The sequence below is a fragment of the Pinus tabuliformis genome, chromosome 1_1 (assembly GCF_031772625.1).
Source record: "Pinus tabuliformis cultivar Carrire ecotype Pingquan chromosome 1_1, CPIR1, whole genome shotgun sequence".
NCBI lineage: Eukaryota > Viridiplantae > Streptophyta > Pinopsida > Pinales > Pinaceae > Pinus > Pinus tabuliformis.
The window spans coordinates 652,174,795-652,463,152 of record NC_142297.1 but is presented as its reverse complement, the minus strand read 5'-3'; the positions used below and the strand labels follow the sequence as shown (position 1 = coordinate 652,463,152).

Here is a 288,358-nt window from a genome sequence, read left to right as displayed (position 1 = left end):
TCGTGGTGGTGTATTTAGATAACATCCTGATCTTCAGCCAGAGTTGGGAAGAGAACCTCCACCATATTCGATGGCTCCTTCAAACCCTTCAACAACACAAGTTGTGTGCTAACTTGGAGAAATGTACCTTTGTCCTGACCCGGGTTCAATATCTGGGGTACATCATTGATGATCAGGGTGTACATGTGGACCTATTCAAGATACAAGTCATTTGGGATTGGTCAACCCTAACCACTCTAATAGAGCTCCACAGCTTCTTGGCTCTTGCCAATTTCTACTATAGGTTCGTGTTGGGGTTCTCTCATATCACTTGGCCTTTAAGTCAAGTCACCAAGGGCAGAGCAAAAGCCGAGTTCTTTTGGTCAGAAACCTAGCAACAAGATTTCTCTGGGTTGAAGAATTTCCTATGTTCTGCACTAGGGTTCACATTACCAGACCTACAACAACCATTTGAGATTGAGACAGATGCCTCCGACTATGTTATTGGTGCAACTCTTACTGAACATGGGCATCCAATGGCTTACCACGGTGAGACACTTTCAGACACAGTACGAAAGTACCCCACTTATGACAAAGAAATGTATTCCATTATGCAGGCCTGCCGTCAATGGAATCATTACATTCTGGGAAAGGAAACGGTCATCCACATAGACCACATGCCTCTATAGTTCATACAAACATAAGGGAAGTTGCAGAATGATCGTCATCAGAAATGGTCCACCTATCTGCAACAGTTCCATTTGAAAATTAATTATAAGAAGGGCAACACTAATAATGTCATTGATTGCCTCAGCCAACCACTAGTCATGGCGCTAATCACAGTGCTCGACTCCTATGAGCACGAGACATCAGGGTGTTGCATCTTTACAACATCAATCCAGAATTCAACAGCATATACCAAACACTCCTAGAAGGGAAGAAAGTTCTAAATTTTCACCCTCAGGATGCACTCTTATGCCACTTGGGACACATATGTGTTCCTTCAAGTGAGCATGCCAAGATGATTTGGGAGGTGCACTACAGTCGAATCGCTGGACATTTCGGAGTAGAGAAAACCGTGGCAGTATTGCTGAAGTATTTTTATTGGCCGAAACTTCATCAAGATGTTGGGAAGTACATTAGATCCTACACCGCCTGTGCCATTGCGAAACCAACCATTAAGAAGCAATTGTATACTCCTCTACCTACTCCTAGTCAGCCTTGGGAATCTATCTCCATGGATTATATGTCGGGCCTTCCTTCTACTAAGCATGACAATGATTTCATTTTGTGGTCATCGATAGATTCTCTAAGATGGCCATCATGGCGGCCTGCAAGAAGAGTATCATAGCAGAGGCCACTGCTAAGCTCTTCTTTGAGCGAGTGTGGGTACACTTTGGGATCCCATAGTCCATTATCTCAGATTGGGACAACAGATTCTTGAGTGCATTTTGGTCAAGTCTCTGGTCGATGTTGGATACAAAACTCACTAAGTCCACAACTTTCCATCCCCAAACTGATGGCCAAACAGAGGTTGTCAACATGATGATTGTACACATTATGTGCATGTACAACTTGAAGCATCCACGCACATGGGATGAAAGTATCCCCTATGTCCAACACAGCTACAACAGAGCTCTCCATGGCTCAACGGGCCACATCCCCTTTTAGGTAGGGACGAGATTTCAGCCATTATGCCCCATTGATGTGGCCATACCATTTGCAGCCACTCAGGTAGATTCAGCTCATGTGCAATCCAAACCTAAAAGGGCTAACAGCTTCATTTATCACATTCAACACATCTGCCAATAGGTCCATGATATATTGGACAAATCCAATGCTAAGTAAAATAGTGCCATGATCAGAATCGAGTGTCGCACAAATTCTAGGTGAGCGACAAAGTTTGGCTACATTTGTAGAAGGAGCGTCTTTCTGGACCCCACCGCAAGCTTCGCCCGCTCCGATATGGGCCATACACCATCACCAAGGCTGTCAAGGACAATGCCTTCGATCTCAGCATCCCACCATTCTTTGGTTTGCACCTAGTGTTCAATGTTGATCGCCTTTGGCCATACTTTCCACCATTGTTGGACACATCTGACATTGCAGAACAACTCACACCAAAAGGGCTCAATCCGGACTGCATGGAACAAGCAACAACTAATTAGATCATGGACACACACATCAAGAACAATCGACAATAGAGGATACAGCTATATTGAGTTGTCAAAGCATGCCAACTCCATCACCAAGGCAAATGGCTCACCAGGGACCAAGTTCAGCAAAAGTTTCCTCATCTCATGGAGGAACTCAACACAATGGGGACCATTGCTTCCTAGGGGGGAGGATTGATCCAAGTGGATATTGGTGGCCACCCGCCTATTCCACTTGGACCCTCAGCATTGTTTCTTTCAATTTTTCAGTTTCCTTAATTGAAGCAAAGTTTACTGTTTTTGGCAGTTTTTTGAGTCCTAAAATTTCGGATCCATTTTTAAGGCCCTAAACGACGTTTTTTTTGGAAAAATTCCTTCGATGATTATTTAGGTAATTGTGTCGGCAGTTTTAGTCCTCGGAGAGATCTTTCCAACAAGGTATCATACGCATCAAATGGAGATAATATGACCAAGTTACGATCTCAGGAATTTGGTTGCCCAATTAACCCCAACGAGGCCCATAAACTCTTGGTGTTACATCTCCTCGGGTTAGGGTTTTGGTTGTTTAGGTTTTTCTCTTATTGTTCAATAATAAAAAGGCCCTTGAGCCTCATTGTAACTCAGTTTATAAGCATGTAGCGATCACATCTCTTCTCAAAGATATGCTGCCATCGACCGAGCTATCTTATTTCCATTCTGTTTGTAAGCATAGTTCAGTATTTTTATATTAATGAAATGAAGTGCTTTTCTGTTGCATCTTTGTGTTTATGAGTATGTCTTTAAGTTGTCGCATTCCTGTTTAAGTTCATATCATTCACGTTGGGGAGTATGTGTATTTGCACATCAATGCCAAGAAGAGATCCTTGAGAATTGGATCATGTGACAAGTTGGCACTACGATATTGCGGGCCTTTTGAGATCCTTGATAAGATTGGACCAGTGGCCTACAGAAATGCAATGCCTATGATAGTGAAATTCCATGATGTTTTCCATGTTTTATTGCTTAAGAAATATGCAAAGGATGTTGATCATGTTATTGATTGGTCGGTATTATAGGTGGAACCAAAAGGAGAATTCCAACTGGAACCTTTGTGCATATTATAGTGGAAACAACTCATGCTCCAAAATAGAGCAATCAAGCAAGTTAAAGTGTCGTGGAAGCACTTTGGGCCCGATGAAGCTACATGGAAGATGGCTTATCATATGCGGGCTATGTATCCCTCATTGTTTTCCGATTGAGGCAAAGCAATTTTGGTATATGTATATATGTAAATGGATGTAAATACCACCATGAGTTATGTTATAAAGTGTCAATAAACGATATGGTTGTCATGGTGTCATGATGGTTTTGCTTTTGAGCAGGTTGTTTATTGTAAATTCTGCAACAATCTGGGTTATAAAGCTCCATGGGCAGTATGTTTTGGTTTTCAATTATCTTGTTGGTTGTAGGTGTCATAGAACATCGAGGACGGTGTTCTCCTAAGGGGGAGGGGTCTATAACAGCCCCGAGTTAAAATTTCATGTAATAAAAATTAATAAACACAAATTAAGACCAAGGTCAAGGGACACTTATTCCAAGTTGAATGTTAGGCAAAATATCCTAGTGGGCATCATCTGTTGTGTGTAATGGCTAAGGGGAAATTAGCAAAGGCAATGGAAAGGGCCTTGAAAAGGAAAAAAGGCATGTATTGGCATTTTATTTATGAAAATAATGGAAAATAGGAGAAAAGGGAGTGTCACATGGAATAAGTCAATCTTGCGGACAAGATAGACCTTCCTAGAATCTAAAGAAGACCTAATGACAAGCAAACCAACCATACACTATCTTTCTCTAAATATGCTTTAATAAACAATAGAAAACAAGTGTTTTTAGGGCCTACCTTAGGTCCAACGCTAGCTTGTGGATGCCCTCGCTCCTTTGATCCAAATGAGCTCCTTTTCGCGAATCTACAAACACAAACAAGGCAAACAAATTAAATAGCACCTGAAAAGCCAATTGGATAAAACATATTTAACATGAAATTCAAGGATTCCATGAAACAAATAACATAAGATACTTGTTGAGAAAAATGAGTTTGATTGTATTAATTCAAAAGAAGAAGAACCTTACAACCTTTTCCTTGACATTGTACAAGCTCCTCCCAGGGTCCAACAAGAAGTCTCCTCTACTTTGACAAGTTTCACTCACTCCCCAATGAAACCAAAAAAGGTATGTGATCTCTCCTCTTTAGGCTTAACTAGGAAGTCTTGATTTCACCAGCATTTACCCTCAAAAATGTTCAGCTTCTAACCTCTCCAGCAACCAACCCAATGCCTGTATTTATAGTGCAATGGAGGGAGGTTACTAGGTCCTCCTTCAAAGGGATAAAGCCCTCTTTCAAAGGGGTAGCTCCTCTCATCAAGGGATTAGCTCCTTCTCTTTTGGGATGCATGAACCACCTCAGAGTGAACAATCCATGTCAAAATTCTTTCTATAAACCTCTAGAATTAACCCAAAGTGAGTTTTTAAAGATAAAACTTGCGCCTTTTGACTTTCACAAGGGTCCGCACCTACACCATTAGGGACAGAGCGGGCAGGTACGCAGCTTTTGTACACAGAAGGTGCGGGACCACAGGTGACTATGAGAGAAAGTGCGGAACCAGAGTTACATTGATTTTTAATATCTTTCTCTCATTTCCAAAGCTTGATTTGAAGAGCTGAGGTCTGAGACTTGCTTAGGAGGATAGTACAAGTGATGATAGACCCATACTGACTGCAAATAATCGTGGTGACGATATTTTTGTGTAACAGATTGCCCCCTAAAGTGCGAAGTCTGTAGTAGATGAGAATTTCTTATCATTTAGGAAGAGTGAAGTACTTTATCATTTCGAGGATCATCTTGTGGAGAACCCAGTTGGAACTTGTAAAAACATTCAATGCAAGATATATATATGAGATCATATCATCGCTGAGGTAGGCATTCCCATACTCAGATAAAAACTGACTAGAAACTAACTATTGTTCTGATACATGAATGATCTTGTAAAACATCACAAGTATAGACTCATGTGGACACAGTATGGGCGCAGCCATCTGTTTATGAATAGTCCATTATATAATGAATACAAAATTCCTCGCAGCCTGGATTGTGGAAACTAGATCCAGGGTCTTCATTTCTACTTCACGAAACAGTACGATTCTATCCATGCGAATGAACGTGTTGTTGTCGAACATGGTAGAAACCACTTAATTACTAGTCAATGATGTAAACTATTAACAAGTGTGAGAGAAACCACCAGTAATGTCAATGGCTCTCAAAGTACCCAGTACAGTCCATGAGATGCGAATAAATGTGTTGATGTCGAGCATGTCACGGAATCCTTTGATCGAAAGTCAATGATGTAAACTGTTGTCAAAGGCGAGAAACCTGCCATTGATGCATGCAGATCTCAAGGTACTGACAATTCCTAGATCATCTTTCTAGATAATGAGCTGATGTCGATAGAAAGCGATCCGTCGTAGGCAAGCCCACAACACGAAATCATAAATCAAGTTGAAGAAATTTAGTTGCAAGGACTTACTCAGGGATGGTCAAGATGGATGACAGATATTTTACAAATGAATGGCTTATTGGCAGTGACCTCTTGAACACATAATGACACGACAGAGGGCTTGGTGACAATTGACCCAAAGTTAATACCCAAAAACCGGCTGAAGACTTTCAATGTGGTTTAATCAACTGTTAGGCAAAGGATTTCCCAACCCAGTTGAATAAAAATGTCGTGTTCAAGAGTGGTTACAAAGTATGACAAACAGGCTCATTTTTCTCTCTTTTCCCCCACCATTGCTGGCAAGTACCTCTTTATTTTTGACAAGCTTGAGGAGGATAACATTTGCTTGATTATAAGCTCATCCTTCGGATGAGTCCAGCTTAGTTTAAATTTGAACCCTAAGAAGGAGTGGTTCGTTCCTGTTTGTAATTGAACAGGTCCTTTACTGTGAAATTTTAACGAGTCCAGTATAGGAGAAACTCAGCGTTTTTCAATTTTAGAGAGTCTGAAAAAACTTAAGAAGACTCCAGGGTTGACCTTTTTCGTAAATTTGTGTCTCCCAAGCCCGAAAAAGTATAAAATAATACTTGAGAGAACCGCTTGATCTTTTACGACCAAGGAGTACTTTTCGTTATTAGTGCCCTTGACCCGAAAAAGTAAAAAAGCGATCAATGACACGTCATTTTTATAACCAATATCGAATTTGAAACGACAAAAATCCGGCAATCTTTTCATGTTTTTACGGTCAGAAAAGATTTGTAAGTGGATTGTCTTTTAATTTCATTTTAACGAGTTTAAAAGAAACACTCGGCAACCTTTTCATGTTTTAGGAGTCAGCAAAGAGCTTAAAGATGACTCTACATGTTTTTCTGTTGAAAATGATATATTTTGCCTGAATAATCCTTTATTCTGCACAAAAACACAAACATTACTCATACCTATTTGAAATGGATAAAAACGTCGCAAAATACCTTTTCAAAGTGAAACATAAACAAATTTGCGATTTATTTACTCAAAAAACTTATAAAAAGGGCCTTTGTCAATTCATTTTTACTGTTTGAGTTTGGGTGAGAAAATAGTGATTTTGCTCAGAAAACTTCCCGTGAAGATTGCGGAAAATCCAACCGTCAGAATCGAGCGTCGTCTTCTCCAGGTAATCCACATCATCCTACTCTTCATTTTTAACCGTTCAGTTTTTTGTTTTAGTCTTTTATTTCATTTTTGGGAGGGTTTTAAGGCGCAAAACCCACGCGCAGGGGCCCGCACGTTTACCATTGCGGGCCTGCGGACCCCGACTTTTCTCTATTGGGAAAAAGCTCGGGGTCCGCACCTTCCGTGTAGATAAAGTGTGGTCCCACACACTGTGTCTAACCCGGAGGGTGCATACCCCGCCGCAACGGTTTTGAACCCAAAAATTCTCAAAAATGGACCACACAAAATATTTTCTAGCATTTTAATTTGTCTTTATTCTTGATGCAGAGAGTACATCATGCTAGATTGGCGTGAACGAGAGCACGAGGACGTGGATGCTGCCACATGGAATCATCAGCCTTCACTTGATGCTTTGAGGGCGTGCGGACTGTACAAACTCTGGGCCATTCCTGGCATGAGGGCTCAGGTGGATTTCTTACAGTGGCTGGTTGACAGATGGAGCATACAGGACCAGTGTTTCTTCATTGGCGGCCACCAACTCGAAATCAAGCCGGTGGACATATATTTCTTGACTAGTTTTCCTAAGAGAGGCGAAGACTTGACTCTGCATGGGACTAGGCCAGGTGGCCAGTCTGTCGATAGCCTCCGGCTAGAGTACTGCAACAGCCAGGCTAGAGACATAGGGATAGATATAAAGACAATATCTCGTCCTGAGCTCATGGTGATTCATTCACTGTCACCAGACTTTGCGGAGTTGCCGCATTACATATTGCCACCGGGTCCCAGATGCGTATGGCAGTTGATTGCTTTCGAGGCACCATCTTCAACTGGTGCGATGTCGTGTTGGCCAATATGAAAGGCCAACTGACCAGGGCCAAGAACGGACGAGTAAAGACCTTTGGTTATGGGGCTTTGGTCGTGAGCTTTGGCCTAGAGAGGGTTCCTATGCTGATTCCACAGCACCTTACTGTTGGAGCTGGGCTTCCTCGAGAGCCCAAGCAGATGCGATGGGTCACAGTCATGGCCCGTCACCCGGACGAGAGGACAAAGGTTGCTCGCTTCAAACCTGAGTATTTCTAATGGCTGGAAAACCAGGTCTTTTCCATTCAGGACTTCCCTTACGCTGGGATAGATTTTCGTGGTGACCCAGACATGGTTCTTCCACCAGGAGAGCAGTGGGACGAGTCAGGTAAAATCCTTTTCAACATTTTTCCTATTTTATTTTTTTTTTATTTTTCCATCGTCTCAAAACTGATAGTAAAAATTTTAAAATGCAGATGTGGGTCCACAACGACCAGCCGCTCTCCGGCCTTTCGAGAGGAGGCAACCAGTTGCACCCGCGCCAGCCCCACAGGACGAGTCAGCAGAGGTTTTGGCCGAGTTGGAGGGTCATCTCGAGCGCTTGACAGGAGATATTCCTGAGACCACTATAGACGACATTCCTCATCGACTTCAGTGCTATGTGATTGGAGTCCCGGGACCTTTTAGGAGGTTCCTTTGCAAGGTGGCCCGTGCAGTGGTTTCTTATAGAGATCATCACCAGTGATAGGATGATCGCCTATTGTGGGCACATGTGACATTTTGTTTTTTTTACTTATCATTTTTGCCGATCATAAGGTGTTTTTCAACCTATGATCGAAGACGATGTATTTTTTGACACACTTCTATATATATATATATATATATATCACTATTACCGGCTTATCTTGTAAATCATGTTATGGAATGATTTTAAATTTACATGTATGATTATTTCAAATGTCTATTTAACATTTGGGAAGAAATTGCATCTGCTAATGTATTTAAAGACCTTGGAATATGCTGATATTCAATGTAATCAAATTCACGTTCCAAGAGACGCACTCTCAAAAATAATCTTAATAACACTGCATTTCTAATGGCATACACTCTATTAAGCTGTAACACAACGAGTTCAGAATCTAACCTCACTATCAAACTCTGAATCCCAAATGAAATAGATTCAGATAATAACTCAATCATTGCACTATATTCAGCAATGTTGTTCGTTGTTTGACCGAGGTTTACCCCATGCATAGATACTAACTTGTCAGAGGGCGAATAGATAACCCAAGCTGCGGAAGAGATGTTCTGTGTATCACGACAAGCACCATCAGCGAAACCAATGTATGTTTGGAGAGGCATCGACATCAGCAATATCAAGAGTAAAACCAAGATAAGTAGGAATAATGACGAAAAAATACTCTCTAAGCTAAGCACATTGTTTAAACTAAAACACACCAGCTAGAAAGAAAAACTATCCTAACTAAAAATCTCCATACCCATTCTTTTAAGCATAATACCTCTTCAAGTAAAGGCCATTTCTGGGTTTACCCAAAGAGTCCCCATCAAAGTCTACCAATTCATAAGCCCCTTTGGCTAGCTTTTACTTGACAACATAGGGACCATGCCACATAGGAACGAATTTTCCAGCGCCTAATTTATCATTAGCTTGATCATAAACTAAGACTAGATCTCCTTCCGAAAAATTACGAGGGGTCACATTTCGATCATACTGAGCTTTCATGCGTTTTGCGTGAGTCTCGATCGCCAATGCAGCATCACGTTGATTCTCATCTAATTGAGCCAAGTATAACAAACGCTTTTCCTCTTCGGAAGTGGCTGGAAGTAACTCGATGGCCATTTGCAGTGACGGATTTCGCATTCAATGGGTAACACAACTTCCAAACCATAGACTAGTTGGAAAGGAGTGAACCCTGTTGAAGTTTTTACTGAAGTTCGGTACGCCCAAAGCGCTGAAAATAGCATGTTGTGCCAATTCGACCGATGAATCCCAATGATTCGTCGGATCATGATAACTAAAACTTTGTTGATGGACTCAACCAGACCATTCGCTTGTGGATAATAAGGGGTTGGACTATCATGACGTAAACCAAGCTGGCCTGTAAGTTTGGTCATCATAACGTTTCGAAAATGACGCCCATGATCAGTGATTATCGCTTGCGGGACACCAAACCTAGCAATTATATGATTGAACATGAAAATTGCAGTTGTCTTGCCCTCTGCCTCGAATGTTGGCATCGCCTCGGCCCACTTAGTAAAATAATCTACCGCAAGGATAATAAACGCATGCCCACTGGCTGAGTGAGGGTTACATGTAATAAAATCGATACCCCATTTGGCAAAAGGACCAACGGCAATTATAGGGTGGAGAGGAGCAGGTGGAGCGCGCATCTTACGATAAAAAATCTGGCAATTGTGGCATTTTCGGACCACCGTAATCCAATCTTTAAATAAAGACGGCCAGAAGTAGCCAGCGCGCAATATCTTTTGGGTTGTGGCATACCCAGACATATGACTGCCACACGCTCCAGAGTGACAGTCATTTAAAACCCTTTCAGCTTCCTCGTGAGTTAAGCAACGTCGAAAAATAGAATCCGCCAACAGCGATAAAGAGTATCTCCAATAATTCTGAATTGTTGGGATTGGAATCGAATTTTCCGACGTTCTGACCTTGAAATTTCCGGCCAAAAGGATTGGGTCTAAAGATAAACGATGATATCCCCATACCACGGATCTAAAGTGTTGATTAGAAACAAGGATTTATCCGCAATGGGCTCCTCCGCCACAGTTTCCGTGTCACCACGCGGGAAGTCACACATTAACTCCGCAAAAACTAAAGATTTCTTAGACTTAGATTTTTCAAATTCCAAGTCGAACTCTTGCAGGATAACGATCCATTTAGAGTACTTGCCCCCTAGCAATTGCTTGGTCAAAATGTATATCATAGGGTTGCAATCCGAAATTACTGTAGTTTTACGTAGTAGAATGTAGTGACGAAAACGTTGGACAGCGTGCACAGCTTCCAATGCCAATTTCTCCACATGTGAGTATTTTAACTCAGTTGGATTTAGCGTGCGACTGAGGTAATATATCACATGTTCCGTTGTGAAATCATCTTCCTGAACTAAGACCATTCCGATGGTGGAATGAGAGGCGGCGAGATACAAGAAGTAATCCTGGTTGTAATTGGGAGGATGCAACAACGGTGCATGGGTCAACGCGTGCTTGAGTGCATCAAAAGATTTCTAAGCTATCTCATCCCAATAGAATTGAGTATTTTGCTTCAACAACCGAGTAAAACCCTATGTAACCTCGGCGTATTTAGGAATGAATCGTCGTAAAAAGTTTGCTTTCCCCTACAAACTTTGGAGTTGGCGAAGACTCGAAGGAGGAGGCAATTTGATGATAGCTTCGACCTTCGAGGGATCAATGCGAATGACGGCTTTCGAAACTACAAATCCCAGCAATCGACCCGTTTCTATACAGAAGACACATTTGTGTGGGTTCAACCGAATACGATAATGCCTACACCTCATAAAGATTGCTCGTAAATGGACAAGGTGATCAGCTCGATGTAATGAATGAGCAGGCAAATCATCGAGATACGGTTGCACAATGTGCTTGATGTCATGAAACGCATAAGACATCGCCCTTTGAAAAGTTGCTCCGGCATTCTTAAGCCCAAAAGGTAATTTGCAATAAGCAAATGTCCCCCATGGACAAATGAAAGTCGTTTTTGGTTGATCGGCAGGTAGAATTTTGATTTGATTGTATCCAGAAAAACCGTCCATAAAGGAAAATATTTCACTGTCGGCACAATCATCAATGATTTGATCGATATAGGGGGTTGGGTATCTGTCCTTTGGACAGGCTCGATTAATGTCCCTATAGTCGATGCATATTCTTATTGTTCCCTGCTTTCTGTTAACCAGAACAATATTCGATACCCAATCCGTTAACGGGATCGGATAAATGAAACTTGCTTTCAACAATTTTTCAACTTCTGCTTTAATTGCAACAGCTTTCCGTGGGTGAATCTGACACAAACGTTGTCGGACGGGTTTAGCATCCGAGTAAGTCTTGATCTCATGAACAACAATCGCGGGATCAATTCTTGGAATTTCCTCATAGGACCAGGCAAACACGTCGTGGAATTCTTGAAATAGGGTCTTATATAATTGAATTTCGTCATTTGTACACAAGGCACCTATATGAATGTTCTCAACAATTCCGGGCTTAACCGAAATGTCAATAGGAATAGTTCTAGAGATGTTTCCCAAATTTAACTCTGAATCGAGATGTTTCATTGGATTCTGAGGTTCCTTGACATATTCAGTTGTAAAAATTGATGAGAAATCATTTTCAAAATGATCATCCTCAGGTAAAAACGAAGATCTGTGATGGAGATCTTCCCATGGTAAATCATCTACACATAGGATTTCACGAATTTTCTCATCAGAGTGAACAAGTTCAGAAAACGTGGTTAAATACGAGGCTGATGTGAAAAGTGATTCTTCACGGACCACATTCATTAAGTCATTTTTGGTTGAACACGGGTCAGCAAAAGACTGCACGGCTTCATAGGCAATTTCATATGGACTCAAAGGCATGGAATTGCCAAATGAGTCTATCTCAGATTCAAAAGGGACGAGCCAAGGATCATCATAAACAATGGTGTCTGATGTAATCATATGAATGGTTGCGAATGAAGATGATGCGTTGATTGGAGGAAAAGGAAAAGTTCTCATTAAACCGGCATCTTTAACTAGTCCTACTCCAATATCCTTATATGGGATAGTCGTTTTACCAACATGCTGAATACTCTCCAAAGAGGCTGGGTCGGATGAAAAATAAGCCAACTGGTCTATTGTTACGATCTTTCCATTGTGTGGAAACTTTATTACTCGAAAGACCGATGAAACGACCACTGTCATAGCGTAAGACCAACTTCGACCCAAGAGAAGGTTGTAATCTAGAGGGGCATCAACCACCTCCACATCTAGACTAACGGTTTTTCCTTCAACCCCTATAGGAAAATCCTGTAAAATGCCAAAAGGATGAAACCCACGGCCATCAAAGGCCTTTAGAATTGTCGGGGATTGATTTAGCGAAGGAGAACCAAGTGATCTCCAACACTGTATCGACATAATACACGTTAAGGCTCCCTCATCAATTACAGTCCGATGAATAGGCCTGTTTTTTACTATCACTGGAATCTGGAAAGCCATTTGATGAGGCAAACGTGGTGTACTATTTTCTAGATCAAAAATTATTAGGTTCGGGTCTTGAACATCAACAGCTCCTATACCCGACAAAAGTAATTTACGTTGTGATGGGCATGATTGCAGCGCTTCCAAAGCCGACATTGCCGAGGGTGAAACAGCTAAATCCTCAACAATGTTATAATTCTGAGCCGCTCTCGCATGTGGATTGAAAGCTGATTTTCGAAGTACGGGCAGTTTGATTACCAAGTCTGGATTAGGTTTCTCGATCTGTAGTGGATCGGAACTGGGAGCTGAGGTTGATGGATGAGAATGAAAAGATTCTGCTTCTTTACCATCAACAGGACTCTTACTACCATATTCTTGCGATTGAGTCGCAATCCTAACATGGGACATCATCAATATGGGTTCTTCATTGGCACTCGAGGTTGAACCTATCATCTTACTGTCTTGAGCCGGAAAAGGATCCTTCAAAACAGCAGGAGTTTGGGAACCCTTGACAATTTTCGCAACCTCTGCACGATGAGGGCAGTCTCCTGTAAAATGTTCATTGTCACAAATGAGACAAGGATAACGAGGTTTGCGCTTTTCGTCATTGGATTTCACTTTTTCAGGTTTCTCCTTTGAACTTTTGTCTGTTTTATTCTTCTTCTTTCCTTTCTTCTTCCCACTGGATTTTGATTTGGCTGTAGATGATTCTACAACGTGAATATCGGCGGAAATCTCTAAAGAAGAATCTCCTGTTGGGGAATCATGAAAGGTTATGATAGGGGAAGAATTCTTGGAAGACTTCTTCTTACTTTTAGTGTTAACCGTGCCAATCATACCATCGGCGGCATGAGATCCCAAAGGAGCTGCAGCGATTTGATTTTGCTTGGGAAGATCGGGGATTTTTTCGTGTAACATACCCGATTGAGTATACACCAAGTCAAGATACTGTGCTTGAGCAATGACTTGCTCCTCAGTAACCACTCCGGCTTTAGCAACATCTTCAGTGATCTTTGGCAACAAAGATTTTACAAACCATTCAGCCAAGATCTGATCCGGAATAAATACCTTCACTAAACGTCGTCGACGTCTCCACTCGTGAATATGATCTGAAATGTAAGTGGATGTCGATTGTTTTAGCGAAGTTAACAATTCTGTGCCATTGCCATATCGGACTGGCAACTGAAAATGAGTTAAAAACGAGGTAGCTAACTGACTAAAATTATAAAAAGTGCCTCGCGGTAACTCGATGTACCACTTGGCCGCGAGACCAATTAGAGTGCGCTGGAAAAGTCTAAGACGGATCGAATCATCTGTGATGGAGTTAGACGCACACCAGAGATGGTAAGTCATCACATGGTTTGACGGGTCCTCTCCTGATTTACCTTCAAACTTGGGAATTTCACTGGGCAACTTATTCGGCATTGGCTGCGAAAACGGAAGATAATTAATGGGATCGTTCGTTGGGCGCGACAAGTCAAGCAAGTCCAAACTTGCGATAAATGGTAACTACCGATTAGGATCCCTAAAACTCTGGGTCATGAGACCAACCCCAGGAGGAGGATATCCAGGATAACTAGGAATAGGAATCGCGTTCGGGATATTGTATCCTCCCGAAAAACCAAGATTAACCGGACCGTACTGGGGTTGTTGAGGTTGTTGATAAGTGTACCCAGGATACGGTTGATACTGATAAACTGGCTGCTGGACAGCAGGACCGAATTGGTACTGTCCCTGGTATGGTTGATAGGTGAATTGTGGTTGACTTGTGACAACCGTACTTAAACCAGGTTGTCCTACAGGCATCTGAACCGAAGTTTGAATCGTAGATCCAGACGGTGGTAAAGATGTCTGAGGAGTAGATACAGGAACAGTAGAAACCGGAGTTGTCGATACTCCAGAAGTAGGTGGGCTAGATTGAACAGATGTAGCGGCAGTTGTAGTAGTCGTTTGAGGTGGAGTACGAGGTGTACTGGGCCCAGGCTGAGAAACTACCGAAGGTACAGAAGTTTGAATGTTAGACTGGACTGGTTGCTGGGGTGTACCAGAAACTAGGGGTTTCCCAGTTTGAGATGACAACTGTACACTTGGCTGCAACACCTATTTGGTTTGCAATGGATCCCACACTATATTCATTCCAGGGTACTGACACTTAACATGTTGAGAATACTGAATACCATAACCGGGTTGAGGGTAGGATTGATAATTGAAAGGTACATTTCCCGTTCCTTGAACATACGTTTGACCTTGGGGTGGTTGGAAACCTTGGTTCGAGTATTGACCTTGGGGTTGATACCCTTGAGGCACATACTGATACTGGGGTTGACCTTGGGGTATAAATTGATACTGAGGTTGAGCTTGGGGTACATATTGAGTCTCGGTTTGACCTTGAGGAATGTATTGTCCCGTAGGTATGTACTGTCCTTGAGGTTGCCCCCCAGATGCAAATTGTGTACCTTGAGGTTGCCCCCTAGGCGTTAATTAAGGCTGCCCCCCAGGCGGTAACTGGCCACCTTGAGGTTGAGGGTTGGGAATAGAACCTGACATCAAAAGAATGTCTTCTACGCTCAACGGCTTTGTACCATTGCTTCCAGTTAATAACCCTTGTTCAATGGGTTGAGGAGATGCTCCCAAAAAAGTACCAGAAAGAGACTGATACCCAGAGGGAACAGAAGGACCGCCGTACAAAAAGGATTCGGCGATTGAGTAAACATGGATGACTGTCCTGCCATATTGACGGGAGTGTAAAAACCTGTAGGTGTTGGGTGATAAGGAGCACGAGGTGGTGAAAAACTTAACCCTGAGTTTTCTAAATAATTAGTCAAAGAAAGATACCAAGAACTACTCCTAGGTGGACTGTAAAAAATTGATTCACACTCCCTTCATTCAATAACAGGTTGATTTTCAGGGATAGGGATGCCTACTTCTTCTTCTTCTAGAGCAAGTTCTTCAATAGAAATAAGTCCAGAAGGAAGATCTTGAGTGATTACTCTTTCTACCCTAGGTGAACCAGGACCACTAAAAGTTGGAGAAACAAACCCCGATGTCGGAGTAGCAGCAAATTCACTTTCAGGCTCGGATATTTCGGGTTCTTCACCTATATCACTAGTAGATGAAAAGCTACCAACGATTTCGGAGACAGACACTGACTGTGGATTATATTCTGCTACTGGCATTTGAAAATCAGGATGTACTATCAAAGAAGATTCTCCTTCTTCCGGTGACCCAACTCTACTGTCTCTAGGAGTTACAAGGACTTTTAAGCCTTCAAGCTGGCTTGGTACTTCCTCAGGAGGTTGGCCCCGAAGTCTACGGGACTTCCTCAGTAACTCAGCCACGTTTACAATCTCAAGAGACTGGCCCCGAAGTCTACGGGACTGTCTTGGTAATTCAGCCACAGCTAAAAACTTTTAACTACTTCACACACAAACAAAGTAAAATCTCAATAAAAAGCACCTGAGGTCTCTAAAGAACCAAACAAATTTGAATCAAACGCCTAAAGAATCTAGGAGATCAAACACACACAAACAGTAACTTTCCGGACTGAAAACACTAGTTGGTGATGAAATCCAACGTCGCAGAGTTCAGTACAGAAATGGTGGTTGGAACAGTTACCCCGGCAACTTGCTTAATGAATAGACTGGCACAAGTTCCTCCACTTAACCGTCTCGAGTGAAGTGAACCCCCCAGAAAATCCAAGTGAGTCTAGCCGACATCTGCTCCAGGTACAGTGGGATCTTCCCACCACTGTCACCTCAGGAAGAGTCCTAAAGAATATGGCCACTAAGGTTACCAACTGAGACAAATACACCTGGGGGAACAGTCTACGATCTGATACGCACGCAAGGGCAGAGTAGCAAGCTCAATCCCCTTGAAGGCTCCTTAACATAATCCAAGGTTTACCAACAAGTGACCCCAGGCTCCACGACAATGGTTAAGCTGAGGTTTACCGTTTTTAATACGTGAATATCTGGCGTCGTTCCCAATGAGGAAGGATTGATTCCCACACTGGTTCGGACACGGTCTCGTGCTTCTCCTTTAAGAGGAGCTTTCCCAGAGCATAAATGCAACAATTGGATTTCTTCCCTACCAGAAGATACAGCTACTTGTTTTTTTTTATCGTCTTGGAGAATTAATTACTCTCCTACTCCAAGACACTAGCCTAAGCTAAGTTGGTGTATCAGAGCCCTAAATAAAAATGTTACTAGGTGAATTTTACTTTAAGCGTTAATTTTAGTGGTTTTCGTTTAAGTCCAAAGGTGCGAAGATGAAACTTGTGGTATGAAGACTCTACTCAAAATCACTAAAAATGCACTTAAGATGATCTAAACAATCTTTTTCTATTCGATGAACTTCTAAACTAAGAAAGAGTTTGAGAATGCAAAAACTTTGTAAAGACAAATCTTTCCCAATTAAACAAATTAAAAGAAAAGATTTTCCTTTCCAAAGCACTCAAAACGAGACAACTAATTATTTCACAAAAATTTCCCTTTTTCGTTTCAAAGCATTCAATCACTAAAAAAAACAAACTTTTTCCAAAAGAGATTTTTTTATATATTTTTTGCAAAACACTCAAAACTAATGAAAATGACTAACTTTGAGATCTACAAATTATAAAAACCTATTTGAAGTCAAAGCCTACTAAAAGTCTTTTTTGAGGATGTTTTACTCAACTAGATGCAAGCTAAGGACTAATTTATGCAGAATCACAAATCAGTCAAGAACAACCAATTTCGTTTTCTTTTTGAAAATGAAAATCCAAACTTTCAAATACAAGCTTTTCGAAGTTTTGAAATGAGAAAATATAAAGCGTATTCCTCAAACAAGGGGAGATTTCTTTAATGGTCAGACTCATAAGAAAGCTGGTAGACACTAAGGTGATCTGAAGTCCCTACAGCCTCTAAGCTCAGAGCCACTACACAACCAAAATGAAAAACAAACCCAACAAACAAAACTCCTAGGAATTTCACCTAAAACCCTAACACTAGTGAAATTAAACCAAGGAAAGTTTTTGACAGGGTACACGCAGGTCTAGGCAATGGCTAAAACCTATAAACAAATTCTAAACTGATAAAAAAGAGAAAAATTTAAAATTTCTCAAAATTTTGACAGGGTACGCAGGCATCCTGTTTACACAGGTGCGTTCACGCTCTGTGCACAAAGCAAAAGCACGTACAGGTACACACTGTGCTTAACTCAGAGGGTGCGTACTTCTCCCAAAACTATGAAAAATAAAAACTAACTAAAAATTAACTAAATTCACCCAATCCCACAATCATCAAGTCAAAAACAGAAACAAAAATACAGTTTCTCAGGTCAAAGTAAAAACAAGGAAAACAATCAATTCCCTAACGGAGTCGCCATTTTGTCACACGGAATAAGTCGATCTTGCGGACAAGATAGACCTTCCTAGAATCTAAATAAGACCTAATGACAAGCAAACCAACCAGACACTATCTTTCTCTAAATATGCTTTAATAAACAATAGCAAACAAGTGTTTTTAGGGCCTACCTTAGGTCCAACGCTAGCTTGTGGATGCCCTAACTCCTTTGATCCAAATGAGCTCCTTTTCGCGAATCTGCAAACACAAACAAGGCAAACAAATTAAATAGCACCTGAAAAGCCAATTGCATAAAACATATTTAACATGAAAGTCAAGGAGTCCATGAAACAAATAACATAAGATACTTGTTGAGAAAAATGAGTTTGATTGTATTAATTCAAAAGAAGAAGAACCTTACAACCTTTGCCTTGACACTGTACAAGCTCCTCCCAGGGTCTAGCAAGAAGTCTCCTCTACTTTGACAAGTTTCACTCACTCCCCAATGAAACCAAAAAAGGTATGTGATCTCTCCTCTTTAGGCTTAACTAGGAAGTCTTGATTTCACCAGCATTTACCCTAAAAAATGTTCAGTTTCTAACCTCTCCAGCAACCAGCCCAATGCCTGTATTTATAGTGCAATGGAGGTAGGTTACTAGGTCCTCCTTCAAAGGGATAAAGCCCTCTTTCAAAGGGATAGCTCCTCTCATCAAGGGATTAGCTCCTTCTCTTTTGGGATGCATGAACCACCTCAGAGTGAACAATCCACGTCAAAATTCCTTCTAGAAACCTCTAGAATTAACCCAAAGTGAGTTTTTAAAGATAAAACTTGCGCATTTTGACTTTCACAGGGGTCTGCACCTACACCGTTAGGGACAGAGCGGGCAGGTCCGCAGCTTTTGTACACAAAAGGTGCGGGACCGCAGGTGACTATGAGAGAAAGTGCGGAACTAGAGTTACATTGATTTTTAATATCTTTCTCTCATTTCCAAAGCTTGATTTGAAGAGCTGAGGTCTGAGACTTGCTTAGGAGGATAGTACAAGTGATGATAGACCCATACTGACTGCAAATAATCGTGGTGACGATATTTTTGTGTAACAGGGAGGTGAAAGGTAACATGTTACATGTGAGGAGGAAATTGAAGGAAAATTAAGGTAAAATGAAGAAATTAGAGGCATCAATAATAGAAATACATCAGAGCATAAGTTGGTAACCTTTTGTCAGTTCATTTTTAGAATTAGTTTCAGTGAGGAGAAGAGCACCAAGAGGAGAAGGAAAGCAAGCAAGCAAAGGAAGGACAATAAAAGAAAAGGAAAGCAAGGATCAAGAGGGGAAAGGTTGGATCAAGCAACTTCAACAATAATACTTGTAGATAACAGGTTGCATGTATGATTCCTAGTTGGTTTTGGCATTCATGGTATGTGCATGTGTGTATTTGGTTTCATTGTTGTTGGTGCCATAGATTTTGTCGAGTTTTGACATTTTTTTTAGCCTTACCTTGCCATTTCTGGATAGTTATGGTGTGATGGGATTCTTTCTCGGTTGAGCTTTGGATTGCTAGAATGTTTTGGATCTAGGTGAGGTGGTCTCAAGAAAATGCCAAGGGTTGAGGGCGAGGATGGTCTTCTCCGAGAAGTCCTCAGCAAGGGGGTGGAAACAAGAAAATTCCTCAAGGGATGGTGAAATAATTCTGAGGCATCCAACCTTGGTTTGGTTTTGTGATATAAGAGCTGGTTTAGGTGATATCATGGTATGGTGAGGGTGGAAGTGGTTTAGCCTCTGGATTCCCTTGGTTGTTTATGGATTGGTTTATCCCATAAGATCCCGCATTCATTCTTGGAATATGGCACGAGGGTGATTGGTTGAAAGAAATATTTGGTTCAGCCCAATCTATGGTCGAGTGGTATGTGGAATTCCCTAACTTTGTTGGCTTTTTCATATGGTTAATAAGAGCTAAGTTTCTCTTGTCTTTGATAAGTAAATGTACTTGTTATTAAGTGGCTTTCATTGTTGTTCTATCATTGTTATCTATATGGTTATATGCTGGTTATAAGCATGGTTATATGACAGATCTAAGTATGGCTATTATCACATTTAATTCAATGAATGTATGGTTAATGAATGCATGACCTAATTGGTGTTATGACAACTATTGTGAGAAGGCATAAATCCTTCTTGTTAAACCTCATATAAGTTTTCATATCCTTATGTTCATATATGCATTCATGACCTGTAGGTTGCATGTTTACCATGTGTTTGACGGAATGTTAATCCTAGTTGGGAGAGGTCAAGTCAAATCTTGGTTTTAGTTTGGAAGCCTTGTTACTATGTGATTCAAATTTTCTGAAAGTTTCACTGAGTTCTGGGCAAGGACCAGAGTCTTAACCCTGAAAATGTGGCTCAAAATTCAAGGTCGTTGGCATAGAACTGACTGAAAAAGTCCACAATCACTAGGAAGAAAGCCTACGGGAGCCACTAGAGGGTTACAGTCGCTTGGAGGCCTTGGCAAGGGAGTGACTAAGGCTCTAGGTCAATGAAACAAAGAGTTAACTTAGGGGTTGGACACCTGGAGGGGTTGGGTTGCTCCTGGAAGTTCCATGGCACCTGAGGTAGGTCAATAAAGTCTTAAGTTGTCAACTAGATTTCCTTAAGGTCATATAGGAGGTTGATTTTTATCATACTAACCCTCAACTCATGTTTACCCAAGGCAAATTGGAGAAAGCCAGTGAGTGTGGGAGGAGGTAGTTACACTTAACAATCACAAGCCAAGAGACGTTAATGAACCAATCGATGGGCATATGTGAGTTAATTTTTTGCATGTGATCGTCTTGGAGGGGGCAGACCACACCATCCCCCTCCATTAGTTGCCCATGGAGACGACACAGTGGTGGATGCCTCTCCCTGTCCAACACAATCTTCTTCGTAACACCATGCAATATCATTATCTCCCTAGTGAATACCTATGCTACCTCACTAGCTAAATAAGTAGTCTTTACTAGAATGAACTGAGCTACCTTACTCAACCTATCAACCACAACCACAATATAATCATGTTGCCTTAATTCCTTAGAATACCTGTAATGAAATCCATGGAAATGACCTCCCATTTCCATTATGGACTCAAAATAGGTTGAAGCAACCCACCTAGATTCTGACACTCTGCTTTCACCCTCTTGGAGTGCATTTGTTTAAGGTCTCAACAATTGGAAGGAAGCTCCCACCTTTGAAGAATTACGGACCGCGTGTAGTCAAGAAGAATTAAGGACCTCAATGGTTGCCAATCCTAGAGTATCAATTGCTTATGTTTCTCATCATAAAGAAAAGAGATAAAAGGGGACTCAAAAAAAGTCAAGCTTGAAGATTCTGACATTAGGGACTTGCACTATTAAGTCTTTTATCTTGTTTTATATGTTTTAAGATTTATAGGTCTTTAACTTATTTTGGAAAATACATTTTTGTATTAAGTTTGTAGGTTTCCCTCAAGTTTTTGAGGGAGATCCAAACAACTCTTACAGATAAGTATCTCATGTCTTTTCAGTTTTGGGTTCATGTACTCATTTAGTTTTGATTATATTAAAGTACTAATCACCTTTCTCCCTCTATTGTCTTGATTAGGAAAACATCTGCAAGAAGGAGGAACTCTCAAGACAAGGTTAGTCAAGAAACAAAGGTATGCTTTGAATTCATTGATTGAAAGGATTATTCATTTGATGATCTATTACTAACCTTGTTATGACTAGTAGTATTGAATCCTAGTGATTCTTGTTTGGGTGATTCATCTCTTGATAAATCTACCCACCCCACTCTTATATGATTTGGTAGAACCCTAGATAGGTTCTAGAAAACCCTAATTGAAGGGTATGCTAATGTGAATGTATGAAATCCTAAGTTGCTTAGGGTGATTGTGAAATGCTAGTTGAAGTTTTTATGATGATGTCTTGTTTGGGATTTTGGTGTGATCTGGAAATCCTAACTAGTTAGGATTCAATGATAAGGTCTGAAATCTTGGAACCTTTGAAGTTTTGGTAATGTTGGGTTTGCTATGTTTCTACATTGGAACCATAACTCATTAGGGTTTGGTGGAATGTGTAAGGAATACCCTTACATTTGTAGAAATTCTTACTGTAGATTAACCTGATAATGCAATATAACTAAAGCAAAATACTTTCATCTACTTCTACAATCAAACTTGCGAAAGCTTAATAGATTTGAGCAAGAACAAGTGGAACACATATAACCAGAAGAAGAATCAATACACATGAAACATAGAAGAGTACTTAGGGGAAAGCCTTAGCTAAAAACCCCACTATCTGTATTATCATACAAGGTGGAAATATCTCATAATTATGTAAAGCCTTAGCTCTCACAACTAGCCAGCTCTCCGTACAAGCCTCCTGGATGCTCACAGGCAAACAAGGCTTCTCACAAACCTTCTCCTCTGCCCTCCAAGCCTCATATTTCCTTGCGCAGTTACTCCTGGTTGATCCTATTGTTACCAAGTGTAACACTGATCACTCACACTGATCTCACACCCTGTAAAACTGCGCAATCCTCAAGGAACATCTACCTTGACTGCAAGGACGAGTTTCCTTTATATGAAAACATATGCAACTGATAGTAACCTGTCCTTGATATTTAGCTCAGCTGGGTGTTTCTCTGAATAGACATGCATGAGTTATTCATGAGAGAATCTTCAGTTATCTGGAGTACACTAGTTTGATGCATGCATGCATTAATTGACTAAACTCACAATTAGTTCCTCAAACAGTTTGGAACTAATTTAGCTGGACTTAACTCAGTAAACTAAGTTAACTAATTACAACTCAAGTATAACTCAATCTTATCTCCTTAATTTAAGGGATAATTGTTGCATGACTTCAGAAAGACTTCTAACTTGAATTTCTCAAAATAATTAATCCAAAATGAATTAATTAATTTTTTTCCAAGCAACTGGTGAGACTAAATTCGAATTTTAATTCACAATTTGATTCAAGGAAAAATTAAATTGGAATATTCTAGATTCTATTTTATCATTTCTTGCTGTTATTTTCAACACTCCCTCTCAACAAGAAAGGAATTCAACTCGATCCCGATCCTGAACCTTTGCAATGTTTTGCATGCAACACTTCTCTCTAGTGTTGTTGCTCCAGCAACTCCAGAAACAAAAAAAAAACATCCAACTTGAATCAGAATGATGCCTCTATCATCAAAGTTTCTCACTGTTATTGCCTCTATCGACTGAAAACTCTATGCTTCGATTGACTATGCCTTTCTGCACTGTTGTCAATCCTTCTCTATGCTCTTTAGTATCTAACTACTCTAGCCTCTGTCACTTTAATCTTTGACTGCATCAATCTCACTAATTCCTCTCGCTACTATGTACTTTGGGCTCACGTAGCAAGGTACGATCCATGAGATAAAACCTCTCAATGGACCCTGCCTAATTTTGGCCTTCTTAGGACGATCACTCCACATTGCTCCACCTCACAGCTAGAGGTATGGCTGCATGTGATCCCTCTGCCCACCTGGCTCGAAATTTCCCCCTATTGGAGGTCTCCGCATGACTGGATGTCTCCACCTGGTCTCCTCTCAACTTCTCTAGATGTGGCTGCTCCACAACTTCATGAAGTTGCTTCTCCAATTGTGGCTTCTCCACAATTGTCTAAGACTTCTTCTGGGTGAGCATGTTAAGAGGTAATTTACTCTCCCTCTCAACCACCAAGTCTCTAACATTTGCCTTTCTCCTCAAGGCTTTGCATGCATCTTGAACCTCAAGAGCATACGGGTTCTTAACCCGTGAACCGGTCTGTTTCACCTGTTTCGTGGTGATGTGTCTAAGGAAAAACTTTCCCTTACTAAAAAACACATCATAGCCTTGGTCTTCCGATATTGTGACTGATACCAAGTTCTTCTTCAATCCAGGTGTTGGGTGATAAAAGGTGCCTTAAAACTCCTAATTATCCTCACATTAGTTATCAATCTAGGCAAGTCTTCTTATTTCAAGAGTGTACACAGTATGTGCCTACCATTTAATTCAGAGAGTAATGTTTCCTATATTGCATGTGCCTATCATTTAATTCAGAGAGTAATGTTTCCTATATTGCAGTATAGATCTTTCAATACAAGAGTAAACAGATGCATTTAGTAAATTCCAATTGCAATTAAAGAACTCAATCTTCTAACAAACCCAAATCTTACATTCATTAAAATAACAGCAGCATCGGTTGAGAGTACAGTAGTGATAACTCATCTCTCTTTAACTGATTTAATCTAACTCAAACCCAATCTTCAATAAATAATCTAAACAGCAAATGATATCAATCTGAGAGTTTCAATAGCGATAGTTAATACTCTTTATAGTTGATTAAATCCAGTGGAATATTTGTCTAAATAACTCAATCCGAAATGAAAAAACTAAATCAATGACAATATTGTAAATTATATAAAGCAAAGATATTCTCTCAACACTGGAAAACAATAAATAGTGAAAGCGATAAAATCACAGAAAGCAAGAATACTATCAAACCATCACACTTGCGAGAATTGGAAATGTATGACACAAGGAAAGTAGTTGAATCCACCAGAGGTCGAGCCCTTAGCCGCCAGCGAACACTGCTAAGTTACTTTAGATAACACAAGGGAACAACAAATTCACTTATATATTAATCATCAAACTGAATGATATATTCATGTTCTTCTCGACAGCGAGAGTCTATAATTAAAATTACAATTTCAATAATAACAGAGATTCCTCCCCTTCCTTCTTACAAACATCTCCTTTTATAATAGGAAAGGGTAAAAGATAAATGATAAACGCGATCCCTCAGGATCTCTCGATCCTGAGGGATTTGCAACAGATTTCCAACTTCAAACATCCTTTCCTTTCTCGCGTTGATTCTTCTGATTTGCTTTGGCCTTATCTACAACCACTGCGTTCCTTCCTTAGCTTGCCGATTTTTGTTGTTCCTTCATAGGGAACAACATTTGTCCCTTTTGTTGTTTTCCTACATAAAGAAGGGTAATAATTAGTTAAGTCATAACTGCAGATAATTCCTTCATTTCTCATCGTAATTCCTTAATAGATTAACACATTGGGATATAGAAAAGATAAGAATAAAGGAAAAGGAAGATGAAATTAATAGTAAACACATACCCTTTCCATGACTCAACATACTCACCTGCTTACCCTGTTTCATGGCCTCATGAAAAGCAAGTAGTTTGTATCCAGAGCAGTTAAAGAATAAACTGGAGAATGAATGTTGTAAAGTGGTCTAAAGCCTTGATTCTTGGCCAAAATCTCAAAGATGGGCCCTGTCTATCCTTCAAGCAATTCATATATAGCATGATAACCTTCAGCAGGATACCAAACGATAAGTTTATGGAACTTACATCCTAGCCAATAAGGACCTTCTCTTAAAATGAGATTGTTATAAGTGACAAAACACTCTACAACTAGTTTAAAATTTTTATAATTAAATGGCTCTCTATTCTGTACATTACTAGTGGAGATTTTCCACCTGAGCTTGGCTGCAACCAAGGAGCTTTCCTGAATGGAGAGGAAGTATTCTACTCCCTTCTGTACAATCTTTTTCTGAATAGGCCCCAAAATTTTGATTACTCCTTCCCTTGTCATTAGACTCTTGTGATTGGCCAGCATTTGCAAAGGGTGTTTGGGTTCACCTCTGACCCAAAGGTCCAGTCCATGCTCTTGCCTTTGGAACGCGTTATGAGCCTTGAACCATTTCAGTTGATTGACAACAAATGAGATAAAAGCTTGGAATTGCACATCCCCCACAAAAGGGTTGGGGTTCTTTTCCACTTCTTCCTCTAATACAAAATTATGTAGGTAAAATTCACAAAGTAATCTTTGAACTTTTACCCCATGTTGTTTGCAACAGTTTATGAAATCCTCAATTGTTTTTAATTCTATCGGTTTTCCAGCCCTGACGGCTTTGATTTTCAACTACAAGTATCTTTCTAGCAAAAATAAGGCATAATTGTTGGCAGGAGATCTGCATGCCAAGACATCAGTGTACAATGAGCAGATAGTGTCTGTTTGACCCATGACCTTCTCTAATCTGAGCTTCATTTTCTCAATTCTCTCTTCTGCCTTTTGGTATTTATCGAAGGTCTTGCTTTCTGATGTATTCATGTCCCGAAGTTGCCTATGTAATTCTTGATATTTTTGTTGGGAGACAGTTTCCAGCTCAAGTCGTTCTATGGTAAGCCGAGCCTGTGCTAAATCTTCTTGAAGATTCAATATACTGGGGTCATTGCTCGTCATGATATCTTTGGCTTGAATGGTTGTCTGCATACTCCTGCTATGAGAAGGAATGCCTATTGTCTGTGTTCCTTTATTATGGGAGGTCCAAGCCTCCATCTAGGTCGCCACTCTGTAGGAGGGTACCACCTCCATCTAGGTCGCCACTCTGTAGGAGGGTACCACCTCCATCTGAATAGCTAAGTCATAAGATGGTACAACCTCTGTCTGGGTAGCTACTTCTGCAAAAATTGCATGTTGTTCCTTAACAGGTTGAGTGAGTATTGGCTCAGTTTGAGTCTCTGTAGCTTTTATTTCATATAATTCAGTTTGAACTGCTACGTTTATTGTCTTTGGGGTTTTGTCTGGAGTCTTCCCTGCTGATAATTTTCTTATCTTTCGTCTGAGCCTTTTTACCGTTTTCCGCAGCCTCTATTGTTCCTTCCTAAGCTTTTTAATTTTGTCTCTCTGATTTTTAGGAGGAGCCACTGTTCTGTTAATCGTCTCTGCTCCTAACAAGCCCAGTTGCTCATCTTGGCTCTGTTCTAAAAGAACCGTGTCCCTAGATTGGTAGTCCTCTTCCTGGTTTATTTCTATTTCTTCTGTTTGGCCTATATTCTCTGTATTTAGGCCTACCTGGCTGGGTTCTCCTGGAGGCATATCACCAGGTTGGTTCACCTCTTCTTGAGTGGCCTCTGCCCTTGTTTTTGCTTTGCAGCTTACATTTTCTGATATAATTCTATCGTGGCCAGAGTTCTCTACAGATTGGGTTGCTCCAATGTTAAAATTGAGCGGGCTTTCAGGCTGTATGAAATCATCCATATTGGCCAGGATCTGGGCCAATTCAATATCATGTAATAAATCTCTTGGGGGATTTGTATTTGATGTTGAGGGGAGTTTTGATTCATTTCTTTCCTCATCTCTAGAATGCCCTGATTCTTCCTCATGGTCCGATTCGGGGTTATCCTAGCCTTCTATCTGCAAGTGTTGTTCACTTCCTGGGCTAGACAATTCTATGGGCTTGTTGATACTGCCCTGGGGGTTTTCGGCCGCTCTTAAGGTTGTCCTCAGCCTGGCAAAATGTCAGCGCTTTCGAGAATGTTTGTTGTAAGGGTAGTCATTTTCCTTTTCGGAACAGGGCAAGGCGTAAGCAGAGCTAAACCCCCTTCAATAGCAAATATTAATTCCTCCCAACTTGATTGTTGTTAGGCGAGGTTGTAACTAACTATCAACCTAATCAAACAGTGGTGGCTTACGACGGTTTCTATGTGTTGGGACTTTTTTATTCTTTCAGCAGTATCATGCAGTAGAAAATTCAAATATGCAGGTAAATTCACAACACACTTTTGTTTCAGGACTACTAAGAGTTTAATTTGACGCGGCCTTACCATGACTTTTTTCCCATCACATGTGATGTAATTCTGAACGAATCTAGCTAGTTCTCCCCACGGTTCTCCAAGGGATGATGGTCAAACTCCTTTGCCTTTGATGATCAGCTCATGTCCTTCATCTTTAAACACATAATAGCATCTTGCAACTTCAATCTTTTGTTAGTCCATACTGGTCCTTCAGCTAGCAACCAGGATACTACTACTATCACAGCGTCTAACACTATGATTTGTCTGCCCCTTACCATGGATTGTTCGTTCTGTAAATTTTGTAGGAATTCATTGGCAATTGCTTCGTTGGGTTGTTGAAATCATGTGAAGTATGTTATCCACCCAGCTCTGGCTAGAATTTCTCTGGATGCAATAAAAACATCCAGTATTAGGGGCTCGCTGCACACTGTTCTTCCTCCCATACTGCCTGAATTCTATAAACAGTTAGTGTAGCAGAAATATCCCAACAATAGATAGAGCCGAGCGATGGAACAACAAGTTGTTATAGTGGTTATATCGGATGATACTTTTGAGGCATAAATATCGTTATCTAGGACTCACTATTATACCATATACTACGTAATCATGGAATGTCACATTTCCCTGCAAAATCAAATAAAGAGCTGACAGCATGCATAGTATACTAGAGGTTGCTCCTCGCCCCCCTTTGAAATAATAGGTCGCCTTTGACCGAATGGGTGAAGGAATAACGTGCTGGCGGCGACGTACTGAGGTGATGAAAGTGGCAAGGTACGCATATTAATGAAAGGATCGCAAAAGATATCGGAGTGTTGAAATCAATGCATATAACGAGAATTATCAATAAATGAAGAGATTCCATGAGGTGATTCGAAAAGGAAAAAGGACAATTGACGCAGGAAAGATACTTTGTTGTCATCATTCCACTTAAAGCTATTATGATTGATTTTTAAAAGATATCGCATGCATAAAGGTTCAAAATAAATTAGGGACGTAGTCTCTCTGTAGTAAAGATACACAATAAGAAAAGGGAATTATAATAACTATTGATGCTAAAAATATGACTTCAATACCATCAACAGAGTTTTTGTTGCCTGCAGGTGTCTATAGCCTCAACAGAGTTGCTTTTTCACCCTTTGAAACCATGATCCTCTTATGTATAATTGGGAGAGTGCATTATGATATCAGAGTAGAGACCAATGTGTTGGCATGGTGACCAGATGAAGACATTGCCATTCACTGGGAAGGAGCGAAAAGTGGACAGGTCGGCTCGTGATGAGACCTCCTGTTCGAAGGATTTTATTTCTAGATGCATCCATTAGATCATATCCCTGGTGTGGTGGTCATAGTGGGAATGCCACTTCACTGCTTCCTTATGATCATGGTAAGCTGGCTTGTGATGAGACCCCCTATCCTCCATCTGAAAAATCATAGAATTTTTAGTATATATATATATATATATATATATTAACAACACTTCCTATTTATATATAGAGGGTGGCTCAACACTCCTTAGGAGTAGGGATGGTGGAAGAAGTCTGAACATATCAATAGAAAAAAAGTATGCCCTTAACCTTATTTGATGATAATGAACAGAGAGAATTATAGGGGTTAGGGAAGAACCAACATGGTACAAATAATCAATCAATTCGATTTATAATGGAAATGAGGACAATGAAGTGATATAGATGGTTGTGTCCTTTCTTTCTCGATCACTACAAAGCAATCTTGTTAAAGATGATAATATTCAATATATTTGTTTGTTCCAGTAAACTTCAGATTTGTATCCTTACACATATATTTGTACACTTGTGCCTTATAGAGGATCATAAAGAGTGAGCAAAGGCAAGAAAGGATGTTCTCAAACAAATATTCACAAAGTGTTATTTCCTTAATGAAACAGCAAAAGAAAACCTCACACAAAAAATGTTGTTCCTTATAGGGAACAGTAGGGAAAAACACACTAAAAGGGTGTTGTTCCTTAGAGGGAATAGTAGTTGTTCCCTGTAGGGAACAACAGCTGTTCCCTGTAGGGAAAACCAAAGAAAATACATACGAAAATTGTTGTTCCTTAGAGGGAATAACAGTTGTTCCCTATAGGGAACAACAGTTGTTCCTTAGAGGGAATAACAGTTGTTCCTTAGAGGGAATAACAGTTGTTCCCTATAGGGAACAACAGTTGTTCCCTATAAGGAACAGCAAGGGAAATTCACACCAAAAAAATTGTTGTTCCCTGCGGGGAACAGCGAAGAAAATACACACAAAAATTGTTGCTCCTTACAGGGAACAACAGTTGTTCCTTAGAGGGAGCAGCAAAAGAAGAAAAAAAATGGACGCGAAATTGATGTTCCTTACAGGGAACAACAGTTGTTCCTTAGAGGGAACAACAGTTGTTCCTTAGAGGTAACAACAGTTGTTCCTTAGATGGAACAACAAGAAAACAAATACGCACGAAATTGTTGTTCCTTAGAGGGAACAACTCCTGTTCCTTAGTGGGAACATCATGAAAAGAAAAAATAAAAAATTGTTTGCAAAATTGTTGTTCCTTAGAGTGAACGACCGTTGTTCCTTAGATGGAACGGCAGTTGTTCCTTAGAGGGAACAACAAAAAGCAAAAATTGCACATGAAATTTTTGTTCCTTAGAGGGAACAACTAGAGAAAAAAAAAAAAAAGTAGAATAGTGCACTCGAAATTGTTGTTCCTTAGAGGGAACAACAATTGTTCCTGAGAGGGAACAACAAGAAAAAAGAAAAAATTGCACACATAATTGTTGTTCCTTAAAGGGAGTATCGGTTGTTCCTTAGAGGGAACAACAGTTGTTCCTTAAAGGGAATAGCAAGAAAAGTTACATACAAAATTGATGTTCCTTAGAGGGAACAACGACTGTTCCTTAGAGGGAACAACAGATGTTCCTTAGAGGGAACAACAAGAAAATTTACACACAAAATTATTGTTCCTTAGAGGGAACAACAAGAAAATTTACACATGAAATTGTTGTTCCTTAGAGGGAATAATAAAAAAATTTACACACAAAATTGTTGTTCCATAGAGGGAACAACGCCTGTTCCTTAGAGGGAATAGCAGTTGTTCCTTAGAGGGAACAGCAAGAAAATTTACACACAAAATTGTTGTTCCTTAGAGGGAACAACAAGAAAATTTACACACGAAATTGTTGTTCCTTAAAGGGAACAACGACTGTTCCTTAGAGGGAACAACAACTGTTCCTTAGAGGGAACAACAAAGGAAAAATAGAAAAAAAACAACTTATATACAATTTATACAAGCAAATTCAATCAAATAGAAAGAAAAAATTATGTACCAATTTCAAAAACAAATAAATTCTTCATTAGACCGATGTTGTGGATGGGTTGCCCTCCTCAGCAAGAATTTGTATAGTGGAATCTTCCCATAACTGTTGGAAAAAGGACTCCCTGGTAAGAGGTTTGTGGTAGAGTCGTACTCGATGTCCATTCGCTTTAAGAGAGTAGCCAAATCCATCAATGGTGGCTAATGTGAGGGTGTCATTGTCATGCACCTCTTGTATCTCATAGGGGCCTAACCATCTAGTCTGGAGTTTTCCTAGGAAATCCTGGAACCTAGAATCATACAGAAGTGCCCAATCACCTTCGTGGAATATCTTCTTCTTGATAAGGGCATCATGCCATTTCGCTCTTTGTTGTTGGATCAGTGCAGTATGTTGAAGAGCTGATAGCCAGATTTCATCCAATTCATTGATTTGATGTAGCCTATTAATTTGTGCTTCATTTAAGTCCAAGCCTACCTCCTGAGCTATCCTCAATGTCTGAATTTCAAATTCGATTGGGAAGATAGGTTCTTTGCCAAACACTAGCTGATATGGGGAATATCCCGTGGTATTTCTCCATGTCATGCGGTATGCCCACAGGGCTTCTGGCAATCGGGTAGCCTAGTCACGTCTATGTGATGCAACTGTCTTTGTGAGTATTGCCTCGATTACTTTATTGGTACTTTCTGCATGGCCATTTTCCTACAGGTGGTATGGAGTTGTGATTTTATGCATGCTATGATGATCTTTTAATGTTGTAGTAATCTTATGGCCTATAAATTGTGGCCCTCCATCCGTGATTATTTCTCTAGGCAAGCCATATTGCAGGAATAGTTGGAAAAGGAAGTGGATTACTGAGTCCTCCATTGCCCTTGGTAATGCCTCTACCTCCACCCATTTAGTCACATATTCTGTTGTGACTAGTATGTATGTCTTTTGATTAGATGATGGGTTTATTGGACCAATGAAATCTAACGCCCATCGTTCAAAAGGTTCAATGACTAACTGCGGATGTAGGGGCATCTCATCAGACTGCCCAAGGCATCCCATTCTTTGGCAACTGTCGCATGCCTAGACAAACTTCTTGGCATCTTTAAAAATGGTGGGCCAATAATAGCCCATCTGTAAGACTTTGTGACCAGTCCTGCGGTCTGCAAAATGTCCACCGCAAGGCCCATCATGGCAAGCTTTCAGGATGTCGAAGACTTCGTCTTCCCTGACACATCTTTGAATGTGCATATCGGCCCCTGTATGAAATAAATATCCTCCGATCTAGGAGAACCGAGTGCTACATTGTACTATTTGTTTTCTTTCATTGGGCGTCAGGTGCTTGGGTAATTTTCCCACTGCTAGGTAGTTTGCGACATCCACGTACCATGGTGTTTTCATAGTGACAGCGAAGTGTTCATCAAGGAACCGGTCTTCTACTATTGCCGAGTCGTCTGTCTTTGGCATACATGAAAGGAAGTTTGCTACTGGATTTTCTTTTCCTGGTCGATCTTTGATTGTTATGTCGAATTCCTACAAAAGGATCAACCATCTTGTCACTCTTCCATTTGTAATAGGTTTATTAGCTAGATATTTAATAGTAGAGTGATCAGTATACAAAACCACAGGGTATCCTATTATATAATGTCTGAATTTATTAATAGCATAAATTACAGCCAAAAATTCCTTTTCGGTCACAGTGTAATTCAACTCAGCGAGAGATAGATTCTTGCTAATGTAATATATTGCATAAGGTTTCTTATCTGCCTCCTGGTCGAGAACTGCTCCAATGGCAGTATCTGAGGCGTCAAATGAAATTTGGAATAGCAAATCCAAGTTTGGGCCCCGTAATACTGGGGTTGTTGATACAAACCATTTTAAATCTTCAAAAGTAATGTCACATTTGTTAGTCCAAATGAAATCGATATTTCCTGTTAATGCATATAATGGTGTAGCAATTTGAGAGATTTTTTTTATAAATCTCCTATAATATCCAAAAAATCCCAAGAAACTACGTACCTCAATTTGTGTGGAAGGAGTAGGTATTAAAAGAATTATCTGAATTTTTTCTAGGTCTACCTGAATTCCAGCTACTGAGATGTAGTGACCCAGGATGAGGCCCTCGGTCATCATCATGTGGCATTTTTCATGGCTTAAACAGAGCCTAGTAGCAATGCATCTTTGTAGAACTTTCTCTAGTGTTTGTAATGTCGGCTCGAAGTCATCTCTGTAAGGTGTAAAGTCATCCATGTACACCTCGAACCCTTCATTTATCAAGTCTGAAAAATGTCGAGTATAGCCCTCTGGAATGTGGCAGGTGCATTGCACAGCTCAAAAGGTAAGACCCTGTAAGCAAATGTCCCCCAAGGGCAGGTAAAGGTAGTCTTATCCTAGTCTTCAGGGGCAATTTGAATTTGATTGTAGCCATTGAAGCTGTCTAGGAAAGAAAATATTTTTTTTCCTGCCAATGTGTCCAAGAATTGGTCCATGAACGGAAGGGGAAAATGGTCTTTTTGGGTTGCTTTATTAAGCTCTCTATAGTCAACACATATACGCCACTTTCCATTCTATTTAGGCACCACTAATAATGGAGAGACCCATTTGCTATCAGATATAGGATAGATGAAATTGACATCTAATAGTTTTTGTAGCTCATCTTTAAAAATATCTTTAAGGTGAGGGTTTAACCTCTGTTGAGGTTGTCGAATGGGCCTGGCATCTTTCTCTATATAGATGTGGTGCATGCATAATTGGGGATCAATCCGTTTCATGTCTGGGTAATCCCATGCGAAATCCTCTTTATATTTTCTCAGAAGTTGAACAAGCTTCTGCTCCTAATAAGCAATCAGGTTTTTGTTGATATTTAAGGTTTTCCCTGGCTCTATTTCTATGGTTCTGTTGTTATAAACAGAAGTTGTTGGTATTGACTGGTTGTTAATATCCTTTAAGGGATCTTCTTCAATTTCGTTATCCCAAGCTGCTTCAATCATGTGACATTTTTGATGGGATACAACATTTGGTTGGTTAATGTAAGTGTTAATGATGTCGCCTTCTGTTTGATCCTTGAATTCGAGAGCATCTTCTATAGTTAGTGGTGATCTAATGTTTTCAGTTAGATATGATACAGGTTGTTTTCTAGTTTTTATTATTGTTAGACTTGGCTGAGCTGGAGGATATAAGGCTAAATTCTTCACATTACTTCCTCTTGTTATAGTCATGCTGCCTATTCGACAGCTTATGTAAGCATCTGTGGTTGCTAGCCAAGGTCTTCCTAGAATTAGGGGATGTCTATCTAGCCGGTTTCTAGGATTGATGATCAGAAAATCCATTGGGTATTCCCAAGAATCTACAGACACCATTACATCCTATAATGTGCCTTCTGGTTTGACTACCGATCGATCAACCAATTCCAGCAAGGTCGTGGTTGGATCCAAGGATGTAATGCCAAGCTTTTGATATGTTGTTGTTGTGATAATATTGATTGTTGCTCCTAGGTCAACTAATGCATTGGAGAAGGAGCATCCATTTATTTGCACCGTGACTATAGAGTTTCTTGGGTCCTCATATTTTACCGGTGTTTCTCTACCTGATAATAAATCAGACAAAGTACGGACTACATGGACAGTTAGGGTTGTTTTTATTTTCCTCTTCGGTTTTTTCATACACAATTCCTTTAATAGTTTTTGCATAAATCGGAATGTCCTAAATAGCCTGGAGGAGAGGTACTTTTACACACAAATTTTTCAATTCTCCTAGAATATCAAATTCGGGATATTCGATTGAGCAGGGTATAATTAATCTTTCTAGGAATGGTGGAGAAGCGGTGATAGTTTGATCATGAGTTTTTTGTTTAACCGGATTCTCCACTTGTGGTACTTGTTCTACAGGTAACGAATCTTCAATTTGTATATTTTTATCCCCCTCTGAGTCTATTATCCGTCCAAACCTTAATTTAAGCTCATTACACTCCATCAACTCGGTTTTTGGCTCTGGTCCTTCAATAGTTTGCAAAGATTGGACCGGTCTATTATTAGGGTTCGGGTTGGGCTGGGTTGGGAGCTATGGTCGTAGATTGGTCTAAGGGTTCTGTTGCAATGTGTAGGGTGTTGGTAGTGTAGGTTAAGGTAGGGGGATTGTTCTTACTGGCTGGTTTGTAGGTCTTTGCCAGCTTTACTGCCAACTCTGGTTTTGTGAAGTGGAGGGTGGCCATTGAGATTGATATGCCTTATTCTACCAGAATGGTGGGAAGCAAGAGGAATTTGGCCAATTGTTATTTTGATTTGATTGGTTGGGCCAAGGTGGAATAGAGAATGGTTGTTGTGACCAATTGGAAAAAGGTGGTTGGTTCTTCCACATAGCTCCTGGGTATTGTTGTGAATTATATTGCGAGGGTTGAAAGAAAGATGGGTCACTAGGCATACCTATTTGTCGTGGTTGCCATTGGCGATGCTGATTTAGCAGGTAGACTAGTTCTGTTTCTTTCTCTACCTCCTTATAGACTACTTTTAACCCTGGGAGTGATGGGCAGCTTTCTGTGGTGTGATCCTTAGTACATATGGCATAGGGCTGCACCATATCCAACAGGCACTTTTTGTGATTATGCTTCTTCCTGCATCTAGGACAAAATATCACCAAGTTTTGTTTTGCTTCAGCCTACTTCTATTTGGCTTGCATGATGTCTAATTGCATCGTCAAAGTTCCCAAGATATCTTTTTTGAAATCCTCTAGCAGGTTGCCAATTTCTGCAAGAGTTGTACTTCTGCCAGAGATTTTGTTGTCCTTGGTGGTCATGTCGTGTTTTGCTGGTTTCAATCTCGTACTGCCTCTTGAGCACCTGATACACAATTTAATGATATCAGCATAGTCCTCTTGATATATATCACTTTTACCCATAATATTAATGTCTTTATCCATTGCTCTTTCATCCCTTTAATCAGTGTAGTTTTTAGCACATTATCAGTGTAGTACTCTTGATGTATATCACCTTTACCCATAATATTTAATGTCTTTATCCATTGCTCTTTCATCCCTTTAATCAGTGTAGCTTTTAGCACATTATCAGGCAAAGGCAGAGTTGCATAGGGAGACCGTTGGAGGTTATATTGAAAACGTTCCACATATTCTTTCAACATTTCACTAGGTCTTGCTACCATTTGGAATATTTCGTCTTTCAATTCCCTAGATCTGCAATAGTCCTGATAATTTTTAAGGAAAGTGGTTTTCATTTGATCCTAATCATTTATTGCGCCCCCACCTAGTCCCATAAACCAACGTAGGGCTGCTCCTTTTAATGTAGAGGAAAACAACTTTAGTTTTTGGGGGTCGGTGGTATAATCATAACCCCGACATAATACATCAAATTCAAACAGAAATGCATTTGGATCCTCTGATGTAAGTCCATGAAAGGTGGGAATATTTTGGAGAGGGATAGCTTTCATGGGTGCGTTGACAGCTGTGTCAACGATGGGATACTGCAATGTAGAGGTTTGGGGTGCTTGTGGGTTGTTGGCCATTTGATCAAATATATGCCAGTACCCTTCTGGGATCTCTAGAGAGTTATTCCTATGGTGATTAGAAAGGGTGGGAATGATCTTAACAGCACTCCCTCGGTCTGGGATACTGGGTGTTCCTTGTTGAATTACTACCTGAGGGGATCTTGGCTCCTTTGTTTCCCCTGTTTCTCCTCCTCCTTCATGAATATTACAAGAATTCCCTTCTTGTGAGGAAATTGGGCATGAATTTTCAATTTCTTGAAAACTCTGCTCAGTTCCTACCATTTTGTTGTGGACCTCAACGTAGGCTACAGATGGTGAGCCTGTGGCCAAAAGGGAGACAGTAGGTTGTCTGGAGGCAACGTTTCGAGGACCCATTGATGGATGAGATTCAACTTTTTTTAAGATGTCATCTATGAAATTTGATCATCCAAGGGTCATCGGTCCCTTATATTTGTCGGGTTTGGGTAGTGGAATTGGATTATTTTCAGGTTTTTTCTTCTTAGGCATTCATGTAAACAATTCAAATGTTTATCTCTACCCTAAGTTACTAACAATTCTGCTGGAAAGTGGGTGGGGGAGCAGGCATTTTACATGCTCCATACGTAGGTTCTTACCTTTCATTTTTAATACCTAGTTCTCTCTCAACAGACAAGCATCAAACACCTACCTTAGTTTTCTGTAATTGTGCTGAAAAGCGGGCAGAGGAGCAAGCACTTTACTTACTCTTCACGTAGGTTCTTACCTTCCATTTTAAATACCCAATTCTTCTTCAACAACAATTATCAGATGCACATCACTCTTTGTAAATGGCTACGCTCTCCCTGGCAACGACGCCAAAATGTTGGGTGATAAAAGGTGCCTTAAAACTCCTAATGATCCTCACATTAATTATCAATCTGGGCAAGTCTTCTTATTTCAAGAGTGTACACAGTATGTGGCTACTATTTAATTCACAGAGTAATGTTTCCTATATTGCAGTATAGATCTTTAAATACAAGAGTAAACGGATGCATCTAGTAAATTCCAATTGCAATTAAAGAACTCAATCTTCTAACAAACTCAAATCTTACATTCATTAAAATAACAACAACATCAGTTGAGAGTACAGTAGTGATAACTCATCTCTCTTTAACTGATTTAATCTAACTCAAACCTAGTCTTCAATAAATAATCTAAACAATAAATGATATCAATATGAGAGTTTCAACAGCGATAGTTAATACTCTTTACAGTTGATTAAATCCAGCGGAATATTTGTCTAAATAACTCAATCCGAAATGAAAGTAAATTGAATCAACAACAATACTGTAAATTATATAAAGCAAAGATATTCTGTCAACACTGGAAAACAATAAACAGTGAAAGAGATAAAATCACATAAAGCAAGAATACTATCAAACCATCACACTTGCGAGAATTGGAAATGTATGACACAAGGAAAGTAGTTGAATCCACCAGAGACCGAGCCCTTAGCCACCAACGAAAACTACTTACTTCAGATAACAAGAGGGAACAACAACTTCACTTATATATTAATTATCAAACTGAATGAGCATTACAATATATTTGTGTTCTTCTCGACAATGAGAGTCTATAATTAAAATTACAATTTCAATAATAACAAATATTCCTCCCCTTCCTTCTTACAAACATCTCCTTTTATAATAGGAAAGGGTAAAAGATAAATGATAAACGTGATCCTTCAAGATCTCTCGATCCTGAGGGATTCGCAACAAATTTCCAATTCCAGACATCCTTTCCTTTCTCGCGCTGATTCCTCTGATTTGCTTTGGCCTTATATGCAACCGTCGTGTTCCTTCCTTAGCTTGCCGATTTTTGTTATTCCTTCATAGGGAACAATATTTGTCCCTTTTGTTGTTTTCCTGCATAAAGAAGGGTAATAATTAGCTAAGTCATAACTACAGATAATTCCTTCATTTCTCACCGTACTTCCTCAATAGATTAACACATTAGGATATAGAAAAGATAAGAATAAAGGAAAAGGAAGATGAAATTAATATTAAACACATACCCTTTCCATGACTCAACACCAGGCACATACTTCACATCTGTCAAGGTGATAGGAGCTCCATGCTCCCTCTGAAAAGCAATCGTACCCACTCTTGAAACACTATACCTTTCATCATCACCCATCTCTATGTGCATCGTGAGGTCTTTCTCCTCCAAAGTACCGAATAAATTTTTATCACTGGTCATGTGAAATGAGGCTCCACTGTCAAGATACCAACCACAACCCATCATTAATGACACCATTCAAGCGATGAGGGTGAAGTCCATCTCAAACTGAGAGGCTAATGCCTCAGCTTCAGATCCTACCGAGGATCCCTTCTTGGACTTCTTCAATGGGAAATTAGTAGCATAATGACCCATCTCGTGACAATTAAAGCATCTCACTTTAGACTTGTCACCCTTCTTCCCTCCATGAGAAGAATTCGATTCAGAAAAAGAATCCTTCTCTTTGCTTTTCCTTGCCTTACTTGCTAAGGCCATATTTTCTTCATCATCAACCTTGGTTGAAGAACCATCTCGTGTGCTCCTCCTAATCTCCTCCTACATGAGATCTGACAATAGTCATTCCCAATCTAGCAGTTTCACCCTTCCATTCGCAAATTCCTGGTAGTTGTTCCAGCTCCTTGGAAGGCCAAGGAGAGCGAGGCTCACCATATCATCATCAACAATAGTTATTCCCACACTACTAAGCTCATCTCCGCAAGTGGTGAGCTTGTTTAGATATGTGGAAATAGTATTGACATTCTCCATCTTGATTCTTCGAAGCTTATCCTTGAGCGCCAATTTCCTCTAGTCGCTACTATTCTGGTAAAGGTCCTTCAATGTCTTCCACATTGAATATGGAGTATCCTTCCCATGGAGACTCGAGACAATATGGTCTCGAACTCCCTCAAGGATGATCCGTCTCGCCCTCGCCACACCCTTCTTCCACTCAGCCAATTCTTGTGCATTAGTTGAAGTTGGATTTGGGTTTCTTGATCAATGAAATCCTTCAAGGCATTGTCTTCTAATCAAACCTCCATGCGATCTTTCCATGCTATGTAATTCGAGCTACCTTCCAAGGCATACTCGAGTCTCAAGCCATAGAACAACATTGACCAACCTTGAAGTATGAGATGAATTCGACTTGCCCCTGCAACCCCGAACTTCAAACTTTGAATTCTCTTCTCTGTGTATTGTTCACAACTCTGATAAACTTGGCTCTAATACCATGTAGAAATGCTTACTGTAGATTAAATTGATAATGCAATATAACTAAAGCAAAATACTTTAATCTACTTCTACAATCAAACTTGTGGAAGCTTAATAGATTTGAGCAAGATCAAGCGAAACACATATAACCAGAAGAAGAATCAATGCACATGAAACACAGAAGAGTACTCAGGGGAAAGCCTCAGCTAAAAACCCCACTATCTGTATTATCATACAAGGTGGAAATATCTCAGAATTACACAAAGCCTTAGCTCTCACAGCTAGCCAACTCTCAATACAATCCCCTTTGGATTCTCATAGGTAAACAAGGGTTCTCACAAACCTTCTCCTCTGCCCTCCAAGCCTCCTATTTCCTTGCGCAATTACTTCTAGGTGATCCTGTTGTTACCACTGCGCTTTGATTGACATTTCCTTTCTGCACTGTTGTCAATCCTTCTCTACACTCTTCAGTATCTGACTACTCTAGCCTCTGTCACTTTGATTTTTGACTGCATCAATCCCACTAATTCCTCCCGCTACTATGTACTTTCGGCTCCCGTAGCAAGGAACGATCCATGAGATAAAACCTCTCAATGGACCTTGCTCAATTTCGGCCTTCTTTGGACAATCACTCCACATCGCCCCACCTCACACCTAGAGGTATGGTTGCATGTGATCCCTCTCCCCACCTGGCACGAAATTTCCCACTACTGGAGGTCTCCACATGACTGGATGTCTCCACCTGGTCTCCTCTCAACTTCTCTAGTTGTGGCTACTCCACAACTCCCTGAAGCTGCTTCTCCAATTGTGGCTCCTCCACAATTGTCCGAGACTTCTTCTAGTTGAGCATGTTGAGAGGTAATTTACTCTCCCTCCCAACCACCAAGTCTCTAACATTTTCCTTGCTCCTTAAGGCTTTGCATGCATCTTGAACCTCAAGAACATACAGGTTCTTAACCCCTGAACCGATCTGTTTCACCTGTCTCGTGGTGATGTGTCTAAGGAAAACCTTTCCCTTACTAAAAAACACATCATAGCCTCAGTTTTCCAATTCCGCGACTAATACCAAGTTTTTCTTCAGTCTAGGCACATACTTCACATCTGTCAAGGTGATAGGAGCTCCATGCTCCCTCTGAAAAGCAACTGTGCCCACTCTTGAAAGACTATACCTTTCGTCATCACCCATCTCTATGTGCATCTTGAGGTCTTTCTCCTCCAAGGTATTGAATAAACTTTTATCACCATTCATGTGGAATGAGGCTCCACTATGAAGATACCAACCAAAACCCATCATTGATGACACCATGCAAGTGATGAGGGTGAAGTCCATCTCAAACTAAGAGGCTAATGCCTCACCTTCAGATCCTACCGAGGATCCCTTCTTGGACTTCTTCGATGGGAAATTAGCCGCATAATGACCCATCTCTTGAAAATTAAATCATCTCACTTTAGACTTGTCACCCTTCTTTCCTCCATGAGAATAATTCGATTCAGAAAGAGAATCCTTCTCCTTCCCTTTCCTTGCCTTACTTGCTAAGGCCAGATTTTCTTCATCGTCATCCTTGGATGAAGAACCATGTCGTGTGCTCCTCCTGATCTCCTCCTACATGAGATCCAACCACAGTCGTTCCCAATCCGACAGTTTCTCCCTTCCATTCACAGAGTCCTGGTAGTTGTTCCGGCTCTTTAGAATGCCAAGGAGAGTGAGGCTCACCATATCATCATTAGCAATAGTTATTCCCACACTGCTAAGCTAATCTTTGCAATTGGTGAGCTTGTTCAGATATGTGGAAATAATATCAATGTTCTCCATCTTGATTCTTCAAAGCTTATCCTTGAGCGCCAATCTCCTCTCGTCGCTACTATTCTAGTAGAGGTCCTTTAATGTCTTCCACATTGAATATTGAGTATCCTTCCCATGGAGACTAAAGACAATATGGTCTCGAACTCCCTCAAGGATGATCCATCTCGCCCTCGCCAGACGCTTCTTCCATTCAACCAATACTTGTGCATTAGTTGAAGCTGGCTTTTGGATTCCTTGATCAATGAAATCCTTCAAGCCGCTGTCTTCTAATACAACCTCCACGCAATCATTCCATGCTATGAAATTCGAGCTACCTTCCAAGGCATACTCGAGTCTCAAGCCACAGAACGCCATTGACCAACCTTGAAGTATGAGATGAATCCGATTTTCACCTGCAACCCTGACCTTCAAACTTCGAATTCTCTTCTTTGTATATTGTTCTAAGCTTCGATAAACTTGGCTCTGATACCATGTAGAAATTCTTACTGTAGATTAACCCGATAATGCAATATAACTAAAGCAAAATACTTTAATATACTTCTACAATCAAACTTACAGAAGCTTAATAGATTTGAGCAAGATCAAGAGGAACACATATAACCAAAAGAAAAATTAATGCACATGAAATACAGAACAATACTCAGGGGAAAGCCTCAGCTAAAAACCCCACTATCTATATTATCATACAAGGTGGAAATATCTCAAAATTACACAAAGCCTTAGCTCTCACAGCTAGCCAACTCTTAGTACAATCCTCCTGGATACTCATAGGCAAACAAGGCTTCTCAAAAACCTTCTCCTCTGCCCTCCACACCTCCTATTTCCTTGCGCAGTTACTCCTAGGCGATCCTGTTGTTACCAAGTGTAATATTGATCACTCACACTGATCTCACACCCTGTAAAACTGCGGAATCCTTAAGGAAATTCTACCTTGATTGCATGCATGAGTTTCCTTTATAGGAAAACACATGCAACTGATAATAACTTGTCCTTGATATTTAGCTCAACTGGGTCTTTCTCTAAATAGACATGCATGAGTTATTCATGAGAAAATCTTCAGTTATCTGGAGTACACTAGTTTGATGCATGCATGCATTAACTGACTGAACTCACAATTAGTTCCTCAAACAGTGTGGAACTAATTTAACTGGACTTAACTCAGTAAATTGAGTTAACTAATTACAACTCAAATATAACTCAATATCATCTCCTTAATTAAGCAATAATCTCCATAATTTAAGGGATAACTGTTGCATGTCTTGAGAAAGACTTCTAACTTGAATTTATCCAACTAATTAATCCAATATGAATTAATTAATTATTTTCCAAGTAGTTGGTGAGACTAAATTCGAATTTTAATTCACAATTTAATTCAAGGACAATTTAAATTGCAATATTCTAGATTCTATTTTTATCATTTCTTGTTGCTATTTTCAACACTCCCTCTCAACAAGAAAGGAATTCAACTCGATCTCGATCCTGAACCTTTGGAATGTTCTGCATGCAACACTTCTCTCTAGTGTTGTTGCTCTAGCAACTCCAGAAACAAAAAAAACATCCAACTTGAATCAGAATGATGCCTCTATCATCAAAGTCTCTAACTGTTATTGCCTCTGTCGACTGAAAACTCTGCGCTTCAATTGACTTAGCTTTTCTGCACTGTTGTCAATCCTTCTCTATGCTCTTCAGTATCTGACTACTCTAGCCTCTGTCACTTTGATCTCTGACTGCATCAATCCCACTAATTCCTCCCACTACTATGTACTTTGGGCTCTCGTAGCAAGGTATGATCCATGAGATAAAACCTCTCAATGGACCTTGCCCAATTTCGGCCTTCTTGGGAAAATCACCCCACATTGCCCCACCTCACACCTAGAGGTATGGTTGCATGTGATCCATCTGCCCACCTGGCTCAAAATTTCCCCCTACTGGAGGTCTCCGCATGACTGGATGTCTCCACCTGATCTCCTCTCAACTTCTCTAGTTGTGGCTACTCCACAACTTCCTAAAGCTGCTTCTCCAATTGTGGTTGCTCCACAATTGTCAGAGACTTCTTCTTGGTGAACATGTTGAGAGGTAATTTACTCTCCCTCTCAATGACCAAGTCTCTAGCATTTGCCTTGCTCCTTAAGGCTTTAGATGCATCTTGAACCTCAAGAGCATACATGTTCTTAACCCGTGAACCAATCTGTTTCACCTGTCTCGTGGTTATGTGTCTAAGGAAAACCTTTCCCTTACTAAAAAACACATCATAGCCTCGGTCTTCCAATATTGCGACTGATACCAAGTTCTTCTTTAGTCTAGGCACTTACTTCACATCTGTTAGTATGATAGGAGCTCCATGCTCCCTTTGAAAAGAAACCGTGCCCACTCCTGAAACACTATACCTTTCGTCGTTACCCATCTTTATGCCCATCTTGAGGTCTTTTTCCTCCAAGGTACTGAATAAAATTTTATCGTCGGTCATGTGAAATGATGCTCCACTGTCAAGATACCAACCACAACCCATCATTAATGACACCATTCAAGCGATGAGGGTGAAGTCCATCTCAAACTGAGAGGCTAATGCCTCAGCTTCAACTCCTACTGAGGATCCCTTCTTGGACTTCTTTGATGGGCAATTAGTCACATGATGACCCATATCGTGAAAAATAAAGCATCTCACTTTAGACTTGTCACCCTTCTTCCCTCCATGAGAAGAATTCTATTTGGAAAGAGAATCCTTCTCCTTCCCTTTCCTTGCCTTACTTGCTAAGTCCAGATTTTCTTCATCATCATCCTTGGATGAAGAACCATCTTGTGTGCTCCTCTTGATCTCCTCTCGCATGAGATCCGACCACAGTCATTCCCAATCCGGTAGTTTCTCCCTTCCATTCACAAAGTCCTAGTAGTTGTTCCAGCTCTTTGGAAGGCCAAGGAGAGCGAGGCTCACCATATCATCATCAACAATAGTTATTCCCACACTACTAAGCTCATATCCGCAAGTGGTGAGCTTGTTTAGATATGTGGAAATAGTATCGACATTCTCCATCTTGATTCTTCGAAGCTTATCCTTGAGCGCCAATTTCCTCTGGTCGCTACTATTTTGGTAGAGGTCCTTCAATGTCTTCCACATTAAATATGGAGTATCCTTCCCATGGAGACTCGAGACAATATGGTCTCGAACTCCCTCAAAGATGATCCGTCTCGCCCTCGCCACACCCTTCTTACACTCAGCCAATTCTTGTGCATTAGTTGAAGTTGGATTTGGATTTCTTGATCAATGAAATCCTTCAAGGCATTGTCTTCTAATACAACCTCCATGCGATCTTTCCATGCTATGTAATTAGAGCTGCCTTCCAAGGCATACTCGAGTCTCAAGCCATAGAACAACATTGACCAACCTTGAAGTATGAGATGAATTCAATTTTCACCTGCAACCCCGAACTTCAAACTTCGAATTCTCTTCTTTGTATATTGTTCACAGCTCCGATAAACTTGGCTCTGATACCATGTAGAAATTCTTACTGTAGATTAACCTGATAATGCAATATAACTAAAGCAAAATACTTTAATCTACTTCTACAATCAAACTTGCGGAAGCTTAATAGATTTGAGCAGGATCAAGCGGAACACATATAACCAGAAGAAGAATCAATGCACATGAAACATGGAAGAGTACTTAGGGGAAAGCCTAAGCTAAAAAACCCCACTATCTGTATTATCATACAAGGTGGAAATATCTCAAAATTACACAAAGCCTTAGCTCTCACAGCTAGCTAGCTCTCAATACAATCCTCCTGGATGCTCACAAGCAAACAAGGCTTCTCACAAACCTTCTCCCCTGCCCTCCAAGCCTCCTATTTCCTTGCGCAGTTACTCCTGGGTGATCTTGCTATTACCAAGTGTAACACTAATCACTCACACTGATCTCACACCATGTAAAACTGCGCAATCCTCAAGGAACCTCTGCCTTGATTGCATGGATGAGTTTCCTTTATAGGAAAACTCATGTAATTGATAATAACTTGTCCTTGATATTTAGCTCAACTGGGTCTTTCTCTGAATAGACATGCATGAGTTATTCATGAGAGAATCTTCAGTTATCTGGAGTACACTAGTTTGATGCATGCATGCATTAATTGATTGAAATCACAATTAGTTCCTCAAACAGTTTGGAACTAATTTAACTAGACTTAACTCAATAAACTGAGTTAACTAATTACAACTCAAATATAACTCAATCTTATCTCCTTAATTAAGGGATAATCTCCTTAATTTAAGGGATAACTGTTGCATGACTTCAGAAAGACTTCTAACTTGAATTTCTCCAACTAATTAATCCAAGATGAATTAATTAATTATTTTCCAAGCAGCTAGTGAGACTAAATTCAAATTTTAATTCACAATTTAATTTAAGGACAAATTAAATTGGAATATTGTGGATTCTATTTTTATCATTTTTTGTTGTTATTTTCAACACTCCCTCTCAACAAAAAAGGAATTGAACTTGATCTCGATCCTGAACCTTTGGAATGTTCTGCATGCAACACTTCTCTCTAGTGTTGTTGCTCCAACAACGCTAGAAACAAAAAAAACATCCAACGTGAATCAGAATGATGCCTCTGTCATCAAAGTCTTTGACTGTTATTGCCTCTATCAACTGAAAACTCTTCGATTTGATTGACCCTGCCTTTCCACACTGTTGTCAATCTTTCTCTATACTCTTCAGTATCTGAGTGCTCTAGCCTCTATCACTTTGATCTCTGACTGCATCAATCCCACTAATTCCTCCTGCTACTATGTACTTTGGGCTTCCGTAGATCCATGAGATAAAAGCTCTTAATGGACCCTGCCCAATTTTGGCCTTCTTGGGATGATCACTCCACATCGCCCCACCTCACACCTAGAAGTATGGCTGCATGTGATCCCTCTGCCCACATGGCTTGAAATTTCCCCCTACTAGAGGTCTCCGCATGACTGGATATCTCCACCTGATCTCCTCTTAGCTTCTTTGGTTGTGGCTGCTCCACAACTTACTGAAGGTACTTCTCCAATTGTGGCTCCTCCACAATCGTCAGAGACTTCTTCTGGGTTAGCATGTTGAGAGGTAATTTACTCTCCTTCTCAACCACCAAGTCTCTAACATTTGCCTTACTCCTCAAGGCTTTGCATGCATCTTGAACCTCAAGAGCATACAGGTTCTTAACCCGTGAACCGATCTGTTTCACCTGTCTCGTGGTGATGTGTCTAAGGAAAACTTTTCCCTTAATAAAAAACACATCATAGCCTCGGTCTCACAATACCGCGATTAATACCAAGTTCTTCTTCAGTCCAGGCACATACTTCACATCTGTCAAGGTGATAAGAGCTCCATGCTCCCTCTGAAAAGCAACTGTGCCCACTCCTGAAACACTATACCTTTTGTCATCACCCATCTCTATGTGCATCTTGAGGTCTTTCTCCTACAAGGTACTGAATAAATTTTTATCGCCAATCATGTGGAATGAGGCTCCACTGTCAAGATACCAATCGCAACACATCATTGATGACACCATGCAAGAGATGAGGGTGAAGTCCATCTCAAACTAAGAGGCTAATGCCTCGCCTTCAGATCCTACGAGGATCCCTTCTTGGACTTCTTCAATGGGAAATTAGTCGCATAATGACCCATCTCGTGACAATTAAAGCATCTCACTTTAGACTTGTGACCCTTCTTTCCTCCATGAGAAGAATTCGATTTGGAAAGAGAATCCTTCTCCTTCCCTTTCCTTGCCTTACTTACTAAGGCTAGATTTTCTTCACCATCATCCTTGGATGAAGAACCATCTTGTGTGCTCCTCCGAATCTCCTCTTGCATGAGACCTGACCACAATCGTTCCCAATCCGGCAGTTTCTCCCTTCCATTCACATAGTCATGGTAGTTGTTCCAGCGCTTTGGAAGGCCAAGATGAGCGAGGCTTGCCATATCATCATCGATAATAGTTATTCCCACACTGCTAAGCTCATCTCTGCAAGTGGTGAGCTTGTTTAGATATGTGGAAATAGTATTGATGTTCTCCATGGAGACTTGAGACAATATGGTCTCAAACTCCCTCAAGGATGATCTGTCTCGGCCTTGCCACACACTTCTTCCACTCAACCAATTCTTGTTCATTAGTTGAAGCTGGCTTTTGGATTTCTTGATCAATGAAATCCTTCAAGGCGTTGTCTTTTAATACAACCTCCATGCGATCTTTCCATGCTATGTAATTTGAGCTGCCTTCCAAGGCATACTTGAGTCTCAAGCCATAGAATGCCATTGACCAACCTTGAAGTATGAGATGAATTCGATTTGCACCTGCAACCCCGAACTTCAAACTTCGAATTCTCTTATCTGTATATTGTTCACAGCTCCGATAAACTTGGCTCTAATACCATGTAGAAATTATTACTATAGATTAACCTGATAATGCAATATAACTAAAGAAAAATAGTCTAATCTACTTCTACAATCAAACTTGTGGAAGCTTGTTAGATTTGAGCAAGATCAAGCGGAACACATATAACCAGAAGAAGAATCAATGCACATGAAACACAAAAGAGTACTCATGGGAAAGCCTCAACTAAAAACCCCACTATCTGTATTATCATACAAGGTGGAAATATCTCAAAATTACACAAATCCTTAGCTCTCACAGCTAGCCAGCTCTCGGTACAATCCTCCTGGATGCTCACAGGCAAACAAGGCTTCTCACAAACCTTCTCCTCTGCCCTCCATGCCTCCTATTTCCTTGCGCAATTACTCCTGGGTGATCCTGTTGTTACCAAATGTAACACTGATCACTCACATTGATCTCACACCCTGTAAAACTGTGCAATCCTCAAGGAACCTCTGCCTTGACTACATGGATGAGTTTCCTTTATAGGAAAACACATGTAACTGATAATAACATGTCCTTGATATTTAGCTCAACTGGGTCTTTCTCTGAATAGACATGCATGAGTTATTCATGAGAGAATCTTCAATTATCTAGAGTACATTAGTTTGATGCATGCATGCATTAATTGACTGAACTCACAATTAGTTCCTCAAACAGTTTGGAACTAATTTCACTAGACTTAACTCAGTAAACTGAGTTAACTAATTACAACTCAAATATAACTCAATCTTATCTCCTTAATTAAGGGATAATCTCCTTATAACTGTTGCATGACTTCAGAAAGACTTCTAACTTGAATTTCTCCAACTAATTAATCCAAGATGAATTAATTAATTATTTTCCAAGCAGCTGGTGAGACTAAATTCGAATTTTAATTCACAATTTAATTCAAGGACAAATTAAATTGGGATATTCTGGATTCTATTTTTATCATTGTCTTAAAAATGCTTATCTGTGGTATGAGTGTGTTTGTCTGATCAAACCCTAGTGTAATCAAAGTGATTGTGTGTCTAACTTTTATTTGATATTGTTGGTGAAGTTGGGTTTGACTAACACATGATATGATATATTTGAATGATGATAAAATCTAGGAATATCTATCCTTTTGGTTGAATTCCTTGGTTGGTTTGGGAGAAGATGTATTAATATTGTTGGACATATGATATGCTTATGTATGGTTATGAATTCCTAGATATGCGTTGACCTAGTCATTAATGCTCATAGTTCTTGTCTGATATTCTAGGATGTTAATGTTTGAAAATCTAGGGTATTATAGCTAAACCATAGTGAAGTTAAAAGTTGTTTTGTATGTGTGACATGACAATCTGAAAGCAAGTTTTATGTGAAAGGTCTGTTTGATGTCTGGGGAGGTAACCAACACAGGTGAGACAGTGTTAACAACATATACAACACATTTTCATTAACATATATGTATTACAACAAGTGAATGAGTTCAAGTGTTAAACACAGGTCAAAGAAACATGCATTACAAGTGTTCAAGATTAGTCTTACAATAGTTACAATACATGTGTTAAAACGTGTTGGCCTGTTAGCAGGCTTTTGAATTAAGCGAAAGTTCCAAGAAACATCGTTACACCATACATCACTAACCCCGTGGGTAGGGCGTTGGAGCCACTACTTACTCCTCAAAGAAAATATTACAGACTCTCGAGGCTATGTGGGAGGAGTTGAGGTGAAAATTCCTTTGCATGTACAAATGAGGGGTTTTTTTATAGCCAAGGGTGAAACTAACCCTTGTGGTTGTTCAACTACCCTCATGATTGTTTGACTTCCATGACTTTTCATACAACAAGTCGTTCTCTTCGACTTCCATGTTACATTACATTGATTGACAGCATGGCCCACAGTAGAGATGTGGACGACATGACTCATGACATAACTCGACATGACAGTGTTGATACATTCTTGTTGCTGCTGGTGTGCATGTCGAGCAGTGATGTTGGGTGATGAATGTCCTCATGGTGTGTCCCAGCTTCACCTCCGCATGGCAAAGTGCGTGGAGTCTTCGACGGTCGTTGGTTCGTTTGATGTTGTATTCACACATTGCTCCTTCCTTGTATGTTGGTAAGCTTGACAGGTTCATCTGTTCGCGAAAGGTGCATGTTCGTCCATCCGTCATATCTTGCATGTTTGCTTGTTCGTTCCTTCACGAACACATCTTTTCATGATCCTCATTTGCGAGCATATCTCTTTACTTGCATTGTCTGTTTGTCTGTTGGTGAACCTGTCCTTCTACATGTGCTCCCTTCTTTATTAGATGATTGTTGGAAAATGAAAATCTAGGGTTTTGCAGTTAAATCCTAGTAGTGACATTGTCTAGTGTGAAATATAACAATCTGAGATTTATGCATGTAATGATTGTTGAGATTGGAAATCTAAGGTTTTGGAATTAAACCTTAGTCAAAGTTAAATACTTGGAATATGACGATTTGAGATTTATATAAGATTGATGTATTTGAAAATGGAATTCTAAAAATCTCTTATGAATATTGACTATATGATAATTTGAGATTTGTGAAGAAATCGTTTTATTTTTTTTTCTATTATTTATTTTTATTTTTATTTTTTGTTTTTATTTATTTGTTATTGTTATTATTATTATTATTATTTTCTTTTGCAGTTGAGTATGATGATTGTTCGGAAATCTAGGGTTTGCAACTAACCTTAGTAGTAGTTGGTCATGTTAGTGATTGATTGATGTTTAATTGAAAATCAATCTATGGGTTTGAAACTAACCCTAGTGGAAGCTAGCCAGGCTAATGACTATGTTGTGATTAACATTGATTGATTCTTTTGAAATCTAGGATTTGTATGCAGCCCTAGTGAGAATTCTAACACAAGTATTTTGGAAGGTTGTTAGATGATTTGTAGATCCATATTTGTGTGAATGGTTTCTAGGGTTTGCTATATGTTGTAGTAATTTATGTCATACCTTTGGAAGACATATTGAAACCCTAGATGGAACACATTATTATAAAGTAGTCTAGGGTGTATGACAAAGTCCTTAGCAAGATGTTGAAGAGTATATGTCTCTTGCTTTTAAGTCTAGGTATCTGATATATATATATATGAAATGCTTTTGTGATTCTTATATGACTAACATCATGCTTCTATAGTTTTGGTTGTACTTTCTATCTAAGCTATGTAGGTACACAATCTTAACCTTGGTGAAGATGCTCAATGTGACAAGCAAGCTGTGCAGGTACACAATCTTCAACTTGGTGAAGATGCTCGATGTGACAAGAAAGTTGTGTTGGTACACAATCTTCAACTTTGTGAAGATGTTCATTGATGTGATAAGCATGACGAGGATGATAATAATTATGATGAAATGGTTGGAAGCCACGAAAGATTCTCCGATGTCGAAAAGGAAGAAGTTGATCTCCCAAAGGAAGCATGAATAAAAGAAATCTCCCTAAGATTAAGAGGGAGTCTGGATAAAGAGGTGCTTCTTGGTTGAGAGGGAGTGACAAATATGGTTCTCTGCTTCATGTGTCATGCACTAGACCAGAACTAACAACTGTAAGTCTGAGTGAAGGCCATGAGCAGGATAAGGAAATTAGAGAATGCATTTTGAAGTGTTGCTGAAAGAAGAAAAACAAGATTCGATTGAAGAAGATGTTGTTGCATGTAAAGTAGGAAGAAAAATGTATGATTGAGGAATATTCTGTCAAAGATTCAATTGATAGTCCTACTGTGGAGAACTGAAAAGCAACATCTATTTCCTGGAAGACCCCGAAGGTTTATATTTATATACTTGTTAAAGTATGTTATTGATTGGGGTTGTGTTTGTACAGGTGAATCTCTCGAAGGAAAGCATGTTGGTTACCAATGAGTTTGATTGTGAGAGATTGGTTATTCTTGATCTGCTGGATCAAGGGGTGTTGAGGCTTTGCAAGTGAAGCATTGCCTGGGGAGATATCTGGCTAACACTTTGAGTTGATGTCTGAGTCCTTGAAGTTGGAAAGGTGGCGTTGGTCATTGACTTTGACATGTACTTGGATTTTTGGGTTGGTGGTTAGAAAGTAAGCTTGATGGTACCTAGAGGGGATGAAAGCTTGAGTCCACCTTAGTCCCACTTGGATAGATTCCCTTGGTCAGGAATATAGTCCATGGCATTGCATGCCTAAATTTTTGAATGACTAGTTGGATAGATTGCCCTGGTCAGGAAACTAGTCCATGGCATTGAAATTCCTAAACTGTTGAATGACTGATTGGATAGATTGCCTTGGGCAGGAATCTAGTCCATGGCATTGCGGTGTCTAAAGTTCTTCAAGGTTCATATAGTTTGAGATCTCCCATTCTATATGTACATTATGAATACCTTCCTAGTTAAGAGGGAGCGTTGGAAAAAATAACCACGTTTGGTCTTCAATAATGTACTTGAGTCATTATGTAATGTACTTGTCAAAAGAATAAAAAGATAATTAATATTATTATTATTATGACTTATTAAAGCATGGGTTTCATGCTTGGGTCACCATGTTTTAGGTAAAAGTCCCCATTGAGGACTTATAGGATTTATTCTGACTCTATAGAGTTATTGTACATTTAAAGAGACCCTTTCTTAGGCTTTTGAATCATGTAAATCGGTTAAGTATTGAGTCAAATATGAATTATGGAACCTCCACACCATGTCGGCCTAAGGACCCATTATACCCCACAAGAAGCCTATAAAAGGAAGGACTATGAATTCATTTGGGGCATCACTTCTCATTCTCTCTCTTCTGGGCAGAAGTGCTAAAATCTATTTACCACGTAGAAGTGAGAAGTAGGAGGCTGGGAAATTCTGTTGTTGGGAAGACAAAGTGAATGCGAGTTTGGGGGAGTATAGGGAGTCAAGGAAAATAGAAAATTTGGTGGTGGGCTCTCTCTGTTTTGTGTTCTAGATTGGGAGAACGAAGTCTCCTAAGTTGGATTGTTGGAAGTCGTGAGCTGCCGCAAGTTGCTGGAAAGAGATCAACCTTCTGGAGGCTGACTTGGTGTGGAGGGAAGGTCTGGTCAAGGTCTAGGGTGAAGAGTCTCAAAGAATATTATTGAAAGGAATAATTACTTTGACTGGGTTTTCCCCTCAAGGGGGGTTTTGCCCTGGCATGTGCCTACATCTTGTGTTCATTGTTTTATGTGTTGTTTCTTTGTGTAATTACTTGATGAACTAAATAAAGAAGATATAAAGAATTGTAATAGCAAGTAACATCACAAGTAATTATCAAGATCAAGAAAATATTTATTGCATCTATGATTTTCCAAAATCTCCTAGCTTGAAGGGTTAATTGAATCAATTATTGCCAATGCTGTGGAGCATTTATCCCATTTTGTGCTAACAAGTTCTCTATTAAAATCTCATTGTGTTAGATGCATTAGTTTACATAGATATGTATCCTATTGGAGTTTAGGATTCTGGCTCTAGTTTTCGGTGGCCTTCAAACATCTTGGTCCTAGGCTGAACTATGAGTTTCTGATATATGTGGCTTGCAGATTGTTGCACATATCTAGGGAGGTTTGTAGTTGCTCATCAACCATTTTTCATTTGAAAAATAACTCATTATTCTTGCTAATAGATCCAACTCCTGTAAGCTCTACTTAAAGGACACGGAGTGGGTTTTTATCCACTCATGCATGTATGTTTCTTGAGATCATGTAATATAGTCTCGCTAGGTTCCACCACAAGTTTGACCACTACCTGAAAGTGGCTCCATGACTCTAGGAAAAACCCTCATTCGAATTGAATCTCACACAGAGAGGAATTTTTTTTTTCCCATAAGGAAAAAGTCGTAATTTCTATTAATATGGAGAAATTACATTTTGCAGATGCTGATGCATATTCATATTGTGGTCCAGAGGCCTGCCTTGTACAAAAAAACCATGTATGTCTTGACCTCCACGCAGGGAGTCCTTGTAACTGTAACTAGATATGTCCAAAACTTAGAAGAAACATGATGTAAACACATTACATTTCGGCTCTACGCAGAGAGCACTGCTGTAACTGGTTCATATATAATGATGTATATACATGTAAATACATATGTCAAAATCCACATAAAACAGAAACTGATTATATGAGGGTCTGAGACCCATTCCTAGTAAGGTCATCAAAAGGTCTGTGGTAGTGCTGATGGAAGGTTCCATCAATCTCCTCCTGGATCAGCCAGTCGTCTCGTTGTCTGTGCGCTGCTTCTTTGGATAGCTGGTCCGCATCGGTGTTCTGTTCCCTGTAGATATGGCGACAGACAAAGGATTCAAAAGATGTGATCAATCTTTTTGCCTCATCAAGAATATGTCTCAAAGAGAATGCATAGCAATGAGATGCATCGTTCAGCCAGTTGCAAACAATTTGTGAATCACCAAATAGTTGTAGGTGGCTGCAATGTTTTTGTAATGCAAAGTGTATGATATGTTTTGCTGTGCTTAATTCAGCAAAATTGTTGGTGCCTCTGCCAAGCTTAATATGGATCTTATAACAATGTGCATCGTTGAGGTATAGTATCGCTCCTCCACCACAGCCTGCTTCTTGAGCAGAGCCATCAAAAAAAGCCCAAGGCTTCGATTTGTCAATACTTATAGGCCTGTTAGTGCGGGGGGGGGGGGGGTAATAGAAACTACCTCAGGTAGTAAGTCATAATCAGCAATAGTGTGACTCAGTATTACAGGCCAATGAGGTGCCTTGTTATGAAAAATAATCTGGTTCCGAGCTATCCATATTGCCCAGCAAACAAGCAATGGCATGTTGATGGATTTTCCAGTATGATCTCGGCACCAACAGCTCCAAGCCTCCATTATATTCGGACCCTGCCAGTCTTTGAGGGAAGGATAGTGAGCAGAAATATTTTGCCAAAAGTCTTTAGTAACATTGCATTTTAAAAAAAGATGTTCAGTGCTTTCCTCTTCTATACAACAGAGATGGCATCTGAATGGTCCATGAAATGATCGCTTCATAAGATTGGTTCCAGTAGGGATTTTGTCGAAGAGTATATTCCACATTAAAAGGCGAGTGCGTGGGGCAGCTCCAAGCTTCCAGAGATCTTTCCAGATGGGGAGGATATTCGGGGGCTTGAAAGATTTACAAAAGATTTTTTGGTGAAAATCACATGAAATATCATTTGCCGACATGTTTCGAACCAACTAGTGTGGTTCATCGGCTTGAAAGATTCCATGAGCTTTAAGTATCCCAATCTAGGGGACTATATACCGTGTTTTGCAATGGCCCAGATAATCTCATCAGGGCCTTCAATGAGTCTGATATGAGCCTGTGTGTGAGTACACAGAGAGGAAATACACCTAACTCTTCACCAATAAATCCAACACCTTTATGCTTTAAAATCCAATAATATAAAATAACCTTTATTCAATTTATATTTCAAAAAAAAAGTTTATAAAATCCTCTCCCCTTTCTTGAAACATGTAAATGAAGCTATCTTAAATCCAACTACTAATAATCCATACATATAACTTCCATGTAAATCCATGGATAGAACACATGATACAATTAATAATTATTCTATCCTTTAAAACTAAACTTTAGTCATTTCATGTATATACTTAGTCACTTCGCTCTACAACCCAATATAGAGTAGATGTGTAGGTGTAATGTAAGTATGTAAACAATTCTAAATGTCGGGTTAATTAAAAAATAATTAAAGACTCAAAAGTGATTGGGATGAGTGCAAACATCTAAATATTAGCTCAATTAATAATAAAAAATTAAAGTAATAAGAATAATAAAATTCAATTTGTTATATTTTGATTTGTTATTAACTTGTGAATATGTTTTGTTACAATACCATGACTTATCAATATTGCAAGCCCAAAAAACATAACGTATTTCACAACCAAAATATTTTATAACAATATGACAAGATTTTTAACCATGGATCTTCATCCCCACTTTACAATGGATATTATTAACTTGTACAGATTTGGCTTTGTTACAATACCATGAGCCAATGCCATGGCTTATCAATACCACATGCCCAAAAAACATAACTTATTTCACAACTAAAATATTTTGTAACAATATGAAAATATTCTTAACCATGGATATTCATCCCCACTTTACCATAGATATTATTAACTTGTAAATATGTTTTGTTACAATACCATTAGTTATCAATACCACACGTCCAAAAAAACATAACTTATTTCAGAATCAAAATATTTTATAACAATACGACAAGATTCTTAGTCATGGATATTCACTTTCACTTTGTCATTAATATTATGAACTTTTGAATAGGCTTTGTTACAATAACATGGACTAATACTATGACTTATCAATACCACATGCCAAAAAATCATAACCTATTTCACAATCAAAATATTTTATAACAATATAACTTAACCATCCATATTCATTCCCACTTTACTATGAATATTATTAACTTGTAAATAGTTTTTTTATAATACCGCGGGCCAATACCATGACTTATCAATACCACATGCCCAAAAACCATAACTTATTTCACAATAAAAATATTTTATTTCAATTTAATTTTATAACATTTTTTTAGTTGAAGCTTAATATGAAAAGAGATAATTAGTTTGGAGATATATCTAAACCCTCTATCCTCACGACTACTAAAAATATTCCCATAGAAATTAAATTAAGGTTATAATAAAATTAAAAATGAGAATACTTTTATATTTAAGGATGTGAAATTTATATAATACAAATAGTATTAGTAAGAACCAACATAGATCCATCCTAACTAAGGATGCAAGTGATGACAACAAGCAAAGTGAAGGGAAAATAGGGGGAGCAAGAGAGAGGGAGGGAGATAGTGACTAAGTTGAAGGGCAGAGAGAGAGACAAAGAGAGGGAGGTGGGAGAGAGTGGAAGGAAGAGAGAGAGGAGGGGAGAGAGAGAACAAGGGAGTGGGGGAGAGAGATGGAATTGGAGGGGGAGAGAGAAGGAGGGAGGGAGGGAGAGAGAGGGAGGAAAGAACAAAGACAAAGGGAGATAGAGGTGGAGAGAGACAGAGGGAGTGATAAGGGAGAGATGGAGAGAGAGGGAGGGAAGAGAGAGAAGAGGTGGGGATAGATATTGGGAGAGAAGGGAAAGAGAGAGAGAGAGGGAGGCATAAAGATGGAGGGGAGAGAGAGTGATGGGGGCGGGGACATAGGGAAGTGGGAGAGAAAGGGAGAGAGAGGACTCAAGAGAGAGAAGGAGAGAGAGATGGAGTTGGAGGGGAGAGTGAGAGAAGGAAGAAGAAAGACATAGAGGGAGAAAGGTAGAGAGAGAGAGGGAGTGACAAGGGAGCGATAGAGAGAGAGTGAGGGAGAGAGGAGAGCAAGAGGGAAGAGAGAGAGGCAAAGAGGAAGAGAGATAGATAGATATGAGGAGAGAGTGTGTATGTTTGGGGGTGAGATAGAGAGAAGAAATAAGAAAGAGACACATAGATACAAATATAGATATTATATAACCAACCTAGATCCACCTTAATTGAGATCTATCAAGCGTTGAGAGGGATCCTCAAATTTTACACTCAAAAAAGAAATTTACAGTCAGAAAGGTTAAATCCTTCTATGCACTTAATAGATTTGGTTTAAAATGAAACTAGACTTTGATATTTAAAAACAAATCTTTCTTCATGATAAATATATCAAAATGAAATATATATGTACTCTTTTATTAATCAAATATTCAAAAAAAGAAGAAGGAGATAATCCCTTTTAAAATTTAGTAACACAAAGTTCCACCGTAAATATTCGATTCCAACTCCAGTGTTAAACAAATCTCCCCATCATTATTATTTTTCAAAAGAAAAAAGCACACTGTTGAACACGTCATATCGGCGACAGGCAAAGACGTTAATTATAGGGGATTGGTTTGCGTAAAAACAATGATACTGTATTTTTAATTGTTTTTGGTTTTAAAACAATGACGCCTGAGTCTGCTTTTTTCAGTTTTGCAATTTACAGGCCAAAGCAAAAGCCTCCGTACATTAATCGGATGCTGTAAAATCCTTTCAATCTTCTGTGATGGATTCATCAAAGCTCCGGCAAGCGCCATCAATGGAAGGAAGTGGCGAAAAATTGAAGGAATTCTTCGCACAGCTTGTCATGCTATGGTGGGCGGGTGTCAGAGAGGCCTGCTGCCTCCACAGGGTTCTTTTCTTCTGCAAAAGGTCGTAATTTTTATTTATCACTAGAATTCTCATTTTTTGTTTCGGTTTCAGTATCGTGTGAATTCCTTTATGATTTTTCATGTTTGAATTCCAGGTCAAGGATTCTGCTTAAAAGAACCGGGCAGTGCTTCCTTCTGAACGGCTGTATTTTTCTTGGCAGGTATTTATATATTTTCTTTTGCAAATTTCCCTAATTTTCATTTTATTTAATCGCTCTTTGTGCTTACTTAGTTTATACGAACTCTTTTCCGGTCTCGAAATCAAATTTAATCAAACTCAACGGGGCTTGGTTGGTTAGTAAAGGGGCTGTTGTGATATCCAACCACGTTCAAATCCCCAACACGTTTTCTCCTGTGGTCGCTGTCTGGCAGACTGTTTACTGCGGTTGGGCGTTCTGGGTGAATTTGGTGGAAGAGATATTCTCTGTTGATCGGTAAAGCGGGGAATGCACTAAGTTCAAGTCTGCTAGACATGTCCATTCCTCATGGTCCGCTGTCTCGAGTGCCGTCTTACATTGTTAGGGCCAGGTACAAGTCTTGGCGAATATGGTGGAATAGATACTCCAATAACAACATCCTAAATGAAGGATAGCTTCCACGAGTTGTGAGATATATCTACGTCAGTGTGTTATTCCATGTTGAAAGATCTGGTTTGCACATGTCAAATGGAAACATCTATTAAACTCCGTTGTTTAAGAGTTCCTCTCTGATTGTATGGAGGTAACCCTGGGAGAAGTTTTATAATTGTAAAAACATGAAAATAGAATCTAATCAAAATTTTGATGAAAGGATTCATTAAAAAACTAATTAAAAATGACTAGTTATTAAGAGTTCGTTTCTGAATGCATGGACGCAGCCTTGGGAGAACCAAAATTGTATAATTGTCAAAGAATGAAACCGAATCTAATGAGAGGTTAGTGAAGGAATGCCGTAAAAAAATCAAAATTACTGGTTTTTAAGAGTTCGTTCATTTACACTGCATGGCAGGCAGCCTTGAGAGTACTAAAATTTTCATAAAAAATAAAAAAAAGAAAAGAGGGAAAAAAACAAATCCAAATTGAAGTTGAATGTAATTAGATTCAATGATTTTAATCAAAGTATTAATAAGATTTGGACAGTTTTTAATAGTTATTTTCTTTGCCCTTAATGTGTGTATGGCAGGCAGCCTTGCAAGATAGCAAAGATATCATAATTGTCAAAAAAAGGAGAGACCACCTTCTGGGCTCAGTATCTCTGTGTGTGCATGGAAGTGTGGAAGTGAAATGACTCGATTGGCTTTGAACTTGTGAACTCTGTCTGGTGCAAATTGGAATAAAAAACTTTTGGCCATGGTTGCTGTACTGAATTAAAAGGAAATTATGATCAGACAAAACCCAATTATTCTACACTGAACTGTATGAGAAGAACTCATCAGGCCAACCCAGTTATTCATTCTAAAAATGGTATACTTGTTATGATTGCATAGTCACAATCAAAACGGTCAACTGATCAAGACCAAAATCCAATAGATAGGGAAAAGAAAAAAGTAAAAGTGGTCAGTTACACCATTTTAAAAATATAAAAATTTATAATAATTTTACTCATAATTTAAGATTCCTCATAAAACACATGTTTATAACGAACACAATCACTATATGGAATAAATGTTGAGAAAAAAAATCAATTATTTTAAACCTTGAAGGCTCAGTTTGAAGTCTGTTCTGGTCAACAGAACTGATGTCTGACTTGGCTGTTGGTAGTTTTATTATGTGGAGCATAAAAATCGGCAGTAGGAAGCAAAGCAACTAATTTTTGTTACTATTTATGCTTGTAATGTCTGACGTTGACCAGAAATATGACGATAAATATTTTATTGCCCTCTTGCTTTAAATGGAGAAAGGTTGCTGATTAGGCAGAATTCTTAGAGAGATTTGTTTGGAACTCAGACAATCTTCAGTAAAATATACTAAATAGGAGAAAGAAACAGAGGAAGAAAAAGTAAGTAACATTTATGCACACAAAATTGAAACAATACTTGTGGAGTTTGCTGCATACCTGGAAAGTCTGCTCGGCTTAGTTCTGGAACGAGTTGAGCCTGTTGGTTTGTGCCAAACTTAGTGACATCAGGTCAAACTTGCCAAGAATTGGTGAGCTTGATTGATTGTGACCAAGTTTCTCAGCAGGTTTGATCGAGTTTATAACCATTTTTGCAGAGTGACATATGTTTGCCTATTTTTAAGTTTTTTGATTTTACAGAGTTTTATGTATGAGTTCTTTCCAAGTCTGAGTCATACTCTTACTCTTTGGCTTTGAGGAATTGTTCCGAAGTCTGAGAAATATGACTATGAGAGGACTAGAAGTTAACAAAGCATGATGATATAGGCAGGGAACTTTTAACGCATCTCCAATATTACCCTATGTGAGAAATAAATTCTGTAAAAATAAAGCAGGATAATACAGTTTTGAAACAGTTGAAGAGTCTAATCATCCTCACCAATTATTCTAGAGTACCTTGAATGTCAAAGGAAGTCATATTGCTCAATCCCAGGTGATAAATTAGTGGAGCTTAATGAGGAAGCTGGAGAAGTAGCTGTGTCAGATGGTAAATCTCTTCTGTTTGAGCCCAATCCTTCGCTATACCATTGTAGAAACTGCAATGCCGGCCCTAGTAGGCCATTTGAATCATGCCCTCTTGAGGATGCCTAGGAGTCAAATATTACCATTCAATAGTGTTACAGCAAAATCTAGCAGCCTAGTATAAAGCCTCACTAATCTTGCAGCCTAGTATAAATCCTCACTAATCTAGCAGCCTAGTATAAAGCCTCACTAGTCACTCTAGGCTAAGGGCAACAATGAGATCAGTGACCACTGCCACCTTAGTGGTTGTTCCACTGTTGTTTTGTGGATGAATGTTATTGCCACAAGGGAGGCTTCACCAACAGGTCTAGGAGATTAAGTAACCCAAAGATTCCCAGGCTAAATACCCTCTAAGGAACATGTTAATTAAATACTCTAGAATAATATTCAATAAGTTAGGGCTCCGGGTGAAGTGAGGTAGCGAGTACAGAGAACCTATGGCTAAGCCTAGGGGCTTGAGATAAGGCCCAGAGATGCTCAATTAGATTCCAAACACGTGCTACCTTGATTAAATGGATTGCTGTTGTAAATTAGGGCTTATAATAAATGCAGTTTACACAATGCAAAATTTATGACAGCAATATAAAATAATAGCCCACAATTGATGAGACAATAGACTATGAAAGGCTATTTAATGAGGCAACAAGAGAAAAGATTACAATGACAAGAGAAAAGATTACTTCTATTGCTGAAAATGCACAAAACAGCTATGAAACCCTAGACATCAGCCCTAGAATTATGGCTGAAAAATGCATAAAAATGACATTTCCCTTTTTTCAATACAAGAGATGCAAAGCCTAGCCCTAAGACAATGAAATTCAGGGTATTTTATGTTATTTATTGTAGATCTTGCTGTAACCTAACCCTAGTTTACAATGAAAGAAGAAAAAGTTTTAAATTTTTTAAATGATCAACACCCAAAGACTGGTGCCTTTTATCAATTGGATATATGCAGTCAAAATGGTGAGGTCAAAGGTGGAAGATCTTGAATGGAGTGAGCAAGAGAGAGAGGAAAACCTCTCAATCTAACCCTAATGGATTTCACAAAAGAGGAGATTTAAGGTCAATGAATGCTATTCTAAGTTTCCTTGATGGATACTTGGTGAGAAATCTTGCAAAGGTAGATTTGAGTCATAAAATATTCGACATATCATGAAGACTTTATGATACTCTAATTCTACAACATTTGCAAAATGGAAGAAAAATACTCACAATAGGATAGCACAATTCATCATAGCATCACTTCATTAATCCAAGAGAAAGTCCATGCATGCGATATTACCTTCCCCTTGACAATTTGCTATCCTAGTGATCCATTGCATCCAAGAGAAAAAGAGGAGCTAGTGTGCATTCTCTTACAAGAGAAATAATGGGTCTGTGATAATGATCCTCCCAAATTCACTTCCCTATATTTATATAAGGGCAACCAAGTTGATTTAGGGCTTTAATAACTAAAATCCCTAAAAATAATGTTTTAAGTGATTACAAGTTAATTAGTTCATAAGACGATCTATAAGATAGCTTTCTCAAAGATCAAACATAACAATTAGCCTCTTTTTAACCCACATGTGTGAGTAAAAAGGCCTCAAGGGTGACATCATTCTCTAAAAGTGAAGATCTCTATCAAATTGTGCAAAGGATGGGTCACATGAATGCTCCTAAATTAAATCCATCTCCTCATTAACAAGGTGTTCAAACTCCAATCATTAAGAAAAATCCTCCTCATGAAGATATCACCATCAACTAAACCCACATCATCATGCTGGACCTTATGAGGGCGATGTCATAAGTCTAGGGCATGATGTCGTCATCACGATAGGTGAACTATCCCTTCCAGAGGGATCTCCAGTGCTCATCATCATCCAACTAGTCGATGAACAAGGCAACGTCCATCAAGAAGGTCCAAGGTCAACTTGGGGGCATCCTAAGCTCTCTAGGTTACATCATCCGTCTAGGCAATGTCCTAGATTCATTTTTCAACATTTCAGTGTTTTGAGGGAGAGGAGAGGGTCATCATCAATGCTATATCAATCCCAAGGTCAATGCTTATCTCAAAATGGTCAACGTCTTGCCTATGGTGCCTTGAAGGGTCATCAAGTGGGGTTGGACATCCTCTTTGATGTGTTGGAGAAGTCTTAATCGATCACTCAAAGGATAATAGATGTATCTGGGAGAAGACATCTGAAACATACCCTTAAAATCAAGCGAGATTATCATCCTAGGTAAAGAAACCATAAAAGTATCACATTGGACCATATTTAATGCAAAAGGCATGAGATTATTTCACACAATCATCATCTACAAATGTCTTTCTAGCTTAGGGTTTGTAAACAAGTTACCATGCTTAGAGATGGGACGGTTATCTAGAGGCCCTATTAGGTGCTTCCAACCTCAAGGGAGGAATAGTTCCTAGGCTAATCCATTATTCAATAGGTGCCAGTGAATAGTGGTATGGTGGGGGTTTACTTCATGGAGGATGTCACTATCTGTGTACCAATTATGAGATACCATCATTCTTGAGTGTTATAATGTGAAGAGGGAGAAACCCCTTTCCTCGCCGATTTTACCACCCCTCTTGTGCACCTTTTTCTTCAATGTTTTTTCTTTTTCTTGCATAGCTTGGGTTACAAGATTTATTTATGCATTCTGTTAAATTTCTTTGAACCCAATAACCTGGCAATTTATTACCTAACAAATTACAGATCTATGAATAAAAGCACAACTGGGATCTCAACAAAACTCAAACAATGGAAGCAAATTAAAGGACCAATCTCAATCAAGCAAACAAATATTCTATCTAATCAATAGTTCTTCATTAAAAATAACTTTAGAACCTACTTGGCCTCCCTTACTAGGAAAATGGCTCTCTAAGGAAATTATAAATTCAATAATGAACCTGGATCTGATCTAGCCAATCAAGCCCTAGATCTGTCCTTCGATTTGTCTTGGTTGATTTGGATCTCCCTTCTTACTCCTTACACCTTCCTTAGACCTGACACACTTGAATGGAAGTCCTTCTCCACCCAATTACTGAGATTTCATTCTCACTGTGTCTTGTGCATGTCCTTTGTGTCTTCTCCCTTAACCTAACATTCCTTTTATAAGCTTGAGTTATGACCGAATTGATAGCCTTCGTCTCCAAAATGATTGACGGTTGAGATTAGATCTCACCTCACTTGAGATTGACGGCTGAGATTCATCTAGTTATCTAATGCAAAAACCTTTGCATTTCATTAAATTTCACTCTTATCCTATAAAAGGAATTACTTTAATCACAAAAGGAATTTTTAAGGTTGAGTGTGTATTAGGCAACTTCCGCACACCTAGACACTTAGGCTTATCCTTGTTCAAGCTACAAACATCAACACATTCATTACCATTTAATGGTGAGGTAGTTTATCGCTCAATAGGGTTGGGATATCAAAGTTCCCTTCATTCTTGATTTGCTTATGCATTAGCTAGAACTAGGTGAGGGCTAAAGGGTAGAGTGGAGCTTAGACTTGTGAAAATTTATGAATCTAACAAATCAGGAATCCTACTGCAGTAAGTTGATTTGCATTACCTACTTGTGTTCTTCAATTTAACAAGTTATTTTCAGAATTATTCAGAAAATATTAATGCAAATACACTGTATCCTACACCTATATATAGATCAAGTACTGAAAAATAAATGAGACAACCACACAAAGGACATACTTATTTTTTGGACTAAATGTCCCCGGAAAAATCCAATGCAGGAAAACCGGTGCAATAGATATGACGGTTTTATTATTAAGTAGATTTCTGAATACAACTAGGGTGCCAAATCTGGCTCACCCGACAGAGAATAAACTCGACAGAAGTACCTCTATTTGGAGAGAGATATTTTGGCGAATCCAACAATTGGATGAACAAACCCCATAGGTGACTGCATTGTCCCTAGTGCTGTGCAACGATGGATGCTCCGAGCTCTGCACTGGAACTGCATCACCTCCTCTAGGGGCTGCGTCACCCTCCTAGTGAGCCTTCCTAGTTCAGAAATTGATTTGCTGAACTGCTGCTTGATCTGCCTCACAGAAACCTTAGCACTGCCTCTAAGTGGCTGCGTTAGCTCCTCTAGCCTCCGCGTCACCCTTTTGCAGTTGTGCTGTCTCTCCCTAGTGCTATGCTACCTCTTTGCTATGTATTCTCAGCCTTGGAATGAAGTCCCTCTGTCGAACTGCCCCTCTCTGCACTAGAAACTTACTCCGAAATTCTCAGCAAACCACACCGCAGAATTTTGAACTAGCTCAAGTGCTGCTCTGTGTGTGTGTGTTCTCCAACTGACCCCAAGCCTTCCTTTATACTTTTCCTGTTGAGAAATCGACGGCCGAGATTAAGTCTCTAATCAATGGCTAAGATTAAATTAGACTTGATCCTTGTCTCTTAGAAGCTTCTCACCCATATTTTCATTAATACCCATTAATATTTTAATTTTCCTAAGTTTAGACTTAGGAACCCCATTAAAAATATTAATTATTTTAATAAAATACAATCCGGGTGGAATTTCTCCAAACAATTTCTGGGACTTGGAGATCTCATGTGTTCTAGCACCTCCACAAAATTTTGGAGCTAAAGCACATCCGATGCTACCCAAAAATCAACATTCCCTCTTAGTGAGGAATGTGCTGTAGCAATACTTCCTAGTAGAAGTATCACACTAATCCACAACATCGGTCCTCTGCGCTACTGATGCTCAGCCTGCTGCCCTTCATCAGTTGCGCTGCTGCAATTTGTATTACTGCCCATGACACTACCACCGTCACTGCTACATCTATACTGCAACTCCGTCACTGCTACATCTATACTGCAACTCCCTCTCGATATGCTACATCATGCTGCCCATAGCACTGCCACTGCTAACTGCTTTACTGCAACTCAGTTGCTGAGAAGTAAGCAACTGAAAATCCACCCAAAAGCTAACATGCTAGTCAGCCTGGATGCTCCTTGACACCGAAGCTACCTCTGCCGCTAATCTGTGCTGACCCTCTGATGCTATTGTGCCGCTGTTGTATCTGCTCTGTGCCTTCCGCACTGCTGCAGCAATCCACTGTGGTGCTTCAAACTTTGGCACTCTAGCTCTGCCACTGGTGCTCCATCATCTCTCACCAACTGACTCTTGTCATTCTGCTACTGTCATTAAGGGCTCCTGTAGCCGTATGTGATCCAAGAGTTTGGGCACCTCAAGGATCCTGCCCTTGTCTATAGTCCTCCTACCTACTGCTGAATATCACCCCACCTCTTCTCTAGAGGTGCATGAGCACTCATGGCGCAATCCTCAGCGTCCTCCTTGTCAGCTTGTGCTGGAACAACCTTTGAGTCAGACTTGTCTTCTTTGCCCTTCTTCTGAGGGCACTACGTGGCGAAATAACCCATTTCTCCACATCTGAAGCATCTGACTTTGGATATGTCATTTTTCTTTCTCTTTTGCTGCCCTTGCTGTCCCGCTGATGCGAGAGCCGCATCCTCCTCTTCCTCCTTCTTGACTTTGATCCCTTTGTTGCTGCTTCCCGCCTTGGTCAACCGTCTGATCTCTTCCTGTTGAAGAGATGCCCACATCTCCTCCCAACTGGGAAGAGAAGCTCTGCCCAAGATGCTTTGGACAAAGGTTTCCCAGTCTTTAGTGACTGCATTCAGGGCAGTCTTGACCATAAATTCAGGATGTGGTGTAGCCCCTATGGAAGTTAGCTAGTCACGATCCCTTGCAACCTGAGAAGGAAGATATCAATTTCTTCTCCCTTCTGCATTTGAAACTGTCTCAACTGACTCTCTAGCAACATCTTCCATTGAACGGAAGTTCCCTCGTACAAAGTGGTCAAGGCCTCCCACATTTCCCTTGTCGTGTCTTTCTCAGTGATATGTGGGATGACATGATCTTTGACCCTGTCCAAGATCATGCACTTTGCTTTTGCTTGAGCCTCCTTGTACTTCTTGAGAGGATCAACATCAACCAGAACAACAATTGTCTTTAAAGCATAATCCTTGATGTGATTTTTATCCAAAATTGCCAGGATCCTGGCCTTCCAAATGACGAAGTTGGATGCTCCATCCAACCTGTCCTGATCCCTCAGTCCGTTAACTGCCATCTCTGTTCAAATGAATGTCGAACTGGTTCTCTTCTCCCTCTTTTGCTACTGCCCCAACAAAACTCGGATTTGGATTTCTTTAGCGCTAGAAATCCTTTAAGGAACAAGCTCCCTTTGAGTTTGATTTCCTTCACGAAAATCCTTCTTCCAACCACTGTCGAACCACTCCTCTCTGATCTCTCTTTGTTGCTGCTCAGCACTGGATCTAGATTTCTTGACAAGAAATCTTCTGAGAAACTGATTCCCTCTACTTTGCTTCTGCCCCACTAGGTACTGTTCTGCACCAACAAAATCAACACCCCACCAGCAACTCCATAAAAAATCTGCGCTACACCCCTAGCAACTGGAAAACCGAGACTCAGCAGTCTCTGCGTTGGCCTAGTGACCACTGCGCTGCCCTCTGCAGCAACAACGTTACCCAATCAGGCTGACGTAAGCTCTCCGTGAGCCTCCCTTGGTGACTGCGTCACCCCTCCTCTGCTCTCTTGGCCTGAAGGCTGAAACTACGATGTCTCTTGGGACCACTGTCTTCACACACGGATTTTCCTCTATCCTTTTGTCGATGGCTTCAGTCCTCCTTGATCTGCAATCACTCTGGTACCATGTGAAACTTTCTGAATCTAACAAATTAGAAATCCTACTGCAGTAAGCTGATTTGCATTATCAACTTGTGTTCTTCATTTTAACCAGTTATTTGCAAAATTATTTAGAAAATATTAATGCAAATACACTGCAACCTACACCAATATACAAATCAAGTAATGAAAAATAAATGAGAGACAACCACACAAAGGACACACTCGAAATGTCCCCGGAAAAACCCAATGTGGGAAAACCAATGCAACAGATATGAGAGTTTTATTATTAAGTAGATTTTTGAATACAAGCCAACAACTAAGTGGGAAGAATCTGGGACAATCTACCTATGAGAAGGAGATGATGGCCATCTTACATGCAGTAGATTCCTGGTGACCTTACTTATTGGGGCGACGTTTCCAAACCCGCACAGACCATCAAATTCTTAAATATTTTTTGGAGCAACGTCTATCCTCACCACAACAAAATAAATGGCTCGCCAAAATGCTAGGATATGATTATGAGATCATTTACAAGAAAGGGCGCGAAAATATTGTGGCAGATGCATTATCTCGCCAATTTGAGGAGGAAAGTACCCTCCTCGCATTTTCCCTTCCCATTCCAGAATGGATTGAAGAGGCTCACAGGGAATGGTTTTCACATCCCTGGCTCTCCCAACTCATTACTCAATTGCAGGCGGATCCAAATTCCACCAAGGGCTACTCGTGGCAGGATGAGATTCTTCGCTACAAGGACAGAGTCATAATATCACCAACATCCACCCTCAAAAGCCGCATTTTGGCGGAGTGTCACTCATCCCCCACTGTCGGACATTCAGGGTTTTAGAAGACGTATGCTCGCACTAGAAGATCATTTTTTTGGACAGGCATGAAAAAGGACATTCTTACTTTTGTAGCGGAATGTGACGTCTGTCAGCACCACAAAGGAGAGACAGTCAAAACACCAGGCACATTACAACCATTTCCCATCCCGGCATCAATATGGATGAAGGTTTCTATGGATTTCATTATAGGTCTTCCAAAGTCAGGAAACAAGTCAGTCGTCATGGTGGTTGTGGACAGACTTTCTAAGTATGCTCATTTTTGCACCCTACCCCACCCTTTTACACCGACTTTGGTCACTCAATCTTTCATGGATTAGATCTTCAAATTGCATGGCATGCCCACTTCCATTGTGTCTGATCGTGACCTGATCTTCACCAGTAATTTTTGGCAGGAACTCTTCAGGCTACAAGGTACCCAGTTAAAACTCAGTACTTCCTATCATCCACAAACGGATGGTCAAACTAAAGCAGTCAACAAATGTCTAGAAACCTACCTTAGGTGTTTCACTTCAGAAAAGCAACATCTTTGGGTACAGTGGTTACCTTTAGTTGAATGGTGGTATAACACCAACTATCATGCCACCACCAAAGTGACTCCCTATGAAGCAGTTTATGGTCAACTCCCTCCATCCCCTACTTCTTATATCAAGGGGTGCTCAAAGGCACAAGCAGTGGATCAACTCCTACAGAGTCGCACAACCATGCTCGCCCATCTCAGAGAGAATCTTCATCAAGCTCAAAATTGCATGAAGCAACAGGTAGATCAGCATCGCTTAGAACGCCAATTTCAAGAAGGGGATCAAGTATTTTTGAGGCTGCAACCATATAAGCAAACATCACTCAAAGACAAGGGTTGTCAGAAATTATCTCCAAAATTCTACGGACCATATCAAGTACTTCAATGCATTGGAGAAGTGGCCTACAAGCTAGCTTTGCCACCCACTGCAAAAATCGATCCAGTTTTCCATGTCTCATGCCTCAAGAAAGTGATTGGGAACAATTGCACAATTCAAACCAGTCTACCTGAACTGGATGAAGAAGGGTCAATTTGGCTCCAACCTGAACAGGTCCTGGACACACGAGAATGGCACCTGCGTGGCCGCATGATCAAGGAAGTCCTCGTCAAGTGGAAAGACACCTCTCCGGAAGATGCAACCTAGGAACCAACCACTATTCTTCAGTAGTTTTCACAGCTTCAGCCTGGAGGACAAGGCTATTCTTATGGGGGGGGGCATGTTAGGGTCCCACCCTAACCCCCTTATTTATGTAGTAGGATCGAGTCATAGTTATAGTTAAGTAAAGAGTCAATAAAACCCATATTAATAATTGTAAATGGTTAACCCGCATTTAATGACGGGACCACAGTTAGTTGCAAATAGGCCATGGTATTAGATAGATGGTATTAATAAGAACCATGGTATTGCTCCATGGTATTGCATGTATGAGTCATATATAAATGATAGAGACTCCCTGGGAGGAGCATTGCGTCTTATTTTGTAATCGAGCTTTGGTCTATTGGAGGTTGCCCCCTCGAAGAGGCAAGTGAACATTGCTTTCTAAATAATAAAATACTTGCTGTTATTTCTCAGTGTTCTATGTTCTGGGTATATTTCTGCGCATATTTGGTATTCTTGTATCGTCTTGCAGGTTAAGAGCATAACAAGGATTGCCCCAATAGCATAGTCAGAGGCATCTGTCTCGACCTCAAATGGTTTTTGCAAGTCTGGTAATGCGAGCACTGGTGCCGAGTAGAGGCGATCTTTCAACTCTGTGAATGCCTTCTGTTGAGATTTAGACCAAAAGAATTTTGCTTTCGCTCCTCCCTTGGGGACTTGGTCAAGGGCCAAGTGATGAGAAAATCCCAACACAAACCTGTGGTAGAAGTTGGCAAGACCTAGAAAGTTGCGAAGCTCTGTCAGAGTGGTTGGAGATGGCCAATCCCGAATGACTTGGATCTTGGTTGGATCCACATGCACCCCCCGTTCATCAATAATGTATCCCAGATACTAAACCTGGGTCATGCCAAAAGTGCATTTCTCCAAATTGACACATAGCTTGTGTTGCTGCAGTGCTTGGAGAACCTGCCGGATGTGGTGGAGGTGCTCTTCCCAACTCTGGCTGAAGATCAGGATGTCATCCAAGTATACCACTACAAATGAGTTGGTGAATGGTCGCAAGATGTCATCCATTAGCCTCATGAACATTGCAGGAGCATTTGTCAATCCGAAAGGCATAACCAACCATTCGAAAAGGCCTTCCTTGGCTTTGAAGGCAGTCTTCCACACATCGGAGGGTTCAATTGGTACCTTGTGATATCATGACTTCAAATCGATCTTGCTGAAATATTTTGCCCCCTTTAGTTGGTCCAGGTGGTCATCAATCTGTGGGATCGGGTACCTATTACGAACAGTGATCTTGTTCAGCGCTCGATAGTCAATATAGAGTCTCCAAGTCCCATCTTTCTTTTGTACCAACACGATCGGGCTCCCACAGGGCGATGAACTCGGACAAATGTGACCTTTCTGCAGCAACGCTTGAATCTGCCTCTTGATTTCATCGTTCTCCAGAACGGAGCGTCGATAGATTGGGCCATTGGGCAACGATGCACGTGGGGTCAGATCGATGGAGTGCTTGACCTGACAGTGCAGAGGAACCCCTGCGGGGGAAGTGAAGATGTCCTCGTACTTCTCCATGACCTTCTCCATCTGTAGTTGTCGTGCGGAGGGGCCTTGTTTGGAGGTCGTGGCCACTGTCTTTTTCTTTCCTTGAGGGCATATCATCAGGAAAACAAATTTCCCGGTTTTGGAAATGAGCTTACTGCATTGTTTTGCAGTAACCAAAGAGATGGCAGTAAGCGGTGCTACCTCCGATATCCTGTACAGCTTATTTCCCAAAGTAACAATAACAACATGGGGCCTTGATTCATACACAACATGTTGCTTCCACAAGTATGGTTGTCCTAATAATACATAACAAACGTTAAGGGGAACAATGTCACATAATACCTCATCCGCGAAGGGCTTGATGTTGTATGGAAGCCGACACTGCTGAGTCATGCGAAGATCCTGTCCTTGGTGAAGCCACCCTATGGTGTACGATTGTGGATGTGTTGTGGTTGGTGAGCCTAACCGCTTCACGACATCTGCCGAAATGAGGTTCTTTTGGCTCTCGTTGTCGACAATGAATTGTAGCGGGGAGCCCTTTACCCACGTCTGGGAGTGGAAGAGATGCTCCTCCTCCTCTGGATCTTCGGGTTCCTCCTTCTGGATCTTCGTGGTTGCAACGGTGGCGTTGGGCTTCGCATCGATAATCTGCTTCCCTTTGTCATTCCTCTTGTCGGGTTCTGACTCAGAGTTGGAATATGCATCTGATTCTGAAACCTTTAGCTCGGCCACCAATGACTGCTTGGTGTGACACTCACTTGTGTTGTGCGTGGAGGTCTTATGGAACTCACACCACTTTCCCGTGTACTTTTTCGGCTTTGCGGCGCTGTTCTTTGCTTGCAGCTTTGGCGGGTTGTCTTGGGTCGCCCCGCCTTGGCTTTGTCCTTTGTTCTGCGGTTTGGGGGCACCTTTCCTCTGCTTCAGATTTGCAGATCCAAAGTCTCGCTTCTTCTGTTTAAACTTTTGCTCGATCTTGACGGCATATTGGTATGCGTGCCAAGCAAGGAGATGTTTAGGAATTCTATTTCTTCCTGGATGTACCTGTGCAGGCAACCGCGGTATTTGAGTACCAAACGCTGCTCCGAATCCTTGATACCCAACTTTGTGCGAAGGGTATGGAAAATATTGGTAAACTTCGGCACGTCTTGGTCCCTTCCCTGCCGCAGCGTGGTCCACTTTATGTATTGATCCTCATAGCTTCCGACAGGGTAGTACTGCTCCTTGATGGCAGTCCGGAATGAATTCCAAGTGGGTGCAGCTGAAAACAGTGAGGCCATACTTTCATCCTTCTGCTTGCAGTAGGTTTCCCACTAGTCCTTGACGTGGGGGGCGGCTTTGAGAAGAGTGAAAGTAATCTTTTCCCAGCCAGAAAAATCATGAACAAAAAAATACCCTTCTAGCAGATTTAACCATTTATCTACGACGTCTGCATCTATCTGACCCTCAAATATGGGAATGTCAAAGTTAACTTGTACCTTAAAGGGTGTGGTGCTTCCAGAGTAGCTGCTAGAAGTAGATGTGTCGCCCCTGGGTAGTCGCTGAAGGATCTGGGCAAAGTTGTCCATCATTGCGTTCCTTTGTTGCTCGAGGGCCTCTTCGAGCAAGATTTTGATAGGATCTCTTGCCCCCTCGTCTTTCTTTTCATCTGCCATGGGAGGCCGTCGGGATTTGCAAGGTTGGTTTTGCAAAGGTTTGACTAGTTCAAGCCCTAACTCCTTATATCCCGACCTCGTTGGGGACATGCAAAGAAAGACAGAGAAAGAGCAGACCGCTCTGATACCACTGATCCAGATTTAAACAGAAACACAACAAATTACAGATATAACCATACATATAGAGGTGCAACAAAAATAATACTTCATTTCATTACTGTAAAATACTGAAATATGCTTACAAACAGAAATGAAAATAAAATAGCTAGGGCGATGGTAGCTTATCTCTGAGAAGAGATGTGGCGGCTACATGCCTTTGAATTGTGTTACAATGAGGCTCGAAGGTTTATTTATTGTTGAGAAACAATGTAAAACCCTAAACATCCAAAAAAACTAACCTTAGAAGATGAAACGCCAAACTGTGGGCCCCATTTGGGTAAATTGGTACATCAACTTCCCGGGGTCGTAACTTTGGCATACAATCTCCGTTTGACGCGCACAATATCTCGTTAGAAAGATCTATTCGAGAACTACAACTTTGGGAAGAGCAACATCGGTCCATGGACCCCATGTTGCTCCCAATTTTCCCAAAAAACATCGTTTAGGGCCTCAAAATGGCTCCGGAAGTTCAGGACTCGAAAAAGTGTGAAAAATAGTAAACTGTGCTACAATTAAGGAAACTGAAAAGCTGAAAGAAACAATGGTGGGGGTCCAAGTGGACTTGGCGGGTGGCCACCAATATCCACCTGGATCATTCGAAGTTCAAGATCGTAACTCACATGTATGCAGGTTCAGGAAAGCCATCTATGGGTTGAAGCAAGCTCCCTGGGCTTGGTATGAGAGGATCGAAAGCTATCTGACGAAGTTGGGATTTGCAAGGAGTGAAGCTAATCCTAACTTTTACTTTAAGGTTGAGAATGATAGACCTCTCGTCTTGGTACTCTATGTGGACGATCTCTTTCTGACAGGTGTAGATCCTCTTATTCATCAATGCAAGAGGGAGTTGGCTTCCGAGTTTGAAATGAAGGACCTAGGACTGATGCACTATTTCCTAGGGCTAGAGGTTTGGCAAAAGCCAGGTGAGATTTTCCTTTCTTAAGGAAAATACATTGTGAAGCTACTTGAAAGATTTGGGATGGTGGATTGCAAGTCCGTGATTACTCTGATGGAACTTAACTTAAAGAAGTTATGTGGAAGTGTTGCTAGGCACGATTTGGGAAATCCTTCTGAGTACTGTCTACTCGTGGGGGCCCTGATGTTCTTAGTGAACTCCCGTCCGAACATATGTTTTGCAGTGAATACATTGAGTCAGTTTATGGTCGAGCCTCATCACACACATTGGATTGCTGCCAAGAATCTCTTGAGATATCTCCGGGGCTCAATCACCTATGGACTGAGTTACACTGTTGGGAATGTGAAGCTCCATGGTTATTCTAATGCTCACTGGGTTGGCAATGTGGTGGATCGTAAAAGCACATTGGGATGTTGCTTTTCTCTAGGTTCTGCTTCAATATCTTAGTTGAGTAGGGAGCATAAGTTGGTTGCTTTTAGCATTGCCGAGGCTGAATATATCGATGCTAATATGGCTTCCTGTGAAGCTGTTTGGTTGATGAAGCTCTTTAGTGAGTTGTTTGGACATGTGTTAGATACCACTGTGATCTATTGGTACAACCAAAGTGGGATTCGTCTTTCTGAGAATCCTGTGTTTCATGATCGCTCCAAGCATATTGATATCAGGTGCCACTTTATCCAGGATATGGTAAAATGAGGAGCAATAAGGCTCCGTCACATTGGGACTGATGATCAGGTTGCAGATATTCTTACGAAGCCCATGGGGAAGGTCAAATTCTTAACCTTCCGTGAACGACTTGGAGTCATGGAGAGACCCTCTTATGAGGGTCTTGTTTGATTTGGATATTGAGCTCTGGGAGCTCCGGGGGGCTTGGGGTACTTCTTGGAGCGATGAATGGCCATAGGGTGAGTGGTTCACCTTCCCCTGTGATACCCCGTGATGGTTGAGATATGCATAGGATGAGTGGTTCACCTTCTCCTATGGCATATGAGCAGGATGAGTGGTTCACCTTCTCCTGCTGATACATCCTACCCATGCAGTCTGGGACTCATGGTAAGTACCTCTCATCTGGCCAATGAGTAGGAAAATGAGGATAGAGACCATAGTATTACCGATGGACGCGTCGTGTACTACCATACTCCCTATGCTAGGATGTTTGATATTGATCTGGGATCAATGGAGACTGACTTCGGGTCAATGGAGAATGGTATGATACATTCTCGATCATTTCTTCTTCATTACTTCATGGTTCAGCAGAGCAGATCAGAGCAGAGATGATAGGGATGGTACTAGTTGTCAGATGGTTTGATAGGTGGAGTTCTTCCTAGTTGAGAGGGAGTGTTAAATTTGGCAACTAGGGCCAAACTCCACCTTGGATAGCTCATATGATGCAGCTGATATTTTTATTGGATTCCTCTTTCCGAGAGGTGTAGGATTGATCTAAAGATCATCTCATTCTGACATGTACAAATGGAATTATGAATTTATTTCGTTTATGGACAAATTGTCAAGGTCGGCTAGCAAACTAATGTACGCTCAGAAGCCCAAAAGTCACACCCCTTTATCATCAACGTTGCATGTAAATAGAAGATGCATCTACTTCATTTGAACATCATTCATCTCTAGGCTCAGAAGCCCAAAAGTCACATCCCTTTATTGTCAACGTTGCATGTAAATAGAAGATGCATCTTACTTCATTTGAACATCATTCATCTCACACATCTCTCTCTCTCCTCATCTGATTGGGTCTACAGATTTCTGGGCAGCCTCTCTCCTCCACAAGTGTGAAGGACAAGTTTGTAATTTTCTGTTTTATGCATTGACTGAATTGCAGAAGAGTTGACCAGCGTTGACCGGGCAGCAGTTGACCTTGTTTGACTGCGTTTTTCCTTGGAGAAATTCTGTTTGGGCAGGCCTCATTTCTGGGCACAGAAATCGAGGCATTCTGAGCTGTTTGACCAGTGTTGACCTTGCATTGACCGAGTTTGACTGGATATTTTCGAGCTGTTTTTGGGTTGATTTGGCTTGCTGTTGGAGGCCGAGTTGACTGAGTTTGACTGAGCTGTTTTGGAGGTCAACAGGGCTGTTGACCAACGTTGACTTTCTGGTTAGGGCTTTCTGTTTCTGCTGTTTGACTGATCAGAGTTCACTGTGAATGGGCAAGTGAATATTGTATATTGTACTCTCTTTCTGTGCTGAACTTTTGAAGAATTATAAGAAAAATTGATCAAAGGTTTACCCACATTGGGGTTTGTCTTTGGCTGGTGCCATATCTTGTGTCCTCTTGTCTTCTACTGTTATTGTTTATGTTCTATCTGCATTTTACTATCATGATGATGTGATTGCTAAACTGGATATTGATATTGGGCTGATAAAGAAATTGAAGTAAAATTGCTCTAAGCATAGAACGTACCATTGTTATCTAAAATTAAGTTTTAACATTTGGTGAACAAATTTGTGGTGCTGTTGATCATGAGAAATATAGTGTTTTACTTAAATTATAATCAAGTATACAGCCACAAAAGACAAACATTTAACGGCCCTTGTGGAAATTACAAATTGCAAGACCAACTATGTTCAAGATAGTCAGTGGGTATAATTGTGCCATTTCAAATCTTTCAACAATGCTTATGATGGAAAAAAAGGTTTGATCTAATCAAAGAAGGCGGAGAGATTTAAATTTCAAATGGATTAAATGTAGTTCTAATAGGTTTTATTATGAATGGAGTAATTATTTTCTTTTTGATAATTTCAAGGTGGCATTATCTTTGAATAGAATTTGTGTGATGACAAGTGGTCAGTTGATCGTTGAAGTAGACTAGTCACATATTGATATAGTTTTGGCTATATGTACATTGTATTGCAAAGTAACTTGGATGTACAACATATATATATGCTCCCTAATCACTTGGTTAAAACCAAGTTTAGAGGGTAGGAGGTGACCAAGAGCATCCAAAGGGTAGTTGAAAGGGGGAAGTCAATTGGTATAAATGGCCACAAGTTGAAGTAACGTGGAAGCCTTCAAAAACTGGCAACAACTTTGTTTTTGGGGGGAGGGGGTGCTGTGGAGTAGTATCCACTAAGGAATGTAGAGCACTCAAGTAATAGGTAGGGGTGTCTATCTATATTAGATACAGTCCATAGAGGCTCCTGAGATTTGTACTTTGTGAAGGACGGAGACAAATCAAAGGGTGGTCTTGAAATGCAAAGGATGAGCCCTAAACTTTGCATGGATGATGGATTGGGGAGTTGTTCATTTACAATGGATGATGCACTGTAACAGAAAGGCTTGGATTCTCTTTTTCTTGGCCAACTGGCTTGAAGCAAGCTAGGTCCCTAGACCTCGAGCCATAGAGGACAATGGATCTTGTAATCGTATCAAAAAAGTCGTGTCTTGGACAAGCTGTCCTAGAAGAGTAATAGGAAGCACTATCTTTTGAGTTGGGAAAAGTGTTGATGTTTTATGCAGAATTTTTTTAAGTGCTGTAGCCCTCACAGTTTCAATTTATTTTGCATCAGTTTATTGCCCACAGCCCCAAACTAGTACGCTCTGATATAATTTTTTTACAAAGTTAAAGGGAACATTATAGAGCTACCTCTACCATTTTGTTTTCAGCTGATACAAGAAATAATTTGCATGCACACACACAAGAAATAACATGATATTTTTTGGTCTAATGACCCTAGAAAAACCCACAAGGGGGAACCAGTTCTAAGGGAGGATCTTATTTGCTTCTTAAATAAATTAGTACACAGAGAAAGGACGACTTATCTCTTCCCTTTAGGAGTATCTCTGAGGTCTTCTTTCACAGAATTTAGGACTGATATTTTTGCACACACAGCCAGCTCTCCTTCAGTGAAGATTTCAGCCTCTTGACAGGTCCTAGTACTCAGGAAATCGACCCACAGGTCAGACACTGTTTGCCTTATAACTCGGGCTTCTCAAACTATTCCTTACATACTGGAATTCTTGTCTCTTGTCTGACTGTTGATTCCCTGGAAAGTTGTGCTGGAGAAGGTCATAAAAAACATGCTGACAGGTCCTTAAATTCTGAGCATACACACCCAGAAAATAAAGGCTGACTCCTCCCTCTGTTTCAGCCAGACTGTTCCACAGGTCTTGGCTTATACTTGCCCAAGAATCAGTCTATACTGCCTGCAAATGAGACTGATACGCTGCCTGTACATTTGGCCCTAAACTTGGGCTTCTATACTTCTGCAAACACGACTGGAATAATGGCCCAAAATTTTTGAGTCTCGTGTAAAATTTTGGGACTTGTTTCTGCTGGAATTTCAGCCTGTTCTCAGCCTAGAAGCCGCCACCACACTTGGCCTGGATTCAGTCTGCAACCAGCATAAATTTTGTCCTTAACTCAGTCTTAAAGCAACCACAAACAAAGCTTGAACTCCTTGAATGAGAACCTGGAAATTCATGCCTGTATTCTCTTCTAGAAATTCGTGCTGGTATCTTCTCTTGAAGATTGAGCCCTCCTCCTTGTGCTGAGCAAATCTCTGCCTCCCTTCAAGCTTGCTCTCTTTCTTCAGAGCTGCAATAAGAACCTCCCTCCTTGCCCCTACATGAACTCTCCTTCTCTGCCTCCTACACTCTCCTTGAGCTTCCCAATATCACACACGAGAATCATAAGCAAAAACCATTTTCCTTTTCCTTTTGTCATTTGTGAGGAAAACCTAACCCTAGAGTTCTAATGGCTGAGATTAAACCTCAGCTCATTATATCGAGGGTAGAGATCAAGTCCCCCACTTGACCTCTTTCTTATGTTGACCCCCTCACTTAAAACACTTCTAGGCAACTTTTTAATATAATGTACCTTGAGGACTTTTTCTCTCATAAAGTGTCTTTTAAAACATAAAAGCCACTTTAATAATATTAAGTGCATTTTGGTACTTTTCACATAAAGTCACTTTATAACCCATGTGACTTTAATAAATTAAAATACATTGTACACAATTCATGAAAAATACTTTAGCTCCTTGACATTAATAAAACACATAATGTCACTTAGACAAAAGGTCATTAATGTGTCCCCTAGGCCAAAATGATAAATGCTTAGGAAACACTCCCTTGGTACCATTTTTCTCAACATTTTAGGTAGCATTGAGAGTATTCTCATGTGTGGGGCAAGTGGGCTAAGTGATGGGGCTTTGCAACCATAGATCCATGGTATTACCCATAATATTCTGATCACCCATGGTATTACTCTTGGTAATTTGAGGACCCATGGTATTAACCATAGTATTTTGATAACCCATGGTATTGCACCCTTTGGAAAAGTATAAGTGCGAGGGTGAGTGATTCATTCATGTGGCTTAGCACGAGAGCATCTTGTGAAAGAGAAGGTTGAGTAGGCCTCAGATCCCTTGAGGGTTGAGAGGGCCTATGGAGTGGTTGGCAAGAGAGCATCTTATGGAGGAGAAGGCTGAGTCCTTAGACCCCTTGAGGGCTAAGAGGGCTTGTGGAAGGTGGTTTGCAAGAGAGCATCTTGTGGAGGAGAAGGCTGAGTAGGCCTCAAACTTGTGGAGGCCTGAGAGGGCCTATGGTGGTCAACAAGTAGGCCTCATATTTGTGGAGGGCTAAGAGGGCTTGTGGTAGGCTTGAAACCTGTGGAGGATTGAGAGGGCTTGTGATAGGCCTTAGATCTGTGGAGGGCCAAGAGGGCCTGTGGTAGGCCTCAGATTTGTGGAGGGTTGAGAGGGATTAAAGGGCCTGTGGTAGGCCTCAGTTCTATGGAAGGGTTGAGTAGACATTAGATTAGTGGCTTGGTCAGGAGGACCAAGAGGGTCCAACGGGTTGAGTGAGCCAACAAGGACAGAGGATTAGGAGCAAGAGGCTCCTAAGGTTGAGTGTGGACCAACAACACTAGCAGTACGGACAACCTGTAGATCTAGAGGAAGAGTGAGATGTTCCTGTGAGCTCTACCAGGAGGAGGTCGAGATGGGTCCGAGGAGGACATACACCATACAATGACACTAGCCTACTCCAGTGTGCTGGGTCCAAGGAGGGTCCTAGGAGTAGCAAGGGAGACAAATCTAGATCAACTAAGGAAGATCGAAGGACAAATATAGGGTTTGATTAGGTGGATATCTCCATGTTTATTGTCGTATATGTAATTCCTTAGTCGGGCCATTATCCCAGTAAGGGAGCCCAAGTAGGTTCTGAAAAGAATTTAATGAAGAATTGTTGATTCGACATAATGTGCTTGTAACACGTTTACTATGCATAATCTAATTGTTGGTTTTATAAGTTATGCAGTACATAATTTATTTTGTTGGAAGAAATTGTCATTGATGTCAAAGGATGAATAAGCCAACATTTGTTTGGTAATTTGCATGCATAAGTTAGTGATTTTAGATGCAAGGACTATCTAGTTTGGTAACCCTTGTCATGCCGTTTCGTTTGATAGGTGGCATGTCTTGTGGGTCCTATTGGTTGGAGAGATATTGATTTTTGAAGTTTGATGCCCCAAGGATGGGTTTAGCACCAGGTGACCAGCCCCTTTGACGCAAAGGTTTATGACTTTAACTCTTCATTGCAACCCCTAAAAGAAGGTCAAAACTATGATTAGCTTATGTCCATGTGTCCAATCAACCTTGAAAGAATTTTTTATGGAAGACTATTTTTTTAAAGAAGCCTAAGCTTCCTCGTGTAGATCAGCTTGATAAAGGTTCAGGTTGGCTTCAGGTTGGCTCCAGGAATAGTCATGCCTTTTCAAAAGGAAAATTCTCTTTTTTTGCTCAGGTCGGCCTCTATTAGGGCTCTTCCAAAATCACTTATATATATGCCCTAGTCGTGGCATCTAAAGAACACAAGTCAGACATTGAATTAGTCACAAGATCTTCTTTTCTGAGGCTCAGCCCTAAAAGGCATATCTGAAGGAGGCCAAGACATCTGAATTTTGGAGTATTGGTTATGTTTTGAAGCTGACTCGAGCAGATTGAGCTCTACATTTGATAAGATTTCTTAAGCCTGTTCTATCCTTTGTTTGAGGCATTGTTAGCAAAATTTTGTGCTTCCATTTGAAGACTGTTTTGAGGAGAAAAAAGGATTTGTTTTGGTGCCCTGTCGACTCTATTTAGGGCAAGTTCCTGAGGCCCAATTTGGCCTGCCTGAGGCCCAATTTGGGCTGCCTAAAGCCCCATATGAGGCTTTTTGTGGCAGTGAATTTCAGCCCTCCTGAGGTCCCTTCCTGTAGCATACTGCAGCTGTCTCAAAGGCCGAATTTTGGCCCCCTTAATTTGGTTATCTTTGATAAGAATTTGAGGGAGTTCAAGCATTTGAAGAAGGCCGATTTTGTGGTAATTCGTAGACCTGTAACAAACTTTCTTAGGCAGCGTTCTGAGACAAATTTCAGGTCTATACGAGGCTCTTTTGAAGCAGATCTGTGTCTGAGATTTCTGACGTATTTTGGGGACAAAACTAAGTTGTCTGAAGGCTGATATTAAGGATATTTTCTGTGTTACTTCAAGCAGAACTGAAGCAAGTTCTTGAAGATTATTTGTGAGTTGTTATTGTGAAATTGTGTTCTTTGCTTAGAGCAAATCTGACTCCTATTTGATCTAGGTCTGAGGGAACATAAGTCTCTGAAGAAGCCCGAATCTCTAAGGTAGATTACAGCCTTGTGTTTCGTGGCAGATTCTCCCAAGGCGAGAAATTTGAAATAGACTTGAAGCAACCTTTGATAACGTGTTCAGAAGCAGACCTTAATATCAGTCTTGGAGAAGTTTGGATGCAGATTGTTGAAGCAGATCCAAGTTACCTTTTGAGCCACATCAACAGTCTTCTCCGAGGGAGAATTTCTGAGGGAGATTTGAGCCATCCACAAGGTCTATCCTAAGTCACATCTGGAGCAACTGATTAGAAGGTAGCAACTGTTTTTTAGAACAATCATGATCATATATGACAAGACATTGGGTTGGCAAGAGGTTGAGTTTGAGGCAGTTAGAAGCTGGTCAAAGGGCAGACCAAAGGCACGTTGAGTTGTGTTTGAAAAAGCAGCATGAGGACGTGAATTTGCGTGGGTACAAGTTCATTGACGATGATACAGTGAAACAACAGTTGATGAGCAACAATGGTTGAGTAAGAGGACAATGACTAGATTGTTTGATTATTGAAATTGTTGAGTATTGTTGTAATTGGGTCATTGTCCCTAGTATGAGAGCCCAAGAGTTTTGTTTTATCTTTTATTGTTAAGGGTGGTAGGGTGGTGCTAGGGAAGGAAGTTGTAGCTTCCTTTCAGGAGGTTGTTGCCTCCTTCCAATGGATGCTGGTAAACCAGGGGTTGTAGCTCCTTCCCGTAGTGGCTGGTAAATAACTGGGGGTTGTAGTCCTTCTAGTTGTAGGTGGTAAACCAAAAGTTGTAGCTTCCCTTGTAATATACATAAATTGTTCATATAATTTTTGTGTATCTCTTGATGTGATGTTATTGGTTAATGCTTTTGATACTAAATTGTGAAGAATGAAACACTGATTCACCCCTCCTCAGTATTTCCAACAGTTGGTATCAGAGCAGGTTCCTTCATCACAGTCTAATAGCTAGAAGGCAAATCTCAGGAATAAAGCTGAGAAAGGCAAAAAGGCTAGCCTCCAAATGCTCGAAGGAAAAGGTTTCAAGTCTCCTCCCTTGCAATTATGCCAAAACATACTGAAGTCATTAATGAAGATCGAGTTGACCCAACTGTCGTGTCTTTGCCACCTCCCGTGTTTGATGGATCAAACTATGAGTTATGGAACATGTCTATGGAGATCTATTTGAAAACCCTAGATTATATATGGTTCACAATTGTCACTGGAGATACAACCACACAGGAGTCAAAAGAAGATGATGTAAGAGCAATGGATACCATTCTAAGAGGCTTATCAAATTCTGTAAAAGACTAGGTGGGGCAATGCTGCTCAGCTAAAGATCTTTAGGAAAGACAAGAAGAACTTTATGCAAGATAAGCTGAAAAGGAGGCTGCTTGCTTAAAGATTGAGGTTCAAGAGGCAAAAAGGAGAGAATAAATTTTGACAAATCATCTTAAAGAAAAACCCAGAACTTGATCAAACTACAAACTTAATTTGATCAACAAAAGAGAAGGCTCAAAGAAGAAATTATCTCCTTGTAGGCCTACATTGAAGAAGCAAGAAAAATTTAAGAAGTGACCAATTGTCAGCTAAAGAAGAAGGAAGAATATTGCGAGAAGTGCGAAGAAGAAGTTGTATCATTAAGGGTTGAAGTTGATAACCTCAATACAAACTTGAACAACTCGTTAGTGTTGGATAACATTGTAAGTTGCAACAAATCAAGTCCAGGTGATCCTTCATGCAAAGAAGATGCATGCACCAAGTCCCCAAAGGAGAAATTTGAGGAAAAATTTAAAAGGAGAATCTTTGTCTTCAAAGGGCCAAGCAAGAACAATAAGAAGCATGAAGTTGCCAATGCAAGAAGTTATGCTAATGTTCTCAAGAAGACATCTTATCAAGAAGAGCAACAAAAGGCTGGACCTCCTCCAATGCAGAACAATTTCAGCAGACCATCATGGCAATCCAACTCACCAAGGTACCCAAGTATATTTCTTGGTTATTGTTATTCATGTACAAATTTTGGGCATAAGGCTAGGGATTGCAAAGTTTATAGTAGGATTAACTACAAAGGATATCATCAAAACCCTAGAAGCATGTTTACAAGTAGACAAGTCAATGGATTCTCCAGCAAATGGTACACAACATTTTCTCCATCATTCATGTACAACATAGAATGCTTTAAATGCCATAATTTTGGACATATTGTAGGAGACAATAAATGTGAAATGAAGTGATTTCCTAGGCAAGTTAGGTAAGAAATCAATTCCACTAAGGTTTGGAGAAGTAAACATGTTGAGCAAGAAGAAGAAACATTGTCAGGGGGAGCAACCTCGCAAAAGCAAGACACCCTTTGCCATTGATGTCAAAGGGGGAGAGGAAAGGAAGTGCAACATGGAGACAAAGGAAGTGAAGCATGATGACAGGGGGAGCACGAGTGTTGACATCGATGACAAAGGGGGAGATTGTTGGAAGAAATTGTCATTGATGTCAAAGGATGAATAAACCAACATTTGTTTGGTAATTTACATGCATTACTGAATTTGGATGCAAGGACTCCCTAGTTTGGTAGCCCTTGTCACGAGATTTTGTTTGATAGGTGGCACACCTTGTGGGTCCTCTTGGTTGGAGAGAGATTGATTTTTGAAGTTTGATGCCTCAAGGATGGGTTTAGCACCAAACTGTTTGCCCAAAAGGTTTATGACCCTAACTCTTCATTGCAACCCCTAAAAGAAGGTCAAAACTATGATTTGATTTCGCCTAAGTCCATGTGTCGAATCAGCCTTGAAAGAAGATTTCATGGAACACAATTTCTTTCTTTTAAAAGAAGCCTATGCCTCCTTGTACAAGTTAGCGCTAGGAATAGTCGTGCCTTTTCAAAAGGAAAATCCTTATTTTTTGCTGAGGTCGACCTCTTTTAGGGCTCCTCCAAAATCACGTATATGCTAGTTTTTGGTAGCATCAGATGTGCTCTAACCATGACAATTGGTGGAAAGGCTAAGGCATATGAGTTCTAAAGAACCCATAAACCATTTGGTGAAATTCCACCCAGATTGCATTTTATTAAAATAATTAATATTTTTAATGGAGTTCCTAAGTCTAAACTTAGGAAAATTAAAGTATTAATGGCTATTAATCAAAATATGGGCGAGAATAATCTAGAAGGCGGATTAAGTCAAGTTTTAATCTTAGCCGTTGATTAGAGACTTAATCTCGGCCGTTGAAGTCTCAACTAGAAAAGTATAAGGAGGCTTGGGGTTCATTTAGAAACACACAAGGGGAGAATGAATTGATCTGGAGTTTGATTTCTGGGGCTAGGAAGCTGAGAATTCAAACTGAGTGATTATTCTGCAGTAGAGGGGTAGGGATAGTTCGGGAATACTGGACAAAGAGGCCGAGAGACAGTAGTGAGGCAACGCAACGACTAGAAGGACTAATGTTGGGCCAATCTGGGCCCACACAGGCCTGACGTAGAGCTAGAAGGGCCAGCGCAGAAGTGAGGCTGCCCTCACGTAGAAAGCCGAAAATTGTTGGGGAGCTGTTGGAACAATCGAGAGAGGTTGACGCAAAAGTTACAGAGGCAGAAGAGGCAATGCAGAAGTTGATGCAAGCCTGTAAGGCTGACATAGGGTCTACGCAGGGCCAGCGCAGAGATAGCTGGGGTTAGCCAGTTCTGCGGCTGGATTAGCCAGAATCTGCCGGATGGAGTGAGGTAAAACTCACTTGGTTTTCGCCATTATATTTTCTCTGTCACTTTTTTGCCGGGAGGGCAAACAACATTGTATTCAGAATTACTGCTTAATAATAGAAAACCCTAAGAGATGCTGCACTGGTTTTCCTGCATTTGGTTTTTTCGGGGATTATTTTGTCCAAAAATAACTGTCCTATGTATCTTGTTCTCTGCTTAGTTTTTTGTTTCATGTAATCAAATTTAAAGTAGTGTAGGATGCAGAAGTAATTTACTTCAGTATTTAGAAAATAACTTGATAATTAAAATAAGTAGGAGAAGTAAATTCAATTTTGCTATGGTAGGGGTTCATTGGAGTAGGAATTCTCATAGTATATATATGCCGTAGTCGTGGCAACTAAAGAACACAAGTGAGACATTGAGTTAGTCACAAGATCTTCTGTTATGAGGCTGAGCCCTAAAATACATATTTGAAGGAGGCCGAGACATTTGAAGCTTGGAGTATTGGTTATGTTTTGAAGTTGAGTCAAGCAAATCGAGCTCTACATTTGGTAAGATTTCTTAAGCTTGTTCTAACTTCTATCCTTTGTTTGAGGCATTGCTAGCAGAATTTCGTGCTTCCATTTGAAGATTGGTTTAAGGAGAAAACAAGGATCTGTTTTGATGCCCTACTTGAACTTGATTGAGGCCTGAATTCAACTTGTTTGAGGCCTAATTCGACCTTTCTTTGAGGTTAATTTTTCGGCCCTGTTTAGGGTAGTTCTGGAGCAAACTTTGGTTTTGTTTAGGGCAAGTTCCTGAGGTCCAATTCGGGTTTCCTGAGGCCCCATCTGAGGCTCTCAGTGGTAGCGAATTTTGGCCCTCCTGAGGCCTCTTCCTGTAGCATATTGCGACTATCCCAAATGCTGAATTTCGGTCCCCTTCCTTAGGCTATCTCTGATCAGAATCTGAAGCAGTTCAAGCATTTGAAGAAGGCAAATTTGTGGTAATTCGTAGGCTTGTAGCGTACTTTCTGAGACAACCTTTTGAGATGGATTTCAAGTCTATATGAGGCTATTTTGAAGTAGATTTGTGCCTAGTATTTTTGAGGTATTTTGGGGTCAAAACTAAGTTGTCTTAAGGCTATTTTATGCGTTACTTCAACTAGACTTGAAGCAAGTTCTTGAAGGTCATTTGTGGGCCGTTCTTGTGAAATTGTGTTCTTTGCTTAGGGAAAATCTGACACTCTTGTTTCATCCAAGTTTAAAGGAACATAAGTCCTTGAAGCAACCCAAATTTCTTAGGTAGATTGTAGCCTTGTGTTTGTGGCAGATTGTCCTAAGGCAAGAAATTTGAAGTAGACCTGAAGTAACTTTTGATAACGTGTTTTGAAGTAGACCTTGATATCGGTCTTGTAGAAGTTTGGAAGCAGATTGTTGAAGTAGATCCAAGTTACCTTTTGAGCTAGATCAACAGTCTTCTTTGATGGAGATCTGAGCCATCCAAGGTCTATTCTAAGGCACATCTGGAGCAATTGATTAGAGGGATATATGTTGTTTGTTAGAACAATCATGATCATATATGACAGGGCATTCGATTAGTAAGAGGTTGAGTTTGAAGTAGTTAGAAGTTGGTAAAAGGGTAGACCAAAGGCACATTGAGTTGTGTTTGAAAAACCAGCCCGATGACGTGAATTTGCATGGGTACAAGTTCATTGACGATGATATAGTGAAACAATAGTTGATGAGCAACAATGGCTGAGTAAGAGGACACTGACTATATTGTTTGATTATTGAAATTGTTGAGTACTGTTGTAATTGGGTCATTGTCCCTGATATTTTTGAGGTATTTTGGGGTCAAAACTAAGTTAAAGGATATTCTCTGTGTTACTTCAACTAGACTTGAAGCAAGTTCTTGAAGGTCATTTGTGAGTCGTTCTTGTGAAATTGTGTTCTGTGCTCGGGGAAAATCTAAGACTCTTGTTTCATCCAAGTTTGAAGGAACATAAGTCCTTGAAGCAACCCGAATTTCTAAGGTAGATTGTAGCCATGTGTTTGTGAACGTGTTTGAAGTAGACCTTGATATCGGTCTTGTAGAAGTTTGGAAGTAGATTGTTGAAGTAGATCCAAGCTACCTTTTGAGGCTAATCAACAATCTTCTTTGAGGGAGATCTGAGCCAACCAAGGTCTATTCTAAGGAACATCTGGAGCAATTGATTAGAGGGATATATGTTGTTTGTTAGAACAATCATGATCATATATGGCAGGGCATTCAATTGGTAAGAGGTTGAGTTTGAAGTAGTTAGAAGTTGGTTAAAGGGTAGACCAAAGGCACATTGAGTTGTGTTTGAAAAACCAACCCAACGACGTGAATTTGCATGGGTACAAGTTCATTGATGATGATATAGTGAAACAACAGTTGATGAGCAATAGTGGCTGAGTAAGAGGACATTGACTATATTGTTTGATTATTGAAATTGTTGAGTATTATTGTAATTGCGTCATTGTCCCTGGTATAGGAGCCCAAGAGTTTTGTTTTATCTTTTATTTTTAAGGGTGGCAGGGAGTTTCTAGGGAAGGAAGTTGTAGCTTCCTTTCAGGAGGTTGTTGCCTCATTCTAGTGGATGTTGGTAAATCAGGGGTTGTAGCTCCTTCCAGTAGTGGCTGGTAAATAATTTGGGTTGTGGCCCTTCCAATTGTAGTTGGTAAACCAGAAGTTGTAGCTTCCCTTGTAATATAATGAAATTGTTCATATAATTGTTGTGTATCTCTTGATGTGATGTTATTGGTTAATGCTTTTGATACTATATTGTAAAGAAAAGTGAAATATTGATTCACCCCACCTCTTAGTATTTCCAACATGTTTTTGATTAGGCACATTAGTGTATTTTGGTTAATTAGCCGGTTTAAAGTGAATTTGAGATTGTTATGATATTTGGTGTGTGTGTGTGCATTGAGTCTAGTGCCCACAAAAATCTAACATGGTATCAAAGCATGGTCTTTGAGAAGAGCAGCCGGATCTTGAGATTTGCATAGGTGACAACTTTGAGAGGGAGATGTAGGAATTGTTGCAGGCAGTGGCAGTGTTTTGAAGACCCATGCCAAGAGCATTAGCTAGGTATGGTAGACTGTTTGTATGGGCCATGAAGGCTAGGATGAACAGGCGTAGTGAGACATGGAGTAGAATCAACAGATAGAGTAATTATTGAGCATGGGACATGATTTGAAGTTTGCAAGGGCTGCAACTTGGGCCAACTGTAAGTTTGAGTAAGAGATTGAGGGAAAGAGTGGTTGTCGAGTAGTAGCCATTGGGCACATGTAACACTGACAGGTTTGCTAACGCGTGGGTATTGTGAACAACCAGGTTGTGAGTGTCAGTAAGACTCAACTATATTGTAATAGTAAAGAAGGAAGAGTGCAAGTGGATTTGAGAGCATTTTTGGGAGGTTGAATTGTGGAAGCGAGGAGGTCGATTTGCCAGGGCCGAAATTCTCGTAACAGCAGAGGTTTTGCAAGGGGAAAACACGGGGCAGAGTTGTTGGTGAATAGGTGTGTCGAAATTCTCTAGGCCGAATTTCTTTAGAAGCTGATTTCTACTGTGCCAAAATTCTTAGGGCTGAATTCTTCCAGTGGGGTTGAGTTGCAGGTTCCAGTTAATGCATATTTCCTTGGCTGTGATAGGAGGTTCTGGTGTAAATATAGTGAGGATTGGCAGGGCTACACCCATTGTAGGAGAAAACAACCAGATGTGTGGGTGTAGTAGCACACAGGCTGCAGAGAGTTCATGCTGAGACTATGAGTAATATTGCTAACAAGGCTAGGTGAGGTAGTCGTTAGAATTAGCCTATGGAAGCAATGCCATGGGGCAGCGTGAAGGATCGTGTTGTGGGCAGAGTGTCGTTTGGGCATGATCAAGTGGTTGCAAGGTGCAGTGGCCAGTAGGTGTCACAAGGCAGAGTATTTGTCATGACAAGCACAAGCCGATAGAGCTAGTAGCAGAGACCATACAAAATGTACAAAGGTTTTCCAACAGGATTGGTGAAGGTTAGCCCTCAGTGGGAGATGGGGTAATCCAGGATTTTGCAGCAATGCTAGAGAGACCTAACACTAGGAGATACATGATGGAGAATGAGGCTTAGGATGTTGTGCAAGAACCAAAGGGTTAGCCAGCTCCAGGTGGTTCTTCTAGAAGTACCTTCCTCACTAAGAGGGAGCGTTAGAGATTGTAGCTTAGGTAGATCCTTTAGAGGGCTGAGATAGCCATTGGAGATCCAAGTGAAAAAGTTGGAGTGTAGATCAAGCAGAGACCTTGAGGGACGAGAAGGCTTGCGGTCTAGAGTCAGAGGGAGTTAGGCTTTAGAGGGAGTGAGCAGATTCACTAGAGAGTCAATCTTTAGAGGGAGTCAACAGACTTCGAGAGAGTAGCTTAGAGGAAGACAACCTTTAGATTCAGGAAATCATTGTACAAGATGGCCATGCAGGATGCTCAAAAGAGGGATGCTTCTAGGAGTAGGATGTATTCGAAGAAGGGTCCTTGTCATACAATGAGATTTGCTTATGTGTCATATGGAGTAGTTGTGGTAGTGGATCAAGGGTGGAAATGTGTTCTAGGTTTGAAGGTAGAGCCATTTGCAGGTGGTGTTGTGAGAATACATCCCTTGCTAAGAGGGAGTGTTGATGTTTTTGGTTTCACTGGGAATATTCTCATGTGTGGGGCAAGTTGGATAAGTGATGGGGCTTTGCGCCCATAGACCTATGGTATTACCCATTGTATTTTGATGACCCATGGTACAAAACCATGGTATTACACCCTATGGAAAAGTATAAGTACAAGGTGAGTGGTTCATTTGTGTGGATTGGCAAGAAAGCATCTTGTGAAGGAGAAGGCTAGGTAGGCCTCAAACCCCTTGAGGACTGAGAGGCCCTATGGAGTGGTTAGTAAGAGAGCATCTTATGGAGGAGAAGGTTGAGTCCTTAGACCCCTCGAGGGCTTGTGGAAGGTGGTCAACAAGAAAGCATCTTGTGGAGGAGAAGGCCGAGTAGGCCTCAGACCTGTGGAGGGTTGAGAGGGTCGAAGGTGGTCGACAAGTAGGCCTTAGATTTGTAGAAGGCCAAGAGGGTGTGTGGTAGGCCTTAGATATGTGGAGGGTTGAGAGGGCCTGTGATAGTCCTTAGATTTGTGGAGGTCGTGAGGGTGTGTGGTAGGTCTAAGTTTGTAGAGGGCTGAGAGGGCCTGTGGTTGGCCTTAGATCTATGGAAGGGCTAAGTAGGCCTCAGATTTGTGGAATGGTTGAGTATGCCTTAGATCAACGGATTTGCTAGGAGTTCGAGAGGGCTAGAAGGGCTAAGGAAGGTCGAGAGGGTCGAGCATGGCTGAGAAGGTCCAAAGGCCTGAGCAAGGTCGAGTGAGCCAACAAGTGTAGAGGATCAAGAGCAAGAGTCTCCTAAGGTTGAGTATGGACCAAAAGTACTAGTAGTAGGGGCACAACTTGTACATCTGGACAAGGAGTGAGATGTTCCTTCAAGTTCTACCTAGAGGAGGCTGTGGTGGGTCCAAGGAGAAGACACACCATACAACGACACTAGCTTCAAGAGGAGTGTGATACTCCAGTGTGCCAAGTTCAAGGAAGGTGCAAGTAGTAGCGAGGGAGATAGATCCAAATCAACCAAGGAATATCGAAGGATAGATTGACACACCATACAATGGCACTAGCCTCAAGAGCAGGGGGAGCGTGATACTCCAGTGTGCCGAGTTCAAGGAAGGTGCAAGCAACAACAAGGGAGATAGATGCAGATCAACCAAGGAAGATCGAAGGATAGATCTAGGGCTTGATTAGGTGGATAACTTCGAGTTTATTGTTGTATATGTAATTCCTTAGTTGGGCCATTATCCCAATAAGGGAGCTCGAGTAGGTTCTAAAAAGAATTTAATGAAGAATTGTTGATTGGGAATAATGTGTGTGTAATACTTTTACTGTGCATGATCTAATTGTTCGTTTTATAAGTTGCATTTTGCATAATTTGTTTTTGGTTAGGCACATCAGCGTATTTCATTTAATTAACAGGGTTAAAGTTAATTTGAGGCTGTTACCAGATATGGTGTTTGTGTTTGTGCATTGAGTCTAGTTCCCACAAAAATCTAACAAAAAACAACTATATTCCTTGTTAAGATGAGCTTGGAAAACATGTCTTAGACTAAATTAAGGCTGAGGGATCTGAATCCCTAGGTATGACTTGTAACCTTAGTTTTGTTCCCGTGGAAGCAGAACTTATAGTTAGAGAGAGCTTGATGAGGTACATTAGTTTTAGTAAGGTTGATCAGCCATTATCGAAGGTCCTAGAAGTGGGATAGGGCATCAATCTATGTTTGCAACTCCTTGAGTGAGGAGGCCAAGGGGATTATGTTGTCGACAAAAAGAAAGTAGGGAGGCCAAGACACAATGTAGAGGACAATTGTCAACCTCTTGTATGTGCTTTTTGATAAAGGTGTAATGTATCATGTTATTGACAAAAAGAAAGTAGGTAGGCCAAGACACAATGTAGAGGACAATTGTCAACCTCTTGTATGTGCTTTTTGATAAAGGTGTAATGTACCTTTTTATTATTTTCGTTAGAAATAACTCGACAAAATTACTTTGTGAAATACAACCAAAAACACCATACAAATTTGCAAAATTTAACACGATAGATCAAACTTGCAAATATACCCAGAAACAAATAACATGCTACAACTCAAATAACGTGAGGAATGACAACAACTCAACTTTATTATATTAACTAGAATCAGGTTTTACATGTCAATACAAACTGGAAAATAACTAGGATACAAAAATGCGACGTCCAAAATATCTGTTGAAATGTTGAACCTGGCCTCCAAAATGACGACTGAAAATGACGCCCAATTTAGAGATTTGAATGATCCCCACTCCAATCCTCAAATCTGCTCCAGATTTGATCTCCAACTGATACCGTTGAAGCTTCGTGAGTTTTTTGGATGAAATCTCCTCAACATTGGGTTGGGTTTTCGTCCAACTCACAATAGGAAACCCAAGGGCTTTTGTCCTGGGGTTTATGAAAGTTGAGAATCACGTTCCCAAAAGCTCTCCAACAAGAAAATATCACAACTCCAAGATGTCACAAATGATTTGCTTCCCCTCCTTTTAAAGATCTAATGGATCCCTCTCTAACCTTCTAGAAGTACTTTATTTTATTATTTTATTTCCATTCTAGAATTTTGTCCCCTTTATTTTATTTTATATAAGTCACTTTTCCTTTCTGGCCTTTTTCTTCAAGTAAGCATTTTCCCCTTTTTATTTAATTGACTAATTAAAGTCATTTCTAATCTAAGAAAAGGGTAAATCTTCCTCAATGATCTCTTTGACCACTGAAAGTCACTTTTCACCATCCCATCTTGTAGATCTCTTCGCTCCGGTTCCAACGAGCTATTACACTAAGGTGTTCCTCCAAGTATCTTCTCCCAACAACACCTTTAGTGTTTTTAGTTAAAATATGTTTATTATATCCGTTTTATGGGAATTATCGAAATGCAACAGAACCAAGAATAAGTTGTGCGAAACTGACCTTGATGATGAAATACAACGAGTGATCCTTGTCGGCCCCCATAAAACTCCTCAAAACCCCTTCGTGACCTTTGACGATGTAATCTAGTTCCTGTGACCTGGCCATCACACACCTTGGAAATCCATCCTAGTTGTATTATAAAGGAAACTGAAAATGGGGACATTACAAAAGGCCTCTAGCGCATCAATGTAGATCCCAAACAAAATCAGTGAGAGGGGGTCGTTCTTTTTAATCCCAATGGTGCTCCTAACGAAGTTGGAGAGGTTGCTAGTAGAGTAAAGTTGCCTATGTTCCAACTCATATAGTCTCATGATGGCCACTAGAAAGTTCTCTAAAATATCAATGTTACATATCCTCTAGAACATTAATAACTAGTGAAGAAAGCAAGAGAGTAACGAAGGAACTATGGAAGGTGGAGGCAAGATGCATCTTTACAGCACTAGGGAAACATGTGTGGGGAATATTCCAATTTATCTAGTTGTTTCTTCAGTTCCACTACTTTAGCTAGTGAATTGTGTTTGAAGCTTGTGTGCTTTGTAGTGCTAACCTTTAGAAGTTAGGAAAATGGTGGAAAGTAGGGCAAATTAGTTGCTGGTGAGTTGTGTGAGTTATGCATTCCTAAGGAGGCCTTGTATCCGTTTTCACAATTTTAGTCAATAGTTTTAAAGCGCTGACAGTTTTAGTGTTAGCGCCGATCTATAAAAAATAATTTTAAAGCGCTGACAATTTCAGTGTCAACGTTGATTTGTAAAAACAGGCTTAAAATGCTGACAGATAGAATATCAATGTTATTGTAAGTTCTAAAAATAAAAATGCATTGACATTCAGAGTAGCAACACATGTGTAAAAATGGTCAGTTAAAACTCTAAAAACTGGAGGATCAATGCGAAAGGGAAAAATTCAAAATTTTTATGTCCAAAGGAATGCACTGATGGAGCACACGTCAGTGAATGAACGATAATCTATCAAGTGAGCACCGATCAATTAGTTGAGTCCTATCTTGGTGAATTTGGCCCGAGCTTCACGTCAAGGTTACTATTTCAAACATAGTGACACAAAATCAACAGTGAAAGGGAAAATGTGCCAAAGCATGTTTTGTTTTTACTTGACAAAAATCTGTTTTTCTACTCTATTTTTCCTGTAAAAGACAGTAACTTTGGGCGCAAATTCTGTTATGAAACCAGCTTAAGAAAAGATAGAAAAGATAGATCAATGCCTTAGAATTCAGCCTCTTCGAGGGGGCAACCTCCTTTACATTACATGAATGAACAATTCTTGGATGATACAAATGAAAAGACCTCCTTTCTATATATAGGAGTCTAAGGGGTCATAACATAATCAGAGCCGACATAACAATAATAATGTAAGGGCACAATAATAACAATAGTGGGTTTCTATGGGGCACATTAGTAACAATATGGGCACTACATGGGTACATCAATATAATAAGTGGGTTGTACTAATAACAATAAGGGGTTACACTAGAAGTATAGGGGCCTAACATGCCCCTCTCCTTCAAAAAGCGTTGTCCTCAACACTTGAGTAGTTCTTGATGCTTCTGTATAAAATTCTTGTCCTCCCATGCGGAATCTTCAGCGGGTAAGTTCTTCCACTTGATGAGATACTCTGAAATTGATTGATTTCGTAGCTGTCGAGTTCTTGTTTCTGTGACTGCTCCAGGTTCCAATATGATTTTTCCTTCCTCTTCAATTTCTGGCAATATTGTTTGAATTGGGATCTTTTGCAACTTTTGAATAAGTGGCCATACTTCTTCGTCCTTCTTCCATTCATCCCTTGCTTCGTTTATCCAATCTGGTTGGATAATAGAAATAGCACAAAACAATGCTTCCACATCCTCATCCTCATCCTTGAAGAGTCTTCCCATTCGGTAAGGTCGCCATTTTTTAAGTGCATGTAGTATTGCCAACATTTCCTTCTCATAAATAGCTTGCTTGAGATGTAGTAGTAAAAATACCCAATCAAAACATTTTTCACTACGACGTTGATCTACCTGTTGTTTCGTTTGATTTTTCACTGAAGTGGCATTATCCTTTAAAAGTTGGAGAACATGTTGTTGATGCTCGATGTGATATTTCACTGCTTGAACCTTTCTCTTCTTGATATGTCCTTCTATCTCTAGAGTTTGAGGAGTGTAATTTCTTCCAATCCTTTACAAGATATGGTCGGATTCATTTCTTGATGCTCGATGTGATCTTTCACTTCTTGAACATTTTTCTTCTTGATATGTCCTTCTATCTTGATAGTTTGAGGAGTGGTAATTTTGACCAATGAATTACAAGATATGGTTGGATTCATTTCTTCTTTCTTGATGTGATCTTTCACTTCTTGCACCTTCTTCTTCTTGATATGTCCTTCTATCTTGAGATTTTGAGGAGTGGTAATTTTTGCCAATATTTTACAAGATATGATCTGATTCATTTCTTCTTTCTCTGGGGTGGGGTCTTGGCGTATATCCTCTTCTTTTGATGTTTCTTGATCCTTTTCTTCCTCCTCTTCATATTCTATGTAAAATAATTTCTTCTCAGCACACTTATGACCTTTAGTGCATTTGCTATCACAATTGTAACAAAGCCCTTTTTCTCTTTTTTCTTCCAATTGTTGTGGTGTAACCCTTGTAGGTTGTGGAAGGCTAGGAGAAACAACACTTCCATCTTTATAGTTGTGAGGGGTATGTTTCCTGGTTTCTATAATTTTTCTTTCCAGTATGTCACAAAGCCCTTTTACTCTTTCCAATTGTTGTGGTGTTGCTCTAAAGAAGGTGTTGCTCTTTGTATCCTCATAATGTGCTATCATTTCCTCCGTGAAAATTGACCATGTAACAAGTTGTTTACGAGAACAAAGCCCTTCATATCATAAAAATTGATCCGGTTCTAAATATGAAGATAAAATACATACCTTTTGTAATAGTGGTACACCATGTAGATCAAAATATTTCTCCATCTGAAGTATCCAATTTACCGGATCCTTGCCATCAAACTTCCTCATCTTGCTTTTTCTTGATTTTAGGAGCTCGATCTTGAAAAAACTGTAACTATGTACTTTCAGATCCTTAAGTTATGAAATTGTGACCTGTAGTAGCCCTCTGTGTCCTCTTTCCAATGCCACCAGTCTGATCCAAATTGGATTCTCCAAGGAAGAGTTATTCCAAATCTCCCACAGTGACCTGATTATAGACTAGTTCAGTAGAGCGAACTTGTACGATGTGCCACGAGTCACTGTTTCGACCTTTGGCTTTGAAAAATATATACAAGAAACTACAATCCGTCCTCTTTCTGTACCTTTTTACGAAATTTCAATCCGATGCTCAGAGAGAACGTTATGGCGATTTTCCCTAGGTCACCTGTTTGGAAAGTAATTCAGGAGTCTACAAAAAGATCAAGTTCCTCAGATCATATCTCCGCAAATATAGTGCGAAAAGCTTTGAAATTCGGACTTGAGATTTAGTGCGATTTCTTCTCAAATGGGTTTTTTTTTTAGCTTCTGAAACATCGCAGAAAAAAAGTTATAGCGAAAATGCCACGATGACCTGTTTGGAGCAGCGAAACCCTAGAATCCAAAGCTCTGATACCAAATGTTATGAAACCAGCTCAAGAAAAGATAGAAAATATAGGTCAACGCCTTAGAATTCAGCCTCTTCGAGGGGGCAACCTCCTTTACATTACATGAATGAACAATTCTTGGATGATACAAATGAAAAGACCTCCTTTCTATATATAGGAGTCTAAGGGGTCATAACATAATCAGAGCCGACATAACAATAATAATGTAAGGGCACAATAATAACAATAGTGGGTTTCTATGGGGCACAATAGTAACAATATGGGCACTACATGGGTACATCAATATAATAAGTGGATTGTACTAATAACAATAAGGGGTTACACTAGAAGTATAGGGGCCTAACAAATTCCAAACAGGTGGAAACAAAATTAAAAAGAAGAAGAGGTTTTTGTTGGTAACAGGCTCATTTAAAAAAAACCTCCTTCAGTTTTTACACAGGTGTAATGGTTTGAGAGATTCGAAGGAATCTTTGAATCCTATTTTTTCAGAGTTTGCAAATTGTTTTTTTCTTGTTTTAACTATTGTTTTAAAAGCGGTTTCCGAACAAATGGGAACTAATTTTTGAAAACGAAAAGAGGTTTTTGTCAGGAACATACCTATTAACAAAAACCTCTCATTTTTTACACAGGTGTCACGGTTTAAGAGATTCGAATTGATTTTAGAAGCCTATTTTCCAGGAATTCACCAGAATTATTTTTTCTATTTTTAGAAAAAATGCCCTATCAGTTGGAGAGCCACCTCATCAATTCGAGTTGGTGTTAGTTCTTATCTCCTTGATTATTTGATTTAGTAAGCTATAAATAGATGAAGAGGTTTGAGATCCATTATTTTTGGATCTTGAACAATTTGTAAGTAGTCTAAAAAGACACTCATTTATGTAATATAAAAGGTTGGTTTTTGATTAGAAGACTTATATGTTGTATATTTCTTAAAGTTTAATGAAGGAAGTCTAATTTTGCAACAAAGATTCTTGTGTTGGGAAACTTTTTATATGTGTTGTCTTGTTTCTGTTTCATTTTACGTTGTCCTATGTATGCTCTTCTATGACTGATAAGAGTGAATGAACAAAATTCATAAGTACTGTGCTTTGTTTATATTTTCAGTTAGCTATATCTTTCCGACTTATGTTTTGTAGAATTCATCCTTGCGACGCTCTTATAAATATACTATTGCCTTCATATTTTGCATTTCATCTCATCAATTTAAGATCTCAAAGTATCTTAGCTACCCTCCCTCTGTGTGAGTTTTGGTTTCTTTTCTTGTTAAGCCAAATATTTGACTCCATGCCTAATGGAATTCTATCAAACCCTACCACATTTTTGAAACCTTGTACAACAAACCTAGTCATTGTTTTAGGTACATAACCAATTACATTTGACTGAGTTATAGAAGGGATTCTCCTTCGAATTGGAAGGGCTAGCTTTCAATTCAAAAGATTGGTTAGAGGTTACCTTAGAGTTTTTCCCTTAGAGCGAAGGTTTTATCTGAGTGATAACGTTTTGGGGCCGTTGCTGGGGAGCGAAGGTGAAATATTCCGTCGGAGAATGACAAGATCTAGATCTGATTGCTGATGGTGAACAATAATTAGACACCATTGATCTGTACATCATTCATTTGGCAACTCCATTGTCAAACAATCCAGAGTTCAAAATTTTCATGGCGACTCCACTGTCCAAAGATTCAGTAGCCTGAAGACTTTCTTGGTGACTCCACTGGATCAAGATGGATCACGGATCTGCAAGGTATGCTCTAATGAATCACTCACATTACTGGTTTTCCAAATCATATTCCTCACATAGATTGGCAGACATATCTGCCAAGATTTAAAAGTCATGACGATGATGCTGCTCTAGATTTGATTAGATTTCATATGCATGTACAAAAGCTTGGAGTTAAGTTGCATGAAGATTCTTCTTTGAAAATGTTTACGGCTACTTTGGAGGGAAAGGCAAGATCATGGTATGAAAAATTACCAGCTGCTAGTTTATACTCTTTAAACGATTTTGATACAATGTTTTTTGAAAATTATAAAGAATCCTATTCATCTTTGTTGTTAGTTCAAAATTGTTGTGATCATTTCGAGAATTTCATTCAACATTTGGAAAATATATATGAAGATGAAATTTTAGAAGCCCTTCATGAAAATCATTTTCAACATCAAGAGGAAATGTTAGAAGCTAGCTGCTATAATATTCAACAAAATTTTCAGCAGGCCCTAATTTCTCCCATAGCTAAAAATAAAACTGATAAAGATCTAGAGCTAGACATTCATATACCTTCTCCTGAGTTTGATGAAGATATTCAACAGTCTTGTCACATCTTAGGTGACCAAGAGAAAGTTTATGATAGTCAATCAATTTTTTTCCGCAGTTCTCTTATCTCCTGAATTACTCTTGGAAGAACAGGTTGTTTTAGATTCATTGGAAAATGTGGAAAGTATTCAGGATTTTACACCTTTTCAAGTGAAAAATTCTGAAATTCTTGAAAAGCTAGATGACATTCTAATTGAATCACATGAAGAGTCACTCTTAGACAATCTTGTTATATATGGGAGGTTTGTTAGATCTGAAAATTTTCAAGGAAAGTCATTTTCTCTCCGATGAGAATGAAAGCAAAAATGAACAAATTGTTGTTTTTCGTTTGAGAATGATATTGAACTTCAGAACATAGAACAAGAAGTTATAAATGAAGAATATCCTTCTCTTTTCGGTTACCAAGAAAGAATCGTTTCTAATGTTCTTGAAGATTCTTTTACCTGTCTATTGGAAACATCAGTGCAGACAAATTTTCTGTTGTGTATTGACCATAGGTTTCGGTTTCAGCTGGAGGTTGAGTTGCCATTTTCCTAGTTTTTTTTTTTTCAGAACAGTGAAAAAAGTACAGTCATTAAGACAACTACTGCATGGTTGCATTGGGTTTTTGATTTCACCTGATTTGAAAGTTCATTCAGCACTTATAGTAGGTAGGTGTGATGAATAAGCTCAACACTCTGAGCATCCCTTTCAAAAGTGCGTGTTTTCAGATTTCAGGAATGACAACTTTCAGCATTTAATTTTCAGTTTCTAGTTTGTTTTCAGTGGCACAATAAGTTGGTTTGGGTTACAGTTTGGTTTCAGTTGGAGATGGTCACAGGTCAGTTTGCAGTTTGCAGGATTCAAAGGGAGAATTACTGCTTGGAGGTCCACTAAATGGGAGGTTTTCGAAACATTATATTTCTTGAGAAAACAACATTCCACTATTTCATTGTATATATCCATGGTATTTGAAAATTTGCAGTCGTGGATAAACATGTTGAAGGACTTGAAGCCCGAGGAGAAGGCCCTAAGAATCTGATTAATGGTTATTAGAGAATAAAATCTGCTTTATTTATTTTATTTTCCAGTTCCAAAAGAATCTGCAAATGAATAGGTTTGAGAAAATGATTTTCTTATCAAATAGAGTCAGTGAAAGTGTTTCTTTAAGCAAATTCATTGTAATAAATAGGCTTCGGGTCTATGGGTTTCTTGCTGCCATCTATGATCGACAATATCCCTTTGGAGCCAGCTGTTATCACAATTTTAGTCAATAGTTTTAAAGCTCCGACAGTTTCAATGTCAAAACCGATCTGTAAAAAATAATTTTAAAGCGCCGACAGTTTTAATGTCAGCACTGATTTGTAAAAAACAGGGTTAAAACCCTGACAAATATAATATCAACATTATTGTAAGTTATGAAAATAAAAGTGCACTGACATTCAAAGTAGCAATGCATATGTGTAAAAATGGTCAGTTAAAACTCTAACAACCAGAGGATCAATGCCAAAGGGAAAAATTCAAAATTTTTTATGTCGAAAGGAATGCGCTGATGGAGCACATGTCAGCGAATGAACAATAATCTATCAAGCGAGTGCCGATCAATTATTTGACTCCCATCTTGGTGAATTTGGCCCGAGCTTCACAGCAATGTTACTATTTCAAACATAATGACACAAACTCAACAATCAAAGGGAAAATGTGCCAAAGCATGTTTTGTTTTTACTTGACAAAACTCTATTTTTTTTACTCTATTTTTCCTGTAAAAGGCAATAACTTTGGGCATAGATTTCGAACAGTTGGAAAAGAAATTTTAAAAAACATAAGAGGTTTTTGTTAGTAACAGTCTCATTAAAAAAAACCACTTTCAATTTTTACACAGGTGTAATGGCTTTAGAGATTCGAAGGAATCTTTGAGGCCTATTTTTCCAAATTTTGCAAATCGATTTTTTCCTATTTTAGTCATTGTTTTTAAAGAACGGTTTCCGAACAAATGGAAACAAATTTTTGAAAACCAAAAGCGGTTTTTGTCAGGAACAGACCTATTAACAAAAACCTCTCTCAGTTTTGACATAGATGTCATGGTTTGAGAGATTCGAATTGATTTTTGAAGTCTATTTTTTCGGAATTCGCCAGAACTAATTTTTTCTATTTTTTGAAAAAAACGCCCAATCAATTGTAGAGCCGCCTCATCAATTCGACTTGGGGTCAATTCTTATCTCTTTGATTATTTGATTTAGTAAGCTATAGATAGATGAAGAGGTTTGAGATCCATTATTTTTGGATCTTGAACAATTTGTAAGTAGTCTATAAAGACTATCATTTATGTAATATAGAGGGTTGGTTTTTGATTAGAAGACTTATACGTTGTATATTTCTGAAAGTTTAATGAAGGAAGCCTCATTCTGCAACAAAGATTATTTTGTTGGGAAACTTTGGATATGTGTTCTCTTGTTTTTGTTTTCTTTTCTACGTTGTCATATGTATGCTTTTCCATGAATGAACAAAATTCATAAGTACTGTGCTTTGTTTACATTTCTAGTCAGGTATATCTTTCCGACTTATGTTTTGTAGAATTCATCCTTGCGATGCTCTTATAACTATCCTATTGCCTTCATATTCTACATTCCATCTCATCAATTTAAGATCTCAAAGTATCTCAGCTACCCTGCCTCTGTGTGAGTTTTGGTTTCTTTTCTTGTTAAGCCAAATATTTGACTCCATGCCCAATGGAATTCTATCAAACCCTACCACATTTTTGAAACCTTATACAATAGACCTAGCCATTGTTTTAAGTACATAACTAGTCACATTTGACTGAATTATAGAAGGGATCCCCCTTCGAATTGAAGGGGCTAGCTTTCAATTCAAAAGATTGGTTAGAGGTTACCTTAGAGTTTTCCCCTTACAACCAGGGTTTCCTTTGAGTGATAACCACTGTTATCATCTTAAAAAAATTCAATTACAGTCTAATCTATTATATCAATGAATTGATACAATTGGCGGAAGATTTGTATTTAGGACATTTTGCTAGATTGTTTACTGTGTTGCATTTCATGATGGGAATGACTGTGAGAAAGAAGTTCCCTTATTGTTGGTGTTTGAGTTGTCAGGAATCCCATTTTTGGTTAGCAGTGTAATTCCCCAAATTATCCTCAACAAAATCATATTTTTCGTCACTTTATTTACATATTGGTGGGAATTGTAGCATATGAAAGGTTTAATTGAATATTTTCTCCTAAAGTTTCCCACCTTTGTTCCAATAACAACCCTCAGGCCTTGACAACATCTATGACCACAACATCCATGCATATAATCCTGCGATTTGGTGTCACTCCTTGGAAAAGGTGCTTTCACAAACTTCCCCAACACACATCCTTTGCAAATATTGTCATGCTCTCTGCTCACCTCCAGAACACTTGTCACTGACTCACAAAGCAAACTAAGTGGTCCATGATGTATATGGCCCATCCTCCTATTCCATAGCTCCCCTTGATCCCTTGGATTACTGCTTCTAACCAGTGCCTTAGGAGTGCCAATTTGCAACCTGTACAACCGGATACTCCTAATTCCAATCGCTAAAGGAGATCTCCAATCGTTGTGCTTCAATAACGCTTGTGCCCCTCTAACAAGTACATCGTACGCCTTATCTTGAAGGATAGATACAGAGATCAAGTTCATCTCCAAGCTTGGCACATGCAACATGTCATGAATCAGAATCGGCTTGCCATTCTCCCTCTGAAATAGAACAATCCCTCTTGCAACTGGGTTGCACTTGGACTTGTTCCCCATTTGGATCTGAAATTTGATGTCCTCCTCCTTATAGCTAGAGAAGTACTCTCTAACTCTTGTCATATGAAATGACGCTCCACTGTCTATATACCAAGCTCCCTGTGAATTCGAGCTAGTGCTTGGAGTCTTGCTTCAGTGCTTTGCTGGTAACAACTCGTCCTTGTGATCAAGAGAAACCTGCCTGAGGATAGAAAATTTGTCCCTTGCTGAGTATGCTCCAGGTCTTTGGTGAATTCGGCCTACTGAAAAAGATTGATTTGAAGGAGAAACAATGACAATCCACAGCCCAAATACCAGAGATTAATTTTCAGGAAATTCGGCCCTTGGAGGAGATAATTTTGACCTAAGAAATAGACTCAACTTCTATTGAAAGAAGGAAACTCGGCCCATAGGATAAGTTGGTGCCAAAACACCTGTGACAAAGCCAAATTTGCACCCCTGTATAAGCTTCAGATTGTTGACAGCTTAACTCAAGAGAGGTGGACTCAATTGGTGAAGAATATTTCTGAGGTTTGAAAGAAATTCAGCCCTCTATATGAACCTCAGAATTTGGCCCTCTCATATATCAGTTTCTCAGCTCCAAAGACAATATACTCGTTGAGAAATCGGCCCCTCTCGTCCTGTGTAAGTGATCTGGAAAATGCTGACTATCAAACAGAGCGAATGGCACTAAAGGATCCAACTCGGCCTCTGAAATTCATATGTATCTTCTGGCATAAATTGACCTCTTGGCAAAGGACAATATTAGCTTCAGATTTCAGCCTTCTTGTGGAGAGAACTCAGCCTCTTGCAGAAATTAACACGGCCCCTTAATAGTAATCAAATTCGGCCTCTGATTTGGGGTGAACTTTGACCCCTTCTCATAGGCAAATACGACCTCTATGACAAAAATATAAATCTTGTCCTCCTTAATAACAAATATGCTCCTTAGTGCTGAAGTTGCCTGCAATGAAACTTGATTAGATCTTTAGAATAATCCTTGGAGATTGTCCAACTAGGGTGGCAATATTGTCCACTGAAATTGGAGAGATACTAGCTAGGGTGGCAATATTGTCCACTGAAATTGGAGAGATACTAGCTAGGGTGGCAACGAGATCCATCGAAACTAGTGTGAGGTTCTCGCTTGAAACCCTTGGTCTGAAACTCTCTTGTACTTTTCTTCAGTGACAATGAGAGATCATGAGATAGAATGGCTTCCTCTTCCCCTTTATATAAGACTTTGTTGAACCTTCTCCATCCTTCTAGAACTACCTTTTTTTTTTTTAATCGATGAGCCACTTATTTTCTCTAAGTGACTTTTGCCCCTTTCTATTAATAATTATTTGCCCCTTTTTATTAATACTAATAATATCAAAATGGAGAAAATTTCTCTTGGTCCCTTCGATAATTTTTCCCTCTCACTAGCCTAAAGAAGATAGTTAGGCAAGAGGAATTAATAGCTCTGTGCTCAAGAAACGGGGGACATTACAATATCTAGTGGAGAGTAAGGCTTTTTAGTGCTTACCTTTTTAGTCTGTGCATTCCTACTCATTTTTCTTGCATTTTCACTTGTATCTTTTTGTCTTTCAGCTTTTAGGAGTAGCCTTGGCACTCCTACATTTTGCATGTGACTTGCTGTATTTGCTGGTTCCGTTGATCTATGCTTTGGGCCACATGTGGACATCAATAAAATTATTTTATCTTATCTATAACAAATAATTCTTTTTAGCTAGAAATACTATCAGTAAATGCACACTTGCAATGATGCTTCGACATTGAAACCACATACCATTTTCTTTAAACCGATATAGGGACAATTGTTCAAGAAAACATTACAAGGACAGCTAGAAGAAAAAGTCTTAAGACCTTGATGCTATATTGTGGTAAGGTTGCCTCTTCCCATATTCCATATCTCAGGTTGACCCAATTTTTGTTATCCCAAGCTACCATTCTGTATGGTACCCCATAGAGCTATTAAACAATGCTTTATGCTTTTCTAGCCTCCCTGAACTAAAATTTATTTGATAAAAGCAGTTCTTCATGATATCTATTTGAGTGGATATTTATGCAGTTATTTGGAATGCTAATAACACCTTAATCTTAGATGAATCTAGCTATGATAAAGCACATAGGCTATATGCAATTTCATTAACAGAAGTCTTGGTTCAGTATTTTATCCATTTCAAAACAAGGCGTCCAGAGAATTTCTCATACAATGTTATACATTTATTTATGAAATGTCCATGCATTTGATATCCGAGTCATCTAAATCTTCAAGATGATCCACATGCCCTGTTATTACAATGTCCAGTTCTGTCAGGCCTTGTCATTTAATCACTTTAAAATCAGGATGCTGTATTAGATTAATAGTATGGATGAAAAACACTGGATGTAATTGAATCAACTAAATGGGGTTTGCCATGTATGTCTTTATTGCAGCATATTTCTTCTCAAATTTGTGATAACTCCTGTACTACAGTGGATTCTGCCTGTCAATTCCCAGCATCAAGCTGCGACAGATGTACAGTATTGTGACTATTGTCCAATCACAGAAGCAGGCGAAAGGTTTTACTTATTGCTTCAGACTATCCTCTTTACTCTCTTCTACGTAAGCCTGTGCTCAACCCTTTTAAATCTGAAAAAGAATCTTGTATATGTCACTTAATGCATGTTTGTTGTCACCTTGAACTAATGTAGAGATTATCAAAGATAGGTTGTCGTTCTATTTCTCCCACCTATTGTGTTCTATGCATTTCTATTGCCATCTAATACAAACTATATTGTTTGACAAGTCATAAGAATAAGATGTTATTTTCGAGGACAACACATAATCAGAATTTTGGCATGAACATTATGTAAGCATTCCATATTGATATACATTATTATGATTTGGAGATGACTGCGGCATTATTTTTGATGTTTTACTGTTTGCATTTGTTAATTTTAGGTATGTTCTATGCTTAGAGCAATTTATTTCAATTTTCACAGCTAGCTCAATATCTTTTCCAGATTAGCAATCACATCAGCATTAAAATAAACTGCAGATAGAACATAAACATAAATCGCAGAAGACAAGCCAAGACAAGAGGACACAAGATGTGGCACTAGACAGGGACAAACCCCAATGTGGGGAAACCCTTGATCAATTCTTCTTATATGTTCTTCAATAGTTCAACACAGAGAGAGAGAGATAGTACGTTTACAACGGAAGTCAACACTTTGAGTTTGAATTATCTAGATAAGACCATAGATCATCTCTAAGAAGATTATACATGAGATTAGTTGAAGACATGCTGCTTCAACGGATTCTCCAAGGTGACTCCTTCATCTATCGTTGCATTGCATTTCGACATCATGCTGCACCTCACCATGCTGCACCCATCATCACTATGCTGCACCCATCATCACTATGCTGCATCTCATCGTGCTGCACCATGCTGCACCCATCATCACTATGTTGCATCTCATCATGACTGTACCCATCACTGTACTGCCTTATGTGCCATTGCTGCACCATGTTGCCATATGGACCTATGTGTTCGCTGCATCTTGCTTGCTTGTTGTCCCTAGCTTGCTTGTTGTCCCTAACATGCTTGTTGTCCTTTGCATGCTTGCAGTTGTATGCTAGCTGTCCCTTGCATGCTAGCTGTAACATTGCATGCTTGGTGTATTTGCTGCTAAGTACCATACAATTGTCCTAATGTTAGTTAGTTGTCCCTTGCATGCTGCTCTCCTTCGGAGATAGGTGCTCAGGTTGTTCCCGTAGTTTCGGCAATTCCGGCTGTTTTTGGCAGTTCCAACAATTCCGGCTATTCCCTGCAGTTCCGGCTTTTCCCGGCAGTTTCGGCTTCTGCCCTCTACGTCATCTTTCCCAGTTATTTCGGCAGTTTCGGCTGTTCCCAACAGTTTCAGCTATTCCCGGCAGTTCTGACAGTTTCGGCAATTCCCGACGGTTTCGGCAGTTCCTGGCAGTTTCGGCAGTTCTAGCAATTCCGGCTATTCCCGGTATTTCCTGTAGTGCCAGCTTTTCCCGGCAGTTCTGGCTTTTCACGGCAGTTCTGTCTTTTCCGACAGTTTTGACTTTTCTCGGTAGTTCTGACAGTTCCGGCTTTTCCCAATAGTTTCGGCAATTCCCGACAGTTCCGGCAATTTCAGTTATTCCGGGCAGTTTCGACAGTTCTGGCTTTTCCCGACAGTTTCAGCAGTTTCGGCAATTCTGGCTATTCTTGGCAGTTCTGGCTTCTGCCCTCTGGATTAGAGCAGCGTTATCCCTTAGGATCTCTCTTCCTACTAAAACCCAAAGACAAGTAGAGAGGAAGAGATCCCAAGTGTTGAAATGACTTGAAGGCCACCTCTATTTATACTAAAATGTTGAGCACAAGTGGGATTTATTTGGTTGTTGGTCGACCTTGATGAATTGTCCCATAACACAAATAAATTCATATCTCCATGAATGCTTATCGGAATTGGATGATCTTTAGATCAATCCTACACCTCTCGATGAGAGGGATCCAAGAAAAATATTAGCTTCCATTAATAAGATGACCCGCATGGAGTTTGGCCCTAGTTGACAATTTCAACAACATTCCTCATGTTGATGTTTGTAGCTCGAGCAAGTATTTTTGCACAGGCCTAAGTGTTTAGGTGTGTAAAAGTTATCCAAAGTCTCTTTAGGATATTTCTTCAATTATTGAAGGGCAGATCTAGATCCAAATCAAGATCCAAGATCCAAGATCAGTCAAGTAGATTGAAGGGCAGATCTAGATCTGATCAGCTGGATCAAATTTAGGGTATGTTGTATTTGTAAATTCCTCCTAGGGTCATTTTCGCCAGAACAGAGCCCAAATAACTTAATAAGTTCTGATATTATTTTAATGAATAATCGTTAATTGGGTAGAATATTTGTGTGTAATGTGTTATTGAGATTGGTTGTCATTTTTGCTTCCGCTGAATGTTTATGTTAAGACCCTAGTTGTGCTTTTATGTAGTAGATCTCTAATTTGCTAGGAATTAATTCTTAAATAGCTAGGTTGTTGGTTTTAGGGAAATTTAATATGGTATCATAGCTTAAACTCTAAAATATGATCTCAAAATTGTGTACCGGTGCTAGGTTTGTAGAGACATGTAAGGGGCTAGGTTCGGCTAACAATCATATAGGGCACAATTTTATTTCCTAGGGGTTGAAGAAATTAGAGCCAAGACATAAAATTTTTTGGGCTGAAATTCAGCCATATGGTGACAAAATCAGATCGGTATAGTGATGGGCTGAAGTTGAAACATTTTTTTTTTTCAAAGTGGCCGACATGCCATATTGAACTTGGGTAGAAAACAAATAAAAAAAGGGTTTCTTTGAGTGGCTGCCAATTGCAAGCATCCACACAATCCAACTGAGTCGAGAAAGTGCTACAAAGGAATTGACATCGGAGATGAGTGGTTGTTGGACCTGCCAACAAACATGCCATCAACTAGGTAGAGATCAAGGGCCGCGAGTCTAGCTGACAGGGCGTTAGGTCAATAGGAATGATTGGGTTAGCTGCACGAAGGAAAGAAGCAGTTGACACTACATGAAAGGAGCAGTTTGGGCTGTGGGGTTGAGTTATAGTCAATAACTTTGCTAGTAGTCGACAAATAGTGTGGGGATGTGCGTAGGTTGAGAAGGAACCAAGGCTGTGGGGGAGCACCCCCACTTGAATCCACTACCGAAGCGTGCTTCGCTCGGAAGCGATCCTAAGAGCGCGATTCTGAAATTCGTTCCCTGCGAGATTGAATTTCGGGAGCACGCTCCCTATAAAAATTTGTGCTCCTTGCTTTGTCGTGAGCGATCACTCGGGGAGCGACTTTTAAGGTTGGGGAGCGATATAGGAGTGATCCCTGCTCTAAAAAATTTGCTCCAGTGGCAAGAGAAATCGGGTGGGATTTTTTTGGAGGGAAGGAAGGGACCAAAAAAATAAAAGGCCTCCTCCCCTCCCACAATGTGTCATTTTCATGAGATTGAGAGAGGTTGAGAGGGCTTGAGGAGCTTGAGCTGAGGAAGATTGAGAGGGTTTGAGCTTGACGAGCTTGCAAGGGAGACTGAAGGCTTCCATTTGAGAGAGCTTGGGAGATTGAAGGCTGCCATTTGAGAGAGCTTAGGAGATTGAAGGCACCATCATTAGAGAGCCAAAGAGGTAGGATCTAATCCAATTCTTTTTTTTTCCATGTATCATTTGTGTTTTTTATATGTTGAATGAAAGATGTTCTCGTCTTAGTTTTTCCCAAATCCCATTCCTCCTTCATTTGATTGTAGACAAGTAACTATAACTCCAACAAACATTATGGCTATATGGCTTGTCATTCCCTTGTTGGTTCCTTTTTTTGTTGTGATGGTGTTGTGGAGCAGAAGGAGTGATGAAGATGATGAAGAAGTGGGTAGTGGTGGATTAAGAAACCCTGGAGAAGAGGAGTACCAAGAGGAAGAGGAGGAGGATTATAATGAGAGTGGAGATGATGATGGAAAGAAAACCAAGGTAGACCAAACCCCCTTGTGGAAATATGTTACTAGGCTTTCAGGAGGGAAAGGGGGTGGAACCACTAAATTTACATGCCCCCATTGCAAAATCACTTACACAAGTTCATATACCTGTGCCAGAAAGCATCTTTGTGGGAAAATGGCATGGGATGGAACTAAGCAAATAGGAATCAAAACCTGTGGAAGTGTGTCAGCACAACAAAGAGCCAAATACATAAGGGAAGAGGAGGAAGCCTAATACAAATCTAAAAGATCAAAGGGTGACTTTGAACATGACACCACTAGCCCACAATCACATAGACTAAGAACTCCATCAACATCCACCCATGGTAGTGGATACGTAGGCATAGGCAAATACATCCCTTTAAGGCGTAGAACCATATCAGATTTCCTTTATCAATGGTGTAGGGATGATGTGGATGCAAATTTTTTCTAGTTTCTCTATGCATGTGACATACCATTCAATGTTCGTCGCTTACCTTATTGGAATGAAATGGTTTCCACCATCAATGATGCTCCTAAAGAATACTAGAGCCCTGGGTATGAGTCATGACTAAGCTAGAACTGTGGGACTTGATCGTGAAAAAGCCAAATTAACAAATGCTTTGGGTAAATTCACAAATGGTTGGAGTGACTATGGGGTATCCATTCTATCTGATGGCTAGACAAATGTAAAAGGCAAGCCATTGATAAGTGTTCTTGGTGTGTCTGCTACTGGTGCATGATTACTCAGAAAAGTTCAAGATCGCCATCAACATTGCATAACCATTAATTCAAACAATTGAAGATATTGGGCCATACAATGTCATCCAAGTCATCACTGATAATGCTTCTGGTTGTTTGGCTCACAAAATGAACCTTTTTATGCATGACATTATTAAGATCAAGGAACCTCAATATAAATGGATTGGTGAATTGTACAAGAGAGGCGAGAGAATGATAAAATTCTATTACTAGTCATAACAATACCCATGGGATTTTCTACAGTCACTCAAGGTTGGAGCTATTGAAGCTTGGGAAGACTATATTTGCTAGCTATTACTTCACCTTCAGGCGCCTTTTGAAGGTAAGAGAGTCATTGGCTAGCTTGGTATTAAAGGACATGGCTCCAACTGCAACTAACAAGGAGGCTTTTGAAGATGTGGAGGAGAGTCGAGACTGCTTTTGATGGTCTGTTTTGGGCACGTGTGAGGGATGTTTTGCAATACACCAAGCCCATTTATAACATGATTCATTTTGCAGATATAGATGCACTAGCGATTGGGGAGTGTATGAGCAAATGGATAAGTTATAACATGTTGGGGCAAATAAAAGATATTATTCAACAAAAAGATCCCAGCTTGTGTGACCATATTTACAAATATGTGTGTGCATGGTGGGATAAACTTAATGTTCCACTACATGCTATGTAGTGGAAATACTACTTTCCATGCCAAAATACTACTCTCCATTTTGGTTGGGCAAACCTGCACTGGGGGTGGGGTTAGGACCAAACCCCATATAGATCCAGAGGTACAAGTTGGGTATATGGCAACATTAGTCAAGTTGGTCCTTGACAGGGAGGAATGTGCTAGGTTGCGTGGAGAATTACGCAAATACTTCAGTCAAACTGGTTTGTTTGGTTCTTTGCATGCAATGGAAGATAGTGAAAAAATGAATGCTGTCACATGGTGGGACATGCATGGTGGTGGGGACCTTGGGCAAAATTGGCAATAAAAGTGCTTTCATCCATAATGTGAGAAGAAACCGCCTCAATGAAAACTGGGCAGAAAACTTGGCTTTTGTGCACTACAACTTGAGGTTGTTGACAAATTATTGAGCGGGCTCGTGCTGATACATCATATATGACTTGGGACAACAACCTAAAGGAAGATAATTTGGAGGATGGAGATATACATTTAGAAGAATTGGAAGAAAAACTTTTGAAAGATGATGATGAAGCAATAGCCATGCCACCCCATCATCCAGTAGCATTGCTCGAGTTCCACGAGCTTTGCTGCCACCTCCATTTGTAGCCTCATGTGGAGGTCATGTGCCTTCTGGTTCTGGACAGGGCCGTCCGACTATGCAGGAGATGATGCCCAATAGACCATGAGAAAAGAAATTAGAAATTTCTCATTGCATGAGCCAGAAGAAGCAGTAGATAATATATTTACTTGTCTTTTCTAGTTTCTAGTAGTTTTTATAGTTGTTGACTCTTTCATGTTTATTATGATATTTTTTGTAAACAATATATGACAATTTATGTTTGAAGTTGGCAATTATAACTCATTGGTAATCAATAATGAATTTGATGCTTCGTGAAAGTTGAAACATTTCATTTCATGTTTGATATTCTTTGTTATAGTTTAGTAACGACAATGGTTACAAGTACAATGTTTGTGATGACAAATGCTATATATTGAATTTTGAAAGCTTGAAAACTTAAGATTGATGAATCATGAGACTTGATATGTTGTGACATGTAACTTGTGGACATGTGGTTGATGAAAATTATAACTTCTAGATGATGATGTTATATAGTTTAATCCATGTTTTTATGCTTTTTATATCTATTTCATCATTCTACATGCTTTTGTTGACATATATGCATCAAAATATATAAACATAAAAATATATATTATATAATAATTCGCTCTCGACCCAGGTGCTTTTGAAAATGTCGCTCCTCGCTCCTTCTCCCGCTCTTGCTTCTTGCTTCCGCTCCCGCTCCCAAGCAGCCTTGGGAGTAACCATACGTTGAGTGGCAGGAGTGTGGAGCCGTGACATAGCTGTCGAGAAATCTAGGGCATTAGCATTAGGTGATTTCTCTAGGATTAGTGATTGCTTGTGAATTCTTTATACTTCTTTAGATTAGGATCTTCTTATTCTTAGTTTATTAATGTTCTTCATCAAACTGTAACCAATGCATGAACATAAATAGACAAGAGACACAGAATGTAGGTTATCAGCCAGTGCCAAAACCTCTCACTCTTTGAGAGGAAAAACCGCACAAATTCTTCTTATAGATATTCCAATTGACGAATACGTAGACCAAGACCCTTGACCTAGTAGCCTCTCCAAGACCAAGACACAAGTCCTCTTCCATCTTCTTGTTCACTCTTTCTTGGTTCCTTCTACTTCAAATTTTGCATCATATGTGATGACACCCAATTGTGATTACTATGGATATCAATATTCTCCTCCAGCAGTAACACCGAATCTTGAAGACATATTGCTGAAACATAGTTGCTGCCCTTTGAGACACCACCGAGATCTTCTTCCTTGTAACAACAACGAGATTTTGTCACAGACATGTGACCTCCTTCTTGTGCATCACCGAACTTAAGATACCCTTGTCACTATAATCAGAACTTTTGTTCCTATTTTTGTCACTACAACATCCATCCAACTTAGACAAAGATCCAAACTACTGTTGACTATGATCATCCCTAAACAAAACCTCGCAGTCCCTTCTCCTTCCTGTGATTGCATCGAACTTATCATTGCCATTGTCTACTCGAAATCATAGAGATATCTGAATTATACTCTTCCACTGTCCATGCAAAATTTTGTCTCTATCACCCAAAAAACTCAGAGAAAGATATCCGAAATTCTGTCTCTGTGGACTGGGCCGAGGTTGCTATTTATAGTGGTCTGTCCGTCATATTAAGCCGACATGAACTTATGAATAGGTGTGTCTCCATAATGAGAAGCTGACATGAGTTAGTTGCTTTGAATTGAAGCCGACATGAAGAGGAGGACTTTGTGCTTGTCGTTGGAGGGCTATTATAGACTCATATATATTTGACATATCCCAAGAAGGGTTCTTCATACATGACATTGAATCTTTGACTCTAATGATAAATCTGAAGGCTCTCAATGGGAGCCAACTAAACAAAAAATCTTGCTCATGAAACCCATGATGCAAGTCATTGCAAAAATAATGCTATTCTCTTCTTTTCGTCATTGACAAAGATCATAATTACATGTCATTATGAAGACCGAACCTAGTTACATTTTACAACAATAGCCACTAGTGTTGGCCGCCATAAGAAGCCATGAACATTGGGAAGGGGGTAGCTAGATGGATCGCTGTAGCTAAAGGCGCGTAAGGATAAGTTGTTGGAGAGGGTGTTGCAATTAGGCTAAGAGAGTCAACAGGAGGTGCAAGGGACGATAAACAAGTTTGCAGTAAGGTCAATCCATTGAAGGAAATATATAGCCACAAGAGAATCGCAAGTGTGCCATATGAGGTTGTACAATGTCAGCTAGCAGTCGAAGGTGCCGCGAGGCAGAGGACAACATCAACAACACTAGTTATAAAATTTCCGGCCACGAAATTTTCAGTGAAATTTTTTATTTAGGAGATGGCTATAATCGGTTTGAGGACAGGTTGGAGGGCACATCTAACTTCAACCCTTGGAAGGTGTGGGTTGCATTAGTCCTTATGGAGAATAGTTTATGGGAGTTTGCTAGTAGCATGCTCACCAAGTCATCCCGCCTACAGATGTTGTAGATCTCGAATCTCACCTATCTGAGAAGCAGACAACAAGGAAGATGTGGGAGGTTGTGACAAAGATTTATTAGAGTGATAACACCAACAAGAAGACGGTGTTGAGAGAGAAGCCTAGGAGCACCAAGATGACTGGATTAGATACTATGACTTGTTATATCACCACGATCACTCAAGAACGTGATGAGTTGGTAGTAGTTGGGGAGGTTTTGACAGATGTAAAAATGGTGAGGATCCTTGAACTGTTAATTTTGCATCAATTGTTCTATGCTGCGACTATTACTTCAACAACATCCAATAGCATCCATTTTAACAATTTTACTTCTTTGATTAACCAATGACAATAGAGAAATAGTGGATAGAACAATTATACAAATGCATAATGAAAGGCAACCAAGAGACAATAGACACAATATTTGGTCAATGACTAGGGAAAAACCCCACAAGGGGGAAAACCCTTTACAAATATTCTTCTATTAAGCAATATCAGAGTACAATCTGGGTGCCGTAATTGGCCTACTCAACAGAGAATTTCCTTAGCAGCTATACCTTACAGTTTGAGAGAAATTTCCTGGCTGAAGCCCCAGAAAATTCTTCCTGCAACTCCTCAGCACAAAACTGCTCCTGCAACCCCTGCGTCTGTCCCTCTCCGTCTCACGCTGGCCCTGCGTCTGTCCCTCTCTGTCTCACGTTGGCCCTGAATCAGCGCCAGGAGGCCCTGTGTCAGCTCTAGGAGCCTCTATGTCAGCTACGCTAGCCCCTCTGGTGCTCTGTGCAACACTTGGCTGCCTCTACGTGGCCCTGTGTGAGCCCTTGCTGGCTATGCGTCACCCTTCTTGGCTGCTGCGCTGCTTTCCCGACACAATATCTGACTTCTTTGTACTCAATGCCCCTCAGCTGCTTTCTCGATCACTGATTCTATCTCTCTTAGCAAACCCCGCTCTAGAGAATAAAATGACTGATCATTTGGTGTATCTTCTCCAAGTGATCCTCAAGCCTCTTCTTATAATTTTCCTGTTAACATCTCAACGGCCGAGATTAAATCCCTAATCAACGGCTAAGATTAGATCTGGCTTGATCCATGTCTTTTGGACCACTTTAACACAGATTCATATTAATACACATTAATATTTTATTTTCCCTAAGTTTAGACTTAGTGACTCCATTAAAAATATTAATTATTTTAATATCTCCTGATCTGTTTAGAATATGCCCAAACCCTTTCTGGTATTGGAGATCTCATGTGCCCCAACCTCTCCACCAAATTTCGTGGCTAGAGCACATCCGATGCTGCCCCAAATCAACACTCCCTCTTAGCGAGGACTGTGCTCTAGCAATACTCCTCACTCAGTATTACTCTGATCATCCGGCATCGGTACCTGTGCTGATGCTAGGCCTTGCTGCATCTGTACGACAACTCCCTCTGCATCCGTGCTGCTGTTGGTCCTTTCTCCCAGCACTGCATCCACACTGCTCCTCTAATCATGTTGCATCGGGCTGCTCACTGCTGCACTGCAACTCAGTTACTGAGAAGTAAGTAACTGATCCTCCAATTGACCTCCCTGTTGGGCTAGAAACACCCACTGATGTTGAAGCTTCCTCTGCTGCTGACAAGTGCTCCCTCTCTGACCTCTGCGCTGCTGCAACAACTCCCTGCATCTCGCACCGTTGCACACATCTTTGTGCCTTCCTGCACTGGTGCAACACTCTCGTGCCTCTTGCACTGATGCAGCCTACTAGCTCTGCGCTTTCTCGGGACTCCTGCACTGTAGCTCTCTCTGCCGCTCCATCCGCATCTGTCTCTGCCCAACCAGCCAGTCCTCCTACTCCTCATCGGGGCTCCTGTAGCAAGGTATAATCCAAGAGGCTGGGTACCTCAAGGATCCTGCCCCTCATCATCTGTAGTCCGTCTGACTACAACTCGATGTCTCCACACTTCCGCTCAAGTGGTGCGTGTGCACTCATGGCACAATCATCGTCTGTCAAAACTTCCTTCTCTGCCCATGCTGGCGCTGCCTTAGTCTCGGAAGACTTCCCTTACTCTTCTTTCTTCGGCTCTTGGTCGCATAATGACCCATCTCCCCATAGTGGAAGTACTTGATCTTGGAGAGATCTTTCTTCTTCTGCTTCTTTTGCTTTCCCTCAGATGCTAGGGCCACATCTTCCTCCTCCTGCTTGACCTTGATCCCTTTGCTGCTGCTACCTGTCTTCCACTGCCATCTGATCTCTTCCTGGAAGAGCTGCCCACATCTCGTCCCAAGGTAGGAGAGTCCCTCTGCCCAGGATACTCTGGACAAACACTTCCCACTGTTCTGAGACAACATTCAGGGTTGTCCTCACCATAAGCTCCTGATTCGGTGTCGCTCCTATAGCAGTCAACTGGTCTTGGATTTGATTCAGTCCTCCGAGGAAGTTGTCAATCGATTGACCTTCTTCATCTGATACGACCTCAACTGATTCTCAAGTAGCATTCTTCTCTGCACAGAAGTATGCTGGTACAGGTTCTTGAGAGCCTCCCACATCTCAACTGCTGTTTCCTTCTCAGCTATATGTGGTACCACATGATTCTTGACCCCGTCAAGGATAATGCACTTGGCCCTTGCCATTGCCTCCTCGTACTTGTCGTTATTATTGGGGTCGACTGGGATAGCTATAACCTTCAAGGCGAAGTTCTTGACACGATTCCTGTCAAGCACTGATAAGATTCTGGCCTTCCAAACTGCAAAGTTCGATGCTCTGTCCAGTCTATCCTGGTCTCTTACCCCATGTAGTGCCATGACGCTCCTCTACTTCCCTCCTGGAAGTTCTCTGTTTGACTCCGAGTCTCTACTTCTCGTCTGGAAGTTCTCTTCTGGACTCCCTCTGAGTCTTGATTTCGCCCTGGAAATCCTTCTGCCGCTTGTCGAGATGCCCCTACTCTGATCGTCTTGTGCAACTGCACTGCTGATCCAGGTTCCTCAGCTAGAAACCCTCGGTAACAACTCCTCTGGCCTTGCTCTGTCAGGTAATGTTTTGACTACAATACCTCACCAGCTCCACTCTGAAATATCACTGCAACCTTCTAGACCCCAACAACTGTCTCTTTGTGAACTGTGTCAACCCTTCTCTGCCCCACGCTGGCTCTGCGTCACCCCGGATGGGTCTGCTTCAGCACTGGGATGCCCTGCGTTAGTCCTCTGGCCCTCTACGTTAGCAACGCTGGCCTCTCTGAGGCTCTGCGCAGTTCCCGACTTCTTCTACGTGGCTCTAGTTGGCTCCGCGTCACACTTCCTTGGCTTCTGCTCTGCTAGAAACAACTTCTGTCACCTTAGGACAATTGTTTTCTGCTACTATTTTTCCGCTCGACTGATGTCTTTTAGTCCTCCTGTGATCTGCAATCACGCTTTGATACCATGTTGAAGTTTCTAATTTTCCTTAGTTAGAAACCCTTCATGCACTTTTTCTAATTTATTCCTACCCACTTGTTATTTTTCCTTTAACAAGTTATTTACGAAGTAAATATTGAAAATAAACACCAGTGCATGCTCAACATATTACATATCAACAACTAAAAGAAACAAGAACAAACACACCACATGACACCATTATTTTTGGATCAATGCCTCTGGAAAAACCCAATGCAACTATCTGAGGGTTTTCTTATTAAGCAATATCAGAGTACAATATGGGTGCCATAACTGGCCTACCCAACAGAGAATTTCCTTAGCAACTATACCTCACAGTTTGAGAGAAATCTCTTGGTTGAAACCCCAAAAAACTCTTCCGGCAGCTCAGCACAAAATTGCTCCCGCAACCCCAGCGTCTGCCCAATCTGGACTGTGACTGCCTCTCTCTCTCTCACGTTGGCCCTGCGTCAGCCTTTCTTGGCCTGTGTCAGCTCCGGGAGCCTCTGCGTCGACTACGCTGGCCCCTCTGGTGCTCTGTGCAACACTTGGCTGCCTCTGCGTGGCCCTGCATGAGCCCTTGCTGGCTCTCTGTTACCCTCCTTGGCTGCTGCGTTGCTTTCCCGGCACAATCTCTGCCTTCTCTTTTTCTCTGTACTCAATGCCCCTCAGTTGTTCTCTTGATCACTGATTCTATCTCTCTTAGCAAACCCCGCTCTAGAGAATAGAATGACTGATCATCTGGTGTATTTTCTCCAAGTGACCCTCAAGCCTCCTCTTATACTTTCCCTGTTGACATCTCAACGACCGAGATTAAGTCCCTAATCAACGGCTAAGATTAGATCTGGCTTGATCCATGTCTTTTGGACCACTCTAACACAAATTCATATTAATACACATTAATACTTTATTTTCCCTAAGTTTAGACTTAGGGACTCCATTAAAAATATTAATTATTTTAATATCTCCCGATTTGTTTAGAATCTGCCCAAACCCTTTCTGGGTATTGGAGATCTCATGTGCCCCAACCCTTCCACCAAATTTCATGGCTAGAGCACATTCAATGCTACCCCAAATCAACACTCGTTGGACATAATCTTTGACAAAGTGACACCGAATATCAATGTGCTTTGACCAATCATGAAATACTGGATTCTCAGAGAGCTTGATGTGACTTTGATTATCCCACATGATCCCGGTCGCTTCCATCCTTCTTTTGAATAGGTTCACAAGCAATTTTCTAAGCCATATGGCTTCGCATGAAGTTGTGCTAGTGGCCATATATTCTGCTTCAGCTGAGCTCAGAGTTACGAATTTCTGTTTCCTACTGCACCAGGAGGTCATCCCCAATCCAATGTTGAAACAATACCCAGAAGTAGTTTTCTGATCTATTGAACTTCCAGCCCAATCTGCATTAGTAAACCCACCCAATTTGATATCATTACTTCTGATGTATAAGAGTCCATAATCGACTGTTCCTTGTATATATCTGAGAAAATGTTTGGCTGCTGCCCAATGAGCCCTCTTTGGTTCCACCATGAACTGACTAAGGGTGTTGACAGCGTAACAAATGACTGGCCTGGTATTGATCAGATACATCTGGGACCCTATGAGCTGCCTGCATAAGGTGGGATCAACATCTTTGTCTTCTGATGCATCAATTTTCTTATAGTTGGTGATCATTGGAGTAGCCACCGGCCTACAGTCCTACATCCTGAATCTCTGTAGCATATCTCCCTTGTCCAAGGAAGATTTTACTATTCTGCTGCCAAACTTCCAACCTAGGAAATAATGCATCTGTCCTAAATCCTTCATGTCAAAGTCTGTGGCTAGATTCTTCTTGTAGTCCTCGATGAGCCTGGATGATCCTGTCAGGAAGAGATCATTCACATATAATACTAGGACTAGAGGCTCATTCTCTACAACTAGATAGTAGAGATTGGGATCGATATCACTCTTGACGAACACCATCTTCTGCAAGTAGCCATCAGTTCGACCATACCATGCTCTAGGTGCCTATTTCAGCCCATACAAGGCTTTCTTCAATTTGCATACATGAGATTCCTTCTCATGTGTCTCAAAGCCTTTTGGCTGTTCAATGTATCACCCCGTTCAAGAATGTCGTTTTGACATCCATCTGATGATCTCCCATCCCATCTCTGCTGTTGGCTACTGGGGCGAAGGTCTCTACGTAGTCTATTCCTTCTTTTTGAGCATACCCCTTAGCCACAAACCTGGCTTTGTATTTTTCCACAATGCCGTCTGCAACGTATTTAATCTTGTAGATCCATTTCGAACCTACCACTACTCTGTCCTGAGGCCTAGGCACTACTTCCCAGACATCATTCACCATTATAGAGCTGTATTCCTCTACCATCGCATCCATCGAAACTTGATGTTGAGCGGCCTCTTGAAAATTGGAAGGCTCTCCATCCTGAGCGACTAAGGCCTGATATCTATTTGGTTGTCTTCGCTCCCTTTTATTGTTCCTGGGTGCACCGATGAAATCTTCTGCATCCTACAAAATCTATCAAAGTTCCCGACTCGTTCTTCCCCTGGTAGTAGGTGCATCTATTAGCTCCTCCTCTTCCTGTGATTCCTCCTATTCTGAAGGAGAATTCCTGGTACTGGCTTCCGCTGGTTGAAGTGGTTTGACCAACGGCTCATCTTTTGACTGCTCCTCGGAAGACATTTCTCGAGATTTTCTGAAGGCCCTATCTTCGATGAACTTCACATCTCGTCGAACTACTACCTTCCTGCTCCGTGTTAGATAGATTCTATATGCCTTAGGGTTCTCGCTGTATCCCACTAGGTATCCTTTCTCTGTAGTTTGACCTAACCTCTTCCTCTTCTCCGTGGGTATATGACAATATGCGAAACTCCCAAATATCCTGAAATGACTAACTTCAGGTGTCTTCTCGGTGAAGACTTCCTCTTGAGTAATCTTGCTCAATGCGCTATGAGGAGTTCTATTTTGGACATAGACTGCCGTGCTGCATGCTTCTACCCACAGGAATTTTGGCAGATTCTGATCATACATCATGGCCTTAGCTGCTTCCATGATAGTCCCGTTCTTCCTTTCTGCTACTCCATTCTGCTCTGGATTGTAAGGAGCTGTCCACTCTCTTCTGATGCCCTCCCTAGCACAAAAATCGGTGAAGTTCTTGTCGACATATTCTTCACCATTGTCTGAGCGCAAAACTTTTATTTTCTTTCCTGTCAGATTCTCCACTAGAGCCTTGAACTCTTTGAATCGACAAAAACCTCGTCCTTGGTTTTCAGAAGATAAATCCAAGTTTTCTTGAAATGGTCATTGATGAAGGTGACGAAGTATTCGGCACCACTAAGAGCTTTTGTGGACATCGGTTCGCAGATATTTGAGTGTATCAATCCTTGTACACTCTTGGCCCTATTTTTACTTCCATGAAACGCTGCTTTGGCATACTCGCCCAGAGCACATCCTCTGCATACATCATTTCGTTTTGTACGAAGATTTGGAACTTCTGTTACAGTTTTCCTGAGAATGCTGAGAGCCCCACGGTTCAAATGTCCCATCCTTCTGTGCCATAATTCATTCAAATCCTTGTCTCCATTACTGCCTATCAGTGCCATTGGTGATTCTAGCTGCAACCTGTACAACTTGTTACTTCTGATTCCGATCTGTACTTTCTTTTTCCAGCTCGGATGTTTAACGTATACTTTCTCCTTAATGAAGAAAACATCATAGCCCTTGCTTTGAAGTTGTGATACAGAAAGTAAGTTCATCCCCAATCCTGGCACATGCAGTACATTGGTAGCTCAGAACCGCTCTCTCGTTTCTGTTTGAAAAACTATGGAACCGTTCCCTACTGGAGTACACTTTGCCGTATTCCCCATGGTGATCTGAAAATTCATTCTTTCCCCCTGATAATCTGAGAAACATTCCCGGATTCCTATCATATGCCAGGAGGCTCCACTGTCTATATATCATACCTCTGATGATGCAAAGCTTGTTACGCAAGCAACTTCTTCTTCCAATCTGGAAGCCAACATAGGGAAATCGAAATTTCTCTCTCTTGTGCAATTTTTTGAAAATCTGCACGGGTCTCCTGACGTGGATGCCTCTGCATTATGATTTTGACCCATAATTGATTTTCCCATAATGTACTTGCTGCCTCTCACTGCAATCCAGACCACTAATTCGAATTTCTCAGCAAACTCCGCTCCAGAAATCGAACCGATTGGTTTCCCTTGGTGTGTCTCCAATTGACCTTCAAGCCTCTTATATTTTTTCTGTTGAGTCTTCAATGACCGAGATTTGGCTTGATCCATGTTATTTAGAACCTTCTCACCCAGTTTTATATTAATGCCCATTAATATTTTTATTTTCCTAAGTTTAGACTTAGGTACCCATTAAAAATATTAATTGTTTTAATATCTTTCTAACTGGGTGGAATTTCCCCAAACCGTTTCTGAGTCTTGGAGATCTCATGTGCTTTAGCCTCTACACCAATTTTCATGGCTAGAGCACATCCGATGCTACCCCAAATCAACATTCAGTAGAGAGAGTGCATCATCCAAAAGTCAAAGTTAAACTTTGACTAGCCAATGTCCAGTATCAATATCCAATATCCAAGTATGACAATATGCCAAGCAACTTATCCAAATCAGATACAAGAGAGAGAGAGAGATGAAGTCAACAAAGTTCAAATATGATCCTTCTGCAAATCTGTCCATGTTAGCAGGAGTCAACAACAGCGATGTGTGACCGGTCAAGTCAACAACATTCAAATCATGGACACATCTGCTTCAATTTATTTCGGTCAAAGCTAAGTCAATGCGGCCTCTTTTGCTGGTTAAGGATCAGTCGAAACAACTCCAAAAACCTCGGTCAAACTTGGTCAATGGAGAGAGAAAATGTACAACTCTGTTCTGCGGTCAATCCTGTGATCAACAACAGTCAAACTCCTCAAAATGCCTCGGTCTTAGTGTCCAAAAATGCGGCCTGATGGGACAGACCTCCAAGAAAATTGAAGTCAAAAGGCTCCTTTTGACCCTTGGTCAATGCTGGTCAAACTTCAACTGCAAAAAGTCAACACAGGTCAAAGGTGGTCTAGCTGCTTTAGAATTCGTTTCCTTCCTCACTGAATTCTGCCTCCTTAATCAGATCCAAAACCCAAGAAAACCAAGCCAAACCAAATGCCCAATCATTAAAAATCAAAGATGCCAAAGAGAGGAGTCAAAGATGCCTCCAAACCATGTGAGAAGAATAGGCTGCTCCAGACCTATACGAACCAACCAAATAAAGGAGAGAGAAGAAGTGATTGTGTTGATGATGTCCAAATGAGGCATGAACCAAATAAAGGAGAGAGAAGAAGTGATTGTGTTAATGATGTCCAAATGAGGCGTGAGGTCACTTGTATTTATATGCAACTTGAGGGGTGCCATCTTGTCCTTGAGAGGTGCCATTTGATCCAAGGCCAACCTTGACAATTTTGTACTTGTGGGCTTGACTTCAAAAATCCACTTTCCCTTGTCCGAATTGAGTGCTTCAAAAGTGAATGTTGGTCGTCTCGGAAAGAGGAATTTAATGCAATGGTTGGAATTTGTCACTGAGTTGCCAAATTAACACTCCCTCTTAGCTTGGAAGAAATTCCAACAGAATCATGTGATCATCATATGTCTCTTGTCATCATGTCATGTACATCTCTGCTCATCTCTACTTGTCTTTGCTCATCTCATGCCGAACACTCGCGAATCTAAAGAAGAAGAAATGCTGCAGGGGAGCTCCAGCTACCACCTTGACTCTATCACCATTGAGGAGACTCTGCACTCTTGCTATATAAATGAGAGCTTTTTCATATTTGTGTATAAATGGTTTGGATTTATATGGATGCACATGACTATATATGCTTTTCTTTAAAACTTGAATATTTTATGTGTTTCTGGTTGACTGGTTTTTTGGTCTGGTTCTGACCGGTTCCCAGTCTTGGTGGGGGGGGGGGGGGGGTCTACCGGTTCAATGACCAGTCCAGTTTTGAGAAAATTGATCTAGACAAGATCCATATCCAATACATATCCAATTGAAGCAGGGTGGAAGGGGATCCCAGAACATATCCTTGTTTGCATTATAAAATTGTCTGGTAATATGTAAAGGGGGAATAATATATAAGAAGTGGTTACAATAGGATCCAACCCTATGTAATGGTCTAAATCCTGCTGTAATCACCAGTGTTAAGTTTTACAATCAGCTAGCACTAGACAGCTGCAGCTGGAATGAAGGTTGGCACAACAAGTTTTGCATGTGGATTGCTCTCATGCAAAATAAAATAAATCAGTTACTGTGTAGTTCCACCATATTAGCAAGATTTGAATAGGATTTGGTGCGAAAAAAATACGTAATGAAAAATCTGGTATTGATCCACTATGGAAGTATACATCTCATGTTACAAACATATGCATTTTTTTTTCCAAATTTGAGAAGAATTTCAGCCTCATTAGTGGCCATTAAATAAAAAACAATAATCCATTCCTTGAAAAATTGATGACTAGCTTTATATTTATAGTTTTTTTTTACCCCTTTTCAAAAATTGATTTTTCTAAGTTTAAAAGACATCTTATATTATCAAAGACATAAAAAAGTAAATTGACCATCCTGCATCTGTACCATACCAAAAGTTTACTGAAGTTTGTATTGCTGCCAAATTTGCATACAGCAAAGGATAATATGGCTGAATATTGCTACGACAAGTTCCACAACATTGTTGCTAGGAGGTGCAATTATAGTATGCTTGCCCCATTCTATATACACCATTTGTGTCTTCAGGGATGTTCATATAATTCATGAAAGAGCTTTGTAAGGTTTGTCTAGGAGTGCCAAAATTTAGTGGCTCTCGAGGAAGGGAGTTGCTAACTTGCAAGCTAGTATTTGGAGTTTTTCTATAACTGAGTAGCAAGTTAAGAGTTATAGTTTTTCTAGAAATGAATAGTAAATTGAGAACTGCATAGAAAGTTAGAAGTTGATGTTTTTCTAGAACTGAGTAGTAAAGTAATCTGTGTACACATTCTATGAAGGTGTGTGGCGTTCATGTATTTTTGTCATGTTAAATTTTTCATATTTTAATGTTTACCTTATGAATGCATCTGTGTATGGGATAAACTATTTTTCCAACTTAATTTTTGGATGATTGTGTAGATAGAGAGAGAATGAAGGAACAAATTTCACAAAAAAGAAGAAATAAATCCTTTTAATGTTGATATTTTTGTTGCTTATTACTGATACTAGATTATCTTAGGTAGTGCTTGATTTCGTGACTTCATGTCTACTACAATATGTCTGATGGTATTTTAATTGTGTACATCTTGCAGGTGCTTTGGTTTTATCCCATGTATGTTTTCAGCTTTATTATTAGCAGCATATGGTAAACCCCTCTTTACATTATTAAACAATGTTTATTATATTATGAGTCATGACTCATAACTGCATGGAACTGCTTCTTGGTTGATTTGTAGACATGGACATTTATGGTATTTGGATAGTCATCTATGCTTTTAATGGTATGGGTGAGAAATGGCAATATAGAACTGAAAGATGATGTCATTTACTTATGCAAACAATTTTGTTTTTGAATCTCACATGACTATGATCTTTGCAAATGTCACTTAATGCCATACCATAGTTTTTCTTTATCATTTTATATCTCTATTTAGGTGTTATTTGGGAATTTGTCACGAACATGGACGCTTTATATGAGAAAGGGTACTTTTCTCTTTTTCTTACTCATGATTGTGTTGCCTCAAAATTTAGTAGGTCTTGTGTGAGGGTTCACAAGACCAAACCTAGACCAAGGGACAACACCATGAGGTGGAGGCCCACTACCACCACAGCCAAAACCTCCTACTCTAGTGGATTTTCATCACGAGGGAGGCTTCCCTATGTAGGTCACCTAATGGATATTCTAAGTCTAACGCTTGGAGGTGATAAGGATAGGCTAAGGAAATACACTTAGCTTAAGGACAACACTTAAACTAGCAAGGACAAGCCAAAGCGTGCCCTTCAAAGACCTATCCAGGGCACAAGTGACCTAGGGTTTAGTGACTAAGCAAGGATGAAAGGCTTACCAAGGTACACAAGGCCAAGAAAAGGCTTGACAAGATCAATATGATTAATATTTGGGACAAAAAGCCTTCAAAAGGCCCCAAGTTGAAGCATAGGGTTAGATTAGGGCTTACCCTAGGGCAGAATTGCCTAGGGCTTGTGACGACACTCCTAAAATGGAAGAATTCATTGTGGAAAATGAACTATTTTGAGGTAATGAGTTACAAGCCACACGTAGAAACCTCCCAAAAGCAAACACAGTTGTCCTAGTTGAATTCAACCCCAACCCTAGCCTAGCGACTTGCCTTAAAGGGCAAAAATTAATGGAGAGGGAGAAAATTTAGCTTTAAGCGAGTTTTTATGGTATGATCACATATGTGGAAAGCATAGTGCTTGATCTTGGGTGATGGAGTTGTTGTCGCCCAAAGTGTACACCAAGGGCCACAACGCTCATGGCAGGGGTTGTCACTCTGATCCCTGCCCACTCCGTTCTAACTCTCCTAGGCAAGCTAAGGAGGGTAGTCCCTGTAGAATGAAACTAAAGGATTTAACTTGTTGGAATAACAAGTCTACGAGATATGAGGGTAAGACGTTTGTTATCTAAGTAGTTTGAATTAAGATTAGAAGGCAAGTTACGTTATTAAAGTGAGCAATGTGAGAGATAACTTTACTTAGATCACTATGACACTTAAGATGAAACAATAAGAAACCAATGCCTTGATAAAATGCTCAAAGAAATTTAAAAGTGCTTGCACAACAATATATGATATCTCAAGCTACCAAGTAAGCAATGTTGCAAGGAAAGGTTAGCAAAAATATGAGACTGATATATGAGCAAAACACAACTTGAAAATTAAATGAAATGAGTACTTTCACTTTAAAGAGATACCAATATTATAATGTAAGAAGGAGTGAATAGTACAAGATAAATGCAACCTGCAAGTAGGTTAGGAATGCTCATAAAATCAATGATGAGAGATGAAAAAAACTAGAATTAAAGAAAACAATTGCTTCAAGGAGATGCAATTATAGCCAAATGATTCAAAGTGAGAACTATAAACCCATTTTAACCAAGGTTATAAAATATCACTTTAGAACACAAGGTTACAATATTCCAATAAAAATCCAATGGAGAAACTTTAGGATTATCCAATGAGGCAATGCCAACAGGGACAACACACTCAATTTCTTTAATATTTGTGCTTGTTTAGTTAATCTTCACTTCTATGATATATCAATCAGAAACCGGTGAACTTTAAATATTACAAGCACAAGTATTAGGTGAGATTGCTAAGAAGGAAATCACTACTCAAATCTTAGATTAGAAAGACTCGGTAATAATCTCAGAGCATTTTAGAAATGTAAGTTGGTGAATGTGTGATTAGGTTCTTGGACTAGCAGAAAAAGAGTGCAACTTTCTTTTGTCAAATACTAGTTGTAAGATGCTTGATATGTTAATGCTAACTGCCTTTGCAAAACAAAAATATCAGTCCTAAAATATGCTTACAATTGGGAGGTAAATAAGCAAAAATCCCAATATATACAAAAATAAAAAAAAATAATTCAAACCCCAAAAACCCTAGTTTCAAAACCAAGATTAGAGAAATAAAATAATTGACAAGATTTATTTCACAAATATAATCAAATCTATACAAATAATATACAAATCTATTGGATCTGAGGAGTATGAGTCCAAATCCGCTCTCAGATCAGTAGAAATAAACTCTTCCTAGCTAGATTTATCTATTTAGCACAAATTATAAAAAAATTAATTAAAAAAATGAGGTACTAGCCCCAAGGATCATGCAAAAAGAAAATCGTATGATTTAAATTATCAAGGCTTTTCAGATCTTATGCCTTGGGAGTCCGTTGGTCTGACTGAGGACTTCCCCAAACACCCAAATTTTTAAATCCAAATGATTTCTGCACACTTCAGATTAAACTGTCAGATTAATAGAGACTTAAAATAACAATGTAATTTAGTATTGGGGGCTTTCACAGTGCATTATATTAGAAATCATTTTTTGGGATTCAACTGCGTTAAGTAAGTCATTCATCTATGACCATTTCCATGAGAGGTAGTCGTAACTGACTAATTTCTCATGAATTTTGAAGAGTCCACTAAGCACTCATTGCATTGGGTGATGCTCACAGCGGTGAAGAAGTTGGATTGAAACTAGTGAAATAAATCACATAGTGTTAATCATCACTTCCGGGGCTTGCACCCAGTAACCAAGACTTCCCGGGAGGTCACCCATCCCAGATCGCCTCTGGCTCAAGCACGCTTAACTGTGGAGTTTTCCCCACAATCAAGCCCACTTAGCTTGCTACCCCATTTGCAAAACCTTAGCAAGTATTGTGCCTCATGAACCATTCAAGTAGAGTTCCCTTCACTCTTTTGAATTAAGTATTGCGGGATTTTGCAATGCATTATATTAGATATCTTTTTTTTGGGATTCAACTGCGTTAAGGAAGTCATTCATCTATGACCATTTCCATGAGAGGTAGTCATAACTAATTAATTTCTCATGAGTTTTGAATAGTCCACTTAGCACTCATTGCATTGGGTGATGCTCACACAGGTGAAGAAGTTGGATTGAAACTAGTGAAATAAATCACATAGCATCAATCATCACTTCCGGGGCTTGCACTCGGTAACCAAGGCTTCCCAGGAGATCACCCATCCCAGATCGTCTCTGGCTCAAGCACGCTTAACTGTGGAGTTTTCCCCACAATCAAGCCTCCTTAGCTTGCTACCCCATTTGCAAAACCTTAGCAAGTATTGTGCCTCCTCATGAACCATTCAAGTAGAGTTCCTTTCACTCCTTTGAATTAAGTATTGGGGGCTTTTGCAGTGCATTATATTAGATATAATTTTTTGGGATTCAACTGCGTTAAGTCATTCATTTATTATAATTTCCATGAGAGTTAGTCGTAACTGACTAATTTCTCATGAATTTTGAATAGTCCACTTAGCACTCATTGCATCGGGTGATGCTCACAGGGGTGAAGAAGTTGGATTGAAACTAGTGAAATAAATCACATAGCGTCAATCATCACTTCCGGGGCTTGCACCCGGTAACCAAGACTTCCCAGGAGGTTATCCATCCCAAATCGCCTCTGGCTCAAGCGCGCTTAACTGTGGAGTTTTCCCCACAATCAAGCCCACTTAGCTTGCTACCCCATTTGCAAAATCTTAACAAGTATTATGCCTCATGAACCATTCAAGTAGAGTTCTCTTCACTCTTTTGAATTAAGTATTGGGGGCTTTTGCAGTGCATTATATTAGATATCATTTTTTGGGATTCAACTGCGTTAAGTAAGTCATTCATCTATGACCATTCCCATGAGAGGTAGTCGTAACTGACTAATTTCTCATGAATTTTGAATAGTCCACTTAGCACTCATTGCATCTGGTGATGCTCACAAGGGTCAAGAAGTTGGATTGAAACCAGTGAAATAAATCACATAGCGTCAATCATCACTTCCGGGGCTTGCACCCGGTAACCAGGACTTCTCAGGAGGTCACCCATCCCAGATCGCCTCTGGCTCAAGCGCGCTTAACTGTGGAGTTTTCCCCACAATCAAGCCCACTTAGCTTGCTACCCCATTTGCAAAATCTTAGCAAATATTGTGCCTCATGAACCATTCAAGTAGAGTTCCCTTAACTCTTTTGAGTATTGGGGGCTTTCGCAGTGCATTATATTAGATATCATTTTTGGGATTCAACTGCGTTAAGGAAGTCATTCATCTATGACCATTTCCATGAGAGGTAGTCGTAACTGGTTAATTTCTCATGAATTTTGAATAGTCCACTTAGCACTCATTGCATCGGGTGATGCTCACACGGGTGAAGAAATTGGATTGAAACTAGGAAATAACTCAAATAGCGTCAATCATCACTTCCGGGACTTGCACCTGGTAACCAAGACTTCCCGGGAGGTCACCCATCCCAGATTGCCTATGGTTCAAGCGCGCTTAAATGATATCTAACAATGTAATTTTTCAAAAATTAGAGATACCTGCTAATTCAATTTAAATTAAAATGCTATATTAGATCCAATAACTTATGCAAGATATTTGTGCAATAATTTATTCCATGAAGACTAATAATCAAAAACTTATAAAAATATTAATCAACAGAACATTAAGAACAATATTACTATAAGAAGCCGAAGAGGAACACCACCATCAATGAAAACCCCAAAGACTTTGCATTATTATTATTCCAAAAAAATTACAAGAGAGCATCGAGAGCTAATACACGATTCAAAGATCGGATCCTTTGTGAGACAAATGACCTCTAATTTATAGATAAATTCTCCAAACAGCTAGTTGGCTTGATGCTCGTCAAAGTAATCTTGACCGTTGATAAAGATTTGATTATTTTTTAATCTCCACTGTCGAAATATTTAGTTTTTGAGGGATTTTTGAATTTATCTTTTAATTTATTTTTAATTAGCTCAAAATTAATTATTTTGAGCTAATTTTCTCAAAAAACTGACTTTGACTTAACCACCAAGGCCCAAAGGTCCAAAATTTATTGAAATTTTCAATATTCCCTTGGTGGCGGACCTCCAAAAATAATTTCTTTAGAACCCACGAATTAATTATTTGGAAAATTTATTTTCCCTAAGACTTAACTTTGACTCTAATTAATTAAATTTTTGGCTTATCATTTTTAATTTATTTTTGCTAGAAAATTTAATCAATTAACACATGAGGGGATTAATTATTTTTTCCAACTCTATAATATTTTAGCATCATGGCTAAAATATTATTTACATAAGATAATTACATTTAATCTATGAAGGGGGAACACCCGTTCGTTTTAGACCCTCAATTATTTACTCAATTCCGCGACTTAAAATATGATCTATTAGACCAAGTGATTTGTAATAAAATAAGCTAGACAAATTAGCTAAAACTATTCCCAAATCACTTTACAGAAGATTTGATTAGAACACTAGGACTTACCTAAGAGATTGATGACAAAATCCAACCTAGCTTTGGGGTGAGGCTGGAAGGAAAAACTCTGCCGATCATCCGTATTTAGAAACACACATGGATCAGTAAAAGGAAAAACCTCTTAGGATAGAAATTTTCATCAAAACGATAGGCTTACCTAGGTTGTTACATACATAGGCGGTCTTACTAAGATCATTTACATTACAAACATGCAGAATGGGTCTACAAATTTGACAAACTATCGACTGATGATGAATCCTGGATGATCTGGACAATGGAACATAATGAAATCCCTTTTGCGAAAAAATGGGTGTACTGCTATAGGGTAGTTGACGTGGAGTGGTCAACAAGAGTCTAGAGGGAGATCTACTTATGGAAGAGTCAAACCCTAGAATGGAGTAAGGGATAATAAAAAACCCTAGTTTTCAAAACCTTAACTATCATTTTATGAGGGGATAAAATCATTAAGGAGAGCTTAACATGAAGATTCACTTAAGGGATTGTCACACACTCTTAAGGGTAATGCATATAATACTTTGCTAAGATTTCATAGAAGAATATTCAATAAAAAACTTGAGCATAGAAACGCTAACAACAACCATTCCATGCAATAACCATAAATGATATTCAACAATTAGAATAGTTACAAGAAATGCATGAATCAATCCTTTATTATCCGAAAATGATGTCTCCGAAAGAAAATACTCCACAAAAATCACCTATCCACAAAGATACAAGTCTTTTTTAGCTAGGCCAAAGTCCTTCAAAGAGGCCGAATTGATCCAAAAGTGATAATGATAAATGAAAATGAGGTGACCTCTATTTATATGAGGTCTACCTTAATGAATTCTAACTCATGAAGCCCCTAAAACAAGTTTGACATGAATTAGACCTTTTAGTTACAAGCCAACCCACTAGCTTAGTGATTAAATGAGCCATAAATTCCTACACGTGTGAGCCATAACCTCCAAAAATGTTGACGTCATGCCCTTTTAGGGCTCCAAATGCCATGCCATGGTGAAGTGAGGTTTGACAAAGTGTCATAGTGCCAAGATCATCCAAGATTTGAGGAGTGTCATAGTGGCAAGATAGTTTTGGGCAATGCAAGTTACAGGCTGTGCAGAGAGCGTAGATGCCTGTGTAGGGGTATTCTGGGGCCAAATTCTATGGGCAGTTTGTTGCAGGATTGCTTGTGGAGAAGGGAAAAATTCCCTTAATAATTTTGCTAGTGATTCCTTTGGAGAGGATTGCCAATCTGGCATCCAGATTTGTACTCAGAAATTTTTCTACTGAAGAATAATATAAAACCCTCATCTGTTGCACTGGTTTTCCCACATTTGGTTTTTCTGGGGACTTTTGTCCAAAAATAATGGTGTCAATTTTTATTTTGTGTGTGCTCTATTTTTTTCAGTTCCAATTTTTATTTTCCTCAGTATTTTTATGGTGAAGAAATTGTAGTGTGATTTATTCGTTATTTTGTCGTAACGAAATAAATCGCATAATTAATCAGTTAGAAGAATAAATTCCAGTTGCTGCATTTCAAGGAATTTTCACATGGTATTGGAACAATTTTGATTAGATCAGGAGCTCAGTAGCGACAGGGAGAGAATTTCGTAGTTCAGAGGGGGATTTGAGTGAATTTCTCCCAGGTCAGCGCAGAGGCCAGCCAGGAATGTGAATTAGCAGATCAAGGGTTTGATTGTTCAGTTTGCAGGCAATAAAAAAATTGAATTTCCTCAGTTGTAGAGATTTGCAGGGAGTGGTGTTCCGGGGAGCAGTTCTGATGAGTAGATAAGAGATTTTGCTGAGCAGATCTTGGCGCAGTGATTTTGCATTAGTTTTTGTAGTAGCAAATCAACGCTAGGTGGAAGAGAAAAGCACACACAGGAAGGAATTTCCAGTTTTTCCTTGAGGGTTTCCAGATTCAGTTTTCTGGAGGAAACCTGAGATTTGCAGTAGCAGAGGGCAGCGACAGGGAAAAATGCGCATTCTAGGAGGGAGTGTGAGTAGCAGGGAAAACATCCGAACAAGAAAAGGGCGGAGATTCATATTTATTTTCCATATTTGAGTTTTGCAGAAATGGCCTCAAGAGGACTTCGAGATCAGCATAGGCTAGATGGAGCCTCAAACTATTGTATCTAGAAAGCCAGAATGTCTTCCCTGCTAGATGAGCATGGTTTGAAAACATATGCAGAGAGAGTTGTTGCTGTACCTACAGACCCACAACAACTATAGAATTATAATAAGGAGCTGGCCAAGGCAAAGCGGTTGATTCTTGGTGGAGTTCAAGATCATATAGTCTTACACTTAGCAACCAAGAATATGAACAAAGAAATGTGGGATGCATTTGCTATGCTTTTCCAAAATCCTTCCGAGAACTGAAAGATGTTCTTGAAAGAGAAGTTGAGGACCACTAGGATGCATAAGGGTGAAGGAGTCACTCCTTATCTCACTAGAATTCAGAATGTCCGAGATGAGCTTGCAACAGTTGGTGAGACTCCTCTTGGGAGTGAGCTAGTGCGTACAACTCTCAACAATTTCACCAAGGAGTGGGCTACTTTCGTCCAAGGTATCACTGTACGAGATCAACTACCTAGATGGGATCGATAGTGGGATGATTTTACTCAGGAAGAGATGAGGCTTGCTCTAGTCGAGAGTAATATCAACGACAACAATAGCAAAGGACTGAGGAGTGTGAAAGAGGAGGCTAATGTAGCCCTTGCATCAAAGTGGAAGGCAATGAAAGGTCCCAGTCAGGGACAAGGCTTAAAGGGAGAAGAAATGAAGAAGCAAGATATGTTGAAGTTCAAGTGCTTCAAATGTGGCGAGTTTGGTCGCTACAGTACTTAGTGTCCCAAGAAGAAGAAGGACAAGAAGGAGAAGCAGGAGCAGACAATAGATTTGGCAAAGATCGATAATTTGTCCAACAGGTTGGAGGACGAATTCACTTTGTATGCAACTATACCTCCAGGGGAGAGGTGGGGAGATCTTGAACTCTAGTTTCCAGAAGTTGCAGAGATTTGGGCAGGATCCTAGGAGGATGGAATTAGACAGATGTTTCGTCACAGATTATTACCTCAGCTACAAGGGCCCACATTGATTTAGTATCAGATGGATCAATGTCAGCATGGTGCAGTCAGATCTTGAGGGACAATTGCGATACTAGTTGCAGTGAGTGATTGAGGGGCGCAAAACCAGTTAGGGCGCAGACAAATACTTAATAGAAAGTGCAAAGGCTAGTTGCAGCCAGAGACTTGAGAGACAGTTGCAGAGCTAGTCCAAGGACATAATTAATTTAGTGTTTTGTTCTCAGCTCCATTTTTTATTTTCTGAAATATTTTTATGGTGAAGAAATTGTAGTATGATTTATTTTTTTATTTTGCTGTAACAAAATAAACTACATAATTAATCAGTTAGAAGAATAAATTCTAGTTGCTGCATTTCAAGGAATTTTGACAGATCTGTGCAAGCCAAGAAGAATAGAGACAAGTATATGCAAGGAGATAAAATTATATACATTGAGAGTTAGAAAATATTCCCAAAATATTTACAAAATTTACAAGTGCTAATCCAAAGGGTGTGAAGACACCTTTGCCCTTTAGTAAGCAAAAATAAGCTCTTAAAATAGCAAATTTATTTAGTTAAAGCGCATTAAAATAAGAGAGAAATTTAGATATAAATAATTTGCTCAAGTAGATGGCAAGGAAACTCCCTTTGAAATAATTCTTATGATAAAGCCCTTTGAGAGAAACCATAGTGGGTTCTTCCACTTCTATCCTTGAGAGTTGGTTATTTCAACCAAAAACGTCCCTGGACTTTCAATATCTGATATAGAAAAAAGATCTCTACATAGATGAAATATTCTTTTAGATCACAAGGAGATAGATAGCACAATTAAAGAGACGACTGTTGGAAAATGTAGTTAGGGGCGGTCTTCATAATTGTCATTGTACTTATGTCATTATATATCATGTAAAATGCAAAAGAAGAAAAATAAATTTATTTATTTTTTAAGCATGGGTTACATGCTCAAGAATTATTATTTTATTTAGATAAGCATGTTCTTCATGCTTCTAGGTTTTGTTGAGTCAAAGAGTCAAAGTCCTATTTGGACATATTGTAAAGAAAAAGAAAAAGAAAAAAAATAATTTTTAATATGTAATTTGGGTCAAAAACCCCTCTAGATGCCAAGTCGGCCCTGCCCCAATGGACATGTCTATTCGCACCCCTCTGGACAATATAAATAGAGGGAAGATGGAGCTCATTTGGACACACACACTTGGATGTTTTTGGTCTGAAATATCACAAAATGGACAGAGATGAAGAGGAGGGCCGAAGTATGAGAGAGAGTTTCTTCTTGAGCTTAAAGTTTGTGGAAGTTCTGCCTTGATACATCTCTTGTTTCTAGTCTCTTGATGATGGATTTGTTGTGCTAAAGGAGGATCTGACTTGGCATCTAGAGGGTGGAATTTTCTGTGGTCATGGGTCTTGGATACCTCACTTGATCGGATTCCATAAGAAGATAATTTTTTGAGTTTTCCCCTTGGAAGTAGTTTTGCCTTGGCTTGGAGCCTATATCTTGTGTTCTTTTGTTTTTCAATGATCTTCATGTTCTTGTATTATGGTAATTGCTTGATGAAAGAAGAAAAACACACTAATAATAATGGCAACCAATTTCACTAGTAATTATCATGAAGGAAAATCAGTCTTAATCTACAATTTTCTTGATTTTCCAACAAGGACTAGGGGTTCAACCAAAAACCCACTAGCACCTCTAATTCTAAAGTGTTTCTTTAAACTCAAATACTAATGTAAGATACCTCACAAATAATAGATCCACATCTGGCAAGTGAAATAACAAAAAAATTGATTTGCACCAGTAGAGTATTAAGAGCAAGAAAATCAGAATTCTTTTGCCATAGAAGCCGAAAGAAAAATACCACAATTTATTAGCCCCAAAGTCTTTTCTTTATTATTCAGAAAATATTGAGTAAATAATTCAACAAAGCTTCACTTAGCCAAAGGCTCAATTTTCATCCGATGATACAATGAGAGAGCAAGAGTTCAATTTATAGAAAAATATGAGAGGGAGGAGCCTCTCGAAGTGGAAAATGGCTAGGCCCAATTCATTACTCATCTTTGACCCCGAGAGGAATAAATCCCTCTAGAAACCTTGCGCAGATTTGGAGAGATAGAGACGTTTGCCTTGAAGGAGGAGCCGGGTGGAGAAGAAACTTGATCCTGAAGTAGTTTGGAGTCTGGACCACTAAATATTATTGTCCAATTTTTCTCCTCAAAAAATTCTCATTCTATTCAACCAATTTGGACCATTCTCTTTAAAAAAATCGATTTTCTGGACCATTAGTTGTTGAAGAGGACCATTGAATTTTCCTTGGTAATTTCTTGCTTGATTTGTGGAGATTCCTTTACTTTTTGACTTGACTTCTTTCTTGGGAAAGTCCGCTTCAATTTTAAATCATTTTTCCACTTAGAGATAATTTTTATTTTCTCTCATTTTATTTTCTGGGTCATTTATGGCTAATTAATTGCCAATTTTTGCCAAAAAATCAGAAAAATGGAAAATGAGGGGTAGATACACATTTTTTGACTCTCAAAGCATTTCTAATAGAAAGTCTAGGTGTTGAGGTCTAATTTTGAGTACTCATACCCCCCTACAACTTCTATAGACAACACATTTTACATTTTACATCAAATAATTATTAAAAATCCTGTTTAGTGGGGAATTTTTAATAATTAAAAATTGACACTTTGACACAATCAAATTCTACAAAACTTTAGACATGATCTAATATGGTAATATACATCGACTCTGTACACTAGGACTCACCTAAGACTTTACCATCAAGCCTTACTCTAGCTTTGGGGGATATTTGAGAGAAAAACTTAACTAATTATTTAGTGTTGAGAAACAAAAATAATTAGCTAAGGAAAAAAACTTCCTAGAGTGAAAATTCTCTAGCAAAATCCTAAGCTACCTTGGTGTGTTACATGATTCTATTTTCAATCATACTAGGATCATTTTACACCATCCCTGCAGGGCTGCAGACCAGAAGTTGCATGATGACGTCTGAAATTCTGACTGTTGTGACCATGATGGAATGCTCTGAAATATATTCTGACATGGATTCTTTGACAATTCATCAGTTGACACTTCAGTGGTCAACATGACTCATGTTTTGGAGGGCACACTAGTGGATAAGGATGTATCTTGCTATTTTTGGGGCCTAGACATGGTCAATCCTGAAACAAAGAAGGTACCCAACTACTTGCTCCTAGTTTTAGATTGTTGTTGTATCTAACTCCATCTTCATTCATTGATCATTTGTCTACTGGAGTTAGTTAGATGAGGATAATCTTATATTAGTTTCCTAGAATATTTTATTGCAATAAGATGGGGATATCAATAAGCTTCTTGCTGCTTTTTCTAAGCATGTTCTTGATTACTATTTTATTGTTATTTCTTGGAGTGAAAAGTGGATCTAGGAAAACGAATATTATTTTATTGTATGAGAGTTGAGCTAAAATATACTTGCTATCCCCATTTGGAGCTTGGGGATTGATTGAGTGGAAGAACTTGTGAGCAAGACAGTTCCAAGCTTGTGGAGAGTAAGGTATTTTTATTTGTTTGAGTTATGATGTAGTGTATGGCCAATTTTATTGTGTAGCAAATGTTCTTGGCAGTGCATTAGTAGAATTTTCATTGTACATTTGGATTTTCAGAACTAATCTAGAAGCCGCTTTGTCCCAAAGAGGATGAATTATTGCCCTAGATATCCTTTGTGAGTGAATGCTTAAATACTTCTAGGTTGGCTTGGTTGTGGAGCTTCCACTTGGTCCTTTACTGCAAGCACCATTGTCCTTTACTGGAATGTTCAAAAATCCCATTTCAATAGTTTGATCCTGATATTATAACTGCTACGAAATGTGTTTGAAAAGTTAATATTCACCTATTTCATGCCTTCGTTTTTGCTCTTTTATCTTAAGGCTGTACCTTGAAGAGAAAAAATTGCTCCTAAAACAGGTACAATGAAATTGCAAAGCAAGCTTGTATTATAATGAAGCAATCTGACGAAGTTCCACAGAAGTTGAATTCAGGGAAGGACAAAGTATTAAGTACAGAAGCTGCCATCAACCATGACGGCCTTGAGGGGTAAGTTTGAAATTTTAGTAATATGTTAGCCAGTACTTAATTTTGTTGTGTACGTTATTTATTAATACCTGTCCATTTTCTTGATTTGCCTTTATGCAGGATGATGCTTATGATTGGGGAGCAGATATATTCAATTCTTATGATTACCATATTTTTCATAGAGGTCAATTGATCTTATGCCATGCATGTCAGTCTAAACAATTTTGAAGTTTGTCATAGTATGGGAGTTCTTGTTTCAGGAGTTGTGAACATCGTTTCACTATTTATTTTTATTTTGAATATCTACGATACACTTTTGTTGCTATTTGTCAGTTAACTTCTTTCATCCTTTGCCAATGAAAGTAGAGTTGTAACATGTAAACTTTGCTTCATATTGCAGGTCTCTGCAGTTGGTTATATTCCTTATATTGGAAAGTTATTGAATTTTATTCTTCAATCTTGGATTTATGCTTATTACTGTTTTGAGTAAGTTCACTGGTCTTTATAGTTTGACGATGGTTAGAGAGCCTTCTACTTTCCTTGAATTATTGGAATCTACTAGATAAATAAATTTGATCACATCTTGTTATATGCAGGTACAAATGGAACTTCATTGAATGGAGTCTTTCTAAGAGAATCTACTTCTTTGAAACAAATTGGGCTTTTTTTGCTGGTTTTGGTATGGCATTTGCTTCTTCTTGATTAGATGTTATTTTCTCCTATTATGTTTCATGTATGAAACTTGCCGTGCATTTGTCTCATTCCGTTTTGTTTTCTTGCTTCAAATTGAAGTTTGTAAGAGTCAAACTTTGGAGGCAAATACAGGAGGTAGTTAATAAAAAAAGAGAGTACACGTTGAGGTAATGGATCAAGAGTGTTAAGAAATCAATGCTAGTAGAGTTAGGGTTAGATTTCTCTTTCTTGATAATTACTTGTGAATTATGTTGGCTTCTTTTACTTCTTTGTTATATTATCTTTCATCAAGCAATTACCAAATTATGTGTGTATGAAGATCATAAAAACACAATACACAAGACACAAGACACAAGATGTAGGCAATCTGCCAAGGAAAAACCCTATCTAGGGGAAAACCCAGTCAAAATCTCTTCCTTCAATATTTTTCTTGAGACTCTTCAACCTAGACATAGACCTCCTCCAACCACCAAGTCAACCTCCTCTTCCAACAACTTTGACCTTGAAGCAGCAGCACTTCGACCCAACAAATGGCAGCAGCAACAACAACAACAACTTTGACTTGACAAGAAAGACTTCGATCTCGTAGAGGAATCCACACGAGAGAGAGAGATGGACAGCCCAAATTTCAATCTTGCCTTTTTCTCCCTTCTTCTCCAACTTCGTACTCCTTTTAGCCTCCTTTCTTACTTCACGCTTTTCCAACATTTTTTTCTGGATATCGAACTTGTGTGAGAGAGAGTGAATCTAAATGAATTCGAACTGCTCCAATATATAGGCTTCTGGTGAGGTTGAATTACCCAGTTTGAGGTTGACTTGGAGTGGAGGTGTCAAATACCTAATTTAACTCAATAATTATTATTATTATCCAATTTTAATGTCATAGCCAAGCCATACACCAAATTGGTGTATGAGACCCCCTTGTTTGTGGGACAAGGGACCCACCTCCGCGCAACGATTTGGCTGCTAGGTCTACGAAGACATACATACTCTACCCCCCTTTCGTTTTGAGCCTGTGACCTCTTAGGAGGAAACACATGCTCTTAACCATTAGGCCCACTCGAGTTGTCTTAATAAATCCTTTTACATAATTCAAAAGCGCAAGAAGGGTCTCATAAAATGTACAATGACTCTAATGACTCAATATAAATCCTAGGAGTCCACAATGGGGACTTTGACTAATAAAAGATAACCCAAGCATGAAACCCATGCTTTAATAAGTCATTGTAGTAATAATAAAAAAATTATTTTTCATTCTTTTGACAAATACATTGCATAATGACTCAAATACATTTATGAAGAGCAGACCTAGTTACATTCGTCAACACTCCCTCTTCACTAGGGAGGTATTCATAACAACATATACAAGTACAAGGAAGATCTCAAAACATATGAACTATGAAGAGTTTAGGCACCGCAATGCCATGCACTAGATTCCTGACTAGGGCAATCTATCCAAGTGGGACTAAGATGGACTAAATCTTTCAACCTCTCTAGGTACTGTTACTGCTCAAACTAGCAGGGGACCTAAAGGGGATTCCTAAAGGGTCAAATGCTAGACGAAGGGCAACAAGTGGAGACTTAGTCCACTGTCACCTCAGCTAAGGCTCCCTACTATTTACGGACTTTCACCGATGGGAGGAGACCCGGTATATACGGAGTCACAAAATGAAGGATAAGTCAACAAGTGGATATAAATTGATCCAAATAATCCCTTTCCAGAAGAGGTTTAAGAATGGAGCTTGCTTGCTTTCTAAGCAAGGTACAATGTCTTTTAGGAGAAGAATGTGGGGCTCTAGGGGTAGATTTATGGGATATGACTTGTGAAAGAGTTTCCCAATCCTTAAAATAATTATTGAAATTGGTATCCTAGATGGTTCTTGAAGAATTGTCTTTTCAAAGGAGTGGGACCACATGGGACCAGGTGGGCCCAACTTAGGTCATGACGCAAGGATTCATCAACCAATAATGTTCTTAACCCATATAAGGAGGGGGAAGGATCAAAGAAAGAATTTTCACTTAAATGTGTTGAATTGATCCCATGAGGCACTAACCTTGGGATACTAGGGCAAAGTTTGATCTCAGAGCTAGGCCTTGGCATTTCTCACAACTCTTCTATCGGAATGGCTTCAAAATTGGAAGAGGCCTTGAGGAGACACCAAAGCAAGAGATGCTAGGAGATCGAACTTTTTGTAAGGCTATTTTGTCGGGAAAATGATGCCCTAGGTGAGCCAACTTGGCTAGACCTAGGAGAAGATGAGAAAGATTTGATTTTGGGTGACCACCTCTTGGTAGATTAGTGCCTTAGTCTTGGGAGAATGGAGTCTACGATAAATATGAATGAGGACCTTGTTTCTTAGTCAAGGAGGCTTTAAGACTACCTCGCTAGCCTTCTAGGGCAAAGGGAAGCAACCTTACAAATTTATACTTTGACTTGCAAAAGGTGGTGGCTTATCAAGATGAATTCATTGATAGAGTTATCCTTATGAAATTTCATTCAAATTAAATGGCCCATACATTGAGAGATGCTATATAGAGTCAAAATTCCACAATTTAAGCAGTAAATGCATGCAACAATTAGCCCTAAAAAGAGCGAAAATCCCAATCCAATGTGTATGACAAAGTAAAACAAGAATAACATTAATAACATGTACGTACATGTAATAGAACATATCCAACCATCCATAATTTGACAATAGAGAAGCTCCAAGATAAGATAAACTAAATCCAAACATCAAAATTCATCCATCAAGCTCCAGTTCATCCTCCAAGAAAGTGTGAAATTCTCAAGAGAGAGAAGAGATCCAATCCAAAGTGATGATGAGCAAATGAACTCATCTCGCTTGTATTTATACACTAATAAGGAGTTCGAATTAGTCTCGTAGGCCCACATAAGCCCCAAAAATAAAATAATATGCTAATAATATAACTTTTGGAGACAAGCCCACCAAAGTAGCTCACAAATGGAATAATAAGACTCTTAAGAGGTCAGATGATGAATAATACATGTCGTAGGACCCTCTAAGAGGCCTGGTGAGGTCAATAGGTGCCATAATGAAGAATAGGACCCTCAAAAGTGATGGGCAAGGGATTGACCCCTTGTTCTCCAAACGATAAGCCCCTGGTGCTCCCAGTGGATGTGGGGCCACAATAATAATCTCATGGGTCTCCAAATGAATCAAAGATGCCTGTAGATCATCTGCAAGGGCTCTGATGATGGTGTAGGTGATGCCGCATCATCCTACAAGTCCTGGTCAACTGCCAAGTGATTGGTACGTCTGTGGGGCCGACTGGGAAAAGGTAAACTAGGTGCATCTTCCTTGTCCAACAAGTGAATCTCGAGCAACCTCTGAACATCCTCGGGGATCCATGGAGTGCTGTCTACTGTTGTGGAGGCCCATGGCTCTCAACACACACACTATGTGCCAAGCCCTTTGGAGAGTTAGGACCCCGTATAGGGAGACCAAATCCAAGATGGAGACCATCTGCAATCCTGCATAAGATCCAATGCGTACCCTAGCCTTCCAGTACAACAAGTCATTAGAGAAATCGAGTAAATGAACTTACCAACCATGGACCACAAGTGGAGACTTATAATGGCTTTCCCTTCCATAACGGGATTCGAGATGTGCCAATGTCTCCTAAACTCCAAATGGGGTTAATCAAGTATCCTATTAGGTGGTTTCTACTTCTAAAGGGGATAGTATGTTCAAGGTACATCCTTTGAAAGCTGGTGGTATGGTACAGATAGGTGAATGATGTAGTGGATGAGAAGGGGCAGCCCTGGGCCACATGCTGGGGTACAAGCATAGTTTTAAAAACCGGCCACAAAAACCGGTAACCGGTCTAACTGGCCGGTTGGAGGCTTGGCCGGTCCGAACCGGCCTAACAAACCCGGTTTATTACCTTATGTGCCCAAAAACAGGCCCTAACCGGTCAAAACCGGTCGGTTTAGGGCGGAACCGGCTGGTTTGTAGCAAACCGGCCGGTTCCGTCCTAAACCGGCCGGTTTATGGACAGTTTGGTTTTGAATCTGTATGCAGGCTATTGAAGGCATTCCTGAGGCTGAATCAAACCTTAATCTGCGCAACAGTATGTAGACAAGGCTAAAGTCCGAGCTGAGGCATTCCTTGATTAGCTTACTAATTATCCTTGGTTTGAGTTTAACCTGAAACTTCTTTCACATAAGATCTGGAGAAAGGTTTGATTGTTTGTCATTGATTTTGCCGTTGATCTGAAGCTTGTGATCAAACCTAGATCAAGCTCACTTCAAGCCTCCACACCAGTTGCAAATTCTCTGAAATGTTTGCAGTGAATCAAGATCAAACAATGGTTAATTTTTGCAAGGAACAACAGTACATTGTGGTGGATTGTCCTTGTTAGACATATTCAGTCCTTTCTAGAAACTAAACTGAAGCAAAATTCCGTGGCATCATTGAAGAAGAATTTGTGATCCTTGAAGTTTGAGGTACAATACTCCTGAGATCATTTAAAAATCATATTGAAATTGTACTTGTGGGTGAGGTCATGAAGTGCAACATTGATGAATCCTCTGGATGTTTTGACAAGCCCAAACTTGTGACCAAAAAGCTGCAGCAAATTCCCTTCAGATCTGTGATATAAATAGTTGGTCACTGTAGGACAAGTTCCTTGATCAGATTCACCTCTAGGAGTGAAGTAGAAGGGCATATGTATCAGCATTGATAATCAATATTGATTGATATCTTCAGGATACTTTCATCAGTAACATCTATGATTCCAGCAATGGTCTGAGTCTAAACATCAAGCTAATTTTCTATCTATGATCCTTGGCTGGTAGTTAACATGACTAAGTATGCAAAGTTTCTAATATTGCAAGGGTTTGTGTATTAACCTTCATTGATGCCATATTACTGTGCCAACCATTTATGGATGTTAGCTAAGATGATCACAGTGACATGTATTATTGAGTTTATTGGCAAGCTTGTTAAGACAGAATATGCTCGTTAGATTCTAATGATGATGTTGAATTGATGGGCTAGTTGTTACACTGCTTGATGTTATTAATGAGTAGAAGTTTCTTATTGTTGAATACCTAATCACTGTCAAGAATCTACTAGGGTTTTCATATGTTGATCAGATTTGAAGTCTATGGCAATGGAAATATCATCTCATTGATCAAAGTTGCAAGATACGACTAAGACTGCTAAGCTGGGTTGATCGTGTGGTTGGACAAAGTGCAGCTGAGGCCTGCAACTAAGTTTTGACAGTGACATACAATTGTTGGGAAAAGACAGAGTTTGTTGATGGTCTGTATCAGTCTCCAGTGTGTGTTTGTTTGGCTTAGTGCACATGATGATATGTACCTTCAGCAGAACTATTGAGGTGCTAGGGTTTCATGCTTGATGTTGTTGTAGCAGAGTTATAGTTGAGCTGTTGGTATATAAATGAGCAAACTTTGCATATTTTGTCTCTATTGGCTTGGAATCATGGTTTTACATCTTAAAAATAGTTTTGTTTCATTAAAAATTAATTATTTAATGTATTTTTTAAAAACCGGTTCGTTTAGACCAAACCAGTCCTGGTTAGACCGGTTCCGGTCGGTAAACCGGTTCATTAGGTGGACCGGTCCGGTCACCGGTTCCGGTTTTAAAAACACTGGGTACAAGGTTAGCTAATAAAAGGGAAGCCCCACTTGGGTTTATAATGTATAGGAGGGAGCAATCGTGGTACATGAGGTGCCCCGACCTTGATTTTCCACCCTTCTTTGTATGCCTTTTGCCTTTTTATGATTTTCTTTGACCAATTGCTCGGGGTTTAAGGGGTAAGATCATGATGCATAAGGTATAGCATTGAACACCCCTTTTTAAGGTAGGGCAGTTCATTGCGCACCAGGGGTTGGAACAATCATGTGTTCCTATATGATGAAGGAGGCTCATAGAACCTGTAGGAACTAGGGTGATGGCCATGATGATGGGGTAGATCTCATGTATTGGCTTTCGCCCTCGTGCTAAATGTGTTTGTCCCAACCATCTTTTGCATTTTATCTTTAGATTTTCCTGTTGAATGTGGCAAAATATGCTTTTATCTTTCTTTTTATTTGCATCAACTTCCGGGGCATCATTCCAGGCCTAACCCAAGGTGTGGGTAAGGGAAAGGGGCGAGCTAACCCTATGTGGACCAAATGGTGAAATGTGGACCCAAGTGGGAGAAATAATGAATGGGGTAGCAGTGAGTGGAAAAGGGGTAATATATGCGGACCAGGGAGCGAGACCATGTAACCAGAATTAGGGTTTCCCGTGAAATACCATCCCTAAAGCCAAATGGTCAGTAAAAGAGATCCCACGAGACTAGAATCCAAGGTTAATATCCAAAAGGGGTCTAGGGGACAAGAGCACAAACCTAACCATTCTTTTCTCCAAATCCCCCCATTAATCCATGCCTAGAAGTGTCCATGATAAGGAAACTATACCAAATTACAAGGGATACCTTTAGGTTTGGGAGGCCCACCTTGAAACATATGATCATGGCAGATGGGTGAGTGACTACATGTTTGGCCCAGGTGGCGGAGAAATGGCATAATGAGCTAGCTGGTGGCTGCAAGGGGCTACTGGCTGCCGGCTAAGGACCATCTTGGAGAAAAAAATTCTCCTAGGGATATCACCCACAAAATGGTTGGTAACATCTGGCTCCAACTGGGACGTGATCTCTCGAAGAGGTGAACGAAGCTACTTGAACGGGAGGTCACGAGAACTCCAACAATCTCTTTGTTACCTTAGACCTGTCACCTGCACATATAATAGATGAAAAACACAAGGCAACACGCTTTCATGACATCTCATGATCGCACATGCTAAATTTTAGGCTATAAAATCAACAAAAAAATAAAATATGCAAAGATGCATCTATGTACTATGAGGAATCGGGGCTGATGAGGACGAGAGCAAAGGCAATTCTTTCCTTATTTCTTCAAAGGCCTCATTTTTCATTTGGCTCCATAAGTAGGGAGTACCCTTCTTTAGGAGGTCATTCATAGGTTTGATGATTTCAACAAAATTTGGCACAAATCTTCTTACAAAGTTTATTTTGCTGAAAAAGGATCTTAAGGCGCTTTGATCCTTAGGAGGAGGGATGCTTTTGATGGCTTGAATTCTTTCAGGGTCAATGCTAATCCCATCCTTAGAGACCATGTGCCCTAATAGTTTACCTTTGTCAACATCGAATATCGACTTCTTAGGATTCAGGGAGATGCTGTATTGCCTACACTTCTCAAATACCTTTCTCAGGTGCTTGCAATGATCATGTCTTTGTTTAGAGGCGATAGTCAAATCATCTTGATAGATCTCCATGATCTTTCCAATGAGGTCTCTAAAAGCAAAATCCATAGCTCTTTGGAAGGTGGATCCAACATTGAGGAGGCCAAATGACATCCTAAGATACATGTATGTTCCCCATGGTGTGGTGAAGGCAGTTTTCAGGCGATTTTCTTCCTTTACAATGACTTGGTTATATCCCAAAAAACCATCAAGGAATGACATCATTTGGGACCCCATTATTCTTTTGCAGGAGATTCTCCATATTGGGCAAGGGGTAATTGTCCTTTAGACACACACAATTGAGATCCCTAAAGTCAATACACATCCTAATGTTACCAATCTTTTTATGGTTGATCGTAGGATTACAGATCCAAGACGAATGTCGTATAGGGGCTATTATCCCTGCATCGAACATTCTTTGAAGCTCTTCCTTGACCAAAGGTGCGTTGGAAAATCAGAAAGGCAGTAAAGATTTTCTCGATCTTGATAATAAAAGAATATTGAATGAATTAATTCAGAATGAGCAAGAAGCTCAATGATAATACAGAGATATTTACAATAATAGAAACATCAAGTTTCTATGTAGAATAAGGAAACACTCAGTTTCATCTAAGAAACTGCTTAAACGAATAAAAATAGCAACAGCTAACAGAATGAGTATTAAATACTAAATAGGAATATTATAATACCCTCCCTTAATACTCAATCTATTTACAACACCAATAGACCCTCTGAATTTTACAAATTTATCAGGACCAAGAGGCTTGGTGAAGATGTCGGCGGGCTGCTCTGTTGTGGGAACATATTGCAACTGAACTGAGCCGTCTTCAACAAGCTGGCGAATGTAGTGGCAATGAGTTTCCACATGCTTTGTTCGTTCATGAAAGACCGGATTTTTGGCAAGTTTGAGAACTCCCTGATTATCACAAAACAAAGAAGTAGGCCTGGTCTGGGAAACATGCATATCTGCAAGCATACGTCGAAGCCAAACTGCCTCACAGGATGCCTTAACTGCTCCCCGATACTCTGCTTCTGTTGAGGAGAGAGCCACTGCTTGTTGCTTCTTACTAGTCCAAGTAACAACACCAGATCCTAGACTAAACACATACCCAGCTGTAGATTTACGGTCATCAACCGAACCGGCCCAGTCAGAGTCAGTGTAACCATTGAGAATAGGATTGGAACTGCGAGTATATAAGAGGCCATAATCATAAGTACCACGCACATATCGTAGCACACGCTTTTCTGCTATCCAATGATCAGCTTTAGGAGCTGACATAAAGCGGGAGATATAGCTTACTGCAAAACTGATGTCAGGCCTGATGGCAGTAAGATAGATGAGACTGCCCACTAGTTGCCTGAATAAAGTTTCATCCACAAGGGGAGAGGATGAATGAGATGAAAGTTTGAGCCCTGGTTCCATAGGAGTCGTGGCTGGTTTGCAATCCTGCATTCTGAACTTGTCCACAAGATTTTTTGCATACTTGGACTGAGAGAGAAAGATATGATTTTCAGTCTGCTAAACTTCAACCCCCAGACAGTAATGAAGAAGTCCCAAGTCTGTCATCTCAAAAGTTCTGCATAAATCTTGTTTGATCCCATGGATCAAATGTGCAGAGCTGCCAGTAATGATAAGGTCATCCACATAGACAACCACAAGCAAGATATCATCAGCAATATGCTTGATATACAGGTTTGCATCAGATGGGCTCCGCTGAAAACCCTGATCTGTCAGGTACTGATCAATTTTCATGTACCAAGCCCGAGGAGCTTGCTTCAATCCATAAATGGCTTTAGCTAATCGACACACTTTCTGTTCTTGACCAGCAACCTTGAATCCTGAAGGCTGCGTCATGTAGACTTCTTCTTGGAGATCACCATTTAGGAAAGCACTCTTTACATCCATCTGATGAACTTTCCAATTGAACTGAGCTGCTAGGGCAAGGACAAGCCTTATGGTACTCATCTTCGCTGTAGGAGCAAAAGTCACTTCATAGTCGATGCCTTCCTTCTGTGAGAACCCTCGAGCCACAAGACGAGCTTTATACTTGTCTATGGTTCCATCAGCTTTGTATTTCACTTTATACACCCATTTGCAGCCTATGGGCTTTTTCCCTGCAGGAAGATCAAAAAGTGTCCAGGTGTGATTCTTCTGAAGACTTTGGAATTCGGCTTCCATAGCCTGTTCCCACTCAGATGTACCCTTAGCCTCTGAATAGGTTTGAGGCTCAAAAATACTGTGAAGGTTAGCCATAAGAGCAAAATTGACTGTAGACTGTTGTTTGTTCTTATGTCTAGAAGTTCTACCTTCAAGAAGCTCATCATCTCGGAGATCACCAATAGTTTTAGCCCACCATTTAGGCCGAAGAGTAGAGGAACCAATATCAGGAGGAGGTGGAGAAGACTCATGAGCAATAGGGGCATCAAGAGGAGGGTTGTTTTCTGGAGGAAGCTCAGATAGAGTATTATCAAATACTGATGCTATATCATCCCTCCCATCAGGTGGACCGACCGGAAGAAGAACACTGTGAGGCTGATCCTCAGAACACTGCTCAGAAGAAGAAGACTGAAAGAATCCTCTGTCTTCATCAAATACTACATCACGACTGAAGCTAAGACGACCGGTGGCTATATCTATCAGCCTATAGGCCTTGTGATGATCACTGTAACCTGTCATCATGAGTTTCTGGCTTTTGGAATCCAACTTAGAGCGCTTAGCAGGTGGAATCCAAACATATGCAACTGAGCCAAATACTTTGAGGTGACTGATCTTAGGTTTACGGCCAGACCAAACCTCTTCAGGAGTCTTCCCTTTAACAGCCTGAGTAGGTGATCGGTTAAGAAGATAAACAGCAGTAAATACTGCTTCAGCCCAGAATTTTTTTGGAACACTCCTGTGTTGTAGCATGGAACGAGCCATTTCAACAACCGTGCGGTTGCGACGCTCGACAACACTGTTCTGCTGAGGAGTGTAGGGGGTGGTTAACTGACGTTTGATGCCATGAATATCACAGAAGTTGGCAAAAGCTGAAGAACAAAATTCCCCCCCATTGTCGGTCCTAAGGGTCATGATGTTACAGCCAGACTCTTTTTCAACTATGGTTTTAAACTTCTGAAATGTACTAAGTGCATCAGATTTATTTTTTAAAAAATACACCCACATCTTACTACTGAAATCATCAACAATAAGTAAAAAATATTTGCAAGCAGTGATAGAAGCTGTATTCATAGGACCACAAATATCAGCATGAAGTAACTGGAGTACCTTAGATGCGCGCCAAGATTCTCCATCCTTGAATGAAGACCGATGTTGCTTTCCCGCTTGACAGGCGCTGCATACCCCCAACTGCTGAGTCTGAATATCAGGTAATCCTGACACAAGTCCCTCCCGAGAGAGCAGAGAGAGATACTGCATATTTAGATGCCCATATCGCTGATGCCAGAGAGTGCTGATGGGAGAGACACGTGCTGCTAGAGCCACTTCTGAAGAGTCACCAGTGTCAAGTAGTCTGTATAGAGTGATAGACCATGGTCTTCGAGGCCAACAACAACTGTTAGACTAGTCTCCTTGTCAATAATAGAGCACTTGTGTGCACTGAATACTACATCAAGCTGAGGAGAATTCCTCATAATCTGACTGACAGACAACAGATTGATTTCCATACCAGGGACATAGTATACATTCAGAAAGATGAGTGTGCGCCCACCAGACTGGATTTGAACTGTACCTCTGCCAACTACTGTGTACTTTTCACCTCCGCCAAATACCACGGAATCACTGAAAGGTGAGAAGTCAATAAACTAGTCACGCCTGTGAGAGAAATGGCGTGATGCACCAGAATCAATGTACCAGGCAGAGGAAGGAACATGATCTGAAGACCTTTTAGCCATAAAGGCGTAAAAGGCAGAATCTGTCTGCTCAGAATGTTCTGCAACATTTGCTGTCTGATGGGGCCCTCCCTGTTTCTTCTGTTCAGAAGCAATCCTCTGTCGGCAATCTTTCTTCATGTGGCCGAACCTGTGACAGTAATTACACTGCACACTTTTCTTCCTAGCAGGATCAAAAGGCTGAGAAGAGCCTTTCTGCTGAAAGGACTGAGAGGACTGATATTTTGCAGCAAATGCATTTTCCGAAGACACTGATGAAGCACCACTACCAAACTGTTGTTTCCACCGATCCTGCTGCAGGAGTTTGGTGCATAGCTCTGGAAACTTCAGATCAACATTTGTGGTGGTAATGTTGAGTGTTTCTATGAAATGTTCATAAGTTTTCGATAGACTTTTCAAAGTAATGAATACCATATCTTCTTCCTCCATGGTCCTACCAATAGCTTCGAGCTGATCTCGAATGTCTTTAATTTTGTTGAGATGTTCCTGTAAAGACATATGTTCGTCCATCATGATGGAGAACAACTGATTTTTGAGGAAAAAAGCTCTGCTTTTGTCAGATGTTTCGTGCAGTTCTTTCAACTGTTCCCAAATCTCGGCAGCTGTCTTGCCAGAAGGAATCTGCGGTAACTGATCATCAGCGACAGAGAGCTTGAGAAGCATAACAGCCTCTCGATTTCGATCATCAAATTTATCTTGATCGGTACCAACTGTACCGGGACGAAGCTCTTTGCCCAAAATGAGCTGATCAAGACGCCTGTATTCAAAAATGGTCAGCATTCTTTGTTTCCAAATGTTATAGTTGCTGCCATTAAAACATTGATTTCCTTCTAACATCAGATTGGTGAGCGTGGCCATTTTCAAAACAGAAGTCTGACACAGATTTTAATGAAGCTGCCCGCTTATCCTGGTGCAAATAAAAAAAACATAATTTGTTCTGTAAGATAGGTTTTTAAAATATATATATATATATACCCAACAGAAATAAATCTCCACAAAAAATTGCAAACCTTCGTTTTACACTGCAACGTCAAACTAATACAGAGGCAGCTTGAGAACAGTAGCACCGACACACTGTTTTTGAATTTCTGCTATATATTTTTTTTCTTGCTACTGTCGTAAACAATGGAGAACCCACGTTTGAATCCCTGATGACTGCCGCTACTATACGGGAAATTCAAATATCAGTTCTAAAGAAGCCGCTGATAGTAATGACTGCCGCTGAGTCCAAGCCGACAGTGCCAGACGATTCCGTTCAAAAAGCTTCCAACACGCAGAATCACTGAGATCTGCGGTGATCCGAGAGCTTCCGGATTGGAATCAGGTCGATTTAGCTCTAAAATCGATCGATTGACCCTTGGCAAAACAGAACTCCGCAGAGCGAAACCCAAAGAAAAACGATGATACGAGGGCAAGGTCGATATAAAAATAAAATAATGCCCGACACGCAAAAAACGATTATACGTGGGCGAGAACGATATAAAAAATAATACCCGACACGCTGACGCCAATTCCGTCTCCCTCGTCTAATCAGAAGTCGTAAGTGCCCTTTTCAACACACAGGTGCCACGGCAAAAAATTCTACGTTTGACCACGATCCCATCAAATGGACTAAGCGGATGACGCGCAAGGCTCTGCGGAATTTCTCGATGCCACCGTTTGATCAAAGAGAATGTGAATATGGCTGCACGCCCTGTCCCTTCTTTAAAACCCTGTGGAGATCCGACTTCTGACACCAAGATCTTGCTGCCCTATGAGAACACGACAGAGATGCAGGAAGAACCGACTGCGATTATCCAAATAGAATCGGCAATTTTGTTCTAAACCAGATCCTAGAGTTTCTCAAAAAAATGCTTAGACATGAAGAAATGATAATGCAGGAGAAGAATCCATTTCTGTATCGAGATAGACGACTGTAAGCTTTTATCACAGTGAGCAAAGCCGAGGCTAAGACTCAGTGAAGGCTACCTGGCTTACAGAGGGCTCGACCTTAGAAAGGAATGAAAGAACTCAAGAGATTAGGATGCGAAGAGAATAACTATTCAAGAAATCTCTTTTTGTTTCTGGCTCCAATACCATAAAAGAATATTGAATGAATTAATTCAGAATGAGCAAGAAGCTCAATGATAATACAGAGATATTTACAATAATAGAAACATCAAGTTTCTATGTAGAATATGGAAACACTCAGTTTCATCTAAGAAACTGCTTAAACGAATAAAAATAGCAACAACTAACAGAATGAGTATTAAATACTAAATAGGAATATTCTAATAGATAATTACTTGTGATGTTTCTTATTATTGCGATTCTTTATAAGTTCTTTATTTAGTTCATCAAGCAATTACCAAATGCAGCAGTACATAAAGCAATGGGCACAAGATGTAGGCACATGCCAGGGCAAAACCCCACTTGAGGGGAAAACCTAGTCAAAGTAATTCTTCCTTTCAATAGTATTCTTTGAGACTCTTCACCCTAGCTCAAGAACAAACCTCCCCTCCACACTAAGTTAGCCTCCAGAAGATTGACCTCTTCCCCGTGACTTCGACTATGCAGCAACTTGCAGCAGCTAACAACTTTCGGCAGCAGTCCAACTTGGAAGATTTCAATCTCCCAATCCAGAGCACGAAATAGAGAGAGGCCACCACCAAAATTTCGATTTTCCGTGCCTCCTTAGACTCACCCAAACTCGCATTCACTTCGGCTTCTCGACAACAGACTTTCCGAGCTACCCACTTCGCACTTCTGCCCAATAAAGAGAATTTGAACTTGATGAGAAGTGATGCTCCAAATGAATTTGATGTCCTTCCTTTTATAGGCTTCTTGTGGGGTCGAATAGGGTCTTAGGCCGACTTGATCTTCCCTTAGGCCAACATGGTGTGGAGGTTACATAATTCATATTTGACTCAATACTTAACCATTTTACATGATTTAAAAGCCCAAGAAGGGTCTTTTTAAATGTACAATAATTCTACAAACCCTGAATAAATCCTAGAAGTCCTCAATGGGGACTTTGACCTAAAACATGGTGACCCAAGCATGAAACCCATGCTTTAATAAGTCACAATAATAATAATAATAAAAATTCTTTTCAAGAGAAAACCTCCAAGCAAAGTCAAGTCTCCTCTCCTAAGCTAAGGCATCATCATGGCACCATCAAGAAGCTCTTTCAAGTGTGCCGCACCACCATGAAACTATCCGAAATCTACTCTTCCAGTCGGCCCTCAAAACAATCAACTAGTTGGCCTACATGTCGTCCTAGAGGAGGGAAAATCCTCTATATATAGAGGCTGTCCACTCCCTCATAAAGAGGACAACGCAGGCTCTGAAATAAGCGAAGAAGCCAAGCTGAGAAAGAAGGTAAGGGAGCCTCTATTACAACGAGGAAAGTAAGACAAAATCGAAGATTGGAAGGCTGTTCTTAGGGTCATATACAACCACACATGCAAAGGAAGGTGGTCTATTTGCGGCTACAACAACAATAATACTTCAGTTCAATCCTTATCACTATTTGGGTTAAAAGTTGAGGTCTAAAAGGCCTCCCTTTAAGAGCGAAGGAGAAGCCCTCACAAACGAAGGAAGAAGGGACAAGACCTATGTTGCGGGGGAGTGCCCCCCCCCCCCCTCGAACCCGCTCTCGAATCCCGCTCCGGGCGGGAACGGCTCGAGAGCGTGCTCCCTCAAAAAAATTTGTGCTCCTTGGTCTTTTAGGAATCGATTTAAGGAGCGATCGCTCCGGCGCTCCTGGAGCGATTCGTGCGGGGCCGGGAGCGGGTCGGTGGAAAAAAATTCCGCGGACTCGAAAAAAAATAAATTTAAATTTTTTTTTTGGTTTTAAAAGGCCAATGGGCCAAAAAATATCCATTGTTACTTCATTGAGCTTGAGTTTGGAGCTGGAGCAAGAGCAAAGGAGCGAGGAGCAAGTGCTGAGGAGCGAGGAGCAAGTGCCAAGGAGCGAGGAGCAAGCCTGCAGAGGTAAGTAACTTAGTAATTTAGTTAGTTTAGCTGGTTAGGTAGTAATTTAGTTAATTTAATTTAGCTTATTGAGTTTAAAAATCATGTATTTAAATTAAATTAATAAATTAAATTAATTAATTCCAATAAATTAAATTAATTTGCAGATTTAAGAATCAAAACCCTACAAACATCAAACACCATGGACCTGGCTATATTTCTTGGCATTTTCTTCTTCCTGGTCCCTTTTATGGTTATTATGGTGCTGGAGAGTAGGAAACGGAGGGGCCAGCCCCAAACTGAAGAGGGGGATGAAGAAGCCGGAGAAAGTCAAATGGGTGAAAACCCCGGTGAGGAGGGGCTGGAGGAGGGTGAACATGACCCTCAAAAAATTAAACAAGACCAAACTCCATTGTGGAAATATGTTAACAGGGCTGAAACAGGGAGAGGGGGTGGAACCACTAAATTTAATTGCCCCCATTGCAACATTGATTACACAGGTTCATACACCCATGCTAGAAGACAGCTCTGTGGGAAAAGGCCATGGGATGGAGAGAAACAAATAGGAATCAAAACTTGTACAGCGGTGTCAACAGCGGAGAGAGCCAAATACATAAGGGAAGAGGAGGAAGCCCAATAAAGAACAAAAAAATCAAGGGGTTTCTTTGAACCAAGCTCACAATCACAAAGAACTCCTTCAGCATCCTCCCAAGGCAGTGGATATGGACATGGAGGCACAGGGTCATCATCTTTAAGGCGTAGAACCATATCAGATTTCCTTGATGAGGGGTGTAGGAATGATGTGGATTCAAAAGTTTACATGTTTCTCTATGCATGTGGGATACCATTCAATGTTCTTCGCTCACCTTATTGGCACGAAATGGTTTCTGCCATAAATGATGCCCCTAAAGGATACAAGAGCCCTGGGTATGACAAGGCAAGAACCGTTGGCCTTGATCATGAAAAAGCAAAAATATCACATTCTTTGAATAAAATGACAAGTTCTTGGACTGACCATGGGGTGTCCATTGTATCTGATGGATGGACAAATGTAAAAGGCAAGCCATTGATAAGTGTTCTTACTGTGTCTGTTAGTGGTCCCATCTTTCTAGCTGCACATGATTACTCAGACAAGTTCAAGACCGCCATCAACATTGCAGAAGCATTAATTGAAACAATTGAGCGTATTGGCCCATATAATGTCATCCAAGTCATCGCTGATAATGCTCCTAATTGTAAGGCAACAGGAGCAATTATTGAGGATAAATACCCCAACATATTTTGGTCTAGATGTTTGGTTCACACATTGAACCTTCTGTTGCATGATATTGTCAAAAACAAAAATGAACAATACCAATGGATTGGTAATTTGTACAAGAAAGGCAAACAAATGATAAAATTTATTACAAATCATAGCAATACCCATGGCCTTTTCCGCAGTCACTCGAGATTGGAGTTGCTGAAGATTGCGAAGACTAGATTTGGTAGCTATTACCTCACCTTCAGGCGCCTTTTGAAGGTAAGAGAGGCATTAGCTAGCATGGTATCAAGTCCACATTGGCAGGTATTAAAGGAAAGGGCTACAAATGTAGCTGACATGGCAGGTTTTGAAATGGTGCAGGAGGCCGCTCTTGATGGGCAGTTTTGGACAAGTGTGAGGCAGGTATTGGCTTTCACCAAGCCAATTTATCACATGATTCGGTTTGCAGATACAGACAAACCAGTGATTGGCGAGGTGTATGAGCAAATGGATACCATGTTGGGGGAAATAAAAGACATTGTTCATAATAGAGATCCCAACTTGTACAAACTGATTCATGATTGTGTGTGTGAACGGTGGAATAGGCTTAACCTTCCACTACATTGCTTGGCGTATATCCTTACGCCAAAATACTACTCTACATCTTGGTTGGGCCAACCTGCAGCAGGGGTGGGGTTAGGACCAAACCCCATTTAGATCTAGAGGTAACTAAAGGATATTTGGAAGCATTAGAAAAGTTGGTACCTGACAGGGAGGAATGTGCAGCTGTGCGCCTTGAAATACGCAGATACTTCAGTGGCACTGGTTTGTATGGTAACTTCCATGCAATGGACGACAAAGATAAATTTGAATCTCTCACATGGTGGGAAACATATGGCGGCCACGGACTTTTGCCAAAATTGTCCAAAAAAGTTCTTTCATAGGTTGTAAATTCTTTTTCTGCAGCGAGGTGTTGGAGCACCTACAGCTACATACATAATGTGAAAATAAACAGACTCAATGAAAACCGAGCAGAAAGCTTGGTTTATGTGCACTACAACTTGAGGTTGTTGAGTCATTATTGTGATTGGGCTAATGAGGATCCCACATATAAAATTTGGGACAATCACCCAGAGGATGACAATCTGGAGGATGGCATTGTACATATTGAAGAACTAGAAGAGGAACTTGTAAGGGATGAAAATGAAGCAGCTGCAACAGCCATGCCACCTCCACCTCCACCTCCACCATCCAGTAGCAGTGCTCGAGGTCCGAGTCTTGTTCCTTTGCTGTCGCCACCTCCATCTACACCCTCGCGTGGAGGTTCTAGTTCTGGTCGTCGGTCTGTGCGGGAGACTCCTAGAAGACCACCACGACCAGCTTATACTCCTAGAGACTCTCGTGGCAAGGGCCACATCTAGATTTACAGTTTACTTGTCTTTTTTAGTTTCTATTAGACTTTAGTTTTCATAACTATTGAGTTTTGAGTCCTTGACTCTTGACTCTTGACTCTTTCATATCATAATGATATTTTTTGTAAACATTATATCACTGTGACAATGAAAATTTGACGTTTGAAGTTGGGCCTTGGCAATTATAACTCATTGGTAATGATTGTGAATTATGAATATGATGCTTTGTGAAAGACTAAAGTTGTTTCATTTCATTTCATTATTCATGTTTCATTTTATAAATTTTTAACATTTCATATCATGTTAACAGTTAGAAGTTAGGACTTAGAAATATCTTCGATATTACTTCTTGTAATGGTTAAACTTAGCTTACAAGTACAACTTTGGTGATCAATGATGATAAATGTTATTGAATTTTCAATTCTGAAAGCTTGAAGTTGAAACTTTAAGATTGAATTTGATGAATCATGATTTATAGGACTCAATATGTTGCAGTTGTAATATGTATTTTTCTAACTTGTGGACATGGTTGATGACGATTATAATTTCTAGATGATTGATGTGATATGGTTCAATGATCAATCTATGTTTTTTTATGTTTTTTATGTCTAATTCATCATTCTACATGTTTTTGTTGACATATATGTATCAAAAATTAAAAAATATAAAAAATATATATATTTTTAAAAAATCGCTCCCGGATCCGCTCCCAAATCGGGAGCTTTTGAAAATGGTCGCTCCCGCTCCCGCTCCCCGCTCCCGCTCCCGCTCCCGAGTAACATTGGACAAGACCAAATTTTAAGGGAATGTTTTCTAGGGTAGAAAACAATCACACGTGCAAGAATCAGATCCCTTTATGCAGTAATAATGACCCTACATTACAGTCATCCAAGTTAGTTGATTCATGGATAAAATAAAGGAACCATCATAAGAAGGGTCTCATCAATAATATCTTCTCTAGAGAAAGAGCAACAAGGTTACTAACAAGTTGAAAGAAGAACGAAGTGCCAAAGGAAGGAGGACGAAGTGTCGGAGTATATGGTGCAGAAAGGAGTGAAGACTTGGCTTGTGCTTGGAGGATCTCCTTGTCAGCGGTCTAGAGTTTGGCATTGATCAATAGAAGCTTCAATAAGAGAAATTCATCAAAGGGTTTTCCTCTCAAGAGAAGAGAGTTTTGGTCCTCGCTGAGAGCCAACATCTTGTGTTTTTGTTTTTATGTTTTGGTAGCAGTTTGATGAAGCACACACATATGCACTAATAAGAAGAAGAAGAAGCATAAGCTAACAAGATAAGTAAAAAGACTCCACAAATTGTTATCAAGTAACGAAGAATCACACTACATTACTTTGCCCTAGATTCTTCAACATGGTATTAGAGCGTAGGTGACACATCAAGGATAGGGCAACTCAAGAACACTCATCAAGTGGAAGCATCTACAAAGTTGAAGCATCAAGCCTAGAAGTCTCAATTACTTCAAGGTCAAGAAGGGTATACAGTCCATCACTCATCAAGAAGGTCTACAAAGCTAGAAAAAGAGGCTTATATAAAGGCACCTACAAAGAACAGCAGATTGAAGCAGGACCTACATCAAGCTACAAGTCTTCAAGCAAACATCATCACGAAGCAAGTCCACTTGAAGATCATCAAGATCTCGGGAAGACAAGCCGCAAGCCTTTGAAGAGGAAGCGAATCCATTACATCTCAAAATCTATCAAGTAAGTACATGTCCCCTTTTGAATATACATCAATGTCTTTTTGCAAGGAAAGCAATAAATTGGTAGGTACTAATAACTTTCTTGCATGGAAGAAGAGCACTGATCTACTGCTCAAGGAGAATGAACTCCTAGAGCATTACAAAGGGAATATCACTATCCCTGCTAAGGAACAGACTCAAGCCCTAGCCAAGTACAATAAGGATGAGACAAGAGCTCAAATGATTTTGATAGAGTCAATCAAAGATTCTCTCATTCCCTATGTCTCCAAGTTTGAGACATCGAAAGAAATCTATGACAAGCTAGTAGAGCTATTCTCGGTATCTACACCGGAGAAGTAATATCTCTAAGGAATGAATTATACAAGATGAGGATAACAAAGGAAGGAATAGCTCCCTACTTCATGAAAATATCTGAAATGAGAGATCAACTTCAAGAGCTTGGGGAAGTCATGTCTGACAGAGAGATGACAACTGTAGTACTCAATGCTATACCTAAGGAGTGGGGAAACTTCACATCTGGCGTATATGCCAAGAAGGAAGCAACTACTCTCAGTGAAATGTAGTCTCTATGCAGAACAAAGGAAACCAGACTTAAGTCAAAAGAAGATGTGGGATCAAAGGAGCAAGCATTTGCTACCATAGCCAAAAGAAAGGGTAAATTTGGCAAGTTTGGTCCACGAAGAACAAACAACAAAATGTCCAAGATCCAATGTTTTGGATGCCAAGAATATGGACATTACAAAAGGAATTGCCCTAAGCTTAAGAAGGACAACAACAACAAAAGAAAGAGGGAAGAAGCTCACTTGACTCAAGAGATGAAAGAAGAATGAAAGAAGCAAAAGAAGGAAGATCCTTCGGATCTTTGCTATGATCATTCGGATCTTTGCTATGATCCTCCGGATCTTTGCTATGACTAGGTCAAACTCTTTACTTCTAGACTTCTTTCAAGGTTTTGAGTAGAATAGGAGCATGTAGGAATAAATAAAAATTGCATGGCTAGAAACATCCTCTAGAATCTAGCAGCATGATGTACATAGAGTTCTAGATACTCATGTTACATGTAGATGTAGTGATGCGGGAGCATGTGACTCAGAGGGGAAAAATCTTCCAAATTAGTCCAAAAATCCAAAAAAAATTTACAGGCAAGGGAGTGGGGTCTTTTAGCCTGCAATTTCTATGCTTTCTTAGTTAAAAATAGAATAAATTCTAGCAATAAATCATGCTATTTGTAATAGAGCTTATCAAGCTTTAAATCATCCTGTAAAGCATGCTTTTCTTTGTATCGGATAAGGACTGAGAGGGCCTATCCTTAGTTATAAATAAAGAGGCAGCAAAGCTCTCATCAGACAGAAGAGAGGGGCGAGCGCCATAGTATTATTTTGGAAAAATTTGTTCTCTCGGTGTCTCTTATTAAACGACTCTGTGATATGCATGTGTAGAGTAATATGTACTTGTCGATTATTGGATAGTGCGACGGTGTTGAAAGGTTCCTATTTCCTCACACTGCAAATGTTGTATGTTAATCATTGAATCGTTTCCCTTTTCATTTTATGGTTTATACAGGCTCGATTTTATAATAGCGCATATGTCTCTGCTTATAGCAAGAACTCTTGCATAATTTCATTAAGTGGCCGTGGTATATTTGAAATCTTATAACTGTAATTTCTTACCCACGTTGATCCGAGACCATATCGGCGTCAAGAGGTTCGTTGGAACTGATAGTTGAATGCCCGATTTACAAAGCCTTCTGGTCCGAAAGGAGCCATAGCGTGACAAAGGGCCGAGTTCCGAATTTGGAGCCGAATTAATATAAATTGCAACATATATGTATCGCTAGGTCCGTTATCTCGGAGGTAGAAGAGTTGTTAAGTGAGTCGACTGCCGAAAAGCGGAACCACCGATTTATTAAAGGCCGTGTATTAGTGCATCGGATCCGCTGATTCGAAGGGAAGAAGACCATCGCTTTGGCGATTGCGACTTATATATATATATTGGCGAAACTAGCATAGAGGGCGGCGATACATAACTATCACCGATGCGATACATATACACAAGCCTTTGCCCATGGTAAAATTCTGTCTATAAACGTCGCCGATGCAAGAGGAATATATAACGTGAATATATATTTGTTGTATGCGTAAGTCCACAAAAAGGGATATTTCTTTTAAGAATTCCCGAAAGCCACTGTTTGATAATAAAACATGACCGTGGTGTTTTTTTTAAAAGAAATGAAATATCAGTTTAATGACTGATGCACCAAGAACTGAAGAAAGGGAAATTGATCAAGATATAGAAGAACTTGCAGGTAGATTAGGGAGATTGTCTTTAACGCCTGCACCCAAGCCATCATTAGTGGTATCAGAGCCAACAACTGACATTGAATTGAATCTCAGGAGCAGAAGAAGGATGGCTTTCAGAGTTGGAAGAGGACGAGGACGTGGTGGAAGAGGACGACCTGCTGCAAATGCTGAACTAATGGAAACAGTAGAAGAGCTGCGAGCTAGAGTGGATGCATTAACTTCAGATAGAAATATAGATGATGGAGATGTCAGTGAGCCCGAAATTGAAGCTGCTGAAGAGGAGGAAGTTGTACATGTTACTCCTGAGATGAGATTCTTTCAGTCAGTATTGAAATCCACAACGAGGCCATGGAACCAATTAGTACTGATATATCAAGGAGGACTGAATCCAGAAGAATTGATCGACTGGATTAACAGCATGGAGAAATTCTTCGATTACGAGGAAATAGAGGATGAGAAGAAAGTAAAGTTTGCTGTCATCAAGTTAAAAGGCCATGCAGCACTCTGGTGGGATGGTGTGCAGGCGGAAAGGAAGAGACTTGGTAAACAGCCTATCAAGAACTAGAGCCGAATGATAGCAAAGTTAAGAGGTAAGTTCTTGCCAAGTAATTATCAGCAAACATTTTTTAGACAAATGAAAAATCTTAGACAAAGAGCTTTAACAGTAAAAGAATATACAAAAGAGTTTTATAAAGTAAGCATAAGAGCTGGAGAAGCCCAAGACACAGATGAGAAGGTAGCTAGATATATGAATGGCCTCAGGATGGACATTCAGGATGAGATAAGTCTGCTGTCTCCTAAAACAGTAGAGGAAGCTTATCAGATAGCGCTGAAAGTTGAGGACAAACTCATAAGGAAGCAGTCTGCCAAAGGGAGAGGGACTTTCAGAGGAAAAGGAAGTCAAGGTGGTAGAGGAAGATCTACAACACCTAGAGATGGAGCTAGCAGTAGCTCAACCCAGCATGCACCCAGAGAAGGTGATGCAAGAGGCAGAGGGAGTTTTTCCAGAGGAAGAGGAGGCAGAGAAATAAGATGTTACAGATGTAACAAGCTGGGACACAGAGCTTTTGAGTGCCCAAAGAATGCAGACATAAAGCAGAGGAATGCAATTGTTGCTCTAGCTGAAGAAGAAGCACCAGCGGCAGCGGTAGCAGAAGAAGAAAATACACTAGAAAGAGGAGAATCTCTGGTGGTTAATAAAGTCTTACTTAAGCCAATGAAGGAGGTGGCTGCTGAACCGCCACAAAGAAAAACTTTATTCAGGACAGTGTGCAAAGTCCAAGGAAAATGTTGCCAGATGATCATTGATAGTGGCAACACTGATAATTTGGTCTCTACAGAAGTAGTGGAGAAATTGAAGCTGAAGACAATGAAGCATCCAACACCTTATAAGGTGTCATGGTTACAAAAGGGACATCAACTGTTGGTAAGTGAACAGTGTGAAGTGGAATTTCAAGTGGGCAAGTATAAAGATAAAATTGTTTGTGTTGTGATGCCTATGGATGTGTGTCACATATTGCTTGGGAGGCCTTGGCAATATGACAGAGGAGCCATACATGACAGGAAGAGAAACACCTACAAGTTTGGAAAAGATGGTGTTAATCATACATTGTTGCCTTTGCAAGAAGAAGATGTACCGGGACAGAAGACTGATCCAAAAACTCTGTTACTTGGAGGGAAGGAATACTTGAAGCAGATTGAAGAAAATGAGGTAAATTTTGCTGTAATTTGCAAGCCCAAGGTAATATTGACTTCTACTAAAATTTCTGAATTACCCATTGAAATTCAAGAAATGCTGGAGAATTATTATGATATTATTGTTGATGATTTGCCTAATGAATTACCGCCAATTCGAAAAATCAGTCATCATATAGACTTGATTCCTGGAGCAAGTCTACCTAACAAAGCAGCGTATAGAATGACTCCTGCAGAAAATGAAGAAGTTAAGAAACAGGTGCAAGAATTGCTTGACAAGGGGTTAATCAAAGAAAGCCTGAGTCCTTGTGCAGTGCCAACAGTGCTGAGCCCGAAGAAAGATGGAGGCTGGAGAATGTGTACAGATTCAAGAGCCATCAATAAGATTACAATCAGGGACAAATTTCCATTACCCAGAATTGAAGATTTAATGGATTGCTTGTCTGGCGCAAAATATTTTTCAAAGTTAGATCTTAAAAGTGGCTATCATCAGATAAGGGTAAGAGAAGGGGATGAATGGAAAACCGCTTTTAAGACCAATGAAGGATTATATGAATGGAGAGTGATGCCTTTTGGGTTGTCCAATGCACCAAGTACATTCATGAGGCTTATGAATGAAGTTCTTAAAGAATTCATTGGTAAATTTGTAATAGTATATCTGGACGACATATTAGTTTATAGCAGATCCAAGGAGGAACACTTGAGGCATTTAAATTATGTTCTACAGAAGCTGCAGCAAGAAAAATTATTGTTGAATCTGAAGAAGTGTTTATTTATGAAAGAGGAGCTGGTGTACTTGGGATTTGTTATCTCAGCTGAAGGATTGAAGATGGATCCAGAAAAGATCAAAGCAATTGTGGAGTGGCCTTCACCCAAGAGTATTTTTGAGGTAAGGAGTTTTCATGGTCTTGCTAGTTTTTACAGAAAATTCATTAAGAATTTTAGTAAGATTAATGCACCTATAATTGAGACCATAAAGAAAGATAAACAACAATTTAAGTGGACTGCTGAAGCAGAGAGGAATTTTCAATTTTTAAAGAAGAAAATAACTGAAAAGCCTGTTTTGGTTCTTCATGATTTTAACAAAACTTTTCAAGTTAAGTGTGATGCCAGCGCAGAAGCAATTGGAGGAGTTTTAAGCCAAGAAGATAGACCAATAGCTTATTTCAGTGAAAAGCTAAATGATGCAAAAAGGAAGTATTCTTCTTATGATAAGGAGTTTTATGCAGTTGTGCAGGCACTAAAGAAGTGGAGGCATTATTTAATGTCGAAAGAATTTATTCTTTATTCAGATAACCATGCATTGCAGTTTATAATGCAGCAGCCAAAACTCAGCCAGAGACATGCTAAATGGGTAGAATATCTTCAAGGCTTTCATTTTGTGTTAAAGCATATAACTGGACAGTCAAACAAAGTCGCAGATGCCTTGAGTAGGAGAAGTGTATTGCTGCAAGAAAGTCAAATCCACGTGCTGGGGTTTGATTTTCTTAAGGAATTATATGAGACCGATTCAGATTTTAAGGAGGCATTTGAGGCTTGTAAAAATCCTGTTTTGGCGGACAGGAGCAAGTGGTTGGATTATTTTATACAAGATGGACTGTTATTTAAGAAAAATCAGCTGTGCATACCCAACTGTTCAATGAGAGAGAATTTAATCAAAGAGAAGCATAGTGGAGGACTTGCAGGACATTTTGGTAGAGAGAAGACCTTTGAACAGCTCAACAGATTTTACTTCTGGCCGAAAATGAAATCTGAAGTAGAGAAATATGTAAGAAATTGTAAAGTCTGCCAGTATGCAAAGGGAAGGAGCCAGAACACAGGGTTGTATAATCCATTGCCAATTCCAGATAGGCCTTGGGATATGGTAAGTATGGATTTTGTGCTAGGATTGCCAAAGACTCAAAGAGGCTATGATTCAATTTTTGTGGTAGTAGATAGGTTTTCAAAAATGGCACACTTTATTCCATGTTATAAAACTAGTGATGCTTCTCACATTGCTAACTTGTTTTTTAGAGAAATTGTAAGATTACATGGATTGCCCAAAAGTATTGTTTCAGACAGGGATTCAAAGTTCGTTGGACATTTCTGGAGAACACTATGGAAGAAGCTGGGAACTAAATTAAGTTTCAGTTCTGCCTATCATCCACAAACTGATGGACAGACTGAAGTTGTGAATAGAAGTTTAGGCAATCTTTTGAGGAGCTTTACTGCAGAACATCCAAAGCAATGGGATCAAGTGTTACCACAAGTTGAATATGCATATAATGACTCACCAAACAGGAGCACAGGACAGAGCCCATTCCATATTGTTTATGGAATGCACCCAAGGGGAATATCTGAATTAAGGAATTTGGGAAAAGAAGAAATGAGAAGTGCAGAAGGTGAAGACTTTGCTTCAAGAATGCAGGCGATACATGAACAGGTGAAACAACAGCTACAGGACAACAACATTCAATATAAAACCAGAGCAGACATGAGGAGAAGAGAAATGAACTTTGAAGTTGGAGACCTGGTTTTAGCACACCTCAGAAAGGAGAGATTTCCAAAGGGAAAGTATAATAAGTTAAAATCCAAGAAAATTGGACCATGTAGGATACTGAGGAAATTCTCTGCAAATGCCTATGAAATTGAATTACCACCTGGTGTGGGAATATCACCAATTTTTAATGTTGCAGACCTGTACAAGTATGAGAATGAAGCTGCAGATGATACAACACAGGATCAAGAGACTCCAGAGATTGACTGGGTAAAACAGTTACCCACAACCAAGAATTTACAGCCAGAAAGAATTCTGGACAAGAAAGTGTATAAGAAGACAAGGGCACGAGAGTATTTCCAGTATCTGGTGAAATGGAAGGGACAGCCGATCGCTGAAGCTACTTGGGTTACAGAAGACATTCTACAGAAATTGGGCAAAACTGTAGATGAGCTCAGGGACAGGAGCCCATGAAGAATTTTGTCCTCAGGAGTCTGATGCGGGAGCATGTGACTCAGAGGGGAAAAATCTTCCAAATTATTCCAAAAATCCAAAAAAAATTTACAGGCAAGGGAGTGGGGTCCTTTAGCCTGCAATTTCTATGCTTTCTTAGTTAAGAATAGAATAAATTCTAGCAATAAATCATGCTATTTGTAACAGAGCTTATCAAGCTTTAAATCATCCTGTAAAGCATGCTTTTCTTTGTATCAGATAAGGACCGAGAGGGCCTATCCTTAGTTATAAATAAAGAGGCAGCAAAGCTCTCATCAGACAGAAGAGAGGGGCGAGCGCCATAGTATTATTTTGGAAATTTTTTTTCTCTCGGTGTCTCTTATTAAACGACTCTGTGATATGCATGTGTAGAGTAATATGTACTTGTCGATTATTGGATAGTGTGACGGTGTTGAAAGGTTCTTATTTCCTCACACTGCAAATGTTGTATGTTAATCATTGAATCGTTTCCCTTTTCATTTTATGGTTTATACATGCTCGATTTTATAATAGCGCATATGTCTCTGCTTATAGCAAGAACTCTTGCATAATTTCATTAAGTGGCCGTGGTATATTTGAAATCTTATAACTGTAATTTCTTACCCACGTTGATCCGAGACCATATCGGCGTCAAGAGGTTCATTGGAACTGATAGTTGAATGCCCGATTTACAAAGCCTTCTGGTCCGAAAGGAGCCATAGCGTGACAAAGGGCCAAGTTCCGAATTTGGAGCTGAATTAATATAAATTGCAACATATATGTATCGCTAGGTCCGTTATCTCGGAGGTAGAAGAGTTGTTAGGTGAGTCGACTGCCTAAAAGCGGAACCACCGATTTATTAAAGGCCGTGTATTAGTGCATCGGATCCGCTGATTCGAAGGGAAGAAGACTATCGCTTTGGCGATTGCGACTTATATATATATCGGCGAAACTAGCATAGAGGGCGGCGATACATAACTATCACCGATGCGATACATATACACAAGCCTTTGCCATGGTAAAATTCTGTCTATAAACGTCACCGATGCAAGAGGAATATATAACGTGAATATATATTTGTTGTATGCGTAAGTCCACAAAAAGGGATATTTCTTTTAAGAATTCCCGAAAGCCGCTGTTTGATAATAAAACATGACCGTGGTGTTTTTTTTAGAAGAAATGAAATATCAGTTTAATGACTGATGCGCCAAGAACTGAAGAAAGGGAAATTGATCAAGATATAGAAGAACTTGCAGGTAGATTAGGGAGATTGTCTTTAACACCTGCACCCAAGCCATCATTAGTGGTATCAGAGTCAACAACTGACATTGAATTGAATCTCAGGAGCAGAAGAAGGATGGCTTTCAGAGTTGGAAGAGGACGAGGACGTGGTGGAAGAGGACGACCTATTGCAAATGCTGAACTAATGGAAACAGTAGAAGAGCTGCGAGCTAGAGTGGATGCATTAACTTCGGATAGAAATATAGATGATGGAGATGTCAGTGAGCCCGAAATTGAAGCTGCTGAAGAGGAGGAAGTTGTACAGGTTACTCCTGAGATGAGATTCTTTCAGTCAGTGTTGAAATCCACAGCCAGGCCATGGAACCAATTAGTACCGATATATCAAGGAGGATTGAATCCAGAAGAATTGATCGACTGGATTAACAACATGGAGAAATTCTTCGATTACGAGGAAATAGAGGATGAGAAGAAAGTAAAGTTTGCTGTCACCAAGTTAAAAGGCCATGCAGCACTCTGGTGGGATGGTGTGCAGGTGGAAAGGAAGAGACTTGGTAAACAACCTATCAAGAATTGGAGCTGAATGGTAGCAAAGTTAAGAGGTAAGTTCTTGCCAAGTAATTATCAGCAAACATTGTTTAGAGTCTAGACAAATGCAAAATCTTAGACAGAGAGCTTTAACAGTAAAAGAATATACAAAAGAGTTTTATAAAGTAAGCATAAGAGCTGGAGAAGCCCAAGACATGGATGAGAAGGTAGCTAGATATATGAATGGCCTCAGGATGGACATTTAGGATGAGATAAGTCTGCTGTCTCCTAAAACAGTAGAGGAAGCTTATCAGATAGCGCTGAAAGTTGAGGAAAAACTCATAAGGAAGCAGTCTGCCAAAGGGAGAGGGACTTTCAGAGGAAAAGGAAGTCAAGGTGGTAGAGGAAGATCTACAACACCTAGAGATTGAGCTAGCAGTAGCTCAACCCAGCATGCACTCAGAGAAGGTGATGCAAGAGGCAGAGGGAGTTTTTCCAGAGGAAGAGGAAGAGGAGTTTTTCCAGAGGAAGAAGCATATCTAGTATAGACCTCATACATAATGAAAGAAAATTGATCATGATAAGAATCATAGAAGACCTACATCATCAAAAGAAAGGAAACATTTGCAAGGCAAGGATCTTTAAGATCCTATGATGGAATCTTCAAAAGAAGGTTCATGGACCAAAGCAGATGTCTCATTGGGAATCCCATTCATGGGTTTCAAGAAAAGAATGATATGCAGGTAAGCTAAGATGAAGCAAGAAGGGCCACACCAAAGGATGATCAAAGGGGAATCAAGATGAGGTATGTATGCATCAAAGTTTAAGTCATGTTATCATTTGTATATTATTGAGTCATGTGTATAGTTCTATAACATGATCAAGGATGAACGAATCTCTTTCACCAAGAACATGCTTAAAGACATGTACCACAATGCAATGAAGGTCAACAAAATAATATACTCACATAAGGAACATAAAGATTGCTGACCAAGAAGCAAGAAGAAATGCTGACAAGTCCAGAAAGAAAGCAATGAAGGAATGCTCTCACAAGAAGCATTAGATGGTTGACCTATCTATCTGAGAAGAAGTAAATGGAGAAAGAGATCAAGCATTTGAAGAACACCATGATCACCGAGAATCACTATCTGACAAAATTCCTTGAAGATATCTCTTGTAAGAAGGTAGGACAACTCTGATAAAGGAAGAAAGGATCCTTAACACCTATGAAGGCCTTGGAGATACAAAAGGTGCAAATAATTGATTCTAATCTACAAAGATGTCGTGATGAAGAAGCCATCCAACAAAAGAAAAAGAAATGTTGAAGCAACATCAGGATGAAGTCATGATGGGCTACTAGGTCAAAGCATGTAACCTGGCAAGTACATCAAAGCATCCATGAGAAAAATATTCTGAAGCGTGGACAAGATAACAAAATGTAATATCCCTTTCCAGGAATATGTCTCAAATACCAACAAACCCCAACCAGAAAAACATACAAGTGGTATAATAGCCGGAAAAACTCACAGAGATGAAATAACAATAGTGCAACAAACAACAATGTATACATGAAACAAACAAATACTCAAGAAATGCAGCAAGAAATGCTAAGCCATTTTATTATACTGAGCAATAGAATGGTTACAGGAGGTGATCAGAAAGATGGCACCTCGACTTGCACAAGGCAAGTGAAGAAATACACTCAGAATAACAAAGGAATGGCCTCACACTGATCTGCGTCCCAACTGCTGGAAAACTGCCGTGTTGTTGCTGCTGCTGGAAATCGAATGAGGATTTGGGGCTGTTCCCCTCCTTAGAAAAGGCTAAAACTCTGGAATCGGGCTCTACTCAAGAAACCCAGAAAAACACAGGAAGCTTTCCTGGAATGGCCAACCCCCGAAAATCACCCCCTTGGGGTTCTCTGCTGTCTCTCAAGGCTCTGCGCTGCCACTGAATGAAACCCTCCAGAAATCTACCTGAAACCTCTGCAAAAACCCTCCAATATGCAAGGGCTGATCCCCTGCTCAATCTCCCAGCACAAATCCTACTGCAAACCCTCAAGCCAGAACTCCTGCCAGAAAGAACTGCGTCATCCCTCTTAGTGCTGTGCAGTCCTCCAAGATGCTCAATCCTCCTGCTAGAAATGCTGATGAAACTACTGCCAAAATGCTGATGGAAATACCTTGCCCGTGCAGGCACTCGAAGTCCCCCGGGGCTAAGGGTGAGATCTTCGAATGGAGACACTCGATCCACTAAACAGTGCTGCAGACTAGCTAAACAACCAGCGTGCTCTAAGTCGAAGTGACTAGCTCAAATGCACATAACCGAATGCCAAAATGAGGAAGCTTCTCTCTCCTCTATAGCCTTTGCCTCTTTCAATCCCAAGGCCCACCTTGTCCAACGCATTCCCTCTCTTGCCACGTGTTTTTTCCCTACTACGCAGTCCCTCCAAGTGTCTGCGTGAGCTCCATTTCTGCTTCCCCCTTTTGGCCCCCTTGGCTCCCCTTTAAGTCACAACGTTGTGCTACTAGGAAGTGACTTTTATTCTAAAAGTGAGTCATGTCCCCTTTCCCTCACCTTTTTATTCATAAATAACTATAGAAGGCAAAAATTAAGCAAAATCGAATATTCCAATTAGCCATGGCTAATTAGGAATATTACAGTCTCCCCCAGCAAAATGTTGCTTGTCCTCAAGCAACTGAAGTGATGGATGCTGCAAGATTTTCTCACTCTCCCAAGTGGCATCCTCATCTGGCAAATTCTTCCACCTCACCAAGAATTCCCGGACCGTCTTGCTCCGCAGCTGCCTTTCCCTGGTATCAATAATAGCCTCTAGCTGCAACACTAAATTCCCCTCATCATCCATGGGTGGTAGCTCATCTGTCACTATCACCTGCTACCCTAATGCCTTCTTCAGGCATGATACATGAAAAACGTTATGAATCTTGCTGCATTGGGGCAACTCCAACTCATATGCAACTTGTCCAATCCTGCGTATCACCCTGTGTGGCCCATAAAAGCGGGGCTTGAGCTTCTCAACCCCCTTCTGCTTCAGTGATGGTTGTCGGTATGGCTGTAATCGTAGGTAGACCATGTCCCCTACCTCAAACTGTCTCTCCACCCGACCCTTGTCAGCATACAACTTCTGCTGGTTCTTTGCTGTAGCCATGTTATCCTTGAGAGCTCGGAGGATATCCTGACTCTCTTGGATCCAAATCTTGGCTCTCGGAGCCTTGCTATCACCAAACATCATGTTAACAAAAGAAAAAGGATGATACCCATACAAAGCATAGAATGGTGACATACCAATGGACATGTGATGTGTAGTGTTGTAGCAGTACTCCCCTAGATGCAGCCACTTCAGCCATGCTCTTTGCTGCCCACTGACGTAGTTACGCAAGTATCCCTCTAGCCACTTGTTAACTATCTCTGTCTGTCCGTCTGTCTGTGGGTGATAACTTGTGCTCGTTGTCAACTCCGTCCCCACTAGCCGAGAAAGCTCCTGCCAAAACCCGCCCATGAAGCGGCTATCTCTGTCACTAACGATGGTCTTAGGAAGACCATGTAGCCTAAAGACCTCTTTGAAGAATATCTCGACCACCTGTGCTGCTGTGTAGTGTGCGGATATGGCAAAGAAATGTGCGTACTTCGTCAGCCAGTCAATGACGACAAAGATACAACCCTTGCCCTGTACCATGGGCAATCCTGTGATGAAGTCCATCGAAATGCTCTCCCATTTTCCCTCCAGAATGGGAAGAGGCTGCAATAAACCCGTGGGATGGCTCATCTCCCCCTTGTTCCTCTGGCAAATGTCGCACTCCCGGATATGTTGGAGTACGTCCTCCTTGAGGCCCTTCCATGAGAACCTCTCTCTGATGGCCCTGTAGGTTTTGGTAAACCCCTGATGGCCTGCCAATGGTGAATCATGTGATGCCTGTAGTATCTTCTTCTTGAGCTAAGACCCCTCAGTCAAGAAGATTTGGTCCCTGTAATAGATGATCTGATCGACCACCCTGTACCTGTCATCCGCCACCTGCCCGTCCAAAACCTCACATGCAAACCTGTCCTTGGAGTACTCTACTAAAAGTCGAGCCCTCCAATCTGTGTCCAAGCTCATAAGAGACAACGTGGCTGGTCTACGTGAAAGGGCATCTGCTACCACGTTGTTCTTACCCTTGACATACTCAATGTCAAAGTCATATGCTTGGATCTTACTGATCCACTTCTGCTGCCTCTCCCGTAGCTGCTTCTGCTCCAAAAAGAACCTGAGGCTGTTGTGATCAGTCCTCACCCTGAACCTGTTACCCACTAAATATTGTCGGAACTTGGCCAAAGCATGCATGATAGCGAACATCTCCTTGTCGTATATAGGATACAATCTCTCGTGCAAAAGGAGCTTCCGGCTCTCATAGGCTATAGGGTGACCTCCCTGCATCGATACTACTTTGATCCCCTCTCCCGATGCATCACACTGCAAAACAAATGGCTGTGTGAAATTTGGCAATGCAAGCACTGGGCTGCTGCTCATAACCTCCTTGAGCATGTCAAAGGCTCGTTGCGCTGTATCCGACCAACTGAAAGCCCCCTTCCTCGTCAAATTTGTCAGGGGTGCAGCAAGCTGTGAGAAACTCTTGACGAACTTCCGGTAGTAAGTACAAATGCCAATGAACCCTCAAAGTTCTGTCACGTTCCTCGGCTCTGGCCACTCTCTAATGGCCCTGATCTTCTCCCCGTGGACTCTCACTCTGTCCACCCTTATGATGTGCCCCAAATACAACATCTTTGTCAACCCAAACTCACACTGGAGAGTTTGGCATAGGACTGCTGCTCCTGCAAGATACGCAGTACTGTCTCAATGTGCTGGAGATGCTCCTCCCAAGTCCTGCTGTAAATGAGAATGTCATCAAAGAATACCAACACAAACTTCCTCAAGTGACTGCGGAAGATGTGATTCATGCAAGACTGAAATGTGGCGGGGGCATTGGTTAGCCCAAAGGGCATCACCAAGAACTCAAAGTGCCCATAGTGACACCTGAAGGCGGTCTTGGGAATGTCCTGCTCCCTCACGCGAATCTGATGGTACCCAGATCTCAAATCAATCTTTGAGAAGAACCGTGCTCCTCTCAACTCATCCATCAACTCGTCAATCCTGGGTATGGGGTACCTGTTCTTCAGCGTCTTCTTGTTCAGGGCCCTGTAGTTAATGCACATTCTCAATGTGCTGTCCTTCTTCTTCACCAACATCACGGAAGAAGCGAAAGGACTCGTGCTCGGCCGAATGTGCCCAAGAGCCAACAACTCCTGGATAGCTCGCTCAATCTCATCCCGATAGGCCTTGGGGTGCCTATAGGGGGTGGTAATCACTTGCCTGTATGCCCTGCTCAAGCTCGATGGTGTGCTCAAACCCCCGGTTCGGTGGCTGTCCTGGCGGAATCTCCGCAAACACTATGGCATACTGTTCAAGGATGGACTATATCTCTGGATGTACCGTCTGCCCTGTAGTCCCTGCCTCTGATGCACGCAGCTCCACTGCCCACTTTATGTCTCCCTTCCGGAAGACTGCCTCCATCCGATGAGCCGAAATAGTCTGGGGCGGATATGTGTGTTGACCCGTATCTTCTCATGCCTCCCTGTCTTCTCATCATCCCACTCCATCTCTAGGGTCTTCCAATCTGTCGTGACCTTCCCTAGAGTGATAAGCCACTGAACACTCAGTATCACATTGGTGTCCGGAATATCGACCACGAAAAAGTGGTCAGTCAATGTGTAGGTGCCTATCGTCACTGATAGCTCTGGAACATAACGAGCACACATCATGGTTTGATCTCCTGGGACCAAAACTGAAAACCCATCGAAGCTCTTTGTCTGTATACCTCTCCGCTCAACCATCTGTGCATCGATGAAGTTGTGGGTTGCCCCACTGTCAACCAAAACTGATACTCGCTCGCCACGTACTGTCCCCCGTACACGTAGCGTCAGATACTCGGGAACTCCTCGCAATGCTGCAAGGGCCCCTCTGGTAGGTGCAAAAGATGCACCACCTGCTGCTGGTGGAGGTGGCAAAGGTCCCTGCACGACACGACTATCTTCTGCCTCCACATCATCCACATCATCCTCTTCCCCACTGCTCTCGGAGAAGACCTCTATAAAATGTGCTTTGCTAGCATCACATCTATGCCCTGGTGCCCACGGCTCCTGAAAGGTGAAGCACAACCGCTTCTTCTTCAGCGCCCTCTTGGCATCATCGTCAATCTGTGCTCGTCCTGGATTCCCCTTTGGATGTGGAATCCTCACATCCTTTCCCTTAGACTGGAAAGTCTGTCTCTGGGGGTAAGGTGTCCGGGTCCTGGGTAAGACATCTTGTAAGTACCGGGTCCTGCTAATGGTGTCCTGGAGTGTGGCTGGTCTAGTGGATCAGACTAAACCCCTCAACATACATATAGATCCTCCGTGCCGCGGATAGATTTGGCACCATCACTGAGACCCTCAAGAAATCTGCAATGTAGGTCTCTGGGCTCCCTGTCTGCTTGAGCCTCGTTAGCTCAACAAAATGCTGCTCTGGATCCCTCTGATCAAATCGCTCCATCAATCTCCTGGTGAACTCGACATATGTCGTCACTGTGGAGTGTTCGAGTGTAACCATCCCATGAAACCACCAATCCTGAGCCTCACCATCCAAATGCAACGTTGCCACCTTGATGGCCTTTGTCTCCGACATCTGGTTAAGCTGGAAATAAATGTCCAGCTTCTCCACCCAAGACTTTGCCGAACTGTGGGATGAACCATCAAACGTAGGCAAGTGGAATCTACTCGCTGCACGGTGGGTGTTGCCGTCATGGTAATGTCGGTTCCCTCTATGATGGTCGCAAGGTCTACTGTCCAGTTGGAGCTGAACAAAGTCTCTGAATGAAAGATTGTCCTTGAACTCCTGCCCATAGGGCTGATACTCTACAAAATAATCGCCCATATGACCGGGCTCTGCCTCCTGCTGGGCTCCGACCCCCGTGTCTGCTCTTAAGAAGGTGGGCATGGTAGAGCGTGTAGGGGCATGCGAGGCCAGCAATATCACATTGCTCTGGCAAATGATGGGATGCACCTTATCCCTCACCAATCTGAAAAACCTGTGGGTTCTCACGCTCTCTGGCCTCTACTGCTGTGAATCTCTGCCCCATCACCTCAATCTGCTTGACAAATCCTGCATTGATTTGAGGAGCATATCCGCAAATCTCTTCCCGTCCTCATTTGCCATCGGATCCTTCTGCTCTGTGTCCACCACAGACTCTTCCAGTTTTGCGTCCACCACCGGAACACAGTCTCCCTCTCCGTAGGTATTCTCCAACCTACCCCTAGTGTCTCTTTATCTCCTACCTCTGTAACAGATGTAGGGTTTTTCCCCTGGTGTCATAGATTGCTACCTCCACAGGCTAAGCCAAATCTATGCTCTGATACCACTGTAATATCCCTTTCCAGGAATATTTCTCAAATACTAGCAAACCCCAACCAAAAAAACGTACAAGTGGTATAATAGCCGGAAAAACTCACAGAGATGAAATAACGATAGTGCAGCAAACAACAATGTATACATGAAACGTAAACAAATACTCAAGAAATGCAACAAGAAATGCTAAGCCATTTTATTATACTGAGCAATAGAATGAGTACAGGAGGTGATCAGAAAGATGGCACCTCGACTTGCACAAGGCAAGTGAAGAAATACACTCAGAATAACAAAGGAATGGCCTCACACTGATCTGTGTCCCAGCTGCTGGAAAACTGTTGTGTTGCTGTTGCTGCTAGAAATCGAATGAGGATTTGGGGCTGTTCCCTTCCTCAGAAAAGGCTGAAAGTCTGGAATCGGACTCTACTCAAGAAACCTAGAAAAACCCGGGAAGCTTTCCCGGAATGGCCAACCCCCGAAAATCACCCCCTTGGGGTTCTGCGCAGTCTCTCAAGGCTCTGCGCTACCACTGAATGAAACCCTCCAGAAATCTACCTGAAACCTCTGCAAAAACCCTCCAATATGCAAGGGTTGATCCCTTGCTCAATCTCCTAGCACAAATCCTACTGCAAACCCTCAAGCCAGAACTCCTGCCAGAAAGAACTGCGTCATCCCTCTTAGTGCTGTGCAGTCCTCCAAGATGCTCAATCCTCCCGCTAGAAATGTTGATGAAACTACTGCCAAAATGCTGATGGAAATACCTTGCTCGAGTAGGCACTCGAAGTCCCCTGGGGCTAAGGGTGAGATCTCCGAATGGAGACACTTGATGCACTAAATAGTGCTGCAGACTAGCTAAACAACCAACGTGCTTCTAAGTCGAAGTGACTAGCTCAAATGCACATAACCGAATGCCAAAATGAGGAAGCTCCTCTCTCCTTTATATCCTTTGCCTCTCTCAATCCCAAGGCCCACCTTCTCTAGCGCAGTCCCTCTCTTGCCACATGTTTCTTCCCTACTGCGCAGTCCCTCCAAGTGTCTGCATGGGCTCCATTTCTGCATCCCCCTTTTGGCCCCCTTGGCTCCCCTTTAAGTCACAACGTTGTGCTACTAGGAAGTGACTTTTATTCTAAAAGTGAGTCATGTCCCCTTTCCCTCACCTTTTTATTCATAAATAACTATAGAAGGCAAAAATAAAGCAAAATCGAATATTCCAATTAGCCATGGCTAATTAGGAATATTACACAAAAGAGTAGCCAAGACGACAAGAAAACCTGATGAATGACAAGAAAGCCACTTTCCACGAAGGAAGCAAGACATGACAATCCAGGAAGGAAAGTGATCGATGGATGGTGCCCTACATAGAAGAAGTTCGAACAAAGACTTCATGACATCAAGAAAGGAAGGGGATCAAGCAAAGAAGAAGTTGCTAATGAAGAAAAGAGTTCCCAGTTAAGAGGGAGCTCTGACAGATTCCTGATCAAGAGGGAGTTTTGGATCACCCCTGATTACAAAGGAGTGACAATTGTGTTTTCCATTCATGGGTCATGCACTAGACTAGGACTAACAGCCGTAAGTCTAGATGAAGGCCATGAATGGAAATGTAGACACAAGATAGACACAACATTCTTGTTTTCACTTGGGAAGAAAGAATGGGAGGATTAGGTAATCATCTGGCACCTGATACTCTTTGAGGATTGGTAGGGCATCCAAGACAAGAGTAGGCAAAAGGATCGATATTCTTTGAGGGCTGGGAACCCAAGATAAGAATAGTCCTAGAAGGTCATACTCGGAAAACACCCGGGTGGGTATGTACTTTGAGAGACAATGATGAAGGTGTTTATAAATCATTGGCCTTGCCAGCGTTGTAGCTCATGGTCTTGAAAAGAGATGGAGCCATAAGTCAAGGCCTTGCACTATGACAATGTTGATGAATATGATGCTATAACAGATGGATTGCAAATCCAATTTCTCTTATGTGAATTCTTGAAGATTGATAATAGCCAAACGCCTTGTAATATTATATGAATACCTCCTTAGTTAAGAGGGGGTGTTGAAGGAAAGGTAACTAGGTTCGGTCTTCATAAATGCTCTTTTGATATTTGTATTTATTCAAGAAAAGAAATATTATTTTTATAATATATCTCAATGAGTTTCTTGCTCATTGAAATAGGTCTAGCACTATTTAAAGTGCTATAGGAAAGTCAGATAGTCAAAAGAAAAAGGTTGAATACCTTAAAGGCATGTTACACCTTGTATAAATATGTATTAAAGTCAAGAGAAAACCTCCAAGCAAAGTCAAGTCTCCTAAGCTAAGGCATCATCATGGCACCATCAAGAAGCTCTTTCAAGCATGCTGCACCACCATGAAACTATATGAAATCTACTCTTCCAGTCGGCCTAGAGGAGGGATAGTCCTCTATATATAGAGGCTGCCCACTCCCTCATAATGATGACAATGCAAGCTTTGAAATAAGCGAAGAAGCCAAGTCGAGAAAGAAGGTAAGAGAGCCTCTAATACAACGAGGAAGGCAAGACAAAATTGAAGATTGGAACGCTGTTCTTAGGGTCATATACTTCCACACGTGCGAAGGAAGAAGGTCTATATGCGACTACAACAATAGTGATACTTCAGTTCAATCCTTATCACTGTTTGGGTTAAAAGTTGAGGTCTACAAGGCCTCCCTCTAAGAGCAAAGGAGAAGCCCTCACAAACAAAGGAAGAAGGGACAAGAATGAAGTTGAAGGCACTGTTTTCCAGGTAGAAAATAGTCACACGTGTGAGAATCAGATCCATTTATGCAGTCATAACAACCCTACATTACAATCATTCAAGTTAGTTGATTCGTGGATAGAAGAAAGGAACCATCATAAGAAGAAGGGTCTCATCAATAGCATCTTCTCTAGAGCAAGAGAAACAAGGTTACTAACAAGTTGAAAGAAGAACAAAGTGCTAGAGGAAGGAGGACGAAGTGTCGGAGTATATGGTGCAGAAAGGAGTGAAGACTTGACTTGTTCTTGGAGGATCTCCTTGTCAGGGGTCTAGGGTTTGGCATTGATCAATAGAAGCTTCAATAAGAGAAATTCATCAAAGGGTTTTCCTCTCAAGAGAAGAGATGTTTTGGCTCTGACAGAGAGCCAACATCTTGTGTTCTTGTTTTTATGTTTTGGTAGCAGTTTGATGAAGCACACACATATGCATTAATAATAATAAGAAGAATCATAAGCTAACAAGATAAGTAAAAAGACTCCACAAATTGCTATCAAGTAACAAAGAATCACACTACACTACTTTGCCCTACATTCTTCAACATTGCCCACACATTCCACCAAACCCTAATGAGCTAGGGTTCCAATGTGGAAACATAGCAAACCCTGTATTACCAAAATTTCAAAGGTTCCAGGATTTTAGACCTTATCAGTGACTCCTAACAAGTTAGGATTTCCTGATCATACCAAAATCCTAGACATGACTTCATCAATAAGGCTTCAACTAACATTTCACAATATCCCTAAACAACTTAGGATTTCAAACATTCATATTAGCATACCCTTCGATTCAGCCTTTCTAGAACCTATCTAGGGTTCTACATAGTCAATTAAGAACATGAGTGGGGTGGGTTGATTTATCAAGAGATGAATCACCAAGTTAGTAATAGATCATCAAATGAATAATCAATGTATTCAAAGCTACCTTTGTTTCTTGACTAACCTTGCCTTGAGAGATCTTCCTTCTTGCAGTTGTTTTCCTAATCAAGACAACAAAGGGAGAAAGGTGATTAGTATTTAATATAATCAAAACTAAATGAGTACATGAATCCAAAACTGAAAAGACATGAGATACTTATCTTTGAGAGTTGTTGGGAGCTCCCTCCAAAACTTGAGGGAAACCTATAAAGGATACATAAATGTCTTTTCCAAAAATATGTTAAAAACCTATAAATTCTAAAACATATAAAACAAGCTATATAATGCACATGACTTAACAGTGTAAGTCCCTAATGTTGGATTCTTCAGGCTTGACTTTCTTTGAGTCTCCTTCTTCATCAAAGTTGGCTTGATCTCTTCTTCTCTTCTTATTCTTTGGATTCTCAGGACAATCACTTTTGTAGTGACCCTTCTTATGACATTGATAGCACTGTATCTTAGATATGTCAACTTTCTTCCTCAGCCTCTTCGAGCTCTTTCCTTTATGATGAGCAACATAAGCATTTGATACTCCTTCAGGATTGGCAATCGTTGAGATCCTTAATTCTTCTTGACTACATGCAGTCCATAATTCTTCAAAGGTGGGAGCTACTTTCCAATTGTTGAGACGTAAAGTAAATGCACTCCAAGAGGGTGGTAATCCTAATATAGCTGTGATCGCTAATTCTTTGTCTGGAGCAATCTCATCAATGGTCAAAAGATCATCCCTGAGTCTAGCTATCTTCACAAAGAAGGTTGACACAGTATCTTCCTTTGTCATCTTTGTATTCCTCAGCTCATTCTTCAAACTTGCTACTTGACCGATGTTCTTAATAGTGAACAGCTTCGACAAGGCTTCATACATCTCCTGAGCACGATTGATGTTAGCTATGAATGGGAGAAGATTGTCTTTTATCCCTTCTACCATCAGAGTCATAGCTACCAATTTTAGATCCCTGAATTTCGCTTTGTCGGCATCATTGGCTTCTTCTATAGGTTTCTTTACATTTCCTTTAACCAAGTCTATCACCTTTTTCTTCTGAAGGATTAGGTCAATCCTCTTCTTCTAGGATCTGAAGTTAGATGCTTCTTCAAGTTTGTTCTCACCCTTGATTGAGTTAGACATTCTCCTTGAATATAATAGACTCCTTCCCTGAGATAGTGCCCATGAATGGATTGGCCGTTTTCTTCTTTCTTCACCAAAGCTCTGATACCATGTTGGAAAATCAGAAAGGTAGTAAAGATTTTCTCAATCTTGATAATTACTTGTGATGTTTCTTATTATTATGATTCTTTATATCTTCTTTCTTTAGTTCATCAAGCAATTACCAGATGCAGCAGTACATAAAACAATGGACACAAGATGTAGGCATATTCTAGGGAAAAACCCTCCTCGAGGGGAAAACCTAGTCAAAGTAATTCTTCCTTTCAATAGTATTCTTTGAGACTCTTCACGCTAGACCAAGACCAAACCATCCCTCCACACCAAGTTAGCCTACAGAAGTTTGACCTCTTCCCAACAACTTCGACTATGCAACAACTTGCAACAACTAATAACTTTTGGCAGCAGTCCAACTTGGAAGACTTAGATCTCCTAATCTCGAGCACGAAATAGAGAGAGACTACCACCAAAATTTCAATTTTCCTTGACTCCTTAGACTCATCCAAACTCACATTCACTTCAGCTTCCGGGCAACAAACTTTCCCAGCTACCCACTTCGTACTTCTGCCCAACAAACAAATTTTCACACTTTTGCCCAATAGAGAGAATTCGAACTTGATGAGAAGTGATGCTCCAAATGAATTCGATGTCCTTCCTTTTATAGGCTTCTTGTGGGGTCGAATAGGGTCTTAGGCCAACTTGATCTTCCCTTAGGATGACATAGTGTGGAGGTTACATAATTATTTGACTCAATACTTAACCTTTTTACATGATTCAAAAGCCCAAGAAGGGTCTCTTTAAATGTACAATAATTCTATAGACCCAGAGTAAATCCTAGAAGTCCTCAATGGGGACTTTGACCTAAAACATGGTGACCCAAGCATGAAACCCATGCATTAATAAGTCATAATAATAATAATAAAAATTCTTTTCTTTATTCTTTTGACAAGTACATTACATAATGGCTCAAGTACATTATTGAAGACGGAACATAGTTACTTTTTCCAATAAGGTGCAAGCTTGGGGTTTATTCTTCTTAGTTTTTGCTTAACAGGCTTGGCACCCTCCTTGAAAGGAATAGTAAGTTGGATGACCTCAGGGATATAGGATTTCAAATCGTCATAAGACCAAGCAAACACATCTTAGAATTCTCTTAATAATTTCTCAAGCTCATTCCTTTCTTCTTTGGATAAGTTTTTCCCAATTTTGACCATTTGAGGAGAGGTTTCGGATCCAAGGTTGAGGTCTAACGTGTCAGGCGATTGTTGATCGTCATTTTTAGTTGTAGTAACGTCATTCCTATCAAAGTGCTTTTCATTTACTGTTAGAAAATTATATATTACAGAGTAATGGAACACATAGAATATTGCATAAATATAAACACATAAAACGCATAAAACCAGAGAGACACAGATATATGTGGTTCACCCAGTTTGGGCTACGTCTATCCCGAACAGCCAGTCCTTCCTTTCTATTATTCAGCAAAATGAAGAGACACAACCTACAACAGATCCGCTGTAATATCCTCTGTTTTCTCTCACAGTCTCACCTCTTTGTTTCTCGCTCAAAAAATACATGTCTATATCACAGCCTCAATACAATGCCCTCATACAAAGAGAGGGGTTGCCTTCTAGGGCAAAAAACCCTAAACTAAACATAAGTTATACCGTCAGATCATCCACCTAATGAACGGCCCAGATTGACTAGAAATTACTATACTTTTACATCCGCTTAATGATTGGCCCCCCTGAACCCCCGCGGGGGGGACAAGTCCCCCCCGCACCCCCCCGCGTGGAGGGGTGTACAAACTTCCTAGGGTATACATCTGGCTGAAACAAATACCTCTAAATAATCATGCTCCACACCCAACATTTACCAAATATTTACTTTTCCTATTGGGATCTTCATGGTCTTGAAGGAAATTGGTTGTCTTGATCATCTTAAAAAACAGGCCAATGTTCCTCATAGTCAGGGATGGAGGGTCGGTGGATTGTGTCAACTATACACTTCCCTCTCTTGGCGATATCATTGCGAATGATCGAGGATGTGGATGCAGCTATGGCTAGGGCATTGGCCATGTCATTGAGACATCGATCAAGGGTTGAAAGTGTAGCTCTTTAAAGCCTTTGATCATGCTAATGATTCTTTCCCTATAAGGTTTCAATTTTTCATCCTTTGTTTCGAAAGTCCCCCTTATTTGTGAGATGACAAGGTCAGAGTCTCCAATTATGATTAATTGTTGAATCTCCCTTGATTGGGCCACCTCAAGTCCTAATAGGAGGGCCTCATATTCAACTATGTTATTGGTGCAAGTGAATTGGAGTCTTAAAGAAAATAACAAGTACTCCTCAGAAGGGGATATGATGACAATGCCAGCCCCCGATCCAACCCTAGAGTGAGCTCCATCAAAATACATTACCCATAGCCCAGGGAGAGGGGAGGTCTTGATATGCTCACTTTTGAAAATCCTCCATTCCCCAAGTTTATTATCTTCTTCTTCTAAGTCATTATCAGATTCTTGAGAGGTAGCAATCATTGGGGCAGAGAACTCTTGCCTAGGGATGGATACATAGGAGTTTTCTTTCCAAGGGAGGTATATAGTGGAACTATCCTCACTGATGGACAAGTTAAGATCTTCAATGAGTTGTTTTGATAGAATCATACCCCATGTTGGATTTGTTTTGATAATGATAATGTTTATAGAGAATTCTTTCTCAGGTATGTATGGAAAAAGATCCTTCTACCTTCTACCAGCCCACATACCCTGAATTCTTCATAGTTTAGAATCACCTTGCCCTGACACTTCTTTGATAAGGTAAACCCAAGCTTTTTCATAATACTCAAGGGAATGATATGGATAGGGCTCTTGGAGTTTAGGATGCAATTTCTCAAAATATGCTTATTTATCCCCATAATTACATAGAAAAGGTCAATCATGCTTAAAATCAATCTTAGGGGAATTCTTGTAGTGGGGTCAGGAGGTTCCTTTGCCTTATTGTTGATTTCTTGCAACATGATTCCTTTGTGAGGGGGTATACTTTCACTTGAGAGGGGAGGCTCATCTTCGATTTGTAGCATATTGATGGAATTATGCCTCATGGCTTCGTCAAGGTCAAACATCATGTTTTGAGCTTGGAAGAGACTAGAGGGGTTTTTATTTTGAACATCGAAGACTAACTTCCCTTTGAAGGCATTGAGGTAAGCAGCTATGGCTACTTCCTTTGGGGGAGACATTTCTTGAGGGATAGAATGGATAATCATATTGAATCTTTGGTTGAACTCAACAATGGTTTCATCCTCTCTTCTTTCACTAGACAAGAGCCCTTTGTATATTTGGACCACGTCCTTTTTGGGAAACCACCTTCTTCTAAAGATTTGGACAAATCCTTCCCATGTAGAGATGGAAGATGAAGGAAGGTTAAAATACCAATCTTGGGCGTTTCCTATCAAGGTCGTAGCAAAGGCAATCATTCGGCTATACTCATTATATAATTCATCACATGTTCGATATTCAAATTTTAGAAGATGTTCTTCGGGGTCTTCTTCCCTTCTGAACATAGGCCTTTTGGGGTCTTCGAGCACTGCACAAAAGCGAGCCCCAGTAATGGAGGAAAGGTCTAATGGTCTAAAGATCTTGTGTTTCTTTCTCAACTAATTGACCTTTTTGTTAAGAAATGGAATATGGGGTTCATCATCTATTTTTCGATACTAAAATCATAATCTCAGGTTTTTCCATCTAGGAAAGAGAACGTGGAGTCGCTAGAGGAATTCTTTATAGATGTCGTCAATGAATCAATTCCTCAATGATTCACTAGGGAGATAGGCCTTCTTCCTCCCTAGCAACGATGCCAAAATGTTACCGCTCAAACTAGTAGGGGATTCCTAAAAGGTCAAATGCTAGACCAAGGGCAACAAGTGGAGACTTAGCCCACTGACCTCGTATATATGGAGTCACAAAATGAAGGATAAATCAACCAGTGGATATAAAGTGACCCAAATAATCCTTTTCAAGGAGAGGTTCAAGGATGGAGCTTGGTTGCTTTCTAAGTAAGGTACAATGTCTTCTAGGAGAAGGATGTGGTGATTTGAGGGGTAGGTTTATGGGATATGACTTGTAAAAGAGTTTTCCAAGCCCAACTTAGGTCAAGAGGCAAGGATTTAGCAACCAATGCTGTTCTTAACCCAGATAAGGAGGGGAAAGGATGAAAGAAAGAATTTTCACTTAAAGGTGTTGAATTGATCCTATGAGGCACTAACATTGGGTATACTAGGGCAAAGTTTGATCTCCAAGCTAGGGCTTGGATTTTCTCACAACTCCACTGTCGGAATAGGTTCAAAATTGGAGGAGTCTATTTTGTCGGGAAAATGATGCCCTAGGTGACCCAACTTGGCTAGACCTAGGAAAAGGTGAAAAATAAATGATTTTGGGTGACCACCTCTTGGTATATTAGTGCCTTAGTCTTGGGAGAATGGAGTCTATGATAAATATCAATGAAGACCTTGTTTCTTAGTCAAGGAGGCCTTTAGACTACCTCGCTAGCCTTCTAGGGCAAAGGGAAGTAACCTTACAACTTTTATACTTCGACTTGCAAAAGGTGATGACTTATCAAGATGAACTCGTTGATAGAATTATCCCTAGGAAATTTCATTTAAATTACATGGCCCATACATCGAGAGATGCTATATAGAGACAAAATTCCACAATTTAAGTAGTAGGTGCATGCAACAATTAGTCCTAAAAATAGCAAAAATCCCAACCAATGTATATGACAAAGTAAAACAAGAATAACAGTAAAAGCATGTAGTTACATGTAATAGAACATATCCAACCATCTACAATTTGACAATAGAGAAGCTCCAACATAAGAAAGGATCAAAGACAAAATTTTCACTTAAAGGTGTTGAATTGATCCTTTGAGGCACTAGCCTTGGGGATAATAGGGCAAAGTTTGATCTCCGAGCTAGGGCTTGGCTTTTCTCACAACTCCTCCATTGGAATGGGTTCAAAATTGGAGGAGGCCTTGAGGAGACACCACCACAGGAGAGGTTAAGAGATCAAACTTTTTGGAGGGCTATTTTGTTGGGAAAATGATGCCCTAGGTGATCCAACTTGGCTAGACCTAGGAAAAGGTGAAAATGATTTGCTTTTGGGTGACCACCTCTTGGTAGATTAGTGCCTTAGTCTTGGGAGAATGGAGTCTATGATAATATGAATGAGGACCTTGTTTCTTAGTCAAGGAGGGCTTAGACTTCTAGGGCAACGGGAAGTAACCTTACAACTTTTATACTTCGATTTTCAAAAGGTGATGGCTTATCATGATGAATTCGTTGATAGAATTATCCCTAGGAAATTTCATTCAAATTACATGGCCCATACATTGAGAGATGCTATATAGAGACAAAATTCCACAATTTAAGCAGTAGATGCATGCAACAATTAGTCCTAAAAATAGCAAAAATCCCAACCAATGTATATGACAAAGTAAAACAAGAATAACATTAAAATCATGTAGTTACATGTAATAGAAGTTAGAACATGTCCAACCCTCAACAATTTGACAATAGAGAAGCTCCAACATAAGAAAGAATTTTCACTTAATCCTATGAGGCACTAGCCTTGGGGATACTAGGGAAAAGTTTGATCTCTGAGCTAGGGCTTGGAATTTCTCACAACTCCACCGTCGGAATGGGTTCAAAATTGGAGGAGGCCTTGAGGAGATACCAATGCAGGAGAGGCTAAGAGATCAAACTTTTTGGAGGGTTATTTTGTTGGGAAAATGATGCCCTAGGTGACCCAACTTGGCTAGACCTAGGAAAAGGTGAAAAAGATTTGATTTTGGGTGACCACCTCTTGGTAGATTAGTGCCTTAGTCTTGGGAGAATGGAGTCTATGATAAATATGAATGAGGACCTTGTTTCTTAGTCAAGGAGGCCTTAAGATTACCTTGCTAGCCTTCTAGGGCAAAGGGAAGCAACCTTACAACTTTTATACTTCGACTTGCAAAAGGTGATGGCTTATCAAGATGAATTCATTGATAGAATTATCCCTAGGAAATTTCATTCAAATTACATGGCCCATACATTGAGAGATGTTATATAGAGACAAAATTCCACAATTTAAGCAGTAGATGCATGCAACAATTAGTCCTAAAAATAGCAAAAATCCCAATCTGATGTATATGACAAAGTAAAACAAGAATAACATTAAAATCATGTAGTTACATGTAATAGAACATATCCAACCATCCACAATTTGACAATAAAGAAGCTCCAAGATATGATAAACCAAATCCAAACATCAAAATTCATCCATAAAGCTCCAATTCATCTTCCAAGAAAAAGTGTGAAATTCTCAAGAGAGAGAGAAGAGATCCAATCCAAAGTGATGATGAGCAAATAAACTCATCTCACATGTATTTATAACTAATGAGGAGTTCGAATTAGTCTCCTAGGCCTACATAAGCCCCAAAAATAAAATAATGTGCTAATAATATAACTTTTGGTGACAAACCCACCAAACTAACTCACAAATGGAATAATAAGCCTCTTAAGAGGTCAAATGATGAATAATACATGTCCTAGGGCCCTCCAAGAGGCCTGATGAGGTCCATATATGCCATAATGAAGAATAGGACCCTCAAAAGTCATGGACAATGGGTTGGCCCCTTGTTCTCCAAACGATAAACCTCTGGTGCTCCCAGTGGGTGTGGGGGCACAATAATAACCTCATGGGTCTCCAAATGAGTCGAAGATCGCTATAGGTCATTTGCAAGGGCTTTGATGATGGTGTAGCTGATGCCTGTTGATTTGGGGTAGCATCGGATGTGCTCTAGCCACGAAATTTGGTGGAGAGGTTGGGGCACATGAGATCTCCAATACCCAGAAAGAGTTTGGGCAGATTCTAAACAGATCAGGAGATATTAAAATAATTAATATTTTTAATGGAGTCCCTAAGTCTAAACTTAGGGAAAATAAAATATTAATGTGTATTAATATGAATCTGTGTTAGAGTGGTCCAAAAGACATGGATCAAGCCAGATCTAATCTTAGCTGTTGATTAGGGACTTAATCTCGACCGTTGATATGTCAACAGGAAAAGTATAAGAGGAGGCTTGAGGGTCACTTGGAGAATATACCAGAGTGATCAGTCATTCTATTCTCTAGAGCGGGGTTTGCTAAGAGAGATAGAATCAGTGATCGAAGAGCAGCTGAGGGGCATTGAGTATAGAGAGACAGAGAGGTAGAGATAGTGCCGGGAGAGCAGCAGAGCAGCCAGAGAGAGTGACATAGGAGCAACCAGTGCTCATGCAGGGCCACGCAGAGGTAGCTAAGTGCTGCGCAAAGCACTAGAGAGGCCAGCGTAGCTGACGCAGAGGCTCAGAGAGCTGACCTTGGGCCTCCTGGGGCTGACGCAGGCCCAATGCTGGGCTAGGAGAGGTTGACGCAGTCCAGATTGGGCAGACGCTGGGGTTTCCGGGGCAGATTGGTGTTGAATCATTGCCGGAAGGATTATCTGGGGTTTTAGCCAGTAGATTTGTTAGAAACCGAGAGGTATTAATACTAAGGAAATTCTCTATTGGGTAGGCCAGTTTCGGCACCCAGATTGTACTCTGATATTGCTTAATAAGAAAACCCTCAGATAGCTGCACCGGTTTTCCCACATTGGGTTTTTCCGAGGACATTAGTCCAAAAATAATGGTGTCATATGGTGTGTTTGTTTCTGTTTCTTTTTAGTTGCTGATCTGTAATATGTTGAGCATGCACTAGTGTTTATTGTCAGTATTTACATTGTAAATAACTTGTTAAGGAAAATAACAAGTAGGTAGGAATAAATCAGATAAGGTGCATGGAGGGTTTCTAAGTAAACTTAGAAACTTCAACAATGCCACATCATCTTACAAGTCCTGGTTAGTTGCCAAGTGTATGGAACGTTTGTGGGGCAGACTGGGCAAAGGTGAACCAGGTGCATCTTCCTCATCCAACAGGTAAATCTCGAGCAACCTATGAACATCCTTGGGGATCCATGGAGTGTTGTCTATTGCTGTGGAGGCCCATGGCTCTCAATGCACACCCTACATGTGCCAATGTAGCCCTCTAGAGGGTTAGGACCCTGTATAGGTAGACCAAATCTAAGATGGAGACCATTTGCAATCCTGCATAAGATCCAATGCGTCCCCTAGCCTTCCAGTACAAGAAGCTATCAGAGAAATCAAATAAATGAACTTACCAACCATGGACCACAAGTGGTGACTTCATAATGGCCTGCCCTTACATAATGGGCTTCGGGATGTGCCAATGTCTCCTAAACTCCAAATGGGGTTAACCAAGTATCCTATTAGGTGGTTTCTACTTCTAAAAGGGATAATATATTCAAGGTACATCCTTGAAATGGTGGTGGCATGGTATAGATAGGTGAATGAAGTAGGGGATGCGAAGGGGTAGCCCTGGGCCACATGCTGGGGTACAAGGGTAGCTATTAAAAGGGAAGCCCACACTTGGGTTTATAATGTATAGGAGGGAGAAATTGTGGTACATGAGGTGCCTTGACCTTGATTTTTCCACCGTTCTTTGTATGCCTTTTGCTTTTTTATGATTTTCTTTGATCAACTGCTTGGGGTTCAAGGGGTAAGAGCATGATGCATAAGATATAACATCGAACACCCCTTTTTATGGTAGGGCGGTTCATTGCCCACAAGGGGTTGGAACAATCATGGGTTCCTATATGATGACGGAGGCTCATAGAACTTGTATGAACGGGGGTGATGGCCATGATGATGGGGTAGAGCTCATGTATTGGATTTTGCCCATGTGCTAAATGTGTTTGTTCCGACCATCTTTTGCATTTTGTGGTACATTTTCCTGTTGAATGTGGCCAAATATGCTTTTATTTTTCTTTTTAGCTGCATCAACCTCCGAGGCATCATTCCGGGCCTGACCCAAGGTGTGGGCAAGGGGAAGGGGCTGTTGGAAATAATACTGAGAGGGGGGGGTGAATCAGTATTATCAGATCAGTAAAACCTTTTAAATTTCATGCTCAGAAACATATACGCGACTTCAGTTAAGTGAACCCGCGTGTACACGCGACTGTGTCTAAAGCAACTAGCGTATATGCAGAGATCTTATGATTCAGTTAATCTTATCTTCAGTAAATGCATCAGAATATTATTAAGCATATTAACAGTAAACAGGTGCAGTATAACAGAACAGATCATCACACAAAAGCCACACACATGAACACCATGATATAAGGTGGAAACCCAATGTGGGTGAAAACCACCTGCTGCAATTTGTCTCTTTCTTCTTTAATGAGAAACTTCTTTTACAATGTACTGGTGCAGTCCTTTACCAGCGCGCAGGCTACAACCTGCAGAGGGCTACAACCCTCTTAGCTTTTGTACTAGCCGATCCATTTACTAGTACGTAGGTGCCTACCTACAGAATGCTTCTTTACTCGTTTTCCAGCTGCTAGTGGAAGGGAGCTACAACCCCCTGGCTCTTGTACTGGCTAATATGTTTACCAGTACGTAGGTGCCGACCTACGATCTATTCGGGACCACGTTTCATACATTTTCATACTGGATCCATAAGACAATCATCATTGTAGTACAACCTGCATCATCAATCACTGAAACACCCAATTCTGAATCACTGTAACCCTGTCAACAACAACCAGACAACATAGCAATAACCAGATCCAGCTCCATATTCAAATATCATACTTCACATTGTATACGCTACTTGGATGAACCCAACCTGCGTGTATACGCTCTTTTACCAAAACCAACCCGCGTACAGATCTGTAAATTCAACCTTAAAACTCTGTAGCTATATCAGACATCAAAACATACCCAGATCATAATAATAAACATGCGTCAGTAGATCTAGTCTATCCAGAGTCAAACCATATGAAGATAATCATTCCAACCCTTGAGATCTCGTTCCATCATTCATCATCCTCCACATGAGTGAAACCTTGGTTCAGATCACCAACCCATAACCAGCACTTGGATCTCACACTTCCTCAGATCTTCATCACTCATACTCATTCCATACATCTTTGCCTAGTGATCTTCTCCTTATATAGCCTTAGGCCCTTCACAATACCATGAGCCAAAACCATAGCAACACAATACTATCAACTTCAAAACTAGGGATCGACACGCCCGTCGAGACACAATGGTCCGAAACCATAGGCACAACTTCCAAGGACTAACCGCCATGGACCAAAGGTACTTTTCCACATACACGCGCTTTTGCTGAAGCCAACCTGCGTGTACACGCGACTTGGGCTTAACGAACCTGCGTGTATGAACTTTCTTGCCATGCTGTACTAAGATCTGTCCTCTGATTAAGTTGCCATCACCTGTACCAACCTCTGAGCACCTGTACCAACCTCTGAGTGAGTTGCCATCAAGGACAACACTTGAATCATAATGCCAACAGGGGCGAGCTAACCTTATGTGGACCCAGTGGAGAAATGTGGACCCGGGTGGGAGAAATGATGAATAGGGTAATAGTGAGTGGAAAGGGGGTAATATATGCGAATAAGGGAGCGGGACCACGCAACCAAAATCAGGGTTTCCTGTGAAATACCATCCCTAAAGCCAAATGGTTAGTAAAAGAGATCCCAGGGACTAGAATCCATGGTTAATATCTAAAAGGGGTCTAGGGGACAAGAGCACAAACCTAGCCCATTCTTTTCGCTGAATCCCCTGATTATTCCATGCCCAGAAGTGTCCATGATGAGAAAAGCACAATACCCAATCACCAAATGACAAGGCATACCTTTAGGTTCGAGAGACCCACCTTCAAACATACAATCATGGTAGATGGGTGAGGGACCACATAACTGGCTCAGGGGGCGGAGAAATGGCACAATGAGCTAGCTGGTGGCTGCAAGGGGTTTCTAGAGGTCGACTAAGGACCATCTTGGAGAAAAAAATTCTCCTAGGGATATTAACCACAAAATGGTGGGTTACATATACCATTAGGCTTACTTGCTAACCATCAACACAGGGAGCTAGGTGTGTATCCGAGGTCAAAGCTCCATGACCAATGCCAGCATCCCCACTTTGGGATCTAGACATAAACACATAGTGCCAACTAGATGTCCTCCCAGGAAATGTGTTTCACATACAACGCCTCAACAAATCTCTTCCAAACTTCTATCATCATCAACAAGATCAACAATATCAACCAAACAAATCATGCTTTTAAGCTATTCAAACTTTATTAGGAAGAGACTTTGTTAGTATATCAACTACCTGATCATCTGTCGGAACATACTGTAGCTTCACGATCCCATCTTGCACCAAGTTCCTAATGTAGTGGAACTTATTGTTGATATGCTTTGTCCTAACATGAAACACGAGATCTTTAGATATCTTGATGCAACTTTGATTATCATAGTAGGACCCAGAGGCTTCTCGAACAAATTTGTTAGAAGCTTCCTCAACTATAGAGCCTCCTTTCTTACTTCACATGCAACCACATACTCTGCTTCAACACTACTTAGAGCAACGAGATCTTGCTTTCTACCTAAGTCACCTGACACGGGGATTCGGGACACGTAGGATTCGAGATTCGTGGTGTCGGATTTGGACACGCTAACCCCACGAAATAGGACACGTTATATATTATTTTATATATATATATATTTAAAATATATATATTAAAAATTAGATATTATCATATTTCTTACACAAATTTTAATTAATGATACAAATTTATTGATTTCAAACATAGATCTTCTTGGCATTTTGACTGGAATATTCTGATGTACACTTTGATGAATTGAACACTCTCTCATAAGGAAAGATTACCGGGTTTTCCCCTCGTGGAGTTTTGTCCCAAGAAATTTTGGTGTCTCTTGTTTCATTGTTTTTATTGTGATCTCTATTGCTCTAATGAAGTTAATGGTTGAAATTTTCAAGTGTAACTGCTTTAGTATTAGAATGCTCTAAAAGAAGTCAAATTGTATCATTGGAAGCAATGTTGCTTGGGAGCGGGAGTACCATTTTCAGAAGCTCCCGGTTTGGGAGTGAAGCCGGGAGCGATTTTTTAAAAAAAAATATATTTTTTTTTATATTTTTAAATTTTTGATATATATATGTCAACAAAAACATGTAGAATGATGAATTAGACATAAAAAACATAAAAAAACATAGATTGATAATTGAACCATATCACATCAATCATCTAGAAATTATAATCGTCATCAACCATGTCCATAAGTTAGTAAAATACATATTACAACTGCAACATATCGAGTCTCGTGAATCATGATTCATCAAATTCAATCTTAAAGTTTCAACTTCAAGCTTTCAAAATTGAAAATTCAATAACGTTTATCATCATTGATCACCAAAGTTGTACTTGTAAGCTAAGTTTAACCATTACAAGAAGTAATATCTTAGATATTTCTAAGTCCTAACTTCTAACTGTTAACATGATATGAAATGTTATAAATTTATAAAATGAAACATGAACAATGAAATGAAATGAAACAACTTTAGTCTTTGACTCTTTCACGAAGCATCATATTCATAATTCACAATCATTACCAATGAGTTATAATTGCCAAGGCCCAACTTCAAACTCCATATTTACATTGTCACAGTGATATATTGTTTACAAAAAATATCATTATGATATGAAAGAGTCAAGAGTCAAGAGTCAAGGACTCGAAACTCAACAGTTATGAAAACTGAAGTCTAATAGAAACTAAAAAATACAAGTAAACTGTAAATCTACATGTGGCCCTTGCCATGAGAGTCTCCAGGAGTATAAGCAGGTCGTGGTGGTCTTCTAGGAGTCTCCCGCACAGACCGACGACCAGAACTAGAACCTCCACGTGAGGGTGTAGATGGAGGTGGCGACAGCAAAGGAACAAGACTCAGACCTCTAGCACTGCTACTGGATGGTGGAGGTGGAGGTGGAATGGCTGCTGCAACTGCTTCATCTCATCCCTTACAAGTTCCTCTTCCAGTTCTTTAATATGTACAATGCCATCCTCCAAATTGTCATCCTCTGGGTGATTGTCCCAAATTTTATATGTGGGATCCTCATAAGCCCGATCACAGTAATGACTCAACAACCTCAAGTTGTAGTGCACATAAACCAAGCTTTCTGCTTGGTTTTCATTGAGTCTGTTTCTTTTCACATTATGTATGTAGCTGTAGGTGCTCCAACACCTCTCTGCAGAAGAAGTATTTACAACCTGTGAAAGAACTTTTTTTGCCAATTTTGGCAAAAGTCCCTGGCCGCCATATGTTTCCCACCATGTGAGAGTATCAAATCTATCTCTGTCGTCCATTGCATGGAAGTTACCATACAAACCAGTGCCACTGAAGTATTTGCCTATTTCAAGGCGCACAGCTGCACATTCCTCCCTGTCAGGTACCAACTTTTCTAATGCTTCCAAATGTCCTCTAGTTACCTCTGCATCTAAATGGGGTTTGGTCCTAATCCTACCCCCTGCTGCAGGTTGGCCCAACCAAGATGTAGAGTAGTATTTTGGCGTAAGGATATACGCCAAAGTCTATTCCACCGTTCATACACACAATCGTGAATCAATTTGTACAAGTCGTGATCTCTGTTATGAACAATATCTTTTATTTGCCCCAACATGGTATCCATCTGCTCATACACCTCACCAATCACTGGTTTGTCTGTATCTGCAAACTGAATCATGTGATAAATGGGCTTGGTGAAATCCAATACTTGCCTCACACTTGTCCAAAACTGACCATCAAGAGCGGCCTCCTCCACCAGTTCAAAACCTCACCTGTCAGCTGCATTTGTAGCCCTTTCCTTTAATACCTACCAATGTGGACTTGATACCATGCTAGCCAATGACTCTCTTACCTTCAAAAGGCGCCTGAAGGTGAGGTAATAGCTACCAAATCTGGTCTTCGCAATCTTCAACAACTCCAATCTCGAGTGACTGCGGAAAAGGCCATGGGTATTGCTATGATTTGTAATAAATTTTATCATTTGTTTGCCTTTCTTGTACAAATCACCAATCCATTGGTATTGTTCATTTTTGTTCTTGACAACATCATGCAACAGAAGGTTCAATGTGTGAACCAAACATCCAGACCAAAATATGTTGGGGTATTTATCCTCAATAATTGCTCCCACTGCCTTACAATTAGGAGCATTATCAGTGATGACTTGGATGACATTGTATGGCCCAATACGGTCAATTGTTTCAAGTAATGCTTCTGCAATGTTGATGGTGGTCTTGAACTTGTCTGAGTAATCATGTGCAGTTAGAAAGATGGGACCACTAACAGACACAACAAGAACACTTATCAATGGCTTGCCTTTTACATTTGTCCATCCATCAGATACAGTGGACACCCCATGGTCAGTCCAAGAACTTGTCATTCTATTCAAAGAATGTGATATTTTTGCTTTTTCATGATTAAGGCCAACGGTTCTTGCCTTATCATACCCAGGGCTCTTGCATCCTTTAGGGGCATCATTTATGGCAGAAACCATTTGGTGCCAATAAGGTGAGCGAAGAACATTGAATGGTATCCCACATGCATAGAGAAACCTGTAAACCTTTGAATCCACATCATTCCTACACCCCTCATCAAGGAAATTTGATATGGTTCTACGCCTTAAAGATGATGACCTTGTGCCTCCATATCCACTGCCTTGGGAGGATGCTGAAGGAGTTCTTTGTGATTGTGAGCTTGGTTCAAAAAAACCCCTTGATTTTTTTGATTTGTATTGGGCTTCTTCCTCTTCCCTTATGTATTTGGCTCTATCCGCTGCTGACACCGATGTACAAATTTTGATTCCTATTTGTTTGTCTCCACCCCATGTCCTTTTACCGCAGAGGTGTCTTCTAGCATGGGTGTATGACCCTGTGTAATCATTGTTGCAATGGGGACAATGAAATTTAGTGGTTCCACCCCCTCTCCTTGTTTCAGTCCTGTTAACATATTTCCATAATGGGGTTTGGTCTTGTTTAGTTTTTTGAGGGTCTTGTTCACCCTCCTCCAGCTCCTCCTCATCGGGTTTTCATCAATTCGACTTTCTCCAGCTTCTTCATCCCCCTCTTCAGTTTGGCCCCTCCGTTTCCTACTCTCCAGCACCATAATAACCATAAAAGGGACCAAGAAGAGGAAAATGCCAAGAAATATAGCCAGGTCCATGGTGTTTGATGTTTGTAGGGTTTTAAATATGCAAATTAATTTAATTTACTGGGATTAATTAATTTAATTTAAATTCATGATTTTTAAACTAAATAAACTAAATAAAGTTTAAACTAAATTAAATTAACTAAATTACTACCTAACTAAATTAAACTAACTAAACTAACTAAATTACTAAGTTACTTACCTCTTTGCAGGCTTGCTCCTCGCTCCTCGGCGCTTGCTCCTCGCTTCTCCTTGCTCCTTTGCTCTTGCTCTCCAAGAAACTCAACTCAATGAAGTGATAATGAATTTTTTTAGGCCCATTGGGCTTTTAAAACATTTTTTTTTTTTTTTAATTTAATTTTTTTTTGAGGTCTGCGGAATTTTTTTTTCTGTCGGATCGCTCCCGGCGCCGCCCGAAACGCTCCCGGAGCGATTTTTTAATGCTCGGGAGTGATCGGGAGCGATCGCTCCCCGATCGCTCCCGGGATTAAAATTTCGCTCTAGGAGCGATCGCTCCCTACAACGCTCTGGAAAATGGTAGGGAGCGCAAATTTTTTCGGGAGCGCGCTCCCGTGCTCCGGAGCCGCTCCCGCCTGGAGTGTGATTCGGGAGCGGGTTCGAGGGGCGGGGGGCGCTCCCCCGCAACTATGATTGGAAGTAGTTATCAGTTTGAAAATTGTTCTAGTCTCGTCTGCTACTAGAAAATCAACAGGAACAAGATGTACTACAATATCATCTCATTTTGATCCCTATTCATATTAAGGGTGGGTGCTAGGAGTATATGTTTGATCTTCACTTTGGCTATGTGCCAGCCCACTATGTAATTAGTTGAGTCCCTTAATTGGCTGACCTTTGGGAAGTTAAACCCACTTATTCAAACTTGATATCTAAACTTAATAACCCTCTGTGGGTATGTGCCCATAACCCCTCTTGAAGGGTCACCTTTCTTGAGTTGTGTAAACATAAACATCTCAAGCTCTCATTTGTATCATCTCGTTCAAGTGAATTCATTTCTACTTTTGCTTAAGGGCACCTATACTATTTCTCTCTACTTGTAGTGGCTCTCCCTTGGTTATGGTCAAATTATCTTGATGATCTCATGCTATGTGAACGTCCTCTTGTGATCCATGTTAGGCATTTTTACATTTCTTTTTGTTGGAATAGGTTTTGCTAATGATATAAACTCTGATCTAGTATCTCTCATGATCTCAACGTATTCAACAAATTTTTTTCTTGATTTCCCATGGAATACGAAATTTGGTTAATTTCTGTGGATCCTTGCTTTGTATGAATGGTTATTATAAATATTTTTATTGTCAATGGAGCTGAGAGATGAAAGAAAGGAAGTACAACCTAAAAGATGGGTCATGGATTCTGTTCTTATCATGCTTATTTTTTTTAATGATTTTGTGGTTGGTGAGGTGTAGCTCTTTATTCTTTACTTCATTTGTGCAGGAAGTCCATGTGTTCTAGCAACTTTCTTTTCGTCCCAACTCATCAGCTCTGGAATTATGGCCATACTTTTCCCGTTGGTAAGACGGTGAAGTTATGCATTGGAAATTCAATGTCTTTTTTAGGATTCATTTATGTTGATTGAAGAAAATATGATGGAAACTGCCCTACAGTCTACTTTTGGATTTTAAGTTGATACTTGATTCTTATCATTTGATGGTAATTCATACAAAACCTTGTCTTAAGGGGTTTACGGCTATGACCATAGTATTCAAATGCTGTTTAGATCAAATATGAATAAATAGAAGTGTTTGTATTTGGTATGTTAAGTAACAAGACAATACTTTGGTCTATCCCTTTTTAATCAGTCGAGGAGAGGATCATTATATCACAAAAAATACAAACTTGCTAGCTGACATAAAAAAGAGAAAACACAACCCTGGATGTGGATTTATACCATCTGTACGAGTAAATGCTATGATAATTTCACGTGCATTTGCTTTCCTGCTTAAGTTGCTATATTGGTTAAAACACTGTCTCTCTTAGGTTCTTGGCTTTATCTTACCTACAGACTAAAGTAGAGCTAATAATACATAGAGGATTTGTGGAGTCACGCACTTATCTACAAATCATAACATTGAGACTGACTGATTTTAAACTACAGGAGTATAGATCCTGTAAACTATCTGGAATCAATGCAGAATGCAATTATGGATTCTAAAATATGTCACAATGTCTGAATGGACCTCCGAGAAGTTTCTGGATGGCTGAGAATAGCTCAGTAGTTTCCTGGCATTCAAGAAATTGCTGAAACAATCTCTTGGCATTTCTGGAAACTGCTGGGAATGGCCCCACTAACCCTAGCCAAAGGAAATAAACCTCCACTATTTTAAAAGGCTTCTCAAAAAAGATAGATTATGTTTTTCCACATTCCATCTTCCGGTTGATTGCTATTTGTCACTATTATTGGTTCCCTGTTTTCCTCATCCTTGAGGTAGGGGCTTGGAAATTTTTTCTTAAGAAGTTGATGCAACAAAAGAAAGGAAAAATGCATGTGCCATAATGTTAAATTGCAAAAAGTTGGCAGGGATAAATGAAAGTGCATGGACAAAAGCCTAGCTTGAGCTATATCCCCCTCATTAGCCCTCACCCAGTGCGCGGCTAATGCATGAGCCATCTAAATAGGAGGAACTTTTGAGTATCTGTGATGAGCAATAAAACACTTCATCTTTAAGGGGTCAATGATGAATCAATAAAAGCTTGTAACATAAGTTATATCTGCAAAAGAAAAGAAAATCAATGAAGAAAGAGGCACACAAAACTCAGGTTCCAAGATTGCTCCCTGTTCACATCATAATGCTCAAGGATACTGGAATTTCATAGCTCTAGAAGAGCATGGCATCTTCCATGAAGTAAACCACATACTATGTCATTGACCACTTGCACCTGTTGATTGATTGTTGATTGATGGGTTGGCCTAGGAATTGTTCTTACCCATATGGTTGGAAGTGTCTAATAAGGCCTTGTGATAACTCTCCCATATCTAAGCATGGTAACTTCTTTACAAATCATAAGCTAGGATGACATGTGATGATGGTGCTCCTGTAAAGTACTATTATGCCTTTTTCATTAAATATGGCTCACCCCGATATTCATAATGTAAATTTTCATTTTTACTAGCATGCTCTTTTTCATGCTAAGATTTATTTATTTTCCAGAGCATGGGTTTCATGCTCAAGCCAAATTATTATTTTGTTCAAGCATACTCTTCATGCTCATTATTATTTGTATTAGTCAAAGTCAAAGGCTTATTCATAGCCTAGAAAGAGAAAATTTCAAAGATGTAATTTGGGTCAAATTCACGTCAAGAAGCCAAGTTGGTCCTGCCAAGGAAGAGACATCTATTCGAACCCCTTTGGACAAGTATAAATAAAGGATGAGTTGAGCTCATTTGGAGACATGAATTCGTATCATTTGATCATTTATTCCTCTGCAACAGAGATAAGAGGAAGAGCAAAGTCAAGGAAAGAGAGGGGAGGACAAAATCTGATCTATAAAGTTTGCACGTGTAAAGGAGAAGGTTTTCTTGTGCTTGCACATGTGGAAATTTTGCTATGACAATCTCTTGTTGAATTTTGTTCTTGTTGCTGTACATGTTGCTGTTGATGAACTTGTTGCTGAAAGAATATTTGGAAGGAAGGCTTGACTTGGTATCTTGAAGGTTGGAGTCTTCTCTTGGTCTTGGGTCTTGGATATCTCACTTTGATTTGATTCTATAAGAAGAGGATGTTTTGGGATTTCCCCCTTGTGGAGTTTTTGCCCTGGCTTGGAGTCTACATCTTTGAGTCCTTTGTTTCTTGTGATTTTCAAGTTTTATATATTTTGGTAATTGTTTGATGAAGAGAACATAATAAAAAGAATAAGAAATCAAGAAACATTCACAAGTAATTATCATGTAAGAGAAATCAACCCTAATATGCAAGCAACATGATTTCTCAACATGGTATCAAAGCTAAAGTTAAAGGATGGCAGTTTGAAGATCACATTTTGTTGGCATTTTTGAAGAAGACTCATCATTGTTGTAGCAGTCATCACTCTCTTTAAAGAAGATCATTATCATGTCTAAGATCCGAAGTCTGCAACATCATAAAGGTTTGAAACTTATATTGCTCCTAGGTCTATTCTCTGTTTGGAATTCGAGCTCAAGAAAAAAGGATGACATATGCACTCGATCTAGTATATATGCACTCACCATAGTATATAATAATATATGCACTCGCTTTAGTATGAAAAGAAGGACAAAACTATGAAAACAATAATGTACGAAGTATAGAAAAAGACTTTGTGGTAACCTAGACAGAAGATACGAACCTGTGGAAGCCTACTTCTGAAATATCCAAACTTAAGCAAAGACAATTGTGATAGAGAATGGCATTCTTCTGGCGTACATTTCCTTGTTGCTGGTCGTTTTAAGATCAACTCCTTGAGGGATTACACTATATTCAAGGCATCCGAGTTTTAAGGCTACACACATAAAAACAAATTTTAGTGGCATATTCTATCTATACAATTCGAGTTCATAAGATATGTATCCCTCTGTAATAAGGGCTACATCATAAGGACTTGTGATAGTGTCTCTATATAATGCGAGCTTGTAATGTACCTGTGTTAGATGAGTTATGATCGAATAAGAAACATGCTATGCGGGGACCCTAGCATACAATGACGTTGTTCTTCTACTACTTGAAACAAGATCGATAATACTCTTCTAAGTCAATGAAAAATAAGAAACAATCATCCATACCTTACTATTTTTTTACATTGCGATGACATCTAAGACCTTCCATGGCACTATGACTATATACAAATTTTGAAGTTATATACCTGAGGGACAAAATGTTGATTTGGGGTAGCATCAGATGTGCTCTAAGCCTCAAATTTTGGCAAGGAGGCTTGGGCACATGTATTCCAAAGAACCCAGAAAGCGTTTTGGGAAATTCCACCTTGAAGTGATTTTGTTAAAATAATTAATATTTTTAATGGGGTTCCTAGGTCTAAACTTAGGAAAATTAGAATATTAATGGGTATTAATCTAATCAGGGGTGAAACTTCTAGAAAAAGCCACAGATCAAGCCAAAACGATTTGAGTCTTTGATTAAGATGTAATCTAGGCCATTGGTTGTCCAACATGAAGATATAAGAAGGGGCTTGAGGGTCATTTGGAAAACACAGAGAGATAGAGAAAATCGATTTTTCTGAAGTGAGAAGTTCTCAGGAGGAAAAATCGATTGAGGAGATATCTTGCAGTTGAGGGGTAGGGATAGCAACTTTTAGAGAGAGAGATTCTCAACCGGAGATACATCAACAGAGAGAGGCAGTAAGTGATCCAGAGTCTTGACGCAGGGCCAAAAGGGCCACACAGATCCAATGCAAAGGGAGAGAGAGGAGTCCGAAATCTGTAGAGGAATTCGATTTTCAGAAGCCAGGAGCCGGGGTGTGAGACCGGGAGGCAGAAATAGATTTTCCTGGGCAACAGATCAACCAACCAGAGAAGTGACGCAACACCTAGAGAGCTTGATGCTGGGTTGATGCAGGCACTGCGCAGAGGCAGCCTGAAAAGCTGAGGGGCAGTCAGTTTGGGGCTAGATCAACTAGGATTTCTCAGTGATTGTGTCAGGAAAAATTCAGAAAGCTTTTGCCAATATTTCTCTTTGTAACTGAATAACCGTGTGAGGTATTCAGTGATGTATTCAGATTTTTCTATTGCTTAATAAAAATAAACCCTCAGAGCCGCTGCACTAGTTTTCCCACTTTGGTTTTTTCTGGGGACTATTGTCGAAAAATAACGGTGTCCTATGTGTTTCTATTTTCCTTGCTCAATTTCTATGTTTTAGAATCATATCTAATTTGGTGTACGCTGCTTCAGTAATTTACTTCAATGTTTCAAGAAGAAATATGAAATAAGTTTGTAATGTAATTACGATCTAGGTGAAGTAGATTCAGCTGGTTGCAGTAGGATTCCTGAGATTGTTAGATCTTAGGAATTTTCACACGAAAAAGGATTGAAATAACTGAAAGGCATATCCTTGTGAACTCGGTAAATAAATTTATCAATACTATATCTCCTTGTAGAGGAAATCTATATCCGAAGATTGTTCAAGCCTATTGTTGTGATATGAAGCAGTCATACTTTCGAGGCCTCCTCCTATATATTAATAAAGGAAGCAATATATTTCCCAATGTTGATGTGACTTCCATTGATACATATTTCTACAATAAAGCATACTTTTCATGGCACCTATATCTCTATGAGGTGACAAACTCATAATAAAAAATTCTGTGGCAAAGGCACTGTATACAAGGACTCGAGGGGTAGTATAAAATCATCACTGTGTGATCGAAGAAAACTTTATTGATGCAAAGTTTTGAGCTACATTGGAAACCTTCTTATGAATAAAAAGAGTTTGCCTGAGAGAACGTCAAGAATATATGAAAGACAGAATAAATATATATGAGGCAACCATACCATATGCAAAATAGGGACATTTCATATTGCTGGACAATAGCTTGAGACATATATAAAGGCTTGATTCCCATTGATAACCAAAAACGACCTTGCAGAAGATAGAACCAAGACCTGTGACACTTTTGAAGGCCAAAACTAAAAGTACTGTGACACGTATGCCTAGTAGTTATGAGACTTCTTTCCTATACATATAAGAAGAATGAATTTCGCCATGAAGCCGACCTGTCTGATTCTGAAAACATGAGAGACAAAGGAATTTATCTCTGTGGTTCGATCGCTGAAGGTCTAAGGAAAATAAGACATGAAAATTGAAGAAATGTCAAAAGACCAGATCCTTACAAGGACTAGGTAAGTTCATAACATGTATGCATCATTCTTGTTCATTTCGTAATTGTTTATGCATATAATGCTAAGTCTTCTAGATCATGGTTAATGATCTTATGCTATTTTGAAAAATTAGTTTCAAGATCGATGAAGATATGTTAGAGTCTTGTCAATATAGCATTTGAATTATTCTCCTGGATATAAAGACTAGGTATTTATGGTCAAAGAATGAAATCTTTGATATAGAATGCTTGTCAATAAAGTTTGTAGGGTTTACAACTAACCCATTAGTATGCTTGTAGAATTCTTGAATGGAAGGTTTTGAAGACTTTGGAATCTAAGGTTTGTAAACCCTAGCATAGTTTTGGTATAAGAACCCTAGGAACAAAACCCTATATGATTATTTTCGCTGTAAGAAGTAGACCTAACCCTTGTTAATAATCGCATCATGCTAATGCAAGAACAAAGCTAGTGAATAGGTTCGAGATTAAGAGGGAGCTAACCCTTCAAAAAGATAAGTACTCTACATCTCCTTGATTACTACTAAAGATATTGTCTTTGTACTTTTTCTCTTTATTCTTTCATAAGCCTTCTAATCAGGGTTGAAGGTCAAGACAAGATCTATCTAAAGCTTGATGGAAGATTTGGAAGAACTTGGTAAAGCACGAAGACTAGAAGAAAGTAGTTTGAAGTATGCAATGGCAGAATGAAAGCAAGATTTAAAAGGGAAGAAGTTCACCTAGTTCAGCTGAAAAGAGGGAAATCTGATTGGTTTAATTGACAGGTACTAATAGTGCTAGAGATACTATTGATGTTTGGGAGCTAATATGATTTCTTAAAGAATGTGAAGCTAGACAATGAGAAGAAAGTAATATCGACTTCAGAGGGAGCTAGAGGCAGAAATTGAAGGATCTTACAACTTGAAATTTGGAGCTAAAGATCTTGGATGGATACATTGATAATTGAAGTATGACAGAAAAACCAAAGAAGCTTGCAATCAAAAGTAGAAGATGATTGATCTAGGGCTATATCCTGTAGCAAGAAGAGTTATGATATCATTGTACCAAAAATTGATTAATTCGATTTAGGAACACATTGATTGAGTTGACAATACTAATGAGATTACTATTGGAAGCTGATATAATTTCTTGGAAACAAGTAATTCAGTTGTAGAACAAAGAAAGAAGATGTGAAGACTTATACGATCAAGCTGTGAAGATGTTTGGCTTCATAAGTTGTTTGAAGGACTACTTGATGACATGTTGAAGTTACGTGAAAATTGACAAATATCTTAGAAGGTTGAAGTCTATTATGATGTGATGTAGATGGGAGTTGAGCAATAACAACAAATCTCCATGGAAGAACATGTAGCCGATTCATTGATGAGTACTTTCGAGTCACGCTTAAGCTTGTAGTTGTTCCTCCCTGTTTGAGAGGGAGTAAGGATTTCCTCCCTGGTTGAGAGGGAGTGAGAGAGGACATCGCATTCTCCATGTGTCATCCACTATGGCCAGGACTAATAGCTGTAAGCCTAGTGAAGGAACTAGTAGGGAGGATGGAGGATTCGATAAGCATCTAGGACCGATACTTCTTGAGGATTTGTATTCAAGATAGGAGTAGTCTTGAGGGCTAATACTCTTTGAGGATAGGATATCCAAGATAAGAATAGTCTTGGGGAGCGATATTCTTTGAGGATGAGTGATATCTAAGATAAGTATAATCTTGTAAAGACAAACGTGGTGAACATCCAGATGGGCTATGTGCCTTGAGAGGCGGTGGTGGTGTCCAAATGTATGCCTCCCAACATTGTGCTCTAATCTAGTGGAGAGATAGAGCTTGTAAGTCAAGGCCTTGCTATGTTTAACAATGCTAGTTATGATGATGAAGATGCTTATCAATCCGAACTCTTCTTATGAGAATATTTAAATTTGAGAGTATCCTGGTATTCGGTTGTGTCATTATGAATACCTCTTTTGTTAAGAGGGAGTGCTGAAAATGTAACTAGTGTCGGTCTTCATAATGTAAATTTTCATTTTTACTAGCATCTTCTTTTTCATGCTAGGATTTATTTATTTTTCGAGCATGGGTTTCATGCTCAAGTCAAATTAATATTTTATCGAAGCGTGTTCTTCATGCTCAAGTCAAATTATTATTTTATTGAAGCATGTTCTTCATGCTCATTATTATATGTAGTAGTCAAAGTCAAAGGCTTCACTCCTAGTGAATCCCAACTTCATCAAGTAGCTATCGATCCTCTCATACCATGCTAGGGGTGCTTGATTTAGCCCATAGAGGGCATTCTTCAACTTGCACGCATGAGATTCTCGATCATGAATCTCAAATCCTTCAGGTTGCTCCACATAGACCTCCTCTTTGATCAAACCATGGAAGAACGTAGTCTTGACATCGATCTGATGTAGGTTCCATCCTTGCGAAGCAGCAAGGGCTATGATCGAGCGGATGGTGGTATATCGGGCAACAGGTGCAAATATCTCGTCATAGTCTATACCTTCCTTCTGAGAGAAGCCACGAGCGACAAAATGAGCCATATACTTTTTTGCACTTCCATCAACTGCATGCTTTATCTTGTAAAGCCATTTCGAAGTGACAGCTGCTTTTTCCTGGGGTCTGGGGACCACATCTCAGACATCGTTTTTCATGGTGGACTCATATTCCTTAGTCATAGCATCCTTCCATACTTGATGCTTGATAGCTTCTACGAATGACGAAGACTCATTTTGGATTATTGTGCTGATGATGGTCAAGTATCCCTGATACTTGGTCAGCTTCTTACTTTCCCGAAAGGTTCCCCTGGGTGCAACGTGCCCTTCAGCATCATCAAGTGTCCCCCTAAGCCATGAAGGCCTCTTCCTAGAAGAGAAGGGCTCTTGCGGAGGGGGATCAATAGGATCCATAGGTTCTTCCACATCGGGCATCGTCTCATCTTCCTTTTCCTTCGGTTCCTTGGTGTTAGCTTCTTTAGATCCCCTTGGAGTAGGAAGATTGTCAACTTTGCTAAGAGCCATATCTTCGTCAAAGGTGACATCATGGCTAATCTCGACTTCCCTTTGACCAACCACATAGATTCTATAGCCCTTAGTATTTTCACTATAGCCCACGAAGATTCCTTTCTTTCTAGATGCACCCAATTTATTCCTTTTCTCCTTCGACACATGAAAATATACAGGACTTCCAAAAATTCTAAAATAAGATACGTCAGGTTTCTTACCAGTGAACATCTCTTTGGGAGTCTTGGAATCCAATGCTTGATGAGGGCATCGGTTTTGTACATATATAGCGGTATTTGCAGCTTTGACCCATAGAAACTTTAGAAGTCTTTGATCATGGAGCATAGCACGGACAACTTCCACAATCGTATGATTCTTCCTTTCTTCCACTCCATTCTTCTCAGGAGTATATGGTGTAGTAGTCTCCCTCTTAATGCTAGCCTCTTTGCAAAAGTCATGAAACTCATTGGATTCATACTCAGTCCCATTATCAGTCCTTAAGATCTTGATCTTCTTTTTGGTTTGATTCCCGATCAAGGCTTTGAAGTGACGAAACCAAGAGAACACTTCATCCTTCTTTTTCAAGAAGTATATCCAAGCCTTTCTAGAATAATCATTTGTAAAAGTGAGGTAATATAAATATCCTCCCAAGGGGTTCACAGGCATCATATCGAATATGTCTGAGTGAACCAACTGTAATATATCAGAGGTCTTGCTTTGGCTTGAGGGGAATGGTCCCCTTTTGAGCTTTCCTTCGGCACATCCCGGACATACACCTTCTTGCTCAAATCTGAACTCGGGCATCCCGGTCACCATTTTTCTCACATCGGGTAGAGCTTTATAATGAAGGTGAGCAAACCTCCGATGCCATAGTTCGGACTGAAGAGCTGTGTCATAAGACATGCCACCCAACGGACTTCCTCTGACCTGATATAATGAATCAACTTGAAACCCAAGAGTGAAAGCATCTTTAAAGTTCTTTTTCCATACACGAACCTTGCCATCGATGAAGGCCACCATGTAGCTTTTGTCTTCCATTTCCGAAATGGACACTAGGTTCTTTTTGAGATCAAGTACATATAATACTTCTTGTAAATGAATTGTATTTCCCTGATTCAATTGAAGAGTGACATTCCCTACGCCTTTCACGGGATATTTTGAGTTGTGCCCAAGAACAATTTCCAGGTTGGTCTCCTTCTCTATCAGATTAGAGAGAGCTTCTTTGTAACCACTGAAGTTGAGGCACCACTATCAATAAGCCAATTTCCCAACGAGTCTGGGGGAGCAATAGTAGAGAGGGCCGCTGGTAGATAATATTCATCTTGCTTATTGTTAACAACGTTGGATTCATGCCTGGAGTTTCTTGCCTTCTTGAAGGGTTGTCCTCTTTTTTGATTTCCGGCATTTCTTTTACCTTCTGCCATTGGACTTGCCATTCCTTTGATTGCCTTGAGAGTGATTTTGATCATCGTCATGGTGTGAGTCCCTTTTATCAGGGCACTCCCTCACATAGTGGCCCATTTTGTTGCAATTGTAACATCGACCTTTTCTTCCCCCTTTTGGTCCAACCTTTCCTTTGGATTTAGCCCTAGAATTGTTTCTTCTTTTAGCATGAGAAGAAAAGGCAGAGGGATGACCTTTAAGTGCGGGCATTTCCTCAAATCCTTATGCATCTTGCCATCAATTCCTCAAATCCAGGAATTACATTATTGTTGAGATTCGAGAAGAGTAGTCCTGATTCTTGAATATATACCATTCAGGTGGCAGTCCTCCAAGAGTTGTGAGTGCCATTTACCTGTCAGGAACTACTTCCCCAATGGATAGGAGATCATTCTTGATCTCGGTAATCTTTAAGAAATATGCTTGCATACTCTCATCTTTTCCCTTCTTAATTTCCTTCAGCTTATTTCTAAGGAACAAAACTTGATTTGCATCATTAACTTTAAATAAACTCACCAGTCTATCGTAGATTTCCTTGGAGGTGGTCAGCTCGGAAACATAGGCCACCAGGGGCTTGTCGATAGAGTCCCGGATGATCTTCCTTGCTTTGAATTATCCTTTTGTCCGCTTGCTTCTAGTAGCAACGGATGCATTTGATGGAGGCTCAATGATTTTGCCTCTCACATGGTCCAACACTTCCTGCTCTTCCAATGTTAGATCGAGAGACATCTTCCATCTGTGATAATCAAACTTCTCACGGAGTTTGTCTTTAGCGGGGAAGTGCGCTGAGGACCCCATGACTTCTTTAATATTGCTTCAACAGCCTTCGGTGATTGCTCTTGCTCTTGCTTGGGCTTTGTCTTCACCTTAGCTTTGATACCATGTTAATTTATGGTATGTTCTATGCTTAGAGCAATTTACTTCTTTTCTTCACTGTGTTTTCACCGTGCTGAAATACTGTTCTCAAGATGTTTTAACCCAACAAAATAATTTTTAGCCCAAAACAGTGAACTTCCTTGTCTCCTCAGCCTCTTGAACTTCTCTGCCCTCTCACTGTATTAAATCTGAATTGCTTGACCAAAAAGATGGTTGAAATGAGAGACCCAAAGCCTTATTTATACATATTTTGCGTCATGATGAACAATCATGTCTATTGGAGGAAAGGCTGACATGAATGTCTGAGTGTAGGTCGGCTAGATTTTAAAAAATATTATTTTTAAACTTGAAAATTCATTTTCTCACAAACTATTGGGAGTTAGGGGCTGAGTGAGGGCTCATTAGAAAGAGGGAAAAATCCTCTTTAAGATGGTCTAGGTCCCATTGAGAAAAGGTGCCTCTAAGGTCGAAAAAAATAATTTTCTTTGTGACTGTCCTTAAATTATATTTTTTTTCAACTTAAAAAAAAACCATTTTCTCCCAATCTAATAAGAGTTAGAGGGCGTGTAATAGCTCGTTGGAAAGGGGAAATGTCCTCTATGAGCTTATGCCAAGTCCTTCCTTAAATGAGGTCATTTTACCACCAAGAAAGTCATATTTGTGAAACTGTCATTATTTTATTTATGGCAGCCATTAGGATTTTATGTCTAGGGCTCCTTCTTCATGGTCTTAGGCCTTTATAGCTTTTTAGGATAAGGGCATCTTTGGGGAATCATTATTTCACAAGATATTTAGGGCTTAGGGCATCCTATTTGCCAATCAACATTTAATCATGCATCATAGAAGGGTTTCATGGTAAGGGATTCATCATCATGCATCATCAGATCATCCAAGATAGATCATGGGCATCTAGGGCTTCATTAGATCATGCATCATGGGTATGCTTATTAATGCAAGCATTTCATTAATACACATAGGATTAGGTTTGGGGATTCCTTAGGGCATCATGAGCATTATTCAACATAGGGATATACATGTCATCACAAAAGGGTTATCACAAGAATATTTTCCATCCCCACAAATGCCATATTGACATCAATGACAACCTTGATTAACACTGCAGTCAGCCCTAACAAATCAACGCTGCCCAAAACAGTGGTCAAACAGAGGTCAACAAGGCTGATCCGAACTGCAGCTAGCAAGAGAGAGACTCCCCACACAAATCTGCAGTCAAGGGAGCCTATACGCTGGTCAATGCGGTCCTCTAGCACCCAAAATGTGTTGTTGTACCTTCTTGCGTCCTCCTTCTTCCACGTCACAGCTTGTTGACCTAACTGCGTCCTCTTTCTTCCTCCCACGTGAGAGAGTCTTCTTCCTCCTATGCATACCCAAGAGACTAGGAGAGAGAAGAGATGTGGAGATGAGATGATGAGAAAATGAATCAACCTCTCTTGTATTTATATGATTCACTGGGCATGTGTGCCACACATTTAACTGCTGGCCGACCTTGACAATTTGTCAAGTAAATACAAATAAATTTATATCTCAATAAATACTTGTCGGAATCGGATGATCTTTAGATCAATCCTACATCTCTCGACACAGGAAAAATATCAGTTGCCATAAATGAGGTGACCCAAATGGAGTTTGGCCCTAGTTGCCAATTTTAACACAGTGCTTCTATGACATACATGGCAAATATGATAGCAACTCTTTTGGATTAGCTTTGCTCAGTTCACAAACGAAGTTGTGAACCGGCTCTGGTTGGCCCTAAGAGGCCTGTTGTGTTTGATGATGATGTCTAGCATGTTCCCCAGGCTTGGCAGGATGGAATGATGAACATTTGATGTTGACCTCTGATCTCTCTTATTGAAGGTATGCATTTGATATTTGGTTTTATAAACTAACAAATTATTTCTGACAGGATTAAGATTATTTTAGCATTCAATGCCAGAGGGAGTTAACCCTTGATGATCCACTTCTTGAGATTAGAAGTGTAACAAAGAGATGATAAGGAATTCCTTGTCAAGGAAAGCACGCTATCAAAGATAGTTTACACTTAAGCAGTTGAGAGAGCCTCCTCTTTAGATACAGTTTTGATGGAATCCCATGATGATCTGACAACTAGATGGATTCTTGATTTGCAGTATGTTTTTTGAGCCATATAGTGCTTGGATATGTATACTGGAATGCTACACAACTGTTAGTGATACCTAGACAATGTAATCTGAGACACACTATTAGATACTTGAGACTTTATGGATACACTGATGCCGAGAATGTTGAGCACATACGAGTGTTGCCTTTGGTTTGCCCTGGTTTCCTGGATAATTTCCTGGCATAGAAATTTGTTGCTTTGAGTGATAGTATGCATTGCTGCTAGCATGATTGGTTGCGAGATAGTATGATTGAGAAAGCTTTTTGGAGAGATGTTTTAGCATATGTTGGACACGACTATGATCCGACATGCAGAGAATCCTGTGTTCCATGACAAGTCCAAGCACATTGAGATCATATATCAGTATATCTGGGATATGGTGCAAAGGAGCTATGAGACTCTATCATATTTTGATTGATGAATAGTTAGACAATTAGATCCTTGAGTTGTAACATGTCAGCTTGTGGTTGACCCGATATTCTCGAGCTGTTATGCACTATGGTTAGGACTAACAACCGTAAGCCTAGTGAAGGCACTGATGAGAGGAAGGGGTCCTAGGTTGATCGAGGACACTGAGCTATGCTCTTCCCCCCTTGTTTGAGCTCACAGGGAGAGGAATTGAGCCAGAGAGCTCCTGGGATTGAGGGAACTCTAGACAATAGGATAGTCTGTGATCCTTACCTTTCATGTTAAGTGGTATCTTGCCTATTGTCTGACAATAGGATAGTATGTGATCCTTGCCTTCCATAGTGTCGTATCCTGCCTATTGTCACTCATTGGACTTGACAAAGTATACCCCAATTGGCATCCTACCCACAAGCTAGGCTTGTTGGGATTGTTTCTCCCCATTTGGCCAATGGGTGAGCATACTTGAGATGGTTTGTGATCCTTACCATTCATGGTAAGTGGTATCTTGCTCAATTGATGGGATGAATGTTTTCTACTTCTAACTCTTGAGGGTCAAGATGGGAAGATCAACACAATAGTATAGAGTGTGATCCTTACCCTTTATGGTAAGTGTATCCTGCCTATTGTCACCTAACATTAGGACAGGCGTGATCCTTGCCACTTATGGTAAGTGGCATCCCTCTTATTGTTTGTGGATATAGGGTGGTAGCCAGAACTCCCCTATGATTCTTCTTCTTCTTTAGATTGATACATCATTGTTCAGCTGATGATCAAAGGAATCAAGTTGAGAGGAGATGTGATGAGATGGATATCTTATTGTTATAGTTGAGATGGAAGTCATGAGTAGGGTTTGAGGATTGATTTCCCCTACCTTTTATTGTGGACTATTCTTTTTCTATGAGACAAGATGAGATGAGATGAGATGAATTGAGATATGATGCAATAGACCTGTACTTCTGAGATGAGACTTATAATGCAGATGGAAATTCCTCCCTAGTTGAGAGGAAGTGTTGAAATTTGGCTAGCTTCGGGACAAATTTCCTATGAAAAACCCTAAGGCCCAAAGGAAGGCCCATTGAACCCCAAAGAAAAATTCAAATTGGTCAAAGGAAATTATTAATCGATTTATTCAATGTGGCTCGAGTAAATTAGGGCAAGCAATTTAAAATATGTTTGGAAAAGAAATTTAAGTTTAGTTCTCCCTCCAAATTACAAAGTCGGCCTCACTCAAAATGCCAGGGTCTCATTTGGCACCAAAGTCACCTCATCGAATTATATAAATTAGAAAAACGTCTCATTAAAAAATCATTGGATGATTGCATGGTTTGCATACTTTTTTCTGATGTTTGTTTATTCTATCGTATGATCCGCAACACATATTATGTGGCACGCACATATTATTCTTGCTCAACTATTTATCTGTACAACGTCATGGTTCGATACAATTTGGCTTGTTCTATATTCCTATGACTCCCTATGCTTGTAGCGTGAAGTTATTCTGACAACTCATGGCTCAAATCATTGTATATTCTCTTCGCATCGCATCCCTATTGACATCACATGGCATGGCATCACATTGCATTGGTAGCATTGCATCGCATCCCTATTGACATTGCATGGCATGGCATCACATTGGTAGCATGGCATGACATCCCTGTTGACATCACATGGCATGGCATCAGATTGCATTGGTAGCATGGCATCGCATCCCTGTTAACATCGCATGGCAAGGCAACACATACATATACAAAGGCATCACATACATTTCCAAAGGCATCGCATACGTGACCAGAGGCATCACATACATAAATTGAGGCATCACATACAACACCTAAGGTATCATATTCATAAACAAAGAAATCATTACACATCACAATGGCATCATGATTCTATATATTGTTCAATCTAAGGTGTGTGCTTGCTTTGTGATAGGACGGTGACTATATTCATCATAATACGATAATTTATAGTATATTAGTGCCCTAGAATATGCTGGACATTGTCTTGGATAATGACTAGAATATCTTGTACAATGACTAGAATATGTTGGACATTGACTTGAACAGTGATTAAAATATATATGACATTGACATAGACTTGGATTGTGACTTGATCTTAATCCATATAACAATGAGGAGACTTGACCATGATCTTGATCAGGACACACACACACACACTCATATATATATGACATGACAGGAACCTTCATATGACAATGACCATAAATGATGCATATCAATGAACTTGATGATGACTTACTCTTAATGACAGTAACAACATTCAATGTGGCAATATAGTGACATTTATTATGACTGTAATCTTATGATAAAGGTTTTTCCACAGGACAATGATCTATACACATGATCATGGGATTAACAAAATGACTTGGTAGTGACCTAATGTGACAATAATCATGTTCTTTTATTCATATGCTACATTGATTAGCTCCATAATGATCATGACCTTGCTTATGATTTAGTAATGACAATGTTTCTATGACAAGTTGATAGTGTTGCTCTGACGATGATGATAATGCTTTTATGGCATATATGATAGTAGCTCTTTTGGATTAGCTTTGCTCAGTTCATAAACGAAGTTGTGCACAGACTCTGGTTGATCCTAAGAGGCTTGTTGTGAGAAAATTATGTATTACAGAGCAATGGAACACAAATTATTGCATAAATATAAACACAGAAAACACATAAAACTAGAGAGACACAGATATACGTGGTTCACCCAGTTTGGGCTATGTCCACCCCGAACAACCAATCCTTCCTTTCCATTATCCAACAAAATGAAGAGACACAACCTACAACAGATCTGCTATAATATCCTCTGTTTTCTCTCACAGTCTCACTTCTCTGTTTCTCGCTCGGAGAATACACATCTATATCACAACCTCAATACAATGCCCTCATACAAAGAGAGGGGTTGCCTTCTAGGGCAAAAAACCCTAAACTAAACATAAGTTCTACCGTCAGATCATCCGCCTAATGAACGACCCAGATTGACTAGAAATTACTATACTTTTACAAGGCAATTTTACATCTGTTTTTAGCTTCGGGGGCGCTGCCCCTGAAACCCTCGCTGGCCCACGGACCCCTCAGCCAGGGGGGATTGGCCCCCCCCCGCGTGGAGGGGTGTACAAACTTCCTGGGGTATACATCTGGCTGAAACAAAGACCTCTAAATAATCATGCTCCACACCCAACAATCTCCCACTTGGAGAATGATTGTAGCAACTCCACCACTACTTCATTTGCTGGACAATGACTCCTCTTTGGATCTGGCTGTTTTTCATCTTCAACGTCATCCTTGAAGACTAATTGAAACTGAGCATATTCTCAGTTTCTCTCTGGTTACAACTTTTGTTAGCATATCTACAAGATTCTGGCTAGTGTGTATCTTTTCCAGCTTCAACTCTCCATCTTCCAACACTGATCGTATGAAATGGTACTTGAGCTGTATGTGTTTAGTCCTGGAATGAAATGCTGAGTTCTTTGCAAGATGAATGGCACTTTGGCTATCACTGTATAACGTGCCCATATCATGCTCCTTACCCAATTCACCCATAAAACTTTGTAACCAAATCATTTCTTTGTTAGCCTCTGTAGCAACAACATACTCTGCTTCTGTTACTGAAAGTGCAACAACACTTTGGATTTTTGAAACCCAACTGGCACCTGTTCCACCTACAGTAAATACATATCCTGTAGTGCTCCTCCTATTATCTCTGTCACTTGCCATATCTGCATCAACATATCCCTGTAGAGCAATGTTTGAACCACCAAAGCATAATGCTCGATTTGTGGTACCTTTCAAATATCTGAGAATCCATTTCACTGCCATCCAATGTGCCTTTCCTGGATTGTTCATGTACCTGCTTACAACTCTCACTGCATGTGAAATATCAGGCCTTTTGCAGACCATTGCATACATTAAGCTTCCAACTGTTGATGCATATGGAACTTTAGACATATAATCCATGTCTTCTTGAGTCTTTGGGCACGTTTTCTTACTAAGTTTGAAATGGCTAGCAAAAGGTGTACTAACTTGTTTTGCATTGTGCATATTAAATCTTTTCAACACCTTTTGTATGTACTCATTTTGAGACAATGTTAATTTGCAATTTTTCCCGTCTCTAGTTATTCTCATACCAAGGATTTGTTTTGCAGCTCCTAAATCCTTCGTTGCAAATGAATTTGCCAATTTTCTTTTGAGCACATTTATTTCCTGCATGTTAGACCCTGCAACAAGCATGTCATCCACATACAATAACAATATAATATAGCTGCCATCATTTTGCTTTTTCAGATAAACACAATGATCAGAGTGACATCTAGTATAACCTTGTTCAGACATAAACTTGTCAAATTTTAGATACCACTGCCTTGGAGCCTGTTTTAAGCCATACAAGCTCTTCTTCAACCTGCACACTAGTTTCTCTTTCCCTTTCACCTCATATCCTTGTGGCTGCTGCATATATATCTCTTCCTCCAAATCCCCATGGAGAAAGGCTGTCTTTACATCTAACTGCTCAAGATGCAAATCTTCAACTGCTACTAGACTTAAAATAGTTTTGATTGAAGTCATTTTAACAACAGGAGAAAATATTTCATTAAAATCAATACCTTTCTTCTGTGCAAACCCCTTCACCACAAGTCTAGCTTTGTACTTTTGTTTTCCTCCATCTTCTTCCTTCAACCTGTAAACCCATTTATTCTTCAATGTAGTTTTTCTTGTAGACAACCTGACTAAGTCCCAAGTCTGGTTATGCATTAAGGAGTCCATTTCTTCATCCATGGCTAGCTCCCACTTCTTCCTACTTTCAACCTGCATTGCTTCTTCATAACATTCGGGTTCACCAGAATCAATCAACAATAAATAATATAATGAAGGAGAGTATTGTTCAGGGGGTATACTTATCCTGGTAGATCTTCTAACACCACTTTCAGGGGTTTGGGGTGCTTGTTGCTGTTGTTGTGGTTGTTGATTATTATTATTTTCAGGCACCTTTACTTTTTCAGTGATCTCATCAAGAATTGTGTATTCCTTTTTTTTTTTTTTTTTTTTTTTTTTTTTTTTTTCTGTTTCTTTTCCTGTAATTGATTCTTATACAAGACCTTTTCATTAAATATTACATCTCTACTCCTAATGATTTTGTGATTTTCATAATCATATAAGCGATAACCAAAATCATTAACACCATATCCAATAAAAGTATATTTCTTTGACTTTGCCTCAAGCTTTGTTCTATTTTCTTTATAAATATGGACAAAGCCTCACAACCAAAAGCCTTTAAAAATGAGTAGTTTACCTTTTTTCCTGTCCATGCTTCCTCTGGAACACCACCATCCAAGGAACTTGAAGGCCCTCTGTTTATTAGATAAACAACAATATCTACAACATCTGCCCAAAATTGTAAAGGCAATCCTGCATGCAATCTCATGCACCTTGCATGCTCCATGATTGTTTTGTTCATCCTTTCTGACACACCATTTTCTTGTGGTGTTCTTGGAGCTGTCTTCTCTCTACGAATTCCATGCTCTGAACAATGCCTATCAAACTCTTTGCTGCAATATTCACCTCCATTGTTTGATCTGAGACACTTCATTTTCTTTCCTGTCTCAATCTCAACCAAAGCTTTCCATTTCTTGAAAGTATCAAATACATCAGATTTATTCTTAATACAAAAAATCTAAGTTTTTCTAGTTGCATCATGAATAAAAGTAATATAATAACGAGAGCCACCAAGAGATGATACCTGAGCTGGTCCCCATACATCTGTATGCACAAGCTCTAATTTTTCGCCCTTCTTTTCTTTCCAAACTCTAAGAAATTTGACTCTCTTCTGTTTTCCATAAATGCAATTCTCATAGAAGTCCAAATCAATATTCTTCAAATTCGGGAACAAATTCCTTGAGTGAAGGATCTTCATCCCCTTCTCACTCATGTGTCCGAGCCTATGGTGCCATAATGCTGCATCTGCTCCTTTGGAAGTTAAAGCATTAACAGAGTTAGAAATACCATTGCATAAATACCATGTCCAGGGATCCTTTGGTGACCTTCCAAGCTTTATCTGTGAAAGTTGTCACACAACCTTCACCGCCTAACTGCCCTGTTGAAATAAGATTTTTCTTCAGATCTGGAACATGCCTTACCTCCTTTAGTAGCCATTGGTTTCCATTCTGCTGTTTTACAAGAACCTTACCCATTCCAACAATTTTACAGGGTTTATCATCACCCAAACGGACTTGTCCAAAATCTCCTTGAACATAGTCATGAAAATATTTCTTATCAGGTGTGGCATGGAATGAGGCCCCTGAATCTACCACCCAGGAATCAGTGATATTTTCGAAAGAAATAATCAAAGCATCTTGTAACACCTCACTTGTCACATTTGCTTCATGATTGTTTTCTTGCTGTGCATCTCCTTCTTTTCCCTTCCGAGATCTACAATCTTTCTTTAGGTGTCCTTTCTTTCCGCATTCCCAGCACACTATCCCCGATCTGGACTTGGATCTGCCTTTCCTTGATTTCCTACGATATCCTGAGCTCTTTCCTCTTTCCATTTTTCTTCTTCTAGACTCTGCACTCAAAGCATTACTCGATGTCTCACCGGAGCTTTTCCGTCGCATTTCCTCACTAAGGATAGCGCCGACAATATCATCAAACTTTAAAGTACTAGATCCAGAAACAGAGTTACTAATGGCCATTACTAAACCATTCCAACTTTCTGGCAATGAGCACAAGAATAACAGAGCTCTAACTTCATCATCAAAGTTTACCCCTACAGAACTTAACTGACTTGTAACAATATTAAAATCATTTAAATGATCTGCAACAGATCCACCTTCCGACGTCTTCATATTAAATAACCATTTCATATGAAATACCTTGTTTGAGGCCGAGGGTTTTTCATATAGTTTCGCCAACGCCTTAATCGAACCTTCTGTCGTTGTTTCCTTCGAAATGTTGAAGGCGACCGACGTTGCGAGGCACAACCGTACTGTTCCGAGTGCCTTTCTATCGAGAAGGTTCCATTCTTCATCTGTCATACCTGTCGGCATCTTTGTTTTTCCACCCAATGGTAGGTATAGATCTTTCTGATACAAATAATCTTCCATCTGCATCTTCCACAGTGAGAAGTTTTGGCCGTTAAATTTCTCGACCCTAAACTTACCATCTTCCGCCGTTGCTCCCGCTCGAACGAGGAACCCTTCTCTCCTGCGAGTTTGTCAGCCAAATAGACCTTCGGCTCTGATACCAATTGTTAGAAAATTGTATATTAGAGAGCAATGGAACACATAGATTATTGCATAATTATAAACACAGAAAACGCATAAAACCAGAGAGACACAGATATACGTGGTTCACCCAGTTAGGGCTACGTCCACCCCGAACAGCCAATCCTTCCTTTCTATTATCCAACAAAATGAAGAGACACAACCTACAACAGATCCGCTGTAATATCTTCTGTTTTCTCTCACAGTCTCACCTCTCTGTTTCTCGCTCGGAGAATACACATCTATATCACAGCCTCAATACAATGCCCTCATACAAAGAGAGGGGTTGCCTTCTAGGGAAAAAAACCCTAAACTAAACATAAGTTCTACCGTTAGATCATCCGCCTAATGAACGGCCTAGATTGACTAGAAATTACTATACTTTTACAAGGCAATTTTACATCTGTTTTTAGCTTTGGGGGCGCTGCCCCCGAAACCCCCGTCGCCCCCTGGACCCCCCAGCCGGGGGGGATCGCCCCCCCCGAACCCCCACGGGGGGGACAAGCCCTCCCCGCACCCCCCCGCGTGGAGGGGTGTACAAGCTTCCTGGGGTATACATCCGGTTGAAACAAAGACCTCTAAATAATCATGCTCCACACCCAACACTTGTTGTGTTTGATGATGATGTGTCATGATTATTGTACTTTGTATCTCAGCTGAACAATTGATGAATATCTAATTGAAGAAGAATTTGGATGGGTTTTCTCCCTTGTGGGGATTTTCCTAGGTCTCTGAACAAAACCCCAGTGTCCCCTTTGTGCATACTTTTCTTTTGTTGTTCCTTTATGTTCCGCTGCGGTATTGATGTTATTGTTCTTTCTACATAATTGCTAATGATATTAAGATGTTATGGGATGAATGTGATATGTAAATAATGAAAAGTTTAAAATGCAATTATCTACAACAAAAAACAATATAGTCCTATAAAAAATTAACATCAACACCCACAACATTCCAACACTTTCCCTAGACCTTGCGCATGGACCTAGGATGTCCCTAGTTAGCTTAGCACTATCAAAGGGATGGCGGTTGATCTAGGTCCTAGAGGAGGATAGTCCCACACTTTGAGACATGGGAGGGCTAGCACTACGTTGAAATCCCCCTAATATTGGAGCAAAGACCAACATTTTGACCACTTGGAGACCCATTAGACCACTTTTGTGCCCCAAGATGAAAATTGGGGTCCACAGAGGAGCATTGACAAAGAGGTGATTTTAGAAGACTTCTACTTACATCTTAGCACCCTCAATGCTAGCCCTAGAAGGGCCCATGCATTAATGATGTCATCATTCTCACTCCTACGGCTCACACAAGAGTTGATTTTATGCATTGGCTATTAGGTCGGCTTGTGACCTCACTTGTGATTAGCACTTTATTTTATTATTTTAGGGAGCATTAGGCTAAATCAAGCGTTCAAATTTGTCATATAAGTTGAGGAGAGATTCATTCTTATAAATCATCATCACACACTTGGGATTTTCAGCCTCTTGAGTTAATTTGGCCTTCCTTTCTTGTGGAGAATTCAGATCTATGAATGCATTTTTACATTTGGAGCTGATTTTTTTATCTTTGGATCAATTGGATGGAATCTCTTCGCATGTTATCTTGTAAATGTACCTATTGTTGAATATTTAGTTTATGTCTAATGTATGGAATATTGTTGAATCTAGGGTTTGCTATTGTGCCCTAATTTGTCGAAAATTTATTGAATGCTATCTAGTTATCTCTATTGTATGCATTACTCATGAATACCATGTGAATGAATATCCTAGTGGCGAAGTTTTACTAGCTCATCCATGAATATTCCATTATCCATTGGATAGATAATTGCTTGAGTTTTGGTGCTAGGGAATCAAGATTTCAACTGATTCCGAAACTTTTTGGCTGTCCTATCAAATCATAGACTCCATACTCCCATGGAACAAGGGACTGGTCCATTTTGTTGGTGATCAAACTTGACCTTTATCCATAAATTCTCCCTTACCTAATTCAACCCCTTTAAGGCTAAGCTTACTAAACTAGCGCTTGGTGCAAATCCCTATGCAAGGTATATTTTTGGCACTGAAGAGCCTAAACATCAAGAGGAGGGTATATGCCACAAATATATTCTTTTGATGGGCATCCACTTCAATCTTGTCCATATGTTTCTTTTCCCTAATTGTTTTCCCTAGGGTAAACCCTAGTCTAATCTTGCTTCAACTTAGGGGCTCGTTTGAGGGCTTCATGTGCGTTGATCCTATTGAAATACATTGTTGGGAATCCTTTCTCCTTGCCTTGCCCTTTGGCTATCCCAACACTCAACTTACCATTCAAGCCCTAGCCCTTGTGCTTCATTTTATAGGACTCTATAAAGAAAGCAAATTCCCTCCTATTGGAGACTTGAGAACAAATTGTGCCTTTCTTGTAGAAAGCCTCGTTGTGTCATCTCTTACCTTAACTCTAAAATATCCATTAGGTGACCTTCTCACATACTTGGACTCCTGCCATCAGTGAAAATCCATAAAGAGTAGGGGGTTTTGGTTGCGGTGACAGTGGGTCATTACCCCATTGTTGTCACTTGGTCTAGTGTTAGCCTTGTAGGGTGCCCCTCTCCAAGGTTTTCCAGATTTTGCGGCAACGCGAGGCATAATCACACTATCATAGAGATGGCTAAGGGTATGGTAGAGAATAGGTGGGTTTGAAGCATGGTTTGGGTTGAGGTAGTGTTACAACATTATATTTGCTAAATGGATTTCCAACAATGGTAGTAAAGTAGAAGGTCGAAGTGGAAGCATGGTTTGGGAGGAAATATAACACGAGTCATGCTATGGTTTTTGGTTCTTTGTCTTATACGCAGATTCTAGATGAGAAAAGAATCGAGTTAGATCCTAAAAGCAAGAAATTGATGATTGCAGGGTATAGTGATAGTCATAAAGCTTATAGGTTGGTTGATGTTGATATCAACCAATTGAAGTAGAGATGTTGTGGTTTATGAAGCAATTGGGCCTTTCAACGCTTCTTTACAAATTATCATTATCATAGAGCAACACATTGTGACTAAGGACTAAGTCATCTAATTTGAGGTTGAGTTTGGCTTTGGCGAGCTTGAAGATTGATAAAAATTCGACAAACTTTTTTTATGATAAAATGCGACATTAAGTTCGACAGGGTATAAAATTTGAATACTAAAAGATATATACTATAAAATTTAATACACATTATGTGTGTATAATAGATATAAAAATAATATCTAAATAACATGAAAATGAAAGTGAAAATTTAAATAAAATTAAAATTAAAATTTGAAAAGCTGAAAATATGTAATTAAAATTAAAAAATATACATAATAATAAAATGCAAAATATAGAATTATAAGATATAAGTAATATAAAATATAAACATCCATAATGATGTATTAGTAATTACAAAGTATAAATAAATTAGAAAATGTATGTAATAAAATACACATGAAAAAAAATTACAAATGAAAATAGCTAGCCATAACAACCATCAACTCTTAACCCTAGGCTCTCAGTCAACTTGTGAATGAACCTCAGTTCTTAACCCTATTCATGTGTCCCCTGTGAACTCGACATCAAATATGTAGTCATCAAACAACACAATTTATCACTGGCATTTGAATTTTGACCTCCAAGATTGAAATCACTTGTCGCTTGCGTAGAGGATTGGACTCTGGAGTGTGGCACTGAGTTGAAGGATTAATACCATACATGGTGGCTGGTCTATGTGGCTTGTTTTTCTAAAACTTTTTTTAACCTTCTAAAATGAAAACCAATTCGAATGCCATTGAACTCTATGGTTTTGATGTCAAATTTGTTTGAGGTCAAGTTCATTGAACCTAAAAGTATTTTATTCAATTTATCTTGAAATTTAGTGAATTTTGAATTTTGACCTTGAAGTTCATTGAATTTGGTAACTTAGGTTGAGGATTCGAGTGTCAAGCTGCTAATAGGTCCACTCAAAAGGGGAAATTTCAAGCTTGAAGTGTCTTTCAGGTTAGTAATTTTTGATGCATAGGGCACAAATCAACATCTAGATGACATAGGTACAGATAAACCAAGTCACGGTGACAACTCCATTATGGATGAGGATCCAAAGAAGAGATCAAATTGGTGGCAAAACATGATTAGAGATGTTTAGGTAGTGAAATTATCGAGGGATGATCGTGGAGAGGCAAGAGAAAACAAAAACCAAACATGGTGAAATTTGCTTTGATGGCTAATGTCCAAGGAGTTTATGAGCCACATGTAAAACTGAAGGCCATGACAACTAAACATGAGAGTCTAATGAAAAAAATAGAGTTGGGATCTCATAGAGCTTCCACTAAGGAAGAGACCTGTTGCTGGATAACTAAGATCCTTACCACATGGTAAGTAGCATCCTACCTATTGTCATCTTTGGGATTTGATAGAGTATACCCCATTTGGCATCCTACCCACAAGCTGGGCTTGTTGGGATTGTTCCTCTCAATCTAGCCAATGGGTTGAGAGGTGACTTGGAATAGTTGTGATCCTTACCATTTATGGTAAGTAGTATCTTGCCCAAGTGAGAGGATGTAGATGTTCTACCACTGACTTTTGAGGGTCATGTTGGGAAGATCAATGGATAATAGGATAACTGCAATCCTCACCTCACGGTGAGTAGTATCTTGCCTATTGTCTTGACGATAGGATAATTGTGATTCTCACCTCACAATTAGTATCCTGCTTATTTCCCTTGGATAGAGGGTCATAACTTGAGCTCCCCTATGCTGATTCTTCTTCTTTAGATCATGACATCATTGTTCAATTGATGATCAAAGGAATCAAGTTGAGACAAGATGTGATGGATATCTTATTGATATAGCTGGCATGGAGGTAATCTAAAGTAGTAGGGTTTTGAGAATTGATCTCCCCTACGTTTGATTGTGCATTGTTCTTCTTCTATGAGATAAGATGTAATGATGATGCAACTGTCTGCCTTCTTATATTGAGACATGTCATTCGAGATGAAGACTCGATGGAGCATACTTGTGTATTTGAGATGATATTTCTGATGTAGATGGAAATTCCTCCCTAGCTAAGAGGGAGTGTTGAAATTTGGGCAACATCAGGATGAATTTCCCCTAAGAGAAATCCATTTGCCCAAAAGGAAACCCTATTGTCCCAAAAAATCAAAAGAAATAATATTTAATGAAGGACAAAATATTTATTGGGAAAGTGATAATTAGAAAGGAAAATATACATATTTGAATTTAATTTGAAATTTCCCTCCTAAATATTGAAGTCAACCTATCCCAAAGAGGCACCTTTTTGCATTGGCAAATAACTATAAATACCCTATTGGGTTTCTCTCCAAGAATCACTTCGCATGGCATATTCTTCTTCTGAGTTTTTTGGATCATTTGAGGTAGTTCGTAGGGCATCCTCTCTGGGTTACATCTGAGGTTTTTATGAGGGTTTCTTGTTTGATTTATTGGGGCTACTATCTCTGCACTTTCTACTACAATTTGATGGAAGCGAGTTATGTCAACAGACCATATCTTGTGATGCGAATTGCAAACCCTATCTTGTGATGTGAATTGCAGACTTATCTTGTGATGCGAAGTTGCAAACCTTATATTGTGACACTTTTGCTTTAGGACTACTCTCTCGCTCAAGGTACAATATTTTACACTCGCTCAAACTTTAGGACTCTAGTCTCTCTCAAAGCTACTGGACTATTCTCTACCATATGTTACAAGGCTTATACTACCTATGTTACAGGGCTATCTTCTATGTGATCTGGCTAAAGGACTTATGATCCCACACTACATTTCATTGTGATGAATTCTACATGGCATTATAGTATGATGAATTTCGATTGGCATTTCAGTATGATGAGTCACATTGCATTATAGTTAGTTCTAATTCCAGAGGCATGCTATTAGTATGATCTGTAATATCTTGCTTTCTAGAGGTATGCTATCTCGCACTTCAGTTTGGTATGCTATTGCATTACAGTGGTGCAATCTAGTATTATAGTATGTACGGTATGTTTTGTAGTATGGACAAACCTTGCATACAAAATATTGTACAAACCTTGTTACTTAATGAGAAGTTGAATACTGTTAAGATCATGAAGGTTTGGATACTGCTTTTAGACCCAAAGCTTGTAATGTGAAGTATTGATATCCAGACTATGGTGGATATAGATCCGAGGACCATAATGAAGTAATGATATGCTATAGACCTTAGGAATATTGTTACAGCCTTTGGATGCGGATTTATGGTTCAAACTTGTACCATTGGTAGACATACGAAGTTGCTAGACTAACATTTAATGTTGCTATACGATGTTGCATGCTGATATACAATATTGCATATACAACATTGCTTGACCGGACCCTAGAAGTTACTTGTACTGACATGTGATTTTGAAACAACCTTATATAAATATTAAAGAGACTGATGTCCTTGATACATATGACATAGATCTGTATTGCAGTTATCTTGGTATGTGAAATGACAATGCTCACATTCTCCTGATGCATGACAACAATGATAAATCTCACAGTCTCCTTGATGCATGAAAGTGTTCCGCATGATGATCTTGCTTATGATGGCAACCCTCTTGGATGTGTCTCGTTTAGTTCAAAAACATAGTTGTGAACTGACATGGATAGGCCCTAGGAGGCCTAATGTAATGATGTATCTCCATTAGAGAAATTTTTAGGTCTAAAATGTGCCGCAAAACAAAAATGTACAACCAAAATCAATTTTATAAAAACCAATAGGATTCAAGATGATGATGTCAACCATGGGGGATGATTCACCATTTTTGAAGTAAAAAAGTAAAAAGATTTATAAATAAAAAAAATAATAAGGCTACTTTTTAAACTCGTATTTTCAACTCATCTCCCTACGGTTTTACTCAAATTTCGAGGGGGAGCACTTGAATGTATAATTTAATTACTCATCCAAGCAGTATCCATGTTGCATACTTTCGATGGACCCAACTACACGAATAATGAGAAATACATGAAAACATCATTGTAATCATATTTTTCATTATTTTTCATTTTTCGTGTAGTAGTGTCCATCGAAGGTATGCAACATGAGTACTCCTTGGATGAGGAATTAAATTCTGCATCCAACGGCTGCTCCCGCTCGAAATTTGAGTAAAACCGTAGGGACATAAGTTGAAATACGAGTTGAAAAAGTAGTTTTTTTTTCCCCTCGTAAAATTTGATGATGTTATCTAATCTTATTACTATTATTATTATTATTTTATCACTGGCGGAATCGATAACACGTCGGCTCTCGTACTCACATGAAACGAAGTCGATCTCCGACATGTGCCACTATAATCTCCAGGTGCAACCGCATCACCCCCAAGCACGATGCATAGGTAAGTTGAGGTTTGAACCTGTGACCAACATAACAACACAAATGCCTTATCAGTGCGTTTGTTGGCCAACAAGCCGCACCCCTGGGGGCTGCCATTTAATCTTATTTTATTATTTCCACTATTATTGTATAACATTCCTTAGGAGGCCCATTTTAGACCTCAAAATTTCTCTAATGTATGGATGTACTTTGTATCTTAACTGAACAATTGATGAATATCTAATAGAAGAAGAAGTATTGAATTTCGGGTTTTCCCCCTTGTGGGGTTTTGCCCTGGTCTCTGACCAAATCCTGATGTCTCTATTGTGCATGCTTTTCTTTTGTTGTTCCTTAATGTTCCACTGCTCTGTTGATGTTATTGTTCTTTCTACATAATCGCTAATGATGTTATGATATAATGGGGTGAGTGCAATATGTAAATATTGAAAAGTTCGTAAATGCAACTACCTAAAGCAAAGAAAAATCTAGCTCTTTATAAAAATTCACACCATCCTTGGAACTCCATCTCCTATAAAGTAGGAGACTTGATAGAAATAACAACTCTTTCCTGTTTGTGGAAAAATGTGTGTGAATCATCATTGTATAAATCTTGCAACTATTCTTCTTAGGAACCAAATCCTAGCATATATCTGTGTTTGCCTTTAAACCTCTAGGCTCATGAAATGTGTTGATCTTTAACCCTCTAAATTTGCAAGGGGCAAATGTAGGGTTTAACACAACTATGTGGTTTTTAGGTTTCAAGAAAGGAGTATTTTGTTTGTAGACTAAAAACACTGTATATGGCATGAAACAGGCACCGAGGGTGTTGAAATTATTATAGATAATGGAATTTCTTATCATGGTAATTACTTGTGACTAATATGTATTATTTTCTTAGTTTTTACTTGTTTATTTATGTCATCAAGCAATTACATAAAAGTAAAACATAGAGAACATAATGTACTAAAGACAAGAGACATTAGAAATTAGGTTCCAAGCCAGGGCAAAACCCCACAAGGGGGAAAACCCAAAAATCCCTCACTTATAGAATCAGATCAAAATGAGATATCCAAGACCAAGACCAAGACCCAAAACTGCCACCAAAATATCAAGTCCAAGCTTACTTCAAGTCACCTCCAGTGTCAAAGTCAAACATGGTCAAACTGCCCCAAATCCGGTAAAATCATGAAATTTCAGCCTCTAAAATTTCTTCCCTGCAATAAGCTTTGAAATTTAGCCTTCTCTTCACTGAAATTCCACCACATGTGCAAGCTTCCTTTTCACCTCTACTTCGTCCTTTTCTTCATTAGTTAGGTGCAAAAGATATGTGTGATGATGATTAGTGAATGTGCTCCAAAGTGATTGAACTGTCCTATATATATATATTTGTCCAGGAGGTTGAATAGGTGGCTCTTGGAAGCCCAGGTTGACTTGTTCCCAAGGAGGGTTGACTTTGACTCGATAATTTTTTTTTTTCTTTCCAAAAATTCCAAATGGGACTTGACTCAAATACATTTTATTTGACTTTGACTCAATTGACCCTATAATCATGAAGAAAATGCTTTGAGTAAAAATAAAAAAATGATAATGAATATTAATCAATGATAAAAGTTACAATTTTTATTACATTATGAAGACCGACACTAGTTACATTTTCAACACTCCATCTTAATTAGGGAGGTATTCATAATGACACGACAAGATACTCAAGTTGAAATATTCATATAAGAAAGGATCTAGATTGATAAGCATTAATGATGATTTTTCATTATCATACCCAACATTGTCAAAAATAGCAAAGCCTTGACTTTGAAGCTCTATCTCTCCATTAGATCAGAGCACAATTTTGGGAGGCATAAATTTGGACACTGTTGCCTCTTTAGGCATATTCCCCATCCGAATGGTCACCAAGTATGTATTCATAGGACTATTTCCATACCAAGAAATATTGATCCTTAGGGCTATTCTTATCTTCGACTAATTTACAAAGTACAAATCCTCAATGAATATCAGTCCGAGATGCTTATCCAATTCACCATTCTCCTTACCAGTTCCTTTACTAAGGCTTACGACTGTTTGTCCTGGCCTAGTACAAGACACATGGAGAATATGATGTCCATCTTCACTCCCTCTCAACAAGGGAGGAGATCTTCACTCCCTCTCGAACAAGGAGAAAATAACCATAAGCCTAAGCCTGTAAAAAATACTCATTAATGCATCCACTATGTGTTCTTCTGTGGAGATTTGTTGTAGCTTCTTGACTTCTATCTGCATCACATCATAACGAGCTTTGACCTTCCTAATTTTTGTAACAATCTTCGTATCGAATCCAATGTGTCATCAAATAGTGCTGAAAATTGGCAGCACAGTGCTGAATTTCCTTATCTGAAATCTCATTTATGACAATCATGGAGTGACTTTCTAAAAATAGAAATTCATTTCTAGCATCTCAAGTATGAATTTCCAAAAATAGTAAATCACCTTGCATCAATTGTTAATCAAGTATAGTTGATGGAAAATCACTTATCATCTAAGTCACCTGACACGGGGATTCGGGACACGTAGGATTCGGGATTCGTGGTGTCGGATTCGGGACACGCTGACCCCCGGAACAGGACACGTTATATATTATTTTATTATATATATATATATATATATTAAAAATTAGATATTAGCATATTTCTTACACAAATTTTAATTAATGATACAAATTTATTGATTTCAAACATAGATCTTGATTCTTCATCTATAGCTATTACTATTAGCATGCATAGTACATACAAAATTCAAATAAATGTCAGTGGTACTGGTCACATAAACATAAATGATAAACACACTGACAACTGTAGTTTTCTCATTAAGTCATCAAATCAAAATCTGTTACATAGGTAGTGTTGGTGCAATGCCAATGGCAAATAGAAATAGAAAATATAAAACAACTATAGGTATACAAGCCTCAAGGCATCAATCAGCATCATTGTCCCTATCATCATGGTCCCCACTGCTCTCCTCTGCGTCCTCCTCCTCCCCTGTATCCATAGTCGCCTCTGCATCTGCTGGTATGGAGGTTGACCCCTCTAAGTCATCAAATCTAACAGGCTCAAGCACTGGATCACTGAGATCCATGTTGGCCAATGCCAACTCAACAGTGGTGTCCAGACCCATATCATTAGGAAAGACATCCCACATCTTTGTCTTTCCCCTCAACCACTCTTCCCTCTGCCTGTAAATAAGACGAAGGTTGGTGTGCACATACACCATTGTCTCTGCCCTGGACTGCTCAAGCCTGCTCTTCTTCACAGTATGCAAATTCCCATATGTGCTCCAATTCCTCTTGCAACAAGAGGATGAAGTCACCTGAGAGAGGAGCCTCATGGCTAACTGCTGAAGAGGAGGGCTTGTTGCCCCATGATTTGCCCACCAAGAATAGGGCTTCTTAAGCCCCCTGTCTCTAATCACATCATAACCTCCAAATCGACCAGTGCCAGTGGAAAACTCTGCAAAGGCATCCTCCACCTCAGCAAGCAATGCACTATCCTGATAAATCCGCCTCAATGCCTCTTTCCTCCCCTGTGAGATTTCACCATCCATGTGAGGAGGGAATTTGCGGGAAGGTCCACCATTCAGCCACTCATGGCTGTAGTATTTGGGGTTCAATGAGTGAGCCAAACAATGTAAAGGTGTACAATTCTTGTCCCATTTGCGGACAAGAATATCATGTATGGTATCGCAGAAGGCCTCTGGTGATGTCTGATACTGGGGGCACTCACTCTGTAGAATAATGCTCCTCACAGACTCAATCATGGAATCCCATCCCTCATAAACCTCTCTTAGGATGGGTTTGTCTGTATCTGCAACTCGAAGCAAAGGGATGATAGGGTCCATGATCCGAATAATTAGATCTACCCTCTCCCACCAAGCATCATCTAGTACCGTGTCCTTCACTCTTTTAGAGGCTGCCTGATCTGTCTTTCTCCAAAAAGACCAAAACTCAGAAATAACCATGGACCCAAGAGCAGTCTTGACCTCCCTCAACCTCTTCAACATCATGAATGAAGATGCAAACCGTGTATCAGCAATCTTCAACAATGATAGATTGCTGTACTCCTTGTAGATAGTGAGGGCATTTGTATGATTTTGCACAAAGTTATGGATATGTGTTGCATCCTCAATAATGCTTCCAATCCAAAGCACATCAGAAGCAATGGATTTCAGTGCTAAGTTCAATGAATGGACAATGCAAGGTGTCCAAAACACTTGTGGATATTTAGCTTCCACAATCATGCCAACCGCCTTACAAACAGGTGCATTATCTGTAATGATTTGCACACAAGATTCAACACCTACCTCTTCAACAACTCTAATAAATAACTCACCCATAAATTGTGCATCCTTGTATTCCCCAAGTGTATCCACTGCTTTGAGGAAAAATGGACCATTCAAGGAAGACACCATGAAGTTGATGATTGGGTGTCGTGCTGGATCTGTCCATCCATCAGAAACAATGCTAACCCCAGATGTTGGCCATGATGCCATAATAGGCTCAAGCATTTTTTTCACCTCTTTTTTTGCCTTCGTCAACAATGTGGTTCTCAGCTTCTCTGACCCAGGAGGCACATACCCTGCTAGAGCCCCTTGAGTTAGAGCTCGGCACATCTCAACAAATAAAGGTGAACGTGCAACATTAAATGATATGAAGTTTTGATAGAAGAAGAAGGCAATGGTGAGATCAAGCTCTTCCCGTCTCTCTTTTTGGAAAATCTTGTCCATTGGACCAAGTGATCTTCTTTTTAATGCTTGTCCCCCAGTAGAAGTAGAACTCTCAAATGGAAATTTGGTGGTGGCTTTCCTCAAAAATGGAAGGGGGTCTTCATTCTTGCCCTTGGGTGCTTTTGATTTTGAAGCCAGTGCCACATGTTCCATACCAACATTGGCCTCCTTTTCCAATTCTTTTCTCTTTTGTGAAGTAATAGTTTTACAAGATCCAATCCCACAACCAGGTATAGCCAACAAATGTGATTTCACACGGTAATATGTGCTTTTGAAAGAAATGTTACAAAAGTTACATTTCCATTGCACATTGCCTCCTCCTTTTCCCTTGTTGTTTGGCCCATCCTCTCTTGTGAAATATTTCCACAATGGATATTTATCATTGTCTTTAAGTCCTCTTCCCTCAACATTACTTGCAGCAGACTCTGATGATATTGGGGGAGGAAGGGCATCTCTACCCATGACATTCTTGCCATTCCTTGCTGCCTTTGATTGAGCCATGTTACCTCAACCTGTAAAAAAAATGAACAAACTGCTGTAAAAATTTAAAAATGCAAAAGAAATGAACAAGAATCAACACTAGTTTGAATTGTAATTTGTTACCATTACCAATTTATTGCATAGATGATGTGCAACTGAGGAAAGAGCACCTACAAGCTACAACAGTGTGTTTAATATTTATAAGTTATTTTAATAGATTTTATAATTTTCAAGCAGGTGAACTTATGGATTGTACAAACATCTGTCATTCAATAAAATTGCAATTTTGCTTCTCAAGTAAACTCAGAGATGACCACGGCACTAATATATATATTAATATCACTTATTAATTACACACAAACATCTATATATACCGAGACCTGTTGTAACTTGTGATATTCATATCACTGATATTAATATACATATTAATTTTTAAATTATTAATATAGCAAGGAGGTAGATCGATATACTGTGAGATAAGCTCTGAGATTGATATCACGGAAATTGTGACTATGTCAACAATCAATTTAACCTAGAATTCATATTAATAGTAAATACAGGTAACAGAAGTTATTATTAATAATAATGAGTGATAGGCTATAGCAAGTACGACAGCTGAGTCTACAGATGTTTTTAGTAAAATTCTGGAGAATTAAATAGAGAGGGTTCTAAAGCTACATAACTAACAAGAGCCAACTATTTTTGCCATGCCAAAGTGTTTACGGTTTAGCATTTGTGAGGGGTTTGAGATATTTTTTAACAGTAATGAGAATCTCTATTCAGATTTCTCTATACTTGGCATAAGTTTCCTTTCACTTCTGGTACTCGGTCTCATAACGATGCCTGGTACTCGGTCTCATAACGATGCCTGTGCCTGAACTTTGGATTGTTATCTATGTAAAAGAAGATCACTGTGCTATGGACTTTGGATTCTTTAGATAGCAAGATCGTATGTAACTTTGTAAGTTGTAAACTGTAACATAAATGTGGTTCAAGTTTCAACCGTTCAACGCACTCGAATTTCATCATAAATTATAATTTTATAACCGGCACCGCTGATAGCCTGATACAAAGAATTGCGTTATCTGAGATCTCAATCTGGTGGACCGTGGACTACTTACCTCAAAGAGTCAGAACTTGAAGTTTAAACTGGACTGTGGACGTTGGGCGGTCTGCTCCTCGCTGCAACAGAGAAATCCTTTGCAATTGCCAACTGACTTGCAGAATGACTGAATGAGCCGTCAACTGAGAGAGACACACCCCCTTTTAACCTAGCAGCAGTTCCGAGCCCTCGAAACGAATCCGCAAACCAGGACTCGTCATAAAATTCGAGACACGATTGGAAATTCGCGACCCGTTACTGGACACGACGTGTCACAAGAGGACACGACGTGCCCTGAAATCTTGACACGAATCCGCAGAGAATCGTGTCGGATTCGAGCGATTCGCGATTCGTCAAGGGTTTTGGACGAATCCGGTTTCTTAGCTTATCATTAATCAATCCTAATAGTTCAATTTCAACTTAATCGTCAATATTATTACTATTATCCTTTATGATACAATTATATTATTATTAAAAGGAAATTCATATCTCTCAATCATGTCATATGTAACTTCTCTCAATTAATGCATATGTTACTTTTTCTCACTTAATGGATACGTTACACTCCCTCTTACGCACTCATTAAAAACATGCCAAATTCCTCTTACACACTCATTAAAGCATGTCATAAAAAAATCCCCTTACACACTCTTTAATGCATATGTTACATTACCTCTTTAATGGCATGAGTTACAAAGGCATGGGTACCTCCCTAAATGGCATATGTAACTCCTCGTCAAGGCATGCATATTGCTCCTTCTTTATCACTAGAATTTGTTGCTCCTATATATGTATCTCATGTCATCTCATTATCACTACTTGTGCATTGCGAAAGAAGAATTCGAACTTGAGAGAGAGAGAGTTGGAGAGACTTGAAGAAGATTGTGAGAGAGAGACTTGGAGAGTAAGTGCAGGACTTGGTGAACCAATGTTGATTCAGTCAAAGGGAAGGTTAATTTAGTGTTTGCATCCGTTGTTGCTATCAATGATCTTTATGCTACAACTTGTTCAGATTTGGGTGAACTTCCTCATTCTCTTGATCTCTCATTATATTTTGTTTCTCTGTTGAAAAATTGATATCGAATAGAAGAAAAATCTGGTTGGGTTTTGCCTCGGTCATTGGACTTAAATTTTTCGTGTCTCATTTCTGTTCTTGGTTGTCTTCTATTGTGCTTTTGGTTTATGTTCTATCTACAATTGCTTAACTAATATTGCAACATAAAGAAGTTTTTGAAATAAGTAATTGTTACAACATAGAACTTTAGAATTTCAACATGGTATTAGAGCTTTGGTGAAGACAAGCCGAAGAAGATAAAAATTGTCATCCTTCTATTTTCTACTGAAATATCACTTGTTGCACTTCCTATTTATTGCTAAAGTATCACTTGCTGCGTCTATTTACTGCTAAAATATTACTTGTGTTGTACCTCTGAGACAGTAGTAGGTTAGCTACCAATGCCAGAGCATCTAAAATAATTGTTTTGGGGTTTTTGGTTTAAGTTTTGGAAGACCAATGAATGAAGACAGATGTAGAATTGAAATACTTAATCCTCTGGATAATATTAATATCTCAGCGAAAGGCTGCTATAAAGCTTTACACAGTGATATAGATCAAATAGTGGTGAGAAGAAGTCAAAAAATAATATGATTATCACAGTTTCCAGACTGTAAAACAGAACAATCATCAGTGTGAAAACCTTCTAAACTACGTTCCAAAGTTTCAAGGCAATATACTTAAGCTTACAAAAGATGCTGATGATTTATTGATTAGAGGGGATTAGCTAAACAGACAGTTCATTAATCCATTCTCTTAATAGATGATCACTTCAGGAGCTTATAGGAATAGATTGAGACACAATTATTCCTACCTAGATATCTCTATAAGTCATAAGCATATGAAGAAAAACATAATGATTGATAACTAGAAAACTCACAGGGTAACACAAACTGTGTGAAACCAAATTCAGAATCCTCTGCTTTGTTTTAAGGTTCTAGAAAGACTGAGTACATCAAGTGTCTACAAAAGCCTCGTTCAAAGGTGCAACCAGGTTCAAAGTAGAATGAACAGTCAAGACTTTACAAGCAATGAGTAATGAACCTTGAACTTCGAACCCATAACAACTCAAGAAGAGAGTTATTTATACAATAATGAAACTAAGGAAATATCCTAAAACTGACTAAGATTTATTCTAGGAAGGGAAAGATCTTCATGTAAGAAGATAGGGGCAACTATTGAACTGCTTCTTGCTGTCCCTTTTATTCAGGTTATGTTGGCTTTGTTGTTTGATATTTTGCTCCTTTAAGCTGCTTGATTGTTTTTATCTTTTATGCTAGTTAATTACTTCATTTGATCTTTCATCTGATACTCTTTAAACTCTGTGAATATCATTTGACCCTACGGATTAACCTTTACTGTGTTCCTTTTTTCCTTTTTTTTTTGCTAGTTAAGACTAATCTAAGTACCCACGGGGGATTTGAACCGGTGACCTATCGCAAGGAGTGCCTTAACAGCGCACCCATTCACCGTCAATCCAAAGCCCCGTGGGCTTGTTCCTTTTTCCCTTTATTGTGCGTTTCAAGTTTTTTTACTGTGTTTTTCAACAGTAAATCCTTTTAGATTTTATGTCACATGGTAAAGTAATTTGATATGATCTTCATATTTGTCTTCTGACTATATGCAAGCTTTTTCTTTGTAAGCCTGGAACATGAGTCTTTACCTGCAAAACACACAAATTGTTAAGAAAAACAGAGGTGACAAAGAAGGTTGTCAATGGCTTTATTGACCTTGAAAGGATATTGGGAGGAGTCCACAGCGTATTGAAAGGTAAAACAATGATTTTATTGGTCGCATAGGCTTATGTAGGGTTTACTGTGAAAATAAGTGAAACAAAGGAAAAAATGCTGATTTTGCGTTTAAATGGAAAAATAACTTCCTTTTTGAAATATGGCGCAAAGTGAACAGTGGTCATTTTGTTGTTATGCGGGAGGTGGTTTTGGTTTTCATCGCACCACTTTATGATGCATGGGCGGTTTTGGGAGGGGTCACCTGAAACAATCTGAGCCTGACACGTAGCAAGGGGAGGTCAGTGGAATACCACTTTTTGGGCGGGTAACGCTCAGACAGAGAGGCAACCCGAAATTGTTGAGGGTCCATAGATTTAAATGGATTTGATCGAATTGTGGTGAAGCGAAAGAGCAGCGTGAAGGGAAAAGGAAAGAGCAATGGAGGGGCCCAACAGTTAATCATGGTGGTATGGGCTTTATTATGATTAAAAACCCAGATTAGCGGTGTTTTATGTTTAAACCATAAAAACATTTTAACAAAGAAATCCTTCGCAAAACAGATATGGCAGACTTGAAATAATATGAATGTAGGCGGATAAATGGCGTCAGGTCCGAGCTCCCATCGCATATCGCAATCGCAGTTTAGCAGAGGAAGGCCCATCGTAAAGGAATGCGATAGGGGCTGAAAGCGTTGTGGAAAATAAATCATATATAATTCCGCGCCGGGTCCAGGTTCCCATCGCATATCGGGGATCGCAATGGCGAAGGGTAATGCTTTAGTCGGGACTTGCGATTGGGGCGGATGCGAAATGGGTATGAATTCTGATATATATTGCGTCGGGTCCGGGTCCATCACAATTGGATAGCGCAATGCGGAGAGAGTGCGTTGATGTTGGAAGGCTTGCGATCTTCTGATGCGATACTTTATTAAATACATAGTTTTTTTATAAAACTTATGGTTTCGGGGTATTTTAATAAAGGGAGTTAATATATACGGGAAAGGGAACTTTTAAGGGTTTAATACTATAAGTTAGAGTTAATATGAAATATGAGCGAAAAGGGGAAATAGACTAAGTATGATGTTTTTTAATAAGTTATTTGCCTTCACACACACACACATATTTCAATACTTAGGCTAAACAACTTTTTGTGGGTTTTTGAGTAAAAGGGGATTTAGCATGGGTTTTTAATTTTTCCTAGGCAAAAAAGATTTTAACCTTAGGAAAATGGGGTTTTATGGAAAATGAATGAATATGAACTGTACGAAGTTGGAAAGGTGGAAGTTAGTAAATATAGGGATGAATGGAGATGAGGGAAGTTAATTAATTTATCTTGTAGACCTTCATTTGCTTTGTTTAATTGCCTCATGGACATAGAAACATATGGTAAAACATGATAAATCTACATTTTGTCCAATCAATCATTAAAGTTTGGCAACTTTTATTCTACTTACCCTTTGCTTATCCTATCATTTTTCTTCACTTAATGGGTGCATTTAAGCTAGCAACCCCCTTTCTTTTTTCTCTATTTTACAAAAGCAAACTATATAATTCTAACCTTATAACATCCAAGGGTTCAGATTAAACTGATGAGCACTTTATTGTTCTCTACCTAACAACTGATCTGCTAAGATTAAATAGTTTGGCCAGATCTTTATTCTCTAACTATAACATCAAATTTAAAGCATGAAGCAGTCAAGATTAAAAAGTTTGACTGTCATGGGTTGTGGCATTTATGACAAGCTGCACACAACCATTATTTTGCAGAAACAATAGTAGTATTAATTTTGGCCAGAAAATTTAATTAATTAACCTATGAGGGGATAAATTAATTTTCTAATCCTCAAGACACTTTACATCATGATTTTTACATTTTTTACATTTCAAAGGGGAAATCTCATTTGCAAAAGACCCTCACAGACTACCCAGTTCTGCGACACAAATATAATCTAGCAGATCAAACAATTTGTAACAAAATAACCTAACCAAAGAGTTAGGATTATTCACAAATCACTTTTACATAGACTCGCTTTGGAACACTAGGACTCCCCTAAGATCCCAGTGACAAAATCCATTCCGGCTTTGGGATAACGCTGAAGGAAAACTCTGTCGACCATCCGATAATGGATTGATGAGATAAAAAATCTCTCAGAATGTAAATCGTCACCAAAAAAATAGGTTTACCTAGGTGATTACATACACGAGACAGATCTGCTGAGATTATTTACATTATACACATGCAGAATGGGTTTACATTATAAGATGATGATCAAGCTGATGATGACAATTGGACGGCACGAACATGTCGATTGGGCGCTATCCCTTTTGCGAAAAAAGGGGGTGTACTGCTATGGGTCGTTGACTCGTAGTGGTCAACAGGGGTTCCTTCGAGTATAGGAATTTTCACATTGAAGTCAAAGATAGGAAGGCATATCTTTGCAGATTGAAGAAGTGTTGTATGGTGTCAAGCAAGCACCAAGGGCATGGTATGCTAGAATGGATGCATGCCTACAGAAAATAAGCTTCACAAAACGTTCTGCTGACTTGAACCTTTTTATTAGGGTTGTAAATAATGAACCTGTAATCATTCTTCTGTATGTATATGTTCTTCTTTTGACAGGTGTAGAAGGTCGAATTGAAGAATGTAGGAAGCAATTAGCAGCAAAATTTGACATGAAGGATCTTGGGCTGATGCATTACTATTTGGGACTAGAAGTTTGGCAAGGACTGAATGAAGTCTATTTGGGTCAAGAAAGTATGTAATCGAGATACTAAAGAAGTTCGACATGATGGACTGTAAACCTATGACTACTCTGATGATCACAAACTTGAAGAGACTAAGGAGTTCTGAATCAAGTCTTGTGGATCCTTCCAGGTATAGGCCACTCGTTGGCTCATTGATGTACTTGGTGAATACTCGACCAAACATATGTTTTGCAGTAAATGTACTCAATCAATTCTAAGTAGAACCGAAGCATGATCATTGGATAGCAATAAAGCATATTCTGAGATATCTGCAAGGAACCATCAACTATTGTCTGAAATATGATAGAAGGAATGATGTCCAATTGATTAGATATACAGATTCCGACTGGGGTGGCAGTGAACAGAATGGTGGAAGCACTACGGGAGGATGTTTCAATTTTGTATCCTCCATGGTCTCATGGATGAGCAAAAAGCAAGACATTGTTGCTTTGAGTAGTGCTGAGGATAAATATGTTGCAGCATGTGAAGTAAGCAAAGAAGCAATATGGTTAAGGAAGCTACTATCTTGAGCTGTTTGAAGGACCAATGAACCCTACAGTGATACTTTGTGATAACACCAGTGGTATTCGTTTGTCTGAGGATCCAATGTTTCATGGAATGACAAAGCGCATCAATGACAAGTATCACTATATTCGAGAGCTAGTACAAAATGGTGTGCTGCAACTATGGTATATCTCCATTGATGAACAGGTAGTTGACATACTGACGAAAGCACTTCCAAACAAGAAGCTTGCATACTTAAGGGACAAGCTTGGTTTGGTTGATTTGTCCTCCCTAATTGAGAGGAAGAGATAGACACAACATTCTTGTCTTCACTTGGGAAGAAAGAATGGAGGATTGGGTAACCATCTGACACTTGATACTCTTTGAGAATGTGGTAGGGCATTCAAGATAATAGTCATGGACCGATATTCTTTGAGGATTAGCTACCCAAGATAAGAATAGTCGAATGGAAGGTCATACTCTGTGAACACCCGAGTAGAGTATGTACCTTGAGAGACAATGATGATGGTGTCTATACATCATTGGTCTCGCCAGCATTGTGCTCTGATCTTGTGGAGAGATAAAGCTGTTAGTCAAGGCCTTGCAATGTGACAATACTGGTTAATATGATGTTAGATAGATGGGTTACCAATCCGACTCTTCTTATGAGATCTCTTCAAATTGAGGATGACCATGTACCTCTTATGAATACCTCCCTAGTTAAGAGAGAGTGTTGAAAAATGTGTAACTAGGTTTGGCCTTCATAAGTATGAAATGTATTCTTGTAAATGTAAAATGAAAAGAAAAATTATTATTATTATTGGAGCATGAGTTTCATGCTCAAGTTATTTTATTTAATATGTCAAGCACCCATTGAGTGCTTCTAGGGTTTGTCCTAGGTATAATTGTCATTATCATATATTGAAGATCCTAAGGGCCCATTGTATATTGTAAAGATTTTTTTGTCTTTAAAGTGTCAAAATACCTCCAAGATCAAGTCAGCCTAAAGAGCTGTCAAGTTAGCCTACATGAAGAGCCACGTCCACCCTTGAAGAAGCCTATATATAGAGAGGAACTCGTCCTCCATTGGATCTCTCACTCATCTCTTGATATGCGAGGAAAGAGAAGAATAAGTCAAAGAAGGAAGTGCGAAGAAGAGGACATCGAAGAAGTCGAAGTGTTTTTGGTCTTATCTATCTTTCTGGGGAAGATCGAAGTTAGGGTTTCTGCGCTGGGATCCTCTGTGGTTCGATCTTGGAAGAAGAGGAGAAGGGAAGGAAAGCGAAGGTCTCTTAAGGCATCTTATTAATCCTAAGACTCAAGACAAGGCAAGCAAAGTCAAGAGGAAGGCTATTAGAGGTAGATCAGAGTCTCCAAGGGAAGAAACAACAGTTGCAGCAGTTGCTCGGGGGCAGAATTTCAGATCTACTGGGAGGTCGAAGATATTGCGGCAGGAGGCTGTGGTAAACTTGATCTTGGAGGGTACTTGTCCGATCTTTAGGTCATGGTATTCGTTAATTGAAAGATCTATAAAGAAGAGGAGATTTACAAGTTTTCCCCTAAAGAGGAGGGGTTTTGGCCCTGGCTTGCAACCTATATATTGTGTCACTCTTCTTATTGTTTTGATAGCTATTTGATGTATTGCACATTGGAATAATAACAAATAAAGCTAAAAAGTAAAAGGTAACACAAACAATTTTCAAGTTAAGAAAATTAACATATTCATTGCCCTATTAAATTCTCAACACTTATCTCCCACACTGGCGAGTAAAATGCTTTTATACCACTATCATATTCCTAATAGAAATTTACAGTGAAATACCAAAAACATGCACTAGCTACAACATAAGCATAACCATGAAAATTCTGAAAATAAGACATGCAAAGACAAATTAAAACTCCATAGGGCACAATAATCCTGAGCCATTTTATTGATAATCATGGAATCTGAGTACAACTAGAGATGGAAAGTGTGCACTTGGGCTTGCTACAGTAAGCAAGAAAATACCTAGGTGAGAATAGTTGGAAATATCCACTCAAAATGGCTCCTCCAAGCTGTGCATTCAACCTAGAAAATTCTGCAACTGTTGCTGTAGGTGAACTGAGATTTGAGGGCCCAAAACCCCTCAAATTTTTTTGCAAAATTAGGAACATGCTCCTTGAGACTAGTCCAACAAAACCCGAAAAGGATTCAGGCTAATTCCGACCTCTCGGAGTTACCCAAATTTGGTGCTATGCCCTCGTTGACAGGTTCTGCATCCCCCCACAATCTACAACTGCTGAAATTGTCACAAATCCCCCCTCAATTAACTGTAAGATTTTTGTGCAATTTTCCTTTGGAAGATATGAGTGAAATTCCTTCCCAAACCCAACACAGATGAGATGAATCTTGCCCCATGAATTATTTCCAGTAACACCCCTATGTAGGCTCTAAAATGGTGAATTTGGCTCTCTCAGAAGCAACAATTTCCATCCCTGAAATTCTCCACAAATTCTAGTCTACCCTCAATGAAATCTCTCCTAAATTCGTTGGCCAGAATTCCCCTTAAAGCTCCCTTAGCTCAGTGGAACGACTTCTGCCCCTGTGTCCTCCTACAAGTTCGAACTTTGGTCCCTGATGATGGATGGAGATCCCATCCGAAACATTGGGCGGATCACATACATTACACAATGCTATTCCAGGATTCTCTAACAAAGTTCAAACTGGCTGTAGTAAGAGCTGATATGACCCACAAACTCCAACAAATCTCTTCCCACTAAGTCCTGAAATTCTCTCCTAGGGTGGCACTCGAAGTCCACCAAAAGAGAGGCTAGAATTTCCCCTTGGAAATACCTATGCTCAAAGCACCAATTGACTTGGCTAACAACTCAAGCAAACTCTCAAGTTAGATGCATAAACAAGGAACCCCAAAAATGAGTGTGCTTTTGCTTTTTGTCACTCCTCTCTTCTCTCCCTTTGTGGTCCCCACCAAATCGAGCCCCTTGAGCATTTTTTCCCTCCTTGTGGGTCGAATTCCTCCTAAGGGTTCGATTTCCATTTTAGTGTGGCCCCCACAACTCACCACTTAAATTTTTACCCACTTTTCCTAAGTTGCCTTCTTTTCCTTTTGCAAAATTTAGTTCCAAGTCTTCTAACCCAAATCTCCTAAGTCCAAACACCAAAATATTTAGTAGGAAACAAAACTACAAAATTGGGAAAATTTGCTTAGACAAATTTAATTATTGGGGATATGACATACAAATTGCCCAAATGGGTGTTATACAAATGAGAATGACTCTTTTGACTCATGACAATTATTCTTATGACTTAACAAACCCTAGGAGCATGAAATGCATGCTTGACCTAGTTGACCATTTAAAAGAAGCATGAAACCCATGCTTAAAAATAATATTTTTCTTTTCCTTTTGACTGTTATATATATATATATATATATATATAATATAATATAATATAATATGACACAAGTACACTGAAAATTACAAAGACCAAAACTAGTTACATTTTCCAACATAGCACACCACTTGTCCTTTTTATATATATTTCTCTCTTTTGAATTTTAATTGTTACTCATCTTCATTAGGTTAGGGCCGATCCTTGAGTAACGTAAATCTTAATTATTGTTCATATAACTAAGTTAGGGCCAACCCCATAATAATTTAAAGTTATAATTACAATTATCTTTTGACCCTTATTCATTTTGAAACCCCTCACACTAGGGCCAAGTCTTCGATTATTAAATATAAGCTTCAAAATATGGTTTTTCCCTCTTTAAATATGAACTTCCATTAGTAAAGGTCCTTTAATGTGCTTTCTTCGTATCAGTTAGGCTGGTGTAGTGGTTGTTGGTCCTGTCAAGGGTCTCTTGTGCCCATATGAACAAAGACATTCTCCATATATGCACATCAAAGCTCCCCAGAGTAACGCTATTAAATTTAATATATCAATTAAGGGTTTTCTCTAAGCTTTAAGTAGGAAGTAAGGGTAACAGAAGAGTCAGGGTAGGTAGCATTAGTTGGAATTGCTAACTTTAACTTTGCAAATGTGTAGGGTCTGATTGTGTTAAAAGTAGAGAGTGGCTTCAGTCGACTGGTGGATGCTTATTGTATTTTCTTAGTGTATTTGTTTTAGTTATTTCCTAGTTACATTGCAGATTTGGTAACCAATACAGTTGATTTTCTGTTGAACATCTCCGTTTTCTTGTAGTTTGTACTGTCTGCAACTGCAGCTCATCCTGAGCAAGTTATTGGTACCTTCTCAAAGCGATGGACACACAACAGGCTGAGACAAGTTCCACTCTTTTACGTACCAAATGCTACATCGTAAGTTTATGTGTAAATCCCATGGAAGTTTATATGAAAACCATCATCTTTGAATTTTTATATCCCAAGCTTCCTGTTACAGTTTTATTTGAAATAAGTTTCTTGTGCTTTGCAATGGCGTTATTGCAAGAAATATTTTCGTCAGCTTTTATGAATTTGAACATCCATTTAAAATGAATTAGGCTGGAATATGCTGCTTAGTGTCTGTCCGGTTTCGTTGTCTTCGTGACTGCCTACATCATTGTCCATCCTTTGCTTTTACCTCTGGTCTTATATTCACCTTAAAACTAGGACCAGATTTGCTGTTATAATTTGGTTGTCACTGGGTAACCAAAGCATCCTAAGACGTGTCATTTCATTGTTGACTATCTATCTAGTAGCAACTGGAAGCTCCTCGTTGCCTTTCAGAGATTACAATCTATGAAACCTGGATTTTGAATGTAAATATCAAATGTTATTGGTAATGTATCTCAATGAAAGAAGATTAATTAAATTTTCATCACATATAAGTGTTTTGGTGTCATTAACGTTAGCCTTAGAAAACTGATCTTTAACATGCATATCTTCGCAGGAGAAGCCATGCATCAATGCTTCCAGAAATATAACTCTCTTTTTTTCAGCCCTGGGAATAAATATTATTGATTTTAGCTGTTCAATTTTATCTTCCACAAACGGATCTCCTAGTCTGTTGCACAAGTGCATTTGCATGCTTAAAATTTTGGTTCCTTTTCTCTCGTTAAAACTCAACTTTATTTCTTTCAGTTCTATGATTTTTATTCCACGACTTGTTCAACAGTGCTATATTATTTTATTATTTGCAGGGTTCAAGCGTTGCGCTTCTTGTCCTTCATTGGGAAGAAGAAGGACGTTTCACCTATTCATCAAACAGTTTTCTCCTCAAATTTCTCCAGAAATCTCTTCCCCACCGAGCAGAAACAAGAATGAGGGAAATGAGTTGCAAATCATGATTACTGGATTGGCGAAGATGACCTGCTTCATTCGTCTATGAATATCCATGTTTATCCGCAAAGCATGATGCATTCATTTGGAAAGTATCCAAATCTTAAATTTCCACGGTGTTATTATCTATTCAGAGGAGTTAACTGCAGCAAATTGTCGATCCCCCAAGTGTGGTCTCACTAGGGACCTGAAGGAAGACTGTTCCCCACTGTAATAATATTTATTTCTAGTGTGCGTTTTGTTTTTCCTCATATTGTACAGTTGTAATATAGGAGATACGAGCTTTAAATTTTATTAATGATAGTGTTGCCCATGGCTTGGTGTAAATATTTATAAGATAAGCATATGCTAGGGCAATGTTTTGGCTGTGGATGAAAAGACCTTCCAAATTCCAAGGGACAAAGGGACCTTGTTCACCAACTTCTTTCAAAATTGGGAAATGGTAAAAAGTATCAAAAAAATACATTATAAATTTAATTGTACAATTTAAAATCAAATTAATCAAGATAAAAAATAAAATGAATGATTAAATATAATGTTGCGTGATAGCAAAATATTATATAATTTAATTTTAAATTTATTAGTGAGATATTTAATTGTACAATTTAAAATCAAATTAATCAACTAAAAAATGAAATGAATGATTAAATATAAAGTGGCATGATTGTAAAATAATATATAATGTAATTTTAAATTTATTAGTGATATATGTTTCAGATGGAACATTTCTAGAATTACGATATCCCACTTTATTGGGTAGTGTCAAATCCTTAAATGGCCTCACACCATGGGGACATGGTAGATCAAGGCCAAGCACTATTAACATTTTTTCTTTTATAAAATGTGTATCATATTTTATTTTTTATTTTTTTTCTTTTTTGATTATGTCTAATATAATTAATGGAGGTTAAATGAGTATCGATTAATTAATTTTAATTTTGTATCGATGGGAGAGTATATTATTTAATATTTTTGTTATTTATAGAATAGATTATTGATCATATTTTTTTATTATTAATAATGATGTTATTTTATTGAAGCATATATATATATATATATATATATTATAGCTAGGTTGAGTTTAGGTTGAGGGCAATATATTTATTGGATGGATCAATGATATCTTAATTAATGGGATGTTATTTGGAAGATTATGTGATGTTTTGTTCCTCGGGATAGTTTAGTTGTTGGTATTTTGAGCCTGTAATTTACTTAAACAAGAAAGAAAAATATGCAAAAAAATTGGGAACTAAATGCATATACATAAACTTAGAATTTTACGTGGTAAAATCATGACAGTGTGTCAACGAAACTTCCACGAGACAAGGGATTGGAATTATTATTATTTAAAGTCAATAATGACTCTTTGACAATACAATAAGCTTCTCGGGCAACAACATTTTAATACAACGAAATTGTTACGAAAACTACATATAATGGGGTAAATTACATTCACAAAGTCTTTTAATTGTTGTCATTATTAACAATCTCTGCCTTGACAACATTTTTCTTAATCCCTTTCCTATGCCCATTCATAATTTTTTTTGTTAGGTCCTTATAAAATTAGTGATCCCTCCATTACTATTGTCGTTGTATCCTTTATTGTTATGATTGTGCTCCTATTGTCCTCATATTGTTATTATTGTGCCCCATAGAATCCCTCTATTGTTATTTTTGTGCCTTCATATTATTATTGTTAGGTTGGCTTTGTTATATTTTGACCCCGTAGACTCTTATATATAGAAAGGAGGTTTTGTCATTTCAATCATCTAAGAATTGTTCGTTTGTGTAATGTAAAGAAGGTTGCCCCATTGAAGAGGTTTATTTCTAAGGCGTTGATCTATTTTTTTTATCTTTTTGTGAGCTGGTTTCATAACATTTGGTATGAGAGCTTTGGATTTTCGGGTTTCGTTATTCCAAACAGGTCATCGTGCCATTTTAGCTATAACTTTTTTTTTGCGACGTCTCAGAAGCTAAAAAAAACCTCATTTGCGCAGAAATAGTTTTGAACTTCGGGTCCAAATTTCAGAGCTTTTGTTGCTATATTTGCATAGATATGATCTGAGGAAGTTGGCATTTTTGCAGACTCCAGAATTACATTACAAACAGGTGAACTTGGGAAAATCGTCGTAAATTTTGTTTTGAGCATCAAATTGAAATCTCGTAAGAAGTTTCAAAAAAAAGGACGGCCTCTAGTTTTCTGTTTATCAATTTCAAATACTAAGGTCGAAACGGTGATACATGACACATCGTATAAGTTCGCTCTACTAAACTAGTCTACAATCATGTCATCGTGGGAGATTTGGCATAACTCTTCCTTGGAGAATCCAATTTTGATCAGACTGGTGGCATTGAAAAGAGGACGCAGAGGGCTACTGCAGGTCATGATTTCAGAACTGGGAGATCCAAAATTACAGAGGTACATCAGATTCAATATCGAGCTTCTACAAGTGAAAAGAGGTGTGTAGTTTTTAAATTTCTGTATAAGCTTGGTTTCAAAAATTAGTTTGAAGGAATTCAAAGGGCACAACAAAGCATTGTTATCAGAAATTGATGCCTCGAAGAAAGAAAATGGAAACACCTATTAAGCAACCTGAAAGCTCTAGCAGGACTAATAAAGAAGATGAAGAAATGCAACATGATAGATCATTATTATGAAACCAAGCGCAACAAATTTCACTCGCACAAAAGGTAACATAAAATAAGATGGATGGTTTAAAAAAAGATGTAAGAGCTAAGATGGATGGTTTAAAGAAAGGCGTAGAAGCTAAGATGAATGACTTGGAAGCTAAGATGGACGGCGTGGAAATTAAGATGGATGGCGTAGAAGCTAAGATGGATGACATGGATGCTAAGATGAATGGCATGGATGATAAGATGGAGGAATTGAAGATAAATTTGAATAAGTTGCTACAAGAAATGGTCACTAATGGTGAAAGGGTAGTAAAAAAAACTCATTATGAGAACAAAATAAATGTTAATGATGATTTCATAGACTCTAATGTTGGATTGAAGACCCACCATGTTCCAAGAATCGATATGAGGAAATTTGATGGAAAGGATCCTGAAACATGGATACTACAGATGGAACAATTTTTCGATCTCTATAATGTGCAAAACACACAAAAGGTACGTATTGCAACTTTATATTTGGAACCAAATGAGTATCTATTAATTAATTTTAATTTTGTATTGATAGTAGAGTATATTATTTAATATTTTTGTTATTTATAGAATAGATTATTGGTCAATTTTTTTATTATTAATAATGATATTATTTGATTGAAGCTTCTATATATATATATATATATATATATATATATATATAAACTAGGTTGAGTTTACGTTGAGAGCAATATATTTATTGGATGGAACAATGATATATTAATTAATGGGTGTTATTTAGAAGATTATGTGATGTTTTGTTCTTTGGGATAGTTTAATTGTTGGTATTTTGAGCTTGTAATTTAATTAAACAAGAAAGAAAAATATGCAAAAAATAGGAAATGAATGCATACACATAAACTTATAATTTTACGTGGTAAAATCATGACAATGTGTCAATGAAACCTCCACGGGACAAGGGATTGGAATTATTATTATTTAAGGTTAATAATGACTCCGATAATAAAATAAGCTTCTCGGGCAACAAAATTTAATACAAAGACACTGTTACAAAAACTACATATAGTTACGCAACTGCCTGAATGATAAAACAAGGTGTAATGAGGTAAATTACATTCACAAAGTATTTTAATTATTGTCATTATTAACAATCTCCACTTTGACAACATTTTTCCTAATCCCTTTCCTATGCCCATTCATAATCTTTTTTTTCAATCCAAGGGAAGCCAAACACTACCACAACTTCTTTACCAAAACTGGTTTCGTGAACATGTTTGCATAATTCTTCTGTGTGGACCTTTTTGAGAGCTACTTTGCTGCGATCAATTACCTGCCTTACAAAATGGTATTTGTACATTAATATGTTTAGTCTTGTTGTGATAAGCCAAATTATTAGCCAAATGAATATCACTCTGATTGCCACGTAATACGTTCACTTTCTCCTGCATTCTTCCAAGACCATCTTGTAGACCCTTCAACCACATTGTCTCTTTACATGCATGCAAAGCAACTATATATTCTGCATATGTTATGGATAAAACATTTGTTTCTTGAAGCTTTGACATCAAACTAATCGCTCCAGTTGCAAGTGTAAAGACATATCTTGTAGTAGATCTCATCTTGCCCAAGTCACTAGCGTAATACGAATCAACATATCCACACATTGAATCATCGTAATGATTAAATATGATACAATGGTCACTTGTGCCTCTCAAATACTAAGGCACCGATTTCACTGCTCCAGAATGTTCTTTTCCTGGATTTGACATGAATTTGATGACAACTCCAACTACATGTTAAATGTCAGGCTTTTTAGACACCATCACGTACATTAAGTTTCCTACTACATTTGTATATGGTACACAAGACATATACTCCTTTTCCTCATCATTTCTAGGACTCAAACTCAAAGAAATCTTAAAATGGGAAGCTAAATGAACATTAACATGTTTCACGTTGTTCATATCGAACTTTGCAAGTATTTTCTCCACATACTTCTACTCACTATGCATTATAGGGTTACATAAGTGCTATCTACTTCATACAAGAATGCCAGTGGTCAACCTATGTATACATTCATTCAGGAAGGGAAACGAGAATAGTTCGTATCTGTATGTTCATCTTGACCAATGGTAAGGAATAAACTTCAACCGCTCTAAAGAATTACATATATAATATCTACGGACTTGGGTGAGTTCCTCCAATCAGTAAAGATATCTAGTAGGTAGTCTCCTCACTAATACTCGAGTATTAATAACCAAAGCTTTCCATTTTTCCTATCTCTGTGTATCTTCATGCCCAAGATCTGTTTTGTAGCTCCAAGATCCCCCATATCAAATGTCCCAGAAAGCTGAGCCTTTAACATGTTGATCTCTTCTATGATTTTGCTTGTAATTAGCATATCGCCAACATATAAAACTAGGATAATGAATATACCATTGAAACTTTAAAAACACACACAATTATCATATTCACTTCTAATGAAGTCCTAGTTCACAATGGAGTCAAACTTGTACCATTGTCTGGGAGGTTGTTTCAGACCATACAATGATTTTCTAATCTTGCAAACTAATCTCTTATTGTGACCTTGTACAAAACCTTGCAGTTCTTCCATATATATCTTGTTATCCTAATCTCCATGAAGAAAATTTGTTTTAACATCTAATTGTTCCGACTCAAGGTCAAATAACGATGTTAGCACTAACACCATACGAATAGAAACAAGTTTCATGCCTGGTGAAAAGATGTCATGAAAGTCAATACCTTCTCTCTGCGAGTACCCTTTTGCTACCAATCTCGCCTTATATCTTTCAATACTTTCTGTTACCCACCACTAGTGGGTGACACCCATAGGAGATTTTTCTCTCCTAGATTTGACTTCAGCTGGAAACTAGCAAACCCTTGCACCCATTAGATAGCTCGATGTGCCACCACTCTCCACCACCTGATCCAACGATTATGTGACCTTGCCCAATTGTTAGGATCTTATGTTTGAAAGTGGGCCTTCCAACCTCAAAGGTATGACTTTTCATTATGCATTGTTTCTTTTTGCGTGCTTTCTTGGACATAATTGGACATGGATTAATGGGGAGATTTAGCGGAAAAAATGAGCTTGATTTGTACTCTTGTTCCCTTGTTCTCCTAATCTCGTGGGATCTCCTTTATTGGCTACTAGCTTTAGGAGTGGTACTACACGGGAAACCCCAATTTTGGTTATGTGGTCCCACTTCATGACACAATATATATCACTCCCCTTCGCTCATTATAAGTTGTTTTCACATTTTTTTCATCTAGGTACACATTTTTCCATTAGGTCCATAAGGAATTAGCCTCCCCCTCCTTTTGTCAACACTGTGGGTTAGGCTTGGAATGATGCCCCAAAAGTTGATGCAGCTAAAAAAAAGTCAAAATCATAAGTTGATCACTTACAATAGGAAATATATCATAAAATTCAAAAGATGATCAAGACACAAATTTATCACGTGGGGGCAAAAGCCAAACATGAGCTCTACCCCTTATCATCATGGCCATCGCCTTGGTTCTTAGGGTGCCTATGTGTGCCCCTTGCATAATTAAGAAACCCATGATTGTCCCAACCCTTGATGGGTGATGAACTGCCAATCCTTAAATATGCTATTCACTGCTTTATCATATGCATCGTGGTCTCATTCCTTGGAGCCCCGAGCAGTTAAGAGAAAGAAAAAATAATAGAAGGAAAAATGCATACAAAGGTGGAAAAACAAAGGTCAGGTAACTCATGTAGCACAGTTGCTTGCTACTACATCCATACGCTCATGTGTGGGCTTCCCTCATTGTAGCTACCCTTGTACCATGACATGTGGCTTGGAGCCTTCCCTGCTGTCCCACTCCTTTCCACCACTATTGCACATGACACCTACCATTTGACGAATGTACCATGGACCTGTTACTCCCTTAATGGTTGAGACCACCTAATAGGGTCCTTTATTAACCTCTCTTGCTGAGCAAGGAAACACTTTTACCTTCTAAATCCCATTTGGAAGGGCATGTCACTATGAAGTGTCCACCTTTCCTCTAATTTGCAAGATCATTTACTCAATTGCACAAATGAATTTTTGTACTGGAAAGTGAGTGTTAATTTTTCAACTAGGGTCAAATTCCACATTTGAAAACTTAGACGACCAAGATGATGATTGCATTAAATTCCTCTTTTTGAGAGGACCAAAATCGACTTGAAGATTACGCGATTTGGTTAAGCAGAACTTAAGTTTTGAATTATTTTATTCATTCATTCATTGTGCAATGGGTCGACCCTAACCACTTGGGTAACTGCTTGGGTCAACCTCAACCCCAAGTAAACCCTCAAGAAAGCTTATAAAAGGAAGTGACCTTAATCTCATTTCCAAATGCTTGATTAAGACATGTTTCTATTCTTTTATTTTGTTTTGGTTTGCATAGGTTCGTCGGTAGAAGTTCACAGAGGGTTTGAAATTACAGGCAAAAGGTTTGCTCCGGGTTAAGGTTTTTTGGATCTCAGTCACTAGCACAAAACATAATTCTTTCATCCTTGGTTATTAGCACAAAACATAAGCTTTTTGGCCTCGGTCGTAAGCACAAAGTAGGCAAAAGAGTAACTCTGGTTCTCTGTTCACTCCGAGATAGTTTAGTGAGAGTGACTCTGAGTTCAGATGCAGATCAGAAGGTTCCGACCTCTGGTCTCTCGCACAAGGTAGCCTAGGGAGCGGCCCTATCATCTCAGTCGCTTGCATAGCTCAACAAGGGTGTGACTTTGGTTTGTTAGTCAATTGCACAACTCAGAAAGAGTGCGACTTTTTGTTTTAGCAGTTAGTGCCATTGTCGCTCGCATCAAGACCTCCTGAGTGTGACCCTGTAGTCACAGTCACTCACATATAGTGACAAAGAGAGTGACTAAGGAGTTTTCAGTTACACAAAGACAATTCGATGAGAGCAACCAAGGTTCTAAGCTAAGGTTTGAGATCTTGGATTCAGTGATCTAGTAGATCTAGGTTTCTCTCTTATGCTATACAGATCTGTAGATCTGATTTACTATTATCTGCTGCAAAAATCATATGTATTGGGATCATTGTACTCACTACAGAAATATTTTTATGACAATCTAATAAAAAAGAAGATTTGAAAGCGTTTCTCCCTTGTGGGGCTTTTCCTTGGTCTTGGACCAATCTACTCTCTCTTATGGTTGTGTTGTTGTTTTCGTTATTCCTGCATATATTTTTATTTCTTCAGTTATGTTTATGATTGATTATAATGCTAATAATATGATACATTGTTAATGAAAAGATAAATTGGGCTAAAGTAACTGATACGCCATTGAAAAATAAGAAAATTTAATAGTGAGGAGACGCATTGAACCTTATACAAGATTGCTGGTGGGTCTTCATCTTGGGCTTGGTCTCCCTATATGGGATCCAAGCCCTCCAAAGGGTCATGATGGAACTTATAGGGTGAGTGTTGAGAGCTGTGGGCGTTGTCCATAACAGAGCATTGATTTCCATGACATGCGCTTCTTCAACACCATGTACTTCTTGTCTGTGCCTCAGTTATATAGAGACTATGATGTACTTGGACCACGTTTTCTGGTTGCCCACATACTTGCACCGTACGCTTGGCATCCAATCTAGAGCCCAAAGAGGGTTTTATCTCACCTAGGAAGACTTGGAAGGGCTTGTATCATCATTCTAGCCCTTATTGATGGACCATTGACATGTTGGATCTAGTTGGAGACCCAAGAGACCAATGATTATGCCCGACAGCCACATGGGAGCACCACAATTTTTTTTTTTGGAAACGAAGGGGCCACCCCCTTGGTCATTACTTTGAGAGCTGTCCTCTTCATCTTGGTACATGGAAGACTTATTTTGGCCTTCCAACGACCCTTTGCACCATTATTTTATCACTTCAGCCTCATTTGGAAGGCTTATTTTGTAATTATGAGTTATTTTGTGGGCTTGTCACTAATAGATTTGTTTATTTGCACATTAAAGTTATTTTTAAGGGCTCATCAAGTTAATTAGACTAAATCAAAATCCTTATGACTCATATAAATAAATGATGAATCTCATTGGTATATTTATTATAGGGATTAGGATTTCTGTCTTAAAAGAATTCAGACTTGTAATTGATGGACAAAATTGGTGACCTTTGATGTATTTTGATGTTTGGATATTTCACTATCTTGCCTTGGAGCTTCTAATTAAGATTATGATGGATGGATATATTCACTTTCTCTTGTAAGTTCTATTTTGATGTTATTTCTCCATTTTTTACATGATTGATCTAGGTGGATATTGGTGGCCACCTTCCAAGTCCACTTGGACCCCCACCATTGTTTCTCTCAGCATTTTTAGTTTCCTTAATTGTAGCACAATTTACTATTTTTAGCAGTTTTTTCGGTCTTGAACTTCGGAGCCGTTTTGATGTCCTAAATGACGTTTTTTGGGAAGACTGGGAGCAACATGGGTCCATGTACCGATGTTTCTCTTCCCAAAGTTATAGTTCTCAGATAGATATTTCTAACGAGATATTGTGCACTTCAAATGGAGATCATATGCCAAATTTACGACCCCAAGAAGTTGATGTAGCAATTTACCCAAACGGGGCCCACAGTTTGGTGTTTCATCTTCTAGGGTTAGGTTTTTGGATGTTTAGGGTTTTCCATTGTTTCTCAACAACAAATAGGCCTTAGAGCCTCATTGTAAGACAGTTCAGAGGCATGTAGCCACCACATCTCTTCTCAGAGATAAGCTACCATCGCCGTAGCTAGTTTATTTCCATTACTGTTTATAATCACATTTCAGTATTTTACATTAATGAAATGAAGTATTATTTCCATTGCATATCTGTGTTTATGGTTATCTATGTAATTTGTTGCATTCCTATTTAAATCCGAATCAGTGGTATTAGAGCGGTATGCTTTTTCTTTGTTTTTCTTTGCATGTCCCCAACAAGGTCGGGATATAAGGAGTTAGGGCTTGAACTGGTCGAACCTTTGCAAGACCAGCCTCGAAAATCCTGACGGCCTCCCATGGCGGATGAGAAGAAAGACAAGGGGGCAGGAGATCCTGTCAAAATCTTGCTCGAAGAAGCCCTCGAGTGACAAAGGAATGCTATGATGGATAACTTTGCACAAATCCTTCAGCGGCTACCCAGAAGCGATGCATCAGCTTCCAACAGCTACTCTGGAAACGCCACACCCTTTAAGGTACAAGTTAATTTTGAAGTCCCCATATTTGAGGGTCAGATAGACACAGATGTCGTAGATAAATGGTTAAATCTGCTAGAGGGTTATTTTTCTATTCATGAATTTTCGAGTCAGGAAAAGATTGTTTTCGCTCTTCTCAAAGCAGCCCTCCACATGAAGGATTGGTGGGAAACCTACTATGAGCAAAAGGATGAAAATACCGGTTCACTACCCTGATGCCATGAAGGAGCAGTACTACCCTGTCGAAAGCTATGATGATCAATACATAAAGTGGACCATGCTGTAGCAGGGAAGGGACCAAGACGTGCTGGAGTTTACCAATCTTTTCCATACGCTTCGCACAAAGTTGGGTATCAAGGATTTGGAGTAGCATTTGATACTAAAATACCATGGCTGCTTGCACAAGTACATTAAGGAAGAAATAGAATTGCTGAACATCTCCTTGCTTGGCGCCACATGCTGATATGCCATCAAGGTTGAGCAAAAGTTTAAACAGAAGAGGTGAGACTTTGGATCTGCAAATCCGAAGCAAGGGAAAGGTGCCACTAAACCACAAAACAAAGGACAAAGCCAAGGTGGGGCAGCCCAAGACAACCCGCCAAAGCTGCAAGCAAAGAACAGTGCTGTGAAGCCAAAAAAGGAGACGAGAAAATGGTGTGAGTTCCATAAGAGCTCCACTCTCAACACAAGTGAGTGTCAGGTCAAGTAGTCACTGGTGGCTGAGTTAAAGGTTTCAGAATCAGATGCATGTTCCGACTCCGAGTTAGAACCCAACAAGGGGAATGGCAAAGGGAAGTAGATTATCAATGCGGAGCCCAACGCCACCATTGCCACCACGAAGATACAGAAGGAAGAACCTGAAGATCCAGAGGAGGAGGAGCATCTCTTGCACTCCCAAATGTAGGTAAAGGGCTCCCCACTATAGTTCATTATCGATAACGGGAGCCAAAAGAACCTCATTTTGGCAGAGGTAGTGAAGTGGTTGGGCCTGCCAACCACAACACAACCATAACCAGGCACCATTGGATGGCTTCACCAAGGACGCAATCTTCGCGTGAGCCAGCAATGTCACCTTCCATACAACATCAAGCCCTTCACGGATGAGGTATTGTGTGACATTGCTCCCCTCGAAGTTTATGATGTATTATTAGGACAACCATACTTGTGGAAGCGACATGCTGTGTATGAATCACGACCCTGTGCTATTATTGTTACATTGGGAAATAAGCTGTATAGGATACCGGAGGTAGCACTGCCTAATGCCATATCTTTGGTTACTGCAAAACAATGCAGTAAGCTCATTTCCAAAATCGGGAAATTTATTTTCCTGATGATATGCCCTTAAGGAAAGAAGAAGACAGTGGCCACGACCTCCAGATAGGGCCCCTCCGCACGAAAACTACAGATGGAAAAGGTTGTGGAGGAGTACGAGGACATCTTCACCTCCCCCATAGGGGTTCCTCTGCACTGTCAGGTCAAGCACTCCATCGATCTGACCCCAGGTGCGCTACTACCCAATGGACCAATCTATCGACGCTCTGTTATGGAGAACGATGAAATCAAGAGGCAGATTGAGGAGTTGATGCAGAAAGGTCACATCCGTCCGAGTTCATCACCTTGTGGGAACCCGATCGTGTTGGTACAGAAGAATGATGGGACTTGGAGACTCTGTATTGACTATCGGGCACTGAACAAGATCACTATCCATAATAGGTACCTGATCCCATGGATTGATGACCTCCTGGACCAACTAAAGGGGGAAAAATATTTCAATAAGATCGATATGAAGTTAGGATATCACTAGGTACCGATCGAACCCTCTGATGTGTGGAGCACTGCCTTCAAAGCCAAGGAGGGCCTTTTCGAATGGTTGGTTATTCCTTTCGGATTGACGAATGCTCCTGCAACCTTCATGAGGCTAATGGATGAAATCTTGCAGCCATTCATCATCTCATTTGTAGTGGTATACTTGGATGACATTCTGATCTTCAGCCAAAGTTGGGAAGAGCACCTCCACCACATCCGACAGGTTCTCCAAACACTGCGGAAACACAAGCTATGTGCTAGTTTGGAGAAATGTACTTTTTCCATGACCCAGGTTCAGTATCTGGGATACATTATTGATGAACAGGGGGTGTATGTGGATCCAGCCAAGATCCAAGTCATTCGGGATTGGCCATCTCCAACCACTTTGACAGAGCTCTGCAGCTTTCTAGGTCTTGCCAACTTCTACCGCAGGTTCATGGTGGGGTTTTCTCATATCACTTGGCCATTGGGTCAAGTCACCAAGGGAGGAGTGAAAGAAAAATTATTTTGGTCTGAATCTCAACAGAAGGCATTCACAAAGTTGAAATATCGCCTGTGCACGACACCAGTGCTCGTGTTACCAGATTTGCAACAACCAATTGAGGTCGAGACAGATGCCTCTGACTATGCTATTGGGACAGTCCTTACTAAACACGGGCGTCCAGTGGCATATCACAGTGAGACACTTTCAGACATAGTCCAGAAGTATCCCACTTATGACAAAGAGATGTATTCCATTGTGCAGGCCTATCGACAATGGAAGCATTACATTTTGGGGAAGGAAACGGTCACCCACACAGACCACCGACCTCTGCAGTTCATACAGACCCAAGGGAAATTGCAAAATGATCGCCTTTAGAAGTGGTCTACATTCCTGCAACAGTTCCATTTGAATATCAAGTATAAGAAGGGAAACACCAATAATGTTGCAGATTGCCTCAGTTGACCACTGATCATGGTGTTAACCACCGTGCTCAACTCTCGTGGGCACAAGACTTCTGATTGGCCACTTCTCTACAAAAGTGACCCATAATTCGGCCACACATACCAGACACTCTTGGAGGGTCAGCATGTTCTAGATTTTCACCTTCAGGATGCCCTGTTATGCCACCTGGGTCACCTTTGTGTTCCTTCAAGCGAGCATGCCAAGATGATTTGGGAAGCACACTACAGTTGGGTTACTAGACATTTTGGAGTTGAGAAAATGGTGGCAGTACTGCGAAAGTATTTCTATTGGCTGAATCTTCGACAGGATGTCGGGAAGTACATCAGATCATGTACTGCCTGCACCATTGCCAAACTGACCATCAAGAAGCAAGGCCTCTATATCCCACTACCTACCCTTAGTCGACCTTGGGAATCCATCTCCATGGATTACATGTCAGACCTTCCTTCCACTAAGCATGGAAACGACTGTGTTTTTGTGGTCATTGACAGGTTCTCAAAGATGGCCATTATGGCGGCCTGCAATAAGAATATCACAACACAATCCACTGCTAAAATCTTCTTTGAACGAGTGTGGGTGCACTTTGGGATCCCATAGTCTATCATCTCAGATTGAGATAGTCAGTTCCTCAGTACACTTTGGTGTAGTCTCTGGTCAATGCTGGACACCAAACTCACTAAGTCCACAACCTTCCATCCTCAAACTGATGGCCAGACAGAGGTTGTCAACAGGATGATCGTACACATTCTGCACATGTACAACTCAAAGCATCCATGCACATGGGACGAGAGCCTCCCCTATGTTCAACACAACTATAACTGAGCTCTTCACAACTCGACTGGCCACAACCCTTTTCAGATGGGCTTGGGATTCCAGCCACTGTGCCCCATTGATGTGGACATGCCACTTGCAGCTACTCACACAGATTCGGCTCATGTCCAGTCCAAAACAAATAAGGCAACCAGCTTCATTGAGCACATCCAACATATTTTCCAACAAGTCCATGACATTCTAGAGAAATCAAATGCCAAGTACAAGTAGTGACATGATCAACATCGGGCGCCACACAAATTTCAGGTGGGCGACAAAGTATGGTTGCATTTGCAAAAGGAATGCCTTACTGGAGCCTTTCGGAAATTGAGACCACTCTGATATGGTCCTTACACCATTACCAAGGCTGTGGGAGACAATACATTTGAGCTTAACATTCCCCCATTCCTTGGCCTGCACCTAGTGTTCAATGTGGACTGCCTTCGGCCATACTTTCCAACATTACTAGACACATTCGACGTTGCAGAATAGCTCACACCCACAGAATTAAATCTAGATTACAGGGAACAAGCTGCAATTGATCAGATCGTGGACACACAGATCAAGAACACTCACCAACAGAATATCCAACTGTATCGAATTGTCAAAGCAGGCCAACTCCTTCACCGGGGCAAGTGGCTCACTAGGGACCAAGTTCAGTAGAAGTTTCCTCATCTTGTGGAGGAACTCAATGAAATGGGGACCATTGCTTCCTAAGGGGGGAGGAATGATCTAGGTGGATACTGGTGGCTACCTGCCAAGTCCACTTGGACCCCCACCATTGTTTCTATCAGTGTTTTCAGTTTCCTTAATTGTAGCACAACTTACTATTTTTAGCATTTTTTTCGGGTCCTAAACTTCCGGAGCCATTTTGAGGCCCTAAACGACGTTTTTTGGGAAAAATGGGAGCAAAGTGGGTCCATGGAATGATGTTGCTCTTCCGAAAGTTGTAGTTCTCGGATAGATATTTCTAACGAAATATTGTGCACATCAAATGGAGATCATATGCCAAAGTTATGACCTCGGGAAGTTGATGTACCAATTTACCCAAATGGGGCCCACAGTTTGGCGTTTCATCATCTAGGGTTATGTTTTTGGATGTTTAGGGTTTTCCATTGTTTCTCAACAATAAATAGGCCTTGAAGCCTCATTGTAAGACAATTCAGAGGCATGTAGTCACCACATCTCTTCTTAGAGATAAGCTACCATCGCCCTAGCTGGTTTATTTCCATTACTGTTTGTAAGCATATTTCAGTATTTTACATTAATGAAATGAAGTATTGTTTCCACTGCATATATGTGTTTATGGTTATCTCTGTAATTTGTTGCATTCCTGTTTAAATCCAGATCAATGATTAATGTATGGAATGATCTTAATGTGCCCTAATTGAAATGTGAATTCATGAAAACACTAGGATTTTGAACTATTGCATGCATTACATGTTAAGATAAGGTGAATGAATGTTCCTAGAGGCTTGTGTTGTCTCATAAACATTGAAACTCCCATCATCTCTTGCTAGAGTGAAGTATAAACACCTCTTGTAGCTTTTCTGTTGCCTCCTAGGGTTAGTGAAGAGTTTCATAGGTCTCCTTGAAAGAGCTAAGTTCCTTCATTAAAGTTGATCTTGACTCCATTTTTCTCAATTGTCAAGGCACTGGGTCCTAATCCTAGTTGATCACCCCTAAACCTATTCCTTTCACTTTTTCCATTTTCTTCCCTAACTTGAGAAGGTTATTGAAGAATGTAACTAGGTTTTGTCTTCATAATTGTATAATGTAATTTGTTTGTCAAAAGAAATTTTATTATGAATTATTAAAGCATTGGCCATCATGTTTATAGGTTAAAGCCTCCATTATAGGCTTCTCAGTTTTATATTGAGTCAATAGAGTCATTATCAATTTTATTAGACCCTTCTTGGCTTTTGTATCATGTAAAAAGAATTATTTTGTCTCAAATAGGTCAATTGACACCTCCACACCAAGTCAAACCTATGATGACGAAGTTGGCCTACATTAGGGAAATTCAACCCATAGAAGAGGCTATATATAGACAACCAGTTCAATCCATTTTCTCACTCACTCAACAAGTTCGATACACAGGAAAGAAAAGTAGTAAAAATTGTGAACTTACAAGAGAAGGAAGAAGATTACAAAAGAAGACAAAGTCAAAGTTTTGAGCTATATTTCTCTCACATGTGCAAATTTACTGGGGCCGAAATTCTGAATTCTACTGCAGGATGAAGTTTTGCTACTAGGGTTGAAGTTCTGCTATTGGGGAGGTCAAAATTTTGCTACTGCCATATCGAAATTCTAGGTTGAGGTTGTTGCTGGGAGAACATCACTTCGATAATAAGGAATGGTTAACTTGGTGATTGGGGGAACTCCGTGTCTAGGTCAAAAGAGTCTTGGACTATCTCATCCTACCTTTAAATCTACTGAAGGAAGAGTTATGATTGTGTTTTCCCCTTATAGGGGTTTTCCCTCGTTGTCCGCCTACATATTGTGTCCATATAAATTGGTAATTTCTTGATGAAACATAACATAATAATGAAGTAAAATAATCCAACATAATTCACAAGTAATTATCAAAGAACGTGATTCAAACCCTATATACCACTAGCATTGATTTCTCAACATGGTATTAGAGCTAAGGTTAGAAAAGGTTGGAGATCACTTTTTTGGTTGAAAAAGAAGGTTACTACTTCTATAACAAGAAATTCAAAGATGGGGTTCAATATCATAATAATTGCAAGAAGTTGGATGGAAGGATCATCTACAACATATCTAAGAAGGTCAAAAGCAAAGGATTCTTGGTTGCCCTTATAGGTACTCTTGATGATGACAATTCGTGGACCATTGATAGTGGAGTATTAATACATATGTCAGGAGAAAGTAGACAAATTCATACTCTATCAGAGGAACAATCATCTCGTGTAGTGGAGTTAGGAGATAACATAAATTATGTAGTTAAGGGACTTGGATCTACATCTTTGAAGCTGGAAAATGGAGGAAAGCTACACCTCTGCAATATACTCCATGTTCCAGGTTTGAAAAAGAGTTTACTTTCAATTGATTTTTTATAAGATAAAGGAGATAGGTTTTCTTTTGTAGATGGTAAAGTCTTGGTTTTGGGAAAGGGTTCAAGCATTGAAAAGGAAACTTTTATTGGAGTTCATGAAGGGCGACTATATAGAGTTATAACACCATCTCCTCAAGCTCTAGTTCACATGGAAATCAATTCCATCGAACTATGGCATAGAAGATATGGCCATATACACTACAACAACATTCCCTCTCTCAATCAAATGGTAAATGGCATCCCTAACATCAAAGAAAATTGTGAATGAGTATGTAAGAGATGTGCTTTGGGAAAGAATACGAGGAAGCCTTTCACAAGCAGTGAGACAAGGTCTAAAGAAATATTAGACTTCATTCATTCAGATGCGTGTGGGGCTATGTCTAACAAATCACTTGGAGGCCATCTTTATTATGTGAGCTTCATTGATTATCACTCTAGAAAGACATGACTCTGCTTTCTCATGACAAAGGATAAAGTATTTGAAAAATTCAAGGGGTTTAGATTTGATGTAGAGACCTTAACTGAAAGAAAGATAAAGACCCGGATACTTGAAAATGATGGGAAATACACTTCAAAAGAATCGGTTGCATATTGTAAATAAGCAGGTATTAAGAGGGAGCTCATTTTTCACTACAATCCCGAACAAAATGGAGTTACAGAAAGGCAAAATAGAACAATTAAGGAATGCATACGAACTATGATATTTGATCAAGACCTTCCAAAGTTTCTATGGGGTGAAGCAACGATGAAAATAATTTATATATAAAATAGAAGTCCTCATAGAATTCATGAGATATGACACCCGAAGAAGATTTTACAAGGAAGAAGCCATGTGTGGACCATCTTTGAATTTTTGCGTGTCACACATACATCCATGTTCCAAAGGACAAGCGAAAGAAACTATATTCTACAAGCATCAAAGGGATCTTTGTTGGCTACAATCTCTCTTAAAAGGCATATAGAATCTACATTAAGGGAGACAAATTGAATTAATAAATTTTGTTATATTCGATGAGAATCATACCTACAAGATATCCAAGGATATTCCTATTGATTTTGATGATGAAGATACACCACTATTTGAAGAAGGAAAACATCATGATGAGACAACTCCAAACCAAGAAGAAGATGAAGTACCAAGTGAACCGATTCAACCTATGATCATACCCGAAATGAGGAAAAATAAAAATTGGTTGAAAGTTACTCTGGAAGATGCTGAAGGACTTGGAGGTACGAAAGAAACTTTTAGAGAAAGCAAAAGACCAAAAAGATATTCACGATATGCAACATACATGAAATAATTGATAGAAGCTAAATCAACTACATTTGAAGAAGCTTCTCATTAAGAAGAATTGAAGAAGGCGATGCAAGAATAATATCAATCCATCATGAATAATGGAGCTTGGAAGTCATTCCTAGGCCAAGGGACAAATTAGTTGTCACTTCAAAATGGATTTACAAAATCAAACATACTATTGATGGAAGTATAGATAAATAAAAATATAGATTTGTTGCAAGGGATTTTTCTTAGAAGGAAGGTATAGACTATGAAAAAACCTTTGCACCTACTGTTAGGTATACTACTATAAGATCTTTGCCTTCACTAGCTGTTACAATGGGATGGAATATTCATCAAATGGACATAAAAACAACATTTTTGAATGGGACCATCAATAAAGAAGTATAAATTGAACAACCATAAGGCTTTGAAATAAATAGCAAAGAGAGACATGTTTGTAGACTTAAGAAAGCCCTATATGGCTTAAAGCAAGCTTCTAGGGCATGGTATGAAACGATGGATGCATATCTCTTAAGAATTAGGTTCATCAAAAGTTCTGCACATCCAAATGTCTACATTAATGTACTGAACTATGAACTAGTCATTATACTACTTTATATAGATGAGTTTTTTATTATACGAGTGGAGCATAGAATAAAAAAATGCAAGAAGATGTTGACCACTGAATTTGAAATGAAAGATCTAGGACTTATGCAGTATTACTTGGGTTTGGAAGTTTGGCAGAAACATGGAGAAATATGTTTGGGCCAAGGTAAATACATAATCAATATTTTACAAAATTTTGGTATGATGGATTCCAATCCTATGAATACTCCCATGATCACTAATTTCAAGAATTTGAGAAATTCTAACTCTATTGTCATTGGTCCTACTAACTATCGTAAGTTGGTGGGTTGTCTAATGTATCTGGTAAATACAAGACCTGATATATGATTTGTTGTAAATATTCTTAGCCAATTTCAGTTGAAGCCTCGTCATGACCATTGGATAGTTTATAATCATATTCTTAGATATCTTTGTGGAACTATACATCAGTGCCTAAAATATGATGGAAAGGAAGTTAAGTTGATAGGTTTCACATATTCAAATTAGGGTGGCAGTGAGACTGATGGCAGAAGCACTACTGGTAGATGTTTTTAGTTTGGGAGCTACAATGATTTCATGGATGGGTAGAAAACAAGATCTTGTTGCTTTAAGTAGTGTTGAAGCTGAATACATTGCTACATGTGAAGTAGGAAAGAAAGTTGTTTGGTTGAGAAAAATCTTGTCAAATTTGGTTGGAAAGCCTTTGGATCCTACTATAATAAATTGTGATAATAAAAGCAACATCAAGATGTCTGAAGGCCCTATATTTCATGGAAGGACGAAGCATACCAATAACAAGTACCACTACATTATAATTTTAGCAGAAGATGTGGTCGTAAATGCTACAATATATTGCAACAGATGAATAGGTCGCTAATGTGCTGACAAAGTCTCTTCCGAATAAAAAGTTTGAGTATTTTAGAAGAATGCTTGGTTTGGTTGACATTGCAGGTTTAGTTGATAAGGAGAGATGAAGAATCTAATGGCAGATGCTTGGGAGGAAATCTGGATGGCCTATGTGTGTTTGATGTCCTTATTCCGAAGAGGGAGGGTGGTGTTGGTCTTGGAGCTCTAACCTTGGATATGTACCTAGATCCCTGGGTTGATGGTTAGTTAGTAAGCTTGATGGTACCTAGACTGGATGAAAACCATAGTCTATCTTAGTCCCACCTGGATAGATAACCTTGGTCAAGTATCTAGTTCATGGCATTTAGTGTTCCTGAACTCTTCATAGTTCATGGTGTTTTTGCGATCTTCCATATATATATATATATACACCTCCCTAGTTAAGAGGGAGTGTTGCAGAATGTAACTAGGTTCGATCTTCATAATTCTATAACATAATTTATTTGTCAAAAGAAATTTTATTATGACTTCTTAAATCATGGGTTTCATGTCGTGTCATCATTTTAATAGGTCAAAGCCTCCATTAGAGGCTTCTAGGTTTTATATTGAGTCAATAGAGTCATTGTCGATTTTATTAGACCCTTCTTGGGATTTTTTATCATGTAAAAATAATTATTTTTGAGTCAAATAGGCCATTTGACATCTTCACACCAAGTCAGCCCTATGATGATGAAGTCGGCCTACATTAGGAAAATTTAACCCAAATAAGAGTATATATATGGATAGGTAGTTCGATCCATTTTCTCACTCACTCAACAAGTTCGATACACGAGAAAGAGAAGCAGTAAAAAGTGTGAAATTTCAAGAGACGGAAGAAGGCATAAGAAGAAAAAGTTGAAGTTTTTGGGCTATATTTCTCTCACACATGTGAAGTTACTGGGCTATTGTTAGGGCTGAAATTTTGAATTCTACTGCAAGTCGAAGTTTTGTTGCTAGGGAGGCCAAAATTCTGCTGCTACCATGTCAAAATTCTAGGTTGAAGTTGCTGCTGGGAGAACATCACTTGGAGAAGAAGGAAGGGATAACATGGTGATTGGGGGAAGTCTTTGTCTAGGTCAAAATATTCTTGGACTATCTCATCTTGTCTTTGAATCTACTAAAGGAAGTGTTCTGAGTTAGTTTTCCCCTTATAGGGGTTTTTCCTTCACTGTCTGCCTACATCTTGTTTCTCTTGTTCTTGTGATATTGATATACACATAAATTGGTAATTTCTTGATGAAACCTAATATAATAAATAAGTAAAAGAAGCCAACATAATTCATAGGTAATTATCAAAGAAGAGGAATCAAACCTTAATTACTACTAGCATTGATTTCTCAACAAAGATCTCGTAGGGCCTATTGTGAAATGCATTAGGGTGGTCACCTTCAAGAGTGAGTTGGTATGCTACTATGTTGGGGTCTCCTCTAAGTGCCTTAAAGTTTCAAGAAAATCACACAACTAGATTTGGAGAAACCTCAAGCCTTAACTTCATTTTTTTTTCTTAGGCTTCTTTGGTTAGTGACTTTCCATAAGTCAATCACTCTTGAAATCTCGTTTGAAGTTAACAATTCCTTGACTGACCTTATCCTTCCTTGACCAGGTTAACTCATTCCTCTTTGATTTTTCAAGCCCTAGGCTTTGCTCGGATCCCCTAGGTCTCTCTTGTGGTCCCAAATCTCTGTATGCTCACTATCTCACAAAACCCTAAGAGAGGTTCTTTATACCCTTAGGAAGCTTTGATCTAGGTATATCCCTTGCATTAAATATCTCTTCATCCTAGGTCTAAGCGTCCTCATAAGCCTTTCTTCGAGAGACATTTTCTTGCCTCTAGAGAAACCAAACCATTATCTGAGCCTCTCTTTTGAATGCGGGAATCACACCATACCTAGCTATTGATCCCACTATTCTAGGTGTTTTCCTTCATATTGGTACTCCTCCCATCAGTGAATGTCCATAAAGAGAAACAGACATAGAATCAGGTGATAGTGGGTCTTTTTCCCATTGTTGTCACCTGTTCTAGTAATTTTCCTTAGGTACCCCTCCTAAGACCCTTGCTAGATTGTGTGGAAACATTTTTGGTGTTGTTGTCAGGGAGGAAGATGGTATACCTCCATTGTGAATCATTGAGGAAATAATTCATTGAAGACATTAAAAACATTCCTTTGATGAATCCATTCATTGTCCAATCCCCTAGTTTGCTTAAAGAAGACAACATTCCTCCTATAACTAGGTTTTCTGCAAAATGAGGGGAGAAAAATCCATCACCTATTAGAACTAACCTTCTCCTTGAGTTTGAAAAGGTTAGAAATTTAACTCTTGATATGGCTACCAATACTAATGCCAACCAAAATCAAAACCAACCCAAGATCCCTAGAAGAAAAAGGCTTCTTGCTAGTGTTTTTAGACCTTTGAAGTTGAGTGATAACCCTGATGCTTTACCTGATAAATATCATGAATGGTTACCCAAGTTCAAAGGGAATGTTGATCAAAGTTCTAGTGACCATGTTGATGATTTCTTTTGGGTCCTTTCCCAAAGGGGAATTGAGGATGATGATGTGATTATGATGCTATTTGCTTTATCGTTTGAGGGACAAGGGAATGGTATCTTAGTCTCCCTCCTGGTAGCATAGATGACTTTGAAAAATTTGAAGATGCCTTTTTGAGAAGATGGTCATCTGATGTCGAAGGGGATTTTAACCTTGAGAAGTTTTAATTCATATTTAAGGGAAGGGAAGACATTAGGGATCTTATCCAAAAGTTTGATAATATTGTTAGGGATATTCTTGATCATCTTAGACCTCCCAATGCACTCATACTTGACAAATTCACTGAGTTTGTTGATGTTGAAAAATGTGTGACTAGGTTCGATCTTCATAAATATGGAATGTACTTTTGATTCTTGTATATTGTAAAATGAAAGAAAAATTATTATTATTATTATTGAAGAATGGGTTTCATGTTCAAGGTATTTTATTTTAGAAGTCAAGCACCCATTGAGTGCTTCTAGGGTTTGTCTTATGTCAAGAAGTCAAAAGAGTCATTGTCATATGTTGAAGACCCCATCAGGAACATTGTAACTTGTAAAAAGTATTATGTTTTTGATAAAAAGTGTCAAAATACCCTCCAAGTCCAAGTCGGCCTGCTAGCTAAGAAGTCGACCTAGTTTGAGGTACTTTGTCCACCATGGATGCCTATATATAGGAGGGAACTCGACCTCCTATGGACACAATTAATTCTCTCATAAAGTAAGTGAAGGAGAAGAAGGAAGAGGCTAGCGAAGGAGGAATGTCAGGCTAGGTAGTAACTCCACCAAATCAATTAATATCACATTCCTTCAGGTTGGTTGTTATTATATACATGAGGGACAAACTGTTCACTTCATCTCCTGATGACTGTTCATATTTCTTATTATTTATTTATATTAATTACATTCACCCAATCCTGATGATTAGGTGTTAACATTCCCCCCTGTTAATCTGAAGGGATTTTGGTGGTCCAAGCATCATTTTGAATTGTTCAATCTTTTCTCTTCCAAGCGCTTTGGTGAAGATGTCTGCAATTTGCTCATTAGTGGAACAATGGCGAAGATGGATTATTTTGGCGTCAACATGATGTCAAATCAGATGATATTTAGTATTGATGTGCTTCGTTCGATCATGAAACTTTGGGTTCTTGGCAAACTTTATTGCAGAGGTATTGTCAATCATGAGTGGAGTTGATTGTACTTGTTTTACCTGCAAATCTCCAAGAATTTTCCTGAGCCACACAATTTCTTTTGTTACCTTAGCCGCTGCCACATATTCTTCTCCTGTTGTGGAATTTGCTAGAACTGATTGTTTGCATAATCTCTAGGAGAGAGCTCCTGATCCAAGACCCATAACATATCTTGAAGTAGATACCCCAGTTTATTTGTCTCCATCAAAGTATGAATCAGAGTATCCAATCAAGTTGAAGTCGTCCACCCGTGTATACTTGATTCCAAAGTCTTGAGTTCTCTTCAAGTACCTTAGAACTCTTTTTGCAACAGACTAATGTCCCTCACAAGGATTTTGCATAAACTTGGAGAGGATTCCAATAGCAAAAAAAATGTCTGGTCTGGTAGTAGTTAGGTAGTTGAGACTTCCTACAAGCTGTCTGTACTTTGTTGCATCCTAAAATTCTTTTCCTTCAACAGATGTGAGCTTTAAGTTTTGTTCCATTGGAGTAGTAAGAGGATTGCATTATGTCATGCCAAAACTGTTCAACGGAACTCCAATGTACTTCTTTGAAGAAAGAAATATGGGCTTTGGATGTTGAGTTACTTCAATACCAAGATAGTAATGAACATAGCCCAAATCAGTCATTTCAAAACCTTTCCCAATTCCTTCTTTACGGATGCAATGTAGATTTCATTGTTCCCTATCATCAAAATATCATCTACATATACAAAAGATATCCAACTTTTTTGCCAACTTTCTTGACAAATAAAGTTGAATCATCAAGATCATAATGTTTGAAATTGAGTTTTAGAAGATGCTCAGTTAGTTTTTCATACCAGGCTTGTGGTGCTTGTTTGAGGCCATACAAGGATTTCACAAGTTTGCATACTTTATGTTCATGTCCTTTCATAGAAAATCCTTCAGGCTGGGACATAAAAACCTTCTCTTTTAAATCTCCATTCAAGAAAGAAGTTTTTACATCCATTTGATGGACTTTCCAACCATTCTGAGCTGCTAGGGCAAAGAGTGTCCGGATGGTAGCCCATTTTGCTGTGGGGGCAAAAGTCTCCTCATAATCAACCCCTTCCTTCTGTGCAAAACATTTTGCTACAAGCTTGGCTTTGTGCTTGTCAAGTGAGCCATAAACTTTATACTTGTTCTTGTAGACCCACTTGCAGCCAATTGGTTTGGTTCCTAATGGAGGATCGACCAGCTTCCAAGTGTCGTTCTTTATGAGGGCATCATACTCCTTTTGCATCGATTCTTTCCATTCATCATTAGAAGAAACTTCTTTGAAGGAAGTTGGTTCAAAATTTGTAGACAAGTTCAATTCACAGTCATAAGAAACATCCATATCAATAGGTGAATTAGAGTCATCTACATTACCTCCATTTTGCCGGTTTGAATTTCTAGTTCCTGCCTTTCCAACCTCATCAGGATGAACACTTCAAGTGTCTTTGTCAGCCACTTTGGGGGACCTTTCTTAGATGGTCCAGGTTGCTCCGTTGATTGAGTTGGGACTGAATCAAGATTGAGTCTCCCAATTCTATCAATCACATCACTTAAAGCATCATCTGTTGTTGGAGTTTCATGTGGGGGAGAGAGTTCTTTAGAAAAAGATTCCACATGTTGAACTAGTATAGGAATCCACCCTTCAAGATGTGGAATTTGATTATCAAATTCTTGAAATGATTTTGCATTTGCGAATCTATCCAAGCGATCAAGTTGCCGCTCGACAACATTGTCAGTTTTGGATGATTCAAGAAAAATTACATCTCTAAATACAACAAACTTTTTATTGACTTCATCATAGAAATGGTATGCTTTGGAGGTGTTTGAATACCCTAGGAATATACACTTATGACTTCTTGCACCAAGTTTGTTTCTATGTAAATTTGGTATCAAGGCATAACAGGTGGAACCAAAGAACCTAAGATGCTTTACTGAAGGAACATGCCCATACCACATTTCATATGGAGTCTTGTTTCTAATAGCATTAGATGGACATCTATTCTTCATATATGCAGCACATAGAACAACATCAACCCAAGACATTATTTTTACATTTGTGAAGAAGAGCATGGAGCATACCATAGCTAAGATTTTCCTATTCATTCTTTCATCTACATCATTCTGTTGGGGATTATAAGGTACAATTCTTTGATGTTTGATCCCATGTTGGCCAAGATATTTTTCAAATTCATTTGATATGTATTCTTTTCCATTATCAGTGTGAATAGAACCAATATGAGATTGTGCATCATTTTCAATCCATTTATGAAAGTTCTTGAATGTTTGAAAAGCATCAGATTTGTTCTTCAATAAATAAATCCAACACATTCTAGTTTAGTCATCAATAAATGTCATCATATATTTATTTCCATTTGCAAAAGGAACAGGCATTGGACCACATAAATCTGAATGAATGAGTTCAAGTTTTCTATGTGCTCTTGAATGTGAATCATGAAAACACTGTTTACTATGCTTTCCTAGAATGTAGGCATCACATTGCTTAAATTTATTAGGAATTGTAGGCAAATAAGCAACACCATATTTCTTCAACAAGTGGAGGCTATCATAGTTCAAATGTCCAAATCTAGCATTCCATAATAAACTTGATGGAAGTGTACCTTCTTCATAATGAGAATTGTATGAGAAATGTTGTGCACGAGCAGAGGTACCTTGCAGCTTGAGAAGCCTTTCTTCTTCTATTCCCCTCATGACAAGTGAGTGGTCAGATGCTTTTCTCACCTCAAGCTTGCCATCAAACATATGAATGGAGTGACCTTGCTAGTGGATGTGGACCAAGGACATCAAGTTTCTCTTCAACCAGGATGATGGATTAAAAATAAGCAACACCTAGAAACCTTTACTTGAAACCTTAAAAAATCAATAATTAACTCTTATCCCTTAAAATGTCTTATTCCATCCTCTCTTAAAAAATCAATATAATAATTAACAAAAACATCAATTATATAACATCCTCCTTAAACAATAAAACAATTAACATTCATAAACATAAATTAGTAATCGATTACTTCACACATAATCATTTGTTAACATTAAAATATAATTAATAAAAAATCTAACAATTAAAAATTAACTCTAGCAATGATAGATAATATTATAGCAATAACTCACCAAATCTATAAGGATTAATTAATTAATTAAAAAATTAAATAAATTAATCAAATAAAACAAATTAATCAAATAAAAATAAATAAATAATTAAACAAGAAATAAATACATAAAATTAAATTAATAGACATATTAACAAATAATAAATAATAAAGTTAATAAATTAATATATTCTTTTAATTAATGAATCAAACAAATTAGATAATTAGTTAAAAATATTAATGAATTAATTAATCAAAATATTAATTAATTAATTTTACATAAAAGAAATAAACATAATAATTGAATCAACAAACAATAAAATTAATTAATTAATTTATCCCTTTATCTTATTAATTAATTAATTAATCAATTCTATTAATTCATTAATCAAACAAATTAATTAAAAGTTATCCCTTTAACTTATTAATAAATTAATTAATTAATTTATCCTTTAAACTTAAAAAAAATTAATTAAATAAAAGAAAAACTGGTAATATAATGGCCAACCTATTTTCTCATATCTTTTCTTTAATAACCTATATATATATATATATATATATATATATATATATATATAACCTAAATATAGCTCTTGGATACATCATTGAGATCTGGAGAATATCTATTGATGCATCCCCCGACGATGGACTCACTTGGTAATCTGAAACGTTGGGTTCACAAAACTCTATAATAGGTCATTCCTCCTCTATCTAAAAACTATCCTCACCTGTATGGATTCATTATTTAACAGGTTTATCTTCAGCTGTGGGAGATATAGAACATGATGCAGAAGAAAGTCTTGAAGACCAGACAATTTAAGCCTGATTATGCCAAGCCCTGATGGCTTGATTTTTGATTGGTTTGCAAAGTATACTGCTCCATCAACATTGCTAGTAAATTCTTCAAAAAAATCTTTTCTATGAGTCATGTGGAAAGTTGCTCTTGAATCAAGCAACCAATCATTTTTCCAAGAAGCAAGTGAAGCATTAAATAAATCTTCATATACTCCAATATTACATTGTGCCACCACATAACGAGCAGTTTTAGGTGCTTTACCATTGCCTATGTCATTAGTTTTACCTTTGGGTTGATTTCTTGGTTGCTCAATTTTGTCCCAAGGTATTTTACATGTAGAGGCATCATGTGATCCATTTCTTTTGCAGTGTATGTTTTCTCCTTGAGAGTGTCTGCTCCACCTTCCTCTGAAATATCTTCCTCTTCCTCTTCGACCACCTCTTCCTCTGAAAGAATATTGAGCAGGATGCTTTTCTTTATGAGCAAGGCACACAACCTCTTCAGAAGATTCAGGGGCTGTCTTCTTTCCAAAAGCTTTCTCTCTTTCAACAATTTTTTCACAAGAGAGTCAAAGGTAATATCTTTAAGATTTCCATTTGCTTGCAATGACTCAAGATAATTGGAGTAAGTAGGATAAAGTGCCTCGAGAAAATCAATAAGAGGAATATCCAAATCAATCTTAATGGCTTAGATATCATGCATTATAGACTTTAATGCAGATGCAAGAGCAAGAGGATCATTATTTTGTAATTCAAGAGTGAAGAGTTTAATCATGAGTTGAACAAATTCAAGTGCAGAATGTGAGTCATAGAGTTCTTTCAGCATTTGTAAGGCTTCAAAAGCAATTGAAAATGGCGTAATATGGTGACTCACCTCTTCACTTACAGATGTTGCAATTAATGCATAGTCTTTGCTGTTCTTATCTTCCCAAATGGTGAGCTCTTTGTCTGAGGTAAGCTATTCTGGTTGTTTGTCTTCGTCTCCAATACACACTCCTTTCCACAACTCATTGAAAATGAGGGTGTGTTTTATCATCTGGGACCACTCAGGATAGTTCTCCTTTCCAGTGAGAACTATTCCCACAATAGATATGATTGAATGCATTTTAAAAACTGTGTACTATAAAAAAATACTTCTGCTGCAAAATTTTACTCCTAATGGGAAAAAATATGATTATGATATGACGGGACAAAATATCAATACACATTAAACTAGACAACATTAAAGTATATAATATATGGGTGGGGCAGCGTATGGTGAGTGTAAATATATGGTTGGACCAGAGTTCAATGTAATACACAAGACTGTGTATTAACGTAATAGAAGAACTGTGTATATATGGGGCAACGTAAATATACAAAAGTATACCAGTGTTCAAGCATAAATATATGGGGCAACATTAACAACCATATCACACAGCCTCGTTCCTCATTCCTGCATGGATGCACCAAATAGTTCATTACTTGGATGCACAATAGACCTCCATGAGTTCCACAAATCAGAGAAATATAAAATTAAACTCCAATGGCAAAGCAAGAGCACAAGCCAAAATGAATTTCCGAGAGATCTGCAGATGAAAATGAATTTGTAGAGAGATATTTGAAAAAGGAGTATTTCTATAGCTGGGTTGGGAGAGCGAATTCAATCCATGGTCACTGCACCATTAAAATTTAAATCGACTTCATTACTTCTACGCATCAAATAAATGAACAATACCAGTTGTCGGTCTCACATTTGAGCAATCCTTCCAATGATTATGGCAGAGAGCCCAGAGAGTGCAGAAAGGACAATTATGCACAGCCTAGGGAGCGCAGAGGGCGCAGATAATGTCAGAGATTTGCAACATCGACTATGGAGGGGGCAGTAGACAGACTCCACAGGAGGCAGTGGACAGACTGCAAGAAAATGGCAGAAGGGAGTTACATGACTAGAAGGAGATGCCAAAAATGGAGCTAGCTTTGATACCATGTTAGGCCAGGTAGTAACTCCACCAAATAAATTCATATTACATTCCTTCAGGTTGGTCTTTATTATATACATGAGGGAGAGACTGTTCACTTCATCTCCCGATGACTGTTCATATTTCTTATTATTTATTTACATTAATTACATTCACCCAATCCTGATGATTATGTGTTAACAAGGAAGAAGGATGAAGATCAAATGTCTGGGTAATTTTTCACTCTCTTCACATGTGTGAACGAAGAAAACTAGGGTTTTTGCTGTTGGGTTAGGGCTTTGTTGCTGCAGGATCGAACTTGGATAAAGTATAGAAAGAAAGTCAAAGGAAATCTCATTAGGTCATCCTCAAGCCCTAGAAGAAGGAGAAAGTCAAGCAGTGGTATCGAGAAGCCTTTCAAGCCTGTAATAAGCTCTCACATGTGGAAGCAACTATTGTTGGGAGGGACGAAAATTTCATGCCTATAGTAGAGGCTGAAATTTTGCTGTTGGGGGTCAAAGTTGTGCTATTGGAAGAGATTTGACTGGGTTTGACTTGTACAAGGGAAGCACATCATCAAGAAGGTCAAAATTGGTATTTAATAGGTATTGGTCTTGGTCTAGAGGTATTGGAATTCGTCAATTGAAGAATCTATAAGAATAGAAGATATTTGTGGGTTTTTCTATCAATTGGAGATGTTTTAGTTGTGGCTTGGAGCCTATATCATGTGTTCTTATGTAGTGTTTATCCTCTTGTTTTTGGTAACTATTTGATGATAATAATAACATAACAATAAAAGAAGAAGCTAATAAGTAAGAAAAAGTAAAAATACATCACAAGAAGTTATCAAGTTAAAGAGAAATCATCCTAACTATTACGCTATATATTTCTCAATAGTTGGAGGACACCTAACATTTCAAGTAAAGGATAAAAAACCCAAAAGTCTTGTTGAAGCCAACAAAATTTTCATGGAAGTTGAGAAGAACCTGAATATTTCGAAAATGGAGATGTTTGAGCATCCTAAAACTAAGGTAGAAGCTAAGAAGAGTAAGTCTAAGGAACAGGTTGAGGAAACACTAGTCATGGCCCTTAAGAAGCTTGACAAATTATCCTAGGACTTGATTTTAAAGTTTTTTCCCCAAGAATAAGCCTTTTATCAAGAAAAATAATGATGAAAGCAAGTAGGTTCCACCCCAATTTCCTAACACTCTGGACTCAACCATTGTTTTGGGACAAGAAGAATCATCTTCCGAAGATGAGAAAAGTGATAATGAATAAGGTGAAGATGAGGAGGTTGGTGAGAAAATGAATATAGTTGAAACCAAGCCTTCAACATCATGTTAGGTGACACATACACTCATCCTCTTATTAGTGAAGTGACACTTGACGATGAAAAAGATGAAATTTTCCTCAATACTGATGATGGTGGGAGATTCAAAGGGGTCGAATACTCAATAAACAATGATAAAATCCCCTTAGCAAGCTCTGAAGAACCTAAAAATAATGAATCTTTACCTAAGTAGACTTCTCCTAAGAAACCTCCATTTAAGGAACCCACAAAGAATGATCCTCCCAAGAAAGATAAAACCATAAAGGATCCTCCAAAATGGGAACCCAATCACAATACTAAAGACAAGGGGGTTGAGCTGGACATTGATGAGGGTGCTACCATAGGGAAGATGCCTATGAAAGTTCCTATAAAGGCTTTAGATAAGCTCCCATCCCAAATATGGCAGGTTAAGAAAACGTTTGGGTTTGAGGAAGAGGAACCACTAATCACATTAAAAAATACACACCTCTCCAATATTAACCCTGGTCATGAGCCATTTTTTTCTCACCTTAGCAATCAATGATCTCCTCTTGCATAATTGTGTGCTAGATTTTGGGGGTTCTACAAACATCATGCGATTGAGAGTTATGAAGCAACCCAATCTTAATATTACTTGCAAGTACAAGAATGTGTGTGGTTTTGAATCCAAGTCTGTGGAAGTTGAGGGCCTTATAAAGAATAGTAAAGTTTCACTACCCGTGAAACCAGACATATCATTACTCATGGATTTTGTGATCATCGATATACCAGATGTGCAGGGAATGTTCTTGTCTAGGAAATGGGGTGCTATTGTGGAAGGTCAACTTCAAATGGATCTATTCTATGACACTATCTTGCATCTTGATGGAACCCATTTCATCCTCTATAGGGAGCCTCTATACCTAAAAAATTTGGTAAATCCTTTACATATTCCATATTATAAGATTCTCGAGGTTGAGAAACCATCCCATATCCTTCCCTCCCTAGAGGTCTGTATCCTCAAAAGACCTAATAAAAAACAAAGTAAGAAAAGGAATCCTAAAAAGGAATTCAAATTAGAGATTTTGTGTTGATTGATAAGAATCTTTTACATGTCAAAATTCATGATAAGGTTGGTGAGGGATATTATTACATTGCTAGGCTTGATGACAAACTTTGGCCCGAGCCAGTCATAATAAGTTGCATCACCCCTTGACATTGGACGTTGTATTATATGCATGTTAGAGTAGGATGAAATGCATGTTTATTTTTTCATTAAATCTAACATCATATTATATTATCATGCTATATTAGACATAGTTAGATTAAAATTGCATTTACAATTTTATTTTATGTTGATTTTTTTTAAGGACTAACAAAAGCATGGGTGATCAAAGGACGCCATAAAATCATGTTTCCACGTGTGCTTAGTCTCTGATGTGTAGGTAGGAAGTCTACGATCCAAAGAGATTGTTGGTGTTCTCATGACCTCTTCATAGCAATACTTTGTGTACTCTATTGAGAGCTTATGTCCTAGTTGGAGCCAGATGTTACCCACCACCAGTGGGTGACACCCATAGAATAATTTTTCCTCCTAGATTCGACTACAACCGACAACCATCAACCCCTTGCAACCACCATATAACTCAATGTGCCACAATTCCTAGGTACTTGAGCCAACCATTATGTGTTGTCGCCCAACTGTTATGATCGTATGTTTGAAGATCGACCTTCCAACCTTGAAGGTATGGATTTTAATTATGTAATTGGGTGTTTTTGCCTACTTTATTGAACACATTTGGACAAGTATTATGTAGATTTTTACTTGTAGATTCTGTTATCACTTAGATTTTCCCAGAAGCTGTAAGAAGGGGAAAGGGGTCTGAGGTAACCACAAACCAATATTTTAGATACATAATCTAGCCAATCTGTATCCAGAGAGGGCTCTCTCTTTAAGTTTTAGCTTTGTTTTGAAAGATATTAGGCTAGTTATGAGGTTTAGGAGTTTTGTTTGAGTTTGGGTGGTGAGATTCAATAGCAGAGGGGTAGGACTGACTAGTTTAGGCCATTGGGCTGATGGAGTCAAAGAACATGGCTTAACTGGACTTGGTTTCTCAACGAAGGATGGTTCCATAGGGCAAGATGGTCAAGCAGGGAACAAATAAAGACTTGGGATAGATGGGATGGTTTCAAAATAGGTGAAGGGCAGTTAAGAATCCTTCAGCCTATTTAAAGAGGGAACATGAATGATTACTAATAAAGAGCAGTTAAGTATTCTTTAATAAATAATCAAAATGAAAGAACTAGAAAACATGAGCAATTAAGGTTTCACTGTTTATCGTAATTCAGAAGAAAACATAGGGAAAAATAATGATTGAAAACAAAGTGAAATTAAGCATATTTTGAATTACTATTTTTCGTTTATCATTCAAATGTGAAACATAGATGATATAATAAACAAGGAAAACTTTAAAACATAAGGTATAAAGGACTTATTGATCCGGTGTTTGATTCAAGAAATCTGTGGAAAGTCCCTTGCATTACTTCTTTGTCCAGCAAGCCATACAAAGTTGGTCCAACTGCACTTTATTCCAATATAACCAATATTACAGCAATGCCTATGAATCCACCCAAAATACTTCAAATGAAGAAGTATTTATACTAATTGTAAACTGAAATATCTTGAAAAAATATCAAGATTAGTTTCACAAATATCTCCAACTGTTTACATTAATAGAACTTAAATAAAGGACATTCAAAACTAATGAATATATTTGGCACTATTTCTGTGGATTTATGGTGACAAAAAAGAGAAATTTGAATTTGATATCAACTCTTAGTTCAATGTTGAGGCATCTTGATCACTAACTGCATCCTTCCTTTGTGCATTCTGCCTCAAAAATGCTGCAAACTTAGATTCCAATGATATGCTTGTATATCTCAATCTGTGATATATATGTAAAAAGTGAAAGCGGTTTTTGTATACAAGAGTTATTTTGAAATAAACCCCTCTCCGTTTCCTGAAATTCATCTCCAGTTGTTCACAATGTTCTCTTCAAAAAGATATAAAAAACAAGACTTTGCACAAACTGAAAAATAGACTATGAAGACATGCACTTATCTCCCTCTTGGTAATACCTGTGTAAAAAGTCAGAGATGTTTTTGTAGATGAGACTTTTGGTAACAACAAAATCCTCTCGTTTCTCAAAATACTTCTTGGAGTGGCCACAATAGTTTCTGCAAAACTATGACTTAAACAGGAAATTTCTGAAGAATGTACCATTTCTATTCTGATTTCATCTTTTAACCTTAAATTCCTTTTAACTGTTTTTCACTTTTACTTTGGATAAACTTCATTGTAGCTGGTGAAAGTGTTTTCATCTTTTTTTAACCCTTAATGTCCTCATGTTTACTTTTACTGTTTACTTTTTACTTTTACCGCTCTGTTTTTCATCTATCTTTACTTTGACATGAATTTGTATACTCTGTTTTGTAACTGTCTTCCCTACTGTTTATCTTCATGCTAGCTGATCTATTTGAATTGTTCTGCAATCTGATACTCTTTAATCCTTTAATCCTGATACACTTTGACTGTTCTTTACTGTGTCCTTTTACCTTCACTGTATATTTTAGGTTTTTACTGTCTATTTCAACAGTAAATCGTTTAATTTCATGTTTCCTCTGCTTGTCTTTTTACTGTATGTTTTATATTCTATCTCTGTTTGAATAGATTTGATAACAATCTTGGAGTAAACAGGTCTTATGAATAGTATTCAGAATGTTTATCCAAGGATGTGGTCTTCATATCACTTGTAAAAAAAATCAAATTGTTGAGAAATCATTGGTTTGCAGGGGAGATCGAAAAGTTTTCATTTGAGCTTGAGAGGTTTGTGGAGTGAGTCCAGAATGATTTTTGGGAGGTAAACCATGCTCGAATTGGTTAACAGAGGCTTCAGAGTCAAGAATTATTTTTTGGAGGTAAACCATGCTCGAATTGGTTAATAGAGGCTTCAGGTGGCGCAGTTGGGTTACAAAGGGTTTTACTGCACAATCAGGTGAAAATGAGAAACACTGGAGTTTTTGTGTTTAAACGGGTAAATGTTTGGTATTGGTGGGTGAAAGGATGAATGATGAGACATTTTGTCATTTAGTAGAAGGTGGTAAGTGGTTTCTATCACACCGCTTATGAGGAAGGGTGGTATTTAGCGTCGAGCGAGTGATTCCATAGATTACTCGACGCGTGGCGGAGATATGGGAGGAAAAATGCCTGGTGGTTGAGTGTTAACGCGCGGTCACCAAAGGGGGTGTGATATTGGTAATGGTTGTCGGATGATGGGGACGGGATCAAATGGTTGACGGGAGGCATATTGCAGTGGAGTTTGACTGTGGCGGGCCCAACACAATAAAAAATGTTTAATTGTAATGGGGGTAATGCGATTGGTTGGGGGGTGGTTCTTAATTAACCGTAAGGGTTAATTAATTCCAATTAATCCTGTTTGACAAGTATCTATGGTTATATTTAATCGGGGCGGAATATATAATATTTCGGGGTTTTATATAGTTAAATAATATGGGAGTGGGTTAATTTTTCCAAAGGATTTATATAATATAAGTCAGAAATTAATATGAAACAATGTGATAAAAAGCACTAAGTAAAAACATTAGAGTATATATTTAAACTTACGCTTAAAGTGGAAAAGGGGTTTTTATGTGATATTGTGCATTTTTCCTAAGGATTTTACCTAGGAAAATACTTATGAGAGTGAATGAATGATTTATGGATGGTTTTATGTACTTAGGCTTTTGAAATTATTGGGCCGAGGGTCGGTCCCTCCAAAAGTCAGAGAAATGCTCTGAGCCCCTCCAATTTAGCAAATAACTTAGTCCTTAGCGGAAATTAGTGAATAATTAGGGAAAATGAGAAAAAGAGTTAATTATTCTGACTTTTCTTGCTTGAACCACATCAAGTGTAATGTCTGCCTTGCACTTGTGATAAAAGTGAAAATTAACACCTTTAGAGACATTATCCATCACAAGTGTTCCTGTAACATCATCTACCTACCTTGCCTACTTTAGCCTGACATTTTTACTTCTTTATTAGGGCGCATTGAGACTGCCAAACTCTTATCAATCTTCTTTTTCTTTTACATGGCAAACCTACCTAAGTCTGCACTTATTTTTTTTTTGTGCATGTGGTTCACGAGCACCCTAGTCAGTGAGTGATCGCTACGTCCACGGAAAAATCTGGGTGATAGCTGGGCTAAATTTCCCCTCGGCCTACTACAAGACCTGACCCAAAGGGCTTCAGGTGGATTCAACCCTGTGACCTCCCGATGGCGAAGCACGGTTTTTGACCAACTGAGCTAACCCTTGGGGCTATAAGTCTGCACTTATTACATCTAAGGGCTCAAATTAAACTGTTGAGCTCATTTTTATTCACTCTACCTATCTACTTACCTCCAAAGATTACACTGTTTGGCCAGATATTTATTCTCTATCTCTAAAACATGAAATTCAAATATGAACTAGCCAAGTTTAAGTTGTTTGACTATTCATCAATTGTGGCATAAGTTAACAACCTGCACACAATTGTTTATTGTACAAGAGTAAAAAGTAGTGACATTTAGGCTTGCACAGTTTCTTTGGTTTTTCTTTTTGGTGGGGTTCATTTTCTTTCACTTTTTGACCATCTTATTCTTTTTACCCTTTGATTTTTCTTTTAGGGTATACCCTCTTTACATTTTTTAAATTTTTTGATTTTTTGAAAATATGGAAAACCTTTGCAACAAGGAAAGGTATGAACATATTACATATCTCATCAAGTCAATCATGAAATATGACACCTATTGGTATAGGAGCATAACACTGGTTCCACTTGGGGATGGATTTTCTTGGTGGAAAGTCAAGAACAGCGGGTCAGATGGCCTCCGAATGATTTTGGCTGAAATATGGAATCTTCTTCTGCTTGTTGCTTTATTGTATGTATGACAGTGACACTTCTGAAGCTTGGGGCCTTCTCTTTGGTCTTCAACTCCAACAAGTTACTATCCAATCAACACCAAACCTTTTTTCTTCCTACTTGAATCCCACTTGAGCACCTTGTAACTTAGGTAGGAATCTTCAGTCTTGGTCTTTTTATCAAAAATATTTTGAACCTTTTCTTGCACAACTTGAGATCTGACCTGAAACTAAAAGGTGCTGCAAACTTCAAACCAAATTAGTAAATCATCAAGATCTTAGGGCCTTTTGATTGGATTCAAATCTTTCAGGATTTATTTCATAATCTACTGAAAACTGAATTAAATCAAATTGAAATCCTACCTACTCTATATTATTGAAAATCAGGTTGAATTAAATAATACAAAAATGCCAATGAAGCCAATCAAGCAACTACAGAAACAAATGAACTGCTTGACTGATTGTCAGTGAAATCAGAAGCATAATTTGATCATGTACCCACATAATCGAAATAGTGATATATAAATGCTACTGTTGATGTATTTGGTCCTCACAGAGAAAACATGTTAAAGAGTTTGAGTTGAGAAGAACCTCCATATAACCTACTATAGGATCAACAAAAGCATAAAGTGTGATAGTTTCTTCTGGGCCTTCATTATCTAATTTATCAGTTGTATCCTCAATACTAAACCCTGCAACTAAGTCTTTAGTCTTTCTCTTGAAAGCATAATCATCCTCAATCTGTAAATCGAAAGGTAGTACAATTTCCTCATGGTTTGGAGAAGGAAGATTTTGTAAGAATTCTTTAGGATCTCAGAAATTATATGACTGAATTTGAGAATGCAAAAGTTTAATTTCATTTTCATATTTTTCAACAACTAAATTAAGAAAATACATTTTAGTTTCATGAAAGTATTTTATTATTTTGACAATTATAAATACAACTCTTAAAAAATCTTCATCAAGCTGAAATTTTGATAACTCATCCCTGAATTCATTTAAAATTTCATCAAATGAAAGATTTTCCACAAACCCGGTCATCCTGTCTCATTATTAATTCTTTGGAATATGGATTATTTGGTTGTGGAATTTCTCTAAAATTTGAAGCCCTGGATATTTGAACAATGGAGTCTTGACTGTTTGAGGTTTCTTGATTGGAAAATGATCATCAAAAGAGTCAGAAGAATGATGCTCAAATGTGCAAGGATATTTTATATTTACAATTTTAAAAACAGAATAATTAAAAAATTAATCTAAAATATTCTCTAAAATAAAATATACATTGGAAAACTCTATCAACTTAGAAAGAACATAATGTCTTGTTAAAAATTCAAGTTAAAATCCTGGTCTTTTCGTATTGTTCTTTTAGGTTCATTCCTCCAGTGGAGTCTTAGTAGCGAAATTGATTTTGGAGTTGCCAGGTGGATGATTTTAACCTTTGTGTGTTTGATCCCTGTCCACCATCATTGATCGGATCTAAGTCTGTAAAACAATTCTGAAGAAAAAGTTAGTTCTCCAGGAAACCAAATTTTGAGTATTTTATGATTATTTTGCTTTTTTATGAATTTTCAAAACAACTTCTATGATTTCTTTAAGAGGTTTTAGATAATAAGATTTAAAATTTCTTAAAGAGTTATCTGACAAGAGGAACTGATCAAGTATTTGAAACCAGATGTTCAATCCATAAACTAGACCGGAGATAGACTAAAGCAACATCTATTTACTTATGCAATTGCAATGAAAGAGCAGTTCAAAGGCTACCTGGCTAACTTCAGGCTCCATCTGTAGTTTAGAAAGTAAACAATAATGATAATAAATTTATGTTCCCCAGTGGAGTCGCCACTATGTTATCACTTAGATTTTCCCAGAAGTTGTAATAAGGGGAAAGGGGTTTGAGGTAACCACAAACCAATATTTTAGATATAGAATCTGGCCAATCTGTATCCAAAGAGGGCTCTATCTTTAAGTTTTAGCTTTGTTTTGAAAGATATTAGGCTAGTTATGAGCTTTAGGAGTTTTGTTTGAGTTTGGGTGGTGAGATTCAATAGGAGAGGGGTAGGACTGACTAGTTTAGGCCATTGGGCTGATGGAGTCAAAGAAGATGGTTTAACTGGACTTGGTTTCTCAACGAAGGATGGTTCCACAGAGCAAGATGGTCAACCAGGGAACAAATAAAGACTTGGGATAGATGGGATGGTTTCAAAATAGGTGAAGGGTAGTTAAGAAACCTTCAGCCTATTTAAAGAGGGAACGTGAATGATTACTAATAAAGAGCAGTTAAGTATTCTTTAATAAATAATCAAAATGAAAGAACTATAAAACAAGAGCAATTAAGATTTCACTGTTTATCCTAATTCAGAAGAAAACATAGGGAATAATAACGATTGAAAACAAAGTGCAATTAAGCATATTCTGAATTACTCTTTTTCATTTATCATTCAGATGTGAAACATAGATGATATAATAAACAAGGAAAACTTTAAAACATAAGGTATAGAGGACTTATTGATCCGGTGTTTGATTCAAGAAATCTGTGGAAAGTCCCTTGCATTAATTCTTTGTCCAGCAAGCCATACAAAGTTGGTCCAACTGCACTTTATTCCAAGATAACCAATATTACAACAATGTCTAAGAATCCACCCAAAATAATTCAATTGAAGAAGTATTTATACTAATTGTAAACTAAAATATCTTGAAAAAATATCAAGATTAGTTTCACAAATATCTCCCACTGTTTACATTAATAGAACTTAAATAAATGACATTCAAAACTAATTAATCTATTTGGCACTATTTATATGGATTTATGGTGAAAAAAAAGAGAAAGTCAAATTTGATAGCAACTCTTAGTTGATGATGAGGCATCCCAGTCACTAACTGCATCCTTCCTTTGTGCATTCTGCCCCAGAAATTATGCAAACTTAGGGTCCAATGATATGCTTGTATATCTCAATCTGTGATATATATGTAACAAGTGAAAGAGGTTTTTGTAGAAAAGAATGTTTTTGAAATAAACCTCTCTCAGTTTCCAAAAATTCGTCTCCAATTGTTCACCATGTTCTCTGCAAAAAGATATAAAAAACAAGACTTTGCACAAACTGAAAAAATAGGCTGTGAAGACATGCACTTATCTCCCTCTTGGTAATACCTGTGTAAAAAGTGAGAGAGGGTTTTGTATATGAGAATTTTGGTAACAAAAACCTCTTCCCGTTTCTCAAAATACTTCTTGGAGTGACCACAATAGTTTCTGTAAAACAATGACTTAAACACGAAATTTCTGAAGAATGTACCATTTCTATTCTCATTTCATCTTTTAACCTTAAATTCCTTTCAATTGTTTTTAATTTTACTTTGGATAAAATTCATTATAGCTAGTGAAAGTGTTTTCATATTTGTTTAACCCTTAATGTTTTCATGTTTACTTTTACTGTTCATTGTTTACTTTTTACTTTTACCGCTCTGTTTTTCATCTATCTTTACTTTGACATGAATTTGTATACTCTGTTTTGTAACTGCCTTCCCTGCTGTTTATCTTCATGCTTGCTGATTTACTTGACTTGGTCTTTAATCTGATACTCTTTAATCTTGATACACTTTGACTGTTCTTTACTGTGTCCTTTTACCTTCACTATATATTTTAGGTTTTTACTGTCTATTTCAATAGTAAATCGTTTAATTTTATGTTTCCTCTGCTTATCTTTTTACTGTATGTTTTATCTTCTATCTCTGTTTGAATAGATTTGATAACAATCTTAGAGTAAACAGGTCTTATGACTAGTATTCAGACTGTTTATCCAAGGATTTGGTTTTCTGATCACCTGTAAAACAAAACAAATTGTTAAGAAAGCATTGGTTTGTAGGGGAGGTTGAAAAGTTTTCATTTTAGCTTGAGAGGTTTGTGGAGTGAGTCCAGAATGATTTTTGGGAGGTAAAACATGCTCGAATTGGTTAACAGAGGCTTCAGAGTCTAGAATGATTTTTGGAGGTAAACCATGCTCGAATTGGTTAACAGAGGCTTCACGTGGCGCAATTGGGTTACAAAGGGTTTTACTGCACAATTAGGTGAAAATGAGAAACACTGGTGTTTTTGTATTTAAACGGGTAAATGGTGTTGGCATTATTATTTGGGTTTGGCGCTATGTCACAGGTGTTGTACTTGATGGCAACTCACTCAAGTGGCAAATCTCTGTTCAGGCTCTCAAAATGATAGAAAATAAGGGGTTAGCAGGTACATCGTTCAAAAGGTGCGGACCCGCAGGCACGCCATTCAAAAAGTGCGGTCATGTCCTCAGTTTATCTGAACAAAAGGTACGGACCCCCAGTTCACTCACTTCAATGCAGAGAAGCACGCACACGTGGGAATTCTTATGTTTGGCCTATGGTAGTTAGCCTGACGTTCATGATCCTATGGTTTTGGTTCGTGGTATAGGATCTAAATTATTGAACCCCGGTTTTTGGATCCCTTTTATTGGTTTTCGATGGTTTTTTTCCATGGTTTGAGTAAGGGCTTGCCTATAAAAAGGAAAGGAGATCATTTGGCTAGTCACTTGTGAAATTTGAATATCTTAAGATATGAAATTTTAGGTGATCAGTTTGAAAAGCTAGATCTAAATCAAGGTGAAATCTATAAATTGTAAAGAGAATCTATTTGATAGGTCGTGATCTCTCTGGTGCATGATCAGATTTGTGGATCTGACTGTCTGTGGCACATTCGAGGACTGATAATTTGGCTCTATTCGGAAGTCTGCAGGCGATCCACAGCGCAGGTGCGGGGGTATGCAGCGCAGCAGAAGGCGCAGGTGCGGGGGTCCGCATCGCAGCAGAAGGCGCAGGTGCGGGGGTCCGCAGAGCATTAGAAGGCGCAGGTGTGGGGGTCCGCAGTGCAGTAGAAGGCGCAGGTGCGGGGGTCCATAGCCCAGTAGAAGGCACAGGTGCGGGGGTCCGCAGCACAGTAGAAGGTGCAGGTGCGAGGGTCCGCAACGTAGCAGAAGGCACAGGTGCGGAGGTACGCAGAGCAGTAGAAGGCGCAGGTGCGGAGGTACGCTGTCGGGTAGACAGTGCAGGTGCGGAGCTGCGCAGTCCAGACACAGAAAAACTGCGGATATTCGTAGGTTTCTATTGGTGAAGTTGCGGACTTTTCTTAAAATATTTGTTGGCTGCCTTTTATCTATTGCTGCAGAGTTCTGGGTTTAGATTACTGGTATTTCTTTTCTGGTTACTGCATTCTGAGAAGTTATTGGGTGATTATAAATGGAGATTGGTTGATTCACATGTACTTGATGATTATTTGATGTTCATGGATCCAGTTTGAAAATTTATGAAAAGTGGTCCTTGGAAGAAAAGAAGTAGGGGGTTGTAGCTCCCTTCCAGGAGTGACTGGAAAACGAGAGAGGGTTGTAACTCTCAGCAGGTTGCAGCCTGCGTACTGGTAAAGGACTGCACCAATACAAAATTATTGTAAAAGAAGTTTCTAATTGAAAGAAGATAGAGACATATTGCGGCAGGTGGTTTTCACCCACATTGGGTTTCCACCTTATATCTGGTGTTCTTTGGTGTGACTATCTATTTTTCTTATTCTTGCTCATTATTATATGGTACTGACATACAAATTAATGATCAATATCTGAAGAATAAATTAAAGTATAAATCTGGAAGATATATTGAAAAGAATTTGATAATACTGATTCAACCCCCCCTCAGTATTATTTCTAACAATTGGAATCAGAGTAGGTCCCTCTAAAGAAGCTTGATTGCTTGAAGGAAGATCCATCATCATGAGTAACTACGAGAGAGAAGCATCTATCAGCCACCAATTTTTGACGGGACAAACTTCATATATTGGAAGGTAAGAGTTATTGCCTATCTTCAATCTCTTGGTACAAAGTCTGCGACATCATAGACACAGGGTACACTTTTCCATCAGCAACTCCTACAGATCTGGTTGAGAAGAAGAAATATGAAACAAATGCAAAGGCTGTCAATGCTCTATTAGGATGTCTATCTCAATCATAATTCGTGAAGGTTATGCAGTATAAATCTGCAAAAGAAATATGGGACAAGATTGTTCTGAGCTATGAAGGAGATGATCAGGTAAAATGAGAAAAAACTTCAAACCCTCAGAATTCAGTATGAAAATCTCAGAATGAACAACGATGAAAGTGTGGCTAACTATTTCCTTCATGTAGATGAGATTGTTAATTGTATGAAAAATTTGGGTGAAGAAATAAAAGAGGCTGTTGTGGTTGAAAAGGTTCTAAGATCTTTGTCCCCTAGGTTTGAATCTAAAGTTTCTGCAATAGAAGAAAAAGAGAATCTACGAAACCTTACCATGTCATAGCTGCACAAATTCTGACTGCTTATGAAATGAGGAAAGGAGGACCATCGGACAGGAGAGAAGCTGCCTTCAAGGCTTCAGGCAAAGGAGATTACTATGAGTCAGGACACATGTCAGAAGAAGAAGAAGAATCAAATTTTGTCAAAAACCTTCAACAGGGTGCTGGACGATTCCGAGGTAAGTTACCTTTCAAATGCTTTGCTTGTGGAAGAGTCGGTCACTACGCTGCCAAATGTCCTCATAAGGATAAGATTGACAAGGGGAAGGAAACCGTTAGATGGAACAAGAAACATAATGCAAATAAGAAAAGCTATTACACTCATGAAGATAGTGATGGACTTTCAAATACCGACGAAGATGAACGAGGTAATAATTATAAACTTTTAATGGTTTTTGAAGATGATGATTACATAGATGCTATAAATGAAGAAGGTCTTTATGAAGAGATTTCTAATCTCAAAATTTGCTTAGAAGAGAAAAATGTGATTATTGATTCTCTGCAATGTCAACTGGCTGAAAGGGAAAAACATCTTGAAAAATTGGAATGTGAAATTGTTGGTCTTAGAAAAGAGATTGAGAAAACAAAAGCTCTTAATCTTAAATTTTTTAAAGGATCTGAAACTCTGGATGAGATTATCAATGTGCAGCGTTCTCCACTAATCAAGACATGTCTGGGATATAATGGAGAAGCATCTCAAGCATCCACCTCCAAAAGTTATCTTGATGCAGCAAGGAGGAGCGAGCAAAGGCCTAATAGAAATCATCAGGTAAATCAGGGATAGTTTACCTCAAGAATGAACAAAGAATATCAAGAAAATTGGGGGAAATCTACCTTAAGGAAAAACAGAAGCCACAACCAGCCACAGGTAAAAGCTTCCCAATTTGCCTCAAGAATGGATGTCAATAGAAATTACAATCGGTTGGCTGATAGATTGGATAATCGTAGGAGTTTCTTCAATGGCCAATGTTTCTCTTGCCATAACTTTGGTCACAAAGCAGCTCAATGTGTTGCCTATAAGAAAATCATGACTAGACAAGCTCAAAAACAAAGAAGTATGATTGGAATCACGAAAAGGACCTATAACAACTTTTCTGCCCTTGAAAGTGAAATTTAATTTTCTATTTGTAATAACTTTAGTCATGAAGATTCTGAATGCAGGAGCAGGTTTCGGAAGACAACTCAGAAGGAACAAACCTCAAATGCCAGAACATGGAGAATGAAGGAACCACAACCAGAAAGATGTGGGATAGCTTTATATGCAGAAGGACAGGAAAATCAATGGTACATCGGTAGTGGATGTTCGAAGCATATGACAGGTGATAAAGAAAAACTTCAATCATATAGTGCTTTAGAAAAAGGAAAGAAAGTTTCTTTTGGAAATGATACCCCTGCAGTCATAAAAGGAAAAGGAACTGTTCAATTAAAAAAAAAAGTCAAGGCTGGAAATGTTTTGTATGTTGATGGCTTGAAGCATAATATACTGAGTGTCAGTCAGATGTGCGATCAAGGAGCTGAGGTAATATTTCGATCAAATGGATGTAGTGTTCATGATCTTGATACAGGAAAAACAGTGATCAAAGGCATAAGAACTCCAAATAATTTATACATATTTGAAGAAGGACAACAACAATGCTATTTGAGCAAAAATTATGAACATTGGTTATGGCACCGGAGGTTGGGGCATCTAAGCTTTTCACAGATAAGGAAAGCATGCAAGTACCAGATAGTTTGTGGTCTTCCAAACATCAGAATTACAGATAATACAATATGCAAATCATGTCAGTTTGGTAAGCAAACCAGAACTAACTTCCCTGAGAAGGAAGGATCAGCCAGTAGGCCACTTGAACTTGTCCATATTGATGTATGTGGCCCATCTAGGAAAGGTCACCTCGAGGAGAAGAATATTTCATATTATTCATTGATGACTTCTCCAAGATGGTTTGGATAGGACTTATGAAGCACAAAGACGAAGCCTTCGAAAAATTCAAATCTTTCAAAGCCTTGGTTGAAAACGAATCAGATCACAAAATCAAGTGCCTCAGGTTTGATAGAGGTGGGGAGTTTACCTCAAATGAATTTTTTGATTTCTGTGAAGAACATGGAATAAGAAGGGAATTATCTACAGCTAGGAATCCTCAACAAAATGGAGTAGTGGAAAGGATGAAAAGGACGGTTCAACAAATGGCTCATGCTATGCTTGATGAGTCTAGAACTCCCGCAATCTTCTGGGGTGAAGCTGCATTTTCTGCGGTTGTTATTCTCAACAAAACAAATGTCCGAGTGAACAACACTCAAACATCTCATGAGCTCTGGTATGGTGAGACTCCTTCGGTAAAACATTTCAAAATATTTGGAACCAAATGCTATATTAAGAATAATGATGAACATCTTGGCAAGTTTGAACCTAGAGCAGATGAAGGAATTCTCCTTGGCTATTCCCCTCACAACAAAGCATATAAGTGTTACAAAAAAAGACTTGGAAGAATAGTTGACAACATTGATGTAGTGGTTGATGAAGAAGGAAACATTCCTAGGCAAGTAAATTATGAAAATATCGAAGAGGATGAAGAACATCCCTCAAATCAGACTGATGATGAAGAAGAACCTCAAGAGGCACCAGAGGAACAAATAAGGATAGAAGAGAAGACTCCATCCAGGTACGTTCAGAAGAATCATCCAAAATCTCAAATTTTGGGGCAGAAAGAGGCAGGTATACAAACAAGAAGAACAATTGCAGAAGCCTCAAGCTATTTGGCATTTCTCTCCTCCACTGAACCGCAAAATGTAAAAGAGGCATGCAAAGATGAATGCTGGGTCAAGGAAATGGATGAAGAACTTGAGAAGATCGAAAAGAATAACACTTGGGAGTTGGTTCCTAGACCAAAAGATAAGAATGTCATAGGGACAAAATGGATCTTTAAAAACAAGTTGAATGAAAATGGAGAAGTGATTAGAAACAAGGCCAGACTTGTTTGTAAAGGGTATGCTCAACAAGAAGGAATAGACTTTGAAGAAATTTTTTCTCCTGTTGCTAGACTTGAGGCCATTCGAATGTTCCATGCTCTCTCAAGCTTTCATAAGCTCAAAGTATTTCAAATGGACATGAAATCAGCCTTTCTGAATGGAGACTTAGAAGAAGAGGTGTACATTGAGCAACCAGATGGTTTCATTCTTGGAAATGATCCAAATCTTGTATGCAGAATAAAAAAGACTCTTTATGGTCTTAAACAGGCTCCAAGGGCTTGGTACTACCGTTTGGACAAATATCTTCATCAACAAGGTTTTTCAAAAGGATCAGCAGATCGCAATCTTTATATAAAAATTGAAAATGACAAACTGCTAATATTTGTTGTGTATGTAGATGATATTATCTTTGGCAGTGATGAAGAAGCTATGAGTCAAAGCTTTACCTTGGTGATGCAGAAAGAATTTGAAATGTCTTTGCTTGGAGAACTGACATATTTTCTTGGATTGAAAATCCAACAAAATGAAGATGATATCTTTTTGTCTCAAACCAAGTATCTCAAGCAGATCTTGAAGAAATATGGCATGGAAGATGAAAAACCAGTATGTATCCCCATGGTTACAGGATGCAGCCTCAGTGCAAATGATGAATCAGCAGCAATGCATCAACCAACCTATAGATCTATGATTAGAAGTCTACTTTATTTGACAGGTACCCGACCAAACATCATGCATGCAGTGGGAATAGTTGGAAGATTTCAGGCAAATCCAAAGGAAACTCATCTTCAGGCAGTGAAGAGAATTTTCAAGTATCTTCAAGGAACTCAAAACTATGGCTTATGGTATCCTAGAGATACAAATCTCACACTTCATGCTTATACAGATGCAGATTGGGCCAGAAGCGTGGATGACAGGAAGAGCACAAGTGGTGGTGCATTCTTTATGGGTTCCAGATTAGTATCTTGGTTCAGCAAGAAACAGAGTTCGATTGCTTTACTTACAACTGAAGCGGAATATGTGGCTGCTGCATCTTGCTGCACTCAACTCCTCTGGATGATGCAGACCTTGCAGGATTTTCAAATCACTTGTACACCACCTATCTCCATCTTTGTGATAATACAAGTGCAATCAACATTTCAAAGAACCATTCATGCATTCAAAGACCAATCACATACCGATCAAGTATCACTTTCTCCAGGAACAAGTGTTGGAACAAAAGGTCAAATTGGAGTATGTTCCTTCTGAGGAACAAGCTGCTGATATTCTCACCAAACCACTGCCTAGGGAAAATTTTGAATACCTCAGGCAAAAGCTGGGGGTAGTTGATGCATCATCTTGTTGTTGAAACTTATCTGTTTCAGATATTTTTGGTTGAACGCGAGTTTCATATGGGGTATATGCGTACATTCACCGGTTTATGATCGGATGGCACAGGTTCAGGGGGAGCATATATTTTTCTAATAATGCATTGTTGGCATTATGGTAGAAGATCTTGGAGGAGAAAGTATAGAAGGAAATCATGGATGCTGATCTGAATATTGCTGCTAATATGTCTCTATCTTTTTTTTCAAGGTATTTTATGGTGTATCATGGATTATGATTCTTCTTGAAGATTTTTTTTCTTTTGCAGATCTGGTCTATAGTTAGGGGGAGCATGATCAACACAGCAGAGCAGAGACTTTAGCATGTTCTCAGGGGGAGCATAACCCTTTTCCCTTGATGACAAAGGGGGAGAATAACCTTGAGGATCTTGGGGTTGCCATCAAGTTCAAAGGGGGAGATTGTTGGCATTATGATTCAGGTTTGGCGCTATGTCACAGGTGTTGTACTTGATGGCAACTCACTCAAGTGGAAAATCTCTGTTCAGGCTCTCAAAATGATAGAAAATAAGGGGTTCGCAGGTACACCGTTCAAAAGGTTCGGGCCCGCAGGCACGCCATTCACAAAGTGCGGTCATGTCCGCAGGTTATCCGAACAGAAGGTGCAGACCCCCAGTTCACTCACTTCAATGCAGAGAAGCGCGCACACGTGGGAATTCTTATGTTTGGCCCATGGTAGTTAGCCCGATATTCATGATCCTATGGTTTTGGTTCGTGGTATAGGATCTAAATTATTAAACCCCGGTTTTTGGATCCCTTGTATTGGTTTTCGATGGTTTTGTTCCATGGTTTGAGTAAGGGCTTGCCAATAAAAAGGAAAGGAGATCATTTGGCTAGTCACTTGTGAAATTTGAATATCTTAAGATCTGAAATTTTGGGTGATCAGTTTGAAAAGCTAGATCTAAATCAAGGTGAAATCTATAAATTGTAAGGCGAATCTATTTGATAGGTCGTGATCTCTCTGGCGCATGATCAGATCTGTGGATCTGACTGTCTGTGGCACATTGGAGGACTGATAATTTGGCTCTATTTGGAGGTCCGCAGGCAATCCACAGCGCAGGTGCGGGGATCAGCAGAAGGTGCAGGTGCGGGGGTCCGTAGCGCAGCAGAAGGCGCAGGTGCGGGGGTCCGCAGAGCAGTAGAAGGTGCAAGTGCGGGGGTCCGCAATGCAGTAGAAGGCGCAGGTGCGGGGTTCGTAGCCCAGCAGAAGGCGCAGGTGCGGGGGTCCCCAGCGCAGCAGAAGGCACAGGTGCGGGGGTCCGCAACGCAGCAGAATGCGCAGGTGCGAGGTTCCGCAACGTAGCAGAAGGAACGGGTGCAGAGGTATGCAGAGTAGCAGAAGGCGCAGGTGCAGAGGTACGCTGTCGGGTAGACAGTGCAGGTGTGGAGCTGCACAGTCCAGACACAGACAAACTACGGATATTCGCAGGTTTCTATTGGTAAAGTTGTGGACTTTTCTTAAAATATTTGTTGGCTACCTTTTATCTATTGCTGCAGAGTTCTGGGTTTAGATTACTGGTATTGCTTTTCTGGTTACTGCATTATGAGAAGTTATTGGGTGATTGTAAAT

General features: G+C 39.4%; 1 protein-coding gene across 1 annotated transcript; it reads left to right on the top strand.

Annotated features, from left to right (window-relative positions):
* The first annotated feature begins 57,828 nt into the window (after window positions 1–57,828).
* LOC149215076 (etoposide-induced protein) lies at window positions 57,829–240,367 on the top strand. Its single transcript, XM_089392504.1, has 11 exons — window positions 57,829–58,146; window positions 58,241–58,306; window positions 104,582–104,750; window positions 123,876–123,928; window positions 136,616–136,744; window positions 136,844–136,907; window positions 137,124–137,209; window positions 137,320–137,402; window positions 194,523–194,599; window positions 238,979–239,094; window positions 239,916–240,367. Exons 1-11 carry the CDS (start codon window positions 58,001–58,003, stop codon window positions 240,037–240,039), a joined length of 1,113 nt encoding a protein of 370 aa, XP_089248630.1. The 5' UTR covers window positions 57,829–58,000; the 3' UTR covers window positions 240,040–240,367.
* Window positions 240,368–288,358: the final 47,991 nt, after the last annotated feature.

What these genes read in the sequence shown, in the direction of transcription:
- LOC149215076 (XM_089392504.1), top strand. Translation starts at nt 58,001, where the DNA reads ATGGATTCATCAAAGCTCCGGCAAGCGCCATCAATGGAAGGAAGTGGC. An exon ending in GTTCTTTTCTTCTGCAAAAG is followed by an intron (nt 58,147 to 58,240) that starts GTCGTAATTTTT and finishes TTTGAATTCCAG; the next exon opens with GTCAAGGATTCTGCTTAAAA. An exon ending in TTTATTATTAGCAGCATATG is followed by an intron (nt 123,929 to 136,615) that starts GTAAACCCCTCT and finishes CTCCTAAAACAG; the next exon opens with GTACAATGAAATTGCAAAGC.